The sequence below is a fragment of the Lepisosteus platostomus genome, chromosome 8 (genome assembly GCF_059453375.1).
Source record: "Lepisosteus platostomus isolate fLepPlt1 chromosome 8, fLepPlt1.hap1, whole genome shotgun sequence".
NCBI classification, from domain to species: domain Eukaryota; kingdom Metazoa; phylum Chordata; class Actinopteri; order Semionotiformes; family Lepisosteidae; genus Lepisosteus; species Lepisosteus platostomus.
This window is the reverse complement of record NC_142618.1, coordinates 19,955,208-20,243,565: the sequence shown is the minus strand read 5'-3', so window position 1 is coordinate 20,243,565 and position 288,358 is coordinate 19,955,208. Positions and strand designations below refer to the sequence as shown.

At 40.7% G+C, this 288,358-nt stretch overlaps 3 protein-coding genes and 1 long non-coding RNA gene across 12 annotated transcripts; 1 reads left to right on the top strand and 3 right to left on the bottom strand.

Annotated features, from left to right (window-relative positions):
• Positions 1–11,428: 11,428 nt before the first annotated feature.
• LOC148657064 (uncharacterized) lies at positions 11,429–13,992 on the bottom strand. Its single transcript, XR_015941085.1, has 2 exons — positions 13,799–13,992; positions 11,429–11,640 (listed from the first exon to the last, which is right to left on the bottom strand). It is a non-coding gene; the product is annotated as an uncharacterized LOC148657064 (long non-coding RNA).
• A 17,719-nt stretch (positions 13,993–31,711) lies between these two features.
• Positions 31,712–37,480, bottom strand: bambia (BMP and activin membrane bound inhibitor a). Its single transcript, XM_088642829.1, has 3 exons — positions 36,925–37,480; positions 33,835–34,116; positions 31,712–32,592 (listed from the first exon to the last, which is right to left on the bottom strand). The coding sequence occupies exons 1-3, from the start codon at positions 36,998–37,000 to the stop codon at positions 32,174–32,176; spliced, it is 777 nt and encodes a 258-aa protein (XP_088498955.1). The 5' UTR covers positions 37,001–37,480; the 3' UTR covers positions 31,712–32,173.
• Positions 37,481–50,721: 13,241 nt separating this feature from the next.
• waca (WW domain containing adaptor with coiled-coil a) lies at positions 50,722–107,605 on the bottom strand. 5 transcript variants are annotated; one of them, XM_088642825.1, is made up of 14 exons: positions 107,318–107,605; positions 107,088–107,121; positions 106,058–106,250; positions 89,480–89,586; positions 69,645–69,760; positions 69,437–69,552; positions 68,711–69,022; positions 61,925–62,182; positions 55,936–56,058; positions 55,036–55,184; positions 54,713–54,831; positions 53,761–53,947; positions 53,527–53,654; positions 50,722–52,322 (listed from the first exon to the last, which is right to left on the bottom strand). In XM_088642825.1, exons 1-14 carry the CDS (start codon positions 107,356–107,358, stop codon positions 52,253–52,255), a joined length of 1,953 nt encoding a protein of 650 aa, XP_088498951.1. In that variant the 5' UTR covers positions 107,359–107,605; the 3' UTR covers positions 50,722–52,252. The 5 variants fall into 5 exon arrangements, with proteins under 5 accessions (XP_088498951.1, XP_088498950.1, XP_088498952.1 ...); XM_088642824.1 differs by having other exon boundaries at positions 53,761–53,950; positions 107,318–107,603; XM_088642826.1 differs by lacking the exon at positions 55,936–56,058 and having other exon boundaries at positions 53,761–53,950.
• A 16,454-nt stretch (positions 107,606–124,059) lies between these two features.
• Positions 124,060–270,231, top strand: mpp7a (MAGUK p55 scaffold protein 7a). Of its 5 annotated transcripts, XM_088642823.1 has the most exons (20): positions 124,060–124,296; positions 163,193–163,258; positions 174,352–174,521; positions 188,177–188,295; positions 200,823–200,900; positions 204,465–204,545; positions 215,044–215,175; positions 226,606–226,687; positions 227,235–227,320; positions 227,796–227,870; positions 229,084–229,280; positions 229,835–229,899; positions 236,868–236,888; positions 237,975–238,016; positions 252,228–252,398; positions 256,623–256,703; positions 259,115–259,208; positions 263,883–263,991; positions 265,034–265,177; positions 268,279–270,231. In XM_088642823.1, exons 3-20 carry the CDS (start codon positions 174,485–174,487, stop codon positions 268,456–268,458), a joined length of 1,794 nt encoding a protein of 597 aa, XP_088498949.1. In that variant the 5' UTR covers positions 124,060–124,296; positions 163,193–163,258; positions 174,352–174,484; the 3' UTR covers positions 268,459–270,231. The 5 variants fall into 5 exon arrangements, with proteins under 5 accessions (XP_088498949.1, XP_088498945.1, XP_088498946.1 ...); XM_088642819.1 differs by lacking the exons at positions 236,868–236,888; positions 237,975–238,016 and having other exon boundaries at positions 124,061–124,296; XM_088642821.1 differs by lacking the exons at positions 124,060–124,296; positions 236,868–236,888; positions 237,975–238,016 and adding an exon at positions 140,939–141,200.
• The last annotated feature ends 18,127 nt before the right edge of the window (positions 270,232–288,358 follow it).

Sequence of the window (288,358 nt, the reverse complement as noted above, 5' to 3'; positions counted from 1 at the left end):
TTTTGGCTCTGGAGATATCGGCACATTGTTCAGCCCAACTGAGATGCCTAGCCCCAAAATTAATAAAGACATTGGTAAATATTGGTATTTTGTTTGCCTTGTTGCATTTTTACACTGTAGAAAATGTCACATGTACATTCACTGAATGGAGAGTTAGGGAGGCTGGGGATTTTAGAAAGATTTCTGGGGTCTGCTGGTAATGGAAACTTGGCCATAATTACTAGACAGCCTATCATTCAGCAACAGGTTAACGAGCAACTTGCAGTGAAAACATGAGAGACAACCACTGGTTCTGAAACCGACTCTTTCCCCCTTTTAGATTAAGTTGATGAATTAATTGTTTCTTTTTAAAATCAATTATAAGCAGTTGTATTGTTTTGGTAACAATCGTTTCGATGGAGGAGATGAGTAAAACTTCCAGGGATGCACCAACATAATGTGAGTTTATTTTTTACTTCAAAGCCTTCAATATTAACAGTAAAAATGTGTCCAGTTTTTAATAATCTACCACATAAATCTCGTCAGTGCCATGATGTACTAATAAACAAGATAGCAGTGATTAGTTTTCTTAAAGACACACAGGTTTACATAACATTTGATTTCTGTTTGCATTAACAAACAGAACAAAAAGCTGTTGAAAACAATGATTTTTGTTCACATAAGACTATAATGGTTTCTTTGATTTGTCAAGTGTTCTCCTGGTTTTAATTGTAGAACTACTTGTTGTGCAGGCAATATTTTACTGTTAGCTAAACATAGGTCTCAAAAATGTTGAAAAGAACACTTCAACACTTCAGATGGTTTTGTTTGTTTTTATCATTTTTTTCTGTTTAATTGCTGTTTATTTTATGTTGGAAAATGCTATTTTGGGGGAGGGATTTTCTTTTCTTTGCTAGGTATCTGGAGGGAAGCACATTTCTTTTTTTTCTGACTAAAGTAAAGTGAATTCAGCAAAATACGTCACCGGGTTATATGAAAAGATCTGCCAGCCCCTTCACAAGAAATGAAAACTTTTGGTATGCATCATCGCAGTGAAAATTGTAAGTTGCACATTCTTTCCTGTTTGATCCATGGCACCCTGTGAAATAGTAGAAATATCACAACTGACCTCTCCACTCCGGTGATCAAAAGAGATAAAACTCTATCAGCCTTCACAAAGCTACAGGCAGTCAAACACAACTGTGTCAAAAGATAAGGGGAGCGTTGTCTAAGCACAATTGTCAAAGAGTCAAAGATGCTTTTATAATCAGCAGCGTCCCCAACTCCAGACACCATCTTTCCTGACAAATCAATCATTTTCATATCTAGACACTCTTGCCAGTATCATGAGGGATCTGGGTTATATCACGATTGGCTTTCTTGAGAGCAGGAAGCTGGACAAATCAACATTAACTACTGTATAGGTGACATCCAGACAGTGTGGAAGGCACAGTGCAAAGAGAGTTCTACATGCTGCCAAAGGAGCATGAATGAGACCTCATCCAGGAATGAAATCCTTTTCTCAGTCACGATGTACTGTATCTGGGCATACAGCTAACATCTGTTCACTAACCTTGAGTCTGCCATCCTGTTAAAGCTTCAGTGTCACTCACTAATGACACAAAACTGTTATTGTTTGATAAAGGAAAGTATTTATTGAAAAATAATTTACACTATCACATACAGACACTACGAAGGGGACCCTTTTCTTTCATGGAGGAGGATGAAGCACCCTTTGCAGCAGAAGTTTCACATTTTTTAAACAGAGTTCCTGAATAAGCACCTTGAAATGCCTGAGCAACTGACTGGACTTCACTGAGTATTTCTTGGCCACAGACATAGAGTATACTATAGTGCGAGCTTCAGTATATTGTGAGCTGATAAACCAGAGGAACTTTCAGAGGAGTGACTGAAGAGTACTTATCACCAGATGTGCGTATCCTCTTTTTGAGGGTCTTAATTTACATTCTTCTGTTTGCATTCGGAAGAGAATAAGACTGTTTGACTATTCATTTGAGAAAATATAACAGCACAGAGAACTTTCATGTCCTGATGTATCAGTCTTGTTTAGATTGTCGCAGAGTCGCCATCCATCACTAGCGATGGAAAGTACTTCTCATCTTCAGTTTGTGGTCCTGTGAATATCTTCTGAGGTTTGTGAAGTTCATTATTCGATTTCTACAAAACAAGAGTTACCAAAGAGTTATTGAATCCTTTCAGCAGGTAGGATTTTAAATAAAATTATGGCTACAAAACACTACATACCAGTTCAATATTAAATATACAGTACACAGCTACAAGTGAAGTTTTACAACAAAAGAAGTTTGCCTTCCAGATTCCATTTTATCATGCACAGTATAGGACTACATAAAGAAAATATTGCTATTATCCAAGTTGTTTCTGAAAATCTGCTTGAAAGGCACATTTCTCCTCTGTAACATGCCAGTGATCAAGCCCTCTGGCAGACAGGTAACTAGATAATGTTCACTTTTCATGGCAAATACACATTAAAGTCTGCCAGCATTGTCAGCATTTAAACTCAACATTTATCATTGTAAAGACTGTTTCTTTTTCCTATAGCTGTCTTGCATTGAGAATGGATAACTAAATGGTATGTCATTTACCAAACAACTTCACAATTTTTCTCTTGCAAATCACATTAAAAATGTCCAAGAACCTTTTCATTTTTTCAGCATGCTAAGACACATATGGCTATCATAAATGCACAATCATTTTGAAACTTAACTGGCCTGTGTACTAGACACCAGTCATGATTTCGAAAAAAGACTTCCATACATAAACTGGAATGTCATATTTGTCTGTGATCTATTGTACCCATCAAAACTGCCAGATGTTGGTGTTTCAAGGTCAGTAGCCACATTGTTGGGTAATGAATCTGACTTTGTACTTCAAAGATTTTTCATACGCTAAAAAAAATATTATTATAAATATTTTCACAGCAATAAGGACCAATAAAGTGAATATCAATTGGGTTAGTTATTTTATGTTGTATATTAAATTGTATTTCTAATACACTCTAACATATGTTATTATATAGATTCCCATTTTGTTAATGAATAGCTGTTAGGCAGATAGTTTTCGAATATATTTTTCACTCACTGGACCATGATACACTTCAGCAAATGGTAGTACACATTTATTGCCATTATTGTCCACACTTATTTGGTGAAAAGATGAAGATTTCAATAGCTGATATATTTAATCGTTGTAGTTGTAAGAGTGTGATTTGTATAGGAAATAAAACAGTCAAAAGAATATAAGAACGACTCTTTATTAAGATACACAACAATCGTTTTAAACTGAATGTGAGAATTTTGTCTTTATATTTGCATTGTCCATTTCTCTCCCCAGTTCCTGAAAGCCACTATACCCAGTATGATCTGAGGTAACCTGGAATGGCAATCCATAGCAGAATAAACACACGCAGAGACAATGCGTCTGCAGGGTGCTCAAGGGAACCGGAGTGCTGGGAGATCACCCCCAGGAACACAGGGAGAGTAGGGCAATCTACACCCAGAAAACACCCCAGTCCAGAGCACAACCCAGCACCCAGGAGCGGTGAAGCAACGGAGCTAAGTGCCACTCAGTAAATATCATGATTCAAAGCTTTTGTACACATCTGTGTACTTTAGAGTTTATAATTGTAATAGAACGTGTGCTTTATTATCAGATAACGATATGTCTGTAATGGATCTCAACTACAGGTTATGAAATATATTTATTGGACATCACAAAATACCTCTGCTCCTTCGAGCGTGTCCCCGAAATGTAAAATTATTTTGCAAAGGTGTAGGTCTTGGTGCCCGATATCTTTTTTGTGTGAGTGAGGTTTGATGTTCATTTTTGGAGTACCGTTTCTTATACCAAGCCGTTCTCGTCTTCTATCAGCTGGCTTGGCTGTGCAACGTGACATGCAAAATGTAGAACATGCTCATAAAGAAAGCATAGGAAGCAAATCAGAGTTCATCCAACTTGCTTCAGAAGTAGTTATAAAAAACCTGCAGGAAGACAAGCTGCACTTTTAGTCTTCAAAGGAGTCATTTTATTGCCTGTTAAACCCAAACAGATTTAGTGCATACAAAAGAAAGAGGGTATAAAAATAGTTGGAAGAGTTCTACACTGCATGCCACCACCAGTGATCTCCTCAGATAACACCAGCTGCAAGTCCCATCTTTTAACCAGATCACGTATTGCATTTCTTGCATTTCTTGCAGCATCGGAAATGACAAATTTAGTTTTTACATACGTTTAAATTGGTGGACACAGTCTTAAATATGAATCATTTAATGTTACAGGACAAGATATGGTCTCAAATAATCTATTTCTTGTGCTCTTCCATGATCTCTTGAGATTGAGAAGGATTTCCCCCACCGATCACTTACAGGACCTGATGCTGTTCTGAAGTCAAACCACAGAGCCGAAGATCTGCCCGTATACTGCAAGTTGCAGGTGGGTTGTCCTCTGACCAGGGACCGGTTCTTTCTCCTCTTCTCAGCTTTGAAGGCAAGGCAGTTAGGCAAGGCTCAAAGAGGGCATCCACATGACAGAGGCTGTATTATTTCTGAGGTCAGTCAACGGTCTGTTCCTCCCTACCTGAGACATCCAGAACTGTTTTCTTTCCTGTCCACCATCAACGTATCTCTCAGTCATTTCTTTTGATCACCTCACTCTATTAGCAGCAAACAATATCATTGAAGAGGACTCGTTTCAGGAGTCAAAAAGGTAGGCACCGGTACACAGTGTCCACTCCAAGGGATTTGGTGGTGCAGGATCACTGCCTCAATGCTAATTTTTTTTCCAACAAAAACGCTGGTATTAGCACAGTCATTCAATGCAGAGAACCTTATAGAGGTGTCATTGGCCATGTTTCTGAAGTAATGCTGGTAGTTCACCCACATTTGGGTCCCCTTACATAATGGTTTGTGTGTCTGAGCAGCTTCACAAATGATACAGCTGCACTCTGGATCCTGTCATGTCATTCTCTATCTTCACTTTCAAGAGAGGGGTGGCTACAAAGTCAAGACATCTGTAGACTTTTAGACTATTATCTAATGAATTTCTTGGTGTGTTTGAGGTCAACACGGTCACCAGCATCCTGAAGGTCAAAGAAGAATGCTTTGAGTACCATAGTGTTGAGAGAGAGATGGCCAAATTGAAGAGCCCTGCATCTATTCTGTTGGCACTCCATGTCTGTTCCACTGGGAAGGGGGTCTTTGATGAGAACTAGATAAGAAAATAGAAGTGGACAACATGATGTCCACATGGGACATGTTCCATCTGGACAACAAAACAGGTTCAGAATATGGCGACATTCACCTGATCATGAAGGAGCCTCATGATTCCAGTGATTTTTCAGGGAACCTAAATTTGCCTGACAGTATCCACAGGTCTTCAGCATTGACAGTCAAAGATCTTTATCAGGTCAATTAACACCACAAATGGGTGCGGTTTTATTCATAACACTTGACATTCTTGAGTCCGACTAGCTGTAGAAATTGTCAATTGTCCTAGAGATGGTATGAAACCATGTTGAGACTCTTCTGCAAGAGGAAGGGATCAGGTTTAGAAATGAATGGAATAAGAGCAAACCAATGCCTCATTTTCCACACACCAACACACGCCTTTCTTTCTTTTTCTTCTCCTTCCAGATTTGAAGAATGCATTCCTTAGGTCACCTGAAATTTCCTCTTTACTCCAAAACTGGAGAATGGGCTAGTGGAAATTCAGAATGTCTTCTTCACCTTTGACCTTGAAGGCTTGGGCCAACATGTCATCCAGTCCTACAGTTTTGCCATTCTTGAGCTCTTTGATGGAAGGGAGGGCTCAGCAAGTGACCTTTTTCAAAAGGTGGAATGAATTTGACTATGTCTTCCACCACAGTTGACTCGCATTTCAGGATCATCTTGAAGTGCTTCTTCCATCTAGCTTGACAGACTTTTGGGAAAGACAAACTTGTCGTGTGATCAGAGTGGAGTGTAACAGTAGGTGCCTGGCTTTGATGACCTACTAATTGATCCCTGCTAATGATAAGTAATATGTTTATTAGCAAATCCCAGATTGTTCTCATATATAAAAGTTTTACTAATTGACAGTTTAGTGTTAATTATTCGTCTGCTATAGAGCGACCAACTAACCTTGTCTCTTCTGGAACTATTCTTATATTCTTATGCATTTCTAGACTGTGACTCCTAAACTGTTCCTGAGCTTTGCATGAGCTTGGTGCCTTTTGAATCCCCCACCCCAACTGGGAAACATCCATCTGGCTCCTCTATCTACCCCATCTCTCTTTGAGGCAATGGAAACGCAGAGTGTCCTGGACGAAGACCCTGCATTCCCATATGGAGGACAGACATGGCTCAGATGAGCCTGCTCCATCCTGCGGGCTTTCTGCCACAATGTCAGTATATCCTAACGGGTCAGGAATCCTGGTTTTAGTCAGAGCATGATTCTGAGCAAATGATCACCAGGACTTCTCCTACACTCCGGGGGGAACAGATGCAAGAGCCCAACGAGACTTTTCATTCTTCCCACAGTCCCATCTTTTTTTGTGGCACCACTCGCACTCCCTTATTGTGGTTGCTTTGGAGATTTTGTACTAAAGTGATGTATAACACATTTTTCTCACTGCTTTCAGGCGACATTTACTGGAAATAAGGGAAAGTGTGAAGGCAGTTTGTACTTACTAATAAAAGATTTTAGTGGCAAACAGCTACTTAGTTGTCAATACTGTCCTAACAGTTAGATTTTTGCTTTCAGTGATTTTGTGCTAGTTTATTCATTTTCTCCCAATGCTGGCCCACAGCTTTTTACAATTGGCTTATTAGTAGCCATTTCATTCATGTGGAAAATTCACAACAATATAATTGGTTCTTTATATTCATTTTAAAGGTGACCAAAAATGAAATGCAATTGAGGAACATACTGTAGGCAGGGTGTTAATTTGGCTCTTCTGTGGTTACATGTCTATCAATCTCATTGAATTGTTACTTAAGGATGAAAGGGATTGTATTAATGTTTCATATGAAAAAAAAACATAACATTCAACATGGAAACAAAGAGATGATTGTTGTGATATGTTTGATATCAGCATCTAGCTTTTATACTTTTAAAACTTTTTAGACAAGGAAAGGCACTATGTTAAATGTTAGTGTTGTGAAGACAGGTGCCACTTCCCTCTTTGAAGGTATCATAACAGATCTACATTTCTGTTCTGTTGTCTGTTGAAAAAATAAGAGTTTTTGGTATCCATGTACATAATGAATCCCAGTGACTTCCTGGAGAATTAGTTTGCCACACTTATATTTCTGTGGTCTTCCAAATGGAATGAGTGATGTCGTTTACTGAATTTTCTGCATGTGAGGCGAGATTCCCAGTATTTTTCCTCATATCCAGCGCACTGCACTTTTCCCAGACACCTGTAAAAAATGTTGCATTTCCAGCTGCTCTCCCAGATCTGTATAACATCAGAGACTGTTCGTCTCTCTGCCTGCCTCCACTGCATGTGGTCACAGTTGCCCCATACTGTATGACTGCAATCACCCCGCTGTGATTTCTGTCTACGGCATGAAAGCCTATCTTTTCCTAGACATTTTCAGCTACATTCTCTTATTTGTTACACATCTGCCCACATTTGAATTGCCAATTGATTTAAGTCTCGGTTCTCCTGCAACGAGTCCTGTACTTGCACAGGAGAAAATAAGAGACGTAGACGTGTTTCTTTGAGCAACTGTGGCATCTGACAGTCACGCCAAATTAGAGCCCAGTCCATGAACAGTGAATCTCTTGTCATCCTGCTGCCACCTAAGAAGTGTCTCACTGAAAGCTGTCAGGATATTGGCCAGCTCATACCAGCCCTGCCTTGCCAGAACTCAAATAATTCTCCAAAAAGCTCTTGAGGAACTCCTTTCACAGCCACCCACTTGAGGCAACTCTAGGGGGTTCGACGGCCTGATGTCTGGGCCACAGAGCACAATCTCCGCCCCCCAGTCCTGGAAAGCATGGGCATCAGCCCTCTTACCTGAAAATACTTTAGACGTCTCCCATTCAAAATACTGTACCTCCCAAGTGACTCAACTAGTAAAGACTCTTGCTTGCCTGCAGCAGCAAAGGGCTGGCCTGGGACATGGGACATAAGCTGACTTGTCCAGTGCGCAATTCAGAGGTCTGCCAGAGTGGGCATTGGTCAGCGGGGGCCTCCTTGGCATTTAGCAAAAGAGAGGCTCTTCTTGAAGCACGGAATGACTTCATCCCCATGATAAACACTGGCCCGAAGGTTTTGGGTAAACAAAAGGAGAAAGGGCAACAAAAGGAGAATGAAAGCACTTCATAAAAAAATGATTCAATGAAGAACAACATTAAAGAAATGGAGATTCAATAATTACAGACACGGGTAAATAAATATTACAGAAGTAATGAGAGAACTACATCCATATTTGTTCATTCTTAGCAATGTAGGCTCAATTAATTTAAAAAAATCAGTTTTACAAAAGATAAAGAACAGGACAGGATTAAGAAATCATGGAAAACCTTTAGGGAGTGAAAGAGAAATAGCTGATATAAGAAATTAATATCTCACGCAGGCACTGACAGTATGACCCAGGTGGAGTAAGCAAAGGTCTATATTAAATAATGCTGGTATAGAAGAGGCAGTGCTGAGAGATTCTACAATTAGTAGATGCACTCTTTAGGATTTACTGGTGTTCTACCAATAGTACCTAAGGAAACAAAAGTTTTTATTCAGGCTGTTACCAAAACTCTTCCAGTAGTCACTCAACAGACAGGGGTAATACCTACTGACTGCTTAATTGCTGATGTACGGTAGCTCTGATCCATAACAGGGTGACAAAACTGTAATTACTGACCAGTGGTGCACAGCTTCACTCCTAATCCATGGATTTAGAAAGGGTAGGCTTAAACAAATTGCTAGAATTCTTTGAAGATCAGTAATGGAAAACAAATAGAACATAAGATATGACATATTGGGATTTTCAGAAAATGTTTGATAAAGTTCCTCAAAAAAGATTACCTTATAAATTTCTTATACAGTGGTAGACATACAGGTTTTGGATGTCTTTGGATTAACAACTGGTTAATGGATAGAAAACAGAGACTACAAATAAGAATTGAATGCTCAAAATTGGATCATGTAAATAGTGGAGTGGATGGATCTATACTAAAACCACTTCACTTCCAATATATCAATAGCCCTTATTTCTGGAATTGTCACCAAAATCGAAGAAAAATAATACACAATGTTAAAGCCAAAGATGATTAGAAAAACAACTAAAGACTATCACAATTTAATAAAGTCTGCGTTAAACTGTTAACATCAGACAAAAAGCCTCCATCAAACTTTTCTCAACAGAGGCCAGAGGTCGTACATCATTGTACAATGAATATTCAGAAATGTGCTATTTGAGAAACAGACATTCCAATCAAGTGCTGAATACTATACTTTCAGTTGTGAGATTGGACAGAAAGAACAAAGTATAAAAAAGCTGAATTCAGTGTTCATTCCAATGTTTTACATGGTATGTTTCTAATTTTTTTAGAAACTCAGTTTAAAAAATGATACCCAGTTAGGGCAGCAGTGTGGAGCAGTATTTACAGTGCTGGTCTTGTAGCTGGAGGATTGTGGGTTAATATCCCAGGTGAGTCACTGCTGTTGGTGCCCTTGAGCAAGATACCTCACCTGAATCATTCCAGCAAAATACCCAGATGTGCAATTTGGTGCAAAGGTAAGTTGATTTGGATAAAAGTGCTTTATTCTTTAATGTAAAACAACAGTGCCTGAAAAGGTGACACAGTGTGACCAGAGCTTGCTTTATGAGAGCAAATGCAGCTACACAAACATCCGAAACAATGGGAACCTTACTCCATCAGGACTAGTTAGGAATAGGAAGAAGAGCTATAGTCTTATGAAAAATGGAAACCCATAAGATCGCAGAGGTTGTGTGCTATGTTTAACAGCATCCTGCATTACAATATTTAACCCATATCCCTGAATTGTTTCTAATGCAAGTAAGGTCCATTTGAACAGAGGATGATAAAGAGCACAGTTTGATATGGTACTACCCAAGATCACCTGTTACACTACATATGGAGCCGTGGAATATGTATCACCTCTGCTCTTTTGTCATAAAGGGAAAAAATGCCCCCCCCCCCCCCCCACCCCTCCACCAAACTCTGGTTTATTTTACTGCACAAAAATACAAGCCCAGAAACCTTGTTCTGACACACTGCAACTTGAATGGAGCCCAGAGGCTGAGCAAGAAGGTAGAAAAAAAGGCAAACTCCAGAAAATGACAGGGTGACTGACCGACAGGCTCCATTCCCGATGCCATTAACTTTGTTGAGTAGTTCCACTCAGCTACTCATTTGTGGTGAGTGTGCGACCATTTTAAGCATGGACGTCATTGTTTACATCTTGCCAAGAGATATTTTAAACTGCTGTTTTTGGCAATCAAAGAAAATACCAGTTTGGCTGTCTTTTTTTTTCCTTTAAACTTCAAGCCACAATACAAAAGACTAAGGAGATGATGATGATGAGGGATTTCAATTGTTAAAAAAGCTGTTTATAAAATCATAAAAATGCTAAAAACAAAGCCAAGGCAGGAAAATAAAACGAATCAATTTAATCCATTTAGATTTTGAGGTATGTAATTCTAAAATTCATATTTTGTTCATCATCCGAACTTTCCTCAGAAAGAACTCCGTTCATACAGCACTTCATTTCAAAGTTCTCCTGCTCAATTGTGGATCTTGTGACATCAAGCTCTATGACAATATACAGATAATACTTTGTGAAACCCTGACTCCTCTCTTTTTGACTTGCGGAACTTTTGGATAGTTTGGCTCACAAAATATAAGACAGGAGGAGTAGAAGATTGTTCTGTAAGACAGAAGAAGTAATGACTATTCTCTTAAAAATGCCCAGCAATCTCATTGCTTTCCAACAGAAGATCTCCTCCCCTGGATAAAATAGTACTAAGCTCACAGATACTGTATTTAATTAAATGTCTCTCTGCAAATGAATTTACACTTGCAATTGTCAGATATATTGCTCCTCCCTCACATTCTATCTATCTATTCTACCCTTTGCCCATTTTTGAGGTGAAGCGTACAGTATAACCTTTTTACAGAGCTCTGTGGCCATACTGGCTTTGTCTGTAGATCAAACAATATTAATTATGGTTTTTGCAATTTTCAACCCCCAGTCCTCACATGTAAGGTGTATGAATTATGAATGCGACAAAACACATGGTTGTTTGAAGGATTTTTACCTTTTAAACAGATGTTGAAATGACACTTTTTGTAAGCATGAGGTATGTTTTGTTTTGGTTTTTTGTCACAGAGCAACTTTAGTGTTGTGTTCAATACCCATTTTGGATTATTCTCTGTGTGAAATAAACATTGCCTCACAACACCATAGTTAAAAACTGTTGTTTATTTAACAAAATTAAAAAGCTCTGCAGAGAAATTCTCTCCAGAAGCTGAAAAGGCTATCGAATGGGTTGATTCCCTGCATTGGTAGGCTGCTGGCTGTTGGGTTGGCCTAGAGAGCTAGGATGGTTTTTGTGAACTTTAGTTGCTCTCTTTGTAGAAAGTATCGATTCCTCTGTCTCACACCCCATCTTTCCCCTGAAAAAACACAAGAGTGCAGACTCCAATGGCTTTCACATTCCCAGTTTTTGTTCTTTCATTTATTTATTTTGTTTTTAACTGAGTATAAAAGAGCATTTCATTTGGATGGATGCCCAAGACAAGAAAGAGAGGTCCAACTGCCTGCATGCTGAACTCACTTGCATGTTTTGCGACACATCTCAGCCACCTATGGACACAAGGACTTGAGACTGCAGTACACAACAAGATTGATATAATGAAAGTTACCAAACTTTTTCAAATTTTATCAAAAAATATAAAATATTATAGACTGGGACAGAAATTGACAGGAAGGAAAATGAACAGGCGCCTCTCTCTTTTTCTGTCTCTCTCTCTCCACCCAGTCCAGCACTGCACATTCAGTTAAAAACATCATTAAATAAACATAAGCAGAAAAGCGTCCAATGAAATAAAAAAACACACAAAATCTATAATTGCATAAGTCTAGTCTGATCATCCATATGTGATCAATTTTTTTTTAAGGAAAAAAGTGGAAGGATCTCCAGTGTATTCTTTTAAAAACAAGGAAAGGGAGCAATTATGGTGATGCTGTTCAGTCAAGTATCAATGAAAATGTGTGTCCTGATGAAGACTGGTTTGCCAAAACACTGGCAACTGTGTTGTGCTCGGGTGACCAGTGTCCACTTGCTGCTTCTTCTCCCCTGATGTAACTAGAAAAGGGCTGTATTGTACCATTAAACATATGGCTAAGATTAATTATCAAACTTTTTTGTGCTGTGTTCCATCAAACAAAGTGTAAAAATAGTTCTCCTCGGTCTAGTGGAGTAAAGGTAGGATCACCGGATAACGGGTACAACGGTAACGGGTGAACATTCTAGAAGAAAACAGCTTGGTGTATGAATTTCAAATGCAGGAGTGAGACCTTCTAAAAAGATGATGCATTCTTCTCCACCGTGCCTTTAACGTGTTCTCAATATGGATTAAACATATTTTATGTTGTAAGGGAAAGTGTTTGAATGAACTGAATCACATTCAGTTGTAATTACAAAGCTGAAAATTGTATCATGGTAGTGGTATCCACCCTCAGATTAGAAAAAAAAAAGTGATGCAAGGCTCTAATTGAGAGGGTGGCAGATTGCTTTATAATTAAGGCTTCGCTACAGATCTCCAATTTGACAAATTCCACAGGGTTCTTTACAGGAGTCAGCTGTGGCCTGTGCCTCCTAAGGAGATGACATTTTTTAAATGAAAATAATGATTTGATTCAATTACACCCTGCTCTATTACATATAATTTAGTTGGAATTAAAGAAACAGGCAATTTTTGTTTTGTTCTGCTGAACATAATCTCACAGTCTGGTAGTCTGCACTTCTCCAGACCTAGCTAACACTGCCTTAAATAGCCTTACCAAACACAGAATTGGCATATCCAAAAAGTTCATTTAATTTTCTTGGAAAATTAACATTTGTTTTCAGTGTGTTCCACGCATTTTAAATTCCTGACACAATGTTTCTAAGGTATGTAATATATTCAATATATAATTATTTTAGCAATGGTAACAAGAAACTCCTGTGGGTTACTGCAAGGACATAAATCCGGTATTTAAATATTTGTGCTTGAGGATTATGTTGAAACCCAGAATGCCAAATGGATCATGCCAGCTATAATGGAATTAGTTTTTGTTCCTGGATTCTTCAGCAACTAATCCATAAAAGCTGATCAGCAGCACTTCAATTCAACTCTGACAAAGCCAGCATAAGCCAAAAACTACAGCTGGGCAATTTATAAGTTACCCTATTTTCACATTCTTTTAAAACTTTTGCCTTTTTCAGAATAACTTTTCTATCCATATAAGCATTTTATCTGACAGTTTTTTTCATTTTATGTGGTTTCATAAAATGGAGTTCTTAACAGAAGTTTGTGAGGGTTGATGACAACCAAGACACTGTTCGGCCCAGCTGTTCCAAATTATAATCATTCCCAACGTCATTTCCTAAAAGCTATAGATATCATGAGTTAAGTACCATAATACCATAAGTATTTTCAAATTCCTCATATACATGACTCCTCCACCCCATATCCACTTTACAGCCACTCCTTGGTTAACTCTTCACTCGGCCAAGCAGGTTAAGACAAACCTTGCAACAGCTAAATACTCAGCAAACCTCAAACACACCTAGATCCTGGGTGTCACTTTTCATTGAGAATTTTTCCTTGCCACTTTTTCTCCCTGAAGAAACTTCGTTGAAACACAAGGATTTTCATCTTCTGAATGGTAGCTCCAAGTACTTCCTGTCTCTTCCCAGTGGTTGTCCTGCTGAGCCAGTGGGTGTTAATGACAGGACGAGCAGAAGATTGCTCTCATTATCTGAAGTCTCCAGGCTCACATGGCAAAAACCTGCTTAACAGATAAAAGTCAACCTTAATACTTCTTCCTTTTTCCTGAGTGCCTTCATCTTCCTCACATTTCTTTGAACCCCTTTATTATTTGTTAATTTTCTTCCTCTCCTATTTTATCTTCTCATTATAAGCTGTCTCACTAGGTAGTCTGCATTCTAACAGGAATTAGTGTGAAAAAAAGAACAACAAGTATTTCTTTGGAAACCAGTCCTGTACTGTACAGCTCAAGACCTTTTAGAATAGTTCACATGCCATGTGTTATATATATGAATCACAGGATTGAACAGAAGTTGGTTTAGGCACATGTGTTTCCGCACAAGAAGGACTTAAATAAAATCTCAGAATGATAAGAAGGAAACATGTAAATACAGAAATAGATAAACACAGACGAGAATATTATATTTATTTTCCTCATGTTCCCGAGTATCTGTAACATTTATCAAAACACTTGACATCAAAAGGAAAAAGAAAGCTTACATTAAAATGCAAATCACAAAGATTCCATTTCTCTCCTTTCAGATTCCGGTGCAGAGCTGTGTTGGCACTGGTTGTGGGGTTCTTGCCTATATAGACTTGACTGTGAAACTGAGTGAGTGAATGGAGCCCCCGTTTGTCTTTTGCAATGTGGAAAGGCTTTGAAACAATGCATCTTTCTTTGGATCTTTTACTGAATGCGTCAAACAAGCATGGTGCATAAACTTTAAAATAACAGAAAAAACCACTTTACAACGCACAGATACGTTTTTGAGAAAGAGGCAATTGTCTGCTTGCTCAAGGGTTGAAAAAGCATCGTCACCCCAGCCGGAGCTCCTGGGTCAGAAGTTTAGCCTGAAGAGTAATACAGTGTGTATCCCTTTCACTGTTCACTGTTAAACTATTGCCTTGAATAATGATTCATTCAGCAGGATCTTTGGCTGTCACTTTTGCCTACAGCTAGAAAGAGAAGTGGTGAAGGAACACGGTTTTATTTTTCTTTGTTCACCTTTAAATGCATTGAGTGAGGGGCAAAGACAGTTATTGTATCACATTTCTTCACCGTTGAATAGCTTGTGAAGACTGAAAAGTGACGAAATGGATTAGTTTCTAAGATAGAACATCAGTTTTTTCTGAAAAGGCTGGAGTTATACTTTAATTTTTTATTTAGTAAGGCCTCATGTACAGTAGGATATAGTGTAAGTTTTCACCTCATTAGAGAAAAAAAATATTGCTGTTCTGGAATTCACCCAGAACAGAGCAACCAGATACATTAGGGGTTTCAAGGAATGTTCTACAGTGACAGGCTGAAGGAACTGAACTGGCTTAGTCTTGAGCAGGAAAGAATGGGAACTGATACAAGTTTTCAAAGGCAAGATTTCTGATTTCTTCAGAACGATACAGTGGAAGACAAGCCAGAGGGCACAAGAGGAAACTACATGGAATTGTGACTGAAACTAAGAAGATCAGCCTCGTCTTTACCCAAAGAGCTGTGGGAGTATGGAACAAGCTACCCAGCCGTGTTTCTGAAGCCAATACCATGGTTTCTTTCGAGAAAAGGCTGGCGGAGATCCTTGAATCAATTCACAGCTAACCACCAAAACTGCGAAATGGGCTGAATGGCCTCCTCTCATTTGTAAGACGCTGCAACAGTGTGCGAGAGCTGCAAAAGGAACAGGAAGAGTTCATTTTCTCTGCTCTACCCTAATTTCCGTAATCTGGGGTGTGATTTCCAGTGAAGACAAAGAAATTCTGCCAGCAAGAATTCATTATTTTATCAGAGGACAAATGTTTGGAAGACACTGTCAGTGTTGCAGCTCTAAAATGGGACAACAATAGCCTTTTCGGGATTTATGACTCATTTCAGCACGGAGGGTGACTGCCTGTCATCACCTCTGCACCACTAATCAAATTGCATCTGTTTCCTGTTTGCAGTTTACAAGGCTCCCTCACTTCACTCCCTCTGCCTACAAATAGCTCCACATCCAGTTGCCTGCTTTCGCTGAACATCAGCTTTGCATTCTTTAACTAAATAAGTTATCAAATGTAATCCCATTAATGAGAAAAGCATGGAAACCATCGGGCATTTTATTGGCATGTAAGAGTGGAAAACAGATCCAGCTGAATGCAGCTTCACACATGACCATTTTGGAGACACAGACAGGTCTGATGGCATGGCATTTTTGCTGTCACTCAGGGATCAGGATCGAAGACAATTGCTTTATTGAAAAGCGAGATTAAGTTAGTTGTCTGTTTTGAAATGGTATTGCAGAACATAGGGGAAGAAAGACTGATATAAACGTCTGGATTCCCTCATGAAAAGCAAGGTAGTATACCTTCAGCCTGCCAAGGAATTATGCAGTACTCATGTTTTGTTTTGGGGGAACCTTAGGGTTCCTGTAAGAGCTGAAAATGCCAAAGCTCTTTGTCAATGAGGTTGCTTTGGATTGACTTCAGACATCACACGAAACATGAGTTGGTGTTTGTTTAAAATAATTCATTGAGAAGTTCTGAAACAGCAGAAAGGCATTAGTAAGCAAGACATGAAAAGAAGTAATAAGTTCAAGACCAGGGCAATTTAGCATTGATTAAGGCCAAAATAAATATCATTTTCACTTTCCGAACCCTAAAATTAAACTAGTGAACTTTTTATATATTAAAATAAAATGCTGGAGAGACCTACAGTTTTTAACAGGCTAGAGCACTGATAGTGGAATAATGACTACAGGTACAACAGCAGTATCCAGTCCTTTTCGGTAATCACACTGTCTTTAAGAGGGTCACATTGATGCAGGGCTGAGCTTGGCAGGCTCAGGGAGCAAGGCAGGACTACACTCTGGAGGGGATGTCAGTTACTCACATACTGGGGGGGGGGGGGCATTTTAGAAATGCCAGTTAACCTGGAAGGTTTGTCTTTAGGCTGTGGGAGAAAACCAGTGAAACCAAACAAAACCCACACAAACACAGAGAGAGGGCAAGCAAACACCACATGGACAGAAACAGATTCTAACCCAGGACCCTGGAGCTGTAAAGCGCACAGTGTTAGTCACCGCGTCACTGTGCAGCCCACAATCACAGTCGTAATAAAATAAGATTCAAAGCTTTTCTGCAAAAGGAAAACCAATGAACCATAGTGCTAGCCTACCAAGATCCCCTTATGAAAAGTCCCGACAAAAGCCTACCCTTGCTTCATCAGAACAAATGTTGGGGATTTTTATGTCACTTCGATTCACAGTTCCACCTGAGGCCCTTAAAAGTCAGGCGCTAGCGAGCGGCTCCGGGATTGGAGCTCCAAGTGCAGGCTCCCGACGCCATGAGTGGGAGCCTGGGTCCCGACTGGGTCCTTAGTTCCTGACGGCACAGCACACAAAGAGCTCAGCTCCACTGGGGATTGGGATGGGATTGGGATTCTTCAACTCGGGTTCTCTTGGCTCCAGCATACCCTCGAACATCCCAAATGCATTCATGCTTGAGGTGACATCAGTGAGGACTCGCCTTTTCCTCCCGTCTCCTCCAGAGTGCACAGAGTGTCCAGAGATCAGCGGCTTGATGAGTAAGAGGGTGTCCTCTGCATTTCCAGCAGTCACTGCTGTGAGCCATAATGTGAGAAGACATGCAGTGATGCCTGGAGGGGGGGAGGCAGAACCTGAACAAGCACACAGGGACTAACAGGGACACATCTTGAGACTCCAGTACACCTAGGCAGCATGTCTTTGGAAGGTGAGAGAGCACTGGAGCACCTGGAGATATCAAAACTGAGCTCAGGGAGAGAAAGACATGCAAACGCTACACAGAAACACAGAAGGAGCCCTAGTCCAGATTCTAACCTGGGACTCATGTTCGGCAGTAGCACTAAATGCCACGTCATCACGCTGCCCCAAATGAGCACGCAACAAAATAACTGGTGATCCAAAATGTATTTTCCAAAAGTCAAACTCTTCCTCTGTCCAAAACACAAAAACTAAGCTACTACTTTACAAGGGGAACGTCTGCTCCAATTAACTTTTGGTTCCAAAAAAAAGTATTAAAACCAGAGGCTCTTAAATGTACAAGAACCCATGTTTCAACTTGCAAAATGAACTTCAACATTGTACTAATCTGTAAGTGATCACACTTGAAGTGTTTATGGTACAATTAATAAAGAAATAATATATGTCAGTGACTTGGCAAAAGCTCTTTTCAGCAGACTCTGAAAACCACAGGAATTGAAGGTTATTTGTGTCTATCGTTATTTAGAATTATGAGAAATGTAAACACTGAAAATATTTTCGGTATTGGCACTGTCTAGGAATAAAGTCACATTTGCCGTCCAGAAATCACACACACATTTAACACTGAATTTATGAGAATGTCGTTTTTATGATGAGAGTAAGTGTGTGGGTGAGGGTTGAGGGGGTTGTAAATTTGTAATAACTGTATTGAAGCTACAGCAGTTTTAAAGAGGTACAGCACCACCCAATAACTCCATGTAACCTCTCTGAAGAAAATTTAAAGAAAAGATTCTTATAATTCAAGATATGAGAAATAGATTTATAGGGCATTTTGTGTATTATTTCTCATAAAAAAGATAAATGCTTAATGAGCAGATTGTGAGTTAAATATTTATATAATTTAATAGTATCAAAGCATTAAAGAAGAAATGTGAGACTTTCCTTCTGCTTTTCTAGGTTAATGAAACAGTAAATAAAATATGTGGCTTGAATGTTTGAATTTAAAATTTAAAATACTGAAGGACATCATCTTAAATTATATCTTAAATAAAGACTGACAAGAATAAAAAAAAGACTTTTTGTTAAGCTATTGAATTCCTATGCTGTCCGTTTGCCTTTTCACTGAAAAGGAAAGCTTATTACACATGAATACAGCCGATATAAAAAAACATTCACTAATGCCGGCGTCACACTACACGACTTTTCCTGGGATTTTCAGTCGTAGCCTTCATTTCCATAATCGTAAGAAAATCACAGCGAGTTGTAGAGTCGCAGCGCACGCCCGTTACCGTCAGCTGAGTAGTGTGAAACCCCCAGTGATTCGTAGGGCTCTTAATAGCCCCTACGACTGACTGCGACTCGCTACGATAAAATCGAACTGGTTTGATTTTGTCGTAGCGAGTTGCAAGTCGTAGGCGTGGGCAGTGAGCCAGGTGTGTACGTTTGAGATAATGTACCCGTTATGTTACACATTATAGCGAAATACTAATTTGTTTACAATATTTGTTTTAAAGCTGTTTTATATTTTTAACTTTTAGTTTTGTATATATTTATATATATATACTTTGTATATATCTATATTTATAAAGAAGAATTATATTTTTGAAGATGTTTATTTGTGGAAAACAATGCCTGTGTTACATTTTTCAAGATGTTGACGTGCTTGTTCTCCATTTTGTTTGTTTACTTTCATGGGGTGCTCCTCTTGTGCTCCATGTTGATTGGATGCCTAAATGATCCAGCACAATACAAGATTTGGAACCGTGATGAAAAGTCGTGAGGGAATCGTGTAATTAGTCACCCCGTGCGATTTCTACTCGTACAATTTGACACCCTCTAAGAAAAGGCAGCAAGATTCAGCAACAGCAGTCAAGCATTTAGAATTCAGTTTATTTCCAAAGTGTACATTGCTTTTTTTAGTAGTTCTTCACAGTAAAACACTTAATAAAATAATAAAATATATAAATATATAAAATAATTAATCATTTATTATTGTACCTATTAATTTAATTGAGTATGAATATTTTTGGTCACCAATAGGGCAAAGTGACTAGCTTTGGATTCAAGGTTCAAGTGGGTTTCCTTCTACAGTCCAAAAACATAATATTATGTTAATTGGTTTCAGGGAAAATTGGGCCTGGTGTCTGTTTGTGTTTGTATCTGTGTGCCCTGTGAGGGACTGGTGTCCCATCCAGAGTGTACCCTGCCTTGTGCCCATTGCCTTCCCAGCGACCCTGAATTATAAGTAGTGGATAGAAAACGGATGCATATTTTTTTAGTAGGTATTGAGATCATATGGCTAGCCAGCAGCCATATCACCCTGCAACTCACAACTGGCAACCCACTGAAGCTAAGCAGGTGTGAGCCTGGTCAGTACCTGGATGGGAGACCACCTGGGAAAAACTAAGGTTGCTGCTGGAAGAGGTGTTAGTGAGGCCAGCAGGGGGCGCTCACCCTGCGGTCCATGTGGGTCCTAATGCCCCAGTATAGTGACGGGGACACTATACTGTAAACAGGCGCCGTCCTTCGGATGAGACGTAAAACCGAGGTCCTGACTCTCTGTGGTCATTAAAAATCCCAGGGTGTTTCTTGAAAAGAGTAGGAGTATAACCCTGGTGTCCTGGCCAAATTTCCCATTGGCCCTTATCAATCATGGCCTCCTAATAATCCCCATCTATGAATTGGATCTTTACCTTGCTCTCCTCCCCACTGATAGTTGGTGTGTGGTGAGCGTTCTGGTGCACTATGGCTGCCATCGCATCATCCAGGTGGGGCTGCACATTGGTGGTGGTGGAAGGGAGTCCCCCACCTGTTAAACGCTTTGAGTGGAGTGTCCATATATAAGTGTAAGCTATTATTATTATTATCTCCATTTTCACTCTAATGCTCAGAGCTTAACATTGTGGGCAACGTTAGGCAACTGGTATCGTAATATCCTGGAAACAGGAGTGATCTTGCAACATTTTCCCTTGATTAAACCTTATTACACGACCCGTTGGACAAAAAAGCCCCAAATTATAAAGCACAGTCCACAAGTGTTAACAGACTTTTGATATGTTAGGTTGCTTATATTATTTCTTCCACTACATAAAGAAAAAGAAATTATATCATTTTACATTGATACCTCTTCTTCTTCTTTTTTCCTCTCCTTTTTTCAATTCCATATTCTGGATTGAACTTCTGTAACAAACCCTAAAGATTTCTACAGAGGTCCCTAATGGCAACAGATAAAAGAATCCAATCCATTGAATAGACATATGATATGATGCCAACAAGTATGAAATGAGAAGAATTACTGTAAATTACTAGAGTGGTGCAGAAGGGAGGCAAGGAGAAACAATATTGGGTACAGATATACTTACAGTAAATGAAAGAGATCAAGTAATGTTTAGTCAGTACATCAATGTTTTGTGTTTGATTCCAGTGTGAGAAGCTGATAAAGGCTTAAAACAAAATTTATCGAATTGAGAGGCCAATGCAGAGTTGTGTGGTGTCTTTTTTCCTGTATTTGTGAGTTTTCCAGGCCTGCAGTGACCTTGCTGTCTGTCTGTGTTCGTCAGGTTTCTCTGCCTGTCCTAGCATTGATCAATATTTTCTGCTTTAAATTCTTTTCTTTTTTTTATGGACGAATAAAATCAACATAAAATTGATTTTTTTTTTTACTGCACATAGAATAGATTCCAGGAAGAGACACATTGGAAATTCTAGAAAATACCTTTTGGAGATCTTACCCTGTTATCATAAGCAAGTGACAATAACCCCGACAAAACTACCTTTATAAAACTGTTTGTCAGATACTCAAAGAGTTTATCACCAGGAACACACAGCAAAACCGACCTGAGTTCGTCACAGACTTTGAAAAACAACAGCACTGAAGTTCAAGACATTGTTATGGTTTCATCAACAACCAGCAATAGCCTTATGTAAATCTAAAAACAAATACACGCTTTGTTTCATCATCTGTAAAAGGAAAATATTATTTATTTTCTCATCCAGCCATGATGAAAGAAAGTGAAATTAGTGCCATCCATCCCACAGCTATACTAAACCGTGCCTGTGTGATACAACAATCAATTTGATGAGTAACAAGAGTTTGTGTTTCTAGCCTTGTAGATTTCATTCTAACCCCCCCCCCCCCCAAAAATTCAGGCTTTATGAGACATTCAATTTATTTTGTAGAAATATAGGCAACTACATTCAAAACTGAAAACAGGGGACACTACTTTTCGCAAAGGGTTATGGGAGTATGTAACAATCTGCCTAGCATAGCCATGTTATTAAAGCCCATATCCTGGACTCCTTAAGAAATGGATGAGATCCTTGGATCAATAAAGTGCTAAAAACACTATAAATGGGCCATTTGTAACAAACAATATGTTCTTGTGTAAAAGTAAAAGAAATGCATTTCAGAACAACAAAAGGAAGTGGGTTTATGTTCTCTTCCTAGAGTACCTTTGAGGAAGTAGAATGTCTTTGAACCCCCACCATGGTAGACAGCAATAGGGTCTTGTGTTGCTGGAGATAAATAAAAATAGTCGCTAAAAAATGGAAGCTACCACAGCTCTGGAGAGAAGCACACAAGCTTCTTGTCCCCACTCTAAATAGGGCTGTAGTTAATACAGCACTTCCTGTCTGCCAGCAGGAGTCTCAGGTTGCACTATGTTGCTGCCTCTGGTCTGAATTATGGAAGTCTCTGCCATCCCAGTTCACTCCCAGTGGTCCCAATGACTGTTACTTTCTGATGTTGTTTTGAAAACTTTCCGTTATTGAAGAGACAAGCCCGATTCTAAGTAGGATGAGGGCTTGTTTCAGTCCTCTCCTCAGACTCTCAGTTAAAGCCCTCCATCGTGGCGCACTGTGGAGAACACATTCCTGTGCCTTCAGGACTACCAATAATCCTGCAGTATCATGAATGCAGGAGTCCAAAATGCAAAGAAAAATGAAGCAGAGAGGGTAAAAGATATTGATACATGGGAACAAGTAAAGGTGTATTCCAAGCTGAAAGCAGAAGGAAAGAACCACACTGTTCTAGCTGCGGAGCCTTCTTCATGTTGATACAAGAAAATTTAGGACAAATTACAGAAACAGGGAGGGCAATGCATGCATATTTTTTTAAAAACCATATGCATTTGAGCAGACTCTCAAACTTTATAATAATAATAATAATAATAATACCAATAACAGTGATTTGGAGTTCAGAAAGTCTGACTAGTGGAAGGAATCTTAGGAGCTTTTGTCAGCAAGCTGTAAACAAACTAAATTCCTTAGTTATGTCTGTTGTCAAAGATGACCACATTCCAGAACTCCTACTTTTCTTTCCCATGACTCAGTGATTAAGCTGCGGATTTAGAAATATTTACTTCCAACCATTCAGAGAATTACACTGGCATTTGGCGACCCTCAATTACAATCCAGTGTATGTTACCTTACAGTAGTCATGTAACAGTAGCAATTCATCAAAGGTTTGCTGTTCAAACTTCCACATTAATTTCTGTTTGTTGTGGAGCAACTCTAAATCCCTCTATGTCTTGCCTCTAGGTGTCTGGCAAACATTGTAACTGAGTAGCTGATCTGCATCGCAGCTTTCACGGGGTGAAAAATACTGTTCTACTCATTCAGTCAAATGCAGTTATCAGCCATGGGAAAGGAAGGGCAATGAACAATGTCTTTAATTGGAACAGTGGGTAAAAATTAACAAAGTGGCTTTCCTAAGAAAATCAATAAACACGTTACTGGAAACCCTTGACCTCTCACAAGTAACAGTGTTTGTCCATCATGATATATTGCAGCCTTGGACTAAAGGGCACAGAAAATGTCCCGTTTATAGAAGTTTTATTATTTTCTGACATCCAAACCTCCACTGGTACGGTGGTAAACTAAGACCAATGTGAATCCTCTTTCACCCTTTAGTTTTAATTGGAGCAATATAGAGTTACCAGAAAGACCACCTCATGTCTTCCCAAAGCCAATTGTCAAACTTGTATCTGAGTTGCAGGAAAAGGTACCATTTTTTTCTACTAAGCCTGTTGATGAATTGCAGGAAAAAGCTGTTTTGTGATGTAGGATCTTTTTTAGAAAGTATAAATTCACTGGATTGACCTTTCAAACACTACATGAGGGGGATAGTAAGAACAAGAAAGCTCAATTCAAAGACAGATGTTTTCCTTATCGCAAATTGTCAACGAAGAATTATCATCAGTCTAAGGCCAGTTAATCACTTAGCTCAACAGAAGTCGCCAGAACATGTATTCGAGAGAACCAATGTTTGTTTCCAAAAACATCTTATAATGTTTATTTTAGAATGATAACAGACGTTTCCAAGCATGTATTTGTTTTGTTGAGTGATGAATGTGAGCCCGAATGCAGCTGTATTTATAGAAATTGTTGAACTCAATTCTATCAGCTAAATAAGGAAACTTAATGTTGCTTTGACCTTAGCTGTTTACTTACGAGAGTGTTAATACAGTTGATATTGTTAATATCCTTGAGGTTGTTGAGAATGTGAATCACGTTCTGGGTGGTACGGTGCTGGAGTTCAATTCCAAACCTGGGGTGCCGTCTATGTGGAGATTGTGGGTTCTCTCTGTGTTTGCCTGGGTTTCCTCCGGGTGCTCCAGTTTCCTCCAGCAGTCCAAAGTCTTCTAGGTGAACTGGCCCCTGGGAATAGGCTCTGGAGTGAGTATACAGTATGTATGTTGGGTCTGTGTGTGGCATCCGGCCCAGGGTGTAACCCCCCCTTGCCCCTGTTGCTTCCCATGATATGCTCCAGCTCCGAATTGGATGAAGAGGTTAGAAAACGGAAGGACGGACGGAATAAGGTTCTCTTGTGGTCTTCTCTGTCCAAGACCAAATACACGCAGAGGCAAGGCTGAGTCAGAACTGAAGACATCTGTAAGAACACAAGAATAATTTACAAACAACAGGAGGCAGTTTGTCGTATCCGGTCATTTTAGCAGTAAATACCAAATTAATCTGAGAATCTGTTTTGGGAGTTTCTTGTAAGACACCAGGGTAACCATTTCAGCAAAATGGCTGGGCAGCTCGTTCTAAACTCCCACCAGCCTTGTGGTAAAGCCATGTCTGACATAAGACAAAAGTCGTTAACATTTCTGCTAATTTCTTCCCAAAGAGACATGAAGAGGTCCCTGTAAAAGAAATTCAAGGCTCACCTGTTGTGCTCTGGCAATGTCTTCTTTCACCTTTGTTGGTTGCATAAACTCACATTAATATCAGTTCACTCCAGTAATCCCAGATGTATCCCGGAGAGGTGGTTCTGTGGCTAAGGATCTGCGCCAGTGGCTGAAGGGTAGCTGGTTCACATCCCTCAGCTGGCAGAGGAATCCTACTCCCTTGGGCCCCTGAGCAAGGCCCTTAACCTAACTGCTCCAGGGGTGCTGTACAATAGCTGTTCCTGTGCTCTGACCCCAAGCTTCTCTCCCTGTCTGTGTGTCTCATGGAGAGCAAGCTGGGGTATGCGAAAAGACAAATTCCTAATGTAAGAAATTGTATAGGGCTAATAAAGTGATGTTATGTCATGTTAACTAGCTGACTAAACTACTTTTCTGATCTGTGTATGGCCTTAATAATAATAATAATAATTGCTTACACTTATATAGCGCTTTTTCTGGACACTCCACTCAAAGCGCTTTACAGGTAATGGGGACTCCCCTCCACCACCACCAATGTGCAGCATCCACCTGGATGATGCGACGGCAGCCATAGTGCGCCAGAACGCTCACCCCACATCAGCTATCAGTGGGGAGGAGAGCAGAGTAATGAAGCCAATTCACAGAGGGGGATTGTTAGGAGGCCATGATTGATAACAGCCGATGGGGAAATTTGGCCAGGATGCCGGGGTTACACCCCTACTCTTTTCGAGAAACACCCTGGGATTTTTAATGACCACAGAGAGTCAGGACCTCGGTTTTTTTACGTCTCATCCGAAGGACGGCACCTGTTTACAGTATAGTGTCCCCGTCACTACACTGGGGCATTAGGACCCACATGAGCCGCAGGGTGAGCGCCCCCTGCTGGCCCCCCTAACGCCTCTTCCAGCAGCAACCTTAGTTTTTCCCAGGAGGTCTCTCATCCAGGTACTGACCAGGCTCACACCTGCTTAGCTTCAGTGGGTTGCCAGTTGTGAGTTGCAGGGTGATATGGCTGCTGATGTATTTGGAAGAGCATAGTATACATAATTATGTTAAGATTTTAATAACAAAAACGTAAATCTGATGCAGTCATTGACAAAGTTGACAAAAAAAACCTTGTTGCTTACTTTATCCAAACCTGGAAAATGATTCATTAATAAGCCTTTATGGAAAGTTACATGGTACCCATCTGAGAAGCATATGTCTTCACCTTGATTAAAATTGCAGAGAAAACATAACAAATGAACACAAATACATTGTGTTTATTGTCACAGACTTTTGTTAAAGTCACTTTTTCTATGTACTGAAGACACAACAAATCTGTCTCAGGATGCTGAATTTCATTGCTTCAAAGCATAATGTAATCTAATCTTTTTAAAATTTCCACTCTTTCTTTCCCAGATTGGCAGCCAATGACTGGGGCAGGTATATTAATTAGCAACAGAAAGAGTCAAAGTCTCTGACATTAACCATGCTATATCAGTGCCTGACCCCTTTAAAATCCGGGCAGAAATAAAAGCTAGATCAACAGGAGGAAGGTTATCACCTTACAGTCAGCTAATCCAGGGTTCCTCTTACAATGTAGATACATTATTTCTTCTGAAGAATCCTGAGGCTAGACTCAGTTGAAGGTGTACAGTGTTGTTAAAAGCTGGCTAGGTTCCAGCTTGCTTCATAAAATCCATTATTAGTCTTTAGCATGCACGCAACCCTTACCTTTTTATTTTAAAGTATTACACTTATTAGCTCATGTACATTAAAGGTGGTCATGTACGTTAAAGGTGTTCATTTAATATATATTTTCACTAACGTCACTGTGCACCTCAAATAACCTTTCTGAAAATCAGTATTAAGACTTGTTTATTCTGCACACAAAGTGCTGGGTCTCATTATGAAGGCCAGAAGACAGCAATATCTTGACAAAAGTCATCCCGATGCTGTCATCCAGAATCATCCAGCTTTTAAAAACTGATGGGATGGGTGATCTGTTCTCATCCAAACAAATCTCACGTTCCTATAAAATATTAAGCATGGAAATAAACAAGAAACCTCAGTACAGAGGTTTCTCATTTAACCTACCCTTGGTTACAACATACTGTAACCAAGGGTAGGTTAAATCACATTGTAACATCCTTCGGGGGTTATACGGATGTAATGTAATATTGCCGATCTCCGCGCCGTAGATGAATCTAGTCCATTGTCTCTTCACATAAACTCTAAAGATGTCACTTTGCTTAGGCCTGTATTACAGAGACGGATAAGCCAGTGGAACCTGTGACTGACACCTCAGTTGTTCTTTAATCGCAGATCCGTCTTAAAGGTGAGCTTATATCTCTTCTTTTGGTGTTTAATTCCTACGGTACAGCCTTTCATTTTAAATACTTTGATTTGTTCCTACATGTTGGAATGTGCAACAGTTCCCACTTTTAAAACCAAAAACCTATTTACAGATGACGACATTTAACTCAGAGCACTTAACTGGGTTTATAAACATTGTGAACATCATTATTTTTGTCTTAAAGAGATCGATATCTAATGTTAGCAATACACAAAGATAAATGTTTAAAACGGAGAATGATCAAGGACTGTTTAGCTTACATTTGATGGAAAAAATAACATTCTAAAAATGTCTAAATATTTACATCAGTTCAGGGCTATCCTGAAAAATAGTGACATCTGCAAACATTTGATTATACTGTGTCTCTTACAATTGAGGCCCTGCTTGTGGAATTCTAGTACTCTTAAATTGTTCTGTTAATTTGTTGTTGTGATGCACTTTTTAAAAAATACTTATGTCAGCTAAGGAAAGTAAACATCCCTAGTAGGCAATTTGTGTTTTTTTTTTTTTTGCACAGAACACCATTAACAGAAATAAACACAAATGAAGACTTTCTGTTATTGGGTCCACTTTAAAATAGATTTTCTGGGTATATGCTGTGGAAGTGTTTTTGCAGGAATTTTTGGAGTGTTTTTTTCCCTTTTTCCAAGAACAGCAAAACCAGAAACAAATAAAGTTTAAACATTCATGTTTCAGTGTCTTATTTTCCAAATTACAACATCTCCTTTCAATCCCAAATTAGGCTCCGCTCAGCTCATCGACTGGAGCCAAACGTCTCAGTGGTATGTATGATCGTGTCCAATTTTGTCTGGTCATTAATTGATTTCTTTAGGATATACTTGTGAGAAATTGACTCACTGACTAAATAAACTGAAAAATATTTTTTTCATTAGTTAAAAAATATACTGATAAAAAATTAGCTGGACCAAAAGAAATGTTAAATTTACTTTTATCAAATGGTTACCTAAGACATACTGTATTTCTTAATATGTTTTAACAACACCCAAGTGTCCTGAAAGGATTATGGAGTGTTTTATTCACAATTTGGCTGAATCTGCTTGGCTGAGGGCCGACCTCCTGGCAAGAGGACGAGGAGGCCTGGACCCCCCTGCAGACAGGGGAGTGCCCAGGAGTGACCAAGGGGCAGCTGCAGGGGTGGAGATGGAGTGGGGGTGGGATGCAGAAAGACATACAGTAGGGAGGGAGAGAAGGGGATCATGTACAGTATTTATAGTGTTTAGGAGAGGGAGTGACATCAGGAGTGATTGATAACTACTGACAGCTAGAACGTGGTTGTTGTTGTGCCTCCTGAACCTTTGCTATAAACTCCCATATGAGTTTTTAAGTAAAATTCTGAACATACACAGTAGAAAAATACTACCTTTTAAAAATTTCACATAGTCTAAAATAATAATGTATAAATATAATAAACAAGTATTTATTTTTCTTCCACATTAATCTTTGAAATAATATTTTAGTACTGTTTAATATGCAGAAACTAAAATCTCAGGCTCTATTAATGGTGAAGTAAAGCAGAAGGTTTTCAATAATAAGCTCATTACTCTATTGAAAAACTCATAAAATTCATTGTTACTCAAAACCAATCAAATCAAAACTCAAAACTGGGAAACGTCTCTGTGTGACCAAGAGTAATACAGATATGTTAGGTCGTACTCAGAGAGCTCAGTGTTTTTTTCATTAAAACTAATGGCAGTTACTCCATATTCCAGGTAGTCTGGTAAACTGAAGGTCACAGCTGATAACCATGAAAAGCAGGTTTATAAATCTGCTGCAATGATGAAACAAATGGGGTCTGCAGTCACCGTTAAACAAATTGGGCTGTTCAAGGAAACCTGTAAGACACCAAATCATATTTGCATGTCAATACAAACAGCCCCACCACCCATTGCCAAACAAGATAGCAGATGTAAATCAGCTGTGGTTGGCCTTTAAGAGAACGGTCCTAAACGGAGCCTCTCAAATGTGGCAAAAGACAGGCGTCTGTCTAGTCCCGAGTACAAGGAAGACGTCAGCCAGGCCTTGAAAATCATGGTCTAGTGTTGGTGGGCGTTACCCAACATTGAGAACACCATGTTAACAAAACATTGACCACATTAGTTGTTTAATTTGAGGGGCGTTGATATTGTTACAGGACTAGTAGTCCCAAAGGGATATGAAGTGCCCAGGTTCAGGACTGTTAATGCAAGCATTACAGGCCTAGATAAATTGTTTTTTAAACATCCTTCTTGGCAAGGAATGTTTTATGAGCCCTCACAGTGCAGTCAGACAACAGGACAAATTCAGGCAGTACAGTGAGGCTTCACTTCAAGGCAAGTGAAAGCAACTTTCTAAATAATTTATTTTGTTGTTTTTTTTTAAAGTAGAATATATTTATTTTAAACAAATCTTTCACGTTGACCTGCAGAGAAGCAACAGGGTTAAATTCAGATATCCACTCCTAAAGATTTCCTTCAATACTCAACATGCGCTTCTAACTCTAGTTTAGACTATAGTTTCCAAGATATTTCACCAATCTGTTTGGATATATTTGAAATATATTAATAATCTGTTTTGAAATATATTATCATTATTGTTGTTATTATGTGTGAATATTACTGCCATCTGAACTGGTAACAGAGAAATGACACCTGATGTTGGCCTGAATATAAGTGCATTTCAGTTTCATTTTTTATTGCCTTAAATCGGTGGTTCTTAACCTAAAGTGTGAAGGTTGTTTTAGAAGGTAAATCAATTCAAACACAAATTAAGCACAGGCACATAGGCACAACTACATTGTACCATCGAACCTGGGTATTTTAAGGTAAACGTTAAAAAAAATGTGCAATATTGCACGAGTTTCTGATTTTTCTGAGTAATTGAACTAAGTATATAAATGATATCTCTTTCATTCCACAGTTATGAAACATCTTGGGTTTAAGAACCTGATGGACTTCAATGATTTTTGGTGGGAGGTGCAAGAACGTATTTGGAGAACCAAAGGGCTGCAGACCACAGTACAGGCACAGAACCACCGCACAGCCCTTGACACAAAACAGGAGGACTTTGAAGTCTAAGTGTTCTCAGGGTTATAACAATGAAGAAAAAAAGAGGCGCCCTGATTAAAGAGCTACAGGAACACAGACGCGTGTTCTTGCCTTCTTGTTCTTGTTCGGTTCTTCTCCTCTCAGAATTTGACAAAGGGGCGTATCCCCGTTTAGTGCCTTTTATTTGGAATGGGCTGGCCAGTGGAGAACCACCTAAAAAATATCAGGATACACTGAGGAACCCCGAGGAAGGACGGGGTGCTCTTTCTTCCACGGTCAATACCCGCAAGAGGACAAAAAACAAGAAAAATCAACTCCGCTGGATGCAGGAGATGTGTGCGGATAACCACCACAACAGAAAAGGGCAGCAGCTCGTGCCAATCCCTTTGCGGCCGACAAAAACAAGTCAGGTCATAAGGCGGGGCTTAAACACCAAAAACAGAGCATGACCTAAACAAGCTTCAACACTGCCCCAAAGGCAGCAAGCTAATGGCTTCAGGCGGTGGCGCAGCAAAACGAGTTTTTCGTTTTACTGGTATCAAGGCTGGTACCACTGTCCAAGCATAACAGGTAAAGTGTATTAATACACAGACGCGAGACATTTACCTGATTCGTTACCCATGTGTTCAGATACCCCAGCATTGTATAGTGCAGGGGCAAGGCAAGGCCTTGATTTTGGAGACCAAAAAAATCGATTGGAATGGAAAGCACTATGACGGATAGAAAATAAATACTACTTCTTCCAGGATAAATCCAGCTGTTGCCTCACAAAAGCTGTTTGAAGTACAAGAATCTGACCTTTGGAGGTAGTTCAAGAATGAGTCAGTGAGATTTGTAGAGCTACTGTAATACAAGGCCCCACTGTAACAACTTCAAATCTTTGTAATGCCTCCAGAGCCGCTAATGACTTTGTAGCCTGGCTTCTTCACAAATTGTCAAAGTTGTGTGAAAGCAGTGCAGGCCTGGGACACAACTGGCACTGAAAGCACAGAATTACAGATACTTTATAACATTTCCCGGCAGGAAACTTTTGCCAAATGTATACCAGAGAAATGTAGATATTGCTTATCCGGATATGTTGATTACGCACAAATAAATCTGCCAATTAGTCTTTCTGAAGGGTTAACATGTTTAGAACTAGAATCCTTTAAAAAAATCCTACATTTAATTTGAATGAGGCCCACACAACATGAAGTTACTTAAAACCTAAATTCCCGACATTTTAATCAACTTCTATCATATCACACGTTGATTGTCAACCTGTCCTGTGTGCAGTGTGCACAAAAACAATTACATCCACTAAGTCAACACCGACACAAGCCTATGTGCGTGACCTACAAAGACAGACATGGACAAGAGAGGTTCGCACCCCTTCTCATTTCAGAGCACGGGGCTTGTTATGTTTCCCTTCGCAGCGCGAACCCGAAAAACAAAGTAAATCTTACAGACAAACAAGAATCACGCCAAATCAGCAGGTTATCAGACAAAAATATATATTTTAAATCTTTACAATAAACGGAATCGAGAAACGTACACGGAGGAGTGTGCATAACTAGACAGTCCATTATTACTCCTCGGTTTCCTTTTGTACCCTGGTATCAGTGTGGAATCGGTCTATTCAGCTTCCTTTAAAGCAAAACAACCTAAACTTTATACAAATGTGCAAATCAGAAAACTGGGGAATCCTTCAGCGATCGGCGACCAGTCCAGGATTCCGGGGGTCTGCACAGGGTCCGCCCCTCCCACCAGTCCTGCAGTTTTCCGCGACAGCTCCCCTGTGCGATGCGTCTTTATTTCAAGTAAAGTGCTCCTCAGGCAAAACCAACAAGGCTCGCGCTCCTTCCGGTTTCTTTTCTGTCTGTTCAAAAAACAAAAACACGCCCCCCAGAGGAATAACCATAACAGCAACCGAGCGTCCCAGCCCGGCCGGCCGGGCGATCATACGAACTCCAGCTTCCCGTGGCCGCTGTACATCCCCCAGTGGACGAGCGAGAGGAGTTTGTCGTTGCCGAGCTCTGGCTGCCGCATCTTGTCGCAGGTCAGGCAACAGTTCTCGTGGCCCGTCACCGGCACCATGCACTCCAGGTCCAGCTTGGCCACGTGGCCCTTCCTGGCGTGGTGCCCGTGGAAGCTGTAGTGCAGGCGGGACAGCATCTGCTGCCTCTGGTCCCGCAGCCTCCGGTTCTCGCTGCGGAGCATCCGCAGGGCCAGCATGATGAGGAGCACCAGGATCAGCCCCCCGGCGATGGGCACGGCGATCACCGCCGCGCGGAACCACACCTCCTTGGCCGAGGCCAGCTCCTGGACCCGGGTGATGAGGTTCTTGCTGCTCTCCGATGGGTACCTCTGCCCGTGGTCTGGAGTGGGGAAAAGACAAGAGGCGTGGAAGCAGGCTTGCACACGTGGACACCGTGAACTCTTCGGGTGCGGACCTCAGTCACGTCACGCACTCAGAGTAAACGGGGGTCTAAAGGCACAGAGGTTGGGCAAACTCGTATTTTTTCCGCATCCACATTGTGCAGCGTCGATTAGAACCACATTATTCCACATCTCGACTTAAAGCTACAAAGGGTTTTTTTTTGGTCCAAAGAAAATGCGCTTGTTTACAACACACTGGCTTGAAGGATGCTACCACCATCAAAAGTTGAGTCTTCACTCTCCCCATATTTGGGATTACTTAAAATGTATCTCAGTTACAGAAAAAGACTTTGAGGGTCATACCGAGAGTTAAAAATAATAATTGCTTGCACTTATGTAGCGCTTTTCTGGACACTCCACTCAAAGCGCTTTACAGGTTGGGGTCTCCCTCCACCACCACCAGTGTGCAGCCCCCACCTGGATGATGAGACGGCAGCCATACTGCGCCAGAACACTCACCACACACCAGCTCTCAGTGGGGAGGAGAGCACAGTGATGAAGCCAGTTCAGAGGAGGGGATTATTAGGAGGCCATGATTGGTAAGGGCCAATGGGAAATTTGGCCATGACCAAATTTCCTTACACCCCTACTCCCTACTTCCTTACAACCTTACAGGTTACACCCCTATTCTTTTCGAGAAACGCCCTGGGACTTTTAATGACCACAGTGAGTCGGGACCTTGTTTTTACGTCTCATCAGAAGAATGTCCCAGCACTGCACTTCCACGCTTTTGATGAACAAAAAAGTACCTTCAATGTGGCAAACTTCACACTATGTGCAAAAGTACGCCAACGGTCCATTACAATAAACCACTCATGCCTCACGTTACTGTGCCCCATTAAGTATCAATGAGAGTGCCAGTCAGGAATTAAGTGACGACTGCACTCCTAACTGCTTCAATGATACGCTGGAGACTATGTGCTAATAGCAGATGGATTATCACAATGCAAACAATGTGGATAAACCACATAAACCAACCTAGTGTTAAGATAAAAACAACATAAATTGAATTCTAAAGCTGCGCCTTGATCTCTGCTTTCTCCAGCTGTTGTACACCCCTTCTGAAAGAGGTTAAAAAAACAATTGCTAAATTAACATATTTTTACATTTTTTTTTAAATATGGAAAAGGCAGGTAAGCACCTGACTTTAGAATCAGAATAACTATGTTTTTTTTTTTTACCTGATGTGACTCCTCTGGTATGCGAGAGATCATGCAGTCGCCTGTAATTGCACATGTCTTCGTGACAGCACTCCAGGTTGTATGAGCCGCCCGTGTGATCCTCTGCGGTCTGGGACCGGCACACATCGGCCGAGTTGGCGAAGGAGTCCAAGCAGCCGTGCGTCAGAGGCGAGTTCGTGTTGTGAGGGTCAAGCACCCTGGTAAAGCAGGCGTTTAATTCCGATTTGCACATGTAACCAGTAGCCACGCACTGAGGAGCATCGCAGTAACACCGTATTTCTCCTGAAACGAAAACGTATAAAAGACAGGTCAGTCAAGGTACTACCATTTTAATATAAAGTGCAGGCATGCAAAAAGGCTTTTTATTAAATCGCAGGTTACCCTTCTGCAATTTTAAATTGCTGCTGCAATTTATAAAATCACCTTTAGCCCGGTAATAGTAAAAGTTGTGGTTTTATAATGAAGATCCCAAACACCTTTAGAAAAGCCCTTTGCACTATATATGATTTTTTTAAACTTATTATGCATGATTAAACGGCGGTGTCTGCAAACCACAATGATTTTCGCAAGACATTTTAAGATCTGGAGGAGAGATGTGGAAATACGCCAGGAAGAAAATATTCAATGAGTTACTGGTTAATGTCTATTTCATGACGCCTCGGACTTAATACAGAGAACAGTCCGCAGTTCTAACCAAACTCGTATGCTGATCCGCAAAATACCGGTAGATTATTAAAATAGCAAGAGCTAATAAACTGGTTTCCTCTCTTGTTTATGTATAATATGTAGCCACACACAGTGATGATGTCTGCCAGAATGAAGTTATTGGGATTTTTTTAAAGCTCTTAAAACTTCAGCCCGTGGTGTATTCGTCTATCGGAAATCGACTTAGTATTGTAATGTCTTACCTACATTTGTCCATTTGTAAAAAAAACGGGAATATTGATTACGTCCAATTTCACAACGGGAAATACGGGGATGAAATAATCGGCTTTTCACAACTTTAAAATAAAAAATCTGCTCATTTTAAGAGGTTTCCGTGAAAAGGCCCCGTTAAGTCAATATTCTAAAACAGGAACCGTGTAGCTTCATAATTAGTGGTTTGTTTGCCAAAGTCAATTTCTTTCAGCCCAAATGGAAACTCGTAAAAAATGGGGTGAAAGAAGTGCGCGTGAGTCTCCGTTTTCAGTTTGCACGCAATTTAACTTGCGGTCGTAACGGGGGAAAAGTTCAGATTTCAAATTCTTATTTAATACACACACACACAAAAAAAAAACTAACCGCAATTACTGTGGAAGGAATGTCAAATGCGGAGGACCCCGTTTTCGGAACTGAGGCGCTCGATTAGTACTGTACTTTCTCAGTGTGGTGTGTTACATTATTGACGACATAAATGCACACGCTCCCGACTTCATTAATAAATACGACTGCCGATTTCATTCAACAATAAAACAAAATGAGAATCACTGCGTACTCCACGGTAAACGTACGACCTGCCTTTCTTTTATATTTCCTTTTAACCACACTGTCGCCATGTGAAGAGCGTCTATTGTCCGTTTAAGGCTAATGACCATTGTGCCTGGACATAAGAATTTAAAACGTACACATACACAAACACAGGCTTTTATGTGTAAAAGGGGGTTGCTGGGGGCAGGGTATGTTTGTATTAAGAGGCTCGGGTTTCAGGTCATGTTAGTTTTCCTTCTACAAGACAAACGCCAGACAAAAGACTACTCGTATTATAGATACGGAACAAGATTAAAGAAAGCAGTATGCATCATACCCTGGGTGTAATGATTTCTAATTAAGCAAAAGGCGGGTTTGATACAAGGTAGCTTAATCCTAAAAGGCCGCGCTAAAGAACAAATAAAAAAAATAAAATGGCTATAGTGGAGTAATAACCGTGGTTAACGAAACTAAGACGAGAAGGCTACTAAATGCGTACATATATATACTGACATTTTTTTTTAAATGGAAATTAAAATCTCAGACTTAGGAGTTTTTTTTTTAACAAACTGGAAAAGCCTCCATAGGTTTAAAAAAACTACCCGATTTTAAGTTCGGTTGGCAGTTTTGGATCCCTTAATTACATCTTTATCAGGCACATAATTTCAGTATCCCCGACTTTACATCACCCACTATCTCTCCGTCTCGAACTGTGCGTCTTTGATGAGACCCACCTCTCCAGCGCCTGCAAATCTATTATTTAGGGCTAATTATATACTCCATTCCCAAAAAATAAACACTGCAACACATAATTGTGATACAGATGATCTCTTAACCTCATATCTTGAGAGCTTAATTAAAGGATACTTCTCGCACTGACATGACTTATACAGGAAGCTTATTATTGCAGCTCGCAGACTCATGCTAACTTTCCGGCACTTCTCCCTTACCACGATCATCAAAAACCTGTGAAAACGTACCCGATACATTAAGAGATTTTAAAAACTGCCCGGTTTTTAAACGCCTGCTCATCACCAGGAAGCGACCTACGTCTTAAAATTCTCGATCTGAAAATGTGCATCTCCCGTCTCCAAAACACTGATGCTGCCGGCGTCAGGACGGCCCCGAGCCCGAGAAGTCAAGTTCATCATAAGACCGAAACAAAAACATTTTGACAACCACTTGCCCCAGAGAGGTCCAGAGCTTAAAATGAAAGCGGGGGAAGGGGGTTACGGAATGCATTGAGCGAGAACTAACCACTTTCTTATTTTTCTTCGATATTTAACAAAGAGAAAGGAGTAAATATCATTTATAGAGATTCATTATGTATATTATTAATCGGAGCAGAGCGTGATTAACGGTTTCACTAAAAAGGAAAGGATTTAAGGCTTAGGCAAGACCACAACAGGCCCGAATATGCTTAAATCGTTATTGTCATTAGACTTAAGTTTTTTTAAGAGTATGTGTTTACACACTTTTGACCCCAGGCACTGGAAATCATGTTATATCAAACATTCCGCAACCTTTGAAAAAGGGAGCAGTCACACCACATATGACGAGACAAGAGGTGAGTGTACGAAAAGAAGCACTGGAGGTTTTCCCCCCCCCTTTTCCTCGAAGGATAATAAACGAGATCACTTTTACCTTTCGTAAGAAGCACTGCCATGGCACACAGCTCCAGTTGCAGCCAAATGGAAATGAAACTGGAATGGCGATCCATTTAAGAAACAAAAAATGCTTTACATTCAAGTCCCACTTTTTACGCTCGCCCGATCCTCAGCGGAACTCTTGATTCTCAGCGGCGCATGAGTCGAAAAGAAAAGGCATCGGCTTTCGGGAAAACTACTGGCGCTATCCTTCAAGAAGGATGCGAAAAGTAAAATTACACAACGGAGAAACTGCCCCCGTCTTTAAAACGACATCGAGATGGAGATTACCTCCCCCACCAAAAAAAAACTAACTTCTCCGCCGTTCAGTCACCTAAAAAGTAGCACCAACTACAAAAATGCATTCATTCTGAAACAGACAAGTAATGTTGAAGTTTTCTCGCATTTAAACATTTCCCAACAGAACCATCAATTCCTTTCAAGCGATTCTGTGTGGAGAAAAACGATTATAATCCAAAAACACAAACCCAGAAGCACAGCAGACACAATCCGGTATTGCTACTGCAACACTGTTGCATTGACTCTTTGGATGAGCGCCGCAAATATCTGCCTTCACGGCGCAACCTAACTATAGCCCCGCCCATCACGCCACCCATTGGTTCGAATATATTAGGGTTTTGCATGTGTAAGGATTTCGGCGATGCGATTGGTTCTCTGTGAGGCCATATAGGCCCGTCTCCAGATTGTCCCTCCTACCTAAAACCCAGCTTCTGAAATTCTGAAGCCTGTGACGTCGCGTAGGCATAATTGTAGTTCACTGTCCTGGTTACTGTATAAATGAATAATTCCTAAACCTGCACTCAAATCTACCATCTTTAGCCTGAATTTAAATATACTTTCTTAAACCCGTGCTCACGATAAAACGCATTGATCTCACGCATAACCCAGTTCTTTTTAGAAAATATTACGTTTTCTATTCAAAAGCAAATTTTTATTTACTTATATTTGTACCTGTTTATGCATAAATATAAGTAAACAATTACATTCTCTCTAAACTATAGTTTTTTCGGTATACGTAAAAGCAACAAAAGATTCATGATATAAGTCTTCTAAAATTAAACATGATGAAGTTTTCTGAGCATTTATTGTAAATATTTGTTTTGTTTGTATAACGTTCTAATATCTGAACTGTAGGCATGGTGTTGAATTAGTTACTTCCATGAAATTATTAGTGAATGTTGAACTGTATATACCGAGAGAGGTTCTGGAGGAGATTGTTCTTAAATCTTCACATTGTAAGAACTTGTAACACATGTGGGTTTTGATCAATTTATCCAACTAAATATGGTCAAGATTGGCCACATGTCACACTGTGGTCAAAACAAGATTTTGATCGTTTCAAATGATTCACAAGTGCTTAGGTAAATTAAACAAATCACCTGACCGACGGATTGAAATGAGACACGAATTAACACATTAATTGTTTCTATACTGATTTATAATACACTTTCACAATCATATCGTCTCACTCCACTTGGGATGAACCCTGTGCACGTCAAGTAAAATTGAAAGCCGACGTGGAGCTTGTGAAACTAAACGTCTGATAAAGAGATCCCTTTTATCTGCTGTGATCAGCAGTACCCCCTCCCCAACACACACACAGCTACAGGATGCGCACAGTTTAATTTTAATGGACCTCAAAGTACGGAATTGTACGAATCACCGTCCTAAGTGGTTAAAATGAATTTGTCCTGAGTGTTCAGCAGTCGGTGGTGTATAAGGGTGAGCAATAAAGCTTGTGGCTGCCAATGAGCTGGCCACCCCTGGTATATATTCTATCATAAAATTAAAACCATCGTTTCTACACAGGCGTTTTAAAACCAATTCGCAGTTGTCACCCGACTGAGAAAAGGCGTAGTGCACTTCAAGTAAAATGGGAAACAAAATCTGAAAAGGAGACCCCCTTTTGTCAGTAGGAAAGAATGCAATAAAGTGTTTAAGTATTTTTGTCACATACGTACTAGAACAATTTGTCATAGAAAGAGAAATTGGTGGAGGGTGACGGCCACATTTAGGTAGAGGTTAGCAGGTTGGCTCCACTCTCGGCTATAGGCGAGTTCCCTAGAAGGAAGAAGCCCGGTGCTTTGAGGATCCTGTTGACTCTGGAGTTGCTAGACTGGATGTTGAAGGCGGAGCAGCCGGGCGGTTAGCGAAATTAGCAATCCAAAAAAGCAGTTGGCGCCACCGAGACGACACAGACAGAGACTGACACTCAATTATCCCCAAAACAATCCCATGCAAAACACACAGAAGTCTGATCGATATCACAACCAAGCCCGATCTCCTTTCTGATGTTAGTGTACCGTCTGCAGTCTTGAGAAGAAGCTTCCCTACATTTGCTCATCTGAAACAGAGACCACAGAAAATAAAAATAACCGAAGAGATTTCACAGATACGCAGAATTCCACTGGTTAACCCAGAACTTTATTGGGTTTTTTTTTTGAGGGCGTGAGGAGCCGTCAATTTAAAGTTAGTCACTTAAAAAAGAATAATGTTTTGTAATTAAAAATATAAATTGTATTTTATTCTATAAATCACTACCCGGATCTGACTCTCTTCTCAGGCCAAAAGTAAAATTCCACATTCTCTAGCAATTTAAATAAATAATAATGAAACTGCAGACTGTCAGGATTTTAAAGGCGCTATATAAAAATATTTTATTAATCATATATTATATCTATTAGAGGACCTTAATATATTACAAGGATTTATAGATTTAGTTATTTTAATTTCCACGGTTGCATTGTTGCTTTCCAGCAAATATTAATTAAAAAATATTTTTGACCGAATTGGAAAATTAAATTTTTTTTTTTGGATACAGCCAGACATTAACTGGTGTTGTTGTTTTTTATTTTTAATATGACTACTTCTGCTGAGCAGAAGTCTTTTTTACCCCCAAGTTTTTCGTCGTTTAAGGTAGCCCAGTAGCACTTTAATAGGCTTAAAGTATGCGACGTAGATGGTCATCAGTAGTGTCAGAAGGTGAAGAAAGCAATTTCCCTCAAAGGGACATACATGCATGTATATAAAAATAACTAGATAGGCGGTAATTATTGTAATTGTAGGTAATGATGCCGAGGCGCCAGCCCAAAGATCTGCTTTGCATCATCCACCCTAAGGTTTCCTAACTATACCACAGTCCTCATGTCGCTCTTGCAAACGCCGGGCTGCTTAATCCTTAATTACATGTAGTCTGCTTCTAGCTTCTGCCTTGCTCCGTGTCAGAGCACATAATACACGTTTATCAGCAGAAATCTCGGTGCTCGCACACAGACTGAGAGGGTAGAGGGTTGTCAATTGCTGATAGTACAAAGATTCCTGTCTGGTGAAATTACATGTCCTCCCTCCCACAATTATCTCTCCTGTCTTTATCAGCTGAGCTTGCGTTTTTATTGCCATTATGAACCTGGCTAAAGACAAGACTTGCGATCCTGTCCTTTAAAGGGGCCCTTTCAAACTGCTAGTTTTCGTTCACATATATAATGCAAGTTATGATTATCAGACTGAGCGACGGAATTCCTCCTTTTTTTTTAAATGACAGTCGATTCTTAAAAGTGCTTTTTTCCCCTAATACAAACATTATGTCGAATTTTGGTTTTAAAAAGTCTCTCTTTTAAAAAAAGCAAACATCTAAAAAACATTAAAAACGGTACGCCGTAATCGCAATTTGCTTAAAAAGAAATTGCTTTATAATTAATATTAATTATTAATAGCAATTATTATTATTATTATTAAAAGCAATTATAATTGCTTTTATGCTTGTTAGTGTATAAAAACTAAATGTTGAAATGGTGTTACGAAGTTATAAAACGGAGGCTACCCTTTTCTGTTTGTGCATATATTACGAAAATGATTTATATTTTTAAAACAAATTAAAGTCTTTATACATAAGGTTCGTTTGTATTGTTCAAGGAGTATTTTAACAGTGAAGAGAAGTTAAGGACAAGAATCAGAAATGAAATATACCACAATGAAATGTGTTGCTGCCCTCTTCTGGCCTCATAAGGTATACGCCTGCCATCACGCACTTAGCACCAATACGAAAGTTATCATCTGCATGTCTCAATTGCAGTAAGTTATTCTCAGGAAAAAGGCCAGATCCAGAATCCTGGATACCGTGAAAGTCTCAGGCTTGCTGTACAGATGGGACACATGTTCTTCACCAGTTTGCAGATGCAGTCTTGTGAGCTTCTGCTCCATTTCTCTCACAGAGCCTGGACAATGCTGCGTCTGTGCACCAGTCTCTGAGCCCTAGATCCTACCCGTCATCCCAGCCGATTCAGAGACTTTTAGGGCCTAGGAAGGAGGGAAACACTAGTGACTAACGGAAAACGAGCTGAAACAATATGCTTGTGATCGACTCTAGGTGCTCAGTAATCAATAATGATACGCTCTCCGAGCGTATGTGGCTGTTCGAGAAGCCAGCAGTATCGAAGTGATAGTCGCTCGTCTCGCTCCATCAATCACCTGGTTTAGCATAGTAAAGTGCAGCATGTCAATCGACGTCATTCAATGGGCGTTGACCCCTCTTTTTGCACATTTCGGAGTGAAAGTGCCCAGGGCCTACGAACAGCAAAACCCGGCCCTTAGGACAGGCACTGTCCTGCTGGCATGTTGTTCACGTCGAGATGGGCCCCCAGAAAGGGCAGCAGGTGAGGTCCCAGGTCCTGCCCAGTGCAGGCCCACGCACTCAGGCAGCCATCAATCACTACAAGTGGAGTTCTGGAGTTCTAATGTCTTGCCAGGCTATCGACACCCCCGTGAGCAAGCCTGCCGACTTTGACCAGTCAATACAATGACGCAAAGATATTGATTCCTTTCGGTTGTTCAGGATTCTTACCAGGCTTGATATTCAATAGATTATATGACCTCATCATCTACGTCCAGTCAACCCTCTCACTAACGAGGTGACGTATTGGTGATACGACACTCAAAATCACAATCATGAATGATTCATCAAAATGATGCCCAAAACATTTCATCACTATCCCAAATCTGTCTGCTTTGTCTACGCCGATATTTGCATAGGGATCAGTTTTAACTCGATCGCTACATTTTAATTATTAATCCTTGAGTGGAAACACACACTTGCCTCTCAGGTTTTTGACGTTTAAGAAGATCGTTTGTGTGAAAGCCTGGAACAGATCAGCTGAGTGCCCAGTCCTTTTCAAATGGAAAGCCTAACTAGCACAGAGAGAGTCATCATGGCTCCAAGGTGGAAGAAAAATCAAGTTTCTAAAAAGAAAACTGAAAGAAAGAGTAATTTTCAATAAGGCGTGCAGACCACAATCAACATATCAAAAAAAAAAACTTCCTCACCAGGCTATAACGGATACAAAAATTAAAAGAGTCGATTGTACAAAAAGTCTAAAGGGCAGCTGTTCTCTAACAAGCACTCAGCTCGCTGCTCGTATCAATGCCTCATTAAATACCTCTCTAGCAAACGAAGTGTACAGAGCAATTTTCAAGAACCTTGAGTACTGGGAGAGGTTCAGATCACATGTCTAATTAGCTAATTGGATAAAATGCCTGCAAGGAGCACGGAAGCATAACGATTTATAAAGGAGAAAGGAGAAAATGAAGTCAACCTGCCAACCTGCAAGAGTGGTGTTCTGAAAACATTGAGGCGGGCGCCTAAGACTTCAGGGCCGTTCTGCTCATGCACAGACATCGCAGACGTACCACTGTGAGTCGGCTGTTTTTGTGGGTGAGTCATTTGTTTCCCAACCAGATAATGGTCTAGATAGAACATTGAACACACTAGCAGACTACAGTAAAAGTAAATGATTGTAAAAGAAAATCAAGAACAGGCGTCAAAACTGATGCAACACAACTGCACTGCAATCACCTCGACTTCACGGAAAAGCAGACTGCAACCAGCATCAATACAGACTAGACAGACACAAACACACATCCGAACACAGCAAACATACATCTGTGCAGACGTGATGCAGTAGCACACAAGAGGGTATTTTGAAGAGGAACATTTGCAGGAAAACACCAGCATACTCCACAGTACTGCCCACTAGCTTAGCAAAGTTCTTAAATTTCCCTTGGAATGAAGTTTCTATGAAATCATTGTCTGTAAATGTTTTCAGACCCCTCCCTTCATTTCAGCTACCAAAGGAAGCAGCCATATCACCCTGCAGCTCACAGCTTACAGCTGGCAGCCCACTAAAGCTCAGCAGGTGGGAGCCTGGTCAGTACCTGGATGGGAGACCTCCTGGGAAAAACAAGAGGTGTTAGTTGGGCCAGCAGGGGACACTCACACTGTGGTCTGTGTGGGTCCTAATGCCCCAATATAGTGATGGGGGCACTATATTGTAAAAAGGTGCTGTCCTTTGTATGACTGAGGTCCTGACTCTCTATGGTCATTAATAAAACCAGGGTGTTTCTTGAAAAGAGTAGGGGTGTTACCCCAGTGCCCTGGCCAAATTTTCCATTGGCCCTTACTGATCATGCCCTCCTAATAATCCCATCTATAACCTGGCTTCATCACTCTGTTCTCCTCCACACTGGCAGCTGGTGTGTGGTGAGCAGACTGGCGCATCATCCAGGTGGGGGCTACACATTGGTGGTGTTGGAGGGGAGTCCCCATTACCTTTAAAGTGCTTTGAGTGGAGTGTCCAGAAAAGTGCGATATTAGTGCAAGCAATTATTATTACCAGTGGGCTCGTGATGTGCAGGAGCACAAAGGCTGTGGACATGAAGGAGCTCATCGCCCTACCAGGCAGGTTAGTCTTTTTGAGGATGCAGTAGTGCTAACTCTGATCCGGGCTAGGACAGTCCTCCCCTGCCACGTTTATATCTGTCATTAAATCCTCTTCGTTTCCAGATTGACTCCCATGTAAGTGATATGTAAGTGCATGCGTGTAATCTTTTACATTTCATGTTCTTCTGACACGGGGTAAAATACTGTCCAGAGTATGAAATCATACAAAACCGGAAACTAAAAAAGCATAATCATACTATTCAGTAATAAAAGATATTCCCTCTGCCTTGATGTTCATTTTCTCATCGGTAAGTGGTTTCAGGCTTTAGAAGTCCTTTATGCTTTTGTTCTGAAAAACATCAAATGAGACAAAGACAGATAGCAAACAGAAGAAGAATGATTATTTTGTATTAGATCATCTATGCCGTCAGACAATGAAATGTCTCTATATGACGATTTTGAAAGGAGCTTAGCAAGGTGTGAGCACTCCTGTAGTCTAGTTGGAGCCCTGGCTGTTAAACGCCCCCTGATTGTTTTGTGCTGCAGAGACACTTTCATCCACTGACTGGTGGGATTATAGAATGCCCTGTGAGAAATAGCCCATTGTTTAGGATATAAAAGATACTTTCTCAAAGGCTTGTCAAATAACTGCTAATGGAGACACTACACCTGAGACAGAATCTCCAGAACAGACAGACATTGATCACTCACCTTTGGTGACTAGTTGAAAGTATTAACACCTACAGAAGAGTTGATAGACCCCAGTATATAATAGCTTCTTCCTGCCTGGCTGTCTCCTTCCTGGAACTCACCAAGCACATACTCATTGAGCTTGAAGCACAGGCAGAAATCTGTTGGTGCCAGGTTTTGAGAATAGAAAGGATGTAGAAGTTGTTGAAAAGCTGCATTCTTTACTGGACGGTTTTTCCAACCCCTGCCGTCTTTGTTGGGCTTTTTCAAATTGAGGGAAGGGTTCATACACATTCATCTCTACTGGTTACCTTTGATTTGTGCCGTCGAAAGAGCAAGCTGATATTTACTTCTGAATTTAGTACAACCCCATACTTTTAGAATAAGCACGATATTTCTTGATTGGTGGTTACCAGGCCCTAATCTGGACTCATAATGACAGGTCCTAGGTCTCGTCACCAGTATGAAAGTCGTCAGTTATTCCAATATCTCAAAAAAGAACTGCAAGTTGCGGCAATTTTCTTATGACGGTCAAAATCTTGTGAACCGTTATGGTGAAGACAATGGTAAGGACATAGGAATACAGAAAACCGTCCATTTTATTTACTCTATAGAGGCACTTTAAGGGGCTTTTACCCCATAGCGTCATTTCTGGTGAGTAATTATGACTCAGCTAATTTCCTCCAAACCTGAAAGTGTTACACCACTATGAAGACAGTGAAGAGTTTGAAGACAATAGCTACAGAATGCAAGTTTGTCATGGCTTCTCTCGTTTACTTGCTGGGTCACAAAAATATCAGCTTGCTTCAGTGCCTTTGGCAAAACACCCAGTATACGGCTGCCTTGTTTTTCTCACTTCTCCTAGGTTCATTCACAATAGACAGCTATTTTTTGCAACAGACAAGATCTCCGAACCTCTGTTGCATATTTAAAGCTTAATGTAGGTGTTTACGTCAATGCCTATGCCAGCTTTAACTCACCACTTCAGAAGTAGCACCATTAGTTTAGATTGCCTCAGGCACAAAAGGGGATTTGAATTTGCACCTAACGAGTATTTAAAATGCAGATTCTTGTAAATGACCCCTTCAGCCAATCTCCATCAACAGAAGCGTCTGCAGCAGTCAGCCCAACACACACCGGATGCGAGTAGCTTGTGGTCAAATCAGATCAAAGCTGCTGAAAAGAGAAGAAAGAAACACAACGTTTTGGCTGTGGAGCCTTCTTCGGCTGTCATTTACATTTGACAAATTAGTTTATTTATTGCTACCTATATTTGAAGCAAGGGGTTTGTGGTACAATAGTGCCCCTTGCTGGGTGATGCAAAAACACAACCAGGAACCCTCCTAACCCTCCAAAAGAGCATGAAATGATGGAACAAACTAATAAAAAAAAATTATGACAACTAGAGTTTCTCAGGTCGAGTTCTGTTCTGTCACACCAAATCTATTAAAAAAAAAAACTATACAAGTGACTTAATTTAAACAGCTTTACCACTGGTGCTACATTTAGAAAGAATGAAAGATGTTTTATTCAATATAATGCAGTACTGATAGCAATACATAAGACTGGACTGAAGGCGGATAATAAATAAAGCCTGTTAGCACAATTCATGGTTAAAGGAATGAAATGGTTTAGAAACATCCATTTTGATCTGTGATGATACTCAAAGAAATGCTAAATATGAATCTTTCACATATTAAAACATTTTGCCCTACTGATCATGAAATAAAAGTGCAACAATACATGCATGCTAAAGACAATGTGTGCGTAAAATGGAAAGAATGCATTCTGGGGATACAGCTGGGAAGAATAACACTCTTGTCACACGTTTTCAGTGTCTGTCATCCACTATTACTAGAATTCAGTTGACAGGAAGCAACCATGATCAGGCAGACTGGACCATTAAAGAGCTGTTGCTTTCTTATAGCAACAGCTGTGGCTGCCAACGTTGAGCTGTGGACAGACACCGATATACTTCTCAGGCATCTCTGGGAGACAGATTATTGCTTAATCCTTCCACAAAACACTCCTCCCCACAGAGCCAGGGCCTGCTCCAGACTTTCTTACAGGCTGTGTCCCTGGGTCTCATCGAACTGGACTTCATGTGACTTTCTTGCCAGTACTATATCCAGGAAGAATTTTCTCCATTTCATGTCAAAAAGAACCGAAGAAAATACCAAATGTCAAAGGGCCTGGGAATTAAGCATTTAAATACTAAGAAAATTAGGAACAAAGCTAAAGAAATAGAAGCCGTTAAATTAGCATGCAATTATGTCAGACACAGCCAACCTTGTAAGCAGTACTCCATGCCATGGAATAGATTATGGGACTCTGAATCTTTCAATACATTGATGACCAAATTGCTCCTTAATTGCTTAATTAACCCAGAGCTGAAGATCGCTTTTAAACTGAAAATACCAACAAATTCAAGTATCAACGGAATCGCCTTATGTAATTCCATCAGGAACGCGTGAAGGAAAAAGTGGTTGTTCTGGGAGATTTTATTTGTCCTCACACAGATTGAGGGAAAAATCCATCAGTGCTTTTTCCACCTCTCCCATCTTTTCCGTCGCCCTAGAATGTTAAAGGGATGCATGCTCAACTGGGAGCAATATAATTAGTGGAGATAACAGGGATCTGTATTAGGATAACTGCTTTTCATAATCTACATCAATTATCTATATTCTAGTATGATGTACTTAGGAAACAGCAAAAGTCTCACAATATAACAAAATAGGAGGATTAGCAACCTGTATAACCTGCAAAAGAAACTAAAAGGGATTTAATGCAAGACTATACAAATACCTGACAGCAGATTTTTAACACAGAGAAGTGCAGAGTGCTGTATACAGGAAAGACCAAGACTGAAGACGGTGACATAACATTGTAATGGGCACATGATGTGGCAAGGAAGATATTGCTTCTCTGGCAATCGGTCCAGAAAAGATCCGAGATCAAACTAGTACACTGCTCAGGTAAAAACAACGTTCAACACCAACAAGCTAAAATAAGTTGTTTTCTTTTGTGCAGAGAAGATTGTGAAGGACTTCTTTATGAGTAATGACAACGTCACACCAGAGAACACCTGTGGAAGCTACAGAGAAGTGCATTTAAAACCGAGAACAGGAGGCACTTCTTCACTGAAGGGGTAGGGGAGGGGGGGGGGGTCTGGAACAAGCTACCCAGACATGCTGTTAAAGCAGAGATCACTGCTTGTTTTAAGAGACAGCAGGGTGATGAAAGGCTAAGATTAGTTAGCTACTTGCAATCAAACTACGTGGGCTGCACAGCCTCCTCCCTTCTGTAGCCTTTTTCATGTTTCTCGTGTAATTCAGTCGTCACTGAAGTCAATATCAATCGCCTACAAATGTCACGGGTTCAGTAACCACTTTATGGATTTAAGGAAGAAAAATTCAGGTGCATTATCTGCTGGCCATCAGTATGCAAGCAAAAGATGGACAAACCACAAAGACATATACAGGATTAGCAACCCATTACTTCCACACCATACCACACATGACTAACTTCCCAGACAAACCTGTTCACCAATAACAAATTGTCTGTCAGAGCAACTTTATTCTGACCATCTAATATTAACCTTTTCACAAAAAGCTTTGAAAAGCTTTTCTAAAACGTTAAATGTCAAATGTGTAGGTTGTGAATAACCCAGATGTATAAATCTACACGACTTATTCGAACTAATCTGACTAACACATTCAACTGCTGGGATGAGAGGGAAAGCTCACCACTCAAAAGAAAACAGCTGCAGAACTGTGGGGCAAAGAAATGTGATTCTGGTCTTTGCATTGCCATTTACTACTAAATTCAGTTTGCACAAGCTGAAGTTAAACTGCACTAAGAGACAGAGATGATTCAAATATATCCCAATATTGCAAGTTGACATAATTAGGAGCGTAAATGGTGACATCATGGGTTTATACAAAAAATCTATTTAGTTAACCACACATGGCTAACTCCCAACTGCACAGCTCACAGCAAGGATGAGACCAGATGAATGTTACATTTAAAAACCAGGGATAACTAACTATTGAGCAGCAGCTTAAAGATGATATCAGTTGAAAGTGTATAGTGAGTGATACACCCCATTATAGCATTAGAGTTTACATACTAAGGGGGGTTTAGAGAACACTTTTTTATACAATGAACAAAAGCAAACTGAATACCTGCACACTACTATATGAAAAATGTGATTTTGTGTTAAAGTTTACCATACTGCAACAGAAAACCCCTACTATGCAAAGCCTTAAAGAACAAACATGCAGAATTTAAAGAACAGCAAAATAAGAACGCTTTGAGAAAAAAAACTTTAATGTTTTTATAAAGTTCACTGAAATTTTACTCACATGTACAGTCTTGAAAAGATAACCAAGAAATATAGTATATACAAACACTGCAAGTTATTACACAGGAAAGCAAATGTTGCACATTGAGGGATCAACTCCATGTACTGATTGGGAGATCAGAACAGAATCTTCTTGGTTATGAATATCCAACCAGAAAGAGGGCATTTCAGCAGAAGAATCTCTGGGAAGGCCAATAACTTCTTATCAGGTGGCATCAAGTTGCAGCAAACTCACCGTTTTCACGTTCAAAAGACTATTGCTTCAGTGAACTCAACTCTTTTTGAAATACAGTGAAAATTAAAAACTGCCCAGCCGATATAAAACCCCCTAAATTTCCTGCTTAAAAAGAGTATTTCACAGCAAACACTTTTGTAAAGTGGAGCCGACACATTTTCACCCAAGACGTTCAGTGCACTTTGAAAACAAAGCGGGGGGAAAAAAGTACTTACACTTGTCCAGTTTTGTCAGCCCTGACTACCTCTCAGTAAGCCAGTATTGGATATGCCTAATATTTAAGAAGTGTAGAATATTCAGTGTTGATTACTGGCTGATACAGGAACCATTCAGGTAAGTCCAGATTTCATTTCAGGTTTTATGATTTGTGCCCAGGCCCTAGAGCTACAGAGATCTGGCTTTTCCACAGAAACCATGTCCTTCCCACAGGCACAGGTCCACATCCATCCAAACCCCTTCAAATTGAGTCAGAGCTTGGTTTTAATTCTGAAATTGACAGATGACTGTTAAATGCAAATTCCCCACATCTGTAAGGTGTCATAAATGTAATGGAAAATTCAAACTTTTGCTGCAGGAGAAAGAAAAATGCCTAAATTAATTGACAGATTGTATCCAGTCTGCAAACGTCTTAAGAGTCATTTAATTATTCGGAGTATGTTAAGAAAATGCAAGGATCAAAGGTAATCTATAAGTGATTTTTTTTAGTCTCCAGATGTCCTGCATGTAGCTCTGCAATTGTTTCACTTGTACCTCTTGCTCCTGTATGCCTATCAGAGGACTTAATGAATTTAGTCCACAGGACCACAAATCAATGCAAGATCTGAAAGTGGATTCTCAGGTCAATTCCTGTTACCGACAGCTCGAGATTTTCCAATGATTACGAAAAAACTGTTGAAATGTGTGCCGCACATTTTGGCTACCAGCTAATGCAATAGCCCCAAAACAACTGGGTAACACTTTGAATTGTGCCCATGTATCAGCCACAGAATACACACTCATTCACTCTAGACTTTAAATCACAGTGTAACAAGATCACGGCACGTACATCACCTAACCATGTGTTTGGTAGTGCTGTCTCAACCCACATTTTATGTTTGGCATTTTAAATGGCCTACAGTAAGCGGCTCTTAATTCAGGTCTCTAGAACGTTCTGCTTAATGCTCCTCTTAATGGACGCTTACAAAATGCTCTATTACCCCAGATTTTTAGAGTCAAAGCCTTTGGAAGGTCTCATTTTCTTTTCCTGTAAATAACGATGGCCTAACCCGAGACGGCCCTATACTGGTCCCACCAAGCCATGAACACATACTTTCCAGCACCCCCGATATGCATATCTGGCTCCAGTCCCTTCTGAGCTTAAGTGCTGATTGCTGCTCCACTCCCAGCTGCTCCTTTCTCCTCTGACAGGCTGACCTGAGTGTGAGCAGGACTTCCTTGCGTGCTATTTTGACATGGAAATCCCAGAGGGCCAAATCCATAGCCTAGCTCTAGGGAAGGAGACAGCACCCTCAATTAGCCTAAAGCAGGGCTACAATGCCTCTTTATTACAACACTTGGCATCAGAAGTTTCCAACAAAACTTGAAATGCAGGCATTTCCTTGTAGCAGCACATTGCTTCCATCCTAGCAAGTGAGAACTGAATCTGAACGCATTCAAATCCATTTTTTACATGGATTTCTAGAGCTTTTTAAAAACCAGAAGGTCCATTTGCCAGCAAGGTTCTTACAATTTCGACACCACATCTCTCCACTACCAAATAAAAAAGGCAAATGAATCCTGTGGTAGCATAATTTTATTTTTATATACTTTAGGAAACAATATACAAAGCTGAGCTCGCCCACCATTTCTGACCAGTGGTGTGCTCTAGTTACACATTGTGATGGTGGAGAACAGCAGGCAGCACCGGACTTGCACAGTTCGCTACAACACATACAAACGACCATTAGAAAGGAAAAAATAAGCCAAGACAACAGGGCAATCACAGGAGAGAGGTCCGACTCATCCTTGTTGAATTTCCTTTTCCTCCGATTATAAAAATTAGTACTGTCTCTTAAAAAAAAATAAGCGAGGTTTAAAGATTTTCAACAAGGATAGTTCAAAATGAAGTATTCCCTGGGCATTCCAGCTTCTTAAAAAGCAGTAAAGAAAATGAAAAATAACCAGTGCTTTTTTTTTTTAGCATATTTATTACAATACATACATTTTCACATTTGACCTTTTGTCTTCTCAACACCCCTACCTTGCTGAGTGGACCTTTATCACCTAGGCTCCTTATCAGTGCCCAAAACAAACCCCAAAAGCACTTCCATTCCAACCTTACAGGATGCAAATGAAAATATGTAGTAATAATTTATGTATACAACGTATTGGATATACTAGTAATCACTGCAACTTTAAAACTTTATTTTAGGAACTGTACACAGGAATGAAATCTTGGGTTGACCCAAGGTGCCTTGAAAACAACCTCAAAAGTGTTAAAATGTACAGTTAAAAAAAAAAAAAGACTGAAGAAAAAACAAAATGGGGGGGTTAAAAAAGATTTGCCCTGCAACAAAGATCCGGTATGTAGCGCTGTTCTTACAAGGTGGCTGGAATCGGAATATCCCTTACTCGTGTGTTCTTGGACCACACTGTTCAAGGTGCTGCAGCTTTAAATGCACACCATCAGGCACTGGTATTAATTCTAGGAAATACAGGATCACTGGATGGTAAAAATAGATCCTTGAACCATTGCAACCCCACATGCTAGATCTTCCAGAGGTTTCCTTGAGGCCTCCATCCTCCCGCTACCCTCCTTTACTCAAGACCACCTCACAGCTTACTCAAAATTTACAAAAGGATCCTGCTTTACAATGCAATCAACAGCTAGCATGTCACCCCTCACCCCCCACATTTTAGTTCCGCCCCCATCCCATCGCAAGTTCTACTCAAGCTAGAGGCAATGGCTCATGGATCTATTCAGAAGAAAGCTAAAGTTTGCAGACAGGTTAATATGTAAAAGGCTAGGTACGTAGCCACCTCAGAATTGATTAGTTTGGATGTCAAAGCTCTGATCGCCACGGATTCCCCATGGCTTCACTCTACAAAACATATTTACAAACATGAAGGATACATCTACAAGAAATCTACATGTCGGGCTTTACAAATCTTGTATTACCCTTTAAATCATCTCCCCCTCCCCTGCCTCACTTCCTCACCCAGCCCAACGGTCCAAAGCCAACTGAACTGCAGCTCAAAAGTGTTAAGACTGGGCACAGAATAACAGTTCTTGGGTTCCAACCATGTGCAACGTGTTTCTCAAGTTCTCAAACCATAAAGGAATTCTGATTCTTCAACTTTTCAAGTTCCTTAATTTGTTGTCTCAAAAATAGTATCCTGGAAGAAGAAAGAGAACAGATTCGCATGAGCTAAAATATATACCTTTAACAGAAGCAAAACAATCTTAACTGGAGAAGCATTTTATGTTAAGAAGGCGTTTTGATAGGTGTGTATTTTAGATTCGTTTCAAATTAAAAAAAGCAGGCAACAGGAACGTATGCACAAGACCAAGGACAACTGAACAAGAGATCCTACTTCACAATAGAGGACAAACCCTGCCCAAATTGAAAACAAGCAGTTTTTGTAATAGAGGAAGCCAACAGAAAATGTACTTTCTGAACAGAAATTAACTCATACCACAAATTCATCTAACTTGTCTGAAAATAAGACAATGAGAGATTTGCCAAGTGTGTGGAAAATGTTGAAACACTCAGCCCCCTTACTGCAATCTTTAATATAGAGCACAAATACGACTGCCCAGCTTTAATCACATAACAACAATAGCTCGGCTTAAGACAGGGGAAGGGAAGCACTCTGGGAATGCTCCAGATGTACTATTAGCTGACAGAAAGTACCTATGATAAGTTTAACCCAGTCAAATGCACATATCAACCCCACTTTTTAATTTTAGATATAAAGCAATTAGCTAGCTGACAGTTAATAGCAACAGTCACTACAATAGTGGCTATAATGCGACTATCTAGTCACACTATAAGAATCCTTCCATTTCAGATAAGTATGCAAAACCCTATTAGGGTATTTGTCAACTACATTATTCCACATTACAGCCAAAATGTACAAAACATATCTAAATTAGTGATTGTAGCTTTTAAGTGTTTTTGCATACATACTCTGGAGCGATTCAAGAGAGTGAGTACTAAATGGCACCAGTTCGGTTTTTAAAGTCATAATCCACACAGTTTCATAAGTATTTCACTTCCATGTTGGAATGTAAAATAAAAAAAAACAGCTGTGGACGTTTAGCAATCACAATTATACCACTATCCAAACTTACCTAAGACAACATAAAAATTTAGCAAATGAGAAGGACCATTAGGACTGTCTAGCTAGTTGGATTTCTAGCACATTCACAGCTTTTGTTTCAACATATTGGCCTGTTAATGTAGATATAGTATAATATTGATGATAAAGGTTTCTGGTCTTTTCACAACTTAGTTTTATCTCTTTTTATCTCCGTCTCCATAATACGTACTCGTAAAATGATCTCTCGCGATGCATACACTATTAAGACAATTCTTACCTTTGCTCACGCAATGTAGCTTGAATTTCACATACTCGAACAAGTGATCTAAGATTTTTTAGCTCGGTACAAATTTCTGACATATAAATGCTTCCCATGTTGTGGGCCTCTTCACGTAATCTTGATGCCTGAAATAAAGTCATTCATCACGTTTTAGTTCGACTGGCTGGGGAACCACAAAGCAGAGCGTCTACTCGCACGTACTGAAAGTTGGAAAGTCGGCATCTACTGTACCTGTTTCTCTGCGTGGTCTGCTGGCCACCCTTGAACATGTTTGATGAGATTTTCATTGAAGTGTGCTGCTAGCGTGGGTGTAAATGTACATGTGGGCCTCGCAGGTGCACTAGGTGGAACCGAGGCTGTACTCGATGACACGTTGCTGCTAGAGATGTGATTTGGACCTGGTGAAGGACTCCTCTGACTACTAGGAGAAAAAATAAGGATCAACATAAATGAAGAAATTAGGCTCCATGTAAGAATGTCTACATTTTGAGAAGGTAAGAGAGTGAACGTGTAAAAATGGTACATCTATGAACATATGACAATACAAAACCCAGAATAAGAAATTTTTTTTGCGATCTGCAGATTTAAAACAGTATACTTGCTCTGTGGACAGGTGTTCTTGATCATACATTTTAAAATGTTTGGATAAGTTACTGCATTAGAGAGATAGATGCTTATTAAAGTACAATTATGCTATTTGAGTATGAACACTTGCAAGATGGGGTTTCTTCAGATTTGTCATAATTTGTCCTTCATCTAAGGTATGAAGGACTGAAGCTAAGTGAAGAACGTCTACTGGGCACATTTAACTGCATGCAGCTAAAAAGTGTACCAGAGGGTGGTGCTATAACACAAGACTTGAGATAATATTGAGATGATTAAAGGCATTTTATAAAATCATTAATACAAACCAGAAATAAAAAATACAGAAAAACAATTAAGTATATCTATCAAACCAACACTGAGAAAATAAGACTATTCTGGAAAAATGATTTTTTTTAGGCAAAATCTAAAGTTTATTTCTTCTGAGACATCCTCTTGACATTGGTTTGAATAATTTTAGTTTTTTGTTGAAAAGTACATTGACATTTAAAACACTCATATTGGTTCATGGTTAGTATCACCAGATGAATTTCTGGAGTGTTACGCACTAACCTAAAATGGTAACAGTAACCCATTTTACCTTGATCTCTGAAGACTCCGAGGAGAGACAGGTTCGTGCCCATGTTGCTTGTCAGCAGGAATAGGCTGCTGAGGTACTGGCTGTGGAACTGGTCCTGGTTTCACTACTGGTGTACTAACCTGTACCAAGACAAGAAAACCGTATTTCGCAGGCGAAATTTTTATCTATCGAAAGACTCCTAGATCAAAAGTGATTAAACGCACAATATTAAATATGTGGAACACGGTCCCTAAACACTGTCGAGACCATCGCATAAAGCAAAACGTCTAGGATCATAGGAAAACATAACAGTTAGCAATTTCCGAATGTAGAGAATGCCTCACCTTTGGCTGTGATGATACAGGCGGTGTGTTTATCAGAGGTTTTAAGGGAACTGTATTAGTCTGTGGCGTGCTTATTCTTGGAGACACGTATGACCTTGGTGATGAGGCATCTGACGTTAACGACATTGGGGACTGATTAGACTGCTGGGCTGTTTTTTGGATTGAGAGAGAAAAAAACACAATTCAGCACACCTAAACAACTTTTTGTGTCCACTCTTTAACACAGACCACCTGTGACCCCTAATTTTAAAGAATTGTTGTTGGGGTTTTTTTTTTTTTTTTACCAGAGATGGGAGAAAAACTACACTTCAAACAGTGCTTACGAATGTTTCGAGAATGCTGTTTTTCTTCTCAGCTAAGTTCTGGATCGCTCCTTTTTACACCACACTGCAGAGAATAGGAATTAAATGGCCAACATGCCCTTCTGTGTTAAGTGTGATTTGCTTGATTAATAGAAAGGGTTAGTTTTGTTAAGTAGCCATTAGCTGCAGCACTAACTTGAACAGGGCTTTTCTGTTTAGTTTGGCATGGAGTTCTCAGACACGAAACTGAAAGTCCTACAACTTGTTTGATTATTCAGTCCTCTGTTAAAGTCAAACCAATGCAGCTTTAACACGTTGCACCCATGAAACCATTCAAAGTCCCCCAAAAAGTGACTACTGAAGAAGTCGGGGGAATAGGGGCAATCATTTTTTTGTAGTTTAAAATCCTACACAATGTGAAACATGCCATCCAACAAGAGCCTCAATTACGCACTTTGATCTTTTTTGGGGGGGAGAAAAAAAGATGTACAAGGATAACAACATGTACAAAGTCTCATTCCAGTGCTGGATTGTTTCTGCAACGTAAGGACAGTGAATACTACAATTTAAATGCGAACAATTTCAATGGCAGCCATACCTTGTGTAGACAGCTGAGCAGCTTGGGAAAGCAAAGTAGTGATGTTGAAAGCAGATGGTCCAGCTGTGAGAATCTTATGAAGCATAGACTGTAATGAAGCTTGTGTGACAGCAGCTGTAAGAACTAAAAGGGGGAAAAACAAAACACAGAAAAAAAAGAGATACATAAAGTAGATTGTGCTTCACAGGTCAAGCAGCCTTCTACATTACAGAGTTATTAGCTGAGAACAGAGTTTGGTTCACTAGATTTAGACGGCATAGATTTTCAACCTTTATCAAAACGTGAAAATCGACCCTTACTGCATTTCAATAAACACGATCAAATAGGCAAAAATGTCATTAATGGAAAAAAAATGTCCTTGAGTGTTTTTAAGGACTAAAATTGTTTATCGCAGCATTTAACCTACAGAAAGCAATGACCACTGTTCTGGTATATATATATAAAAAAATATATCTTTCAGCTAGAAAGTGCTGACTGGGTTTTGCTGCATGATCTGTGTGCGCTTTTTCCCCAAGGCTGTCCAGGACTCAAAACTGTGAGCTGACAAGGAAAAGGCTACTGCTGCTGTGATGCTGTTATCCAGACACAGCCAGGAGCTTTTCTCACGAGCAGTGAAAGTAGTACATGTTACACAGTCTTTGAAGAGAGCAGCGATCCAGCGAAACAGCACGATTGTTTGGACTTAACCCCAAGGCACTTAATATTAAGTGCATTTTTGCCTCTTCGCCAAAATGTCACATTGTAATAAGACCAAAACCAGCCTCAACTCATTCGTGAAAAGTGACTGGCTAGAATTCACTTCCAGGGACAAGACAAAACAGGAATTATTTTTAAAAAATTACTTTAAAAAGCTAGTGATCGGATGCTCTTTAATATTCAGTTTTGCAGTTTAAAGCTGTGCTGTATATCTGCTTTACTTAAACACTCCATGGCAATCTCTTAATGTTCCTGGTGTTTAGTTTCAAGTGAACGGTCAAGTCAATTAAAGAACTGAGAAGCATTTCCCAGGAGTTCCTGGCAGGCCTTTAAAAACAGCTGGAATCTAAAGTGCTTATTTTCCAACATTCATATATTAACGCAAGTATACGAACATTTGAGAGACTAACTGCTTCAAACCAACAGGTTCACTGTACTGTGACAAACAGAACCTTCTATGCCATGATGCCTTAGCAATGTCTTGCCTTCAAGCAATCCTTTATCTCAGAAGGTTTTAGCACTAACTGTAAGCCTTCTGAGGTTTGTCCTCTATAGATCATTAACTACAGATGTGTTAATTTCTGTAACCCCTGCAGGTCCATTAATACGTTCAAGACGAAGCTTTATGATTCGACCTTCCACGTGATGTTCAGATTTCAACCTCTCCAGATGTGTGCCAGTTACTGCTACACACTGAAAACCACATAGCAGCAAAGTAAATCTTTAAAGGTCACAGTCTACCGTCCATCAGTAAACTTTGCTGTCCTGTTTCGTAAATTCATTCATTTTGACTAAGTGAGTCATCCCTCTGGGGTGTCATTCACGTTTCTATACCTCTACACATGGCCCAATCTTTCCACCACCACTTCTTGTGAATTCCACCATTTCTTTCCATGGTGCTTGCAAAATGTGAAACGGAGAACACATTAGTACTTTCTAGGGTTCCATCATTAGCACAACAGTACCAAAGTTGTTCAAAATTTGCCTTTAATGCATTAACTGTATTCCTGACAATTTACATTAACATTAAAGTACCACTGGGTTTCATCCAATAATAGTTATTCCACAAACTGTAACCTTCAATCACCTGAGAGACTAAAGACCACAGTTTTCAAAGGGGTTTTGTAATGGGTAGATTTGATGACTACTCATGATAAATTGATGAAAATGGAATTTCAATGCACTGATGAACATAATTCCACTTCCATTTGTGTGCTAATCTCTTCACCTGATTACAAGATGAGCAATACATGATCAAAGAGCCAAGATAAGCTTAAGACTTCCAGGTACAGAGGTTCCATTTCTAAGTTCCATTTATATTGCTTTGATGCAAATTTTCTTCATATTCAGCTTTATATTCATCAAAACAATATATGTATGCTTACTTTCATGCTCACAGACTGTAAATATACCCCAGCAACTAAAAATTTTTCAAAGGACTAATGATTCTGGCGACAAATCAAACGACACTCCTGCTCTCAATGTCCAAAAACTCCTATGCCAACAGTTTTCTCTAGACAAGGACCCGCAAGGAAGAGTGGACTAAAACACAAGGAAAGGGTTAAGGGTGGCATGCTTTTAATTGGGGAAAAAAAACACACGCACTGAGCACATTGCAGTAGCGGCAGGAGAGAAGAAAAGCAAGCTGCACGGAGAGGCAGACAGAGCGCAAAGATGCAGAGCTGCTGCTGCTGTGCGGACGACAGTACCTGGAGAACCGTTTGCAGTTTCCCTACTGTTGACTCTGAGTGTAGGCACCTCCTCCTCTGCAGTCAACATACATATTCTAACCAGGTGCCCAACTTACTCAGAAAGCAACTTTTATCTGCAGCCTATGTTACTTGCATCTCTCACTCCATGGGCCCCAAAGAACACTTTTTCTCCTTCTACTGGAGGCGAGACGAATTTAAGAACCGTCTTTTTCATGTTGAGTTTGATTCAGACGTTGCATGTTCACATTGACACAGATGTTTTCATGAACTCAAGCCATTCCACATTTTCAAGTAGGCAGCCGTGTCAGCATGCGCAGGCTGCAAAGGAACAAGTAAAGGTTTATTCCACTCTGACAAGAGAACAAACTTTTCTTCTCTTTTTAGTATGGAATAAGCCTTTGCATTTCTTTGCATCTGCACTTGTTCCTTTGCATTCCACATTTTCTCCACTTTACTAGTGAAACAAACGTTACAAAACTATCACATAACTCTTTGCTTTGAAGCGTCCCTAATTTTATCACTCTCCTGTACTGTTAAAAACTACATATATAACTAAACCGTCTGTAGTCAATAGCCTTGCCATACTGTCAGCTTACTTACAAAGAAAAGTCGCATGTGAAGATCTGGTAAAAACACACCGATGAAAAACACTGAAATAATTCCGAAACAATCCTTTCACCTTAAGATTTTCTTTGGGATTAAGTTAGGATTGTAGCATCAAGTATAGCTGAGGCATAGGGGTGACATCACGCAGACACTCCTTCCTGTGCGAGTGCTCATGCCCAAATCCAAGATCAGCTGACATGGCACAGACATTACACATGGCCCAGAGATCTTCCTCCATGAAGTGTGGACAACTGCCAGATCAGTGGTGTCATATGGTGGTGCTGACCAAGGGGTTAAACAGGTCCTGCCATCTCCAAAAGCAGAACCAGATTCCTCAGATAACAGCTCACAGATAGAATGCACTTCCGCAGCCCAGTGATGCTCAGACACATCCTCACAGCTGTATGGATGCCAAATGACAGTCTTTAGGCTTAATAAGTGCTCTCTGATGCCCAGTGGTGTAAGCAGCATGACTTGGTGCTGTGGAAAAGTGAGCCCTCCGATTCTCATTTTGTCTTGGGTCATTCAATGTAGCTTTCTGTCAGCAGATACCAACTCTGATGCATCTCAAAGGCTACATAAGGACTGTTCACATTGCAACATTCTCACATGCAATGTCCATATTCCCCTTCAGGTCAGCTAGGGCTCGTTACAGTGTGATGCTAACCAAGCAGATGCATCTCTAATGCACACGGGCACAAACTGTATTCAAACTCCCAACCACATCTCTTGCCACACAGAACAAAATGACAAAAGTGACTGCAAGTTCTAAAAGGAAAAGAGTTGTACATGTTTCTACAGGCTTATCACGACTGTCTAACCTTAAGAAAGTAGCACTGCAATCCTTAGAATTTGGGATGAAAATGCTGCAGTTCTAATGTCTTTCAGGATATAAATGCATATATGACATCTCAAAACTTACAAAAAAAACAGGAGTCCTGTTTTCTTTAAAACAAAACTATAGGATTTTTCAGTTAATTCGTTTTACACGATACATTTAAAGGCTCACTGTGCAGTAAAAAAAAACAGGAATAAAGCACATTTGCAATCTAGTGGTCTGCAGTGTCAATCCACTACAAGCAAACTGTATGATGTAATCACAGGAAATATTTACTGAAGAAAGTCATTAACAAGTATAAAGAGCCTCAACACAGTGCATCAACTATGAGGAAAGGCTATTAGTGCTGTAGAAAGTACACAGCCGTGTTTAAACAGCAAAACAGTCCCCTTTTAAAATGTACTAAAACGTAACTTGCATCTCAAAATGACCATTCCTGGAATTAAACCGTCCATGAATGATGTCACTTACTGTCATCTTGCTTGTTTTGTGATCTCTAAGCCTAACCTTTCACCTGGTCTTAGAGGCCTGTGGTGGTTTGTGTTGGGCAGAAGCCTGGGCGGGGAGACGGACTCCAGTGCAATGATGCCGTGAGGAATGCAACACCTTCTCTACATTTAGATGTACGCATGCACAAAGAGTTGCGCACGATCCAGGGTTAATTCAAGGAATTAACGTTTCCTTTAATGGTTTAATTACAAGCTGCCCTTTGCCTCAAATAATTTTGTACTAACAAATATTTAACATTCTTGGCAAATTATAACTCATTTTAAAAAGCAGCAACTATGTTGGAGTTCTGTAAGACTCCATTCTATTTTACCAAATAACCCTGAAAATAACCCTTAAATCGGCTATTTAAAAAAAAAAAGATTGTGACATCAGGAATAATCAAAGTAGAAGCTAGTACGCTGCAAACAGATAGGCTGGTGGGTCATTGAAAATGAAAATAATTTTAGAAGATTTTGACCTGGAACTTAGAAGAGATAAACCAATAGCAGTTGCTTACTGGTGGGGGGTTCAGGTAATGATCATTGCTATGCTAACAGAAGTACCAGAAAGAAGCTTGTTATTCATCAAAATAACCTTATCCGGTCCTTATCCGGTTTTATCCTCTTAAGTAATCATGAAATCAGATATTATAGCTATTATTGACCAGCTATACTGTACAACAGCAAAGAAGCTCAATGAAAAGGAGAGAGGGTGTGTGCATGAGTTGGGGATGTTTGTGTAGTGTACAGGTTCTGTCTCATATCCCCACATCATGTCTGACAGCCTTCTGCAGATGAACTCCCAATATGCACTTAAATGAATACTATAGTATTCCTTTAAGCTGGTATGTGTAAGTCTATATGCATGCAGTGTCCACAGCAAAATCAATAAAAAACAGAACATCAAACAAATCTACTGCTGCTCTGAATCTGGACTAGAAGACAATTTGTTCAACAGTGAGAATCACTTGCATCCTTACCACATGCACTCAGGAGTAATACACATACTTTAGTACTTGACAACTCGTGCTCAAACCTTAAATGGCTCATCTTCAGTCATTCGGATGTTTTTTTAAGGCTGTCCCTGCTTTGAATTGCTTCATTCCTTGCAAGGCTACACATCGTCTTACTGGATTTTTAAACATTACCTGTGGCATAAGACTACAGGTAGCAAGCTCATTAAGGAACAGGGACATAAGACCATGAATGTGTGCTACAAGACTACTGGGCATAAAGAACTCGAGGACAGACAGGTGGCTGAAGCAGTAATGTCGAGCTGGGTGAGCAAGTCTAATAATTTGTGGCATGTACTGCTGATTCATCAGCCGATGAAACCAAATCCAATAATTCAAGACGGCTAACACTACATCCGTCACTAAATGAATACCTAAAGCCCTTGACTACCCTGTGGCAAACAAAACCAAACCTTTAAGCACAGTCCTTTTCTTTCGGTTGGTTAATACGAATACATTTAACTGATCAGGCACAGATGTCTTGCAATACATCACTTTAAAATGTATCTGGGATCAGTTGATCCCCTGTTTGCTACGCACAATTATTCTAACCACGAAAGAGCCGCATATAACACCACGAACATCTTCAAGAGCGAGCGAGCAAGCTACCGTTTGGAAACGCACCCTGGGTCTTACCTTCGTTTATTTTGGACATGTCTACATTGGCATTATTCAGCTGCAGCGTGGCCTGAAGTGCTGGGAGCAGCTGTCTCAGGAGGTTGGGGTCCTGCAGCAGAGGGGGAGCTGGGGACTGGGGTACGGGGGAGACAGGAACTGTGGAGGCCGAGGAGGCCTGTGTCCCTGAGGGGTTCAGCCCCGAACTGGAGGAGGAAGAGGAGGAGGAGGACTGCGAGGTACAGGAGTGGGGAGCAGGCTTCTCTGCAGAGGCAGACTCTGTGGACAGAGCAGAACAGTCGGTGTTAAAAGTGTCAGCAGTGCCCATGAACCACTATGTAGGAACAGCACCACCTTGAAACAGCTGACCATTATGTCTACATTTCAGAGGAGAATACATAAAGCTGCTGTAAAATCACTAAAGTCCTGCAGTGCAAAACACAGCTCGCTTATATGGAAACAAAACATTTTCACAATACATGAACTCACAACGCCCAATAATGAAACTATACTGAGCATCAAAAGACTTAACTGCAAACAAATCAACTAGGTTACAAAGAAACGGGGACACTGACTTTATTGAACAGACGTACTCTGGTTTCTCTTCACCTCATGCAAATTGATTAAGCTGAATGAAAAACCAGCGGGTTTGATCAAGAGGGCATCTACAGTGAAGAGAGGTTAATAGAATGGGGCCACCGACGGAAGCAATACAAGCTCTACATCTATGATGCACGTCTTGCACCTGGTTCTGGATGCTCTTTGCTGGGAGTCTGTCTCATTAGTCTTGTAGAGTCTGGACAAACATGAACCTGCTCACTGACCTCTTTGCCTTAGATGCCGCACATTGTGCTGGCTCAGTTAGCAAATGTTGAAGGAAGCTCAAGGGCATCTGTGACAAAAGTCTTAACGGCGACAGTCTTGTCTCTCAAGAGAGCCACAGTGAAATGAGCAGCACAAGGATGTGTGCTGTCCTACTTGAACAGTATCTTGTTGAGATGAGCTCGCAGGAAAGTCAGGATTTTCCCAGAACTTGTTCAGTGTAACAGTGCAGAGCCAGGATGCTATCAGTCACAACTGAAGCTTCCTAACTAGATAACCTCACTTGTTTGGCTAAAACATCAGCCCAGCCCAGAAATCACTGACTGTGAACACCCCAGATGGCAAGACACAGCATGCTCATCTAGGCCAGGCTCCAACATACTGACGGCACGTAGGGTTCTTTCTGGTTCTCGAATGTCTGACCTGCTGAAAATCAAAAGATTAAAAATCACTCCTTCCCAATCAACACTGACCGATGAGATAATTTAGTGCTCATACACTAAACATTGCAATCAGGTGTAAATGATTAACAAAAATGATTAAATATTTAATCAATTACAAAAATATATGCTTAATACGTCTATAAACCTATAGTTATAAATAGCCTCATGTTAGTAAGAACAATGATAATTGTCTCTCTACTGAAAACATCCATTTCCAACAAGACTAAATCATGGCCTGCAGAAACAGCTACAAGGACAAAACAATCACTATGCTTGTATATGGGTTCATGGTGCTGAGCTTCAAAGGGAGACAACTCTGAGGTTGTGAACGACAATTTAAATTAAAATCACAATTGGCCAGGCATCACCTAAACCAAGCACTCAACCAGTCATACCATAATGTTAATATTTTTAGAAGGGAACTTTGGACCTCAACATAAAAATGCCACTCCTTCACTTTTCATCTTTTTTTGCACAACCTGGTTACTTTATTTTTTCACCATATGCTTAAATTGCCCCCCTCTGGGGATGAATAAAGGGGCTGAATCGAACCACAGGCTCGCATGCAGAAAGTGGAAACAGCATAGGACTTGCCAGACAAAAGATTTCCAACAACGTAAATATTTGGTTTGCATTATCTTCTGATGCTTAAATTGTTTCCGTCACAATAAGAAAAGTTAATTAAAAACTGGCAGTCATTTACCAGGATAGGAAACATAGCAGTACTGTACTACTACAGGTAGTGTACTTGTTGACACATTTACAAAATCTCAGCTTCCAGAGGTATTTATGAGAATTAATCTAAAAGTACTATAAAAACCTCTACTTAGGTGATTGACTGTACTTAGTTTATCACTGACCTTCTCTTGTTAAAATTGTTAAAACTGATTCATTTTCATTTGGACCTATATCAAATCTCTAGATTGATTTTTTCACATTGGAAATTGTCATTCATAAAAATATAACTGACAACAGAAATGTCAGTTGTTTCTTAAAATGTAGATATCCAATTGAACTTTAAATGGTGCTTATGTTAGTGTCTTCCTTGAAATGTCTCTCAAATGATGCTTTGCCATGCATAATCTAATTCCAATACATACAGAACTCCTGTAAGTCAAACATACAGTGCCCTTGACCAATTAGTAGTATTCAGACCCTTGACCAATTCTCTCATTTTACTGAATTACAAACCCTACATTAAAAGTTAGTTCTCTAGGATATTTTAACTTCAATGAACTGAAACTCAAAACTAGGGTAGCTGTTCGAAAACTTTTGTCTGGCAAGTCTTAAGCTGTTTGCACTTTCTGCACTTGAGCCTTTTTGAAACATAAAACAATGTCACATTAAAATAATTAATTGAGTTTCAGCGCTTAAAAATAAAAATATCCGAGATCTAAATTTCAGTGTAGGATTTGTAATTCAGTAAATTGAGAGAAATGGTCAAGGGTCTGAATACTTTTGCAAGGTACTGTAACTAAGCCTCCCAATGAATTCCTGAAAACTCCACAGAGTAACGGTATTAGTTCTGACAACCATATGCTTAAACATGATCATTTTAACCAACCAATAATTAATGATTATAGAAAGGATGACCACTGATTTAAATAAAGGGAGTTCATTAAGACTATCATTATTTTGAATTAAAATCTGCAAAAAATGTCTACATTTATTCCATTTAAAGGGGGAACTGCAGGCCCGAGTTTTCAGACTGTTATTGAATGTCGGTAACAAATTAATTGATGGTATAGAAAAAAATGACCAATTTCAAATAAAGCACAAAATTGTGAACTTTGTGAAAGTACTTCAAGTTGCCACATTGTCGCAAACTTGCGTCGACTTCCCATAAATTACGATTCACAAATGAGTGGCCCTTCCTGCTCATTAGGCACTGTAAGAAATGTAACACGAGGTACGAGCAAATTAATACAGGTGGTGCAGCTGACATTTCACCGCAGGAAAGTTCCAACATGATCTGCACGCAGAGCTACTACTTATTTGTCGGCGAAAGCATCTCAATCAAAAGCAATATTTCTATTGAATTAAAAGACATGTAAAAGCCTTCTTGTTTGCAATATCATAGGGCTGCACACGTCATATGAAGTTCTGTTGCCTCATTCTATATCGCAGAACATGGAGCTGCGCACCCCTGGAAATGTAGTCTGTGTTGGGATGTAAATTGGATGTACATTTTACAAGCTAGTGTGTGCATTTCACTGTTATTGCGGTTTGAAATGCTCTCATTAATACTCATTCCTTCCAACCCCTAAATATGAAAAAAGCATTGCCGTTGCCCTTTAAAAGCTATAAAAACGTGACAAAGAAAGCCTGACAGCCAGCAGGGCTGCCTTCAAGAGCAGATGGTAAATATTTTGGTGCACCTCAAGTCTATTTTTATACTTTTACAACTTCCGGTGGGACAGTTGTGCATCAGATTTGTTCAAACTCCAGCTGGATACACCAGCGCTCATTTTCATCTTGTGCCAAGGTAAGCCTCAGAATCGTCAACGAGTTACTTCTCAATTAATTTTCCTCTTAGTGCTGTGTTCTGAACTCGGGGAATGTTAAGACCATTGGAGAGGAGCAGTAAGGCACTAATTGATTCTCAAAGCTTGCGTCCAAATAGTACATCAATTAAAGCAATGTTCGGACACAATGTCCCAGAATTCAAGTTAAAACTACCCTAGACAGTTCCATTGACGCCAACTTATGCCTCTTAGAAAACTGCCGTCGTCTGAGGTGCTGTTACTACAATGGTCTGAGCACTTCACTGCAACGACAGCCCATCCGTTCAGCATCAGAGCTGCTCACTCCTGGTAAGGGACATGGCAACCTGGAGAGGCTGGAAATACAGATCACACGGCAGGGATACAGCTTTGGAAAGTGAGGGGAGACCAGAGCACACAAAATATACCCATCACATCCAGGACCCAGGAGCAGCAGTGCTAACTGCTATGTCACTGTGCCACCCAGTGTAGCAACAAGACCTATATTACAATTTCTGGAATGAAGTTAAGCAGTCACTAAACTACAGTCCAGAAGGTGGCAGCAGAAAGACTTATTTGGCCTACAGAAGCAGTACTAAAGGAAATAATTAGATTGTCTGCCAATCCCACTGTCTACCCAAGTGAAACAGCATTGTTTTACTAAGCATTGTGCATCTTTCAAACATATTCCAGATCATGTAAAATGCCAAAAATTCATGTAAATTGTGAAGAGAGAGAAAGGCTAAAAATACATCAAGGATGGCAAGTTTTTCAAGATTACATGGCATACTACAGTAATGCACCAACCCTGCGGAAATCTCTGCTGGAGACCTGAAGCTTCTCATCCGTACTTAAAAGCAATTAAAAAATTTCTTTAGGCTATTACTTCCCAACTTTTAATATGGACATGTTTTTTGTGTCAGGTTTTCTACCAACAGTATGTTGATTTGTTGCCTAAACTATAATGTGCTCAGGTCTTGACACAAATGGTACTATATAAAACCAAGGCACTGTATTAAAACATTGCTGGACAGAAAAACATATACATATTTTATACACACTTTCAGGCATCTTAAATGACAAAAGCCTAAGCCATTTACCATCCTGACACACATTTCAATTGCACTCAGGGTTACGATTTTTAGCAGGCACCCTTCATCTGGGTGACACATTTAGTAAATGCAAATTTTCTATAAGTCTCACCCACAGCCTTAACATTGTCCATTTATATAAAGTTTAGGTGTATATTCAGAAATTGAAGTTTCCTCACCTAACAAATTTCCAGGACCCAAGAGCAGGCAAGTAGCACCAAACACTATTGATGTACATTAAAATAATTATATCAAATTTCACTAAGAAATATATTAATTTTGCCAAAATTTAATAATGAACAGAACTAATAAAAAGTATTCTTGTTTGAATGAAATGCATGGCCATCTTCAGTCTCAGTTTTTTGGTAAACAGTTTTTGATATTCATCAGCTATAGATCAGCTTTGTGCATTTTTTCCATCCTTGACTAAGGAGGCCAGCAAACTAGGACACAAATGGGTACAATTAATAAAACAAATAATTTTAATACAGGGCAGTTCACGGATGTTTTCACAAAACCGCTGGACGTTTCTGGAAATACTGCATACACCTTACAATACTGATTTCTGGGTGTTTAAAGTCCCACCGATTAAATATGGGTAACAGCTTTATTTGTACACTGCAATATTATTCACAATTTGATATCAATAAAAAAAGATCAAGAAACAAATCAACATTTTGTTTCATTAAGAATCTTATCATGGCAGCCTTTTAAAAGAAAATGTTATACACTGAGCTCTGCAGCACTCTGGATAAGCCCCCCCCGTTAAAGAGTACAACAGTGAAGGAGAGTACTGTTCTTCTCGTTTCATTACAAACAGTGCCTACAAGCATATGTTGGATTTTTACATTAAGGTTAATGCAAGCTGGAAGCAGCAAGTCTTGATAACAGGAAAAAAAAACCGGTGTTCATGTGACAGAGTGGGATGTTTTCCAGGTTGCTTCCCACGTTCCTTCACAAATTCAAGTACTCCAGTGCGTGCACAAAGTTTCACTTCCCTTTACTGCAGTTTGCCTTTCCATGATTCTGTAACTCTTGGGTATGATAATGCTCTTTCAAACATTATATTGTTTTCAGCTTGCCATTCATGAGTCTGGGCATGCGCGCAAGCAATGGATTTGACACGATAACAGATTTTAAGTATCCAGAATTTCCTGAGAAAGATGCCGTTATCTACAGTATCTCACAATGTACAATGAGAAGGCATTTTAGAATACTAGCTCAAAATATAACATTGTTTCCAGCAAACAATTTGCATCAACCTCATCTCTCTGTGAAGAACCCAGTGCCTTTCCACCTACATTTGAGTTTCTAGCATTCTATTTTCAATACAAAATGGAAAAACCTTAATCCGTGGTTAAACAAGCATGATTAAAGACTGATGGGACAGCTACACAACTCTAACATCACAATTTTCAAGAGCAAATTAAAAATAATTCCACTTAACACAAGGCTTTAGAACAACTTTCTAATTCATGAAGGGTGACTGAACCAACCAACTAGCTTGCTACAACTGGACAAACTTGCAGGGAATCAAACAGTTTATGCTACAGGTCTAAAAAAAAAGCAATCTTCTTAAATAAGCACCTTTTCTATGAACTGTTGAAACAGCACTGTTGCGTGCATTCATCATATTCTTTCCTTCTTTTACGCAGTAACTAGTTTATTCAGGGCAAAAGAACTTGCTGACATTTCAACGGACTTTGGGGGAAATTTACAAACAAGTGAGCAACCAAACCCTTATATGCATTCGGAAACAAGCTGCTGAACACCCTGTAGTGGCTTAAAACCTTGAAATACCGACATTTTAAATATCAGTTTGACTGCCTCTCGGAAGGTAAAATTCTCAGTATGGGTTTGAACACACAAAAAAAAATCATGCTAAGCTAGTCTATCCAAGTGAAAAATCATCCACTGCATTGTTATGCCTTAATATAAAGCATTTTCAGAAGTCATCTTTATACATACCTCTGTTTTCAGTTTTCAGTACTGGAGTAGGTAAGGAGAATGTTGGTAGTTTCAATAAAACAGCAGCTCCATTTGCAGCAAAGGATTTGTTTGGCTGGCGGCCAGGTTGTTGAGTAAAAGCATTAGAAGGAATAGCGCTTGGGGCAGCAGCTGCTGGGTGAACCACTGTTTTGCTGGTATTCTGTACTGGAGCAGCACTACTGTGAGTCTCTACTCTGGTCACTCGGTAGTCTCTGTCACTGTGTCTGCTTGTCAGGGGCAAAATACTCTGAGGGTGCGCATTACTGGCCTCACTGGAATGCTTCTCTTCCACTTTAGTTCACATTCACAGTGACGTTGCATTGAAAATAAAGGGGAAACATTACCATTAGGACGGTATTTAACCGGCGAAGGCCTAGCAAAAGTAACATGCCATCTACTGCTGACTTATTTTTCCCTATTAAAATGCACGTCTTACATGGTGCTACTGTTGTACTGGATGCTTCAGATGTCTACTATTTTAGACATAATGGACAGAAATCTCAACACACTGACAAGAGATGTGCAAAGCCTACCTGTAATCAATAACAGTAGCATCCACTAATTAGCAAGGCTACTTTTACAGATGCCAATTCCAATAATTCAGCTACTCGGAAAACAAATCACATCTACAAACAATGTTTTCCCACTTGTACAGTAACTGCTCAGCGTCACACACCAGTTCACCAGTTAACACTCGATACTTACTTGCAGTGGAAAACCCACTCGTAGCTGTAGCCTGCATTGCCTCCCGTCTGTAATCCCTGTCTTTTGGGAAACTGTTAACGACTGCCATCTTACTGGCTTCCTTTTGTCTCTGCTCTCTGAAACATCAAGACAGAAGCAGATACGGCATCAATTTAATACTCCAAAATCAAATGTATGGCATAAAAATACATATAGAAAAGTGACATACCTCTCCAACCACTCTTTGGGTTTCTCCCACTGTGAAACCTCTGTTCTGCAGTTGTAATAGTATTTCTTCCCAGAAGAGCTAATGTGTTCAGACCAATCGTCTGCAGGTTCATAAGGCTGTAAAAATAAAGCACTTGGTTACAGACGACTAAACAAAAAGAGGAACAATTGGGGATAAAAGAAGCTTGAAGCTGGTACACTCAGTATGCTTTGAACCGGGGTAACACTTTTATGAAGTTTGGGGGAAAAAAAAGAGATTTGAATCATTTACATGTACTTATACAAACAACCACAGAGAAAAGTCATGCTCTAAAATCAAAAGGGAATTAGGTGACAGCTGAAGATACACCTTGACAAAAAGGAGCATTATATCAATGTTAAAGACAGTACAGACAAAAGCTTCCTAAACATAAAAAGGAACCTTTAATTTTAAAATGGAAAAGGTACAGAACAACAGCTATCCTACTGCTGCTAAGGGCTCATTTACATATACTAAGATGAATAAACTGAAGAATAACCTTATTACCAATTCACCACCCGTAAATCAGCATTAAAAGATATTATATTGTAAACTATTTTACAGTTTGCTCCCTGAAGACAAGTTCTCTCAAAAGTACACAAATTTGAAGGATTTTGCAATACTTTTATGTTAATCTCCAATTAAAATACTGTTCTCAAAGGGTAAAACAATGTTTCAAATCTTTCAGCAACTGTTAAGTTTGAGTTGACAATATAATTTGTGAAAGACATTTATAGAATATTTAAAAATGTTATGTCAATTATAAACACTGTACAGACATTCTCACCGTTTTATCAGCTCCAACACAGTTCACAGAACAAACATGTGCAGATCTCCAGCTATGCTACAGGGAGCTCTGTAACCATAAACGATGCACACCGGTCACAAATGGCAAATACAGGCCAAATCGTCTCCATACATGTGTGCTCATATACCATAACAGTGGACTACCTACCAAAAAATCTTTGGATTTAACCTGTAATTTTAGAATACCGCTCCATATACCTTCCTAAAAAATAGCAGACAGGTTCTGTTTATTAAGGGTCACTTGAACTGACAACTGAAAATAACCGGTTTCCTATGTTAAGACAAACGGAGAACATCAATTCTGTAACAATTCTGGATGTTTTTCACAAAAAACCCCGAATGATTAATTTAACAGCTTAACTATTTCCCCCCAAAAAATACAAATGCTTAAAAGGCTGTTCTTGATACTTATTGAAGAACACAATGAAAAGCCGTCATTTTCAAAAACCTCAAACTGAACCACCTTTACAACATTCTAGAAATCACCAATTTTTTGGAAGGCTTGAGATGCTCGAGTACTTTTCACTGCACAATTCACACTGTATAATTTCTGTACACTGCACAGAATTCACCGCATAAGACCTTTGTCAGTTTATTCAAATGTATTAGCCAGTCTACCAACCTGCTCTAAAACTTAAACTTAAAGAATTGCATAGCTGTGTTCTAATAAGGCAATAATGGAATTTTGGCCATCTGTTTCAATTACCACGACTTTATTCAGTTGACATTTTTACCCAAAGCAACTTATACTTCCTCCCATCTTGTACTGGAGCCATCTGAGTGAAGCACCTTGGTCAAGGGTATGACAGGAATCCCCCACCCACCCCCCAGCCTTGAATCTGAGCCCACTGTTTTCCACACTGTGGCCCCACACCACGGACAACCTCTTACAGGCTACAGGCTTTATTGAATTTAGAACCTCAGCACGCAAGTGAAATTCAATCACTTCAAGATGTCGGTAGAGCACTTCATAAAGGCTAAAGGCTGAAGGGGCTGCTGTTTCATGTGGCATTTTCACATCATCACCATGCCTTCAATCAAAAAACATTCAACAGAAATCCGCTGTCTCTCTGCTCAGTTAGAATCTTGCAGAAACAAGCTCACATTCATATACAAGTACAACGAGAGAAATGAAGACCAAGACAGGTTACCCGTTGACTCGTATTAATCTTTAAAGGCCTGGAGCACGTCTGCAGGAATCTTCAAACCTGTTCATAATTTGCTTAATTCACAGATTGAACGTTTTACTCAGATTCCTGTTAAACTCTATTAGGAGTAGATCCTATAAACAAGGAGAAAATCAAACACTTGTTTTCTCAAAAAGTATGTAAATCAATTACATTATTAATGAAATATTTTAATTTTGGTGATATTTATAAGGCTTGGGATAAAACAATGCTGCCAATCTACAATCTGCTTCTTACACAAAAGAAAGCAAAAGGTATGAAACAGCCACTTTCATAAAACTTCGCATTTCTGTTAGAATGCAGAAGAGGAGTGGTTCCTCAGAGCAGTGTTACTCAATCACCAGCCCAGGGACGGCAGGTGTGTGCAAGATTGAATTCAAGAAATTCAGGAGAAAGTGGCTCACGTTTATTAAATTGAAAAAAGTTGTCAGTTTCACAAAATGTAATTCACTGCTCAAGTAAATGGACATGCTACCCAGTTAGCTTCCTTCTAGAGTGTTAAGTGCAGAAAAATAATCTATCCCCAATCCTCTGCACACATTTTGTACAACTTGCCATAATTATTTGCCTCTCATACAAGAAGTGGCACGCTAACTGATCAATGACCTGCTTATCCATCCATCTGACCAGTTAAGGTCAAGTTTGATTAAAGATGTTTCCCCGCTGTTAGTTCCATCTTGGTAGATAACATAGCTTCACTATTACAGAAAGCACCACAGACATTTAAATACTAAGTACCAAACATTATTAATTTGCTGAAGTTAAAATTAGGACATTGCTAAATGTATTTATCCAGTTATTTCATAGCTACAGATTGTGTAACATGCCACACATTTAATAATAAGTGTGTTTCAGGTATGTGCGACTCAGCCTCATGTAGAATGCAGTGCGTGGTGGAATATACAGAATGTTAAAGAATGACGATACACATTTCTGCATGTAGTTTAGTCAGGTACATGTCAGAGAATTTCTACTTCGGTACAACGTGCACAGTCTATTTAAGGTGGTCGACTAATTTTAAACATTTCACTAGGAGTCAACAGATGAGAAAACTGTGCAAAAGCACTGACCACCTTACCTGTACTGAACACGGTGAGATTCAGATAGCTCCATTTGTGAAACCACAGCTTGCACACTTTCATTTAATGTATATTTACATGCAGGCCAGCCCAATTAAAAGGTTATGTAAACAAATGTAAAAAAAAAGGCAAATCATGACAATTCTGAAACACAGCCAACTGGTATCTGGCATCAGAAATGTTGAGAAGCTCTGCTTTAAACTGCCCAGTTAATTGTTTCATGTAGTTGGCGAACAGCTAATTGAATTCCATACTTTTCAACATCCAGGCTGCCTCAAGGCCTGATTTCCTCTAGTCTTGCAAGCTAAGCAGCAACAGGCTGGCTCCGCTGTTCAAGTGAAAGGGGACACTTGTTCCTATGGACTAGGAATTCCAAACCCAGCTAGTGTCTAGGCGACAGGGGTGTGGGAGGTTCCATGTTCTAGATGGATTGATCTCCTAATGTCTGGTAATCAAAGATGGCAAAAAAAAATGCCTTAATGAGCCGATAAGTCCACAGACTCCATTCAAAATCCTCAATGGCACTGAATAAAATCAGCTGTGAACCACAAACCAAAAGATGAGAGGAAACTTGGAAAAAACAAGAACAGGAGGCACTTTTTAACAGAAAATGTTTTATCATCTGAAATCTTATTTTGATTGCATGTACTACAAATGCCCAGTATCTATACCACCATATACCTTGCTACTTGTACAGTTATAAATTGTATTCTTTGACTGCACAGTTAACATTCTAAACAATGTGTTCAGTAACAAATGGATAAGTTGGTGTAATGTATTGTTAATGTGTACTGTAAAGATCATGCAAATTTCTCCACATAACTGCTTTATAATACATTTAAAAATAGCTCGCATAAAGAAGTGTTGGTAATTCTTACTTGTTATAGCAATTTATCACGCCAAACTAGTCTAACGTCACCAAAACGCAACAGGTCTACGTCCAGTTACAAGCACTTGCAATGAATGAGACTTACATTTTTAAAGGGAGTTTTTACCAATTTGCACCCATGAGTGTAAATTTCAGAACCAACTATGTGCATCTATTGAGGCATTTACTTCTAAAAGGAGGCGCACACCCAAGATCAATGAGTTGCTATCTAACAGAAGTTGATTAGAATGTTAAAGTAGGATGTATATTCTAAATTCCATTACATCATGCATCAAACTGTCAAGATATCAGCCCAAAACGTTATGCAAAACAGTTAATTTATCAATACATTTAACACGGGGTTCTATAGCATTTTTAAACTAGAAGTGTAGCCATTTCTCCATTCACCAGCAATATCACCAGTAATTTCATGTCGATTAGCATATGAAAAGTACAACTTTTGCAAACTCTAAACGCCACAGTCATGGCTAGCATCGACTAAGTGTAAAAATATAACCCGAGTATCAGTCTTCTATAGCAATAATAAATCTAGTGTACTGCAAGTACAAATTTGAGCTTTCAAATGAGAAAAGTACAGGCACGCATTGTAATGAGCAGTGATGCCCTGGGCTGCTAACTGGTATTTCACCTCTGCATAACTTAAGTGTAAGAACATGCTTTCCCCCCTGTAAGATTGCTCGGTTAGCCAATTGAAAACCAAAAGGCTCATTCAGCTCTTATTTTAAATAAAGCCAGGGTATTGGGTTCAACAAGGCAGGGCAGCCGCCCACAGTCTTATGCTATTTAAGCTATATTCTGTATTGGACTATGGATAATGAAAGTGTAGTGATTATATTTTATTATTCTAATAATTCAATAAGTCTTGTGCATGCTGAAAGCAATAGGTATTCTTGCACAGAATAAGAAAACAACACTTATAAAATGTACATATCAGCATCTAAAAAAGGACTGATACCCTTCTTATCTAATACCATTACCATTTAGCGAATACCATTGGCTGTCAGGTTTTGAGAATCAGTTCATGGCTGGGAAAACAATTACAGCCGGCCTATAGCACTAAAACACCGTTTATCATTACCCACTGGCACAAGAAAAATGTTGTGGCAAAACCAGGGTGCCACAATACAATAACAGCTAAGCAGGACGACTCAGGTATTCCTATTAGCAGGGAGATACATCAGCAATACACAGATGTGTACACATCGCAGTTTTACACGTTACATTTTCTTTACTATGTGAAACAGTGCCCTGGTTTACTGTGTGCAGGACAGCAAACAGCCCTCATCTCTCACTTCCGACAAGTACCAAAACATTTCCTACTACTACTCAAGAGACAACACGTCCGATTAAAATGACATCTTTCATTGTTAATATTGGAAACAGACCAAACAGATGGAACTAAGAAAGTTTAGGTTGCAACAAAGGTCTATAAATGACTGAATTGCCAAATTTTACATCAAAACAGGAAATCACATTTCAAATAAGAACGGATTAAGCCTCAAAGAGGCAGCACAACTTGGTTATATTACTAGATAATCCAATTTATGCACCAGTACAAAATATACCCCCTACCAGTAACAAGCAGTGTCAACACAGTACATAGAGAAGACTCAAAATAATTTTAAATAAATCCACTTTTCATCACAAATATGAAGGAAATAAAGTTACAATAGACACTTAATTGCACAGCCAGAGAACTGTGTGGTCATTTGGAAAACAGAATGCACATACAAAAGAATGCCAACTGACCATTCATCAAGAGAAGGCTGGTAATTTGTCTTTCCCAGTGTTTGGAAATACTTTTATGTATTCAGGTTTTGTCAACAAAACGTTAAAGCAAGTGCTACAAAGAATTTCCTGAATGTTTTCCATCTGTGATAAACACTGATGTCCAGTATGTAATGCTGAATATTACAAAATGTCATGCCATGTCAATATTTTATTAAACAAAAGCAAAACTATATAGCTCACAATCTCGACAAACACCACAAAAAACGTGAAAATTTAGGCACCTGTAGAAAACATTAAATATTTCCTGTTTGTGCATCAGACCTGCAATCCTGCAACATTAAAATTTACATGCCTTTTACGTAAAAGGGTTACCCTCACTTAACGTAGTGCGATTCTGATCATCACAAGTCTCAAATTGTGGTGAAATGATTTATCAGCAGTTTAAGAGCATCCTTAAAGTGTCGAGCAGCTACTTCCATGGTTTCCACATCTATTCATTGGCAATTAAAACAACCCTTCAACTACTCATCCACTAAACACCCCGTTTCCCAACCATTAACACGGGAGACTCCCGTTTAAACACAAACTCCCACTTGTTCAGGTTTGGCAAATTACACCTTCACTCCTTTCTATTTAATAGTAACAAGAATTCCTTACGCTTATAAAGCGCTTTAAAGGTAATGGGGACTCCCCTCCACCACCACCAATGTGCAGCCCCATCTGGATGATGCTCCGTCTGCTCACACACACCAGCTCTCAGTGGGGAAGAGAACAGAATGATGAAGCCAATTCAGAGATGGAGATTATTAGGAAGCCATAACTGGTAAAAGCCAATGGGAAATTTGGCCAGGACGCCGGAGTTACACCCCTACTCTTTTCGAGAAATGCCCTGGGATTTTTAATGACCACAGAGAGTCAGGACATCTGTTTTACATCTCATTCGAAAGATGGCGTCTTTTTACAGAATAGTGCCCCCGTCACTACATTGGGACATTAGGACCCACACAGACCACAGGGTGAGCGCCCCCCCCTGCTGGATCCACTAACACCTCAACCTTAGTTTTTGCCAGGAGGTATCCCATTCAGGTACTAACCAGGCTCACACCTACTTAGAGCTTCAGTAGATTGCCAGTTGTGAGTCGCAGGGTAATATGGCTGCTGGCAACATAAGTTCCAATGTCAACACAAGAGACTCACACATTCCTGATCTAATTATCACAGGGCACCCAAAACAAATACAATACACTGGATGGGGATTTGCATTCATCTAAAATGTGTGCATGACAACTGTGATCATGTCTGTTGCTAACTGAGTCCCTGCTCTTTTATCAATGTACCTTACATTTATCAGTCATGAATCCTGCGACATTGGGGGATATGAGACTACTTCTTGTTTGGAAGATCTCTGTTGTCACACTGGAATAAATTCCACTCAAGCACACTCTGTTTCTATACTCAAAATATATTTTCTACATCACACGTCTGCTGTATTAAATAATTACATATTTTTGTAGCTACAGGACTGCCGGCATCGTCAGAAGCTTCATATTTTGATAGGTTTGTTTAAGCCATAACACAAGCAGAAGACTCTGCTCTCGTTTCTCTCTTGATAGTGAGAGGAAGTCCTTTAAAATGTCATTTCTTGTGCGGGCCGACCTAAGCTGAGTTTCCGTTTCCACTGCAGCTGAGAGGGCTCTGAGCCAGCTTGGGGCTGCTTCTGGAGCTGGTCAAATGTTTGGATGCCTCAGGGATGTCTGCTTGCCTTTACACTGCTCTGGCAACCTCAAAGCACCCCGTCTGAATGCGGCTCATGTTTCACTGTCATTCCGAAGGAATCTGCCAGGCTGACTTTCTCAATGCTTTGGAGGATTTTGAATACTATTATCAGTACCCCTCTTATAATCTTCACTGACAGGCAGAAGCTGCTGAACCGTTTTAGTCTTGAATAGTGTGGGGCATTCCCTAAAGCACCTGAATATATCTGGAAGCCCTTCTCTGGAACAATTCAAGAGCATCAGCAACTTTTCTATAACATGGTGACCATGATGCATATTAATAACAATAACACAGATCAGCCTAGTGATCCATAGATGTATCTTGATCATATGATCACAAATACAAATTGCTTGGTTGGAAATGTACAGCACTACCTCAAGTTTATTAAAATCACCCCTAACTGCTTTAAAGGGGAACTGCAGTCCCAATTTCACTGACCAGTTATTAAATCCCGGTAACAAAATAAATGTATTGACGTTTAATAAAAATTTTACAAATTCTGAATTAAGCACAAATTTATGAACTTCGTGAAAGTACTGAAGTACATGTTGACGCAGCTTTTGTTCCCTTCCTGCTCACTAGTCACTGTAATGACTCATGGCATGTGATGCACAAGCAAAAAGAGGTTGTGCAGCTGACATTTCACCACAGAAATGTTCCAGTGCCATGTGCATGCAGTCACTACAGCTCAGAATCGAAAGCAATATCGGATTAAAAGAGGTATTCATAAGCCTGCTCATTTACAATGTCATGAGGGTTGCAACACGTCACCGGAAGTTTTGTCGCCTTGTTCTGAACCGCAGAACATGGCGCTGCACATACCTGGAAATGTAGTCTATTTTGGGATGTAAATAAGAGGTTCTACAAGTTACTGTGTGCATTTTACTGTTAGTGCAGTTTGAAATGCACTCACCGCCGATTCCTTCTAACCCCTCAATATGAAAACAGCATTGCAGTGGCCCTTTAAAAGGTGAAGAGCCTCTAGAAATGATCTAAATGAGATGTCGCTGTATGCTGGCTTCGTGGTTGACCACAACAGAGAATATTTAGAATATATTTTTTTACACCACACTTGCCAAGCCAACAGAATACAGTGGTCTTATAAAGTAGATGGTATTTCCTGTCCTATTAATTCCGGTCCACTGGAAAATAAACCCTTTCACACTTGCCTGACGTTCCGAGCTAGAGAAATGACAGCAGCCCTAGTGTAGACCATCATGTGACAGGAGTCAATGGTTTCATTTAGAGGTCTCGCCGCGGTCAGCTACGGGGTCCTGGGGTTGCACTCATCGCCATGGGAACACGGGAAACACGCTTCGGGGCAGTTCTGCATACAGGCTCATGTTATGCACTGAAGTTCTGCACAAATCCATCCTCCATTTCCAATTTAAGTACTAATGAGTTGATCAAACAAGGCACTGCATATAGAAAAAAAATAACGCATGCTGCCAACATTTACACAAACATTTCCTGCACATTTTTAAATGTTATAGAAAACCTACATTCAAAATTACTTCATATATGTATTGAAAGTATTGACTTTAAAAGCTTCAAATCAAAATGGTTAAAGCAGTAAAGACAACTGCAAATAGGCAATCAGGCTAGAATGCCATCAAGAGCAAACAAAATGCAGCTTTGAGATTACAGAAGTCAAGACAGAACTCAGATTCAGAACCAGCCAAGGAAACCCACAGATAAAAACACATATGAAGACAAAAGTGTACATTTCTCCAGTGAAGGCAAACTGGTAACTATGGGATGCCCGATTTAAATGTTCAGTCGCAAGCTTCTCAGATTTACTGTAATAATCTGAGCAAGCTGCAGCAGAGCAAGAAGGGGAGAATGTGCTCAGCAGTTCATACAACATTGTGCCACAGTACCACAGAAAATCAACCGGTAACCATTGGACAAATAACTGATGTGCAATAAGAACCATAGCTAGCATACATTTGCCTCCAAACAAAAAACTTACAATTCGAATGATCTCTTTGTGAAAAGGCACATCATAAAATATCACTGGTTGGTTCTTAAAAACTGAAAAGAGAATCCAGAGTTTTCACCATGAACCTGTCAAGCATAATAGCAAAATATATGCTTATATTTTGCATTAGCAGCCATATCACTCTGCAACTCACATCTGGCAACAAACTGAAGCTCAGCAAGTGTGAGCCTGGTCAGTACCTGGACGGGAGACCTCCTGGGAAAAACTAAGGTTGTTGCTGGAAGAGGTGTTAGTGGGATCAGCAGGGGGAGCTCACCCTGCAGTCTGTGTGGGTCCTAGTGCCCCAGTATAGTGACAGGGACACTATACTGTAAACAGGCGCCGTCCTTCGGATGAGACGTAAAACCGAGGTCCTGACCCTCTGTGGTCATTAAAAATCCCAGGGCGTTTCTCGAAAAGAGTAGGGGGTGTAACCCCGGCGTCCTGGCCAAATTTTCCATTGGCCTTTACCAATCATGGCCTCCTTATAATCCCATCTATGAATTGGCTTCATCACTCTGCTCTCCTCCCCACTGAGAGCTGGTGTGTGGGGAGCGTTCTGGCGCACTATGGCTGCCGTCGCATCATCCAGGTGGATGCTGCACATTGGTGGTGGTGGAGGGGAGTCCCCATTACCTGTAAAGCGCTTTGAGTGGAGTGTGCAGAACAGCGCTATATAAGCGTAAGCAATTATAATGATTATTATACTGAAATCTATTGCATATTTGTGTAGAAGAGCATTTAGTATTAATGTAGTCATTGAGACTTCCTCCTGAAATGTTTTATACACTCATCTTCCAATGATGACCTTATGAACCCACTGTATTGGAGGAAATGCTGTTACTGGCACATGCCACTTGTTGGAACAATTGTTAATGGTGCTCCATTATTGCCGTTTAACAAATGAACTGCTGAATGGTTCTGTGGAAATAGCTAGAATATCATAAAGCTGGATGAACAAAATAAGCAGCATTTAAGAAATTATGAATAGGAAAGGAACAACATATCAATCCAACTATTAATTGAAGTGAGTAAGGATAATCATTATCAAATCAATCCATAATGGAGAGAGAGCACAAGAAGGAAAAATCACAACTGAGATCGCAGGTAAGCATGGCTCAGCTCATTCCCAGAATAACAGGGCTACCTTAAATGCAAAATTAAAAGACATCCTCAAGCACTACTCACACACATTTCTAAGTTATTGCGGTAGTCAACAGGAGCAAAGCTTTCTATTCAAACCAACCTTTAAGACAAATGAAAATTGCCTACGCATTTCTGCAAATGACATTTGCCTGTTGTGGCACTGTACCATCTCAAAAAATTTTACGGAACTACAAGGCATAACCTGTTCACTCCAAGAGTGAGGACTAGAAGACGATCAACCTAGAGTGCGCCAGAGGGAGGAAAAGCACCCATCTGACAAGATATGAGCCGAGTGAGGCCCAGAGTACACTTGATTACTGGCCTTCCCCACAGTATTGGCCCAAGAGGCCAAGGCCTGCATGTCCGATACAGGCTTCATCCCGGAGTAAGGGAAAGCACCAAGACGCAGGAAGCAGCACATGCAACCCCCCACAACCATCTCCCCTGGGAAGACCTGATCAGTTGAGAAATGCCCATCTGTTTCTTGGAAATGTTCCCCACATTTCCAGTAAACCCAGGTAACATACAAACCACCTCGGGATACTGAATAAAACACTTTAAGACACTCATGGATAGTAAAGGCATTAACGTTAACAAGCAGGTGCACCATCTGATCCAAATGCCATGGCTCTTCATTTGCACACAGCTACGATGAACACTGAAAAAAGAGAAGAGACGCTCTACAGCATGCAAGTTTGGCTCTCAACACCATTTACATTCTACAGCTTGCTGAAAAGGGGATTAACAAGCGAATGACGCACATGTCTCGATCAAGAAAAATTTACCGAGCATCAAAACCTTTTCACTATGCACACGTTTCTTCCTAAAAACTGGCATAATTAGGCATTTTCATAGTTTTGGTATCATCAATGGAGTATGATACTTTTGATTTATGTACATCAGACCAGCTGAGGGGAGGGTCAAAGTATAACTGTCTGGACTGGTGTATCTAGCTACAACAAAATCCCGCTTGTAACGGTGATGAACCTTACCGTACGGTGCTACATCGAAGTCCTGGGAATGATTTTTCCTGACAATTCTGTGAATTTGTTGCATTAATAAAGGATAACTTTCGTACTGTGTACACTTCAGTTTCTGGAACTGTCAAGGGCACATTTTTTTATGCTCACGCTTTCAAGTTATACTCCACGGGAGGAAAAATGTAATTGCCTGCATTAAAAATGCAGATCAATAAACATCTTAATAGGGACCATAACCTTCTCTCCCACTATAGCTAAGTAAAAGCACTGTCACCTGAATAACAAATACATCTGTAGAGAACAGAACCAAGGTTGCTGTATAAAATCACTTCTCAGAAGTCTTAAACTTTCAAATACTACTAATAACCCCTTTCACACTCACCCACTTCATCTTGACTGGGCTGTCCAGGTAAAGCTCAGATCAACTGAGCTGCTTTTACTCTGAAAGTGGGAGCTTAGCAACTGAGGACACATGTAATAATGAACATGTGGGCAACTGTACCCAAATGCTACCTAAAGCCAAGTAAAAATACTGCAGTGTCCATATATCTGCTATAGATATTTTTCATGGCTTTGAATCTTTCTCTTGTAGCCAGAATCTTTCAGACTCGCATATTGTTTTCATTGTTACAGCATTGCCAACAATGACCTTATAGCACGTCATTCATTATTGCAGCGCTGCCTTTCAAACGTGTTAACCGTCCTCAAAAATGATTTCCAAACGGCTAAAGCAGATGAGTCTGACGGCTTACTCTTGCAGCTTCTGGTTATTAAAGCACTGCTCTGAGGCTGCCAAGTGTTCATTTGCTGAAACTGAGGCTGTACTGTCAACACGACGTGAGAGCATCAGTAGAAACAACGGAGCTACTTACATTTAAGTTTACAGATGTCTCAGTTTATTGGAAACCTTTTGGAACGTAAAAGGTGACCCAGAACTAAAAAGGAATTTTTTTAGGCAGCCCCACATGACAAAAACATGTGGAATGGGTTATGGTAATAATGCAAGCTCATTTTAAATTACATTTATGCACACACGAGCAAATACATGTCCATCACCCAGATTACTGAACTGCACGTACAACGCAAGACTTAGTGACATCTGACAACCTATGCAGTGGCCCTGGCCCTTTCTTGTTAATTAACATTTGGAAGTAACCTCTTGAACGAAGGCCCACCGACACACGTTCCCCTTGTTTACTTGCTGGTCTGCTTTCCACACAGGTCACCGCTATCTCCCGATTCTTGGCAACCTCATTCTGCAACATCTCAGCAATTCTGTACAGAACTGTACTTCAAGAGCACAACCAACCGGGTCTCACCCACAAGCAAACACCCTGTACAAAACAGTTTATAGAGTTTGGGATTAATAAGAACACAGCATTCCTACGTGACACTATGTTTCTCATTTTTTCCTCAGCGAAAGCTGTTTACCAGTACAGGCAACCTACCTCCTAATTAAGAAAATCACCATTGCTGTATTTTACCCAAAAGTATATTATCAATAATATTAACCTAGCCATGACCTGGTTATAAAAATTGAACAAGCCAAAACGCCATTCAAATATAAACATCTTGCACTGTTCTTTGATAGCTACTTGTTCGTAACATCCACTAAACAAAGAGCAAACAGTTTTTAGCTTAATTTTTGTTTTATTTACTCCACAAAGAAACATTTCAAGCTGCACAAGTAGTCGAAGCCTTAATCCTAAAGCAGTTGATGTGGGCTACACTGCATCAAATTCATCCGCAGACATCTGATAATCTGTATACTGATATGTTGCTCTGTTCATACTTCAAAGTGCTATAATCCTCTAAAACTAAAATCTGAATGTGCTGAGCCATATAAACCCAGTCCTGAAGCAGACCTGCGTTTAAAGCCTGACTTGATATTCTGTCTCTATACTGGTTCAACTCGCATAGAAATTTAAGGACAAGCATTCAGTTAACAGTAAAAGAACTGCTTCTCTGCATGCCACTTGAAGAACCATAAAGGCCCCTGGCAAATGTCAACCAATTTATTCTCAGATTACAGTCCCATAATTAACACGGATTTAGAAGTATTTATGTTCTGAACATATGCAAACCATTAATAATGAAAATCTCATTAACATTCATGCTCACAATACCTATACAAGCAAGAATAACTGCTTCCCAAGCAAAAATAAAAACTTTAATACTACACAACTGCAGTGCAGCCAAACAAAAAACAGCCTGCATACTGAAATTAGCTCAAAAGGTGAATGTTAAGCCACGTCCCACACAGAACCCAAAAGAGAGAGACATTCTCATTAGCATTTTTCAATGAATTTACATGCTTTAGAAGTGGTTTGCGTTGACTTAATAAATCCAAGCTGTTAACCATGCAGAACTTCACAGGTATGACGTGCAACGATGTTTCCTATTTAGTGGTAACTTGCAGCAATTGCGTCTCAGTTAATAATCAGAAAGTAACGTGTAAGAAAGTGTAAGTACTTCACACATTGGGCAGTTGGCTACTACAATGTCATCAGTAACTGCACACTAATAAATCGCATACACAACGGTGCAGATATACATTTTACCTCATCAGAAGCCAATGCTTGCACAAACTCTGATGCCTGTATGCAGTTAGAAGAAAAACTTAACTGCAACCTAAAGACTATAGGACTACCATTCAATCAGCAGTACACAGGAGATGTGTGATCTAGAAGTAATTTAATTTAAATTGTTAACAGCAATTCAGAAACTCACAACAGGCACGCTCATCGTGCATTTTACATTAACAAAATCTGTATCCACATTTAAGTGAGAAATTTTAAAAAATCAAACCAAGATGAACTTCTAAAGGGAAAATTGTGAAAGCCACAGTTAAGCAGTAGACGTGTCGCCGACTGTAAATTAAAGTCGGGTTTTAAGAAGTAGTGATATAAAGTGAAGCACCATCTATAGTTTCAAAGTAAATATTGAGAAGATAACTTCGGCCTACATTCATGTACAGGTGCCAAGTCGTTTAACCTACCAATATTTTTATGTTTATGTCAATATTATTTTGTCTAAGCTTCTAATATTAGCTGAAATTCAGACCAGCTTTTCTGTCCAGTATGAACACACCAAGCCACCCTCAATCACAAAAGAGTAAACATCTGACCTAAGAAACAACCTAAATTTGAAGCAGCCAAAGTTATGTTTCAGAAAGGGGTCTTGGACAAGATGAAGAACTGGAGCAGGGTAAAGCTTCAAAGGCAAAATAACCGAAGCCAAAACTGAGAGCCACTGAACCTCTTTGTCAAGACCATGAAGAGATAAGGGAGGAATGGGCCCAACCCTAACTGTAAAAGCAGCTCAGAAAAGGGTCCTTTTTTCTTCCATGGACCATTACCACATGGCAAACCTACCCCCTGGAAAGAATAAAAATGCAGGTTATATTTCCAAGTTCCTGCAACAGAACACCAGCATCGGTAAAATCCTATTAAAAGACAAAATCAGTAAGTGTGTGTGAGCAGGAGAAGTCCTAAAGCAAGAGTAACCCTGAGGCTGAACCCAGTATTGAGGAAGGAAGAGCACATCAAAGCAGATTTACAAGCTAGAACACTAATAAAAATAAATCAGCCTAAAAATCTACAGCACTAATTATCCTTGGATAACATCACCTTTTTTAAACCAACCAAAATGCTTAACATCCCCCCCAAGACTAAACCCCCACTTTGTGGAACAACTTCGACTGTTAAATACCAGCTTCTTCAAAAGAGAGCAGATCGCAGAAGACCATTCCAACAGCAATCAGAAGCAAGACATCATGATTCAAATACTTTGCTTTTCTAATTAGCTAGTAAAGGTAGTTATCAATAGGTGTGAACTCCCACACAAAAACAATCGCACAATGATTCTTGTTTAAATAATTGTAATAAACATCAGCTAAACTAAATTAAAGCTTTTTAAAGTTGTCCAACTTAATGTAAACTAAGACCACACAATTACCTTCTGCCTTTTAACTCAAAGAAAAATTTTGATTACAACATATCCTTATCTAAGTTTTTTTTGCCAATTACAGATATTTATTAGTATTATTTTCAATGGTAAGCTTGATTTATTTTTCTATTTGCACTGAATTTATTTTAAAATAATTTGTAAATGTTTTCCCCACAGTAGGCTGTTCTAGGTTTTCTATTTTCGATTTTAAACAGTGTACAGACTAAGACAGCGACATTCTCTAGATTCAGCAATGGGGAAATGAGGAGATGAGGTCTGGCTGGAAGAACAGTGAAACAGGGACCAGACAGCTGGTTGGGTCTCACCCAGGCCATGCTGTGAACTTGCCAGTTGCTGATGGGCCCCAAGCATGCTGTCTCTTTATGGCTTGAAACGGTTTTGTGTAAAACCCTTTAATAGAAAATCTCCAAAGCGTTTCTTTTGTTTTGGTACACTTGCAGACAGCAGGGCTTAGAGGTCCTGACAGGACAGTGTCTCTCTGCACCTACGCTGAATACACCCAGACTGAACATTCTGATGTTAGGTTGCCGAACAATTGTTGTACAGGAGGAGTGAAGGTTTTATTAGGTACATAAAAATACCCGATTTACACATTTTCCAAGGATGAGGTGCAAGATTCACAGAAGAATAATCGTCACCATGACTCGAGAGCTCAAAGAAAAAAATATGGTAAAACCTATAAGGGCAGTTTTCATTTGCCTGAGGAGAACATTGCAGTCGGTGCACCTATGTGGCTGAGATGCATTTTTTTTAGCAGCTGCACGAGTCACATCTGGCTCTTTAGGAGCCTGGAGAAGCTCAGGCCAGTGTCCACTCAATCCTGCAGTCTGTCATTGCTCACTGAAAATCTTCCCTCCCTCCCCCTTGCAGGTGGCAAGAAGCCCAGATTCAGAGTTCAGTTTTTCTTACTGTGAAGTTCTGACAGGCCATAAAGGGTTAAAGTGAGAACCGAGAGCTTCAGAAATTAGGTGGCATGTACTCTTGAGATGCATTAAACCAAAAATGTTCAGATTCACGTTGCGGGAATTGGGGCCTAACGAGGATTTAGTTTTACTGTCACAACTATCATTTTTGGATGCACCAGAATACAGTGCTGTTCATGGTGCACTCAAAACAGGTCTTCATGTGCATGTCCTCGTCAAGATTCAAGATTTTTTATTTGCCATATACAACAAGTGTTGTTACTGTACCCAGTAACATTAGAGAAAAATAATAGGCACAAATGACAAAAAGGCATGGACAATAAATTTAGACAGTAGACGTTATAAGACAGCCAAGACAGGACATAGTACAAACAGTGCAGGTGCTAATTTGAGCTGTTTATGATGCGGACTGCTTGGGGGAAGAATGTTTCTGAATGGTCAGTGTTCTGATACTGCGATACCTCCTACCAGAACCCAGGGGTGAAAACAGATCGTGGCAAGGGTGAATTGGATCCCGAAGTACAGCTCGAGCCCAGTTGTGACAGCGGTCGAAATATCAACAATCAACAGCAGAGATTTAAATTACTGTTTTTCCACATTAGCAAGCTATAGCACCTACAATCGTAGATACTAAAATCATCTCCAGTGAAGCTCCCAAATAAAAGTAACCAGCTCATGGGGACACAGACAGCTACACATCTCTGAGACCTGAAAGCTGTGCCGGTGGACCTTCAGAGTGTTCACTGCCATTCAGTTACAGACATGGTTAAAGTTACAAATCTGACTGACAACTTTTCATGCAGTTTTAAGATGAACTGCCTTTATTTTGTGTGAAGGAACATAGCAGCTCAAACTCACTGAAGCTTAAGAAACTAAAATGTTTAATTCCACAAACCAATGACTGAGAACTCAGTCACTCTGATTTGGACACATGCAAGTTGTGAAGTCATAACCTTGAAATTTGCTTAGCTCTTAAAAATGACTTTTGAGACAACGTAACAATAGACTTTTACAGTCCTCCTTACAGTTCTGAATGACAGACTCCTGATGTGTCACAGCAACGGAGCAGATTCACTAATGAGTACAGTAAAGAGCTGCAGAACATTTAGATTTGGGGAATGTTTTGCATTCCTTTGTGGTTCTACAAATATTCCTGCTGCACAACCACAATAAAGAAAATCTTTAAAGTTAAGCCATACAAAGGTCGAAGCCTGCCTACAGTGGTTTTGAACAAAAGAATCTTGTAAAAGTAATTTAGCCTAAAAAATTAACAAGACTGAAACACTGCTGTTAAATTAACATCCACTTCCTTGTAACAAAAATGTAAACGAGATTAAAAAGACTTTATATGCATAGCACTGGTTATTGCCCATTTGACTGTGATTTGCCTTACACTTTGCAAATTGTGATCTACAGGAATAAAGGTTATGAGTAATGAGTCATGCATTTTGATTGCATTTCAGAAAAGTTCATAATTAAACAAAAATGAGCAGAGACATTAATAGTCCAGTTAAGACATAAATCGGTAATTTGATGTTGAAATTGAATGAAGACCTAACATCATCCCTTCACTTCCAAAATGAAAACTATTTCTCCAACTGCATACATTTTTATAAAACTTCACTGAGTAAAAATCTGAAACCAAGAGGAACACTGGACATTCCAGCATGCCTCAGAATAGTAGTGCTAGACGAGCCTTTTGGTTTTACCCTTTATTTATATTGTCAACTGGGTCGTAAGATTCTAATGTCACACTCGGGATTACAGACTGCACTCTAAGACAGCATACTAGCGATTACACACCACCTATCGAATGGGCAAGAAAGACATTCAGAACTACGTGTTGAGAAAAAAACCCTTGTTAAAGCAGTTGTGTTTATGCAGGGGGGTTGTATAAAGCTCTTTATAATTCAGCTCTTAAGTCACCACCACCACTCAGGATTGCAAATAGTTCATTTAAAAGTCCTAAATCTTACTACTTCACTTCTCTAAACAAACCAAATGAAATGAATGCTCAAGCTTGTCATATGCGCATGCACACATTAATCTAACTTTCAGTCTCCTAAAGGTTATGAACACAACATAGCAACGAATCAGGCCTTTTTATTAGGTATGATGTTCACATCATTCTGTAATCAAATTATAGAACCACCACCCTTGAAAACAGGTTTTTACATTTCAATCATTTAAATATTTTTTAACACACAAATAACTCAAATGTAATTAAAAGGCTACTGTAGTAACTTCAAAATCAGTGTTTCCGTCTAAATGCCTATACTTTGCATCCAGTACTGCTGTCTACACATTACATTCTGGTACAGAATTGGTCAATACAACTTGTATTGCAAGTACCCGCAAGTTAACAGGACACTTAAAAATATACAGAAGCTACTGCATTTGTATTTCATATCCTCAGAGTGCATACAATCATATTAAAGACTTTACAAGCAGTCACACCCACACATGAAAGTCCAAGAAATCCACAATTAATGATTTTCAGGAAATTGAAGATCGACACCAAGCTGGAACCAAATCTCCAGTGCTTTTCAGGACAGCTAACTTTATGGCCTCCCCAACCAAGGCTAGTGCAATATTAAGGAGATCACGTGCTTAAATGCATTGTCATTAGGTATCATCTATTTATGTCATATTGCAAGAGCTTGTGTCCTGGCTTTAAATCCCTAAACGCTGAACCAAGCTTTACTACCAACTGTCCCCATACATGTGATTGTCACTAGATGTCAACCAGTATAAGCACCTTTGTAAAAGCATTAGTCAATTAAAATACAATACACCAATCACCTGAAATCAGTCTGAAGACTTTTTTTCAAATCTCTTAACTGAAGTATGGACTATGAAAGCCTCCACTTTTGCAAAGCAAAGAAAGCCTCAAAAACAGATACAGTAGACATTGTGTAAACAGAACTTTAACCTAAGAATAATGGAAAACTTGAATAATGATTAACAAGGTATATTTTATGGAAGGTAAGAAACCTGGATTCATTCTTGTAGTGTAGTTACATTTGGCATTTTCTTCTGAGCAATAAAGTTATAAAACAGAAATGAATATTACATCGATCTTTTACCTCTCTATGTGGTAAAAGAACGTCGGTTAACAGGAAGAGTGAAACACAAAGCTATTTCATGAATCAATCACATTCAAGATTGTCCAAGATCAATTATACACAAGTACGTGGTCAACTGTCACCCTTCAGCCAAGCTTTAATGGTATGAATTAAGGGCAGCCATGTGTCACAAAAGCAACCCCACAGATGCAGAAAAGACAACCCCCCTGGTGTAAAACAAGCAAGTTCAAAGTCACAGGTTAAAAAGGGCAGATAATACTTACTGCTTCAGAAGGTTTGCTTGGGTTACTGCTTGGATTAGAAGAATGTGAATTTGAACTATGAAGAGCACTGTGATTGTGTGAATTTTCTTGTGGAGAATAACTGGTCCCTGAAAAAGAAAGAAAGAACAATTAATAGGAAAAAGTTGAGTCCCAGATTTTGTGATTTTGAAATTTTGCGGAGTGTACATTCTCCAATGTGAACAGTAAAACCTAGCAACCAAAGGAAATGGCTTAAATAGGGATCTGGAAATAATGCTAATAAAAAGCAATGTGAAAGATGCAATAAAGGTTTCTGCATCACCTTTCATAATACGACCTTCCCTCTGGTCTTTACAAATGATGCTTCACTATTTCCAAACCAGAAATCTCAACACAAAGGTAAGAGAAGTCCAACCTCACAGAGTGGAAACATGAATGAGGAAGTAGAAAGGTGATGCTAATGACTATGACAATGACAGACATCCATTTGTGAAAATTTCACACTCAACCACAGAAGACAAGAGCGTCTGCTGGGTCATGCGAATATCAATAATAATGCCTGGTATCTATACGGCACACGTCATTCTAAAGGTTCTCCAAGAGCTTCACCTACAGGAGGACAATCAATTCACCCACCATACGTTTCGCACCACCTGTGATGAGAGGCAGCTATTATATATGCCAGCAGCCACACAACATTTACAGAGGAGAAGTGAAAAGATTATATACCATTTAAAGTTAATGGGGAAACTTTAGGCAGGAGAAAGTGCAGAAGCATAAATTTGACATTAGCCAGAAGTCAAATATGAGGTGTATGTTATTTTTAGCTTTTTGTCTGACCAGGCCAAAGATGCCAAGACCGGAGACCCTCCAGGAGCGCAGGCTGACCATTGATCTGGGTGCCGTGAATTACGCCAAGTTTTCTCAAGCGATAATTAAAACCAATTTGAAATATGGGGCCATCCAAACCTTGCAAATCTCACTTGGCACTACCCTGAGCCAGACATCAGATACACAGAGAGAACCACATATTTTAGGAAGAAGAGGTTTTACCAACTTGAAGGCAGAGTACGAAGTCTCTTGAACATACATAATAGAAATCTGTTAGTTTACTTTAAAAAAGGGGGAAATCTAGAATCCACTAAAAGGAACAGTGAATTTGGTAGGGGCATAACTATGAATAGTCTTGCTTCCTTGCACACATTTACATTTCTAAAGAGAAGAAAATACTGGAGCAAAACACCAGGGGTCATACCTCTACACCTGCATGGTATCTTTAATGATCAAGCAGCAGGTGCAGGAGCTCACTGTGAATGGGAGAGAGCAGTTGTACTTTGGACAATGGAGGTAGTGGAACTATAATATGAGCACAATGCATAACCTCAATGCAACACACTTTCATGGCACTATCATTAACATGTTAACAAGGCAACAAAGAAACTATTTTTTTAATTTCACATACCCTATTCTTTTGCCATTAGAACGCCTCTTTTTGAAACATTTCCACTCTGCTGAACCTGTCACGGGATCCCCAAGGTTTCAGAAACTATCGTCTTCCACTAGCCAAGAGTAACCATATTACCAAAAACAGTTTAAAGATATAATTCTCAACCTCTGATTTTCCTAAAACAGTGAATAAAACATGTTTTAAAAACATGGGAGCAGGTGTACAACACTATTAAGGCACTTTTTTGTTTAAATAGCCTCATCTATCATCACATGGATTTTAGGAGGGCTTTAAATGGGGAAGTGTTGTTGATATTTGAGTGTGAAACGCTGGAAAGAAAATCTGTACCCTATGAATCCGATTTAGTTCTAAACAATCTACACTGGCAGCAAGTACGGCATGTCGACAGTGCAATAATGGATGAGGCACTGTGTCCTGTTCTGTATTTTTACACTTCTAAGTCTATTTTTAAGGCATTCAGCATCATGTGAAAAAGATTTTTGACTACCAAAGTGTAGGAGTCAAGGAGACAAAACAGTGCATCCCTGAAACGTTTAAACTGCAAACATGTTAAACTTGTCAGGTTACAAGGAGAGGAGGTGCTGGAACGTGTTTAAAGAACCCAGAGTGCCTACGGAGCCTCAGGCTGAGAAGTACTGCAGCTGGGCTCCAGCACAGACTGAGCCCAGCCAGGCATTTCAAGACCTCAGCTTAACAAACCAACAGAACCACCTGCAACAGCACAGCTTCCCTCAACACCCTTCTCCAGCGCTGGTTTGGAAATACTCGCCCAAAGGGAAGAGCGCCACCTCCTGATCCACAGCACCACATGCAGTCTCTGAGGTCAACTGTCTCCGTCTCGACCAGGTTCAGCCTAGCTTAGCTCAGACTTCTAACAAGACATCATACATGGTGGCAGCTGCTGTCTTTACCAAGTCCAAAACATTACAACTATCATCCTTTGATTTTGCATTAAAGTTTCTAAAATCATAACACCGCTATATAAGCTTCTGTGACCTAAAAATTAACAAAGACTAAGGAGTGCATACACTGTCATGCATTTAGAACCCTATATTTCACCAATGCTATAAAAAATATACATCAACCAATGTAAATGTTGTGTGCTACTTACACCTGTAAGTAGAGCTGGGCGATAATTCGAAAATGATAATTATCGTGATATAATTTTCCTCGATATCATTTTAACAAAAGTTCGATAAATGTTCGATATATACGTTTATGCTTTGTGCATGATATGCGCATGCGCACAAAATACTGCACAAGTGCGTGTGTATGTTGCAGACCGGGCAGCTAACAGATTTGTTTAATGTTTCTGCTGTTTGGCAAGTGTTTGTTGTGTTCTTAAAATAAAAAGCTGTTTAATCTACCAATTAACTGTCTGGTTTCTTCAACTTCCACTCAGGAGAAAAAATCTGCCTTTAAACTTGAAAGAAATTATGATTTGACATTTATCGTGATAATTATCGATATCGACTGAAATTTTTATCGTGATAATGTTTTTGGCCATATCGCCCAGCCCTACCTGTACGTAGGAAAAACGGCATGTAATTGCATGATTTTTGTTAGATATTTAAACAAGCTTTTGTGACACTGACACTTCAGCTATCTTTAGTGTACTGTTTTTCCACTACTACTCAACTGAGGCAATCCGAGCCATCCCCCTCGGACCACACCTACACCATCACCATCTACCTCTTTATGATTTCTTATCTATTGCACATCTCCAGTCATTGTTTATACATCTGTATTGTTTACATTCAAACTGTCTACATGTTTACTTGCACATTGTCTATTGTTTGTTTGTATATTGTCTTGATGCACTGTTTGCACTTTTTGTTTTTTTACACTTGTTTTACAATCGAGAGACTTTCTGTAAGTAAGAATTCCATTGTACCAGTACCAGTTACATATGGCAATAAAGTTCAAGTTCAAGTTGTACAAGGCAACTTCAATGACAAACAACTAAATATTGTCCAAACCTTGGTTGAAACTTCAATTACTCGATTATTTATTGGTATGGGAATCCAGCTTTTTAATTTGTACCTCAAAGAGAGGCTTGCACTTGCATTGGACCCATCTTTGACTTTAGTTTGCTTTAATATATAGGAGGAGTGGCCAAACCAGAAGACTGCTGTTTGAATAAATCATGAATTTTTCCATGTTTTGCCCTCTCACAGTGAAATACAAACTGAAAACAAGTCCTAGGTGGAACACTAGAACCACACAGCAGTGCACAAGGAAGAAGAGCTGTGATGTAGGTCTTCCTTTTGAAGTCATCATGTCAAAGCGTTGTCTAGAAGCTAAAATAAATTTTAAAAAGCTTACAATTTGTAATATCCAACTTACATCAATACAATATGCATAGCTCTCAACACATTTGAGATTTTATTTTTTGTTGTGGTAGTTTCGAAACCATTTCACACCCTGGATAAATATCCTACCACACCTGTTGAACACCTTCCAATTCTAAATTTCTGAGGTATAAACATGGCAGCCCATAGATTCATAAAATCAGCTACTTTTCAGATTTAATCAGATACTGGTTAAGTGATGAACTGTTTTTGGAATTTTTTTGAAAGAACAAATGCTTTATGACTAAAAGCATTATTCCAAACCAACATTAATAACAAACATGTAATATTTTGGCTAAGACTCAAAGTCTAAAACTTGTGTTCACAGTAAAAAATGTTGTCCACAGTTCCTGCTCCAAAAAACTTTACAGCTCAATCCCAGCTGTTTCACATGATATGCAAAAAATCTGAACATGGGGTTTGTTAATTGCATTGTAAATTTGTTAACAATTTCATGCAAGAATCTGTAAGAATTTCCCAAATGTTTTATATTAAACGGTTTACTGGTGCCAAAGTTTTGTAGTCATACTAAACTGATTTTTAAATCAGCAGTAACATTTTAAAGGGATGAACTATTTATCGTATTTAGTCCCTGTAAAGCAGATTTCTAGACAATATACTGGACTGGTACTTTACATAGGTCAACATGAAGATGAAAATTTGATGCTAATGTATTTGTGAAAAAGCAGCAATGGCATCACAGCCATTTCTGCAGGCTGTAACTTTGTGGTCAATACTTCTGGCTACTACACAATGTTAAAACTTCAGATCAAAAATTAATTGAGCATTTTTAGTCAAGCAGAAGACAATTTATACAACTCCTTTCTTGAATGCAGAATTACACTTGCTCTACACGCCTCTTATGATGGAGATCACAAGAGATAGCAGAGGTTTAAGGCAAGGCAATTCACCTGACCCACAACTGGCTGCATTCAGTTGGTTTATACATTTCATGAATTCAACGGGTAAACAGATTAAGCCACTGAAACCTGATTAAAAATGCTTACCAAACTTGCTTTTTCTTGCATCAAATGTACAAGTCAAAATACTATAAGAACCTTAGACTCAAATGCTTAATTGTAGACTGGGCATCGACAGAAACTTCTTTGTATGCATGGTTTTGATAAAGGATTTTGAGCACCGATTAAATGTTTTTGGTGTCATTTTGATTGAAAAGTTTGTGACTGACTCACTTGTGTACAAAACCACCCCATTTGCGGGAGCAGATGTATACGCATCCTAGACGTTTATGTTCTGCTGATCAAGAGAACAACGCTTCTTTACCTTCGCCATGTGGGAGGTTGGACTAAATCTGCAAACTGTTAATCACCATTAAAGTTAAGAAGTTAAGAGTCAGAAACTTCTTACCTGGGAAGACAACCAAAAAGTCAAGATTCAAGTGGATTTCCAAGAGTGAAGGTGAGGGCAGGAGTGCCCTATTGCTACAGACTGTACAGTACTACATTCATCAAGTCTTTGAACAGCTTTTGTGCAAGATAGAAATGTTAAATTGTGCTGCAAATGCCTCTCAGCAAACTTGAGCCCCATATGTGGGATGAGCTAGGACGACCAGTGGCTTGAAGAGCTCATGGCTGTCTATGAGGGACAATCCCACAAGACAACCTGCACAAGCTGATGAAAACCCAGATTTACAGAGGTAAAGTTTGTCCTGTTTCCAACTGTGGCCTCACAGGTTGGCCTTTAGAGCCACTGTTAAACAGCCCTGCTGCTGGGAAACAAAAAACATTATTTCTGTCATTGCACCCGTTAGGAAAATGTTTACAAGTAATACATTTCATAGAGCTCGGATAAACCATGTACTCAATCATGAAAGCTTTGCATATACTGTGCATCTTTCTGGCATTTTAGTACTTGCAATAATACATGTATTCATCACTGAATTGTAAAAAGTATCCACAAACAAAAGTGTTTGTGCTTCACAACCACAATAAAGTGAGAAAATTGGCTATTGAAAAAAAACTAATGCAACAGGATTTTCTTCTGTAGTAGCTGATTATTAATAATCTACAAGTTACCACTTGTCTGTCAATTCGCATTTTACAATGGAACAAGAGCATCCGCCAACTACCATTCTATAGTATGAGCCAAGGCCACAGGCAAATGCTAATTATAAACCTAAACTAGATTAGTCTTTACCAGTGAAAAGCTATAAACTAGCCTTTTATCCATTTCGAGGATGGGATATATTCCTTGACGAAACGTATTCTGAAACATTTATTGTAACAAACTCATACATAGCTAATCATAGGGCTGCCTTTCAGCTTTTTTCCCCAAGTGTTAGATGGTAGCTTTTTTGAAATTTTGTCAACAAAAATATCCTTTCCAAATTTTAGATGCACAAGTCATTAATGCCAGAACAGCCTTTTAATGCATTTTAGCAGCTTAATTCTGGCGGACAAAGCTTTCCTATAGTTCCCATTTTACAAAATTACAATGATGCACGTGCATTTTTAAACATTTTATTCAAAACCAGAATGCTCAAAACTGAAGACTTCTAAAATATTAAATACAATTCTAAAGAAATTAAAGACTATGTCTGCAAAAACTTCAGAGAACTTCAATATTTGGTGTAAACACCTTAGGCAGATCACTTATGGACAGCAGTTTGCAGGTCTTTCCACAGATCCTCAATAGGATTCAAGCCAGGACTTTGTCCAGACCACAAACGGACACTCTCTTCCCTAAACTTCAGTAGCTTCAGCTACTTTTCCTGCTAGAAAGTGCATTCCCCCCCCAGTTTTAAACCTTTAGCTGACAAACAGGATTTCCTCTAGTATTGGCCTGTATGTTGCGCTGTCCATTTCCCCCTCAGTCCTAACAATCTCTCAGGTCCCTGCTGAGGAGAAGAATCCCCACAGCAAGATGCTGCCCCCACATTATTGTAAGGTGTGCTGGGATGAGACAGCACCGAATCAAACACTTAGCGTTACAGACCAAGTGTTCCAGTTTTGTGCTGTTTGACCACAACACCTTTTGCCATGTTTGCAGAATCACTCGGGCACTTTGATAAAAACTCCATGAGAAATCCAAAACGTTTTTTCATTTTACAAAGGGGGCTTGTGGAGTGATCAGTATATTATTCACCCATGGAGATTTTCGCCTATCAGAGCCACTGAACTCTGTAACTCGGTTACATCCCTTACCAGTACCACCGAGTTCAGAGGAGAGTCTGATCTAGGCAGTGTCTGGGTGCCTTTCACTCAATGATCAACTTCAAATCTTCTCCTGACCTGTCCTTTTCTACAGCCTTATCCCTGAGCTGTTTTGATTGAAATTCGCTACCAGACTAAGTACCTCTGTAATGTTATATATCCATTCTGAAATCACGAAAATCACTATTACTGAATAGAGGCTACTCAAGTAACTGCATCTTGTTAATGTAATCTTACACACCTAAATTAACATATATGAAAACCATAGGCTTGAATACTTGTGCAATTATAACTTTTCAATTTCTTTCATCTCTTGTGTTTTACCTTGTGTTATATACCAAAACACGTCTACACATTCAAACATCAAAGTGTCATGACTAGAAGATTGAAAGTGACAAAATGTAAAAACTGTACAAGAGCAAATCATTCTGAGTGAATATGAGGAGAAAGATTGTATTTTCACTTTTAAAGTTTAAAATTACCGAAGAAGTATTCGTAGAAATGGAACTACACTGTAAAAGTATGAAAATACAAAACAAGTGGTAAGGCACCAGCAATAAACCACAGCTTCAAAGGAAATTAAAAGACTACTATTTCCACGAATAAAAGATCCAAAGAGATAAGGAACTGAATTACACTGAGACTTAACCAACTCGCCTGTGTAACAAAAGATCTCTGACAAATAGCAAGTACACTAATTAAAAAATGTGCTCAGGTGTACTCATACCCAGGCATGCATTACCTACTGAGCACTCCACAAAAGAGGTGGAGTGTTTTTGCGAGGTTAAAAATTTGCTTATGCACAATTATTTTGACATATTGCAATGCAAAAATTCTCAGAAATGAGGATTTTTAATAAATCATAATTGTAAATGGTCACGTGTGTTTGTGCAAGTTCCCACTTGCTACTGAAACGTCAGTCATGCAGGATGAAATAGGCACATAAATTATAGAGTAGCTGAGACAATCAGCATGATTTCATCTAACATGTAAAGAACAGGAACGTGAAGAACGTAATTTAAATCACAGCAAGGAGCTCAACCATTTCCAGAAGGTGGATATATAATTCCAAGGATGCTTCAGAGTAAGCTTTCTCTAAGGTAACACAGTGACTACCAGTTAAACAGTCATTTGGAAGAATGAGACTTTTCACCCAAGGAGAAAACATTGTGGGGAAAAATGCAGTGAAGGAATAACCACTCAAAAAGTTCCTCAGCTCATCCATTAAAGATGTACTATATTTATTGATTAGTCTTACAAAGAAAGCAGAGTTATTCTTCATTTCAAATCACTGCATGGAGTTTTATAATGTGAGATTTCCAAATTTTACATCTAAACGTTAAATTAAGATCCTCACGAATTACTTTACAAGATCTCCAAGATCTCTCGATTTCCTCCCTGTAATGGGCTTTCCAGCCTCAGCTATAACCGGCGAACATGGATTCTGTGCCGAGTATTACAATGAAGAGTGACCTCAGTGAACAGCTACAATTTAAGTAACGTGGCCATTTCAGGGGCAGGATGCTAGGATCTCCCTGAGAAACAAAAGGGCAAACTGGGAGAAAAGTGCAAGGGATGCTCACAAGTTCAATTCATCGGAGCCTGGCACTTTGGGTAATGCCAAATAAGAATGTACAGTTGACAGGGTAGGTCTGGACAACCGTAGCAAAGGAATAATGTGTGGCTTTCTGGAATGACAGTTTGAACGGAATGCAGCCCAGATTTTCAACACTATTAAGTTCATTCTTAAGTCGATATACTGCTGAAAGCCCCACTTTAATATCAATGTTTCAGAAACTGCTGACTCTGCAGTATTTGGCTTCTACTACAGTTCCCTTGACATATAGTGAGACCAGAGTGCAAAGAGAAAAAAAACTAAAGTGGAATGTCTGTGTGTAACAATGTCAGGGCTTAAGATTAAATCCACAGCACACTCTCAGGTGCTGGGATCTTCTGTGCAGTCAGGCTCTTTCCTTAATTCCCAAAAGAACTGGAACAGAACTCTACCCAACCTATCCCCTAATCACACATCGCTCCAACCTTACACCCAGGAGCTTTGTGCACATGTGGTAAGAAGTCAAATCTTTTGAAAATTGCCAGAAAAGCCCTTGAGCTCAGTAAATGAAATGACACCTCACATCCACTTTCCTGGTACATCATGTTTGACCACGAACAAGTGCTGATGCACATGTAAGTAGAGCTAAGTCAAATCAACAAAGGCGAAACAAAAATATATATCTGACCCAATAAAATACCAATTAGCTGTTTGTTTTTAATGAACAGTACACAAATACCAACTGCAAAACTACAAAAACTGTTTTAAGGGTGTACATAACCTTAAAAATCCCCCAGGAGGTGTTCTACTTGTGCCAACAGTCTGCCCCAAGATTTCCACCTATGAATGCATATCTACAGCAGAAAACATCTGGTTATACCAAAAAAAATAATACTAGCATTTCATATTTCAGCTCACTTATATAACTCTAAATGTGATTGAGATTCTTCACCTGTTGCTGAGGAGCACATTTTTTCCACCTACCACATTTCAGGTAGGGCCCTACTACTAGTACTTGTCAAAATCCAAAAAGATATTTTAAGCTCAAAACTGTCCCCAAATCTCCCTTTTTACGAGCAGAGGAATCCCAACAGGACAGCACTGTAATGGCCTTGTCCCACTTGCACTTGCTTCCTTTCTGCTAGTTCCTTTCCACCTCCCGCCCATCTTGTCTCGTCCCTCTGCCTGCAGGAAAGCAGCTCCATGGCAGCTGGGATACCGAGGCTACTACTCTGGCTTTCTTCCCTTCAAAACATGCACAGCTCCCCCTCCCCCACTACAAGTTAACCGAACAAAAACAGAAACTGCACAATTTATTTTTTTAAAAAGGTTATTTCGTCTTAAGAGCAGGTGCGCCAAGTCAGACTTGGAAACCCGTTCACAGAGGCCCGACTCCCATGAGCCCGTGGGGCAGAAGTCGGCTCCCATCTTGCAGCGTGAGACGCATAGCAGGTGGAGCTAAATATTCAGCGCTGCCACCAGAGTCCAATTACTATGGAAACTAAAAGGGTACACTAAGCCTTAAGGACACCAACTGTGTCCCTACAGATTAACCTCATCAACAACCATTAACTGTGAGACCTCAGGTCTGACTCACTCCCCATACCACAAAGAAACAGAAGACGAAAAAAACACCAGTGCCACCACATGTAGGTTAAACTGGCAATTTATAGAAGAATTCAAATAAAGACCTTCATCTCCTAATCATATTAAACCACGACAAACCTACAGTCAATACAACGTACATTTAAAAGCTAACCAGGGTTGGCATGTATCTCATGACAGGCCCCTGAAAAGTCAGCCCGTCCCCACTGCAGTTTCAAGTGCGCCGAAAGGTGTTTCAAGTGAGTACCAGCTCAATCCTACAAGGTGATGTTTTGCACCAAGTTCAATTTCTCACAAGCCAACAATAAGTTACAAGGCTTAATCCTCACAGCTGTTAAGTAGATTTTAGATTACCTTTCAAATTAAGAAGACTGCACGAGGCTGTCCGTATTACCATACCAGCCTCGAATTAATAAAGCACTAAAAGTTAACCTTTTTAAAAGTTAGAACTATCAGTTCGCTGTTTAATAACTACAGACAAGGTTCCGATATAAAAAACAGACCTGTCCAGATCTATATACAGGCAAATATCCTGTATATTTATACAGGGCACAAAAAACTATTTTGACATTTGAGGATGAAACGGTAGAAGTCTGCGACCTGGAGTGATGAGGTCTACTTTTTGGCTGAATTTTAAATGACCTAATTGGAATAACTTAGTGTGTTTTCTGAGGTCTCGTTTCACAGACCATACAGAGCGGGGCTCGGCAAACTTTTTAGAGCAAGGGCCACTAAAAATTCTTTACTAACCTTGCTGGGCCATCTGAGTGAAACCCTCTATCTAGCCGATAAACTCGCCGACTAAGAGGCCGCGTTTCTCCAGGCACATCTCCTCCACGACCTCTTGCACACACTGCTTAATAAACTCACCGTCCGTGAAGGGTTTGCCTGCTGCTGCTAGAAGCTGTGATACTTGATAACTAGCTCGGGAAGCCACAACATTTCCTTCGACTTGAATAGTTTTTGCTGCCCTTGAAGCCACTTTTTCCAACTGTTTTTCAACAATTTTCCCCCCTCCGTCCATGTCCTGCGTATTCCGAAAACGTAGCCTGATGTTTTGTCTCGCGATGCCTTTTTCATGTCTTATTCTTTAATCACGGCGAGTGTTTCCTGACGGACAAGACGCATGACCTTTTCTTTCCAGGGGACACAAAAGTACTCTTCTGACCATTTGTCGTTGAATTTTAGACCCTCTGCATCGGTCATTCTTTTTTCGACATGGAAGGAATAACTTACAGTCAGCCTCTTGTCAGTTATAACTTTTAGAACCGGTGGAAATCACTACCTGCTTTCACACAAGATAGCACGCACTAGACGTCATTTGCATGACTGAGCCAATCACAGTAGGCAACAAAACTCCAAATGAATTTACGGTAAGAATTAGTTGCAGCACAGGCGTATGTAACCTAGGCTAAAGCGGACGTCTGATAGGCTAAAAGTTAAATGCATCGCGCAATAGGTGTTGTTCTGCAATTGACCGTCAGTGCTGAGAGAGAGCAGCAGAGCCAACGAGTAGAGGCCACTGACAGTATCGGATGCAAAAAGTAACCCTCGCGATTCAAACAGTAGCGAGCTGTGGGCCACTCAGAAAAGTTCAGTGGGCCGGATTTGGTTTGCCGACCACTGATACAGAGCCATAAACCAAGCCAGACCAAAGCTGAAGATCCCTACCCTAAGACCAAATGAACAGAAGAGTTTTCAGAGAAGCAATGCTTGATGGCCTGTGAAACTAACAAGGTTGGGCACTCATACCACATGGGATAGCTCAGATTTTAAGTCTGTCACTTGGGCAACAGATCTGCCACTATTTCGTATAAGATAGCAGTACAATTAGGCTACAAGTCAACATCTTCAGCTTGCACACTGCTAGTCAGCACAAAAAAAAAAACATACCCTGTATTATACCTGGCAGACCACACCAGGTCTTTCTCGTGTCACGACTGCATGGCCGAACCACTACCTACTTAGTCCTCATGGCATCACAGAAACTGCTCGGGCCTTGAACTCAAAAACCAATCTGCAGTTTGCAAGTCAATAACAATCTGTAGGACCAGAATGCCTGAAGTGTTCAAAAGTGACCTTTTCCAGTATTACTTCTGTTAGTTTTAGAAACTACACTACTGCTACTTTGGTGGAATTTGTTTTCCCTCAGATTGGCATTTTATGATACCAACCCAGCAGGCTTAAGTCTACCCTTTCCTCTTGCAGGTTATGGCAGATGCTTACATTACAAAAGATATGGTACTTTTGCAATACCTTTTATCCAAAATGTGAGAGCCTGTTTTACCGAGTCAGTTCTAAACTGAATTTTCAGTACAGCTAGATAAAACAAAGTCCTGAAGCACTTGCAAAGACCAGTGTCATCTTTCCTGATCGAGGAGGTTGGAAAATTTCTGTAGGGCCTGATTTCTTCAGGTTTTTTGTTCCAACCGAGCTCACTGTTACAAACGTGACCTAAGTAACTGAATAACACTTCTATCCTGCTTCCTAGCCGTTTATGTAGCTGTACCTTTAAAAGTTTTGGGCAATCAAATAGAAAAGTACTTAAACGCTACATTGATCTATGAAAATAATTAGGTTAAGTGACTGCTGGGGTTGAAATAAAAATCGGAAAAGACACCAGACGCTCCTGGATGTGAGTTTGATGCTCCTGAACAAGCTGATGCTGGTAAAGCTAAGAGCAAGCGTGGCCACAATCAAGCAAGTTATATGGGTCACTCTGGATAAACACCTGGAACAACTTTGACCCCCTGAAGCAGATGAATTATTTAATTAGGTGGGTTAGACAATTTTAAACCCAAACCCAACACCGTACTGCTGTCAAGGACCAAAACTGACCATTCTTCTTTTTTCTTCATTCATTCTTGCCAGCAGCTACATCACCCACTGCAGGTCACAGCCGGCAACTCACTGGCCAGTACCTGGATGGGAGACCTCCTGGGAGAGCTAAGGCTGCTGCTGGAAGAGGTGTTAGAGGGACCGGTTGAGGGACCCCTGTGGTCTGTGTGAGTCCTTGCCTCAGTAAAGTGATGGGGAACAATACTGTAAAAAAGGATGAGACGTAAAACCAAGGTACCAACTCTGTGCTCCTTAAAAATCCCAGGGTGTTTCTCAAAAAAGAATAGGGGTGTTACCCCAGTGTCCTGCCCAACTTTCCCCTGGCCTTTACTAGTCATGGCCTCCTAATTATCCCCATCTATGAACTGGCTTCATCCCTCTGCCCTCTGTGCTGATGTGTGGTGCCACTTTGCCTGCCATCACATCACCCAGGTGAGAGCTACACATTGGAGGGGATGGGAATCCCAATTACCTATTATGAGCTTTAGGTGAAGTGGCCAGAAAAGCTCTATGTAAGTTTAAGGATTGTTATTCTTCACTCAAAATTAACCAATTAACTTTAGCAAACTGACCAAAACCCAGGTGTCAAATTGATGACCTGGCTCAGTACTACTCAAGTTCCAGAGCCCATGTTATCCTCATCTTAATTCAATGAAAATAATTAATAGTATAAAGCAAGCTTCTAAGTTATGCCGTCCCTTCAAGAAAGATTGCAAAGAAAACATTTTGTACAAGATCTGAAAAGTACAGACCTACATGTTTTTGAAGTTATTTTACCACTACACCTAGGCAACGTCAAAGGAAAAAAAGCACAGTACTAACTGAAAATATGTCGTTCTTGCTTTTGTTTGCTTGTCATAATACCACATTCCCATACATTAGCCAGCTAATTATTGGACAAATTCTAAAAGCAGTAGCAGGAAAGTGATAAAACTTATTTCGCCATCTGGCATAATGTGCTAAGCTTCAGTATCCACACAACAGGCATTGGAAAATCCTTTAAAAAAAAACTCAGACAAGAACTTAAGATAAGTCTGCATTATTTCAAATAATTCAGAAACTTAGAACCCATCTGAAGAGTACAATAAATTAGATATGAAAAATTCCCTTTACCTGTATATTTAGTTGACTGACTTAGCCAAAGCATCTCACATTTTTAACCCTATTTACACTGATGCAGCTTAACACTGCTCTGTCAAAGTGAATCTAACTGTTCAAAGGTACAATACCAGTGCCCCAACTGGGATTTCACTCTACAACCTTCTAGACAGAAATTCAGAACACTAACAAACTCCACACCGCTGCAGAGGTGGGCAATCTGCTGTAAACTTTGGTGCATGAAACCGAGTACTGTAAAACCCGATTTTGATGCAAATGTTCACAACTAACACAACAGCAGAACAAGGTCTTATTAACCTAGTCTGGGCTTTCATTACAGCACATTTCATGTTGAAGACACATCCTTATCTACTACAGATCATTACAAATACACAATACTAAACAAGGGGTCTTGAAAGGTAACTAAATCCATCTGTCACTATGACAGTAACCTAGCATGGAGTTTCTATCACATGAAACAACACAAAAATGGTCTGTGATGACTCACAGACTTGAAAGAGATTCAATTAGATGCTGCCCAAGACAGCAACACCAAGTGCTCCAATATAATAACTCGCGATAGCAAGGTGTAAACAACCTTGTTCAGCTTGACGCAATTCACAAAATTATGGAATCGAAATCATGGGAAAAAAATGATGGAACAAAGAAATGGTTTCTCACTATTTTAATGTTACCTTCAGCATGTTAAACATGAAAATTGTTAAAAAGCAGTGAACCTTCCATTATATATAATGCCAGCATATAATTCAAACTCACAAAGAAACACTGTTAGAACCACAATGTTAAAAGTGAGAGGTCTGCAATTTTACGGATGTGATGCTGACTACTTTATACAGTAGAATATAATATTCATTCAAAAACACTATTCAAGTTTGTTTCTAATAGACAATTTGTTCTGGAAAACCACCCGTCTTGAATTGATTTCATTTTGTTTCAGTCAGTTCCCTTGTTTAGTGCGTGTCATCCAACAAAAAAGGAACTTTGTGAGCATTCTTGTGTGATCTTCAATCTCCAGAGTTTTAAGTGTCAATTTAAAGTGTTGTGAAAAGAGCATGTTTTAGGAGATTCAAAGTCAAAAACATTAAGAAAGGAAAAATATATAGGTATGAAAGTCTGGTTTGTTTAGTCTCTTTAGATTGCCAATATTGAACGCATAACAAATTAAAATACTAACCAAAAAAGTTAAAAGATTAACCACTGAGAAAACTTCAGAACATCCAGAGATGTTTGCAAGTTAATGTCAGGTATATCTAATGTATGGCAAAAAAAATCCTGAACACACTATAGAATGCCTACTGATCTTAACTACTCAAAATAAAAGTAGCTTTGAACTGAAAGACAACATTAAACAAAAACATAAGAATAACACCCAAACCATAATCATGCACACCAACATGCAACAGGTACATATAGGTCTTGTTTGAGAAGTTAGAAATCGACCTTATTCAGGATGTTCTGCTACTAAAATCCAGTGTGATTTAATTCAGGGCCACCCCCCTCTAATGCCTACACTACATTTTGTTGTTCCCCCTAAAATTTTTATCAAAATCAAACATCTGAAAATAGCTACACATTCTGTAACAAAATACAAGTTTCCTTACCCCACTATCCCAGGAAACAGTACTAAAACAAGAACCCCACTAGTCCTGAACCTGCTGAACTGTTTTGTTTTGACCAGGTCCAGCAACTGATCTGCCTACACTCACCAAAAATGTTACACTATGCCCTGAACAAAATGATCAAGAAAGTTATTTTTATGTTCATGTATGAGTCAAATGCTCTCCTATCATTTGTAATTGCTCTTGGGGTTCTTTTTATTCATACAGCTCACTCGTATACAAGGTGGTTTTACAATATCTATGGTAAGATAGCCTGACAGTAACAATTTTGAAAGGGAAAATAGCAGAACTTAGTTGTACACACATCTTCTTTACAGCCAGAACAGGCTAAGGCTGAAATAGGTCAAAACCTGAAAGTCTTGGTGACGCCACTAATGAAGTGATATGTGTGATACAGCAACTTTTCTCAAGCAGTTCAAAAACTGACAGCTGCTTACTTCAATTTCAGATCACATTCATATTTCTGTCCTCCTGATGATCACACACCAAATGCTGCCGTGCAGATGCAAAACAGTGAGCAGCCGCCTCCTTGGAACGTGGTCAGACCGCACTGTCAGCGGTCTGCCCAATGACAACACTGTGAGCCATCATAAACTCATTGACGAGCTCTCTGTCACTTAAGCATTTTGGTGAAAAGTCGCACCTTCTCTAACCCCACTGGGGATGAAACACTGGGCAGATCACCCAGCCTCAGAGATACTTGTGTGATGAAAGACCACCACGTTTCTGCACTGCGTGGTGGAAGGTGTTCTAAACGTGAAAACTGATAACTCTTCAACAGGACTGCATGTTCTTTGCGCATTGTTTTTTTTTTTACTCTAGGAAAAGGCCTAACCCATGAGGCAACCTGCGACTTGGACTGGAGCCTTACCTCCGTCTCTCTCTCTGACCCGGTGTGCGTGCACTGCTTTCGCCTTGTTGTGGCCCATGTTGTCGCCGTGCTTGTTTTCGGGGCTGTCGGACCGGCGGAGCATCTTGCAGGGCGGTGTGGGGTCGGCTGAATCTCGCATCTTCTCATGACGGTGGTCACCGCCGGGGTGACTCTTTGATGGGTATTTAAGAGTCTGGAAAATGTAAAATTCAACAGTTCTTAAAGCACTACGACAGCAAAAAAAAAAGTTTGCAACCCCTGCTTTCCGTCCACACCAGGCTATGGCACTAACTTGGCTGGCGGAAATGAATGACATTGTCGTCGTCTATGACAGCTGTGAAAACACCAGAGGAAAAACCCCGATAGATAAACAATATTCCATTGACTACGTACTTATTACGGTTTTTGTTTTCGTTGGGAGGCAAACAGTAAGCCTAGTGGACACTTAAAATATGCGTGTCCTAGACGTTAAAGTTATATATGCAAGTTTTTTTCGAAGACATTGTACAACATTCGACGAAACCACCATCTCCAGCCTATAAAAGTTTCAAGTGTCCTGAATGCGTCAAGTACGTTGAAATTAATTCTATATTGTTTTGAGAAGTATGACAGCACACACGGAATAAAACCTCGTCCGTGAGCAGACAGACTACCGTTTACTCACGAATAAAATGTGCTACAAACTGCCTTAGGAGTTCAACGAGGAACTTCTGATCATTTCAGCATTTCGGGTTCAAGAGGAAATCTTTCATTTTGGACGGATCATCTGCCTTCATCTTTGCCACACGGGCCTTGCACAAAACGAAAATTTCGAAGAATTCAATTTCACTGAAATTCGACGTTTAAAATCGTCGACGTCCCCTATCGATCATAAAGTACACTTATATTGCCAGCAAGACCGTTTTTTACGCATCTTCGTGTCGAATTTCCTACTTTTCGTTTGTATTTTCCGCACCGAGGCCTGGAGGTGCTCCGAAAGCCTGCGCTAGAGTATCCCCCCCCATCTTAATCTTGTTTCTGTTTCTTATACCTGATAGGGTTGGGAATCCCTTCGGTCGTTACACCTAGAAAAAAAAGAGAAAGAAAATCATTAAATAGCTACCAACTGGAGCACAGATGTCCGTATGCACAAAATATGAAAAGCCGAAACAGCTTCCGTAAGTTTCTACTTATTTTGGTTTACAACAAAAATGGCGGATTTGTCAAAGCGGAGAAGGAAAGGGAGGAAAAAAACTGAATAAAAAATATTCAGCTGTTTACCCATCACTGAGTCTCGGTTGTTTCCTTGCATACATTACCATCAATGCCGTGTGTGTGTGAGTGGAGTGGATGTGAAAGATAAACTAGTTATTCGCTTTGATTTGCTTTTTTTGTTGTTTGTTTTACTCGTCCCGATCCCTGCTATTATTTCAATAGTTCTGGGTATGTGAGTTGCTTTAAGGCTGCGCTAATCGGAAGAGCGCCCTCGGTCCATCTCCCACTCGCACACAGCGGACTGAACCTCTATCTGCGAGACAGCCGAGCTCAGCCCACAGCCCCGCCTCCCCTCCCGCAACTACATCCGGGACACTCGGCGCGGCGACTCGGCTGCGCTCGGGCAGGCACTTCCGGGAGCCGAGGGCTGTGCTGACAGGAGCGCGGTGGGTGTTACCGGCCTCGGCAGGCTCTTCGCGTCTTCGGACTTGAGCTGTGCTGCTGTTATCGCGCACATCTCTTCGCCTCGGAGTTTCGTGCCGACAGTCCTGCCTACGGCCTGTGTTTTCATAAACACCAATGTTGTGATTTCTTGCCCTTTTCTTTTACTTCCGGTGCAATATAACCGGCAGATGTTTTCTGCAGTGTAGCTATAAAGTAAGCATGGGCGATGTCTCTAAGTTTCAGTTCTTTGCGTTGTAAAATATTATTACCAGGTTCTGGGGGGAACTGTTTCCTTGTATTGTACGATTTCCGGCTCTAAACTACTGTATGTAGAGGAAATCCTCTTCATTTAATAAACGTATTTCATGTGTCTAAGAATAAGAGAGTCAGGATAATTAGCTCGTTAAAAACTCAGTACCTCGATAAAAATGGTACCCTGCAGAAGTGACGATTTAACAAAGAATTGTAAGAAATTAAACGGTTACAATTCGCAGGTTTGCCTGCGAATATGTCCACGGGGTTGTGATTGTACAATAATAATGCTGTTAACGTTCATGGAGCACATTCTTTAGTTCAAGAAATGGTTTAATAGTGAACTTCACCTACCGCGCCATCTGGTGGATCGACACAGCATGAAGCGTGACTAGTGTGTCAGGAGAGCAAGCCTCGCTTTAACCTGCTAGGTTCCATTTTGAAACGCATGTTGTGCAGTAGGGTTTAAAAATGTGCAAATTTTAAGGACTGGCTAATGGGCTAATGGTGTTATATTATCATGAGAAAAATGTATTTGAGAACATGCATGTCTTGACTCATCACAATCTCAAGGTCTCAGCTCCTGGGAGATGCTAAGTGCTGCCACATGCTTAAATGGGTCTGAGTAGAATCTGCCACAAAAATCTTGAAACTCCTCCAACAAGAGGAGGCCAGTCAGCCCATCAAGGTCATTTCAATGCAGGTGGGTGATTTTCCCAAGAATCCCATCTCGCCACTTCCTGATGGAAACCACGCCATCGGCTTCAAACCCGAGCCGGGGACTCGCATGGCCTTTGGAGTAGAGAAGTTTGTTCTGTTCCCAGTTGTCAAAGAACTTCCCCTCTGGGGCGTTTCTTTCTGGATTCTTAAGAAATCGTAGCCCTTTATCCTCATCCCAGTGCCTTTGAGGCTTTTGAATACTCGAGTCGCGTCTCCCTGCAGCATCCTTTGCTCAAGACTAAAAGGATTCCCTTTCTTTAACCTGTCAATGCAAGACATTCCTCTTGCCTATCCTCAGGCTGCTTCCAAACTGGAGGCTAAAGCTGTACACAATTTTCAAAATGACGGTCTTAACCAGTGCGTTCTTGCCCCTCTTGCTTTTGCTGTTTGCTGAGTGAATCAAGGTTATCCTTCTAAGTCAGGAGTGGGATGTTCTATACAGGCTATACAGGTCAAGACTGAGCTCAAAGCGTGTCAAATGTTGCACGACTGTGCAGCCTGTTAGAGGATTTCTCATCTCATCGTGAGTTTCCAAATGTGGAAAGTAAATACATAAAAATAATCTTACATTTCACATTTGTCTGGCTATCTAAATCATATACATCATCTCCCAAAACTTTGTATTCTAGAGGGTAGTTTGACATGATTTAGGAATGCGAACACCTGCTTCTCCTTTCCGCAGATCTGTACTCTTGCTCCTCCTGAAATGACCTAACCGTGTCACAGAGCGTGACGTGGTGACCTCTGGCGCAGACACGAGAGACGTGAAAAAATATGCACTCCCAATAAAGACAACAAGGAAAGCCAGATCTGTTCAAACCATTAGGTGTTCTGACATAGAGTTTTGTGGGTTTCATTCTCTGATGTCCGCTTGACCGCTGAACTAACTCTCACGTCATGGTCATGACGCGGCGTAGTGTTTTCAGGAGCAAATGCCTTTCAGACTTATTTATCGTAAGAAAATCATTTCAGCTGTCTAAGAGCTTTTCAGAATAGGAGGTCAGCTGTATGTCCTCAGTTAACCCATAGGTACTTGACAATACTGTTTGTTATTTACAAAATGGGACACCATAGGCAGGGACTGATTTCTTTTATAAGGCACTGTAACTTTGGTAGGAGCTCTGAGTAAGAAATAAATTCTAACGAAATAAAAAAGGAAATCAATGTGTGTCTTCCAGTCCCTCTGCAGTGACAGCCAGCAGCCATATCACCCTGCAACTCACAACTGGCAACCCACTGAAGCTAAGCAGGTGTGAGCCTGGTCAGTACCTGGATGGGAGACCTCCTGGGAAAAACTAATGTTGCTGCTGGAAGAGGTGTTAGTGGGGCCAGCAGGGGGTGCTCACCCTGTGGTCCATGTGGGTCCTAATGCCCCAGTATAGTGATGTGGACACTATACTGTAAACAGGCACTGTCCTTTGGATGAGACATAAAACCAAGGTCCTGACTTTCTGTGGTCATTAAAGATCCCAGGGTGTTTCTCAAAAAGAGTAGGGGTGTAACCCTGGCGTCCTGGCCAAATTTCCCATTGGCCCTTACCAATCATGGTACCAATAATCCTCCTCTATAAATTGGCTTCATTACTCTACTCTGCTCTCCTCCCCACTGATGTGTGGTGAGCGTTCTGAAGCACTATGGCTGCAGTCACATCATCCAGGTGGATGCTATACACTGGTGGTGGAGGGGAGTCCCCATTACCTGTAAAGCGCTTTGAGTGGAGTGTCCAGAAAAGCGCTATATAAGTGTAAGCAATTATGAATTATTATCTTATTGTCCACGCAGGTTCCCCCGCTCAGTGGACAATAGAGCAGGGGATTGTCTGTTTTCCTTCTTTGCATATTAAGATCTCCCACAATTTTCAGCAGCTGTAAAAAGAGAATATGTTTGAGACCTGAATACAAATCACATATCACTAGATGGTCATCTGCATAGACTGCAAAACATGTTCAAATTTGATCTGTAAAAATTATAACATCCCCTCACATCAATTCCTTAATTTAATTTCATTATTGAATCAATTCTATTATTAGAGTTATTTAGAGGGGTTAGTCTTTAAGGCTCCAGCTGACAGCTTTAGTGTTCCAGTCTTTTGGTGGCCTGCTTGCTAATATACTGAGAATTGAAACAATATTATCACTTTGTGCATGTATGGTTCTGAAAAACAATTTCTACAGATATTGGATATTGCTGAACAGTTTTTGGCACAGCTGTGATGAACTGATCATTCATGCTTGACTGTGACACACTCGAATTGTCACCTCGTTGTGGACAGGTGATGAGGTATGTTTTGCTTTGATTTGCCGAACAAATCAAGACCTGCACAAGAAAGGGAGCAGTGACTTAGAGCCATCAGTATGTAGGAAGCTGGAGTAGAGAGCACATGGTTACTTGCTCTCTGCAGAGCTCACAGAAAGCAGCTTCTAACCAAGGAATATGGTCTGTCAGTGATAGGCTGTGATCTGAAAGACCACAAGTCTCCCGTGGAAATGAGAGGTGTTATTCCTAGGTTATCAGCAGCAGTCTCTTGATACCTTGATACTAAGTGGACATTTGCTAATGTTACACTCATCCTGAAAAACAGTCAATATAATAGACTTATAGGTCTTACTTCTGTTACATGCAAGATTATGTAAACAATAAACTAAGAAACAAACTAAAGGATCATATAGATAGTGATGTGAAACAGAAAGCGCACCCTCTTACAATTCAATGGTTTTACATAAGACATTTTTGACCTTCGTGTAGTCCTCACCAAGTCCTACCAGTAGAGAAATCGATCCTCAAGTGAAAGATAACACATACAAATTTTACTTTGTCGTTATTTATTAACAAAAAAACAGGCAACATTCAGTAGCCTTGTGTGAAAAAGTAAGTGCACCTGTGGTTCAGTAACATGTGGAACCACCTTTAGCAGCAGTAACTTGAAGTAAATGTTCCCTGTAAAAGTTTATCAGTCTTTCACTTTGTCTGGGGAAAACCTGTGGCCCACTCCTTCATACACAACTGCTTCAGCTTGCTGATGTCTGAGGACATTCATTTATGCACAGCTCTTTTCAGGTCCCTTAATGGGGCTGTGGTCTGGTCTTGTACTTGGCCGTTCCAAAATCCTATTCAGTCATAGATTTACTGGTGTATTTTAGTTCATTGTCCTGTTGCATGAACCACTTCCGGTTATGCTTTAGCTGTTGAAGAGATGGTCTCACATTTTCACTTAGAATGCAATGGGATAGAGAGGAATTCATAGTGGACTCAATGATTGTGAGGCGTCCAGTTCCTACGGCTACAAAGCAGGCCCAAATCAACACCCTTCCACCACCATGCTTGACAGTAGGTATGAGATCCTTGTGGTGATACTCAGTGCTTGGTTTTCACCAAACATGTCATTTTGCATTACAGCAAAATGTGGTCTTTCAGATCACAGCACTATCCACTTCGGTGTCAGCTGTCCAGAGGACATTGTTCCAGATGTCTTGTGGTTCATTCAGGTGCTGTTATGGAGACCTACACCTTGCAGCAATGTTCTTTTGGGAGACAAGGGGCTTTCTCCTGGCTGCTCTTCCATGAAAGCCATTCTTGTTCAGTCTTTTCCTAATGGTAGAATCATGAACTCTAACAGTTATGTTCAGTTCAGTTTCTTGTCATATGCACAAGTGCAGTGAATTGTCATGTCATGTCATTTGCCAAACCGCTTTATACCATACGGTGTCGGGGGAAGCCGGAGCCTACCCGACAAGCAGTGAGCGCAAGGCAGGGTGCACCCTGGACAGGGCGCTAGTCCATCGCAGGGCAAGCGCAAGCCAATCATACATGAGGACAATTTGGAGGCCACTGCTTTTTTGCATGTATGCTCCAATACAAAGACATTAAAGGAATCACCAAAAACATAAACACAGAACAGCAGCAGCAACAATAACTAGTAAATACCATACAATTTTAAAAAAAACATCAGTTTGAGCCAGTGGAAGGTGTAAAGTTTGGTAATCTGACAGCTTGTGGGAAAACATTTTTCTCTGAACCTGGAAGTACAGTATTGACAGAGGCCTGTACACCCCTTGTTGTAGCTTTGGTGTTCTTTGCAATCTCTAGGAGTGTCATATGGCCTGATCCTGGGGCGAATTTGCTGGAACACCCACTCCTGTGTAGATCGGCAACAGTCTTGAACTTCCTCCATTTGTAAATGATCTTTCTCACCGTGGAATGATAGACTTCATATTGTTTGGAAATGGCTTTATAACCCTTTCCAGACTGATGAACAGCAATGATTCTTTCTCTGACACCATCACAGACATCCTTTGACGAGGGCATGATGTGTCACCACAAACCTGCATGCTCCAGACCAAAGTGACTGTTTCTGATTTTCTGTACAGGTGGAAGGACTTCCTGATGATCAACTAATCATGTGCCCTTGTTTAGCAGCACCTGATTCTAATTCACTTCTTAAATAAAGATAAGTCTTTCTCAACTCTCTCAGAGTTTTTTGAACAAATAAAAGCAGTAATGACTATTAACAAAGAATGTGATATGATATATTTAATCAAAAGCTTTCTTAAACGTGAAAAGGCTACTCATTAAAGATGAATTCTTGAATGGAGGGGTAGTGGAATTCCTCATACAATATTTCTGTGCGTTTGTTGTTGTTTTTTGTCACATTTATAAGCGTTTGTTTTAATGCTTGGGTTTTCCCTTTGTGGTTATCAGCTTCATGGTACCTGTGGCGGGTTGCTTGCAGAGAGAACTGCAGTAACAATGGTGGCTCCACCAGAGGGCGCCAAATCTGCCTCCAGCTTTTTCTGGTTTGTAACTATTTCACCTGTGGTCAATGGTGAATAATTAACCACTCTGAATGTAGGGAAGATTCCTATGGTGAGGATATGAAACAGAGTCAGTTTGGGAGCATAGCAGGTTTGAATGAAAAGTATTTGCCCTGGGTATCTTTTGGAAAAGCCTGGCTTTTTACTTTAATATTCTATTCTAAATAAAACCATGGAACCAAATGTAACGTAAAAAGCCATAATCTATGAGCCAATCTGTTACCAGGCAACGATCTTCCATGGTGCCTTATTGAGGAAGCTTTAACTGATCCAACTAGATTCCAGAATCTTATGTGTTCTTTTTCTCCCTTGTGCCCTCCTTGAAATTGGGCTGTACCCTAGCAAACTCACTGGACACTCAGTCACCTGGCTGCCTCCTGAGATAGCATTAGCTTCCACCTCTTTGAAATAGCTTTACCTTGCTTCAGGGCATCAGCCCTTAAATGGCCAGTAAATCCTTTGTATGAGACATTAAACTGAGGTCCTGGCTCCAGGGTCATGAAAGATCCCGTGGCACACTTCAAAAGAGCAGGGAGGTCCCGTTATGGGGCTCTTTGCACTCTCTGTCTCTTCCCTACAGGATCTTTTGTATAGTGGGGGTGCTGATACGTAAAGGTGGGTGCCACACTTCAATGAACTGGGTCCCTTTCGAGGTATGAAGTGCTTTGGGATCCTTAAGGTTGAAAAGAGCTGAATAAACAAAGTAAAGGTTTATTCCCTGCTGAAAAGGGAAGAAAAGAAACACAGTGTTTCGGCTGTGGAGCCTTCTTCAGGTGTGAGAGAGAGAGGAAAGTTGGCAGCTGATAAAGCAGGGAGAAGGAAAGCCGGGAGTGGAGAGGAGGCGGGAGCAGGAGAGATGCAGAGTGGGCACTCCGGGTGGAGTGAAGTCGAGAGAGGTGGAGAGAGGCATGAAGTCGAAACCTGCAGATGAACAGAGAGGATTAGAAGGAAACGAGTCTGTCGCTGAGAGAAGGGGGAAGGTGTGATCCTAGTTTCAGGGTCATTTTGGTTGGGATGTCTTTCTGCAAAACCCCTCTGTTTGAGAAACCCCTCTGTAAGAATGCAGACGGAGAGATCAGCGTGAGGTCTGAGGTGAAATGAGAAACTATGGGATTGGAGAGATTCAATCCTCACAGCCCTGACATGTTCTCTGAAGCGGTCTCCCAGTCTCCTTCCTGTTTCCCCAATCTACAGTAGATGGCTGGGCGTTTACTGCCAGGGATACAGTAAATAAGGTTATTGGAGGTACAAGATTTTGCAGCCTACGCATGCTGATGCAGCTACCTACTTGAACTAAATGTGAGTAGTTATCAACGTCATGATCACGTTACTGCCACGGAACAAGTAAAGGTTTATTCCCTGCTGAAAAGAGAAGAAAAGAAACACAACATTTCGGATTTGGAGCCTTCCTTGGGTGTGAGGGTGATGTTACTGCTACACTCTTTCTACAAGAAGCCATCATCCTCATAGATGTGCTGTCCATGGTCCCAGTCTGTTCCAGCTTCTGAAGGAGATGAAATGGCTCCCTGGCTGTCCCAACGCACTCATCCCGGACTCCTCTCCGCCCTCCCAGTCGGTGCTCTGTCATGGCCCTCTCATGCAGTGGCTGATTTAAGACATGCAACAGTCACAACAATCTGGTCGCTTCTGTGAGGGACTTTCATCTCTCATCTAAATTCTTTATCTTAGTCTTAATTCAGTTACCTTTATATGGGAGAGGGAACTCAACACGATGCCAGTCTTATCTGCATTGCAGTCTGGGACAGTGATTTGTTGTCTTCTCCAGCTGTAAATCCATTTTAAACATGGAGGTAAACTGTGGACAACGTCTTGAGAGACATTCCAGCTGCAGATTGCACCTCATACAAAGGCACTTGGGGTGAAGTCAGTATTTACCTGCTGCTGCCTTCAGTAGTTAGTTATTTCTTACTTCTAAATACCCATCTGCTACTGCCTGCCACTGCTGGGATAATTTAATCAAATGAAAACATAGGAAATTAGATAATGTCCATACCATAGCGACTCATCAGGCCAGAGCTCTTATCAGTCTTTGTAAAGTATAGCGGGCTAGAAACCTCGTGATTCCTCCCCCTGGTGGGATACAGGTCCATCATATGGTTTTATCCCCCCCAGCAATGCTGATCCACACTTCCACAGCTGGGTGGACTGGAATAACATCAGCACACGATACAGTAGCGGCGTCTACAGCCGGAGCTTAATCCCCAAGTCTTCCAGACACGAGTGAGTGCACTATGCGGTAACAGAACAGAAGCAAAAGACCGTGGCTCGAAGGAAAGAGATCGATCCATCCGACGAATCACCTGTACGTTGTGTGATTACGATACGGTACTGAAAACGGGAACAGAGATGAGACTCCAGGGAGGACAATGCAGAGGCGGCGCCTGGGTGAGAGTCTACACAGTACCCGGGGAGGAAGGGAGGAGCCCAGAGCATCCCGATAAAACTCATGCCAACATATGGAAGAAATGCCAATTCCACAGAGCGGGGCCGGACTCCACATCCCAAACCCAGAACCCTACAGCGGCGTGGCCGCCTCATGGAGGAGGGAAAAATACGACAGTCGCGTCTCCGTTACGGCTTTTCACAAGACAGGATGCTCTGTAAGGGAATCTGACAGAAGCTGGAATGCTTTGTATTGGTATACTGTTTCAAAACTCAGATAGAAAGCATGAGACACGCCGGAATCACGCTGTCGTCACCTCTGATGAGAAATTGTCCTTGTGGCGCTGCACACCTGGCTGAGCCGCAGCCGACTGCCCGTCGGCTGAAGAAACATAGCACCGCCCAAGGTAGAACCTAACATTCCTGCCCTGAGGCACAAGTGAATATTTTGGATTTCTTAATGAGAAAAATGACGAGATCTCGTGTCTTTGTTTATTGAAGGGTTTCTCCGATGAACAGACACAGGGTGGCGCCATACAGTCACGGTTAACGTCAGAGTCTGGAGTCCGTAGGGAACATCTGCGCTTTTTAAAATCTGAAGAAATATAATAATTAATAATTGCTTACACTTATATAGCGCTTTTCTGGACACTCCACTCAAAGCGCTTTACAGGTAATGGGGACTCCCCTCCACCACCACCAATGTGCAGCATCCACCTGGATGATGCGACGGAAGCCATAGTACGCCAGAACGCTCACCTCACATCAGCTATTAGTGGGGAGGAGAGCAGAGTAATGCAGCCAATTCATAGATGGGGATTATTAGGAGGCCATGATTGATAAGGGCCAATGGGAAATTTGGCCAGGACGCCGGGGTTACACCCCTACTCTTTTCGAGAAACGCCATGGGATTTTTAATGACCACAGAGAGTCAGGACCTCGGTTTTACGTCTCATCCGAAGGACGGCGCCTGTTTACAGTATAGTGTCCCCGTCACTATACTGGGGCATTAGGACCAATTTTTTGTTGGTTTTTGTTTGCAGGTTGTTGTTGAGCAGATAGCCTTGCTTAAGCAGCTGGCACTGATCTGAGATTGATACAGTACATTTATTTAAACTTTATTTAAACCTTGAAAACTGAGCTGATTTTCATTGGTCAGTTTAAGAATGAGAAATGAGCTTCTATTTGGTTATTCCTCTGTGTTGATCTTGATTAAATGTGTATTATTAGTGTTCCACCAAAAAGGTCCATTATTATAATAAGAAAATCAAGAGCAGTATATTTACATAACATAGTGACATAACATTGTGACGATTGTTACAACAGTAACAGCATATTTTATAAACGTATTTTTCTTTTCCTTTTTTTCTATATTAGTCATGTTTGGTAATGTTTTTCGAGTTGATGAATTTTCAATTGCTATACTTAATTTGATTAATTGATTAATTTTCTGTATTTCAATCATAATAATTCCTTATACTTATATGGCACTTTTCTGGACACTCCACTCAAAGTGCTTTACAAGTAATGGGGACTCCCCTCCAACACCACTAGTGTGCAGCCCCACCTGGATGATGCGACGGCAGCCATGGTGTTCCAGTACTCTCACCACACATCAGCTATCATTGGGAAGAACAGAGTGATGAAGCCAGTTCACAGATGGGGATTATTAGGAGGCCATGATTGGGAAGGCCAGGGGGAAATCTGGCCAGGATGCCAGGTTAACACCCCTACTCTTTTAGAGAAACGCCCTGGGATTTTTAATGACCACAGAGAGTCAGGACCTCGGTTTTACATCTCATCTGAAGGACACCACTTTTTTACAGTATTGTGTCCCTGTCACTATACTGGGGCATTAGGACCCACACAGACCACAGAGTGAGTGCCCCCTGCTGGCCCCATAAACACCTCTTCCAGCAGCAGCCTTAGCTTTCCCAGGAGTCTCCCCTCCAGGTACTGACCAGGCTCATGTCTGCTGAGCTTCAGTGGGCTGCCGGCTGCCGGCTGCCGGCTGTGAGCTGTGAGCTGTGAGCTGCAGGGTGATATAGATGCTAGTTTAAAAAAATATTTTGTAAATTATCAAGGACCTCAAAGAGCAGAATACTGAATAGAAATCTGCTTTTACAGTTTCACCCAGGGAATTTACTCTCAAAATGTGTATTTTTATGCATATGTGGAGATAATAAGTCCAAAATAAATTAGGCACTTTTGAACAAACATGCAGATCTGGAGATAAGAGCTTTAACCACAGGCTGGTATGAAGTCTGAAAAGCTTCTTTGAGGACAGTGGATAAAGGCAAGGTAAGGTTGTGATAAACTGGCAGCGAGAGAACTTGCACTGCACTCTTAATTGTGAGCTCCAGATACCCGGTCAGAATCTAATGTCAAATCATCCATCAGAAGAATTGTAGTTTGTTATGGTTACTTTAGGATATGCATCTTGCTGATACAGTTTGTATTATTTTCTTTTAAAATCAGCCAACACTTGAAAGAGAGCCAGAGCAGGGTTATTATCTGAGCTTGCATGTCTAATGGTATAAAATTTATTAAGTACTTCATTTACCCCCTTAAGTATTAAATAGGAATGTAAACAATCTTTAGGTTTCAACACACTGTAAAGAGTTTGTGATAATATTTGAATGTTTCAATATTTTTAAACTAATCACTTCATCACTTTCTGTTGATGTTAACCATGTTAACTAAATATTTTGCACTGTTTGTTTTTCTCTTAAATGTGTTTAATGTCCCCTTTTCCAAATGTGTCAACATGAATACTTGTTATTTTCCCAAGTGACTTCTTGGGTGAAAGATCCTAATTATTTTAGGATTTCTCCCTCAGATTAATCACAGTGGACAGATGTGCATTTTAGACACACATATACAGTACCGCTGAAACAACAAAAATAATAAATTGCCTTTATTTGCATCTCTACGCCTGATTTATCTATATATCATAACACACGTCAAAGATTAGTTTGCAGCCTTCTGCAAGTACAAATTAATTTAATTACATTTATTTTGTGTGTTTGTATGGAATTAATTAAACTTATTGTGAGTCTGTAAACAGCATCAAATTACTGATTTCCGATTCAGACAAAAAGTGTTTTTTGGTTGTTCACACTTTGCTTCTTGCGAACTCGGTGCAGAATGTATGAGTTCATGTTTGACCTATTGTAGTATCCAGAGCTCCCTTTCAGAATTTTTTGTAAATGTCTGCCTCTATTTCTATGAAAGTCCATTCAATCATATCCATACTGCACATCTGTTATCATTTTTCCACTTACTAATCCAAATACTCGCAATAAAATTAGGTTAAATATAGTGCAGACCATTTGTAACTACAAAAATAGCAGCCTTTGTGATCTGGTGTAAATTTATTACAGTTCAAGCTCCACTTCACAGGCTGGTAACTGGATATGTCCCCAAGTTCATGAGAGAATGTGCTTCCAAATACTTCAGGGCCAAGTTTCAGTGGGAACATAGTGGGGTTTTTATTTAAAACCAACAACAGCGCCCGAGTTTGTCAATACTCAACAGATGTTGCCCTACTGTGTCATCTGTGAAACCTCCTAGGTTGGTCTGTATTCTTGAACGCTTTAGGCATAACATGGTTTCAGATCTCAACGAAAGTCTTAATAAAAGATGAAGATAACCCGATTAAGCTTAGAACACAAAGACATAAGCAACATAAGACATAGTTGGATGATTTAATTAACAAAATAATCCTACAGTTAATATCCTGTTATGAGTCAGCACGTGAGCCTTTAGATTCAGTAACTGGTGGCGCCATCTTCAGCAGCCATGACTTCCACTAAAAGTTTCTATATTAGTCTATCACATCGGCTTTTATTAATTGTGGCCTATTCTTCCTTTCAGAACTGCTCACTTCAGGTCCTGCCATTAAACTGCGATCTGGTTGAAGACCAGACTTTGACATGGGCAGTCCACAACTTGCAACACTTCTTCATCAGCCATTCTGTTGTAGAGCTACTTGTAATTTAGGGGTTATTAAATGCTGCATGACTCTCATTCAGCTCCAGTTCAGCTGACGAAGGGATGGCCTCACATAACAGAAGGTGCTGGCATGATGCTGGGTTTATGGTTCAGTTATTTCAGCGATGGGAACAGTCTGAGTCCTGAGGCAGCAAAGCAGCCCTAGATACTGCTACTCCCACCTGTTACGATGCGTAGGTCAGGACCCTGTGCAGACGGTAAAATCCGGAAGAGACTGGAGAAGGGTAACAGGAAAACACAACAGGATCAGGATGGGATGACTGACAGGGGGGCGTGACAGCAGTGTTCCGGTGCTCGGGGGGGTGAACAAGTCCAAAACTATCCAGAAGGGGAAACCAGGAAGCAGTCCAAAAGTCCATAGCCGGGAGATCCTTTCGAAACAAACTAGACAAGAATAAAAAACGGAACAGGATCCGGTACAGGGACGGGGAATAAAAACAAGATCACGAGGCCAGGCGCTCAGCAAGATCAGGACGCCGACAGGAGGCCTATGCCCTCAGGCCACGGGTGTAGGGCGAGTTGGTGGTAGGCGGGCCTCCGGGCGTCCGTCTTCCATTGCAGAGCCGGGAGTAGCGAGAGCGCCTGGCTTAAATAAGGAGGGGCAGGATTGGAGGCAGGTGCACATGATCAACTAAAATATGAAAGAGCCGGAGCGCCCTTAAAAGTAGGGATTGCGATCGTGACACCACCACCATGCCTGACATTTGAAGGCAGTGTTTGGCTTTTGCCACAAAAAAGAAAAAACCTTTCAAATTGGCGCCAAAAATTTTGGACTTTGACTCATCTGTCCTGAGCCTATTTTTCCAGTAGTACTGTGGATTGTCTAGGTGCTCTTTGGCAAACGGGAGTTTTTTTCCCTTGGCACAGTGTAATATCTACTACACACTTGGCAAAGACTTGAAGGGGGTTCGCAAAACTTTTTCCCAGCACTCGTCTATTTTTGTCTAAGTTTCAAACTCACATGAACATGATATGAATTGTAAAAACTAGATGCACTGGATTTGCAGGAAGGACTCGTGTCAAAGAACATAATTTCAAGTAATATAACGCTGCAAAACAGAAATCCTTTTAAAAAAATCTAATGGTGAATTAAGCCTTTTTTTGACAATCAATACACATGGTCATGATTTTGTTTTTTTTTAATATCACACAGAAAAAAAGTAAAACAATTTATGATTTTACCTGGTCTAGAAGGTATGTAGAACATTAGCTGAAGGCTTGCAAACAACTTATTTTCACAGTCACAGCATATTTAGGGTTTATCCAAAGATTCTTTTTTCAGATGCAGCACAACTAATATCTTAAGAAGCATAAATGTTTTTTTTTCACCTTATTTATATGTCTATCTGCAAACTGGTGCAAAGCATTGAAGGATTCTGTCCCATTCCTCTCGTAGTGCCTGGACAAGCATGTGTCCGTTCATGGGCCTCTGAAGCCTCTCACAGTCCGAGCTCAGTCCAGAGATGTTTGATGATCAGTGGGGCTCAGGTTGGGAGGGTAGGGCATTGACATTCTGACACCCTCCTCTTGCCAAATGAGCAGCACAGGGACAAGTGATGTCATGCTGGAAGGCTGTCCCATCAGGATAAGCCCAGAGGAAAAACAGGAAGTAATGGCCTCAATTGCTCACGGCTTCCTGGTAATTGTAGTTCAGACTCGCAGGTTTTATCAGGGGACTACAGATATTTTAGTTATAAGGCTATAAGGAGTAGGGACGTTTTCATAACCTGGCCTCACAATATACCCCTTATACAGTATTTACGACATAGGTAAGGTCTCCAAAGCAGGCTGGCGAACGAACAACAGGGGCACTTAGAGGCATTGCTGATAGATCATGGAGATATTTTTCTCCACTCGCGAAGAAGAGGACACGACGATAATCTTGGTGCACACTGACACAAGCTCCGTCCACCTTCACATCTTTCCCTGCTGAGAGGTGTGGGCAGAAGAAGAGAAATTCAAAAACAGAGGGCGGCCACCTCCTCAACGGCGCTGACAAAATTAGTGCACAAGTGGAAACTCATGGACGTGCACTTAAAGCTGAGAGAACAAGAGACATCTTTTCACCTGAAGGAATGTGTGAGTCTGGAACAAGCTACCCAGCCATGTGGTTGAAGCTGATTTTTGGCTTCCTTCAGGAAACAGCTGGATGAGATCATGGGATCTATTGGCTTCTAGCTACCAAAAGAGCCAGATGGCCTCCTTTCGTTCGTCACTCTTTTTGTAATGCTCTTATGTGCTAATGTCCAGGGGTACATGGGCCATCCCACTGCCAGCTCCCACTGTCCTCATGGAGAAGATGATCCTAGTGGCTCTGTGTGCAACAAAAGAAACCAAACAACAACTGGTAGGTGGGTTGTTCTCAATCGGCCAGGGGCTGGGATGCCTTTCGCGGGCTCTGCAATGCCCTTGCCACAACTGAGAAACTAATTTAGGACCGACGGCCCTGCTGTGAGTGTTTGTGTCTCGGGGTGCCTTGTGTTGGACTGGCATCCTGTCCAGGGTCTATCTTGCCTTGTGCCCCTAGCTTTCCGGAATAAGCTCCAGTTCCCCTGCGTTCCTGAACAGGATAAAGTAGTTAGAAAATGGATGGAAAAAGTATATCTTAATTAATGCTAAATTAATCATTCTCTTCCCAGTACCAGTTATATAATCTGCTGATCTTTGAAAAAAAGGTTTCGTTAGACCTTAATGTTGGAATTGGAAATATATTTACCCAGGCTCCATAGCTCTCTCTCACAGCCCTAGAAAAAAAAAACTAACCTATTCCTAATTTAAAACAATTAAATATATTCCTAACAAGGATAGTCATGCTTTCATCTTTACCTTCCAGTCTGCCTCCTTGTATTTATGTACCAAACCAAACTCCCCTCAAACTATGCAATACTGCTTTATTTGTTTTCAACATATTGCAGTCTCAGGGGATGGGAGCTTCATTTTAACTCGTTAACTCTCCTCCAGGTTTGTTTTCTTTTCAAACTCCAAATGGAAAAAGTGACACGGGGATTAATGATCACTGCAATGTGTGGAGGAATGCCCCAGCATTCTTATGAGGTATATGCTGACCTCGCTGGCTTAGAAGCTATTTAAATTACACCTTGATTAAAAGCTGAATTGCTGTGAATAGTGTAAAAGATTCTCCCTTAAGAATAATATTAAACTTTATTTTATATAACACCCTCAAAAGTGGCTTCTCAAAGCGATTTACAAAACACAAGAAATACACCGTGAGAGGAAATAGTAAATTTAATTTAGCATTCATTTAATAATAGATTCATCTCTCTATTAATTTGCAGGTTTTGACTTTACACCTGTCCTCCAGTTTTCCCTGAGTGTCGATGCTCCTTCTCCCCTGCTCCCCTAACCTGAGGAAGGCTCCACAGCCGAATAGTTGTGTCTCTTCTCTTTTCTTTTCAACATGGTATAAACCTTTACCTGTTCCTTCGGAAATAGTAGATGGGGTGGAATACAGTAAGAAAGTGAAGGGGCAGACAAAGGACAAGTTAAATAAAAGCCCTTCTAAAAAAGGAAAGTTTTAATTCTTTATTTGAAAGAGCTCGGGGAAGGTGACTTTCAGACCCTCTGATGTATAGGGAGAGAAGTAGGAGAAGGAGCTGTCACCCATAGCATGTAGACGGGCTCGGGAGGCAGTCAAGAGAGCAGAATTAGATGAGCGAAGGCTGCAAGGTGGGGAGTAGGACAATAACCCAGACAGGTAATGAGGTGCCAAGCTATGCAGAGCCTTGAGGATGAGCAGGAGGATTTTGAAGTCGACACAAAACCTGATAGTAATCCAGTGCAAGGATTCCAGGATAAGAGTAATGTGAGGCGATCTTATTCTAAAACAATCACAGGATGTACAACCTAGAAGTCCATTAATCATTATTATACAAAAATAGAACTGCTTAAGTATGCTTGTACGTAATTTTCATGTGTATTTAAGGCGAATACGTAATTCGTCTGCTGAACACTTTGTCTTATTTACCCAAGGAGCAACAGAAAAAACACCTGGCAACACAATTCACCTTTTCAGGAACTTTTTTGAGGGAGGGGATGTAATGATTGACAAATACTGAAACCAATGGTAAAGAGAGATTCCAGTCTCGTACCGCCCCTTATTCTGAATGTTAGCCAATCACGTAGCGGACTTAGGCATCAACTTCCGCCAGGCTGTTCCATTGATTGAGGGACGGATGGGCGTTCTAGCTGGAAAGGATCACATTCGGGGGAAAAAAGGATGCGGTTGAGTTTGGAAAGTGAATTCGGGAAGAGGACGATCTGATTTTGTTTTTTAAACGGAAGTCTCGGAAGCCAGCCAAAGAACATTGGATTTTGGACTTACGAGTCACCAGGCGCTAGAAGAAAAGAAGGGAAAGGGAGTGACTTTAAGACCGGACTCAGGTACTTTTCTGCGGCGCAAGAATAAATGTTAGCAGTGAAGTTAGCTGGTCGAGATCGGCTTTTCTCCCGGGTACAGTAGAGAAAAAGAGCAGGCTCTGTGGTGTGGTATCTGAGACAAAGTTTTAACATTGCACAGCTTTGCTGTTGTAAATTTTGTCAGTGCATGGCCATTGTTGTACAATAGGTCTCCTTAATCCCTTCGTAGTATCGCGGGTCATTTATCGCTGTGAATCATCAAAGGACGCTGACATGGAGTTTAACGCCCAGCAATCCACATATGCAAAACTTTCCTACCTCATGTTTCATTCTGCGATTTGGAAGCCCTTTGCTTTAACCTGTTTAGCAGCGTGCTTTGTATAACGTAAAAATGGCTAGTTTATTAAACAACCTAAATTCCATGCAAGACAGAAGGTGGTAAGAAATAATGTGGCGAGGTTCCCGGTGGGGGTTTTTAGAGATTAGCTGACGACGGGTATTGTTACAATATTCTGTCAGTAGTATTTTTAGAGATATCGGAGAGGCACAGCTCCTGTCAGGGATCCGGGTCACCTTTTGTCTCAGCGTGGGCGAGTTACTGTAGCGCTTATTTTGGCGTTGACAGGTGCCAAGCATCTACACCAGCTGACTTTAAAGACGTGCTTTTTGGGCCCTGTCATCCTGAAAAATAACGATATATCAAACTTGCACATATTGGCAAAACGCCTTCAATTCTTGCGCGGTGTTTTACATTCAGGATGAATTACAAAATCAGAAGAGGCACCCTGAGCACACGGGCGGCCAGCTATAAAGTTACTTCAATTTACTCCAAATCTGAACAATTAACAAAAAATATGCATTCAATTTAAAGTAGGAGTGTACGTTTATAACTTAGCTGAACTTAATTGTTGTTGTTTTTTATTCCGTGTTGTCGGGTCAGCCATCACATGATTTCGGGATATTATAAATTTTCAATTAAACGGGTGTCCCTTGAAGGTATTGTATGACCTGTCAATTATTGTACAGCAGAGGAGATGCTTTTGTAAAACTAGTAACCTAAGAATTATATAATGATAGTATTATATTCCCATCCAAGCAACTTGCCTGCTGGTTTTCAAGACTGACAAAACTGATAATTGGTCTTGAATGGGATGCAGTTTACCCAAACTGGTTTTGTTTCAAACATGGTACTGAGTCAAACGTGTAAAGAAAGTAGACATGACTCTTTTCACTCGCCAGTTTTGTAAGTTTGTTTTCTGCAGCGCTCAACAGCTGCCCGACAGAAAGTGCTTTTGTGCGCCGTCAGGAGCGGCTCGCTTGTCTGTCCCAGCCCAGTGTGTGGGCGCGCTGCGCGGTGAGACAAATTGCTTTGTCCGCGCTGTTGGCGTGCCGTCGTGTGAGAGCCGAGCACACGGGGGACTGTGCGACGGCCCTGCTTGGTGTCTTCTGTGACTCGCCAGACGAGGAGAAAGAGGGTGACGAGCCGGCAGCACCCCTGAAGGGAAGCGTGTAGCGCACTGTTAATGGCTGCAGGGTGCGGATGAAACTCGTCTTACACGAGTCGTCCACGGATCATTTAGCGCGCACCATGTGGTCAGCCCGGATTAGAGGCAGTAGGCTTTGGCTCACCCTTCCCAGTTGGTGCAGATGGTTTTCTATCCGCTCTTCTGCAGTAGCTGTTTCAGGAAGACCGCTGCTGTGCTGTGTCATTATCCTCTTTTCTATATCCTTCCCGTAGCACCCTACCATGTGCCCTCTGCGCTCATTGCTGCTCGCTGGCTATGTCTTCATTGTGAAGTTATCAGACCCCTTGTGCGAACTTCAGAACAGTACATTTATTCTACAACTCCTATCTTACAAGCAGCCTCCAACACGAATCCACAAAGTACTTTTGGCTTAGTAATGCTTCTTAAAGTGTTTTATACAACACCAGTTCGTAACTGATGATTTGCTTTCGGGCTGCTTGAATGGTGATTAAACATAAAATGATTTTCACCAGAGAACGCATGCTCTCCTGGGATTTCAGTTTAGTTTACCACTGAGGTACGATTTGTTTAGCCTTTGCAGTTCAGTTTATGAAGGGTTTTCGGAAAATGCATTCGACACTTAACGGAGAAGGAAACTAGTTAACTTTATAAAGCTCGTGTTCTTTGCCTGCCAACATTATCAAACTAACCTGAAAATACTTGAAATACATGCTGTCTACCCCCCCCAAGAAATATACAGCCTTGCTCAGTTTTAGTTTGTGTAGGAAAGAATCTGTAGCTGCACAAAAGAAAGGTAACATCAGGTCTGTTGGATTTAATGAAACAGTCCACATGTGTGTGACTGAAAATGTTAATCAATGAATAAGACTCCATCATTTTCTTTGCTGGCGCAGCACATGTTGTGTAGCCCACAGCTGTTTTGTTTCTCATTTGCTGGTAGAACATTATCTAAACCCAGAGAGACTTATAACAAGCAGATGTCCATGTCTGAGTGGAGTGAGAATATTATGTTTCTATTTAATTGTTTTAAAAATGTGATGATGCCTTCTTTTCTCCCGATTGCTTGCAGTGATCTATAAGGTTGATACTACTGCGCAATTCCAACCAACTGAAATCTAGTTAAATTGTCTGCTTATAGTAATCCAAGTTTTATAGATCTTTTTAGAGTTGGGTAAGCCTATTTACTAAGAGGTTCTATTACAATTGTACGTTCTAAGCACAGCATAACCTTCAGACCTCTCCAAGATGGGAATTTGATATTCTAAATAGCACCTCGTTCGTCTTTTTATAAGCTCTGAATGGTTATTGGTCCTTGAGGCTGACAAGTTTGAGGTGTGTGGTCAAAAGATTGTCCTTAATACAGCTCATGGAAATGTACAAAACTAAGATCACTGACTTGTGCACTCTTATGCTCAAAGAAAACAAATGGTGCACTTTGGTGTTTTTATATCAGATAGCCCCCAGGAAACGGGATTTAAAATTGAGAAATCGTTCACTGAAAATTTAACATGAGCAACAGCATTCTGACCCAGTTACATTCTCCATTCATCATTTTTTATTACATGCGCAACAAAAGAGAACATTTTAATGAATCCTGCCTCTCTAGATCTAGAGCCTTTTGCACAGCCCAGGGAAATAGCATAGTACTTGTTGACATATTCAGGTTAACAAATTGTTCTGTAGATCTAGAAAAAAAAAGCCTTTATTATAAGGCCTGAACAGGAAAAATAAAAAATAAAACGGTTCTCCCCATCGGCTCGGCATGGGTATATATTTCATGATGTGATAAGCATTTGATATCAAAACATCATTTGGGGATAGTTTATTGATATGCTCCGATCTGTCAGGTTCGGTTAAAAAATGGTATAAATATCCGTTTTATCACTATGACACTTCTTTGAGGGTAATTGCTGGCTGCCAGGCCTGCTATTTTCTTGTTCAATTTATTTAAGCGGGATAAACTAAACTGCTTATCCTCTTTCGTGGTCATGAAACTGACTCTGAGAGCTCTTGTGTCTCCATCAGTATGGAATTACAGCATGACCTCTTGGTGAAGTATTGGAATGAATTAATGAAGCAGTTGTGGACTATTAGACTCCATGGATCACATTTGATTGCTGGTCATAATCTGTCAAATTGACTTTTCCCTGGTAAATCGGTTAAGAGGAAAGCAGAAAAAACAAAACAAGGAAAATGCTTCATGATGTCAGTATTAAATGATTACCAAGTTCAGCAGACATGATGACATCATGTGTGGAGAACCATGAGCTGCCTGTTTTTTCAGTCCGAGCATATTCCTTTTCAGTAAAGTGTAACCTGTTTAAGTGGTGAAAAGTCCCAGCGGATGAACGACAAACACGCTGAGCTTCTTGAATGATGTTTACTGAGCAACGGCAGAAACGTTCGTACGGTTTGTCAATTTTATCTAGTCCGGGGTTGTGAGGGAGCCGGAGCCTATCCCAGCAAGCAGTGGGCATGAGGCAGGATCCACCCTTCATCACACACAGACAAAAACTCAGGCACGCACATGTTCACACCAGAGTCAGACATCCCAGAATCCAGTTAAGCTAGCAGGATGTCTTTGGACTGTAGGAGAAAACCCATGTGAACACAAGGAGAACATGCAAACTCCATACAGACAGCACCCCAGGTCTGGAATTGAGCCCAGGGCCCCAGTACTGCAAGGCAGCAATGCTGACCACTGTGCCACTCAGGGATGTTTTTATTTAATATACAGTTTTGTAATAGTCACTAAATAATGACGCCATGATCATTTTGATCAATGTATTATTCACAACTAATCACAATGCACACGAGTGACTAGAGGTGTTACATGAACAGAAACTCATCACATCTGGTCACAGCTGATGAGGGGATTTTAAGATGTTGCATATCAAATCTGATGTAAATTAAGAATGAAAACCACAGAAAGGAACCAGGATCTCCTGCTCATCAGGAGAAAAAACACCTTTGTGCTACTGGTATTTGACTGTCGGTCTCCATTTGGGATGTTCCAGCCAAGATCGGTCTGTCACCATCTGAGAGAGCCCTTGTCAAAACCGATGAGGAGCTCCGGTTGCGATGCCTTGGGAACAGGAGTAGCTAGTTGCTACAAGACTGCACTTGCAGTGATTGATAGCATCTGTCTGCATGGCACAGCATTAATCAATCGCTGGGACCTCGCTTGTTGTCTTTTGGACGTGACCACATTCCAGCAGGACAACGCATTACCTAATGAGAAGATGAGAATGCGACAGTCAGCTTCCATGACTTCAGCCTGGCTAAAGACCCCATTGATCAACTGGGGACCTGGGATGACCTGTAGCAGCTAGCTCAGATACCAGTGAACAAGCACTTGCCTGGGCAGACTCAGAGTCTTGCAAAGCCCAAAGTCATGCAAATGTGCACCTTGTATTGCTGGCAATGGTGGTCACAAAAGCTACTGATTTTATATTTTTACTTTCACAGTAGGTCCTGTGACGTCTGAATAAATGCATTTGTATCTGGGAGTTCCTTCTCGTACTGAATTTCAAGTCGCAACTCGCATGGTGATATGACGAATTGAACACGAAGATCAATGATCTTTTGAAGCAGATGGGTGAATAAACTGGTAGACAGATAAACGGCCATGCAGGAATGCCACTGTGAAGACAACGGTGTCTTTTAAAGTTTTAATAATCTTTGCTGCAAATGACTCCTTTTCAGTTGTATATGAGCTGTACTGTAGACGTGTACGTAAGTGTTTTGGTCACGAGAAAAAAAAAATACAATTTTTGGCCTAAACCCAAAGTGTAGTGTGGTGCAAGCCCAGCACAAGACATGACTCCGTCCGCAACATCTGCTTGCTTCTTTATGGTCCCAGATGGGAAATTTGATTTGCAGGCAGGTGAAAGACATAACACGATACATTTAACAATGAACACGTTAACATAAGATGAGCAAAAACAAGTTGTCAGATCTAAATCTTCACAATTTTGAAAGACAAAGAAATTGGATCATGCGTGTATAGGACAGATACATGCATGGTGAAAAAATAAAGTAAAACATACCAATCAGTTGTCCAGATTAATCAGGTTAATGGCTGTGGGGGGGGGGGAGGATAACTTGGGTTTTAATGCACTTCAATCTACTGTAGGTAGTCTAAATATATGCCCTGATGTAAGCAAATCAGATTCGCTGTCGGTCTCCAGACAGGGAGGTCATGACAGTGAGTGATAAACATTATAAGCTTTCTGCCATACTTGTTTGGTATAGATGTCTGCCAACTGTAGCTTATGTGGGGAATTCGTCCTCAGAGGCACAGGACACAGTCTTGTGCAGCTTCAGTTTTATTGAGCTGGATAAGAATAGCAATGAACGCTGGGTTTCCAACCTTTATGGACAGTGCGGGTCAGGAAGGGGTTTGGTTTCACAGTTTTATGGTTTGTTACGGCTATTTGTCCCATCCTTTGATATGTGGCATAAGTTGAACTGCTTTGTCCCGCTCCAAGTCCTGTCCTTTTGATATGCAGCACACATTGATCTGCTTTATCCTATTTATGGTCCTGTCTTTTATGTAGTGTAAGTTGCTGGAGTTGCATCTTAGCATAACATTTGTTGTAGGCTAAATGAGCAGATGCCAGCAATACCTTCCACAATGTGGTTGGGTCGTAACATGGCAGTGCTGGATATGTGCAATAGTTACATGTCGCACTTGTGAATGGCTCCCTTCACTATCCTGCTCAGTTTTTATTGAGTGTATTCTGGTTACCACACCAGGCTGCCACGGAGAAGTTGAGTACAGAAGGAACTGGAAAGCTTGGCAGGAGGGGGATGACGTATTGGGATGAGGAGAATCCTAGAGGAAACCCTGCTTGTGACACCCAAGAATCTCAAACTGGACGTGCTTCCAAAGGTGCTTGTGCCAAAAACGTAAACGGAGGGCACATTACTGATTGTGCATCTTACTGGGAGGTTCTGAGGACATTTCAAGCTGTTTCCCATAATAGGCATCATTACACCATTACAGCTTCAGTTTGATCATTACAGGTTTGATTTAAAATAATAATGTGAGAAATGTCTCCCTTCTATGTGATTCATCAGATTGTAATACTAATCAGTTCTTCTGATGCTCAGTATATTCTTGACATTTCGAGGTTGGATGATGTGTTAGATGTTTGACGGAATTAATAGCTGCGGAACTATATGTTTTGATTTATGCATCTTTCAGTTGTGTAAATAGTCATTTAGCCAGCAGCCATATCATTCTGCAACTCACAACTGGCAGCCCACTGAAGCTCAGCAGGTGTGAGCCTGGTCAGTACCTGGATGGGAGACCTCCTGGGAAAAACTAAGGTTGCTGCTGGAAAAGGTGTTAGTGGGGCCAGCAGGGGGCGCTCACCCTGTGGTCCTTGTGGGTCCTAATGCCCCAGTATAGTGACGGGGACACTGTACTGTAAACGGGCACCGTCATTTGGATGAGACGTAAAACTGAGGTCCTGACTCTCTGTGGTCATTAAAAAAAAAAATCCCATGGCATTTCTCGAAAAGAATAGGGGTGTTACCCCGGCGTCCTGGCCAAATTTCCAATTGGCCCTTATCAATCATGACCTCCTAATAATCTGGCTTCATTACTCTGCTCTCCTCCCCACTGATAGCTGATGTGTGGTGAGCGTTGTGGCGCACTATGGCTGCCGTCTCATCATCCAGGTGGATGCTGCACATTGGTAGTGGTGGAGGGGAGTCCCCATTACCTGTAAAGCGCTTTGAGTGGAGTGTCCAGAAAAGCGCTGTGTAAGTGTAAGTAATTATTATTATTTTTATTTTCATACCCTCACAAACACATTCACACACACGTGTGGATGCCGTAAGTGTCGGGTGACAGCAGTGTGGTGAAGTTTGTGGTTTAAGTGTGTTGTCACTCTGGAAAGAAGAGGAACCCATGTGGGCTTTACTGGTGTCAGGTCTGAGATACAGAAGACGCATATTGTGCTACACACAGTACACACATCTTTTTAGGTTTTTTTAATCAAAGGAGAATCAACGAGGGGAGAGTTGAAGGGAATGTTCTACACCCTCTTTACAGCTGCCTCATTCATCCTTCAAAAATAATCCTTTGGGAACAAATTCTCATTTCCTCTGATAACCTGGCTGTGAGGAAAATATCTAGTACAGATTACGCCTCCAAAGTTCCTCAGCATCAAAAATGTTTTCTGTAAACAGTTCTGTAGTATTAAAGAAAATTTTTATGGACATGTATTGCCTCTGTACATCTGAATACATCACAAACCTTTACACATCACCATCTATTGCATATGCATAACCCATTACAAAAAAAGGCATGACCTATTACACATAGATAAATAGTACAAAAATGACTGTCAGGGCTTCAAATTAATTATTGAGCTGTAAGATCATGTATTTGTCAGAGATCAAATCATCATAAGTTATAAATAACACATTTTAAAAAGACTTCACGTTGACATAATGTCTGGTTTATTTTTAGCCCCACTTTAAGCAAGTTGGAACAAGCGAATGCTTTGTTAATGAACAATAGGAGATCTGCTCTTTTTAAATGATGAACACATTATTCATCATTAATTGTATTGCATGATTTTTTTTAGAATTACTAGAACTACAAATCTGCAGATATTGGAGCAAGAAAATGAGGTCAGGAATTTCATAAAATACAAATACATGTTTAACAAGAATATTTTGCAAAACCTGTCAATAATAAAGTCGATATGCAATCACAAGTTAAACATGCAGGTTTCACACTGGTGCGGTTGCGTAACATTTACAAATATTTATTGTTGATGTTTTTGAATAGTATCACTGCCGCATGCTCTCTGAAACAACAGGGTAAAAACAGGTCAGGCAGGTTCAAGATGGCGCAATTGTCCAAAAGTGTGAGGGGATTTTTTTATCCACTGTTTATCTCTGCCTTGATTACAGACAGTTCTGAAATAGCACCCCCTTAAAGATTTGTAACACCCAAGAGCCCTTGTTTACTGATGAGAGTGGCAGTTCATGTTTGCCGTTGCATTTATCTGATCAAATGCCCTGGTGATGAACCCTAGACCGTACTGCATTCTTTCCTTTCAGTCCTCAATCTACATTCTTCTGCCGATCTTGAAGTCAAGAGTCCAATTAAGCCGCGGTACTCATCTTCCCTGTTATGAATAATACAGCTGACAGGCTTGTCTATTCAGAATGCTTTATACATAGTGTAAATACTGGAATGCTATATTCTGACCTAGAGTTTGGGTTATTGTACTGTGAGGATTCTGCCGAGTAGAAAAACCGCACAACTTTATTCCATTAGTTAGAATAAAAATTAAAATTCTAAGATTGAGCAGAAATAGTTGGACACATTTTCATTTCTGGCTATTTTAAATGGGAGATAAATTCATTCTAAATTTAGCAGAGTATAATACCCAAGTAAAGCTACTTTGCCCTCCTTTGTACATAATTTGTTTTTGATTTTGCATGAGAAATCATGTTCCTATGAGCATTCTGGGAGTTATGCACAATCAGGTAAAATAAAATAGTGATGTTGTCAGTAAACATATGACATTCTTTTGCTGCTGTTTTTTTGTTAGACGACCTTAGCCCAGTGACAGTCTTAATTTCTCTTTTTTTAGATTAAGAATCCCTAAATCTTCATCCAGAGATGAAGTCCCATCCCCGGAAGGGTTATTGAATATATTGCACTATATTATTATTATTATTATTATTATTATTATTATTATTATTATTATTATTATTATTATTATTATTATTATTATTATATATTGTCTTTTGTGAAGGAAAGGGGTCAGCAAACTTTCAGAAGAGGCATGCCAAGAGTTACCTCATGCACATGTTTTTATGGATTTGAGTGCCATTGATACATTTTTAATGTCTGCATTAGCCCTGTTTATATTTCGAGTAATAAAAATGTCATGTGGTATCTAAAATTGATTTGTGGCTTAATGTGTTTAGTTACACAGAAGTTAGTAAAGACGCTGCTTTTGGTTCCTGTACCATTTTGTGGCCTGTTTGATGCTCAGAATTGTCTGACTCTATTTGAAGTGTTTGTCTGAAAAAGCCATTGGATGCTAGTTTTGCGACAAACAACGCTCTCATAGCAGAGAGCACAGACAATCCCTGCAACAGGGCTGAAATGAGCAAACGTCTTGCAACAGCATTGCATCTAACATAGCAACTGTCATTTTCTCCAAAATGTTTGACTTAAGTGTGAAAAAATATTAGGATCACAAGCTTTCTTGTTAATAGGGACAGCAGTAGGCTGGTCCCACTAAAAATACTGTGGTAAATAAACCGATTGAATTGTTTTTTCTGTGCCAAAGAGCTCTTATCGAATAGGATGTTGTAGAGCATTACAGAACAGTCAAGCGTAGTTTTTATAGTTTCTTATTTACTTCTTGGTTTATTATTAGACTTTTTTTGCACATGCACATTTCCACAGGGAGATACTGGTGATGCAGTTAATAATAAATGGAGGTAATATTGTAGAAATTCTGTTAATGCAGTGTTATGATACAAATTGGGTTGCAAATTTTTTTTTAAATGGATATACAATATTTTGTTATTATACTGGAGCACCCGCAGGAAAGTGAAGCAAATATGGAGACAAAAAACGAACTTCCACACCGATAGAACCCCAGGTCCCCATGCTGTAGGGCAACAATGCTAACCACTGTCCCACTGTGCCTCCTCAGATTTCACAATCTGTATAAAAATTAGGTGAAAAGGCTTGGGGGGGGGATAGAGGTCACTGGGGTCCCGGGACAGAACCCTGGGGAACACCAGTGGAACGAGAGTGAGAATGGGAGAGCAAGCTTCACCAGCAGGCCTGGTATGTGTGCGACCGGGAAGGAGCGACCGGGAAGGAGTGTGTTACAGGGGAACAGAGTGGCCTAGTGTCAGAGGCAGATGAGAGGGTACCCAGAGATGAGGCAGCACCAGCTGAGTGAACAGCATCGGTAACTGGGAGGATAGCCCTTTCTGTTGAGTCGACGAGCAAGAGCCGGACTGGAGAGGCTCAGCAGGAACTGCTGCAGGAGGAAATTGTATGTGAACTGCCAGCTCTCCAGGAACACGGGACGCATCTGAGATATTTTGGGATCCCGACAGCAAAGGTGTATAAGAGGTTATTGGGAGACATATATACTATATTAAGATATTGTTTCGCAATGGAAACTTTGACTTTTAAAGCACTACATTTATCGCCTTGAATATAGTGGTGTAGCATTTGCACAAAAAAAGTGAAATAAGGCTGTTACCATAACCGATGATGTGCAACACAAAGAAAGCAATACACTTTTTTTTTATATTTCATCTGATTGTTTTGGATATAAGGCACTTAGGTTGAAGGTACCAGTACTTAAAGTGGCTGGTAATTGTGTAAAATCTGAATATATTCGTAGAAGTGAGATCACCGGATCACCTGGAGGTTCAGATGAATAGAAAACCGTGAAAACAAGGCAAAAAAAACGCAAACATGCTGCTGCAGAGAGGGTGTTGTATCTTTTCAGCTCCACTAACCTACTGTCACTTTCTTATTTGTGCTGATTCTGGGTTTTCCTCTCTTCCCTAACTGCTGGGCGTCTTCAAGGCTGTTCTCGCCAGCGGGCTCTCACGATACTCGCTCTGCCTTTTCTGACCGGACCGCGCGTCGTGAAGCGCTTTCAGCTGCGCTCCGACCGCGTCACTTCGTCGCCAGGTCCCTGCGTTTTAACATGCCTTAACATCAAGTCCCTTTTCCTCTCCTGGCGATATCCCTGCTCAAGAGTGTTTGCCAGAGATTGTGTGCAGTAAAGTGCGGAGCTGCACACAATGCTTTTAATGTGGGTTTTCTCCCCCTCAGAGAGAACAATGAGGGCAATGTACGCTCCAGTGGTGACTTAATACATCTCACTCGCCGTACTTGACTTCATTCATTGTGTAATTTTCTAAGTGGTACAAAACGCCGCACTGTTCCTTTTGAAGATATACAATACGGATATTGAAATAAGACGTTTTTTTCTTTCTAATGTTAGTTTGTCGAGTTTAACGTTAATAAAGTTAAAACATGCAAAACTCTTGGTATTACCAGCTTGTTAATTACTGTGAGCCACAACCAAGAACACAGTCTTTGCTTATTTCTTGATAAACTTAAGTGTACACTTATTCTAACTGTTTTTTCCTATTCAAAGTCGTACATACAGTAGTTTTAAAATGTTGTTTATAATCAATGAAGATTGACATACTCACAAGATTGCTCTCTGATAGGTGTGTGGTGATGTACTGTACAGTTCCTGGTTCCGATGAAGTAATTGTTTCAAAAAAAGGATGCAGTACTTTCACAAGAGTGTTACATTACAGCATAATATGAAGACAAATCCTGTACCACAGAGTTGTTTCAAGAGTCATGTTGCATGATGGAAAAACAGAGATTCAGACATTTTTTGGTGCATGGTGTCTTCCTTGCAAACATGTCATTATTCCGTGTAAGAACATACATGCAGTAGTTTTGGAAAATGAGTAGTTTACTCACCACTAATTACTGCATGCTGTAACTCAGTTACTTGCAAAATGCAGTTGGCCAGAATGCAGTGAGGGAGAGAGCTGGAAATGTGTCCTAGGAGTTGCAGTGGTCTGTGCTCTGGGCGGGTGAGGCTTGTTGTGTTGTGTAGGCTGCCGTCTCTCCATCTTCCATCTCCTGTCTTTGCGCACGTGTCCCGTTTTGGTATTTTCATGTATTGAAGTGAATTTGATTGGAAAATCATGGCGGGGGGTATTTGGTTGTCTTTTCCGGGTGAGAGGGTTGCTGTTCCACTCTCCTGAAGGGGCAGTGTTTCTGGCAGCTCCTCTGCCCTCCTCTCACAAGACATCCCACGGTTTGAAAACTCCGTATCATTTAAAATGCGTTTTTTTGTGTTGGGTTTGTGCCGCTTCTTTTCTAGACCCAAGTCTGCGCAAGGCACAAGCGTTGATAAGTGTATTCTTCCAATTCTTTGTTTTGTATCTACAGTGCTTTTTCAAAAAGTTGTTTTTTGAAGTTTTGAATGACATTGAACTTCTTTCGACTGAAAGTGTGCAGAATGGCCATTCAAGTTTTGTTTTTTAAACATATTTTTAGCCATGTTTTCATCTTCTATAAGTGAACAAACTGGCATGTCATTGGAAGGGGGCGCAGACTTTTGCCCAGTACAGAAGATGCAAAACAGACACAATGTTTCCTCTTTGAACAATGCCAGTGAGGTCATATAGGGAGGGAGACGTCCAAGCAGACAATCAAATATAATGTCTGTTCTTTGTAACAGAATGAATGTTGCATTTCCTTCCTTTGAAGTCTTTTTTTCTGAAGTCTCTTTATGTGCTTTTACTGAAGGACACATTCATATTTTTCTGTAAGGTCAAGGGTCTGGAAGAGTTGCATTTTTTTTTGGTGTGGAGAAATGGATTTCACTCAGTTTATCCGCTGGTAGTGTGATTAACCATCAGGAGCTGGCTGTCTTGCTATTAAGCGACAGTAGTTAAGCCTGTAATTGAACATGGGCTACTACACAGTGCGTTATTGTCAGGCATTGCCACGGCAACACTGGCCTTTCTGTAGGACCACGTCCAGCCTAGGCCATCATTCTCGTTGGAAATCTGCCAGCTCTGAAGCTGATGTCAAATTCAGCACCATACAGTACTTTCATTCTAACATACTGGGGTTGTGGGAAAAAGAAAGAGAGATCAAGACCCTTTCATCTGTCTTTTCCTGGAATACAAATCCGTCCTAAATCGAGGAATGTAGCTATAGCGGACGTGTCCAGTTTGTAGACTGAATTATGAATCATTCTTTTGTAGTTAAGAGCCCCAGTTCAGACCGGGAGGTCATTTGCCACATCAGTTCATGGCAGAGGCTGCTGCTGGCAAAATACTGACTTTCAGATGGTAAAAACATTCTGGACTGGTGCCTAACTGACAGGTTTAGGTTTATATAGAGGTGTATTTCTTTGTACTCTCTGAGTTTTGGTTCGCTTCCTGCAGTGTTTAAGAGGATATGATGGAGACCTCTTTTAGAACGATTGGTAAGCCTGTTTTATTCGCCTTAATTAGGAAGAGTAAGACTGTTGCTCAACCTCCTAATTAAAAGACTGTTTTCTATCAGAAAATAAATAGTTTGGATACCGCACTTAGGTGGTACAGCTCTCATAAAAAGAGGCCTATGTAAGAGCTAAAAATGCTATATTCAGTATTTAGGGAGAGCGGAGGTTTTTCTAAGGTGTACAATAGTTCATTTGCCAAATGATTCCAAAAATCTGATCTCTTTGGGTAGTTGCTCAGTTCAGTGCTTTGTCAATTTTTTAAAACATCTATTATTGTTAATTCGCTCTAAAATAACACAGAGCCTCTACACACACTCTTACGAGGCTGAAACCTTCAGAGCCTTGAAGCTCAAACTTCATTCAGAACTGAAAAGATTCAAATTGTTTATGAGCATGAGAAACTCAAACGAGGACCCTAATGAAGGAGGTATTTTTTGTCATGACTACGCCCAAAGCTGGCTAACAAGACACAAAAAAGATTGACATTAACAGCCTATTCCCACAGGAAAAGAGCTAAAGGAATAATTAACTGAAACCGAGCTGAAGTAAAGAAAAAAGATAACCAGTCTGAAGTCTATTCTTGGTGAACTTTACGCAGTCAACAGCTTATTAAACCAACAAATCAAAGAAACCAGGGTTCCTTGCAGTGTCACAACGTGTAAGTCTGAAGAACATGGTGGCCCAAGAAGGAGTGTAGAAAAATCCCAGCGATTCAAGCTGGGTTTTATGTCATGTGTTGAGAATAAATAAGTTGGAGTGCTTTTTAGGCTAGAACAAGACAGGGTTTCAGTGTTTTCAGAGGTCTTTAATATACGAATTCTTTTAAGACTTCAAAATAGACATGCTTAGAAATGACCTGCAAGGAGATTCTCTGCACTTGGAGTGGCAGGTGTATGGAACAGATCAAGACAGGCTGTACTTCCAGTGTCACAGCGACCAGCCCATTGTCCTTGGACCAGTAAGATCAGAACAGCAAGAGCAGCCTGAGGGATCTAAAGGCTCTTTCCTGTAATCTTTTCTTATCTTGTGCTTATTTCTGATGTTCCGTAGCTTTAAAACATTTCTTTTGTCAACTTCTCTCCATAGATCTCTTTTTGAGTATGGTAGTTTAAATGTGTACTGTGAACATCAATATTACTGTGAATTTAAAATAAATCCTTATCTTTATCAAGAACTGTCCTTCAAATGGTTTATTTTGAATGAGTGAGTTAGTATGGAACAGGTTTTTATTATTGTTTTTGCATTAAAAAACTGAAAAACAGAGAAGGAAAACAGAGATGCACATCAAGGTAAAATTCCAGTTTGTTGTTTTCTGTGTTTAGATACAATATTGATATAATGCAAGTAGTCATAACTCGAGGTCTTTGAAGAGGGTTCTGCAAAACCATAACGGCTCGCCCACTTTGTTTTTTTACCACAGCAGAGATTTGGGGTTCACCATTTCAAATAAGCTCTTTGTGTGTCTGTAATTAAAACTGTTGAAAGCGCGCTGCCTGCAAGCTTTTTAAATCAGATCTTTCTCACGAGGCAGAACAGCTTAGCAGACCTTGTGTGTTATCAACAGAGACCTCACTGTTTTTCAAACAAGTGCAGTGACCTGCGCACCCTCTGACTTTCCCAAAACAAGGCAAATTTGCCATTAGCAGCCACAGAATGGAAAGAAAAATACAGCTACTGTGCCAGTTCTTTTTTTTTTGATGTCTCATTCCATGTTTTTGTTTCTAAGTGACATTTTTTCCCCAATAACAACAATATGAATATTCTTACTCCGACAAAGAGAGGATGGCTTCTTGCTACAGGTTGTGGGGGGGGGGGGGGGGCGATTCATGTTTGCTGAATGGCCGTCTCTGTCTGTGGCTGAAAGGCTTTGTCTCTGCCCTGTCCCCCAACAAGAAGGAAAGAAAACCAGGTAATTCCTCACTAGCATAACACCTGCAGCACCTGATTTCCCTTCCATGTCTCCAGTCCAAGAACTAGCTAGAATAGACCTCTACATCTTGTCATAAAGGACCTGACAGGGTGTAGGTTGAAGCCATTGCTGTAGATGCAGCATTAGTCAGAGGTGTCCCAGGTAAAGGCAGACCTCCTTGGCCTTTCTATCCCATCACTTACGTTACAGCACGGTTATACATGTTACAGGGTCCTTATGTGGGAGACCTCAATATTTGTCAGATATTAACCAGAAACCATATCACCCTACATCTCGCAACTGACAACCCACAACTGAAGCTCAGCAGGACTGAGCCTGGTCAGTACCTGGATGGGAGACCTCCTGGGGATAAAATGAGGAAACACTGAGACGGAAGAGGCTACTTCTGAAATGGAGGTATTTATGCAGTCATTCACATCCACTGGACAATGTAAGAAAGCAATTATAAAGACAAGCAAAATGTAAAAAGCAAACAATTTAACCAGGGCCCTGAATCTCTGTGGTCAGTAAAAATCCCAGGGTGTTTCTTGAAAAGAGTAGGGGTGTTACCCCAGCGTCCTGGCCAGATTTCCCCCTGGCCTCTTAATAATCTCCATCTCTGAACTGGCTTCATCACTCTGTTCTCCTCCCCACTGAGAGCTGGTGTGTGTGAGCAGACTGGAGCATCATCCAGGTGGGGCTGCACACTGGTTATATCGTTATGATTATTCCTCTTGAGTTTTCACCCTTCCTCTCGCTGTCCACCACACCTAGTTTAGTTTTTCCAGAGGGAGTTTTTGGTCTTGGCTGTCTGCCGAGCTTCTTACCGTTTGTCTGCAGGGCTGAACTCAAAGTGTTATATGGGAAGTGAGAGCCCAGGCCTTGCTGTTTATAAAAGAGATCCACACTTCTAACAGGTCTGGCAGTGGCGGGGAGGGGTTACACTGTATGTCACGGAGGAAAGTCTTCTGCGTTCTTATGGCCTCATTTTTCAACCTTTGCTTTCGAGTAAATGTTTTTGCCTTAAGGCTTTGCTGATTCATTTCTTATGCCCGCATTAGAGGCGATGATGATTAAAGTGGTCTTTTGCCGTTCAAGAGGGGACACGAGTACTCTTCATTTTTCACTTGTGTGAAGTGCCCGTTGTACTTTTTTTTTTCTTCCCCCTCCTTAATGAGGCTGTTGTCATGGTAATTAGCGGAGCAGTCCCATCTGCCCGGTTTCAGATCAAGATGTGCTTTTCCACAGCAGCCTGCAGTCCAGAGGGCTGATAGCACAAGAGCTGGGTGACAGTGTGTCGAGACCCTCCAGGCACTTTGTCCCCGTTGACAAGGGGAGAAAATCAGATGGATCCAGAGTGGGAAAAGTCTCATGCGGGCAGTTCCACACGGAGCAGCTGAAATCCAGGATTGTTAAACCACAGTGGTAGCTTTGGAGACTTGCGAATTCTAATTTGCCTCTGCTGTAAAGGTGAGTTTGAAGACCGGAGAAAAGCTGAATTTCGATTTGATTGTTGCAAGAACATCACTTAGAGGTCCGTGCTGTTATGTAGTACTTTTGATTGTGCTATGTATTTTAATCCGATTTATTTTGTAGCACTTGACGGGTCGTAGGTATTGTCACAAACATTCTGAAAGTGTTTCATGGGAGCCCGCTACCAGACTCTTTTTTTAAACAAAGGGTTTGCTTTTTTTAGGTGAGTGTCAGTTTTCAGCTTGTGGACTGTGATCTTAGGCTCACTGGCCTTTCTAGGCGTTTGTAACAAGACACATCGTGCGGTGAAGTCTATTTCTGTGATAACATTGCGTTAAGAGATGTACTGTAGAAAATGTAGGGCTGTGCTGCATAGGAGCCAGTGTTTTTCTGGTTGTTTAGGATCATCATTATGTTGGACTTGTGCTTTCTGTGATTGATGAAAAGCACGTAGTAGCACTGTCCTCATTCTGCTTCCTCTGTGTCTGGTGTGTGTGTGTGTGTGGCCTGCTGTTCACATGTTGTCCATGCCACCCTCTGCTTATGCCAGCTCTCTTTAGACTCGCTAACAGCTGTGCTTCCAAGCAGCCAGACCCCGTTTCAAAGCCCTTACTGCTTCAGTAACTAAGGCTGATTCCAGCCGTTGTGGCAGAATCATCAATGTTTCATTATAGAGGGCTTCTATAATAAACCTCCTCACTCATTCATCTACCGTACAGCGAGAGGCACACAAGCCAGCACCTGGCCGATATTTTACTGTCATCAAAGACTGAATGACAGAGGACAGTCTCTGATGAGGGAGTAATCCTGTGTTGTAAACCAAAAAATAGTAAAAAAAAAAAAGCAATCAAATTATTTCTTATATCCATTCTGGATTGAGAAATGCTTCCAGCAGTCTAAAAGCTTTGGCTGAACTGGCACCACACTAAACCCAGTAAGATCTTTTAGACTGGCAGCTCTTGGCCAGTGGGGGATCAGCGGCCAGTGTACTGTCAGCAGGTGTGGTGTATTTACACAGGGCACCCCAGCAACATGCTGCCCCATCTCGTGTGTGAATGGGCACAGGCGAGATGTGTTTTTAGATATTGTAATTATATAGCCCTTTAAGTGACATGTTTGATTGTGGTGTGTGGCATGGGGCTGGGCATGCCTTACTAGGGAATTAATCCCAGAAACATGATACGGAGATAGTGTGGGGAGTCACTCCAACTTTCCAAACTGGAAATTACTTTTTTTTGTTAAACAAGATGGCATCTCTTAAATGTAAGAGTGCCCCAGACTGTTTGTTTTTTGTCTGTTGTGATTTGAGAGGAGCTTGAAGTAGCAGATAAAAATAGACTGAGAGCTATAAAAAGTCCTCACACGTACAGCAATGCCCGTTTTGTTTCTGCAGGAAGTTGCCTAAAAATGTGTTTTTTATGTTTTCTTATGTTCAGACAGATTCGTTTTTAGGGGGAAAATACATGTGAATGCTTGTTTTCGTTGTTTATTCACTGGGATTTTTCAGTGATCCCTCATTAGCATCAGAGATACGACAGTTTGCCACGCTTCGTTAAGTATGTTTTCAAACCTGAATATTGAATTAATGAGTCGTCTTTCAAGAGCCGTGTCAATACGGCCAAACGTGTTTCTCTTGCACTGTTCTATAAGGAATAATGCCCAGATACGGCATAATCCACATTGTCCGCCTACACGCACACAGATGTGCTCTCTGGTGGAGGGTCAGAAAATAATATTTGAGTGCAGGAATGAGAGGACACCTGGACTCTGTTCAGTCTAGAAGATAACTGGATTACAAAGAGGTAAATGTTACTAATAGCAGTGCGCTTTTCAGTTATGCTTGTGAGGAAAGAAAATTATGCTGCACACTGAGTGATAGTAAATGTATGCACTTCCTAAAGCTATTACCAAGCAGCAGTGCAGTTTACTTTGCATGCTTTTCCTGCTTCCTTAAACTTAAACATTATATTTCTACTTTACACTTTAGTAATAATAATTCCTTATCCTCCCTTAGGGCTTTTCTGGACACTCCACTCAAAGCGCTTTACAGGTAATGGGGACTCTCCTCCAACACCACGAGTGTGTAGCCCCACCTGGATGATGCGACAACAGCCATAGTGCACCAGTGCCTCACCACACACCAGCTATCAGTGGGGTGGAGAGCATAGTGATGAAGCCTGTTCAGAGATGGGGATTATTAGGAGGTCATGATTGGGAAGGCCAGGGGGAAATTTGGCCAGGACACCGGGGTTACACCCCTACTCTTTTAGAGAAACGCCCTGGGATTTTTAATGACTACAGAGAGTCAGGACCTCGGTTTTACATCTCATTTAGTGTCTTTTTTGCAGTTTAGTGTCCCCTTCACTGTACTGGGGCATAAGGCCCCACACAGACTGCAGGATGAGTGCTCCCTACTGGCCTCACTAACACCTCTTCCAGCAGCAACCTTAGCTTTTCCCAGGAGTCTCCCATCCAGGTACTGACCAGGCTCATGTCTGCTGAGCCATGGCAATGCCATATCTTGACGTTTAGGATATCAAAAACCTTCCACGCTTACAGGGGCAAACGAATCTTTGTGCGCTTAGATTTGACTTTCTAACTGAATGGAAAGCGGTAGGGTATCAGTAAGTTGTTTTCGGTCTACAAGAGGGGTAGACAATCTTGGTGCCTAGATTCCATGCCAATGCAAAACTTTGTACCTTTCAGCCAGCTAAGAACCATATTGATGTTAATTACATAATGAACCCATTGTTGTTAGGCATTCGTTAATGACCAAATGGTTGTTAAAAGGTGATCTACAGCATTATGTGTATGGTGTAGGTCACTGCTAACTAATGATTAAAGTCTCAAGATGGTATGAAAATGCAGCTGCCTATGTTGAATACTCCTGGTCTGTAGGATCCTAAAGAAAGGCAAAATAAATGTAAATTTAATCAGAAAAACCTTTCTTCAGCTTTTAAAATGGGTAAGGTTGTGAGTTTGTTTAGGCTTGTTTATTTATATATAATACATGTACCATCTGCTGTATCTCAAGAACATGCACTAATCCTGTTTTAAAGTTCTATATTGCTTTCTATAATGTGACTTTGGATAATTTCCTTTTCAGGTGACCAGGAGTATATGGGTTATTCCTGGACATCTTGTCCTTCAGGGAACCCTATAGGAAAAAAGGTTACAGGCCTTCTGGTCTGGAGGGTACTGTAATCAAGACCAGCTTCGACCGAATTTTCCCATCAGACCTCCCTTATTAGCTGACACAGCACAGGATGAAGTGAGGGTCATTTCTAGTTAGGGGTAATCTAATATTTTGTGTCCTTTTTGAGATCTTGAACTAAACATTTTTCTTTGTAGAGCGAATGTGCATGTATTGGATCAGTGGACAAAATCTACTCGCAGTCTAATACAGACGCATTTCATTTGCGTGTGTCTGTTGCTGCTGCTATGCCCTTTTGTGTACCTGTAGATGATTCAGTGGCTGAATTGAGAAAATCAACAGGAAAACTAAACATTCAGAGTGTTTCCAGATCCTGTTCTAACTGAATGCAGTGGGGTGGGAAAGGACTGAATGTTCAGACCTCAGTACTCTGTAATTCCCTGCGAATTCCTTCAAAGTGGATATTGGTCAGCAGCATCTGTGGCTGCAGAAACGCCAGCTTTCCTCTGAATGCTTGAGCTGCAAGCCGATCTTTTAATTTGCTTTAGACATGATGCATTTGGGTGGACATTTGAATGGTTGTTAGCCTTCTAAATTTAGATTTGTTGACATTTGGAGAGTACAGTCAGTGCCTTCACAGTAACATTTCTTTGGCTTTGACTTAGAAGCCACTGACCCTTCTCCATCAAGCACCAGGCCTCAGGCAGTAATTGAAATGGATGGTAATCGATGGTGGTTCTAATCAATGAGTTCATAAGGAAGAGCAGCACTGGTGAGTGAAAAGAAACAGATACAGTACTCGGAAGGGTTGTGCTTGGATTATTACCTTGTGTGTTCAGTTCCTTATCCTTTGGAAGGCTGGATTTGGATGCACTGTTGACTGAAATTGGAGTGAAGTGCTCATTTTTTTTTAACTTCTCCTAGCTAGTGACAGATTGGGGGGGAAAAATTGATTTAATGATCTGCACTGAGTGTGGATCTTTTTCCATTAGATTAGAATTAAAAAAAAACAGCGACACTCAAACATGTATAAAAAGAGTTTTCTAGTTTTCTAAGTCTGTAACATGGAGAATAATAACATATGTTTCATACTTCTGTGATCCTCGTGTAAATATTGGTGAATTTTTCCAAAACCTACTTGCAGTACAGCTCAGGTGTCCTGTATCAGTTAATCTATGGAATTTGCATGCTAGCGCTACTCCTGTTGGCACCTGCAAGCAATTGAAAAGTTCCTTGTATGGAAGTTTGTGGTTCAACCAGTTAAGTTGCTCCTTCCGAAGGAAGGTGTAAGTCAAAAGTCTGGATCAGGTCATTAGCCTGAGTCTGAGATGACGTTATCCATCAGTGTCATGCTCTTTTACCACACTATAGCTATATTCACATGTTGAAAAACCCGCCTCTCAATCATTTTGGAGCCAGTTTCCATGAGATCCCTCAAGATGAACTATGCTGAGTCTTTTTGATACTGTACTTGTACTATACTGTACTGCAGGAAGACAGTCGTGTGGCCGGTTTGTAGCCTGCTCTGGTCAAATTGCGGACGCCGAGCAAGTCTGGGCCTGGCCAGTACTAGGTTGTGAAAGGTCCTTGGAAAATCTTGGAAAGATTGCAGCTGTAAGTGATACAGGTGGGCCAGTAGGTGGCGCTGTCCTGTCTGTGGAAGAATTTGCTCCCCAGCCCTTCAGTATACCCCATGCTTAAAGAGGTGCCTGGTTTCCTGGCCAGTTTCCACTCTAAGCTTGCTTAGTCTGACCTGGAGTTCCCTCTTCATTCAGTCGGTGAAGCAGTCTCTGTACCTGTTCTGCTCTATAGTGGGGCTTCTGGTGCATAATGGCTGGCACACATCACTGAAGTGGAGCTCCTCTTCAGTGATGGATAAAGTGGATTTCATCCTGTATGTAAAGTGCTTTGGGATCCTTGAAGATGGAAAACACTGTAAATGTCATTATTATAGACATATGTCTGGACCTGAACCTCCAGTCTAATGTCCCAGTCATGTGCGAAAACACCTTGCTGGAAGAGCTGTCTTTTCGAGGACACATGCTGAGAGCTTGGCTATTTGGGGCAAGTGAAGACTCTTGGGTGCTGTTTGAAAAATAATAACAATCCTTCCTCTTATATTGTGCTTTTCTGGACACTCCACTCAAAGCGCTTTATGGGACTCCCCTCGTCAACCACCAAAGTGTAGTTCCACCTGGATGATGTGACTTTAGTTGAAGTTTACACTTTATCTGTCCTGTCTGCTATGTAGTGGAAAGGGAACCACACTTCACTGGTAGATGTATTCAATCAGATCATCTCCTTTCTCTGATGGTCTTTGGGGATAAAAAGCACTTTAGAAATGCGGATTTGTACAGCTGCACCTGCATAAAAGACATTTCACCTGCTCAGATTCCCCAAAAAGAGAGATTTTGCATTTCTGAATACGTTTGCCAGCATTCTGTAGCTGAAGAAAAAATGTCAGGATTCATCCTTTTGTTAACTTTGAATTTATGCTCCATCCGATTTCCGAATGCTTGCCAGCATCTCTCTCATCCATTTTAGTGTTTCGTCATTTGAAAGGAAGGTTTTGTTCGCCATCTCTTGGAAAACTACAGTTTCTTTTTTCTTAGCTTTCACTGTACACTTATCTGGAATTGTTTGGCACCAAGGCAACATGCTAGGAGCTGATGAAAAACTCTTAAGAAAGAGGTGGTGATGGCATCCAGACCAGAAGGCTGGGTCAATGCGTGTGGCGCACACATACAAAACGTATGCTGTGGGGAGCATGTTCCCAGAGGCTAAGAAGTATGTGTCTGATGGGCAGGAGTGATGTTAGCGTCTTCTGCTCTGTGCTGTCGTGCAGAGTAACGTATTTCCCATCCTCCCTATTGTGACTGTACTGCACCACATGTCCCTGCCCCACAATGCACAGCTTTCTCACTACTGTCTGAAGAGACCAACTACCTTCATAAACAAAAGTATCTGTATCACGGGGGGGGGAAACAAATCATTTTGGTTTCGTTCATGAGAAGAGTTCTGTGGCATTAAGGAGTCATCGCCCCAGGGGCGGAGCGGTGGCTCTCTGGCTAAGGATCTGTGCCTGTGACTGGAAGGTTGCCGGTTCAAATCCCGCAGCCGGCAGAGGCCTATTCCGTTGGGAATAGCAAGGCCTTAACTCCAGCTGCTCCAGGGGTGCTGTACAATAGCTGACCCTGCACTCTGACCCCAAACTTCTCTCCCTGTCTGTGTGTCTCATGGAGAGCAAGTTGGGGTATGCGAAAAGGCGAATTCCTAATGCAAGAAGTTGTATAGGGCTAATAAAGTGATGTTATGTTATAAGTGCCTTCTTTTTCAACCTCAAGTGTTGTGGGATGTCTTGGTTAAACAAAAAGTTCCCCCTCAAATGGAAACGCCGTTCCTCCAGGACGCCTTCTCCCACCAGGTTTTGACACGGCACAGAGCCATCTTGACATTGTTGATAAAAAAATAAACAGAGATCAGTCAGTTTTAATTCTTGAGTTCATTCTGTATTTGATTTCCCTCAAACAAGTCAAGCACACGGGCAAGAGGTCTTCCGCGGCTGCCTGCCGGACCACACATTTGCAGCAACGTCTCTCCTCGGATGCATAAGCAGTAGTAGGGGGAAAGAGGTGTTGCCTCTGATCAGCAAGCCTAGCTGGCTCTAGTGCTGTGCCTCCAGAGTTCACAGGAAGTGACATGCAGTAACTCTTTATTGAGCCACTGAGGCATCTCTCCGTTTTGACACGGACAGGAAAAGGCAGCAGTGTTATAGCCATGAAATATTACTCCCACAGTGACACTGCAGAGGGGTGTGGTGTCCGCTGAACCGAAGCAGCTGCTGGGGTGTTGTTTGGTGAGGGAAGTACATTAAACTCCCTCCCTTGTTTATTCAAAACATTAAAATCTTTTACTCCTAGTTATCAGAGTTCTAGGAGGACAGGGAGTTATAAAGGGAGTTGGACAATTGAGGACTATTTTCCAAAGGATGTCATGTTCCAGTGGGGTACAGCAAAAGCACACTTGAGAATTACTCTCAGGGGAAAAAGCAAAGAAATAAGACTGAGTTTAGAGAATGTTTTGTTTTCAAGTATTTTACATACTCCTCAGATATTTTATGTATTTCCATAAACAAAATAGAAAAGAGAGCAGAGAAATGAATTACATTCAAAGACTCCTACTAGGAAAAGCTGTTAGAAGCTAAAATTATCCTAAAACTAGATTCACACCTTCCCCTTGCTTTCAGTAATGGACTTATTCCATTTTAAAATCTCTCCAGTCTTACCGATTTTCCTCCCAGATTCCCATCTCCTCAACCTCCTTTTCACTTCCCATCACCCTTTTTCACATTCTCCTTCTCCAGCTCTCTGCCTGTAGTCCTGCCCCCACAACGTCTTCTCCCACACTCCTGATTCCCCTTGTTCCAGAAAAACGAATGGTATATTTTTCACGACTTGTGGTTTTTCACCTGACTTTGAAATCTCAATTCCTGGTCACGGGTTTCTGAAAGCGCAATTAAGATGGGTATGTTTCTAATAAATCAGCCCTATCAAGGGAGGAAACTTCTTACTGGTGAGGCAGACTCTGCTACTAGAATGTACACCTTGATGTCTCATAAGCTTTTTTTCAATGTGCTTCTACAGTATATACCAGTTATGTGACCCCATTTTATATATATATTTTATTGCTAATTAGGGCTGTTCTGTTTGATTCCAAACATTAATCCATCACAGAAGCCTAGCAAACAACAGTCACTCTCATTTTTAAATTATTTTTTGCTGCCTCAAGTTCTTTATGGGTTTTAGCTGATTAGAGCTCTCATCGGAACAAAAATGTAAACGTGCCTTCCACAGCTATGCAAATAAGTAACTAAGTCAATTTCACTAGACTGTGCTTTCCTGTTTCTCCAGGCTCATAAACAGTGGAAATAGAAGCTATAAGCACATTGCACATTGTGTGGGAGTCTGGTTCTCTCTACTGCAGAAGGGAGGTGGACACCAGGACCACATTGACTTAATTATCTAATCTGCTTACACTTAGAAGCCGAGAAAGTGGTAGTAAATTTCATCGACAGGTCAAGGTTGGTAAGGATAAATTGCGTGGAAAGAAGCAAAGCGAGGACAAAATCATAGCAATGGAGGTTTAGAAATTGGGACCTAGATGCTTCTGAAGCAAAGTATGTTTTTAGTTGAATTGAAGTTCACTTAACTAGGGTTCCCAATATTTGTAGTGTCAGTGTTACAAAAGATACTACAATTGGATGTAACATTCCAGGCAGTAATTGTTTTATATTCCTTGTGGGAATAAACAACACAATGTTGAATATTTTGTTTTTTTTATTATTCTGGAAAGGCACATGTGGAAAACTTCCCCACTAAGCCTTACTCATCAGAACATTGAACATAATTTGAGCAGATGCCGTCTTGGTACAGAACCTTCAAAATGTTTCATGTGTTTAAAACGCCCATGATAATACATTTACTGCCGGTTTTGTTAGCTGTTCTGGTTTTGTGAAGAGCAAAATGTTTCACAGAAGAATGCAGTCAGCCTTAAGGATTGCACGCTGCCAGGCGTCAGTAAATGTGGACTTTAACACATATAGCGATTGAGATGCCCAAGACTGTGTGGTACAGGTGCAGATAGATGAATCGGCATTGTGTCAGACTGTTGGTTCATGATCTGTGTGCACTCTAGAGCCTCTTGACTGTGGGTACCGGTCTTGCTGATTTGTAGTTGGCAGGGCCGCTGTCTTAATTATCTTCCTTACTCTTACTGATTGGGTTGGGCAAGAGGGATCATAATGCATGCTGGAGAAAGTCATTTCAACATAATCCATTCCAGTTACAAATTATACGTGAAAGGGATAACCTTTTAAAATTGAAAGGGGTGGGGGGGGGGGATTTTAAAATGTCATTTGTTTTATTAATCTTTGTAGTCTAAATGTAGTAACTCTGTGAAGTTACCATTAAAAGTATCGCTTCTTAAAAGCTGTTCCTCCAACTTATTTAAAGAAGTCATCTGTAACTGTAATGGATTACTTTCAAACGGAACGTTACCTTACTCTTATCATTTTATCTAAAATTTTGAGGCTCGGCTCTTGGGCAACAACTCCTGTTTATTCCCCAGGGAGGGAATGCCATCTGGGGGGTGGTGTTTGGATTCGTTATTGAATCTTCTGCCAGGTCCACAGAGCTCGACAGGAAAGCTCTCGCCAACTGGATTTAGAAGCGCGTCTCTCAGCGATGGCAGCAGGGGTCACTGTTGTCCCGACTGACTAGTCAAATCTCAAAACCTAACCTGTCAGCGTTCAGCCAGTTGGATGCCGTCTTTTGGAGACCCGTCGCATGACCCAGGATTTAACTTGCCTGTCCTAACAGAGTTCAGCTTCCTCTTGGTGCCACACCAGCGCCCCAACTGGCAAAGCCACTCAGAAGCCACTGTGGCTTTTTAATTGATTTAATTGATTTTTTTTTTGTCCTTACCCTTGAGGGGTTTTATCTATTAAATATTTCACTCCCTGAGTCACAATTTTCAAGGTTTCAGGCTTTCCACTTCTGAAACATGCATTCCTAAATATAAAATCTCCGCTTCTTCCCCACCAGACATGCATATTTGTGTCTTGGCTGTTTTTTCAGTCTTTTCACTTAAGAGGAACAAACCTCTTTTGTCCAACGGCAGATTATATGCTCGACATTAATGAAAAATGCAATAATGTAATATATAAACAACAGATAAATGACTAAAACAAATGCCTCTTGTGGCTCTCCCACAAATTACATAAATGCTTTATAAATTGAAATGGTCAGACAAAACTGCTTGTTTGGATTAAGTATTGGAAGACCATAAAATGGGTAGTATTGTGTCTGTGACACTTGGGGACTTTATATAAAGCCAATTTTCCTGTCCAGTCTTGCAAAATAGTTGGTATTTAGCAGTCAAAAGTTTTTTTTTTTTAAGTTGGAGGGGTAACAAGAGAAAGCTGCCATACCACTTTTAATAATCCAGTACTTGCTCTAACAAGCTAATTTAGACTTCCTGTTCTTACATTGTACATCTGGGGCAACTGGAATAGAGTTCAAGCAATTCCTGACTGCACTGAAAGGAAATAGCTTATTACAAAAATCATATTTCGGTCTTCACAACCACTGAGTCTTTCCCAAGCTGAAAAATGTTTGAAAACGAGTCTGCGTAGCTTTACTGTAAAACCACAACTACTTTTAGTAGAAGCTGTACAAGCGGCGAATGTGGACACTGTTTTTCCAGGATGTTGTACAATAATATACAGCACAGTTTTAAGTCTGAAAACTTTCCTGTGACGCAGTAAATGTCAAAAAAAGTTTATTTAGGAAATCCGTGTTTTGTAGAGTGAGGTCGATTTGTTTAAATTAAACGGAGGGAATTTATTATAGACGTTTCCTCACCAGTGAAGGTGTTAATCTGCACTACTAACAAGTACCTGTCATCTAAATATCTCTCCCTCAGCTCTTGGGTTGATCATTAGGTGGCCATGACAAGGATCCCCCAAGCTGTGGCACACAGTGATCTTAAGTTTGTGACACATCATCGATATCTCTTGCATCTTGATGGGCTCTTCTGAGCTCGAGCATCGCCAGTGAGAACTTCAGGCGTTCCTGCACATTCCTCCAGCTCTCCAGCTCCTGCACATAGAGCTGTAGGCACTGCGGGACAACGCAAGGGGTCTGGCCCACAGGTCTGAGTTTGAGGAGCAAGCATGATCAGTCCTCGTCCTTTACCGATCAACCCAACTTGGTTGATGAGTGAATGATTCCAAATTTTTAAAAATGAGGAATTATGAATTTATTAGACGTCTTCCCCTCTGAGCCTGGCCGAATGAGCTTTCTTCGGAACTGACCACTTCCTTTGAGCTTGTAAGCCAGGTGTGCACTGCCATATTTGCTGGTCCTCAGTGGAAGAGCAGAGATGATGCCAGTAAGAGTCCTGTACTGCTTTTAATTTTGCAAGAGATTGTCCCCGGGTAGTTGGATAGGCTCCGATTCCCCCATAACCGTCAATTTAGCGATTAGAAAATAGATGGATGAATGATCCTGGGAAAATATGTAAATGTGTATTTTTGGGGGGTGCTCTCAGATTACAGTGCTCATGTTGGATCACAGGCAGGCACTGGCTTAGGTTTGAGCTGAGTGAAAGAGCTACTCTGGCCCTTTATTTCTGACTCCAACATCTTTTCTTTTATTTTTTTTATTCTCCCCCCCCCGATAAAAGTGAAAGCTGAAAGAGTGCTTGGAAAGGGTCATGCAAGTCTGCTGGGCAACCCTGGTAGCAGGACCGTTCATTTCCTGCTTTGAAACGCACAGATGCAGCCAATGCTGCCCAGCACTTCCACCGTTTCAAGTGCTTGAAGCTGAGCTGGCTGAGCTGGGAGAGGCAGAATTAAACACGCCTGCCTGCGTTCTGACTGCATTTCCTCAAGCGTGCCGAAATCGGGCTTTTGTTCGGCGCTGCCAAGGAGCCAACTGAAAAACATTGGAATAATACTAGAAAATCGCACTGTAGTCTTCATTTACCTGCTAAACGTTTTCTGATTAAAGTACCCATTTTTTAAATAAAGCTTATTATTCAAGTGGGTATTCATCTCCCACCTCAAATCTTTTTCTTTACAGTAATATATAATGTTTTGGATTGTTGTGCTGTTGCACTTCATTTATCAAAAATCACACTTTTTTTTCCCGACGGTCTTTGGTCTTACCCTCACTTTTAAACAGTCAGGTTTATTGAGGTAGTTTGGTATTTCACAACACAACTGTTCTGAGTTTAAAGAGCTAGACGGGAGCGAAGAGGAAGATTCTCTGCCTCTCCACGTCCAGGCAGAGTTGTTTGAAATTGATGGGTATCAGATGAGTTACAGGGAGCGACTGTTTGAAACCTCTCGAGTCTATTGAGAGGGAGGGGCCTAGTTTCAATTGAATTGGGAAAAAGAGAAACTAAGGGCTGCTGTTTCACAGGATTGTTTAAAAAAGGTAAGTGACTTAATGATTGATTTTTATTTCTTCTTCTCTGGAATGGTGCAGTATTTATTGCCTTGAATTTAGCCCGATTTGTCGGAGAGATGTTATCATCAGCGTCTGCAGGGACTTCTTTTGTTTGCTTGTCTGTGGCAGCCCAATTCCTGTGTTCTCTGGAAAGCCATGAAACATTGGTCTGGATTTTCACTCTCCTCTGGTACCGTTACAGTGAAAACAGAGAGGAATGCAGTAAGGTAGCCCACACAAAGCATTAATGTTTTTAGTTTTCTTAACGGCCCTTTGTCTGCAGTGGCTTTCCTACTAACCTGATGTCATTATGTCATGTTCTTTTGAGCTTATCAAGGCCAGGCAGGGGGAAGACTGGCCTTCATTTGCACGTGAAATGCAACAGGAGAATGCCAGAAATGTTGCAACATTTTTCATATTGCAGCATAACACAGAAGTCCACATAGCAGTCATCACGTGTCTGGCAATAGACATTCAGGAGAGCGTAGTCACTTTTCTTTCCAAGTTGGCATTTATCGCAAGTAAAAAGGTCAAACAAGCTGCTGCATTGTTGAGAGCCTGTAACTAACAGTGCCTGTACTGTATGTGTATCCGGAACTAGAATGGATGTTCTAAGTAAATATTATATTCAGGATGTTAAAGTTTGCAGTACTTTCTAATATTGGAAATATTATTAAAAAATATCAGGAATATTTCTTTCAAAGATGTGCAGATTGTGTGCAATAGAAGCCCAGAAAATGTTATCAACAAGAGTAGGAATTCTTGGCATTCTGTCACAGTGGGATTTTGCTGTGTCTGCTTTGTCTGCCCTTTGTGAAAACGGGTTCTTCGTGGTACCTTGGGCATGGATTAGTACCACTGCAGGCACAAGACTAGTTCTGACAGCATGCCTGGATTGGTCTACAGCCGGCCTTGAACAGCTCAAAGCTGTTAGCTGTTGTACTCTTCTTGCAACACAAATAATGACTCGGACTGAAGTCCGTTAACCTAGGGCTGGAGGTGACTGCGGGCCCTGTACAGGGACTAAGGAGGAAAACCCTGTTCCCTTGAGCTCCTGTGGAGGACTGGATGACCACGGTTTCAGAGCCAGGACGGGAGAAAGACATTAACAGCAGCAAGTGGTTGCACAAATGGATTTGCACACCGAGCCCTGCTCTGTTCTGCCGACTCTCGGCAAATCCAGCCTCAGAATCCACTTGCTTCAATAGAAAATAGACAATCACCTGACTGAGAATGTGTGTTTTTTTTAAGTAGTTTTATGGTTTGTCAGAGTGTGTACTCATTGTAAGATGCCTATTGTGGAATAAAGTTTATTTTGATAGAAAAGAAAACCGGTACGTCTTTGGACTGTGGGAGAAAACCCACACGATCATGGAGAAACATACAAACTTCACGCAGGCTGCACCCAGTACCCAAGTGGTGCGAGGCAGCAATGCTAACCACAGCGCCACTGGGCCGCATTTGCATTTAAAAGTTGTCATTTTTGTATGGGGGCGGGGAGCTGCTACAGCAGGCACTGGCTGCAGTGTCCTGAAGAAATGGGAGCGGTGGCTCTGTGGCTGGACGGTTGCTGGTTCAAATCCCACAGCCGGCAGAGGAATCCTACTCTGTTGGGCACCTGAGCAAGGCCCTTAACCCCAGCTGCTCCAGGGGCGCTGTACAATGGCAGACCCTGCGCTCTGACCCCAAGCTTCTCTCTCCCTGTCTGTGTGTCTCGTGGAGAGCAAGCTGGGGTATGCGAAAAGACGAATTCCTAATGCAAGAAATTATATAGGGCTAATGAAGTGATGTTATGTTTAGAAATCTCAACAACCGGAGCAACGTTGCCCCTTTCTGCCTTTCGGCGTGGAATTCACCATGACCTCTTCCTCCGTTTTATGTTGAGCAAATAAATGGAACTGAACTTCAGTTTGATAACATTGAACCTCAGGTCACATTTGTTGTAGTAACGATGCGGTTTTGAAGGGATTAGCCACCTGTCCTTGGATCCGAACAGTCGGATAAGAATTATACACCGGACACGAATGTCCTTCTCTTACTCAGCTCGGCGCGCGTTAAGCATGGCGATCGATGACAGGGATGTGGAGCTCAGTGGCCTCCCGGTTTTCTCTGACGGGGGCAGGAAGGGGGGTGTTTCTCATTGGTATTCCACTGCTTGTGTGACCAGCGCACTCTGACCATCGCGCGCACCGCAGCAGAGCAGCTGAAAAGGACACCGGCAGTAGCCAGGGGAAGACACTCGTGCAGAATTAAGCTCGCGGAGCTCCCCCATGGGTTTTCTTGATTGATGTTTTCTTTCCAGAGTAGGCAGTTAGCTGATGAAAGGTCATAGATGCCCATCAAAAGAAACCGATGCCATATGTCTTTCTGATCTGAGTCTAGCGGTTTTTATTTTTTTATGGTTTGTTTGTTTGTTTTGCTGAGTAACAGTGACACCAAATGTGAATGGGGCTCTTGTGGTGGTGGTGGTGGTGGGGATGTTTCTCTGTTCTTGTATAACTTCTTTTCTCCCCAACTTCGACAGAATTCTGTAAAACGTCTCATGTGACTCTCCAAGCCTCAAAGTCAACCAGCCACAAATGGACCATGCTGTAGAACAGCCTTTCAGTTGGAATTGGGCCAGTGGCTCTTTTGTTATAAGTTCATTAGACTGACTTTTAATCGCCCCCCCCTCCTTTGTAGATGTATGTAGGTTCTGTGTAGATGATACTTGGTCTTGGTGGAAATCGAAGTGCCTTGCTTCATTAAAGCAGCTGTATAAAATAATTTCTAATACTAGCCAGCTCTGCATACCGTGGTTAAAAATCAATACTTCAACCTCAGCAGGTTGTGCTGGTACTTAAGATATTGGTTTATGTTTTACTGTGCAGGTTAAGGGTGTAGTTAAATAAAGAATAATAATAATAATTGCTTACACTTATATAGCGCTTTTCTGGACACTCCACTCAAAGCGCTTTACAGATAATGGGGTCTCCCCTCCACCACCACCAATGTACAGCCCCACCTGGATGATGCGACAGCAGCCATAGTGCGCCAGAACGCTCACCACACATCAGCTATTAGTGGGGAGGAGAGCAGAGTAATGAAGCCAATTCATATATGGGGATTATTAGGAGGCCATGATTGGTAAGGGCCAATGGGAAATTTGGCCAGGATGCCGGGGTTACACCCCTACTCTTTTCGAGAAACGCCCTGGGATTTTTAATGACCACAGAGAGTCAGGACCTCGGTTTTACGTCCCATCCGAAGGACGGCACCTGTTTACAGTATAGTGTCCCCATCACTATACTGGGGCATTAGGACCCACGTGGACCACAGGGTGAGCGCCCCCTGCTGGCCTCACTAACACCTCTTCCAGCAGCAATCTTAGTTTTTCCCAGGAGGTTTCCCATCCAGGTACTGACCAGTCTCACACCTGCTGAGCTTCAGTGGGTTGCCAGTTGTGAGTTGCAGGGTGATATGGCTGCTGGGTAGAACATGATTTGATTAATTTAAATATATTTTTAAGGTGTTTTGGGCCGAGTGGGTAGCATTCTTTAAGTCTGATTTGTCTAATTTAGCCAACTTTTAACCTTGGAGGTTGCTGGAACAGTGTAGTTTCATGAACAAAAGGGCAGTCAGACAGCTACTGTATGTACTGTGCACATTTCCACTTCACTGCGTTGCTTTTTTAATAAATCTCTTTGAATCGATTCATATTTCAGTAATGCCGTTGGATGAAAGTATATATTTTCTTCTGTTCATCTGTTGTCATTAGATATTCATGACAATCTTCTACAGACAATAGGGTTGGGGCTCATACAAAGCATAGTATTGCTGTCACCCTGGAATATGAAACCTGTGTCAGGGGGATGCCATTTCAGTCATGAGGAGTTTTGTGTCTGATGTGTTTTAAATTATTGAAAAATGTAGTGGTAACTGATGGGCGATGCGATTATTACAATATGCTCAATGTAGTATTGTCCACAGATGCCTGAATGATATTGAGATCACATTACATGCTCAAGTGTTTGAAAAAATGCCTTTAGAGCTCGCACAATCTTTATTTGCATATAAAAACTCATCAAACAATTTTTACCTTTGAATCTGTAGCCCGCACTGCACAAACCGATATCTTTTATGATATTTTTAATATTGTAAGATGATAAAGAGTAGGTAAAAGTCATGTTGTGGATATGGTTGCCAATACTACATCTCCCGAACTCATCGCTGTTCCTGGCCTGTGCACTAACACGTCACGAAGTGAGGGGAACCAATGATTATAGTACAATAAAATAACACAATGGCAAAGGGTTGTTTGTTTTATTTATCTTGTGCACCTGGAAAACACCCTGTTGGCGATGCTATGTGCTAACGTACGACATTCTTGCTGATTGGTGTAGGGACTAAGACACTTCCTTGGCATAAACAGACCTTGGGTTTGAATCATGGTGTAAGCAATCCTGCACGCTTACATTACGAATACGCGCTATCGACAAGAGGTCTTTTATTTTTATAGCCGTAGTGTTAAATACTCTGTGTTCATCCTTGCTTGTTTCATCCCACAGCTAGGAGCCACTATACTGTCTGGTTTTGCTACATTGGGCTTTGATCATTCAAGTTCTTTACAGCAGGTCTAAGTGTCACACAGGAAGCCATACCACCGCTGTATTAGAAGGTGCTTATTTTTATAACGGTGATCTATCAGGGCTGAGGAGACTGCCGAGAGCTTAAGACTTAAGACCTGCAGCTGCCGCGCAGTTTAAAATAGCACAGACCAGCGCAACAAAGCCGAATATCAGAGAGGTTCCTAGCTCTCTCAGTCGATCCCTCTTGATTTCCTCCTCCTTCTCTTCTCAAACGTCATTTTGGGGATATCCAGCATCTACAGTATTGGACAATCTGTGTCCAAACCATCTTTGGAGAGGCGGATGCATTACATAGTTCATGAACCTTTAAGAGGAAAGGATGTACTATGGATATTCTAGGAGGCCATTTTCCAAAAATGTGTATTTACTTTCATCGGATCATTATGAGCACTAAAACCTGACTTCAGGAGCATTGTTTTTTTTTTCATTTTTAAATTTTTAAAGTCCTGATGTAACTGCAATGAAATTTTCAGAGGGACACCTTTCAGCTTGAAACTTTTGGTATTGCAGCTTTACAGACACGTTCCTTGATCACCCGCTGAATTTATTTTTTCAAGTTGTATCCTTATGTAATAGTAATATGAACTGAGAAAATAAAACCCACACTGTGCTAATGAATTACATTTCATTTAGTTTTTTAGAAACTGCTACGTTTTTATTTTGACATTTGACACCCCAAGGTTGAATATTCCAGAAAAACAATCTGCCAGCACTGTTTTCCCTGTCTGCAGTGTTTTGGAATTTTCTCCTTTGATCAACCTATGAAAACAAACCTTGAAAACGCAGAATTTCAGAGTGCTTGAATGCCCTGTACCTACAGCGGGCGCTTGTTTTTCTAACTGCGGACACTGTTGTTCTTGGCTCATATACTCGTTTTTTTTTAAAAACCATTTTGCCAGCCCCTTGCTTGCTTGGAGTGCCTCTCGCGTTTCAGCGGCATGTGGGGAGTGAAACGGCTCGCCGAAGCGCCGCGGTGGGGCTGGGTGTTGGGCGCAGGACCGCCCGCCCGCCTGCCCACCTGGGCCGGCCTGAAGCACCGCGCACAGGGGGGACTCGTTAGGTGGAGACAGCGGCAGGTGGAGAGCGGGCTGTGCCGCCGAAGACGCCCTGCAGCGAAGCGGAAAAACCAAAGCCCTGGGCTCGGCAAAATGAAAGGGGGCAAGACGGTAGCGGTCCTGAATGGACTGCCTCGACTTTGCTCGTGTCTGCCGACAGCGTGGATGTGCGCCACAGATTAGAATGATCTGAAAAGCGCTGTAGCTCATTTAAATGTTGTCCATATGCCACCCTAGTCGTAATTGCAATGCGAACACAAATCCTGGGGGTAATGCTTCAGACCCTGCAGCGTCGGATGAATAAAGCTGTCCTGTTGCGGTCTAGCTCAGTCTCCCGCTGTGAAGTAAACCAACACTACAGACAAAACAGCCCAGAGGCGTGGTTTGTTGAGCTTAGCTGCAGACTTGCGCTGAGCCCCTGTTCTTACTTGCTGTGCTGTTCCAGAGCCAGTCGTGACGAAGAAGAGGGTCTATTCATATAACCCCCCGAACAATTGAAATGGTAATGATTAAAGGACAGGAGCAGCGTCTGGGCCGAGAATTTAGGTTTTATGTCCGTTTTAACTGAATTATTAATGAGGAGAGATTCTTAACAGGATTAAGACCAAACCTTTTTTTTTCTCCCCTGATTAGCTCGACCTTAAAAGCAAATCACTCCGTGCATACCTAATCCTCTTCCCAGAACAATCCCAAATTCTGAACGAATTCCTGCCGCTGCGCTGGAGACGAGCTAAACGGAGCCGCCGCTCCTGTGCGCTTCTTTGTAACCTGATCCCGAAAACTGCATCGTATCAGCCACCTTGCGCTCCAGAAGCCCTGCGTACTTGGCTGGGGTCACTCTGTGCTCTTACTAAACGAGGTCAACCGCTGTCACCTCCACGCTCTTAAGCAGCCGTTCCTCCTCTTGCTGTATGCCTTTCCCGTCAGTCACGGCGGCCTCTGCAATTCAGGCCCATACATTCACTTCTGTAGTGAATAGTACTTGGTGAAACGATGCACTTTTTCTCTCGTCTGGATGTTAAAACAGTGGTGTTTATTACATTGCAGCACTTTATAAGTATTTTTGGACACTGTGCATACTTCTATTCCTTATTTTACAAACTTCACTTTATGTACACTCAGATCAGACCAAATGAAGTATCTGCTCTATCACTTGTTCCTGAGAGCAATGTAGGCCCAGAAAGAGGGTCTTTTTTTTTCTGATGGTTTTGCAGCGATTGTGTGTCCAGTGTGTACTGATAGCACTCGTATCTTGAGAAAATGGACTGGGCAGCGCAGTTTAGCCTGGCTGTCTCCTTTCAGCTGTTATTGTACGAATTCTTTGTTGGTTTTGCTTGCTTCTTCATCATTCTCATTTTTGAGTTCTTTCTCATGATTTAAGCAGGTGGGTGATTCCTTATCCAGACATAACAAATAGAAAATTCTTCTTTGCTGTCCAAGTCATGGTTGGTTCCATTAATGCCTAGCCTGTTCACAAAGCACTGCACCAGAAGACGTCACCCAGGCATGTATCTAATCTGCTTTGAGCAGGTAGCTGGGCCAGCATGTGCAGGCTGCAAGGGAACAGGTAAAGGTTTATTACCTGCTGGAAGGAAAAGAAAAGAAACACAATGTTTCAGCTGTGGAGCCTTCTTCGGGTGTGAATGACGGTGATAATGAACCAAGCAAAACACGAAGAAGACGACTGCACAGCTGTCATTATGTCTGTTTTCATTTCAGCATGGAATAAACTGTTAACTGTTCCTTCATGGATCTGATGTGACACTGTTGCTGTGTCCTGTTAGATTTTTTTTTTCTTACACCACTGCAGTTTTCCTGGAAGGAGAGTGGGACCTGTTAACCTTGGCATTTTGATCCCTTAAAGAAACCATGTTATGCTTGAAGCGGAGGCAGTTACACACAGTACTAAGAGAGTATGTCATTCTGAAAAGTTCTTGACTCACGAGCACACTCTGCAAATGTGCCACTTGTGTGAGCAGCCACCTGACACAACCTGCACTGCGCTGTGTGTTGCTTCTGTTGTGGAATTATGCAGTTCCGGCACTTGACTTTTGTTGGTATAGGCAGTGCTTTTTACCTTCAGCGAGAAATGAATTTAACTGCTTTGTTAAAATCAGACTACATTCAAGGACTGATTAAGGGAAGCTCTTAACAAAATGGTTACCCAGCAACATGGTATTTCGAATGATAGTAGGCCAAGGACAAGCATTACTGTCAGTACCTGCTTCTCCACAAGAAGGGTATACTGTGACACTAGACAGACCCTCAGACAGATAGAGGTCTGTTAAACCTTTCAGTTATCATTTGATGCGAGCCGAGTAGCTGGGCTAAAAGTAATCTCTTCACATGTAATACAATATATATAAGATTAATTTTTATATTCCATTAAATGTGTTGCACTAAAGACATTTGTTTAATGCTTTCTATTTAATGAGGCTTTGTAATAACAATAAGGGATGCTTTTTCATACTGTCCAATCCAGCGTAGAAATTGAATTGGGGGAAAAAAACGCCTCAGTAGACAAAGGTGACGCATTGGTATCGTAACGTTTCGAAGCCCAATAAAGGCTCGTTTTCAAGCAGTGAAACTTTCCCTTTGTACAAAGCTCTGCAGTGTTTCTTCGCTTGGGAAATGGATGGTTTTCTGGACCTGCAGGATGTAGTTCAGGCTGTTTTATTCCCTTGTACTCGTTGCTTTGAATAACAAAGTACTTGGCAAGGAGCTGAAGCAAGGGGTTGGCGTCTTCAGGGGGCTGGACGTCTGTTCAGCTGAAGTCATAGTGTCAACTGGCAAAACCACCAGAGAGGTCCTGTAGGTGTGTTCACACCCCTCTGCTTGCCCAGCTCTGTGGAATTAAAAAGATGAAAAATGTGGTATTTTATTTATTCAGCACATGTGAGTTATTCATTTGTATCTGTCTCCTGTATTTTGTATCTATGTTTGTTTATATTGTGTTTGTATACTGAAGTCTGCTGCATCTAGGGTTATCTATACTGTATATTCACAAAGTTGCAGACCATATATTGTTGTGTGTGCTATCTAAACACCTTATTTCTTTTTTTGGGATTTATTTCAACACATCTTGGGATTTGTTTTCCTTTAGCCCCCACGGTTTTGTTTTTAGACACATTAAAAGATTAAAGCATGTTTATTCTGACTCTCACTGAAGACGGGTAATTCCAGCAACAAATTGTAAGTCCTTAGAAATTTCTGTTTTGCTAATGGGCTGTTTTATGTAAACTAGTTCTGTTGGCATTTGCCTTATTTGTTAGTGAGTTTTATTGCGGAGTTTTGATTTTTTGGGGAGCTTTAAATCTGGTTTTTAAGCGTATCCCTCTCACTTTTATTGTTAATTTTTTTCATACAGAAAGTTGTCATTTATGTTTTTAGTTTTAATGAATAAGTACATCTTATTTTGTTCTCATGTGTCAGTGTACATATAAGATCACTTTAAGATAAGATCACTTTATTGCTCGTATCAAATTTCTTGTATTAGGAATTTGTCTTTTCGCACACCCCATCTTGCTCTCCATGAGAGACACAGACAGGGAGAGACGCTTGGGGTCAGACCACAGGGTCGGCCATTTGTAGGGCACCCCTGGAGGAGTTGGGGTTAAGGGCCTTGCTCAGAGGCTCAAGGGAGTAGGATTCCTCTGCCGGCTGCGGGATACGAACCGGCAACCTTCCAGCCACAGGCACAGATCCTGAGCCACAGAGCCACTGCACCGTTCCATTGTGTAATATTAAAAAAATAAAAGGTCAAAGAACTTATTTAGTATGAATGTATTTAGTGTTTCCAGTATATTAATGTATTAGACTATTTGTACTCTTCTAAAAGAGGAGTACAAATAGTCTAATACGTTTTCTAAAAGAGAAGATCAATCCCAGGCAGAACTTTGTAGTCATTTGGAATTTGAGCATCATTATTCTGTATTGTTTCTCTTCAGAGGGTTATTTATACTGTACATACAGTAAGAGTACCTACTGCAAGCATCGTCGTAAATTCCCTCATGGTGTCGTGCTTTAGGGGGAAGTTACTCAAGCCCAGGAGTTTGTTAGGAGTGGAAGGATTGTAATCGGTCCTAACTGCAGATACTGAAGCAGACCTGAAAGCCATTTTCCCTCTTCTTGTCTTCCTCAGGAGGCTCTGCTGGATGCTGAGCATGATGTCTGGAAGATTTGTTGAGAGAATTATAGCTTTGAAATGGTGAGTGAACCCCAACGACAGTCGATGGACTCGCTCTTCATTCAGGGACAGTCAGGACGCCTTGTGCAGGTTGAGGTGTATGGCCCAGGTGTCACAAGTTCAAGCCTGGGTCATGTCACGTCATTGTTCTCTCTTATGGGAAATAACGGAGAAAAATTCATCCATCTGTTTTCTAACCGATTCATCCACTTCAGGGTTGTGTAGGTGCAGAACCTGTTCTGACAAGCAATGGCCACAAGGCGGGGTACACCCTGGACAGGACGCCAGTCTATCGCAGGACACGCACAAACTCACACCAGGGGCAATTTTCCCAGAATCCAATTCACATGCTAGTATCCCTTTGGACTGTGGGACGAAACCAGAGCACCTGGAGGAAACCCACGCGAATGTGGGGAAACATACGAGCCTCCTGCAGATACCACCCCAGGTCCGGAATTGAACCCAGAGCCCTGTGGCTACAAGACAGCAATGCTAACCACTGTACCATGTGCAGAAAAAAAAGTATTTCAAATTGTAGCTTTGTAGCCAAATTGTAGCCACGTGTTTTCATGTCCCGGTCCATTACATACAGGCAAGGAACTGGTCATCCTGAGCTCGGGCAGAGTTAGGATTCGTTAACGAGGGCCGTCTTGTCACAGTAGTAAGAGCTGGGATGTCAAAGTGAGATAAAGCACTCCTGCAGTCAGGGCTGACTATGGGACTTCAGGCAGGGCAAATGTTTAATTTAATTTAATTTAAATGCTCGTCAGAAGAGCAAGTTATCTCATGTCTAGTGGTCACAGGAGTTGTTAGTTGTTTCAAAATGACTGGCAAATGCAAAAGAAGTGGTTAAAAATAATTATGAAGGAATACTTCCACACTTTGAAAACAAATATTTAAATAATTAATAACTATTTATTATCAGCTGTTTTTCTCTTTTATTGTAGTCTAACAATGCTTAATATAATCTGGAGAGGTGGATGCGTAAAACATTTTTTCCTAGCCCTGTTCTTGTTTTTTTTCCATGTCATTCGCCATTACTTATTTAACAACGACAAAAATGTGCACTCAAGGCAGAAATGATCGTGATTGGAAGATACTTTTGTAAACAGCTCTATCTTAGTTTTAATTTTCCAAAATCAACGAAACCCCTTTTCCTCCTCTCCGCTGCAGTGCTGTCATCACACAGTAAGATATTTTTTCTGGTTCACAATTTTCCAATAACGCATTTATTTTGAAAGCGTGTGGATTCACCTCCCTAAAATGATTTTAGTTTGTAAAGCAGATTTCTGTGTTTTAGACATTCTCTCATGCTTTGTGCTTTGTAGAGCAGATTAATATAAATTGGGTACTCCTTTTTAGTATTATTGTTGTGTCTTATTTAATAATAATAAATATTTCAAGACCACTTGTTAGTACAAGAGACCATGCCCTTCGGTTTCAGTTCTAGAAACACTATGGTGTGAAAGACTTGCTCCCAAATTTTCTGCATTTCCAGAAGCTTCTGAAATATGTTTTGGCTGCTATGTCGGGTTCCCCTCACATTTTTTTGCCTCTCAATTTAATATTAAGATTTTATGTTCCTGCAATAATCATCCTGCAGGTTTTCTCTGAGATTTAGACGCATCTTGTTATTTTTCCTCTCCTTATTCTGCACGTGTGCTCAATGGCATGTCTCTTTGTGTAAGATACAGAGAAGCTGCCTATGAAAGCAGACAGAAGGGACACTGAACAAAAAGCACATTACTGTAGAGCTTTAAGGTGGATAAAGAAATATGCACCCGGATTAAAATGTAGGTGGCTAAAAGCCAGGAAGAGTTGACAAACACGAGGATTCCATCTGGTTTGTCTAGCCCGTTTGGTAGTTAATAGATAACTGATCTGAGCCCATCTTTTACAAATGAACAGCTGTTTCTTAACTGATCTGAGGCTATCTCGTATAGCTGATCAACCATTTTTTAATAATAATAATAATAATAATAATTGCTTACACTTATACAGTATAGCGCTTTTCTGGACACTCCACTCAAAGCGCTTTACAGGTAATGGGGACTCCCCTCCACCACCACCAATGTGCAGCCCCACCTGGATGATGCAACAGCAGCCATAGTGCGCCAGAACGCTCACCACACACCAGCTATCAGTGGGGAGGAGAGCAGAGTAATGAAGCCAATTCATAGATGGGGATTATTAGGAGGCCGTGATTAGTAAGGGCCAATGGGATGTTTGGCAAGAACGCAAGGGTTACACCCCTACTCTTTTCAAGGAAAGCCCTGGGATTTTTAATGACCACAGAGAGTCAGGACCTCAGTTTTACGTCTCATCCGAAGGACAGCGCCTGTTTACAGTTTAGTGTCCCCGTCACTATACAGGGGCATTAGGACCCACATGGACCGTAGGGTGAGCACCCCCTGCTGGCCCCACTAACACCTTTTCCGGCAGCAACCTTAGTTTTTCCCAGGATGTCTTCCATCCAGGTACTGACCAGGCTCACACCTGCTTAGCTTCAGTGAGTTGCAGAGTGATATGGCTGCTGGCTAATAACTGATCAACTCTTGCTTAATAACTGACCTAAGGCTATCACGTGTAACTGATCAGTCATTTCTTAATAACTAATCAGAGCTTACCTTGAATAACTGACCTTGAGATCATCATGTTATTACTGATCAGCTGTTGCTTGAACAAAGCTAAGTCATCTGCTTCAGTGTGGCTGGATAGTGTTGTTCAGATTCTCAAAACAGTGTAAGTTATGGCTGGCATTATGAGTATAGTCCCTGAGGTTTTATTGAAAAGGCAATTGGCAACACTATCTTCTAGTGTTTCGAGATGTGTGTGTACAGTGACATCATCATTCCCTCTGCAAAGGAGGTGTGCTACAATGTGTTTTTGTGAAACCAGAGTACCTGAAAATCAGTATTGGTCTCTTGTGAAATGACCTTGCTTTTGAGAGTTTACATGATTGGTTATAAGTGTGTCATTTACACTTGGTCTCTTTTTTCTGTTTTATTATGCATCTGAATTAGCCATATCTGGAAATCTATATGATCTAAAATACTGATTGTTCTGAAAACCAGTTTTGTCCTCTCGAGGTCAAATGTCTTATTTTGAAGTTGAATGTATCCACGTTTTTAGACCACTCTGATTTAGAAAAGTTCAGTTTTTAAAAAAACAATGTTCTTCATATAGAATAATGAAGGGGTAGAATTACAGCAGTTTCCATTCCTTGATATTATTCATTAGTGTTTGAAGCATCTATGCACGTATCTATGAAACCTCAAAAAAGTCTTTCGTTAGCGTTATCTTTAAAGTTAAAAATACTTCAAAAAGTGACTTGAACTGTAGTTCAAATGAAAAAAGTAGTCTGTGACCACAGAATACCGTTTCACACAAAAAACAGTTTACATTTGTCTTTAATGAAATATCAACGATAGATGGAACCCAAAAGTTTTTGCCATTCAGTCCATTTTAAAAAGTTTTTTTTTAAATGATGGCGCTACAATGTAGTGCCTTCAGCAATTTTAGCTGTCATTGCCGCCGTAAAAGTGTTGTAGTAGTGCCACCTTGTGGGTGAACGATTAAAGTGTCTAATTTAATGCAGCAATGTGGAGCCGCATTGTAGTACAGTATTGTGTTTTAAGAAAAGTTTGTTTTAAAAGATTGCCATCCGTCTATTCCTTCGCCAAGACACATCAGTTTTTATTAAAAGTGTTTTTCTCACATTTGTTTACATTTGTTATACTTAAGTCCCAACTTTTAAAACGATTTGTTCGCAGTTTATGTTCTGTTTTTTCAGATCTTCATGTCCCGAGCGTCTTTAAAGATTTTAGCGGTGTTGCATCATTTATTTCTTACTCGGGTCCAGCAACATCAAATCCTACGTATCTGGACAGGATTCGTACGTACTCGGAGAACTGTACTGGACCGCGTATAAAAACAGGACAATTATCTTACAATGTTGCACTTTTTTACAGCTCGTGTTTATTGAAAAGCGTTTCGTGTCTCTTTGGAGCCTTTGTGTAATTGCAGGGTGGTGCTAGTAGCCGAAATAAGTTAATTCAGCACATTATTAGCAGTAACTCGAGGATACTCTGCTGTGCGGACAAGCTCGAAGAATATGATAGACATCAACTGGAGTCGTAGTATCTCAAGATTATTTTTCGCTTTCAAAGGCCCTGCCAGTTGCTACAATACGTAAAACGTGTGAGGGAGTGTCGCACTTTCTCCCTTTAGTTCCTGCCGCCATGTTGCGCAGCGGGAAGCCAGCATAGGCGGTTGCGGGGATTGGCGCTGCTCTGCACCCTTGGCAAAGCGTTAATTTTTAGAATTCATCAGTCTCTGGGACACCAAAGTGCTACCAGATAGTTCTGGAAGTCAAAGGTAAATAGTAACAGTTGATGTCTTTGTGGGACTGATAATTCTGGCAGCAAACTTTATCAGAGTCTACTATGTCTTTAAAAAAATCTAGGTTCAACTCCCCCCCCCGTACGTGGTCTCTCTTACAGTATAAAGGTCACCGGGTACCGGTTAGAGCCAATCTGTCTCGGCGGTAAATGTTACAAAATAATTTGTTAGACTCGCGTGTCTTGTTTCTTAGACTGGACAGCAGTATGTTTATTTTGTGGTCAGAAAACGGACCTTATTTTCCGCAGCTACTCCACTAGCCGGGATTTCGGCTGGGACGTTTTCATTCCAACTAATATTTTTCCTTGCACAGCGTCCCACAGATGGTGTTGCATAACACACAGGTTAAATGGATCGTTATGGTTTGAGCACAGACGGGTGGAAGAAAACCTCATTGCAGTTGCTCTTGACAACAGTAGATGGCGAAAGTACCCTGGGAGGCTGATAGGTGACTAAGGGCCTGGTGGAAATTCTAACATACCTTTCATTTCTGTTGAGTTTTCCACATGGCAAATTCCTCTAAAATATGATACTGTGTGATATACAGAAGCAAGGCACAAAACGGAATAATACTACTTCCAAAGGTTTCCCCCCTTTTAAACATTTTTAAGACCAGTTGTTTCAAGCCTTTCGGGTACTGTAAACATCTGAGGTGCACTTGATACTGACAGTTAAGTTCCTGGCTTTAGATTGGATTTTTATGGAAAGATTTTTTTGGATTGCAGTTCAGCTTTGGAATATTTTGTAATTCCTTTCAAGATGTGATGTAGCAGCTGGTATTTTTGAATTTAAAACAAATTGATCCCATGCTGCATTATTTCATACCTGTCATTCATTTGTCCCCTTTTTAACTTATAGTTGAAATTTAATAGCTGGCTGGTCTTCAGGAGCCAGAGTCCAACAGGTTGTATAGTTTATTCTTAAATCATCAATTTATCTTTTGACCATTAAAACAGGATAGGGTTGTTTGATTATCCTTTCAGTCAGTTCTTAGATTAAGGGTTGGGCCTGGTCACTTACTTGAATGGGAGATGGCCGAGGAAAATCTGTTTGCCTGCTGTTAGTGGTGTTAGTGGACCAGTAGGGGGCGCTCATCCTTATTAACCCAGTTTTCTAAACCATTGCCCCTGTAGGGCGACTGGGAACTGTGTGCTTTCGAAGGCTGCTGTCTTGAGACAAGAGCTCACCTGAAGTCAGTGCTGTCCTCTTTAATGAGCTTATTAAATACATCATTACACTGTAAGCAGAATTCCACTCTCTACTACAATCTGTCCGACCTAAATTTTCCTTTGATTATGGCAATTGAAGCAGTTTCGCATGATTTGGCCTGTTCTGCTGTGCGGTGGGGGTGCTGGTATATAGTGCCTGTTGTGTGTCACTCAGATGGGTGCTGCACTTCAGTGGTGGACAAAGTGGACCCCTTATTCGTAAAGCAGTTTGGAATTAATTGTGCTGTGTAAATGCAAATAGGTTTTTGTATTATTACTGTATTCGTCCTCATTAAATAGGGTAAAGGTAATTTGAAATGGAAACAAGAAGTGGATTTCAAGAACCACAGTTAGCCATTCCTGTCTTAAAATAGGTTAATGAGCTCCTATTGTTAGTCTGCCTTTCACAATAAATACTGTAGGAAGCTAATCCCTAATAAGATCTCGGTTAATTTATAGTGACCTATGAACAGATGGAACCATTAGTTACACACCTAGTGTCATAGCCCTTGAAATAATTTACATGGTGCGTCTTCTCATGGGTAATAAAGGAGCTAGTTTGGAAAAAGCAGTAAGTCTTAGACCTTGCCGAATTAGATAATCATACAGCAGTTCCCTCCCGTATTTAATAAGTGTCATGACGTATCTGGTATGCTGTGGGCTCCGCGTCTTTGTACACAGAGTGGGAATTATTCCATGACAAGACAAGTCGTGGTATCGCTGCTACCTCTAAGGTGCTCTTCGTCTATTGTCAAAGGAGTAGCATTCTTCAGAACAGACGGTTTTCTTTTTTTTCTTACTTAAAGGTAAGAAAATACATGTCTCCAAAATGACACAGTGTTACATAAAGTGTTTTTCAAATCCTACCAGGATGGTTACAACTGAGAAATTTGGTAAGGCTGTCTTTAAACGGGGCACCTGTTAAAGTGCCTTAGTGTACTTTAAGCGAACAAGAAAATGTGTTTGAATGCCTGTACAGCCCTGAAAGTGAGGTTTCACACGAGTGGTTCCTGCTAGGCATGACTAGCCTCTGCGGCTCATCACTCTTCATTGGCATCAAATTCAAAGGCAGTTCATAAAAAAGGTGGGGGGGAGGGAGGAACATACCCATACCATACCCAGCCCTTAAAGAAATCTGGCTGATTTTCAGTGAGTTACGCTGTTAAAAATAAAACTCTGGACTACGGCTTGGCTGGTGCATGTCGGCCTTTTGCTCCTCTCGCTGCCCTGGCTCTTGGGAGACGCCTCTGCCGGGCAGGAGCTGTTTCGCCTGATGGCTGTTCTTGGATCCGGGAGCCGGGCTGCGTTCCGACAGGCCCTCCTGGCGGGCCGCGCGCTGGACGTTACAGCGGAGAAGCCTTCTTGGAAGCGGCGTCGCGGCTGACGGACGGGAGAGTCTTGGCGGGGGCCCCACGCACCCTGACGAGGATGCGCTGGGGTGAATAATAATAATTAGAATAATTGCTTACACTTATATAGCGCTTTTTCTGGACACTCCACTCAAAGCGCTTTACAGGTAATGGGGACTCCCCTCCACCACCACCAGTGTGCAGCATCCACCTGGATGATGCGACGGCAGCCATAGTGCGCCAGAACACTCACCACACACCAGCCATCGGTGGGGAGGAGAGCAGAGTAATGAAGTAATGAATTCACAGAGGGGGATTGTTAGGAGGCCATGATTGATAAAGGCCAATGGGGAAATTTGGCCAGGATGCCGGGGTTACACCCCTACTCTTTTCGAGAAACACCCTGGGATTTTTAATGACCACAGAGAGTCAGGACCTCGGTTTTACGTCTCATCCGAAGGACGGCGCCTGTTTACAGTATAGTGTCCCCGTCACTACACTGGGGCATTAGGACCCACATGAGCCACAGGGTGAGCGCCCCCTGCTGGCCCCACTAACACCTCTTCCAGCAGCAACCTCAGTTTTTCCCAGGAGGTCTCCCATCCAGGTACTGACCAGGCTCACACCTGCTGAGCTTCAGTGGGTTTCCAGTTGTGAGTTGCAGGGTGATATGGCTGCTGGCTATGGAAGGGAAGGAAGGAAGGAAGTGAAGGAAGGGGTAGCAGAGAGGGGAGGGGGGCACGGACAGCGTCTGGGTAGTGGGGGCGGGAGAAGCAGGGGGTAATGGCGGCGAGGGAGCTGGTCAAGCTCGTCTGAGGCTTCTTGATTCCCAGTAGGGAGCTGCATTCGGCATACATAGGCCGTGAAGGAACAGGTAACGGTTTATTTCATGCTGACAGGAAAAGAAAAGAGACGCAATGTTTCGACATCTGAAATTGCATCTCTTCTTTTCCTTTCAGCATGGAATAAACCGTTACCTGTTTCTAATCTTGATTCCCTGTCCGTCACACGCTATCCGGAAGCGAAACAGGCTCACCGCATCAAAATTCGCTGGCGATCGGACGAGTGGAAACCTCGGAATGTGAAATGCGCTGTTCAGAGGTCTCCACTCTTGACGAATTTTGCTGCTTTTGTCGTCCTTTTGACATTGTTCTGGCTTTCCCGCGGTACGCATGTTCCCCTTTCCACACAAAACTGAAATGTCTTGCCAGTGTTGTCAAGTGGTTTAAAGCTAGTCAGTGAAATGTGGGGATGTTTGAAGAAATGGGGAGCTTGCTTTTTTTTCCCTATTCCCCCAGTAACGAAACTGGCTGTGAACGGTCAGTTCCGAGTTGTTGTTTGGGAGTTCAGCTGTTTGGACGCTTTGTAAGGGCCTGGCTAAAAACGGACCAGAAAATGAGTGGTGAAGTGGTGTTGTCTATGAACACAGGCATTAGAGGAGAAGGATAATATCCAAAAATATTCTTTGAATTTAGCTTATTCGTTGTGAAATACTGTGTTAAGTTGTTTAAAGTTGCGTTCTCCTGTGTGGACGAAGGCCTCACTGTGACACAGAGGCGGCGCTGGGCCTCTCTAGACTGTGGTAGGACTGCAGTCATCATCCAGCCACACAATACAGTAGCACCACCTGTGGGGTTTGGCTGAAATACAGAGGTGAAAAGTCAGTGAAAAGCCCATGCATTCCCAGTCTTTTCCAGCACCCAGCATAATTGCTTTTCAAGGGATAGATGCTTCTTATTTAACGCTGCTTGGATGAAGACATCATCCAAATAACTAAATCTTTTCAGGTTTTTTTTGCTTTCTCTTCTTGTGAAATTTGTGGAATTGCTGGAAAATTATTTGTATCCAAATGCAGCAGGCCAGGGGTTCTCATCTCCAGGTCTGCTGGAGGTCTGCAAGTCTGCCGGTTTTCCGTGCCTCTTTAAACCGCAAACTGCTCTGGGGCTCCTGAGTGGCTCAACATGGGGGGGGGGGAAGGGGGTCATTTTAGTCGTGCAGAGTGGGCCTGATAAAAAAAAAAAATCTTACACTTATATATCACTTTCTGGACACCCCACTCAGCGCTTTACAGATACAGTGGATCCCCACCACCACCACCACCAGTGTGCAGCCCCCACCTGGATGATGCTCCAGTCTGCTAACACACAGCAGCTCTCAGTGGGGTGGAGAACTGAGTGATGAAGCCAGTTCAGGGATGGGGATTATTAGTAGGCCATGATTGGTAAAGGCCAGGGGGAAATATGGCCAGGACACTGGGGTTAACACCCTTACTTAACCAGGCTCTGGAGTTTTGAGATTGAGCTAAATCATGAGCTGAATAGGAGATTTGAACACAAGAGTATTATTAGAAAATACCCCCAAACCCATTCTTTCTACATGTAGATTTATAGCGTTGAACACATCTATTTGCCATATGGGGACGGTAATACTCATCTCGTGTAACTTTGTGAACACTGAGCTCCGTGGAGACTTGCATGATGATTTAGAAGATAATATAGGATTCCTGTTTCATGCATTGTAGGAATGGCTGTGATGCAGGAATGTTTAGACACTTATTTCTCATTCATAAAGATATTTTTAGTATTGGCTTTATGATGATTAATTTATTACTTTTTTTGTTAAAAATATTTTCTTATATCCACTTTATAACTCCACACACTCCATTCACCATAGGAGCTGGTAAAAACATGCATTCAGTTGATCCCATTCCTTCTCTTTTGCTCTCTTCTGCTCTTTTAGTCTCCCTGTGTCTACTATCATTAACACCAGTGTCCTTCATGTTTTGTTTGAAAAATTGAAATTCTTTTATAATTGTTGAGGCCCTTCAGTTGTCCATTTTTTTTTTACTAATGAGCTTGTTGAATCTTTTGAATTAGGCTTTAGATCCTTGCACAATGCAGAAACAGCCCTTGCTGTTAGCCCTCAGAGCTAGAACAAGATAAAACATAACATCCTTTTAAGTTCCCTGGAGTAATACTTAGCTATTTCTTGCATTGTTCTCTGCTTGAATGGTTTTATCATGGATATCTTGATATAATAGTCTACTACACATCCAATTAGTGTTCAGTTACCTTCTTACCAGTTTTCTGGTGTCCCCCAGGATTCTGTTTTGGGGCCTCTCTCATTTTTTCCCCCCCATATGCCGTTAAAGAGTCTCTGTTTTAAGGTGATGCTCATATTGTGTATTTTTGCTATATCACTGGGGTGTATTTTGCCCATTTACACTATATATCCGACTTAGTTCCTCTTTCTCTGAGACAGACACTGAGAATTTAGTTCATGCTCTTCTGTCATCAAGAATAGATTATTTCAAGCTATAGTTGCCAGTACGCTTGTAAATGTACTTAACAGGCTGCAGCATATACAGAACTTGGCTGCTTGGGTTTTAACTTAAATCATACTGCATGTACACATAATACCTGCCCTGGCACCACTCTCCTGTTACCAGTTAATTTGAGGACTGATTTTGAAATTCTTTCTCCTAAAAGATTTGGCTACCTATACTGTTTGAAAACTTGCTCTGTTGTTTTTGACAGGCATACAAATTGGGATTTACGAGCTGTGGACCTCTTGTGGGTTCTGTAATCTGGGATCTGTTTGATGGGGCACAGAGTGTTCTGTGGCGTCACTCCAGGACTGCTGTACAACCTTCCTGCAGCCATTGCTCTGTTCAGACATATTCTAAAACCTAGTAATGATGAGACGGAATTTTATCCGATTTTGGATACCGTGTGTAGTTTAATATGTGCCTTTCTGTATTGAATGTTTCGTGTGCGTCATTTTTATAGGTGTGTGGTGCTGCAGAATATTTTCTTAAAGGTTTTTATGTGATCAACATTATTACTGTCTTTTGAGGTAAGAGCAGTGGAGAATAAAGATGAGACAGCAGCCAATCTTTTGCCAGTGCAGTAAATACTGCCTTATTTGTCATGTCATGTTTCTTCCTATTCCTGCTTGTTTTCGTTTTTGACAGATTTGAAACCGTCTTTATTTTGTCGGCTGTTGTTTGCTGGACACAGGAAAAGCTGTGCCCAGACCAGGCAGCGTCCATCTGCAACGGCTGAGGACTTCATAACAGCAGAGCTACTGTTGCTCGCTGTCTACAGTAGGAGCTCTGTTGTCTCATATTGTTAAAATATGTTTTTGTTCTTTCTAGGGAGCTTTCACCAATGGCATAAATCTTTCCGAAGACAGCTTGGCCGAGTGTGCTTGAACTGAAATTGATTGCTGCGTTCTGGCTATACAGTGTTACTCTGACATTCCTGTGTGATATTCCACAGGCAGGAGCAATGCCAGCGCTATCGACGGGACCTGGAAATGACACAGGTACAGTGAACTCTGTAGCCTCATGTCTCCACGCAGGTGTCCGGGAACATTGGTGTTTTCATCCCGAATCCGAGACCCCATCCAGGCTTCACGGTCCTTTTCGGGAAGGAAACCTGGGTGAGGGCTCAGGTTTCGCAAAACTACCGGGAAAAGTCTTGGCACTGCTTGGTGCCGAGGTGCGGCAAATCGGTTTGATTTGCACAAGCTGTCAATGAAGCGGAGGGATCGCTGACAGATGATTCGGTGTTCTACCCTTCTACTCACATTGGGGAGTTCTCTGTTAAAGGGAAGATCTCTTGCCTACAGCAGCACAATGACAGCAAAGGGTGCAACAGAATCAGCAAGTAGCTGGGCCGGTTTACTTTCTCTCTGAATTTGTTTTTGTTCCCAAGTAGAAAAGGACATTTTTCAAGTTTTTTTTTCTATTATGGAGTTCCAGATTAATGATCATTAGTCTTTGAAATAATTTGTATGTGTTCGATACCTTAGTTAATCATGCACAAAAGGTCTCTAGCACCTTTTTGACACTTGAAGGTTATTTTTTTTATTAAATTGATTATCGTCTTATTGCTATTTCACAAGTTCTTAGACCAGCAGTCAAAGAACAGCAGATTGAATTTGCGGCTCTGAAGAATGGTGAAGCTACTGAACAGTACACACATTGTCCAGAGAGCTGAAGCTAAATTCTCTTGGAATCGTTTTGCATTTTGATCTGCTGAAGTGTTTCGCTTATTTTTTTTTTTCTTTTCGAATATTTCCATTTCTGTAAAGAGATGGTTAAGAATGTGAGGGGGGAATTAAAACAAACTTTTCCAGAGACACGAGTTCGAGAATGAAAACAGCTGCAGAGAAAGGCACAGAATGGCCGAGTTTAAGGATATGTTCAGCGAAGGTGTTTGTGCTAGCACACTGCAGTCTGGTGACTGCTCGTCAAATCCTGTTACCACCTCCTCCATCTACTCTTTCTTCCAATTCCCTGTCTCTGGCTGAGCGTGCTTTGAAAAACCAAACATGACTTGTGTCTTCAGAGATAGCCGGTTGAAGACATCGCAGCCTTAAATTATTTCGTTGTTTTTTCCTCTCATACATGCAGTGGGCACATCAGTCATTCCCGGTCTTCATTTATTTAACTTTTTTTTAAAAAAAGAAAAACTGCTGGATTGAAAGAAATGTATTAGCTTTTGGATCTGTTTTTTGGCAGCGATTACGTAACTGCTGTGGAAATTCATGCAGTCAAAGTATTAACCCAGACCATCAATTACTATTACACTCATTTGAGGCAATTACTGGCATGGAGAGTATTCCAAATAAAACATGTGAGCAGTCGCAGATCTCTTGTTTTTGATTATCAAATAAAAGCTGCTTTAAAAACTAGAATGGTATCCGGCAGCTGGGCATATTCAATTGAGTAATTTACACCATTGAAATGTAGCTGAAATTATGGAGGGTTAACCAATACAGAGACATTTTTTTTCTGGGCTTTGGACTAGTACAAAAAAGTATTTAAAACAGGAATTTTGACCTGGATTATATTGAGCTTGTGTAGTGACTGGTAGGAAGAAACAAACTGTTGAACATAATGCTCATGTATCAAACACAAGGCTGATTTGTGTCAAGCTGATGAATCAAATGTAACTGTATTTAAAGCCTGCAATTTTTTTTTCCCCTCTAGTGGCACTTTTTTTTAGCAGGCTTATTCTACAGGATGTATCTTTTTTTTTCAATCCTGCCTGCTGGTGGAATCAAGGTTTAATGCTATCCAAGGCCAGTCTCACCATCCAACTTGTTATTAAATAATAGCTGGATGGGAGACTGTCGTAGTTTCTGTATATATGGTGGAAATGTAAACAGTGATAAGTTGTGAAAATATGCAGGGCAACACTCAGCTGGAAATAAGAGTGGTGTTTTGCCACAGTGCAGGCTGCCTTTGTTTCTTCTTATTACTCAATCCTAAATGATTCATAAATGTCCCTTTATTCCTGTGACATTTTAAAAGCAGCAATATACATTTATACTGTATATAGTATCATTCGAATGCTCATTTTAAGCATATTTTCTTTCTAAATATCCCGTGCTTATGCTTGCAAATACTGTACAGTTTATGCTTTACTGGTACACAGCAAATTTCCTGTCAGCAGGAGGAACATTATTTTACTGGTGTTCTGCTCTCGCATAAACTGTTTTATTTTTTTCCCCCAAGTTCAAATCTAATAAAAGAAACCCCCCCCCAAAAAACTGTAAAAAAAATAAAATACAAAGTTTGAACACTGTCTTCAAAAATATAAGTATTGTGACTGTGGAAACCCTGTCTTAGTGGTTAAGTTGAGTTTTTTTTTCTTCTTTTTAGTTTTATTAATAAATATTTTGGAACTAGATTAAGAAGTCATTAAGTTACTGGACCTAATCCACAGCATGTGTTTAAACCCTTTTGAATTGAAAAGAGAGAGATCAGAGAAACTGTCCTCTGACAGAATACAGTTAGCATTTGTTTCTGCGAGAATCCAGTGTTGTTCCTACATCTGCTAGCTCATATGACCACAGTGAGGCAGTGGGGACCTGCCGAAAGTCAGTTTGTAGTTTTACCAGCCTTACAACACATTGCAATTAAAAGGTTTATTTTAAATCATGTGAACCGAATATAGTTGATTAGATATTAGAATTAGAAGAAAGAAAACGCAACATTTTGGCTGTGGAGCCTTCTGCGTGTGTAAGAAAGGGCTGACTCCCTTATCTTTCTTGCACCCGAAGAAGGCTTCACAGCCGAAACGTTGCGTTTCCTTTCTTCATTTTCAGCATGGCATTAATAATAATAATTCTAATAATTGCTTACACTTATATAGCGCTTTTCTGGTCACTCCACTCAAAGCGCTTTACAGGTAATGGGGACTCCCCTCCACCACCACCAATGTGCAGCATCCACCTGGATGATGCGACGGCAGCCATAGTGCGCCAGAACGCTCACCACACATCAGCTATTAGTGGGGAGGAGAGCAGAGTAATGAAGCCAATTCAGAGATGGGGAATATTAGGAGGCCATGATTGGTAAGGGCCAATGGGAAATTTGACCAGGACGCCAGGGTTACACCCCTACTCTTTTACGAGAATGACCACAGAAAGCCAGGACCTCAGTTTTACGTCTCATCCAAAGGACGGCGCCTGTTTACAGTATAGTGTCCCCGTCACTATACTGGGGCATTAGGACCCACAAAGACTGCAGGGTGAGCACCCCCTGCTGGCCCCACTAACACCTCTTCCAACAGCAACCTTAGTTTTTCCCAGGAGGTCTCCCATCCAGGTCCTGACCAGGCTCACACCTGCTGAGCTTCAGTGGGCTGCCAGTTGTGAGTTCCAGCATGATATGGCTGCTGGCATGCTGGCATTAACCTATTACTTGTTCCTTTGCAGCCTGCGCATGCTGACGCAGCTACCCACCGGAAATAAATATATAAATTGTTTCAATATGTAATAGTGGGACTAGTAAAAAGAGAAGTGTCAAAAATAATGTAGCTACTGTACGTTGCAGACAGATTTTATTTAAGCAAGCGTTGTACACTGCAATTTCTTTACTTTTCTCATCAGAGGAATGCTTGTTTATTAATACTTTTCCATCTTTTTCTTTAACGCACATCCCTTGGAATATGTCACCTCCCAATTTATCAAACTCTCCCACTTTGGTGTAATCTGGGCCAGATGTAGGAACAGGCACACTCTGCAGAGCGCCTTGTTGACCTTCTTGACTGAGCAGTGTGTTTTAATTCTCAGATGATGTCGCACAAAACTGCATTCTCTGTTTGACACCAGGTTGCTATAGATCATGGTGGGATCATATTGTTAGACCAAGTTGCTAAATTTTTTGTTTTTATTCAAAGTTTCCTGCATGTGTTCAGAATTTTCTACATATGGGAGTATTAATACATAACATATATATTCCCATTTTTGTGTTTACAGTGTTGGTGAAACTGTTTGCAAAATGTATGTTATCACAGATTTCACATATTTGAAACCCAGAATGTCCTAATGATAAAGTTATCCTGATGAAACAAATGACACAAAACATTGATATTCTTCAACATTTATTTATCCTTCAAGTGATGGAGGATTCAATATCCATGTGTGACAAAGCATATGAACCTTTAGAATCAGTAACTGGTGGCACCCTCCTGAGCAGTAAGGACTGTAACTGATCAACGGTTACAGGAAATGTTTAGTTTCTCACATCGGTGTTGAGGAACTGTGGCCCTTGCCTCCTTACAGACCTCCTTCAGCTCTGTGACATTTGACAGCTGTCTTGCGTGGACAGCTCACTGCAGGTCCTGCCACAACATTTCATTGGGATTTAGATCCAGACTTTGACTAGGCTGTTATAAAACGTGGAATTTCTTCTTCTGCAGCTGTTCTTTTGTAGATCTGCCTGCATGTTTAGGATCATTGTCTTACTGAAAGGCTCACTTTCAGTTCAGCTTCAGGTCGCAGACGGATGGCCTGAGTTCTCCTCTAGAATCTTCTGATACATTGCAGAGTTCATGGTTGTGTCAATGATGGCAAGCTGTCCAGGTCTTGAAGCAACAAGGCAGCCCCGAACTATCACACTGCCACCACCAAGCTTGATCATTGGGATGAAGTTCTTCATTGGAAAGCAGTGCCTGGTTTTCGCCTCACATAACCTTTCTCATTGAGGCTGGAGAGTTGTACCTTTGACTCCTCTGTCCAGAGACCATTGTTGCAGAAGCCCTGTGGATCATGTACTTGCTCTTTGCTGACTTTGAGATAAGCAGCAGTGTTCTTTTTGGAGCACAGTGGTTTTCTCTTTGCTTTTCTTCCATGAAAACCATTCTTGTCCTGTCCTTTTCTAATAGTTCAGTCATGGACTATCACATCAGCCAAGGTGAGAGTGACCTGCCATGCCTTAGATGTTATTCTGGGAACTTCCTTGATAGACTTCTGGATTGTTCATGGAGAGATTTCGGTAGGACGACCACTCCTGGGAAGAGTAACTGGGGGTTTAAACTTGACAGGTGATTGGTGGGGCCCCAAATCCATAAAAATGGTTCTGTAACTCTTTCCAGACTGATGAACATTAATAACACATTTTCTGCGGCCCTCAGAGATTTCTTTAGATCTTGATTTCTTTAGATGGTGTGAAATCTTTCCACACACCTGTTTGATGAAGACTAAACTCACATTTGTTCTGATCTTTATATTGGGGGGGCCTTCTAAACTCTGCCCCCACCTAATTATTTAAACTCCCTCGAGTGAGCTAATGAAACTAGAGGTTAACATTACTTTTTCACCTGTACCTTATTTACTCATTGCTTGTTTAATTCATTCATCATTTTATTTCATGAGATATGGGATGGTTTTGATTTAAAAGACTGGTTTTGATTTAAAAAGTGCATCATGATAAGTCAATGAACTTTCCATATTTATCTTTAGGTTTCACAAACCTTTTCTTGGTGTTGTAAGTTGGTCTTATAGAACTTAAGTATCACATGAGCGCCTGTGTCCTAGTGGGCTGATAAAATGTCAGCCTTGTGATAATCCTTATCAGCCGTTGCATGAAGCACAAAGCCACATTATTGCATATTGATGCACCGATACCTTTTTCTGCTTGGTATTGGGCCATGTAATGTACTGTATCTGTTTCAACAGCTGCTGCTGTGGTCTGTCTTGATCACAGACACCAGTAACCTGTGCGTTTGTGCCGTAATTACTGTTTCATTATGACATTCCTGGCCTTAAATGTAACTGTTAAATGTAAATGCTTGCCATCCCTTTTCCAGAATTTATTGTAGTGTGCTAAAATATGATACCTCAGTTTTTATATCAAAGGATCTCCTAATCGTTTCACATTTTTACATGAAGTTTATATTGTTCATTTGAGCTGCACTGAGAAAGGGCTTTGTTTAGAAACACAAGTTCACCGTACATTCTGTGCGGGCCCTGTTTAGAAATCTGGGGATTCATTTTCCCTGGACCAGAGCTTTAATTGGACTAGAAGCCAAAATAATAGATGGTCATTTCGAATGACCCTCTATAAAAAAAAAAAGAACCGTCTCCTCGATGAGCTTCTGCTTTCAGTGTAGAGGCCAGTTCCGAGTTCTGTTACTGCCCTACATTCACCAACTTTCACTCTTACTTAACATTTTTCTCAGACACGGGCTTCCTTCCGGCTGTCTTAGCTGTATTTTTTGTTTAACTGTTATGGCATTTCCTTTTAGCCACTCTCATGCAGGTACTGTAGCTCCCCGTTTCCCCTGATCATGTTGTCTGTAAGTAGTATTAATTCCCCATATGTGGGAAAGCAGGTGGATTTAACATCCACCCCAGCCTCCGTCAGGCAGCCCAGACACGACTTAGCGGCTCCATCTTTGTAAAGTTGACAGCAGCATCCAAAACCCAAATCGAACCGAGGCCTTCGATAGCCCTCACTAGGGAGACCCTAAGGGCTTGGTGCTGCCCCCTGCTTTCACTGAGGCTGTGAAAGTTCACAGTGTTGTTCTGGGTCTTACGTGCAAGTTCCTTTGGTGTTTACGGCCCCATTGAAATATTAAAATGAGAAGGCCCGGATCTGCAACCTGAATCACAAACAGGAGAAGTACAGAAGAAAAAGTCTTTACCAGATGCCCTAACGAATGAAAATGTATAAATTTTCTGATCCCTCACATCCTTTGCCACTCGTTTCAAACAAGGTAATTGTTTTGTAATCAGCAGGAATAACGAAACGCAGACCCCATGTTTTTTTATCATTTAACTCGGGCTTATTGCTTCCACAGACCTGTCCTAATAATGTAGCTATGAGGGATATGACAAGAATGGTGATATTAAATTTCTCTAGACTAACAGTAAATTTTTCCATACTGATGTCAAGAATGTTGAGCATCTGGAATCTGCAGGGTATGTAGCCCTCGCTACGGGAGCACTTTATCGATTTCGAGCCATTTATTCTCCTCCCAGGAACTAGCGTTTTGCCATAGGAATACAGTACTGTAACACAAGAATTTGTTGCAACTGGAAAAGGTCCCTGTTTCCAATTACATCAGAATGAAAATTTCCACTTCGTTTGAGAAAAAAAAAAGAAAAAAGGAATTTAAATTCATTTTTTAAAGGGATAATGATATCTTATCCGGTCCCGATCCAAAGTACACAGAGAACTGAATAGGTAATTATTGCATACTGTTCAATCTGAAATACGTTCTGAAATGACTGAAGCATAGGGGCCATTATTTTAGATTTAAAAAAAAGGTTTTGACTAAGACAGTTTCCCCATTTTTTTCCCCCTTCAAAATTGTTCATTAGAAATACTGGCTAATTATGGAAACCTTAAAGTATGCTATTGTTTTGCTTTGAGTGGATAGTTTTAGGTAGGCAGCTTGTAAAAGTTTTGTGTACTCATACTTTGTCTTATAGTAAATTCCCTCAACGGTACTACATTGCTACAGAGGAAGTATGTGAAGTTATATTCTGCACACTAGGGCAGCCTGAATCCTGTTTGTGAAAACTGTTCTTAAAAAGAGGCATTTTAAGTACCGATTCTGCCTTGTCAGTGTGGGTCCTGTTTAAGATAATTTATGTGTTTGCATGTGTTGCTGTAAGTGAGCAAATGGACGTGCTGGTGAACAGAATTTGGCAATTGGATTTATGAGTCTCCACTTTTAATGCTACTTTCTTGCATTTTTTTGACAAATTCCAAGAGGGACGGGCTCAGATTATAGAGTATTTAAAACCTGCAGTTTTATAGACTAGCGGACTTAAACTGAAGTTTCCAGATTCTATAGGAAACGCATAACTTGACTAAAATGAGAATTTTAGGAAGTGCTTAATTGCATAATATGCATGAATTTAATATAGAAAAAATCTGTAATCGAACTAAATTGTTGGGGCTATTTTATTGTTTTATTGCAATAATTTTAAAGTGTTGGACATGTATAAAGAAAAGTAAAAAGACAGTGTTGTGGAGTAAATTTGACAGGGTACTTAAGTATAGCATTGCTTGATGCATTGGTTAATATTTGGTTTCTGTAGGTAATATTTGGTTTCAAGGTGTTAACTTTGTAGTTTTAATGAAATGATTGTAATTAGTATGAGTTCATTCTTTAATGTAAAACAGTAAGTGAAGAGTTGAGGGCCTGATTGCATTACTGTCTTGATAAATCAAAAAGTGTCATTCAAACCTAGTGAAGTATGTTACAAATAACTGTCTCTAATGCCATCTGCACAGTGGTTGTAAAAGGATGTTGTTGTATCATGTCGTGTTTCTGAAGGAGTTATGACTGTTTTTTAGCCTTGTTCAAGATGTACGTTACTGTTATTTTTAACACAGATATGGATGTGTTGTGTCTTCATAATTTAGTATGCCTGCTGTGAAAATAAATTCCATCACCATGCAGCCTCAGGCAATTTGTTAGTAGAGTTATTCAGGAAAACGACTAGTTTCTTAATTGAAAAAGTATGTACGGTTGTCTTGTACAACATCAATAAAGGGTTTGAATTTGATTTGACAACTGCGCTTGCATGAACCCATGATCCATTTTAAAAAGGGACTTGAGCAAATGGCTTTGGATTATTGAGGGCCTGAAGATAACCATCCGTTTTTTGGCAGAGATACGCTTTTCAAGAATTGAATACGTTTTAATAAGTTAAAATCTCTCGGACGTTCTAGTGTTGCAGATGGTAGAGTTCTGCTGGAGCTAGCTAAACATCTACATGTTTTTATTGCCTCCTTTATTCATCCAATTCAAATTGGTAAGTCATTTATCCACTAATGGATCCCAAATTGTAAAATTGAGGTAAAAATGTATTGTCTTACATGGAACGCCTCCCAGCAGCAGTTACATTTTTTTCCTTAATTTTCTTTACAAGTCAGGCTGCCTGAAACATTTACATGCCATAGCTCTCTGCTGAAATATTGACTTTGAAGACGTCCAAGTGTTTTTTGGAAATGGTGGCAGGAATGCATTTTTCTTTAATAAAGCCTTGACAGATATATGGTTCAATTTAATCACTTGTTCAGCACCTGCAGATGCATAGTTGAATTAGGTCAGATGTTTATTTCCTTTTGTCATTCTGCAGAAACAAGCTAATTTAAAGTCCAAATTATGCAATTAAATTGGGGATTTCAGAGTTTACAACTAGGAAAATTTTCCTCTCCGCAACGTTTCAAATGAAATCACGTTTTGGAACTTGAGCCCCTGTTTCTCAGAAACGATAAAAAATAAGTAACAATGAATCAATTCTACAGTCTTACCACCATATTTTTTAGATGTTTTGCAATAAATATTCATCATAAAACTTCAGCAGAAATTCTTCAAATCTTGCTTTCAATTTAGTCGTTGAAAACTTTTTTGAAGAAACATTTTCTATTATAGTACACTCTAAAAATTCAAGATTTGAAGGGTGTAGGCTTACCTTTTCCCTGTCATTGTGTGTTTATAGATGTAACGGTTCTAAGGATATTTTCAATTTTTATCCATCAGCTCTAGTACTTTATGAATAACTGCTTTCCAGTGCTTTTAGTGTCACCACATCTATTGTAGAATAAGACAAACTCGGTCTTCCTCTTTTGAGCTGGAGAAATCACTGTAGACCAGAGCACACTGATGGAAAGTAAAGTTCACCTGAGAGAAGGGATGAAAAATATTTTTGTTTTTGAATAGGAGGCAGTGGTCTTCATTTTATTTTAATTGTTGCACTTGGAGAGACCACAGTTGTTCCCTTTGTCAGCTAAGAGTTGCCGGTTATCCGATGGAAACCCTTGTTTTGCAGTAGCTTTGTAAGCCTGCAAGATCGAGAAGGTGTGGTCTTTCTCCTTTCGTGTGTCTCACAGAAGCACAGGTGCAGGAACAGGCAGAGGATCATTCTCTGTGCACAGTGGACAGACAAAAGACAAAACACAATGCACATGGGAAAATCGAGGAGGGAGCCGCAGTCCGAGGCCAAGGGGTGGGAAAGGAAGATGAAAGAAACTAATATGATAAAGGGTGGCTAAAGAAACGGACTTCTGGGAGTTTTTCAAAACACGGACTTGACACATCCGAAAGATGTTTGAGTAGGTAGCTGGGCCAGCATGGGTAAGCTGCAAAGGAACAGGGTAAAGGTTTATTCCATGCTGAAAGGTAAAGAAAAAAAAGTCTCTTGACACCCGAAGAAGGCTCCATAGCTGAAACGTGGTGACTATTTTCTTTTTCTTTCAGCACATTACAAAGATGCCTTTGAGTCTAGTGCTTCCTGTTTTTACACACTCATGTTTTACCATAAGTATAATCCCTTCACTGATTTACTTCAATTTCTGGTTTCACATGCGGTTTTTTGAGTCACTATCACATGCCCATCATGTAAAGTTTTCCTTTGTCTGTATCTTGGTTATTGGACTATAAAAAAAAAAAAATCCTTAGACTTTGATATAGCGCTTTTCTGGACACAACACTCAAGGTACAGACAGTGGGGGCTCCCCTCCACCTCCACCAGTGTGCAGCCCCACCTGGATGATGCAACGGCAGCCAAAGTGCTCCAGTCCGCTCGCCACCAATCACAATGGTTTAAAGGTGTGGGAATAACGTCTTGTGTCTTCTGCCCCATGTTCCTGCATGCTCACCTAAAACTGTAACTTCATTTACAAGACACAGCCCAGCTTCTGCCTCCCATACATCACGGGAGCAGAAGTATGACCTCTTAGGTACAAGCTGACGAACACTGACCAGAACTTCCGTTCGGCAATAAAGTGAGCTCCGCCAACATTAAAAATAACAACAAAAGCAGCTTTGCAGTCTAACCAGCAAGGTCACAATGCCTTTAGATGTTTTAAGCATAAACTAGATATTGATATGTTTGCCATACTCATAAAAGCACATTCATTTTTCCTTGTGCGTGGAATGATCAAATTGGAGGACTCGACGGGCGCAGTGTAGAGAAAATGCATCACATATGAGATTGAGCAGCCCAGCCCAGCCATAATGTGTTATGAGGGTCAGTCATGATGGCTTTTCCATATACCCCCACTCCCCATCATCCTGTGTCCTTTAAATCATTTATAATATGACATGTTATTCAGCTTTAAAGCTGTGAATTAATGAGAGGAGCAGATGCCCCCACAGCTACATTCTGCCTTGTATTGGTTAAGAGTTTGATGAGCAGCGCAGAGTTTACTGGGGCTGAGCAAACGTGGACTGAGAGGACACGGCAGTCGGCTTCCTTTCTGAACGAGAATGCTTGAGTCGAACTGGGTTCTACCTACCCTGTGCTGGCAGTGGGCAGAGAGGTCTTGGCCACTTTGTTTTAACTCTGGCTGATAACCTCTAAGGCAGTCTTTGACGAAAGTTTTTAGGTCTGTTGCAGAATCCTCTGCATCTGAAACATCAGGACCTTTCAGAACCTGGCGTGTTGTGGGACTTTATTGTCCTGTGACAAAACATTTTGCTGTTCCGATTTTATTTTTTGGTGCGACGGTCTGTTCTGTGCGGAGAGAAAATTAATCTTGGAACAGTACTGCCTTTTATTTTACGCGGTAACTTCTGTTTTGCTCATACTGTAGATGGTACAATTAACAATTAGAGTTACAATACAGCAGCAGGAAGCTGGACTAAAATGAAGCATGCTGAACACATTACGCTCAATCAAGTCCACTTACAAAGGACACTCTTTAAGGTCCAGAGATATATTTTTAAATTTCTGACTAGGCCTACACATTTATCTGATTTAGTTTTTCCATATATAACCAGAATCAGCTGATCCTGGCTTACCTGTGAGTGGTTTACTAATCACTCTGGTAACTAATAGTTACACTTAGGGCAGCTCTGCTTATTTTGTACCTATTCTGAGAGAAAATGTATACTGGGATGTTTGGAACCCATCAACTGCTCTTTCTCCTTTAAAGCCCAGATTTGAAAAGCAGACTCCTTATAGAAGCTGTTTAAAAGATTCATCATTCATACTAATGTAACAACAGAAAAGTGCTTTGTTCATTCTGCAATTACGAAAATGGTATTATCAGACGTTAGAATATGTTTCAGTTTGGAAATTGCTTGAGATCACATAAAAGTGGTCTAGAAGAAACATAAAAAATACATATTTTCCAGAAAATGACACAAACATTGATTGGTTTCAGATTTGCTTTCGAAATGATTGTTTTGGCTTTTCACATGGAGAAACACAGGCATGAAAACATAAATCGGAGACTTTGTAGCACCACCAAGCTATACTGTTTAAAACTGCACCAATGAAAAATGAAGATAAAACTAGATGAAGCAAGTGATAAAAGTTCTACGAATCTAGACATTATGAGATCATGTTAGGCTGCTTATTATTATGTTCTGAGCAGTGCTTTTGTTATGGTGGTTGGAGGTTTGGTCCAGGAATATTATTCTATTGTGTACTACAACAGTATTCATCCTCATATCACATTAGGAATAATGCCATCCATTGAAATGTTCTGTTTTCCTTAGAAATTACTAAAAGATGCTTACAGATGAGAGGAATATTATATTCTGTTGTATGCTAGTAAACCAGATTTTCCAAAGAGAAAAAACTTTTGAAATAACATTGAAATTCATTTTTAAAACAGTTTGCAAACGTTACATGCTTCCTGTTCAAGCTTATTACACTAAAACTATTAAAAAAAAATGTTTTTGTCATTTTGTTAAAATTTCTTTTTACTTGCAGCAAACCCATGAAGACGTGAGTTCATTATTTCTTCTGTTAAAAAAGCTTGATAATGACCTGTAGAAGTTTCTGTAGCCTCCTGCAAATATATACCCACTGGTTTTGCACATTATCATCAAAGGAAGAACTGTCAAGAAATATTTGTATAAATATGGTGCATAGTTCGATAGTAATTGTGCTTGTGGAAAAGGAGATGATATAACTGTTAGCTTAATTAGCATGAATGGTTTAACAATAGTGTTTTGATGAATGAATATACAAAATAGTTTCAAGCAACACAGCAAAGACTGCATGAAGGAGTGCGTTAGATGAAGGCATTGAATTCAGGATCTCTGGCTTGAGGTTGTCAGTTAAAGGCTGCAAACAATGGATAAGAGGAGGTTTGTACATTTTATGAACATTAAAATCATAAGTAGTTCAAGTAGGGAGCTGCGTCAGCATGCGTAGGCTGCAAAGGAACAAGTAAAGGTTTATTCCAGGCTGAAAAGAGAAGAAAGGAAATACAGCGTTTCGGCTGTGGAGCCTTCTTCGGGCCACCCTTTTCAGCCTGGAATAAACCTTTACTTGTTCCATTAAAATCATACGTTTGACTTCTGAACATTAAAATCATGAGCAGAAATCTTTTGTTTAACCATGAAAACCCAGGAAGAATGAAAAGACAGGAAGACCTGGAACAATCGCAGGACGTGAGGTTTTTTGATAGGATGTTCCCTGGAGCCGCGGCTCGAGAGGATTAATGAAGAGGAACTTAGTAGCCTGGTCCCTCAGTTCTCTGAGGAAGATCAGAACTAAATAAGGCTCTTTCAGCACTGTCTGTTATTTAATCCGCACTTGTAGAAGAGCTCAGAGGAGACGGAACTAGGAGTGGGCGGGGATGTGGGTGCACTGGGACGTCCCCAGATCTCCACGGTCCATTTTTTTAAAAAATGACTGGCGGCTGGCTTCCACGCAAACGCTCATGAACTCGGTGCTCTGCCTGACTGTTGCCTTTTCATTCGCAGGTCTGTACGAGCTGCTGGCTGCCTTACCGTCTCAGCTCCAGCCTTATGTGGACAGCCAGGAAGACCAGACTTTTCTCCGGGATATGTTTGGTGAAAAAAGCCTGCATTCACTGGTGAAGGTAAACTTCACTTTTGTTGCCCTTTGAGAGAGCAGAGGGGGAAAAAAAAAAACTAAACATGGAAAATGTTATTGGAGCGCCATCTCGCAGGCCTGCTCTGCCCAACTTCTGTTACACACACGTTTTTGTTGCCCTCAGACTCGATCACCCAACAACTCTTCCTTCAACAGCACTATTGATCGCATTCCTCCAGCTGAAGCTGTTAAAGCAGGTAGTCACAGAAACCCGAAGATGAGCAGACTTGATAGCCTTATAGTCTGGCAGGCTGTACTAATGAGGTAAACACATGCTGTCTGCACTTGTCTGGTGGAGAAGCCAGAAACAGGGTTGGGGAGGGACTTTTGGAGCCCTTCTCCGGCCCACATGCCAGCGCGAAAGGCAGTGCGTTGGTCATAGCTGTTACTGCTGACATTGCTGCTCGTAGCTGAAAGCTTGTTATCATAAGCTGTACCTGAAGGAGGGTAAACCTGAGCATTTAATACTACAATAACCCCCCCCCACCTCCTGCCTTAGCAAAAGAAAACCTTTTTCTCCATTAACTGGCTTGGATGGGCTCCAGTTCCTAATGTGCCAGCGAGAGCGTGTAACGACTTCTGAATCCTGGAATACTTCAGATGCCTGAACGAGGGGTTGAGGTTAGGGACAGGAGGAAACCGAGTAATTCTTTTTTGCTTTATTTTTCGAAATGGAGTTTTGCTAGTTAAGCCCCCCCATTATGTAACGCTTTTCGAGAGTGTTAGTCAGCAGTCAAATTCAATTGTTTTTTAGAACGAAGCACATTAACTTGAGATTCCACCAAGCCGTATTCCAGAGTTATCCCTCTGAAAAAGTAAACAAATTCCATAAGAGCATCACATTTCTTTTTTTCTTGTTCCCCTTGCCTCTCTATCCTCCTGCCATGCTGTCCTCCGGCTGTTCATGTAATTGTAGGCGTTGTTAGGATGAGGGATACAGTGTAAACACAAGAACTGGCTACTGAGATGACTTTGATGGGCCAGATTCCACAGGCTTTTCATCAGAGGTAACATTCGCTGAGGGTTTTTTTCCTTAAGTGATTTTTAACTGATTCATGTGAAGATGCTTAGGTGCAAAAAAAACAGTGCTTTGATTAATGCAAGTTACTAGCGTGCTTTTTGACTGTATCTGTCAAAACGCTCAACTTACCTCCAAAAAAGCTTTGCATTATTTTCTGTTGATTCAACAACGATGCCTTCAGAAGTATGCTTTAGTTGGTGGAGAATCTAAATCTTATGTTACTCTCCAAATCTTCCATGTAGTGTACTTTTTCCCTCCCTGCATTCGTGTGTTAATAGTTGTGGTTAACCAGCGAAGCCAACTGTGTGAAACAGCTTTGTGGTTTTATCAAGCAATTCACAGTTGTTTCTTGATCGCCTGATGTGATGTGTGGTTTATAATAAGGAGATTGCCTCTCAGAGTGAATGTTTCTACAACATAGGTGAGAGAAACATACATTAGAATCAATGTTAAAGTTGTATGACGGAAGTTGTGTAGCTGACTAATGGGTGCTAGTGTTTATCTCTAGGTATTTTTTAAAAAAACAAGAAAACTGAATTGTGTGGTAATTGGGGTAAAATCTTTTCGGTGCAACAACACATGCGTGCACACATGCACTGTTCCTTGTTTTTCTGTTTTCAATTAGGAGAGCACATGACGTGGTATTCATTATTTCTTGAGACAAAATCTAATAAAAACGGTTACAATAGACCAGCTTGTGTTTTGTTTGCTGTGCCAGAGGCCGTGTTGGCGTGTTATATGACCTGTTGGACAACCACAATAGGCTGAGCCAGACAATGGAAAGCTACAGCAGCAGCACAATCTAGCACATGTTGGTAGGCTGGGGGGGGGGGGAAGAGGAGTGTAGTGTCATTGTCGGAAACCCTGGTCGACCAGCAGCAAAAGGACTGAAGGAACAATCCAGAAGGTTCCGGAAAAATAACCCTGAATAGCAAAGAACGCTTTGGCATGTGGATCATCCAGGTAGACCTTAGAAAAATGTCAAATCTTATAGGCTGTCATGAACAGTTTTGTATTTCAGTGGGCATGTTGGTGGCTCATTTCTTTCTGAAGAGGAGAAATAACACAAACACTTTGACTCCCAGTTTCATTCTTCATGTGTGTATCCTACAGGAAACAATGGTGGCCACTTGTTTATACAACAAGATTCTATCCCCCAGTCTGTTGGTATCTTCACAGCACACCTCTGAACTAGTGCCCTGAACTGTATTCACCAGTAGAACACTAATGAAGTTGGCATATGCATGTGTAGACTAATTTGTCTGTATTGGTATGATGCAGATGAGCGGACGTTAAGTTCTACATAAGCGGAAACCATTTTCAGACTTGTTAAGCACACTTCTTTAATTTTCTAAAGTACAGGTCCATGAGATCCATTGTACGGTCCAGCATCCTATGAGTTTTGGAATTCGTTCACCTTTGGCAAGTGTGACGCGTGCAGGTGGATGTGGTTACTGTCAGCATCACGCTATCAATAATAAACCTGCCCCCAAGTTCCAGAAGCTTTTACAGGGCTGCGAAAGAGGTATTTTATGCTAATAAAGAAAATATTATAGTAATCTGACAAGTTAAACACTGAGCTGGTCATATGGAAGACATCTACTTTCACCTTCCTAATTGTTGAGAATCAGATGTCGGTCCTTTTGGCTGCTGGTGTAAGAAACCGTCAGAGCTGTGCAGTTGAGCAGACTTTTTCATCGCTTCACCTAGTGTTCATCTTAATCTCTTCTCTTCAAATGCACAAAGAAAACAACGTGACCCCTGTTGACTGTTGATGAACAACTACTTATTGACTCTGAAAATTTGTCTTTCAGTCACTTCTAGCAGAAAAAAGAGCAGTGGGTTGATATTTCTTGTTTCCAGTTAGAATGGAACATTTTCTGGTATGCCCTTTTAAAAATCCTCGCTTTGAATGAGGCTGGCCAACGTTTGGCTCCCCATAGTTGGAAAAGAAAAGCCACAGGAAATATGATACTACGTTTAATTTCTACCTGCTACAGGTAGTAAGACTAAGGCCACGATTCTGTCAACACTCATTTTTCTACCAGCGTAGAAATTCATTTTGGTTTTGATGTCCTTGGAGCCGATAATCTGTTTATCGTGGCTCTGCTTTTTTTCCCCTCTAAATTTACAGTTTAATTTTCCTCCAATGGATTATAGCAGTTTCCATTATTAAGATCAACTTCAGCCACGTTATGCTTTTAACCTGGCTGTATACATTTACCAATAGATCATAGCACAGACTGAAGTTTGGATAATGTGTAAAAGTACAGTGTCTTTAAATAGAAAACTTTAAGCAAACGATTTTAAACTGCAAATCCTGTTTGCTTTATGTAATCTGGAAAATATGGTTTATAATTCGTGATCAATGTATACAGTAATTCAACTGTTTCTTTAAAGTGTGTGCTGTAAAATAATTATTTCATTTGCCCTTAAATGATGTTTAATGCTAAGTTTTGGATTTTCTTTAAATAAAGTTTTAATTTTTTAGTGAAAGGAGTACATAACTCATGATGACGTCTTTGCTGTCTTGTTTCAGACAGATGTTTTAGTAAAATCAGTTAGTTTGTATGGCACAAAAGAATCATGCTGGTTACTTTTTTTATTACGCTGGTAATCAAAGAAAGTTATTTTCGCTGTTCAAGACTGTGAAGGTTTGGTTCCTTCAGTCTTGTAGTGTTGGACTTTCACTTAAGTCCTGGGATGTATCTGGTTCTGTCCTCTGTACTGATTTCACAGCACCAATATCTGTCTACATTAAACACCATCTGCTGGGCTTTGGCTCAGTCTTGATGTTTGTCTAAATTTCTGTGAATTTAATTTGGAGTTTCCATAATGTTTGCCTATCCTGTTGTGATGTTCTCAGATTATATGAAAAAATTACAAACGTAAGACAGAATTTAATAGGAGTAGTGGTCCTCATAAAGATCCCTGTGGCACCCAACTAAAACAAAATTTTGTGGGGGCATTAATATTTTTGGGGTAGAGAAAAAATGTTTGTCCCTGCTATGGAAAGGTGTTCTTTTGTGGAGTTCATAATTCCAATTGTCCCATGTGCTTCGATTGGGGAATAATTTGGGTCATGGTGTGGTTGCCTCTTTTTGTTACTTACACGTACAGTACATCCTATCTGCGTACATACCAACCTAACAGCGTACTTGTAAATAGTAAATAACCAGTTATCCAGTTAATTCTTTGCCTTTTTTGGAAAAAAAAACGTATTATAATTGAACTGTAAATAATGAATTACATGGCATAATTAGAAGTACAGTCGTGTGGGTGTGCCGAGGTTCAATTACAGTTCTAAGTAGAATTGAACTGTATTAACACATGACACAGTTGCAGTTGTAGTAGACGGGCCTGACAACAGTTGAATGTAGGAAAATCTCTTACAGGAATTCCTAGTGTAGCAGCTTGCCCTGAGTCTCACTGCTAAGGAAATAGAAGCTGAGGAGAAGTTCTTCTTGTGCTTTGTGTTATGGGCGTAGTTATTTATTTCTGAGTTTCAGAATGCTAATTTCCTTCAGAAACTTTGTGAATTTGCTTTTTAGAAGTGTTTTTATTATAAAATTATGATATTTTATCACTTAAACTAAAAAGACACATAAGAATCACCAGTAGTAAATCTTATTTGTTCAAAAGTAATGATAACTAAACATTGCCTAAAGGTCTTTTTTTAAGCAGGGGTATCAGCATCTTAGAAACGTTTGTTTAATAAACCTATAACAGGACATCAAAATAATCCTACAGAGAAACAAGTTATCTTTTTTTAAGCAGGGATATCGGCATCTTAGAGATGTTTGTTTAATAAACCTATAACAGGACATCAGAATAATCCTACAGAGAAACAAGTAGTCCAAAAATAAAATACAAGTCTCATTTTATAATAATGGGTAACATCTTGAAGAGTTTTTATAGATATTTGTTCCCCACAAATATGAAAACATAGCTTAAAATCCAGTAGCTTCTACAGTATAAATCATTTAAATACATATACTGTATCGATTCTGTACATGCTGCTTTGAATTTCTTGGATGGTAAGGAAATGGGATATTAACTGAAATGATACTGAAAGTGTTCTCACAAAGCATTGGTTTAACACCCTGCAGAAGAGATAAGTCTATATTTTCTCGTGGTATTCTGGTGCTTATTTACTTCTGTGCATCGAAGAAAAAGCAGTGAGTTAACTGATACATCAAGTACAGTGTGAGCTCAACTTGGAGAAAATTGCCGTTTCTTGTATATTCCTCCATCAGTAAATTTCTACCCCAGCTTAATGATATGCCCGTCCCTAGAGATTGGAGTTGTATTACCGCTAATGTTTCTTCGGCCTGTTTGGGGAATAAACTGTAATGCTTTCCAGCCATATTTAAAAAAACAAATGTCTGGAGAATATATAATCCGACAGAGATGCTAGACCTCCCTCAGCAGGTTCTTGAAAAGGTGCATTTTCCGAGAATTGGTAAGCTTTGAAGGAATGAAGGGTTATTCTTCATTAAGCTTGGAAAGGGTGGATGTGTGTTCGTAGTGTTGGGGGGGGGGGGATATTAACGATGCAGGAAATCGGCAAGTGCAACCAAAACTTTCATTAGGCATTGCCCTGCCTTGGTGGCATTGATGAACTGTCTGCCACTCCGCGTTGGCAGTGGTGCTACACAGCATTCTGCAGACAGCTAGCTTGGCAGTCAGTAAGCCCACAAATGCGGTCATTCATGCTTATGTTACTAAAAAAGCTTGCCGATAACGTTTGTCATTTTTTTTTCTGTGGTAATATTATGCTTCGTTCCTTGCTTTGCAGGAGTGAGAGAGGACGTGCTTGTCATTTTGAGGCACTTGCCGTTCCTGCAATATGCAGTTCGGTTGCTTGTGCTCTGGATGTTTTATGGCACTCGTAAAAACACATTTCTCCATCGCTTTGAAGGAAGAACAGCAGGCTCCCTTGATATATCGGGAGGGCTTGAATAAATATTTTTAAATGACATGGATTTTACTGTGGAGCTCCTACATCTGACTGCCTGTGCCTTTTGTGACAGCTAGGTGCTGTCTGTTTTGTAATGAGGTAATGAGGTGTTTTGGATTAGCAATTGTAATCCAGGCAGTGGATATAGGATATAGTTTAACAGATCCAGATGGAAACAATTCCTAAAGGTCAAAATAATCCATCTTCTAGGACGTTAAACAGGACCTCTTTGCTTCCAAACAGGCTCTCAGCACAGTAATACAATATTGCCATGTAGTCATTTCTAGACACTTCACCAGATGCGTGTTCATTTATTTAGAGAGCTTGAAGGACAATTTCTGCCATTTTCCGTGCTCTCCACAGATCCTGCTCATGGGCAAACCCTTATTTTATAAAAATACACTCCTGGGCACTAGGCACAAAGTTTGATCTGCTCATCGGGCACCAGCTGGGATAGAAAATGTCTGTATGGCATTCGAAGCTAAGAAGATGTATTCATTGCAAAAATGAGGGGATTTCTGATGCACCTTTTTTGCAAACTCTTATATCCTACCACATTACAATTACAGCTGAGAAGTGAAGGTTAATCTCTTAATTTTTCAACGGTATCTGATTTAAAAGTATGACTGCATTTTTTGGGGGCTGACTCGATCAGAACTAATACCTGGACTCCTGAAAATCCTAAGGTCCATTTTCTTCAGTTTGAAGGATAGATACGCTCCAGTGCTGAAAGGTATAATTATTTAGTTTGTCTGCTTCTTCCATTCCCACAGGCCGCTGGGGCTTCCAGCTCTAAGTCTGCAGAGCCTGTAGGTTGTGCAAAAGGGAAACGGGTATAAAAATCTTGCATCATCTCCTAAGACTCAGTCACTCAGGAATTTTCAGGTCCTGGTAGTCTGTAGCCTAAGTAAACAGTTTGCCATAAAATCTTCGACATAATTTAATACCTTGCAGTATAACTCTCTGCATTGGAATCTGTTGTCTCAGTTCCCCTTTGTTTGAAAATCGCCCTCATGGACATTACTGTCCTTTTTTTAATCCCCCCCAAAATAAAAGATGATCACTGTAGAAATGTTTTTTTTTTCTTGTTATAGGATGTATCAATAGGTTTTGGTCTTTTTTCCCCCAACATGTCTCAGGGCAGTTCTGTCCTGTAACATTTAGATAGCAGACACACAGATCAAATACATAATTTAAAGTCAAAGGGAAGTAAGATCACAAGGCTTTTTAATAGAGTTGCAGGGGCAGGTGTCTGCTATTCACCATTACCTCCTTCCTTGTGAACTATGACTTAGGCTGCAGCGATCCTGTTCATGCTGCAGCGATCCTGTTCATGAGTAACAAGGGCCTCACTCTTTTTTTCCCCTCTAAGTAGAAGTTTGTTAGGCAGGGAAGATTTCAAAGCAATGGGAAATTTCGAATTTGTCCAAGCACTGAATATGAAGTTTTTTTTATGAAGTACCGTAGCTGCTTTAATTTTTCTTCGGACGTGGTGACTGAATGCCTGATATAGTGGCAGTTTGGCTCCAGTGTAAGTTGTCTACAACTTTCAATAGATGAAACGGAGTTTGTGGATCTGACCCTTTCTAGAAAGGAGAGATATCTTGACCAGCATTATGTACGTTCTAGAGACAGGTAAAAGTCAACATCTGTCCTTCCAAGATTTCAAGCTGCGTTTTGTGTCGAGTTTTTTTTTTTAAGTAACCAGCAATAAGTATTTTAATAATAATAATAATAATTGCTTACACTTATATAGGGCTTTTCTGGACACTCCACTCAAAGCGCTATACAGGTAATGGGGACTCCCCTCCACCACCACCAGTGTGCAACATCCACCTGGATGATGCGACAGCAGCCATAGTGCGCCAGAACGGTCACCACACATCAGCTATCAGTGGGGAGGAGAGCAGAGAGTAATGAAGCCAATTCATAGATGGGGATTATTAGGAGGCCATGATTGGTGAGGGCCAATGGGAAATTTGGCCAGGACACTGGGGTTACACCCCTACTCTTTTCAAGAAACGCCCTGGGATTTTTAATGACCACAGAGAGTCAGGACCTTGGTTTTACGTCTCATCCGAAGGACGGCACCTGTTTACAGTATAGTGTCCCCGTCACTATACTGGGGCATTAGGACCCACACAGACTGCAGGGTGAACGCCCCCTGCTGGCTCCTCTAACACCTCTTCCAGCAGCAACCTTAGTTTTTCCCAGGAGGTCTCCCATCCAGGTACTGACCAGGCTCACACCTGCTGAGCTTCAGTGGGTTGCCAGTTGTGAGTTGCAGGGTGATATGGCTGCTGACTGGCAAATTTTGTTTCTTAATAATCCTCCTTTGGGGTGGCATAGCGGTTAGCATTACGGCCTCTCTGCGCCAGGGCCCTGGGTTTGATTCCAGACCTGAGGTGCTATCTGTGTGGAGTTTGTATGTTCACCTGGGTTTTCTCTGGGTTCTCTGGTTTTTCTGGGGAAATTGGCCCTGGTGTGAGTGTGTGCGAGTGTGTTTGTCTCTCTGCCCTGCGATATACTGGCGTCCCGTCCAGGTTGCAACCTCCAACAACCCCCGTGACCCTGTGCTGGGTTGTGGTTATAAAATGGATGGATAATCCTCCTTTAATTTCATGTGGATTCTTGATCCTCAACTTTTTATGCCTCCACGGTTACAAACGCAGTGCCTTTATTCCAGTGACGAGTAGTTTTTCCACTAAAGGGGTGTCCCTGCCAAAAGCTGTATCACTCGAGGCCTGAAGAATTTGTGCTATGATATGTAAAGTGCAGTAATAGCTTTTAAATGCGAGACATCGTCAGATAGGCACATTTTTCTGTAGATGGACAGTCTATTGGATCCCGGCCTGAGCTGTAAATAAAGCATTTCATCTTGCCTTCACCAAGAAGATTCCACAGCAACTAACCAGACACTTTGTAACGTTCAAAGCAGATGTCATTTTCTGGATTGGAGCACATCGAAAGGGACACAGATTCAGCTTTTAAATTTCAGTGGAGATGAAAGCAGTATTTTTCTCTTTGTCCTTCAGAGGACTTTGGGACTGAGGGGAGGGAAAATGACTGAAAAGTCATTTTCCCTGACTTTATAACAACCTTATTGCAAGAACTCCTCTCAGCAGGCACTTTTTGCCACAAGGAAGGGTGTATCACAAGTTTCTTCTTCTCCATTTCTCATTGATGTCTGCTCTTTTTACTGCTATCAGTGCAAGCATTGTATACGAGCTGCCTGAACTGGCAGAGCACCTCTGGGTGTAATTGAATGACAGATGTAATGCAGAGTTTTATGTGTAGAATAATGTCAACTTTGCATGGGGAATTGAACCCAGTGGTTGAGCTCTTTCAAAGCCAGAATGTGAATTACCTAAAAGGGTTGTTCTTGGCAGACATGACATACTAAACATAAAACATCATTAAAGATTTCTAGGCTAAGTATGAAGTTAATTATATAGGGTATATGAATAATACTACGTGTCACAGAGATGGATGGTGTGATTTCTTGCACAAATGTACATCTTAATTCCTTGAGACAGAAAACAGCAGTGCTACGTATGTTTAAATAATGAATAATTTCTTACAGCCGTTAGCATGCATTTGATATCAGGGAATTATTAGGTGTGGTATTCTGGTCATTTTGATATCTCCAGTATATTTGCTACTTGAGCTAAATGAATAGTTTGTTGATGTATAGACTCTGTTGTTCAAATCCACTTCTGAGTTTCCAGATTCAAATTAATTCAGTCTCCTTTTGAGCCTGAATTCCATCTAAAGGTCATGATGTGATTGAGCTATGAGTTTTTGGGAATTGGTTTCCAAACATCCCTTAAAGGTTTTTCATTCATTCGGAATTCTGCTGCTCACATTTCTTCTTTTTTCTCACCGTTGTCCTGTTATTAACACTGTAATTCCTCTCCCTCGAAGGGCTCCTTACTGTCGCACACATCTCGTCTCCACAAGCTATCTCAACTGCTCCTCTCTGCTCCTGCCTCTCCCCAGTCCCCTGTCTCCCCCTCTCCTCCACATCCACTCCTCTGCAAAGATCTACTCTCAGAAGCCAGAGCTCCCACATCTCTGACTGCCTTTCAGCACTTTCTCAAGGCTCAAGGGATGTTACGTTAAAGTTGTTCAGCGCACTAGTAAGACCTCATTTTACAATGTTGTGTACTGTTTTGGTTTCCCTAATACAAAAATATATATTTCACCCTGGAGTCAGTCCAGAGAAGTGCAACTATATAGGTTCCTTGGCCCAAAGAAATGTCCTACACTGACATGCTAAAAGTGCACAGTCATTATAGTCTAGAACAGAGAAGATTACAAGGGGATTTGATACATATACTCAAAATGCTCAAAGGCACAGATGAGCCCCACACTCTACACAGTGTTGTGTGTGCATGGAACAAGCTGCCCAGGCATTTAGGCTATGACCTTAAAAACCTGGCTTCTTTCAAGAGATGGCCCGAATGAGATGCTTGGGTGCGGAAATCCTTTATCAGTTGAGCCACTCAGAAAGCCTAATGTCTGTTAACTTTCTTTGACTATCATTTTTCATTCCTGCCTTTGTTTTCAACATTTATTGACAATGACCAAATGGGTTTGTTTTATTTAAGAGTTAAAACATTACACTCCACTGACTCTACTGCCTATATGTTTAGAAGTTCAGGTAATTAAGGAAATAAAGGAAACACAGTACATGAGTGATACAAAGTATGTTGAAAGCAGGTGTTTCCACACAGATAAGGTTCTTGAGTTCATTGAACAATTAACATCCCAGCATGCTCATGGTCGTGTATAAAAATGTTGAGCAGGCCCAGCTGCGCATTATTTTGCCTACCATGGCTAGAAGAGGAGATCTCGGTGACTTTGAGAGAGGGTGATTGTTGGGGTGCTTTTGGCAGGAGCTTCACTAATGAAGACTGCCTGACTTGCTGATGTTTCATGAGGAACAGTGATGGAGGTGATGTTGGCATGAAAGTCTGGGGGAAATACATAATCAGCTAGGAGCAACTGAGGGCGGAAGCACATACTCCTCGACCGTGATATCCATGTTTCGAGATGCAAGGCAAAACAGATGAGTAACTCTGAATCAGCCGACTGCAAATGGGCAATCTAAGGCATGAGCAGGCAGTGTCATCAAGAACAGTCCTTCGAGAGCTTCACGGAGAAAGATACTGGGTTTAGGCTGCATAAACCCCTCATTACTTCTTATTACACAAAAATGCACTTTTGTGAGTACAGTGGTGCAAAGAACACAGGTAGCGGTCTACTGAGCAGTGGAAAAAAGTCATCGATCAGAAGAGTCATCCTTCACCCTCTTCTCAACAAGTGAACAAGTACATCTCTGGCCAAAAGAGGCCTACTGGCCCTAGCGCTTGTTTCCCACGGTCAAGGGTTCTAGCAGCTCTGTTGTGGTGTGGTGTGCATTTTCCTGGAACGGTTTACAGTAGGTCCACTGAACCCACTAGATGTTAAGGGAAATGCCAGTAAATACAGAACTGTTCTGAGTGATCACGTTCGTGCTCTGGTGAGGCATTTCTATTCTGGCGGGAGTGGAGTTTTCCGGGAAGACAATGCCCCCATCCAAAGGCCAATAGGCTTCACTGAATGCTTTGATGAGCACGAAGATGATGTAAACTACCTGCCTTGGCCGCCCCAGTCACCAGATCTCCACCCACTTGAACCCTTATGGGAGATTCCGAAGTGCTGCCTGAGACAGCGTTTTCCACCACCATCAACAAAACAACCAAATGGTGGGATTTCTTGTGGAAGAATGGTGTCGCATCTCTGTTCCAGACACTTGTAGAATCTATGCCAAGGCACTGAAGCTGGTCATGCAGCTCATGGTGGCCCAGTGCCCTATTAAGACACTCTGTGTTGAAGGTTCCTTTGTTATAGCAGTTACCTGTAGGTTGCAAGTGCTGTAAAAGTTTCTGGTTCACAGAGTAACATCTCACTCACGGAATCCAGATATAAGCTATACCTCCTGAAATCAGGAAGCAAAAATGGAACCCCCAAAGAAATATATTCTAATATAGAAAGCGAGAACTGTTGTGTAATATCTTAATATCCATTTGTCAGGCTGTGCTGTAGCATGACAGTATGTACAGTAGTGTGATTCTTTTTTTGGTATGAAGGAAAAAATGATGCAAGACAGAAGTGAAGAAAGAGGATACTTGCGGAGTGAATTCCCCACGGAGCAAGGCTGCCTCTTTACCCCCTACTAAATTTCTCTGTCTCAATCCATGTTTTTCAAACACCACTATTTTGGGGGGGGGTTGCGTGATGTTTAATGATAAATTACTTTAATGTCTCAGACGGTCCTCGACACCTTTCCACTCGGATGTTTCTCTTGTTAGCAGATACTCTGGGAGCCGAGACGTTCTGTTTGCACTGCCTTTCTTAGCCTCCTTATGCTTCCGTGCTCCCTGGTGATGTTGAACCCGCTAGATTCCCTTCCCCCCCCCCCCCACTGCCCTTAGCCCACCCAGCTTTCAACCTAGTCAGTCCTGATCGCTCTCCTCTTCCCTTGCAGATTCACGAGAAGCTGCAGCGCTATGAGAAACAGTGCCCGCCGCCAGTGCTGCACAGCGCAGGAGCCCTGGCGGATACCGTGAGTGTCTCCTGCCTCAGAGACAAGTTGTTTTCTCCCTTAAAAAAAAAAAACTTCCAACCTCCTGTAGGTTTTTGGCTGGATTGTTGATTTTTCGCACTTCAAAATCTCGCCCTTTTTGCACGAGCTAGCTGTGCTGACCTCTCTGCTTCACACACACGGGGCATCTAGGGAGCGCCCTTGTTTCAGTTTGAGCTGCCATGTGATAGAAAATCCAGGTCTCGGCCCTCTCCCCCCCCGCCCCCACCCCCATCCCAGGGGAGGGAGGGATTGTCAAGCAAATGGTATTTTGGGCAACGGAAAGAGTGGAGGAATGTGCAAGAAAAATAAAGATGGATGGGAGCGTCAGGGAGCTGACAGGCAAAGAAAAATGACAGGTACAACAAAAGAAATGAGGCATATGAAATAAATAAATTTGGAAGGACCTGTCACCATTTACCTGTATTCTTGACGAGTGATTTATTGATACAACCACTTTCCGAATAGCCCCCGTACCCTCTGGAATATACTATCAAAATCGTTAGCTCTGATGGAATGGTTAATTTCCTGAAGTCATAATTTTAACCCTCTTTGTCATAAATTTGTGCTTTTTAAATGACCTGCTGCCTCTGCCTCTCTTGCTGATCGTAAAATGTAACATTCAGTTATATTACATACACACCTGTGTAAACCGAAGGGCAGTCTGGTTAGGAAAGGAGAAAGTCAACGACTTAATGATCTGTGGTTTGTCAGCATCCCAGGGTCTGTTCATTGTAATTAAAAGTGCTTAAAAAGGATTTCTCTTCTTTTTAAGAAAGTGCAGCTATACATCATTGTAATTAGTCCTGAGTCAGGAGCACGAAAAAAGTGATATTCGCCTAAGCCCTGTGTGTTGTATGGAGGGGCTGGCAGCAGGCTCTTCAGAGCAGTGTTTCTTTAGGAACCCCCCCCCGATGTTCATGTCAACCAGAATAAGAAGACGAGGGCAAAGCCCAGAGTTCAAGGTCCAGAAAGAAAGCTTCTTTATGAAGCAGGCCTTCGCGGTGAGGTCATTAGGTGCGCCGAACTCAACTCCGTAGACACACCGCAGCGCTGCGGGAGAAGAGAGACAAGTTATGAAAAACAAACCTTCCGCTGTCGAATCCCCTGCTCAGGCGTAGCAAAGTAAATTCCACAGAGTCTATAACCGTCGCAGAAAGAAGGAGGAAAGAGGATCTGCTGTGATTTTTATTCCATTAATGGCCAGTAGAAAAGATTAAATTTGATATTTCTTACAGACCTTTTCAGGTTCCCCATTTTTCATGATTTCACATTATATTTCAGAAGCCCTTATACACATTTGCTGGTCTCAGGAAATGATTTGCAGAATGTAAAGAATTGGAACTAGGCTATACCATTTCTTCTCGTTCACATCTGCACATTAGAATATTAGAATTGTAGATTCTTTTTTTTAGGATTTTGGAATCGCCAGTAATGTTTTAATACCCTCCCTGTTCCAAAGTTGGAATTGCCAATTGTTAATTGGCTTGACTCGGCTTCTGCATCTCTCCAGCCGGCAGAGCGAGGATAGGCACATGCACGTTGCTCTGATGTGTGTGAGCTGTCAGAGACGTCTGCTGCTTTTCTAACACTGTGAGCTGGACAAGTTGGACGAGTGACACCACTTGAGCTAATGGCACTGTTGTGTTGTGAGATGGGATACCAAGACTGAGTCCTGCCCGAGCTTCAGATTGTGCATCATCTGGTGCACGTTCACATCAGTTTCTGAATCTTGATTTCCTAAAGAGATTCAAGGAAGGACAAATAAGTTGGGAAAGTTCTTTTTCTGAGGTAGGATTATATAGGTATAGGTATATAGGTGACAACTGATGTTTTTTTGTTGTTGTTGTTGTTGATTTGTGTGTGACAATTCAAAAAGGATGCACATGACAGTATTTTTATACTAAAAATAAAACAAAAAACATTCAATAGCAGCCAAATTAGACTGGCTTATTTATAAAGGTTTTTATTACCTTTTTATAATAGGACTATATGAAAACGTGCAGAGTCTGACTTCGTTCTGTGAACTGGGCAGAGGCAGTGCACGCTGAAGATGTCCATTTTCTAAGAACGGAAAGACAAAAATGAGGGTCACCTCTCCCTGCGACTTTCTTCATTACATTAGGGCTGCCGGACGAGACCTGGCACAGTGTACAGTGTGGAACGTGTTCTAAATGTAAGCACTGCTGTACATCCAAATGCAAACGATGAAATTCCACCTTGAGCTTTTCCAGCTTGTCTCTGGGCATCCCAGCACAAAAGTCTAATCTTAGCCCTAGTAGTATCCTGTAGGGATCCTGTATCTGCTAATTGTGCGCCCTGCCTGCTGTAAAAATGTGCTTTATCTTTTCTTGACCAGCATGTTCTTGCATGTATGTTTTGCTTTTAAAGAATCATATAAGCCTCTGTAATAAAACCAGGTTGTAATAAACTCTCATCTCTTATCAGATGCTAATACACAGTGCAGGTCGCAAACAGTACAAAGTATTTTTTTCCCCCTGTTAAGTTTTCAGCTCTTTGCCTGTGTTCATGTCTCTGCTCGAGAGCTCTCCCGAGCTGCCAGCCAGCTGCGATGGCCTCCCCGCTGCAAGTGGGCGCCGCTTGGTGAACTGGAGAGCAGGTTTCCTAGAGAGGACAGGGGAATCAGCTGTGCTGCCGCAGTCATCAATCAGTGCGCTGTCAGCTTCAGGAATGCTGGCAGTGGAAAAGTCCACAGAGCTCGGCGACAGGGGGAGGAAAGGGGGTTTAAAGGCACTGAGCCACAGCTGTACCTTTCATTAAGCGCAGGACCTCTTACATCACCTGAAGAGTAATTAGTCATCCCTAAATATAGCCTGCGAACTGGGTGCTCGTAATTGTAAACTCCCGGGCCGTCGTATACTGAGGAACTTAATTTTAAAGCCTCTTTTTCATTCATATTTAGATACAGACTGCTCATGCGGTGGTTTGTCTGATCACTGTGCGGTCTGAAGATCCATACTTATTCAGTGTTTTCCGAACGTGTTACACGACCGTGGCTCCTCAGGCCCCAGGCTCTGTAGCTGTTGACCAAGGCCAGCATCTGTCAGCCTCCATCCCTTCCCCCTGTCGCCTCCTGTGAATGTGGGACGTTTCAGAAATGATGATGTGAATTTTCACCACCTCTTGCTGAAAAGGCATTCTACGGAGACGGTGTCAGAAGTTCGGATCCTGTTTTCGTACAAACAGCCCTTTGTCTGCACTCCGGCAGTGGTTTATGTAACCGAAGCGCCGCAGCTCTGCCTGCCTGCCTGCCTGCCTGCTCGCAATAAATCAGAATGTGAACCGGATGCTGAGGAACAGTTCCACGGGTTAGACTGAGCCCTACGGCCTGGCTTGAATCGGGTCTGTCACTGGCTAGCAGGGAAGACCAGTGATTGATGGTCTGTTTTTCTTCATGCTGGCTTCTGTTTGAACACACTGGAAAGTAATAACCTTGAACAAGATAGATTCTTGGTTGTCACTGACGCAGTGGGTAAAACAATGCTCTGGCTAATGGTCTTTGTGTCAATTCAATCTCCCTTACAGCTGGCTGAGGAGCTGCAGAACAAGTCCATGAACAGCGAGATCCGAGAGCTGCTGAAGCTGCTGTCTAAACCTCATGTCAAGGTGAGGAGTTCTTTATCCACACTCGCAATGCAGTTGGAAGAAGTTAGAAATACGATATACAGTAAGACGATGTCACACGATACCTTCTTTTTACTGTAAAGGGACACTGAGTAACTAAAATCAGGATCACGTGGGGACAGAGACGTTAGATTTGTATTTAAATACTTTTTGAACTACAAAAGTGTTTCCACTCCTATGCTGTTGTAGTGAGTTGAATTATGATTTTCTTGCGGGCCCTCTCTTCTTATCACTTATCTGCTTCTTAACAGGAATATTCCCGCAGGCGGTGTATGAAGTTGAAAGGTTCTGAATAATCGTTGCTTTGCAAATTTTATTAAAAAATATCTTTCATGCCTCATCAAAAATGGTGTAAAAATTCTGCGATCACAAGATGAATAGTATGTCAGGGAAGAAAGTTAGTGTAAGAAACCAGATACTGCACTTTCCTAATTTGGTGACGGAACTTTCTTTTTGATAAAGCTTAGTTGGCCAAAAATGCTCCTTTTTTTTAAAGCAATTTAGAACTGTCTTGTTTGGATTATTGTTGTTGCTGGCCCAATTTCTCTTCTAATCTCCTGATTAATAGTCTCTGATTAATCCTGTTAGACTGCTGCTTACCTTATATATTTGCATCAGTAAGTCAAAGAATGGCATTTATTTTAATTGAGATTTCTTTTGTTACCCGCAAATACATCATAACAAAACTCTGTGCAGCCGATCAAGTAGGGACATGTTCCCCCAAAATAATAAATATAGATTTCTGCTGTTAACAATGTCTCTCCACTATTGCTCATCAGAATATGCTAGCACAAAAATAATTTTTACTTCGTTGCTAAGCCTTTGGCAATCTGCTTGGAAGCGTTTGCTTAGAATTCAGGCTTTGTCTTGATCAGGGGCGCTAACATTTAGTTTGTGTTGAAAGAGCCTTAGATCTGTCAGATGATACGAAATTTGAGGACAAAGCGAAAATAAAAAAGAATCCCCTGGGATGGTAGCTTCAAAGTTCAGTCAGTTTTGTTCTTCAGTTTTGCACAGACAGACTGTTTTTTCTCGATCCTAAAAGATACTTCTGAGTCACAGGTCCATCTCAAAACCCCCCCCCACAGTCCATGGTGCATTGTCTCACCTCGATGTGCCAGAAACCAACTAGACTGTACTTTTGTTGCCTCACAGACATTGCATTGTCATTGTGTGATGGAGTACTAAGAGTAAAATGCTAAAGCAATGATATTGGTTTAAGGCTCATACCAAGTCCAGTGAAGCTCGGTTTTGTGCAGTGTAGATCTGCAAAGATGAGCACCTCCCTTGTACTGCAATGATACCCAACTCTAGCAGAGGGGTGTACGACTTAGGGCCCTTGAGGCCTCATCTGGCCCATCAAACCCATGTGTGTGCGACCCAAGTGGCAGTGTGGTCAGAGATATCAGTTGGGGTTCAGTTCATGTCTTTTCAGAGCCAGAACAGCCAAGAGAGAAAGCCACATCTATAGTGACATCACTGGTCTTATAAACACGTGCTTGTGGTTCTCTACCTCTGTCCAGTCACAGTGCTGTTTTTTGATGGTATCACAGATCTACGGGGGCTTGTCTTTGAACGAAACGCACAGGACCTGTCCACACACTTCCTCCAAACTAGTAGTACTAAGGGCTTTGTTATTGGAGGTGTCCTTTCAATATAGCACACTGTACATGTTACAACTTAAAGGGATTTTCTTGAAACTACAGTGGCTTGTGAAAGTACTCAGAACTTTTCACACTTTAAAGCTTGCAATCATGACATTTTGAAGCAGCAATTAATATTTATTAATTCATCCACCCATTTTCTAACCACTTCATCCAATTCAGGGTGTTGGGGGACCCGGGGCCTATCCTGGCAAGCATCAAGGTGGGATACACCCTGGAAGGGACACCAGTCCATCACGGTGCAGACACACACACACACACACCAGGGCCAGTTTTCTCAGAAGCCATTTAACCTCCCAGTAGGTCTTTGGACTGTGGGAGGAAACCAGAGCACCCATAGCAAACCTTCTTAATAATTATAATTATAATTGCTTACACTTATATAGCGCTGTTCTGCACACTCCACTCAAAGCGCTTTACAGGTAATGGGGACTCCCCTCCACCACCACCAATGTGCAGCATCCACCTGGATGATACGACGGCAGCCATCGTGCACCAGAATGCTCACCACACATCAGCTATCCGAGGGGAGGAGAGCAGAGTAATGTAGCCAATTCATAGAGGAGGATTATTAGGAGGCGCCTGTTTACAGTATAGTGCCCCCATCACTATACTGGGGCACTAGGACCCACATGGACCACAGGGTGAGCGCCCCCTGCTGGCCCCACTAACACCTCTTCCAGCAGCAACCTTAGTTTTTCCCAGGAGGTCTCCCATCCAGGTACTGACCAGGCTCAGGCCTGCTTAGCTTCAGTGGGCTGCCAGTTGTGAGTTGCAGGGTGATATGGCTGCTGGCTCCCCATACTTGAGCATGGGGAGAGCAGACTCAGCACCCCAGGCCTGGAGCTGAGCTCAGGGCCCCAGTGTTGTGAGGCAGCAATGCTGACCACCTTTCCACTGTGTCACCCTGCTCATTCTATAGTAGTTCTTTGTTTTTGCTCCTTACATGTAAAGCTCTGCAAACCTGCATTCAATAGCACATAATAGTTACAGTATTTGTCAAGTTCAAAACCTGGCCTAAGTGTTTTTGAATGTATATTCTGAACTATTTGCTGTTCCAGATTTTGTGGTCATCTGCAGTTATGTAGTATGGTACAGTGGTGTGAAAAAGTGTTTGCCCCCTTCCTGATTTCTTATTTTTTTGCATGTTTGTCACACTGAAATGTTTCAGATCATCAAACAAATTGAAATATTAGACAAAGATAACACAAGTTAACACAAAATGCAGTTTTTAAATGAAGGTTTTTATTATTAAGGGAAAAAAAATCCAAACCTACATGGCCCTGTGTGAAAAAGTAGTTGCCCCCTAAACCTAATAACTGGTTGGGCCACCCTTAGTAGCAACAACTGCAATCAAGCGTTTGTGATAACTGGCAATGAGTCTTTTACAGCGCTGTGGAGGAATTTTGGCCCACTCATCTTTGCAGAATTGTTGTAATTCAGCCACATTGGAGGGTTTTCGAGCCTTAACCGCTTTTTTAAGGTCATGCCACAACATCTCAATCGGATTCAGGTCAGGACTTTGACTAGGCCACTCCAAAGTCTTCATTTTGTTTTTTTTAAGCCATTCAGAGGTTGACTTGCTGGTGTGTTTTGGATCATTGTCCTGCTGCAGAACTCAAGTGCGCTTCAGCTTGAGGTCACGAACAGATGGCCGGACATTCTCCTTCAGGATATTTTGGTAGACAGCAGAATTCATGGTTCCATTTACCACAGCAAGTCTTCCAGGTCCTGAAGCAGCAAAACAGCCCCAGACCATCACACTACCACCACCATATTTTACTGTTGGTATGATGTTCCTTTTCTGAAATGCTGTGTTACTTTTACGCCAGCTGTAATGGGACACACACCTTCCAAAAAGTTCAACTTTTGTCTCGTCAGTCCACAGAGTATTTTCCCAGAAGTCTTGGGGATCATCAAGATGTTTTCTGGCAAAACTGATCCGAGCCTTTATGTTCTTTTTGCTCAGCAGTGGTTTTCGTCTTGGAACTCTGCCATGCAGGCCATTTTTGCCCAGTCTCTTTCTTATGGTGGAGTCATGAACACTGACCTTAACTGAGGCAAGTGAAGCCTGCAGTTCTTTGGATGTTGTTGTGGGGTTTTTTGTGACCTCTTGGATGAGTCCTCGCTGGGCTCTTGGGGTAATTTTGGTCGGCCGGCCACTCCTGGGAAGGTTCACCACTGTTCCATGTTTTCGCCATTTGTGGATAATGGCTCTCACTGTGGTTCCCTGGAGTCCCAAAGCTTTAGAAATGGCTTTATAACCCTTACCAGACTGATAAATCTCAATTACTCTGTTTCTCATTTGTTCCTGAATTTGTTTGGATCGCAGCATGATGTCTAGCTTTTGAGGATCTTTTGGTCTACTTCACTTTGTCAGGCAGGTCCTATTTAAGTGATTTCTTGATTGAGAACAGGTATGGCAATAATCAGGCCTGGGTGTGGCTAGAGAAATTGAACTCAGCTTTCCAAAGATGTGATAAACCATAGTGGATTTGGTTTGGATTTTTTTTCCCCTTAATAATAAAAACCTTCATTTAAAAAACTACATTTTGTGTTTACTTGTGTTATCTTATTATAATATTTCAATTTGTTTGATGATCTGAAACATTTCAGTGTGACAAACATGCAAAAAAATAAGAAATCAGGAAGGGGGCAAACACTTTTTCACACCACTGTATGTTGATGATATAAATTAGGAAAAGCAATTATTCTAATACAGATCCATTTGGTACTACATTTATTATATCAAAAATTTGATTTAATTGAATTATTTATCCCCTATTCCTACTGTTTGTTTCCTATCCATTAAACAGGTTCACAGTCCATGCACACTTGTTACTGTACCTTGAATGCTGACTGACTCTAATTTGAGACTTGCTTTTACATGGATCTCTACCAAAAGCCTTTTTAACATCTAAGTAACCCTATTCTATGTTCATTCTGCCCATTACTGTTGACTGTTCGTTACCATAGATTTTAAAAATAAGGAAGTCTTAACTTTTCTAAAACCATCTTGACTGTCCCCTAGGATCCTTTTTCCATATAGATGGTCCTCTAGTTTAGTTCAAATGATCAGTTCCATAGCTTACACAGAATAGCATAAAGATTTATTGGTCTTATTACTTGGTTCAGTTTTGTCATGCTTTTCATGGACGAGCTCTGCATTAGATACTTTCCATTGGATTGGTACTACCCTGTCTTGAGTGACTGTTGGAAGAGTTTTGCTAACAGCCTGTGAATCAAATCTCTTGTTTCCTGAAGTACAATTGGTAGAATCCCATCAGGCCCTTCCACAGCTTAAGGCATATTGATTTCTTCGTTGTTGAACACCTGGGTAAACTATTCATTTCGTACATCAGCCATTTTCCTTCATCATGTAAATGTTTCCCATCATTATCCATTTCATTTTTCTTCATCTTTCACTGTTCTTTCGCTGTGTAATAATGATAAATACTTTCACTATCTATATTATTCTCCATTTATTTTTTTTCTCTCTGTCTTGGCTTTGCATACATTCTTTTTAACCTTTTTGTATCAAAGAACTGCAGAGGCAGTTTCCACCTGGAGTGATGTCCCCACAAACATTTTGTCATATCTTTGAAAGTTTATAAATCAAAAGCCTGGTTTATGATTTGATACCTTGTGCTTAGGATCCAGAAAAGGAATATAAAAAAATCAGTTTTTAATCATCTTGTGGAGTGCATTCTTTCTCCTTATATTTTCCTAATTGATTTGTTAAATCTTTTAGGTTACTATAAACATTCAAGCCTTTTAATTACTTAATCTGGAGGTGAATCTGTTCTGTTCATCTAAAACTCTGATGTTTCTCTCACATTTTTTGCCTCACTGTATCTTTATAATATATAATAGTTCCCCTTTTCATAACCTCTGACAAAAAATAGACATATGCCAACTATTTTAGTTTCTACTATTGAATTTTCTTCTTTACAGTCTATGTAAGGAAAGTTGAAGTACCCCACGAAACTACGTCTTAACACTTCATTTTATCATACATTTTTTAAATTACAGTTAGTAATTGAATCTGCAGCATACATCTTACACTGTGCCATTGAATATTTTTTCATAACTCTGATCCAGAGATTCTGAGACTCCTTATTTTGTGAGGTTCAGTTTCTGTGCCGAATACACTTTTTGTTGTACAGGCCTACCCTCCACTTTTCCATCTTTCCCATCTCTCCCAAACTCCATGCATCCATGTGTGTTGTTTTTTGTCACTAGTTCTCTCCATTAGCCATGTTTCTATGATTCCAGTTACATCATGATCACTTGGTAATGTGGTAACTTGCATCTAATTCAGTTTTTAAAATCCTTAGCATTTTGATTTTAAGGACTTAATTACCTGGTCCTTCGATGTTTTGTTTTTTCTTTTTATTTACTTGTTGACTTAACTTCAGAGCAAGTATTTTTCTTGTATTTTTTTCTGGTTTCTCCCCTCCTTTCTAGTTGAATTGATTTTGAATTTCTGTGGATCCTTTTGCCAAAATGACTTTATTTTGCCTGTCTAGATTGTCCTTGCCATGAAAAGCCTTCTCTGGGACAGCACTAGGCCTTGATCGCTTATGTTAATTATCGTTTGCAGTTTCCTGGTGTGGGTAGGATTCCTGAAAGGACCAAACGGCTGGTCTTGTTCTTCAGTTGGTTTCCAAGGCGGTTGTTGCACATGGCGCGTGTCCGATTTAAGCCAATGTTATCAGTCCCAACATGGACAAAGACAAATGGGTTATCACCTTCCTTTGCTAAGCCTGTCATACCTTGCTTAATGCTGGATTTGCCGGTTCTTCAGTCTCGTTTTACAAGGTCCTTTAGCTCCTTTTCCAATATTAACTCGGGAACTGGGTTTGGTGGCGGTAAGTAAAGATGGAGTCTGGCTGTCGGTCCGTTATGTCAGAAATGACCTGCAGTTCTTCTGTTGAAAGACCGCTTTTAAAATTGTGTAAATTTATTTTTGTTTAGGTATCAAATGTTGGTTCCTACATTTTATAATAATTGCTTACACTTATATAGCACTTTTCTGGACCATCCACTTAAAGCACTTTACAGGTAATGGGGACTCCCCTCCACCACCACCAATGTGCAGCATCCACCTGGATGATATGACGGCAGCCAGAATATGCGCCAGAATGCTCACCACACACCAGCTATTAGTGGGGAGGAGAACAGAGTGATGAAGCCAATTTATAGATGTGATTGTTAGGAGGCCATGATTGGCAAGGGCCAATGGGAAATTTGGCCAGGATTCCGGGGTAACACATCTTTTCAAGAAATGCCCTGGGATTTTTAATGACCACAGAGAGTCAGGACTCTCATCCCAAGGATGGCGCCTTTTTACAGTATAGTGTCCCCGTTTCTATACTGGGGTATTAGGACCCACACAGACTGCAGGGTGAGCGCCCCCTGCTGGCCCAACTAACACCTCTTGCAGCAGCAACCTTAGCTTTTCCAGGAGGTCTCCCATCCAGGTACTGACCAGGCTCACACCTGCTTAGCTTCAGTGGGTTGCCAGTTGTGAGTGGCAGGTTGTTATGCCTGCTGAAGTTTGTGGGAATGCAGAACTTTTTTGGTTGGTCATGGTACCCAAATGCGATTGTCCAAGCCCTGCCTACAAATGACACGTTTATCATGATCAACTTTTGGTTCTACACTAGTCTCTTAACAGCCCTCAAACTTTCTTGCTTGCACACAAAGAGCCAACACATGACATTCCTAACATACAAATTCAATTTTGTGCTTTTGGGGGGGGGAAAAGCAGTAAATTATTGACTGCAATAACTGCTATTTGACAAATTTCTTATCCAAATAAAATAAAAGTCTTCACCTGGTTTGTAGCTTCTCCCTTTTCTACACGGATGATGGTGCTGACAGTTTGTACAGTTAGCAGCTGCTAGATGACTTCCTGCCCAGGCTGGAAGGAAAACCTTTGCAACTCTGAAACAGCTCTCTGTAAGTTTAATATCGTGAGGAACCAAAACCATTTCGTTGGAGGAGAAAAGTTTATTTCGAAAAAAGTTCACAAGTGAGCTACATCTGTGGTGTAATAAAATGGTCTCCTAATATGAAAATTTGGAAAATGAATCCTGAAAACCAGGGGTGTATGTGGGGATGTTGGGGTTCTGTGATATGTATGAAAATACCCTCAACGGCTTAATATCTCTCTGGACAGGCTCTTGATACAGGAGCCTTCTACATTGCTATCACACAAAATGCAAGCAGATGGGTGTTCTTGAATGGTCGCTCTGTGTGATTGTAATAGAATCGCTCATTATAGTTCAAATGAGCCATTTATGGGACTGGAAATAAGTCAGTGTTTAAAGATTTTTTTTTTATAACTCACACGTGAAAAAACAAATTTCAGCTTTAGTCACCTATTTACTATAATAATAATAATAATAATAATGAAAGTGTCCATTATGAGACAGTCTGTTACTAAGAGATTTACTCCTTACATTTTTTTCAAGTAATTGTCACATGATTAGCAATGATTCCACCGTTGTGTACTGAAAGGTATGTTACACATTTTGTAGGTAAATTCAATATCTGTCTCCAACATTCTTTATTCTGAATGTCTGAATTACTTTTACAAATTTCAGTCACTAAATTTGGAGTCTAGGGAGTAAACTTAGGTTCCTACTGGTAAAATGCAGGCCATCTGTTTTGCATTGTCATCAGTGTCAAGATACGGCCAGATGATCATTATCTGATGATGGTGGATAAATGCAAAAACTCAGTTGGTAAAACATATGTATAAATTGACCTCAGCGTTTCTGAGACCGAGACTGTTGTAGTCTGCTTTCCCAACTGTTGTTTGTTTCAGTGCACTAATCACACTTTCCCTTTCTCATGAGTAACTTAGTTTAGTTTTGTGAAGCTACCAAGCATTTGAAAACCGCACTCCAAATCAACGATTCAAACTATAAGAATGTTTTTTATAAATCTGCAAACAGAGAAAACAATATCCCTGGCTGGCGTCTTAATCAGTTTTTTTTTTCTGAATGCATCATTTTGCATAGGAAATGCACGCAAAAAACAGCCGTCAATGGCTCACAAGTATTCTGACACGCTTGTCTCTTTCCATGTTGGTAAGACATAACTAGGCTCCAGCCATGGGCAAGTGTGCTCCATGTGCAGTCTATTAAATGGTTCAGCGAGTTTTTTGGGGGTGGGAGGCTGGTTTTCGGCTTTTACGAGCTATTAATGCATGTGCTGTAATCTGTCATCGGGGGACGTGGGGATGAGGGAGGGGTTAGAAAAAAAAAGACAGATGATAAGAAATGGACATTTCCTTCAGGATATGAGACGTGATTCTTCCAGACTTCAGGAAAAGAACGCGCAGAAGGTTAATCGGAAAGGCCCTTGAGCAGTGCCATGTGGATGTGAGGTCTTGCTGTTGCAGTGGAGGCTGTATTGTGTGTTCGCCACTGTTCTGCCTGAGCCCTGGGACTGAGCTGTTGAAAGGCAAAATGCGTGATTGGCGTTTCTCGGAAGGCTAATTGCAGTTAAATATTGAACCAAGCGTGTTGAATAACACTGGAGCATCACCAGGGGTCCATTTAGAAGAATTTTGTTTGTTCAGCAGCAGTACAGACTTCTCTGGTAGGGGGAAAAAAAAAACCCGATAGAGGATTACTTTCATATGCACTGTTTTTAGAAACTTGAGCTTTTTAATACATCTCCACATTTAACCATTTCCTTAAAAAAAGTCTTTGAGCTGTACTTCTGAAAATATTTATAGTCAGACTTTCTCCATCCAGAAAGAATCACGCTCCGATGGAGGTTTCTCTTAAATTCAGCCTTTGAAATTAATCTGTTCTAAGAAGAAAATAAATATCACAAAGCTAATACTGCCTCAGTGTTATTTGCAGATGCTCAAAAAGAATGGCTTAGAAATCCGATTGATGGGACTAACTTTTATAATGGTTGAATTTTCGCACTCTGGATCCCTACTGGGTGTTTGGAATCGCGTGCCAGTCATTTTTCAGCCCATCATCTGTTCCCTTTTAGAAACATCTTGAATGATATAGTGCACCCCTCACATAATAAATCTGTTGTTTCTTTTTAGTTTTTGTGCAGCAAAGTGCTGTGGGACAATGCAAATTGTTAATTTTGCTGATTTTTTTTAAATGTTCCACGATAGTTGAGATAGCTATTCAGGGCTAAATCTGCGTATATAAATTTAACCTTATGGGATATGGCTAAAAATTTCAACTCTATAAATCATTTGAGAATGCTGACCTGAGCTGATTGTTATACCAAGAGATTTTTTTTTGTGGGTGATGTCTGTATTTTTGTGAGAATATTGAGTCTCCATTGTTTGGGACATCAAATGCAGCGGAGGTCCGTTCTAGAACCAGCTAGAGAACTAGAGTCACAGCCAAATTTGTCAAAGGTCATTGTGAGCCAGTATAAATACATTTCTGTCAGACAACTTTATTCATGAGTGATAGACTCCTTGCTTTCTCCTCTTTCAGCTACACGCTGTGCCCCTGTAACACTCCAGCTTTTCATTTCAGTGTGTCTCTGTGAAATTGGTTGTCAGTGGTTGTAGAGATCATTGATATCAGTAGTTTAATTTCAAAATGCTTAGGTGCTACGATAGAACAAAGCCTTTGTAAAAGGTTTATCAACTTTAAACGTTTCGTTATTGAGCCTCATACGATAAAACTTTGTCCTTTTTAAAAAAAACATAAGCACATTTGTGTAATTATGCAGAATTCACTTTGGTTTATTCTCTCTCCAACTTAATCTGCTGTGTCTTCGGAGCAATAGTATTAACTTCAGCCTTTTTCTCCCTTCAGAGTTTGCTCTCCGTTCATGATACAGTGGCCCAGAAAAGTTATGACCCTGAGCTGCCGCCTTTGCCAGACGATATTGATGATGATGAAGATTCAGTGAAGATTATCCGACTGGTCAAGAACAAAGAGCCTCTGGTAATCATATATCATTCTGTCACCCACAGTGTTAAATTAGAAGCAAAGGGTATGTTTTTGTTGTCCAATAATGTAGCTTATTGCTGCCAGAAACATTTTAAAACTGTGTTTTTGTATGTATTTATGATGTCAAGAAGCTAGATCTGATGCATTGGTTGTAGTAGCAATACAGCAACCATTGTGGCACACTAAGAGTTCTCTTTTTAAACATTTAGTCTTGAACATTTTTAAATGTGAATCTTAACATAAACCAAACAAAACAATCCCTCTCTGTCGTGACTGAGCTTTCTGTGTTTGCAAAAAATAAGTCATTTTTTATCCTTGTCCCAGCCCTTTTGTGCAGTTGTCTCCTGATGTCCTTTGTGAAAGACCCATTGCCTGACCTTGTCTCTAGTAGTAGAGTAGTGGACCCAAAGGGGTTGTACAACCCGTGGAACTGTGTATTTCAGTGCTGAATTGTTTCATTCATTACAAAACTTACATCTGGCAATCCAAATGAGAATGGACTGCGTTCCTAATCGTGCTCCTCACTCACGTTCTTGCTGACCTTGCCAAGATAACTACATTTCGGCCTTTTTTTTCCCCCTGCCCCACCACAATTGTTCACCACTGACATACCACACATTCTTCCAGAGGTGCTGGCGAACAGAAGCACTTACCCCTTTCCCTTCGCTTGACCACGGCCTCTCTGAGATCCTGGCTGAACCTTTGCAGTCTGGCAGTCTTTGTCGCTGTCAGACAGACCGGGCCCCGCCTCCCCCGTTTTCTGGCCCTGCGAATAGCCCCGTTCAAGCCCGTTTCTGCGTTTCCAACTAAAACTGTTCTCGTTCAAAGAACAAGCCAGCATTTTCTCTCACGAGGCCGTGAGACACAATCTGGACCCGGAGGGCCTCAGGGTCTTATGGTTTTCTTTTTCAGTTCTTCGTGATCGGTCTGAGCTGATTCCCTGACCAGTTGGACCAGATTCCCGCCCTTTTTTTCCAGGACTTAAAATACGAGTTCTGTGCTGTTGTTGCCAACAGAATGCAAGGTGGGCTCTTCTGTGACCGTGAAGGTCTCCAAGGTGGTTTATTCTTCAGGGAGTTCCTCAGGGGTCCTGGTTGTGGAAGGACACTGTGTCTGCAGATTTATTGTATTGCACCAGCACACGTTGAAATGGTCCACGTAAACTGATAATGAATTGAATCAGGCTGTTTAAAGCCCAAAGTGTACAGCATGCACACTGCCCTGCCAGGGGCAGGACTGGGCAGCCCAGGACAAGTGCTTTACTGCTTTCACAGATGAATCTAATAGTATAACAATGTCCTTTCTGGGAGACGCTCATCTGCATCTAATCAGATTTCAGAATATGTGGACTGCAGCACCTAGGTGGTCCGTCTCAATCTTTGCTAAAAATATGTGACTGCTGGTGAATCTCGGAGGAAGGTTTTGTGGTTACGTATTAATGGAGAAATGTTTTTTACAAATTCAGAATCAGAAAACTGGCATCTACATTGCAGCATAAAAATAGAATAGCAGTGAACCTCTGTGGTTCGTTTCGTGTTTAGTGTTCGTTCTTCGTTTTTACATTATACCGGTGTGACTACTGGGTCTCACACCACTGTCAGCTGAGTGTTTGCTGTGCTGTTGCACCAACTTAAGGGCAGGAGCGAATTGCAATGTTTCAAGCTGTGAAGCTTAGGATGCACTGCCATATTTTTTACTAGCTCAGTAGTGTATTCTTGAACCTAATTGAGTTATATGTTGTGGGTTTTGAAAATAAAAATGGAAAATAGTTTGAAACCTCTTAACAGGTTTTCTTTCCTAAGTTAATGTTCAGTTGCAATTTTTCTTCTAATGTAGGAAAAACTATCAGCTGCTGAAATTTTGATCTTTGTTGTCTATCAGGCGATTTTTATAGGATGATGATTTATGGTGAGCACCATCTGAAAGCATTTAGGTGAATCCATTAATCTTCCATGGACTTGCTACCCTCAATTACTCGATCGCAACCTTCAATTGTCAATTAAACTGCTGTAATGAGTAGTTTTTGTTTTTTCAGCAGTTTTTTATGGTGGCATCTGGGTTATGGCCAGTTATGGTTAATTTTCTTGTCCACAATTAGGTCTTACCTTACTATTAAGAACATTTGAAATTCCAGACTTCAGAATGATTACCCGGATAAAGATTTTCAAATCAAAAAGAGTACTGCTGGGGTTCATAAAATGGAGACGCATCATTGCCAAGGCAATAGTAATGATCGCACTGAAGTAATTTTCAAGGTAGGATACATGAATTATAATACCAGAATATCCCTTCTGTTCAATAAAGCAAATTTGTGAAGGATGTTATTTTTTTAAACAAAACTGTTTTTGATTTGCACTTTAAGTACCAATTATGTTTAATCAATCTGAAATGTAAAACTTGTCATTCTTCTGAGACTGTGATGCAGTAACAGAGTGATCGTTTTCTACCAGAAGCATGTAGGCCTGGATGTTTTGGCTGTATCCTTAAGGACCATAGTTAGTATTCCCCATTTCACAGTGACTCATCCATTAACTTAATCGTGATTAGTTGAATGGATTGTATTCAGTAGCCATGATTAATCGCAATCATTTTTTAGACTGTGACTTCATGCTGTATTTTAGTAAAAGGCAGAAGTTAATCTTCGTGATCTTTTCCCAAACTCCCGGTCTCGTCTTGAAACCAGATCTACAGAATGTATTAGCTCAAATGTTGAGACCATGACATAATTAGGCTTCTAAAAAACACAAACACGAGGGTTTTGAAAAGAGAAAAAGATTGCAATGGCATAGTTTATTGAAAGAATGTGTTATTGTGGATAAAATTACAAAAACCTAAATTAAACTAGAACATAAGGTTGCACACAGACCAGCTTCTGTCCAAAGCAATATGCTGAAATAACTTCACATGATGAATAGCTTGAATACGCAGTGACTAATAGAAGAATTTTAGAAGAAGAAAAAAATTAAAATGCCAAAATCCAGTAAAGTAGAACAGGGAGTTGGTATGGTTACACGACTTGATTTAAACCAGAATAAGTGGAAGCCAAATCTGACAATATCTTCAGCTGACATTTTGGAACAGAAGTGAAAAAAAGATCAATTTAGGCCACGACCACCCGTGATATAAAAAAAAAACATCACTTGCAAAGCAGCCCAAACAACAGATATGAGATGCGAGATGTCAGTCACTATATCACTGTAGGCACCACAGTTTCATAGACAGCAGCCCATCATGGCTTTTTGAGTTTTTTTATAATCTGGTGCAGGTCAGCACAATTCCGTACAACTTGCCAGGTGGTGTAGTGAATCCTCAAAGTACCGCAGATGTCTGTGGTGTTCAGTACTGTAACCAACTGTCTGACAATCCCATGCAACTGCAGTACTTTAAGGCTTCACTTTGTGGCAAATTGGAATATTAACTGTTTCAGTTGTTTTGATTAGTTTGCGGTCTCTTTATAAAATGAGAATTTCTACGACACCAGGGACATTAAAAAACTGAGGTCCGATCCAGGCTTCATTCATGACATGTAGAGTAGTCTTCTTTTCAGAAAAAAGTACTATATAGACACATTGAATGAAACCACTATTTCAGTAACATCTAAGGCAATAGAAGTGCCACCTGTCGAACTTTTTTGAGCTGTGACGATTCTCACTGACGCAAATTTTTACGGCTAAAGAACAAGTACATGAACATAACTTGTTGAGGAGCATAGGGGAGGCATTGGGTTCAGTTCGGTGTTCTTGGGTTCAGTGTGGAGTTCATAATTCTTCCTTTGTTCATGTCTTTACTCTTGGTGCTCTGATTTCCTAACAAACTCCTCAGACATACTGGTGGAGTGAATTTCCTCTGTCAAAATGTTCCCAGTGTGCATGTCCTGTGATGAACTGCCATCCTATCTAGGTTGTAGTCTTGCATTCTGGGAAGAACTCCACAGAGAATTGTCTAAAATGATCCTAATCCTCATCTGTAAAACCGATTGTAGAATTAGTAATTTGAAAAGTAATTTTGACTTACATTTGAGTTTCAAGGACCGTGAAAGTGCTTTTCGGCTGTAAAAGTTGTGAGCAATTCCTAATGAAATCATTTGTGTTTCCCTTTTAAAAAACTATTAAGTATATGCCTTAACTGTAGATTACCATCTGTACAAATATATCAGCTTCTTCAATTTATGTCATGTTAAGTGGCTTTGATTTCGACTAATTGTATAGCCAGTTTTTGATTGAAATTTAAGCTCTTTGTTGATAAAAAGCCAACGCCTTAAATGTAATATGTAACATATGAAATTTACATAACATACAGAGTCCAAAGAGCTTTAAGCTCAAGGCAGCCATGTTAAAATGCTTCTAAAATGTACAAAGGTTTTTCCAACTAAAACCAGCACCTTTCTACATTTTTTTTCTTCCTCCTTTAGCGATTTTCCGCCTTACTTCCTTTGTGCCAAGTATGAATGTATACTTTGTTGCTTTGTGTTGAAATCTTAATTGCTCTGGGCTGCCTGTTTCCCAGAACACTTTTGGAAATGAGATGTGACATCTGAAAGTGGTATTTTCTTGGTGGGATAATTTTAATGAAAACAGTCAATATTCAAACACCAAGATATGACTATATTATTGTATTCATTCAAAATGGTGCAGAGGACAGAAGAGACCTGGTGAAGCTCACTGTGGTTTGAATGAAGCTGAAATCAGTGGTGTGTTGTCACAAGGCTCTGGGCTTTTTTAATTAAATATTTCATAACTGAACTTCTAACAAACATCTTTGACTTGATGCAGTTTGTTTGACCCTGCTTTATATTACCAGTTTTTGGCAGTTATTGCAGGAATTTCCTTGTAATTATCATGATAATGACCTGCAATTTTCTTTTTTCTCATAATACTTGTTAATTATGGTTGAGGTTAGGACAAGGGTTAAGGAAATAAAAAGGAAATTTTAGAACGCTTTCTGGGTAAGATTTTATTAGTAGTAATCACAAGCTATTTCATGAAACAGGTGGAAAGTCATGCTCGGGGTCACTCAGAGGGGATAACAGCATCACACTGGAATGAAATAGAAAAATCACTCAGCAGAAATTAGTTTTTCTTCCCTGATGGCTTTCCATTTCTGTGCAAGAGGAAGAGAACTCCCTTGTTTTTTTGAAAAAAAAAACATAGGTAAACTTAGAAATGGATTGTTTTTTAGCAAAGAAAGTGAGACCGTTCAACCACGATGTAACACGAAGTAGCACTTAGATATTGGACATGGTTTTATATTCAATTATATTGTAACAGTAGGGTTTTTTGATAACATCTGGCTTCATGAATCTTGGAAAACATTTTCTACAGAATTTATATTTTAAATAGGATGGTCCTCGTCATTATTAAGTGACATCATGTCAAAACAAGGGTTTTTCTACTTGAATTTTTTGCTTGTCTTTCATTCTGTAGTGTGTAAAATAATACTTGTTAAATTGTATTTCTTGTACTTTTTATTTTGTACTAGGATTTGAGTGGTTCTTACAAATTACGGGTAAGCTATGTGAAATAGATATATCTGAATTGTTTTTTCTGGCAACTCTCTTGGGAATAACACTCCTCTAATAATGTGTCCAAAGACTTCTTAGTTTCAACCACAAGCTTAGTATAGTCAGTATTTTTGGATCTTGTATGTGTTTTGAAATTTTGTCTTCTTCCTTTGGAATTGTACAAATCTAGTTCACTTACACATTTGGTTTTACTGAAAAGACCTGGAAGATGTAGCTGGATGTTTTAGGTTTTAAGATGAACGCTTTCTATAAGATGTTGACCAGCTTTGTTATTCCTTCTGGCGAGAGAATGTGTGAAGTGTGAGAGATTTTTCATCGCATACTTAATTATGGACTCCTGTTCTTCATAAACATGTTTTTCAGTGGACTGATCGGATATGTATTTAAATTGTTCCAGTTCTCATCTCACTGTGAGGATTAGGTTATTGGGTTTTGGCACCATCTACAATAACAATCAGGAGCATTTAAGTGTTAAAAATATAGTAATAGTCCTCAGAGCAGCAGGCACATATGGATCTGATCATGTCAAAGAGTAGCAGCACGATATCACATTACTGATGAGTAATTGACCTTCTCAGTTGAAAGCACTCCTGGTTCTATGCAGAAGTATGATACGGTTTGCAATGTAACATATAATTTTATGAAGTCTGCTCTTTCAAGTAATACATCTATTTTTCTGGCTAAAATAGCAACTGCTATATATATAAGTATAAAACAACAATCTCCTTTACCTCTGTCTTACTGTATTCCTTACTTCCTTCACGTCTGAAACACCTAATACAACAACTGCAGGTAGTGAAGTATTATTCAGTCATGATTGAAAGTTTGTGAACCCTTTTCACAATTTGAGATTTTATGTTTTTTTTTAACCACAAAATGCATATTTAATTAGAATTTGTCACATCCTAATTGAAATAAAGTATAATTATTCACCAATTTGAGTGTTTTGAAAGAAAATGTCCATGCAGCAAAATAATACACACAGGATACATAATGGTGCACAAGTAAGTGAACTCTTATTTCTATGACTTACATCAAGGTAAAGCAGGATCAGGTGGGTCAATAACACTAGTGTTAACCAATTAACTGAGATGACCAATGAAGTTAAAGATATGAAATGATGTGTTAGGGAGGAGCAAACATAAATAATTGCAATAAAGCAAGTCAGTTACTCCTCCTACGAGTCTAGCATCATGCCTGGAACTAAGGAAACATCAGCAGAATTGAGGAAAAAGTAGTGGATGCGAATCAATCTGGACAAGGTTATGTGTGGAAGTCTTTATTTAGGATGTTCATTCTATATATTCATTAAGAGTTCAGGTTCATATAATATCTGTGTAATATCTAAAATAATGACCACTCTGAAGGGTTCACAAACTTTCAAGCATGACTGTACATAATAGAACGCATCTTTTGAGATGGCATCCAGGAGTACCACTGTACTGCTGTTTTGTTTTGTTACAGCCGAGCTCTTATGTAAAAGAATTAGGACAGATTTCTAGGTTTTAACTGTTATTTGCACTTAGTATCAGAGATATTTTATTTGTGTCGTTTCAGATTGGATTTAAAATAGTGTCCTGCGCAGCTTTTGAATGGTGATAAGTTACCGATGTACAGAAACAGGCGAGAATTCCACGGTCAGATCCTCCCATAATTATCATACATAGCGATTTGTTTAAACTCATAAAGGCTCATGAATTAAACCCCCCTGTTTGTTTGAATCATTAATCCTAATTAAGAGGGACAGTGGAACCTAGGACCTGTCTTGGGGTTTATGCTCATTTCTGTTACTATTTAAGAGCTGTAACTATTTAATAACATAAACAATTATTTTAAGAGTTCGATAGCAATAATTAAGTGGGAAATCCAGAAGTGACTGGGGTACAAATTACAAATCCTGAAATATGTTCAATGCTAGACACTTTTATACCCATTTCACACATCAGACTTACCTATAGTGCCAGGATCTGCCCAAGAGCAGCCCGGTAACATCTAAGGAACTGTGGGCCTCTGTCACTGAGGATAATGTCAGTGTTCATGTGTCAGCCATCAGGAAAAGACTAAATGGGAATGGTTTTCTTTGGCAGAGGGCCAGAAATAAACCATTGCTCTATGAAAGGTCCTTGCCGCCCATCTCACCAACAATCCACAGGGCTGGAAGAATGTTCTCTGTATAGACGAGTCAAAAGTTGAACTTTTTGGCAGCAATTAGAATTTTGTTTTTGTGTGGCGAAAACCAAATACTTTGAACAGAAGAACCTCATCCTGACCATAACGTCTGGTAGTGGGAGTATCATGGTTTTGGGCTTCTTTGCTGCTTCAGGACCCAGAAGGCTTGTCATCGTAGACAGAATCAGGAATCTTGTGTTGCATCAACAAATTCTGGAGCAGAATGTCGGGTTGTCCATTCGTCAGCTGAAGATGAGCCAAAAAGGTGGGTTTTGCAACGAGACAATGATCCTGAGCTTACATGCTAATCTATAACAGAATGACTGGAGAAGAAATGTAGTATTTTGGATTGGCCAAGTCATATTCTGGAGGAAATGTTATGGTAGGACCTGAAATGAGCTGTTCATGCTAGGAAGCTCTCAAGTATCGCCAACTTGAAGCAGTTGTGTAAAGAAAAAAATCCTAAAAGTCAAAGAGACTGATCAGCGGTTAGACAGAAATGTCTAGTTTAAGTCATTTGTGCTGAAGAAATGCCACCCCTTTCTGAGTCTAAGGTTTCCTATAAAAGGACATTTACAATTGGAGCTTTTTGTTAAATATCCCAAATATGTCTTTAATTTTTTATTAAGCCTTCAGTGTGTTTTTGTTTTATTGCTTTCATTATCATGAAAACACATTTAATTATATGTTTCATGATCTTAATGACTTTTTACGTTAAAAACCTGCAAGAGTACAGAACATTATAGAATTATAAGTCTATTTAGATGTTTCTGCTTCTCAGCAATGTAATACGGTGAAAGCCAATTAATATTCATCCCCATAATTCATAATGATTGCTTGCTCGCAGTAATTACCTTTCTGGCAAGTTAAAGATTTTGTGACGTTTAATTTTGGATAAATGAAGGTTTGTAAAACAATTGGAATGGGTGTCGAAGCTAGGTCCTCACAAGTGTAGAAATGCCAACTGTGTGTGTATTGACAGGAAGCGTATTGGAAGCAAATGAGCATTTCTCCCTCTCTGTATTGATAGTGGTGCAGTGCTGATTCATTTCCTTAGGTTTTACTTATACGTCGGTGGGAAGAGAGTTTTTCCACCTGTAACATAGTATTTAAAAGAACTATATAAATAAAATCAATGTCTAAGAAATACACAGACTTGCATATCCAAGTCTGCAACAAGTAAGGTTTTAAGTATCATATATTCCTTTATACCCGAACCTTTCCACCAAAGTACCTCCACTACCCGCCACTGTCCTCTAGGGGCTAAATGTTACCCTGGTTGTTACCCTGGTTGGGGTGTTGCATATCGCCATGATCTCCTTTGCTGAAGTGGCCCTTCAGTCCCCGTGTTTGGACACTCATCAGGACTGAGATCCCAAGCCCTGAACCACTTTTTAATCTCCTGTAGAGAGGTGTCGCATTGGCTTTGTACAGAAAGGGCAAATACCAGTGTTCAAAGGCTCTAACTATTTAAAATCCACACTGCATTTGTTTACTGCGCTGTGTGTCTGGTCCGTGCAGGCTGCTGGTTAAATTAAGGAGAGCGGTTTGTACAGGCGGGACTGGAGCTGCTTGCATACTGCCTGGAGTGAGTCTCTGCAGAAGAAGCTTCTGACTGTTGATCTAAGGGGCCTCATGATTACTTTAATGGGCCTAATTGTATGGTTAACGGGATATATTTCAGTCTTCTTTCCAGAGATCTAAATGTGCTGTAGGTCCTAGGCGTTGAATGAAGTGCATCCTAAAACAGTTGTCGGCTATTATATAATCGTCGCCTGTGAAGGATCTTGAAAATGATTAAATGCGACCTGGTGAGCAAATAATAAGAGCGTTGGAGCTGTTAAAAGCATGAGGGAGAAAAACAAGCAGAAAGCCCCATGGGGCCTGAAGGCTGGAGTCTGACAACTCTGACTTGAAAGTGCCAGATAATAGACAGTACAAAGTCACGTGAGACAGGACTGGGGAGCAGGGACAAGGGAGTCAGGAGGAGTTTACAGTGGAGAAGAGTTTATAGTTCCTCCCTCTTGGTGTTCATCACAAAGGGGTTCAGTAAATGTGCCAGCAACTTGTTTAAATATCTGTTTTATTTTAGTTCATTTTTTTTTTCTATTTTCATTTGCATTTCAGTTTTTCTTTTGTTTTTTGCACGGCCCTTGCAGCACTCCCAGCGTTTTAGTGTTATTGTTCGTTTTATTTTCTTTGTACTTTAACAATGAAAGGTGCTCTGAACTAGGTTGTCTGATGATGATGATGATGATGACGATTTAAAACAGGGTGAACAGGGTGTTAAAGCACCATTGTTTATGGAGAAATTAAGTAGTGGGATACTAGATGGTATTAAATAATGGGCTGTCAGGTTGTAATATTTACCAGCTGAGTCTATGAAAATGCTCATTAACAATATTAATTTAAGCAATTCTGTACGATTTCATTACTATTTTAAGCCTGCCCTTTAAAAACATTAAAGTGCCTGTTTTTCCCCTTTAGAAAAATTGTCCATGAAATTAATTTTCTCTATTGTGGGAAGTCTGCCCACAGTGGAAAAATAGGACATTTATGCGTTTGCATTGCTGTCTGAAAGGTGTTTTTTATTGAGTCTAAGAAGGCAACTTTTGTGTAGGTTTCTTGCCATTATTGTGTTTTTACAACACTGGCTTTAAACATGAACATGAAATACAATGTCAGAAATGACTTTGGTCTGGTTTATATTACAGTCCTTCCAAAATTATTCTTGAAACAAATTTATGTTAAAAAGCAATGCTTCGTTTATTTCTTAGATTTGTTTGACAAGAGTTGTTTGAAACACATTTTTGTAATATATGAAAAAGGTTCTCTCAAAAAAAAATTAAAATGATTTAGTCCCTATCGAAACATTATGAGAATACAAAAGCAAACCATTTTTCATTGACATGCTCCCTGCGGTGACCATCTTCCTCATCTGTCAAGACCCTGTCCATCATTTTAAGTTCATGTTCAAGTAACAGCAACCACTTTAAAACAATTGATAGATTCTTCTCCACAGCTGACAAACACTTACATCCCTTTGGTCAGCATACTACTCCTCAGTCAGATGTTTTTTTTTGTTGTTGTTTGTTTTCTTGTCATTTTGTTGTTTGTTTGTTTTTTGTAGTGTGCGTTACATTTTAAATAACACTTTCCCATCTCAACTCTAAAACCAATTTCTATTTTTTTTCCAGTCATTTAGCAAAAGCTCAAAGTGGTTTGTGAAATAGTAACCACCTCTCCATCCACCACACCTCTCCATCCAGCCTCTGGGGGAGGGCACTGGAACCTATCCTCACCCGGGCACACACACCAGCACAAACACACACACTCACACCAGGGCCAGTTTTCCCAGAAGCTAGTTAACCCACTGGTATGTCTTTGAACTATGGGAGGTAACCTGAGCACCTGGAGGAAACCCACACAAACCCAAGGAGAACATGCAAACTCCACACAGACAGCACCCCAGACAGCACCTGGGGCCCCAGCTTTGCGAGGCAGCAGTGCTCACCACTGTGCCTCCGTGCTGCCCCCACACAAGCCCTAGCTCGGTGTAGATATTTGATAATGCAGCTTTGTCTTCTCTGCCGAACTTAACAAGCACAGGATGACAAGATACATCTTGATGCTCCTCCACTGCCTTAGTTTTTGTAGGTGGTAGGCATTTACAGTTTCTCACATTTACTGTAAGTAATTCTGTGTTCACGGTACCTGCCTTGTCTGTCTCTTAGGGGGCAACGATCAAAAGGGATGAGCACACCGGAGCCATTGTTGTTGCTAGGATAATGAGAGGAGGTGCCGCGGACAGAAGTGGTAAGTTTTGAATTATTCGAGCTCAAAGGCTCAGAAGAATCTTCGTATGCATCGGCGATTTCTTTCAGAGTGTTTAACATCGGGAAACGGGAGTACAGTGGAAAATTTTAAAACACTTCCTATTCCATATTTGCAATCCCAAAGGAGACACTCACACATCCAAAGTCTTACGTAATAAAAGTTTCTGAAACAACTTATTTAAAGAACATATTTCAACACCTGAAATTAGTGTAGTACTTTCTCCCTTAAACGTGGTTACGTCAACGGATGTTGTGAAGCTCTAAAGTAAGAGCTGATGTCTTTCGTAGCTTCAGAACTCAGGCCTACTTTCTATCAGTTGTATTCATAGTCTGCAGATCTCCCTTCGCATTTTGTTGTGAAACAAAATACTTAATTTCAAAGTATGAGGCCGTAAACGATCATACATTTAATCCGTTAAGGGTTGTCTGACAGAACATGCAAATCCGTTAGAATCGGATCCTGTGCGGCTTTTGAAAAAGGCTTAAAGGCAGCCGTGTTTTCCGCGGCGTTCGGTTTTGTTTTGCAGGTCTGATCCATGTGGGGGATGAGCTAAGGGAAGTGAATGGAATTCCTGTGGAGGACAAAAAGCCTGAGGAAATCATTCACATTTTGGTATGCGCAAGTTATTATTCACCTGCTGTTTATAGATCTGTTTTTATTATTTAGCTCAAGATTTATTGGTATGTTTTTAGTGGCAGGGACTTTTAATGCAGTAGTCTGGAGCAGCTATGCTATGTGTTGCTGATGGTTAACATGGGCACATTATTTTACAAGGTCATTCGATGAAATGTCTTTCTAAGATGATGCACTGCTGGGCTGTTTACCTCCTTCAAATATACTGGAGTCCTACAGCTTTTCAAGTCTGGCCTTTTGATGTCCGAGGCAGCTAGGACAGCCTGTAGAGCAAAAACACGAACGTGCTCTTGAAAACACCGAAAAACAAAAGTATTGTGGATAAATGAGCCTCTTTCCAGTTGCCTTCTTACCATAACTCCTGTCCGTTGTCATAAAATCAGGTTTCTTCGATTGCTGTGATGTTTAATTTGAATTCAGGAAAATAAATCTTCCTTCTCTCTACCCATTTCAGGCCCAGTCCCAAGGGGCAATAACTTTTAAAATAATACCAGGCATCAAAGAGGAAACGCCAAGCAAGGAGCCTAAGGTATGTCCTGCCAGAGAGATTATATTGATTGTATTACACACATGTGGCGTTTTAAACAGTGAAATTAAACGTATTCTCCTGCTCACTGCCTCCAGTCACGGGGACTGAATGGTCTGCCTTATTTCCAGGGGAAATGAGTCTGTTCTGATGTCAGGGCTGTAGCTAGAGGTGGGGAAGCAAAAGTGTCTGTCTGAATATCTTTGCATCTTTTGCCCCGAGTACTTTCTTTCTATATAACAATGATTTGGGGAAACGTCTGTCATTTTTGCCTGGATACTTCCTATGAGTTGAGTTCAGCTAGACATTTATCTGTACAGCCCGTCTGAAATAACCTTTGTTGAAACAGACTTTGTTTTTACCCTTAGTGTGCCCTTAATAGTGATACTAATAATACTAATACCTTAGTTTGCATTTCCATTGTTATACCTTTAAATTCTGCTAATAGGGTGCACATGCCTCAAGTGTGCTCTCTGTAAAGATGTGTTAAGAAGCAAACAAAAGTCCTTTCCTGAAACAGTTTCACTGCCTGGCAAGGAGCTTTCAATAAATCAGTAGAATAAATGATCTCGATACTTCAGAAACTCTTTCTCAGTATGCATGTTGGCCGCACTTTGTGCATAATTTATTGTGACACACACGAGCTACCAGAAGAGCAGACTGTTTGTAGCCTTTTGTTGAATCTGTGTGAGGGGTCCTCTTACTTCTGTTATTACTATTTATTGTTCTCCTGTGTTGCAGTAGTTGACTATCATAGCCAAGGGAAACCAGCCCCTCTTAAATGACTGCAGCTATTTTAAAAATGGGTTATTAATGTAATATGAGTGCCTTGGAATCCTTTGAGTGTATAATTTAGACATTGTTCCATAAAAAGAAGAAAGGAACTCGTTAAAGAAAACGGTTCTACTTAGAGCGAGTTTGAAAATCTGAGCTAGCTCAAGGCTGAAAATGTCTGACAAGATGTTTTTTTTAAGGAGAGCATGTCGATTCCATTTATGTAACAACATGAACACAACAGTGGTATTTTTTTGCGGTCTTTTGTGTATGCCCCCGGTCTAGAAGCCTGCAGCTCCTTCAGCAGCTCAGAAAGTTTATCGGGTGCACTGCGGGGCGTTCATAGAAAACGCCGAACTTCACCTTAATGTCACCATTGCCGAGGAGCAGTGCTTTGGAAGATGTAGTAGGTAATTTTAAAGTAAACGCCTTTTCCTTCCAGATGTTTGTCAAATCCCTTTTTGACTATGATCCTAATGAGGACAAAGCGATCCCATGTAAAGAAGCTGGGCTGGCTTTCAAGAGGGGAGATATCCTTCAGATCATGAGCCAAGATGATGCAACTTGGTGGCAAGCCAAACATGAAGGCAATGCCAATCCCCGAGCAGGCTTGATCCCGTCTAAACAGTTCCAGGAGAGGTGAGCTACTGCGGTGCCGCGTTTTTTACTCCGCCGGGGGCTAAAACCACACCGTCACGCACTGCGCAGCGTGGACTGAAACCCTCAGCCCTGCGCAGACAGAGCTCATCCGCCACCCCATTACAACTTCAACCAAAGTTTGAATGTTTGACTTCTGACAGAAAGAAGAATGAGCTCTGCACCGCTCTGCCAAAATACTTTGGATTTCCGTGCGTGTCTGGCTTGAAATGAGTAATGACAGAAAATGATAGCACTGGTACTGATCCACTTTGGAAGGGGAACATATGGAAAATAGCACATCAGTGGCGCTTGAAACTACATTGATGTGCAATGCAGAGCTCAGGGCTGTAACAGTTTCTTGGCATGGCTGGGGGACTGAAAATTCAAAGCCTTCAGATTTATTTCAACCGTGTTTGAATAGAATGCATTGTTTTCTGCCCTTTTTTAAAAGGATATTTTAGAACATTCTCAGTATCACAGCAGAAAGTGTTTATTAATCCCAGGCCAGTAGTGAAAACTGATGGTTTTATTGTGTTCTCTTATTTTTCCTGCAGGAGATTTGCACTCAGAAGGCCTGTTGTCCCTGTTCAGCCACAGAGAAATTCAAACAGAAGATCATGTAAGCTCGTAAATCATGTGACAGAGAGCGCAAATGAATCTGTTAGTCTTTCGGTGTGGAACAGGTGTCTGTTTAGTGGGATATCATTAACAATTCTCGATGTGTCTTTGAGAGTCAAGATAGTTATGGAGGTGTTGAATGCTTTTGAAAGCCAGTGATTAATTGGGCTCTTTCTCCAGATCATCCACTTTCAAACAGAAACAATGTAAACCCACCTGCTGTTCAGGGAAATGTGCTGTGGGGCTGAAGTTCTCTAGCCCTTTCGTTTAAGCTTTTCTGAGGAAACAGAGTACAGTGTGCAAATGCACTTACAAATACAGGGTGTTTTCAGAAGTCTAGACCCATAGGGACAGTTAAACAATACAGTATGCACTTTATTTTTCAATCCGCTTACCATCAGCATCCATGTGCGTATTAATTATCGAATGCATGTTTCCTAACATGGAAACCTAATACGAGAGCAAGCGTTCCAAATGTTTGCCTTCAGTGCCGCAATACTGTTTGATGTTGAGCTATAAACCAAAGTATCGGATTGCCATAGGAAAACCCCAAATGGTACCTCGGAGGTAATGTTTCATCCAGCCAGTTTGACACAGTAGAGTATACTTCCCATGGGTCCAGTCCTCTTTGGGATAGTTTTCTGCAAGGCATGTTGAAAACAAGAATTAATCCTAGGAGGTGTGGAAAGGGTAGGCCATGGATGCTTGGATATCCAATTAGTGTGTAGTATTCCTAACATTCAGCACTGGGAAATGAGTGAGAGGTTGTAATAATAGTAATGTGAAGTGAGAAGTGTGTAAAATGCTTTTCTCAGTTAGGGCCCTTCTGATATGTTGCTTTTTAATGAGCAGAAATGACATATACAGTACCTACTCTCATTTTCAGCAACCACACATGCTGCTTGGTTCATTTTTCATCAGAAATTAGCACCCTCAAAATCACCAAGCACCCATCCGATTGTGATTTGTGATTTCTTATTCAGCTGTTGTTGAATGCCAATATTGAATTCGACAATAATTGAAATGTTGCGAAGATGAAAAATGAGATACAGTGGTAGCTGTGTTATTTCCCCTCCCCCCACCTTTGGACAGGTGTCAGAGTACAAAACGCCTTCTCATGGTTACTAACGCAAGGTTAATATACCCAGTGATAGACATTTTAGTGTACTCCAAAAGAGTCTTGCTTATAATGACAGGATTGGAATTCTTGAAGAAACCCTTAGTACCATTGCTTGCTGTTGGACCATACTGAGCAGGCCACAGTGAAGAGCTCACCAGCACACCTTACAGCACAGTGAATGTGGCTCTGGAGTGTCAGGAGCACGTCAGCACTGTCGTCTAAGCTCATGTCAACATTTCACATTGACAGTTTCATGTGATGGATACAGCTGGATGTGCTTGATAGATCTAAAACGGAGAAGATGTGATACAAATACAAATCCCCCTCCTTTCTGTTTTTTTTTTTTTTTTACAAAGGCAAACCTATAGCAAACGCCTTAGCAGAAAACGTTGGGTTTGCCCAGATGTTTTCCTAGCCTGGACCAGCCTCAGAGCTGCAGTTCGTCTTCAGTGCATTGAGTTCAGTAAGCTGTTGGTCCATTTCAGAATAAACAGAGGACACAACTGGTAACTATGTGGAAGTGCATTTCTCACCCCCTGAGAACAGACGGCACTTTTGATTCTTACAGGGTTGTTGGGAGTGTGCAACAAGCTGCCCAAGCATGTTGTTGAAGCTGTTACACTGGATTCTTTCCAGAAACAGCTGGATGAGAGCCTTGGATCAATGGGCTACAATGGGCCAGATGGTCTGCCCTCTTTGTAACCTTTCTTATATTCTTATGTTACATTTGGCAGGGGATGTCCAAATATTTGAGTGTCCTCGCTTATAACATAGGCTGCTGCTATTCGCTATCCTTTGATACATCTAGGAAAACAAGGGATGGGTTACAAAGTAACAAGGAGTAGTTGATTCCATGGGGAGAGTAGAAAGATGAAAAAGCACAAAGTCTACTTTAGCCATGAGAAAAGAGATGAGTATATATTTATCAGAGCAAGCTAAAATGTTTCCAAAGGCCCATAATAAATGTACTCTAGTTTTTGTTAAAGTACAGTATGCCAATTGATTATACAGAGTAGGTACTGGAGATTTTGAAACTCTTTTTAGCCAATGATGGAGACAGTGTTGTGTAAAATGTACGGTGTGCAGTACTTGTAGCAACTTCACAGTACAGCTTATGTTGACTCTATGGAAGCCTACCCAGGTGAATCTGTTGGGGTGTAATGTACTGTATTCACCGAAAACATTCTGGTACCCCCAATTCTGTTCCATCCTCTACAGGCCAGTTCACATGTAAACAGTTATTCAGTTAATACGTACATGCTTACACCATGGTCCGTGTTGGGTTAGAACAGATGTTCATTTCTTTTTACGTCTGAAGTAGCTCAGGAAATATTTTTGAGATTAATTTTATAGCAGGCCTTTCTTTATGTCACTTTTGTTTTTTCCAGAAATGCGAAACTGGATAAATGTGTTAATGGTTTCCTTACTATAATTATCACCTCAAGCATTAAGGATTTAGGTGTATTGATTTGCTGGCTCCTTTTTCTGTCAGGTCATGCTTTAAAAAGCTTTCACTCTTTCTAAGGGATAAGAAGAATCAGTGATGTCACGTTTAGGAAATCCTCCTAAAGTAAACAGGTCCACAGCAGTTTCATGGTTATTTTCTTTTTGGATTCAGTTAGTCTCTATGTAATTTGCCCTTTTCTTTGCATATCTTGCTATTTATTAGACTTTATACAACACTTTTACCATTGCTAGTGAGGGGTGCTTTTGTACCATTTTCTGTTTTGTTTTGTTGTGGCAGACACTTGTTGCCAAATGCCTTGAAACAGTCAGAGAACATCTTGTAGAAATACTTCCTGTTCAGTGCTAGCTGTCTTTCTTGTCCAGTACTCATCTTGAAGTGATTGATAGTGTTTCCATCTTTTTCTAAATATGTGAAAGCATATATTAACTGATCTGTTCATTGAAATATATTCAACTTTCATCAGGGTATGAATTAACCTGAAAATACGCTGTGTATGAACATATAAGCCCATGTCAATATATGCAGATTCACAGACGAAAAGCAACAACAGGGTCAAATAAAATACTGTATTAACTCCAAACCTAGATATCAGACAAGTGACTGGAATGTAAACAAAAGTGCTGATAAAAAAGAAGCCTTTCTCTTGTTTAAGGAGATTCCTCCTGACTTCATAACACTTTCACCACCCTACTAGTTGGCTCAAACAACCGACCAGTCGGCATCACACACAGTCCCGACATCTCCGCACACGACATTGGAATGCCTGCAGTCAGGTTTGTCTGACGGGATTCATCAGTGGATGAAACGCCACCCATCTCTTAGTTTGGGCTCTTTGCCGTCTCCGTGTTGGCCCCTGATAGTGCAGATCGTTTTCTTGCCAAGTGTGAGCTGCCTGTATAGTCATACAGGTGCGGTCTGCTGTTGCTGCTGCAGTCTACAGCCCATGCTGCAGATCCGACAGATAGCGCCGTTATGGCGCTGGGCCAGGTCTGTGACCCTCCGCCTTCCCAAATTGGGCTTCCAGGTTCCTCTGGACTAGTCTGCCGAGTGTAGAAGCAGAACATCTCCTTCCCATAGTGACTTCTCTTCTCATGTGGATAACGTACCAGACAGTCGTCATTAGTCATGTGGGACGTGGTCCTATGTTTCACTGGTATTATATCAGTTGACCATGTTTTTATTTCTTATAACTCTTCTTAACAGCTGTAGTTCAAATGAGATACCAAACTTTAAGAATGTGGCCTTTTTAAATAAATTGCACTGAATATTCTGATACTCCAATGAACAATTCTATTAAATCTACAAAATGGTATGGTCACTGTTTAAAATGTTAGTAATATTACACATGTATATTATGTATCGGAGAGATAATGGTTAACTTCTCTGACCAGTTTAACAATTAATAAATCATTTAAAATAACTTTATAAAATACATGACTATATTTCTTTCATTCCTGTTTCAGTAATAGTTCTCATAAACTTGTATTGTGTATATGTATTTACATAATACTTTGTTTTAGTAGATGATGTATTAAAACAGTATCTGTCTCTTTAGATATGTAACCACCTTCCTTCTGAAGGTAGCTGCATGAAATGGATTTAAAATAACTAATATTATCTCTATCAAAGAATAGTGTCAGACCCTTAAAAAATAAAAGGTGAAATAAAGGGATTGTTTATACGATATGAGGAGTTTGGGGAGGTCATATAAGTCATTTATATTCAGATATGGGACAAATCAGTGGAAATTAATTCATCACTGCCCATACAGGTCAGTCCAGACTGTAAAGAAGAGCCTATATTAAATATTTCAAATTTAGATGCGTCTCTCCTGGCAAACACAGTATGTCTTTTCCTGGAAACAAGTCAATAATATGTGAGTTTCTTCATTTCAATAAATTCCTTCTCTGCATTTTGGCTAATAGGATACTGATGTTTGCCCATCGCTCAACTTTACCGTTGCAAAAGCAGTTTGATTTTGGTGCCAAAGCTTCCCACATTCTTGTTATAGAGCATTTCTTGCCTTTTTGCCAGTGTTAACTCCCCTAATCTCAGTTCTAGATTTATGTTTTTTACCACGCAAAAGACACATTCTGTGGTTCTGTGGAGAAGATTTTGTGCCTTTTTAAATACAGTTTGGAAGTTATCACCACCCTTTCACCCACACCACAAGAAAATTTTATCTGTAAGTCCACTGGAATTAGACATTTGGGCTACAAAGTTCAGTAGAAAAAAAAAGAGCCGCATTAAGATGTCTTGAGGGTGGAGGATGTCTGTGTACCTCCCTGATACAGGGAATGCAAAAGATGTCATTGTTGTTCTTTACTCTGTATGTCATTAATCTGCCATTGGAAGCTGCTTTTCCGACTGAGGCTTCTTCTCATGCAAAAAGCTTTTGTAGGGGCCTGTTCTAAACCCTGTGCAGTTCAGCTGTGGTTTAGATGGTGCCACAGAATTCCTGTCAAGAGTTCAGTGAGGGTGTTTCACTCAAGAAGAGTCACACTCAAATATGGAAAAAACACTGTTTGGCCTTTATGAACCCAAGAAATACCATCAGGAAAAAAACAACCTGGTTCTGCTTCACAGATTTGCGTTTGCTTGTCGTTTGTGATTCAAATGCTTCTGCAGGCTTGATTGTACGATCATTTACAGAAATCAAGCTCTTGCCATGTTTCTAAAATTTTGAATGGAATAAAAGTTTAGTTTGAGAACAAAAGTTGCACGCTGAAATCTTACCACTACTGATGTATGTGGTACTATTTTTGAAATGATAGAGTCCTTGTTATATGAAAGTATTGTTTGTTTAGGAGCTTGACAATAGGACAAATATATAGTAATATAAGCTATAAAGATGTACAAATATTTTTGAATGAATTCTTAAATTTTCAGTATTTTCAGTTTTTCTTTTTCATTTCAGCATTTCCTAATAAATCAGTTATTTAGGTGGAAATTCCTTTAAATGAATTCAACTCCACCTGTTAAATACACATTATGTCAACTACTACAACATTGTTTCTGTCAAAGGATCTTCAGAATCAATGTAATAATTGTAATGATTAAAATAAGCATCAGGTTCTAAAAAGACTTTAGAAAAGGCACTTTCTCTCTCTGCCTCCATAATGAAAGGGACAATAAGACTGTCGATGAGTCTGTAAAGTCAACACAGAACCAGGGGGGTTCATTACAATATAAAAACAAAACCACTTTGAGATGGGTGATTGAGCAGGGGGACAGGGACTAATTTGAAAGTTGCGCTTCACAACCTTGGGCTTGGCTTCTTCCTAAATTGCTCTTCTTCTATCTAAGACCCTGTTGGCCAGACCAAACCGCGAATCGGCAAATTCACAAATTGCAGATGTTTAGACCCTGCTGTATTAACGTCTTTCCCATTGACTCTTCCGCAGTTTCAGCTTTCAGAAATCAGGAGAGGTTAGTGGCAGATGTGCCGGCAGACTCCTATGAGTCCTATTGAGATTGGTCCTGCTTATGCACTCACTTTCTAGCATATGGGCAAGCATAGCTCACAAACATGTCAGCAGTGGAGCAATGCAATTTGTTATTTGTCTAAGTGCAATTAGAAATATAATGACAATAGCAGCCCTAGCTCAGGTAGGTTTGTTCTATCTGGACACTGTTGCAACAAAATTATTGCAGTGGTGAAATTATGTCTTCTCATACCCTCTATTAAATATGTTTTAATAGGATGTAAAACATGCAACATAAGCCCTTACTTCACTATTCATTTGAACAGGTCAGCTGTTTCATTGTACATTAAAGAAATCCATAACAGTATAATTAATGATGGCCTGGCACCACTTTCACTTTGGCCTGGCACATAACTGTAAAAGAACAAACCGCAGAGAAAGCTGGAGACCCCATAGATACCGTTTGAATGCTTTGATTTAACCCCGTTTTTTTGGCTTTGAGGCCATATGAATAAAAGGAAGTATTTAACTATATCCAAATGTTACCATTTAAACAAGATGTAGCTCACTTTATCCACTGAGTAGCGTCGTGCAGTTGGCATGCCACGCTCGCCTGTAATCAACATAAACTATGTAAAGGAATGCATTGTCTATGGTATCAGTTATAGGGCTAAAAGCTGAGCTTTAATAGATAGTAGGAATATTTCTTCCTTCTGTTTGCGGTAAGCCTTATCCATGCTTCATTTTCTGTGAATCACTAATTTATGCCCTTTACAAGAAGGCCTCAAGGCGTGGGTTATTTTCTGACTTAAAACTTAAAAAATATATGTTCTCCTTATGCACCAAGAAGAAACTCTGATTTGTTAACCATTACTAATCTGGTTTGTGTAGATTTTTTTTTGTTCTGGTTCTGTTCACATTTTAATTTTTTTTGTTTGTTTTTGTGCTTTTCTAAGATGAGGGGACTGTTGAAAGGGGTAGGTGTCTTTTCTACTTTTGTGTAACCTGCGCATATATTACACATTACATATCCTTCTGATCATTCTTCACCTAACGTGACAATTTCCATCTTTGTTTTCCGTACGCTTCTCAGAAGAAATCGAAGGTACTGCTTGTTCGTCTAACCTTGCCCTCCTGTCATAGATGTGCGATGTCCATCTCATTGATTGGGTTATAAAGTGACCCAACAATGAAGAGGTGCTGATTAGAAGCCATTTCCCCTTTGTTGTCTTAGTATAGCGTGTCTGTCAGAAAAGGAAGAATAGACTTCCTTGCTCTCTGCTGCTCCTTTTTAATGTTTGTCAAGGTGTCTGTTGACATAATTAAATGAATACATAAAATGTTAATACATTTACAAGTAATAGGTTGATTCCATGCTGAAATGAGAAGAAAGAAAACACGACATTTCGGCCGTGGAGCCTTCTTCGAGTGTGAGCAAAGACAAACAAGCTCACCCCTGAAGAAGGCTCCACGGCCGAAACGTTGTTTTCTTTCTTCTCTTTTCGGCATGGAATAAACCTATCACTTGTTCCTTTGCAGCCTATGCATGCTGATGCAGCTAGCCACCTGAAATGTTAATAAATGTCTGTTTATTGAAATCAAGGCATGAGTGTTTGGAGCCATAATTTACCTTGTTTTAATTAGGCATTTTGTTAACTTTATTTATTTGAATTTGTCTCGACGTTGTAATTTATAATGAAGGCCCTTAACGTGGCCCAAAGGCATAAATGGTAGTCACCCTGCAAAATGTGTTGTGGTTAACATGTAATTGCCCCACTCATCAGACGAGAAACGTTTGAGAGGTGAACACCAGCTGAATACGCTGTCGCCTCACCTGGAGTCCTTACAGACTTTGTGTTTTCAGTCTTGGATTATCACTCAGTTCCTGACTGGCTAGTTTTTGTTTTTCTTTGCAATAGAGTGCACTGTATACTATCTCTAAGGACTTTTTCGTGGGCTGAAGGGGGTTGCTCACTTTCTCTCAGTTTGTGTCCTGGTTTCTAACTTCTTTGCTTCTTTTCTTGGCATCTGTTCTTCTGTATGTGCTTTTACACTGTATCCAGAGGATGCTGAATATGGTGCCTATATAAGTGGATTCTACATAGGTGAGAAATCCTTTACATTATCTGTGTTCTTTTTTCCCTTTTCATCCCTAACAGTATTTTGTGTAAGGTCTTTGTAACAGCAATCATGTAATAGTTTTTTGTGTGTGTGTTTTATGAACAGAAGTTCTTGTATTTGTGCAAAGTTGTTGTTTTTTTTGACCGAAGCAGATCCGTCTTTAGATTCCTGCTTTTGGTCTTTCTGTTTTTTGTTTTTCAGTTGCACAAAAGTATTGGATCAGCTGTTAAATATCCCATCTGGGGCTGTGTCATCAGTCAGCTTTATGACACTGGGGTTCCCCAAGCGTCAGTGCCCAAGTGAGCAAGCTCCTCTGGGGCTGCCAGGGTCCGAGTCCAGAATTGTGTCTCCCACGGGGGTGTCCGTGGTGCCTGGGAGACGGCAACATTGACATTTAGGGCCGTGTCACTCCTATTATTATCCTATTCCTTTCAAACCTCCTATAACGCACTAGGAGGCTGGACGTTTGTGTAAATATCTTGTTAATTGCATATGCTTTGGCAACACTGTAATTCATTGGTCATGCCAATAAAGCTTTTTGAATTGAATTTGTAAAATGGCAAGCGACTCTGACATTGAGTAGTGACAGTTAGGACTCTGCCCTTATTCCCTCTGTATTAGTGTGAAACTCACAGTGACCCGAGATACCATCTGACAGTTTGAGAGATTGAGAGGGTTACAAAGAAAAAACCTTTTCCGTTTATTTTGGTAAAAAAACCAAAACTGTTTGCTGAACTCTTTTGTGAGAGTTTGTGTCTGAAATTTGGAGATTCAGTGCTTGTTTGGACGAACAATAGATACACAGCTCTGACAATAGGGCTGTCAGAGCTGAGAATAAAACAAAAGCATTTCTACCTTGTGGAAGGCTTGTAAGTAAAAAAAAAAACAACAGGACACACCAAAAAAGTTGTTCGCCTGATGGAGGACCAGAGGTGCCACAGCAGCAGAGCTCTGAAGAATATCCAGGCTAAATGTGAGAGCCACACATCTTAGAAAGAAGTTGCTCCAGGAGAGTATTCATGAGCAGGATAAAAATGTACCCTAAAAACAAGAAGAAACTGCTGAATTACATCATAAGACCAGCGTTTGGGGAAAGTCAAAAGAAGACGGTGATTGCGTTAGCAGTTCTGTCACACCAGGGGGATACCTGAATAGCAACAGGCGAGCACAGTGTGGGAGATCAGCCTGTGTCTTGCTCAGTGGTCTCGGGCCAGGTCAAGCAGGGAATCACGGATAATGTTTGGGCTTGAGCTGGGAATTCCCAGTGTTATCACATCGGGGCAGAGTATTGAGTTGAACGGGATTGCAGGCTGGGGGTTAACAGTGTGTGTCTCGTGTTGTCAGATGGAGTGAGAAGTGGTCATAATTGAGGCTCCCTTGCTACATTTTCTTACGAGCTCCTTAATGAAGTCAGGGTTGTCAGTCCATCTGCCTCCCAGATGGAAATGTTGTTCCTAATCCAAGACCCACAAGTGTTGTACTACTTTATTGCTGTAAAAGCCTTCATATTTTAACAAGTGATCAAATACTTTTGTGTGCATGATAAGTTTGTCTTGTTTTCTAATATATAACTACATCTATATGTGCATTTCAGTGCATTTTGTTTTTTTCATTCATTTTGTTTATTTCATACTAGTTCTATTTTTGACTGCATTGTAGAATAGTATATTTAAATAATTGGGTTAAATAGATTAGAATGTAATATTTTCCTGAAGCAAATGCATTAACATATTTGCAGAGTCCTACTCTGTTCGTTTTACTTTCCTGCTCCCATTACTTTTTCAGGGGTCTTAAGTTAGTCTAGAGGCAATCATAAATTTTGGAGATTAATTTTTTTAATAAGAAAAGGTAACTGGAGAGTCCTGTAGTAGGTGCTTATGTACAACATGAGCTTTCAAATGCTTCCTACTTTCTACCATTGTTTAAAATGTATTATCCTCCTCACAATATTTATCAAATTCATTGCATTCATACTCCCTGTGAAGATATAATGGCAATTATACTTGAGATTGTTGAGATTATATCATTAATTATACAGATACATACATATATATATATGTATGTATGTGTGTGTATTGGTGTAGACAAATGTTTTTAACTTCCAACTTCATTTGGGAAAATATATATTTTTTTATTTTATTGCGGCAGCTGCTGTGACTTGCTTGGCCAAAACTGGGCTCTTTAAAGCTGTAAAGCTAAATAAGGTTTTTGACAGCTTTCATGAAACTTTATCTTTGTTGATAAACTTGTTTATCCCTTTGCTGAAATGGAAAATGTACATTGTTACTATTAGTTTAGAAATGTTATTATATAGCGCCTTTTGTGATCATTATCTTAAAGTGCTTCGCAATGAAACAGTAAAAAAAAAAGTTAAATGTATACAGCAATTAAACAGTAGTTAAAGTAAATGTAAAGTAAATTTACATCTGTACAGCAGGGGGTTTTAAAGGTGCACTCTAAATGACGTACCTGGCTGAAGGTTACAACACTATTGCCCCATAAAGGGTTTGAACCCATTACCTTCTAGTTATGAGCCTTATGAGTCCTGACCCCTAACCACTCTTCTACACAACTGCAGCATTATGCAGTAAGAGTCCGCAAAATCAGTTACATTGTAGTGAGGATGAACTTCAAAGGGTCTGGTTTTGGAAGAGCAAGTCACATGCTGAAATCCTTAAATCAGTGGTTTCTCTTCCCCTTTTCTGTGTAGCCTAAATGAATATTGTTGTTGAGGTGGTTACGGCCTGTTCTTGAGCATTTCACTGTTCTGTTTTCAATTCTGCCCACTTGAGTTAAGTGTCACCCGTCATGTTGTCGTCACCAGTGTCATATTTTCAACAAACTGTAAGTTAGGACTGGTTTACACAACGTACTCTGTATAGTGGCAGCCCTTTTTGTTACACGTGCAGGCACATCATCAGCTTGACCTGTGACATAAGGTCAAAACGATTAAGAAATCATGAAGCTTTTCGGTTTCTGTTAAAAACTAAGGGTCCTACGTGAAAAAAAAAATACTTAGGTGCTTCATTTCCCTTTTAGGATGCAAAGGAAATTCAAGCACTTAAGTGTTTTGAATATAGGTTCCCAAGCTCTGAAGTCTGTTTTTAAGGAGATGCACATTTCCATTAATTCTGAAAGGTGTAATTCAAGAGGAATAATCTCCAAAATGTTCTTTGTCTCCCGATTGTCAGGGTTCTGCCTCACACTTGACATGCTACGTCCAACTTCAGAGTTTCATACTTCTGTAAAGACACAACCAAAACTGCAGACTTGTTCCCAGAACATTTAATTTTTTTCATGTGTCCTAAATTATTTTATGAGCTATCCCGTAAAACCTCTGAAACTAAAACTGAATTTGCAAAGCTCTGTTTTTGTAGGACACTCACGAACCATTTTACCTGCAGTCTTCTGGTTTCCCTGTCTCTTACTTTCGAAAACCAGTTTTATGTTCTTTCAATGTCTGTTACCCTGACCAATACGCATGTCTTATTCTCACATGTATTTTTGTGCCTTATTGTCTCCTATTTTCTCATGTTTAAATATGAACATCCTTTTCCTTGCTCATTCCCTTCCCTGACACCCATGGTAGCTCTGGGCTGCCTGGTCTTCTTTCTACTCCCTTGTACACTGAGGACAATGTCCTCAAGTGTTCTTTTGGCAGCTCTCTGAGCACATTGCCATTATGAAAGCCAGTCGGAGAGACTTTATTTCTTCATTTTCATCCTGGCTTGGGGCCAGAGCCCAGACAACAAAATGAGCAAGACAATAAGGAAGCTTAGGCCCCAAGTGCAGATGCTTGCTATTTCAAAGTAAACCCTCAGATTGTTTAGCAGTTTATAGACCATACAAAATATGTTCCATTAGAAGAGTACAAGTTAGCCATGGAAATGAGGTTATGGAAAACATTTTGTATTTGTTTTTCAGGAGTAATGCTGTTAGTAGAACACTGAAGCTGTCCCCCTGTCACTAGTAGCTTGGATATCTGAATGAACCAAAAGAAGACCTCTTTTTATAATTGCTGAGATATTTATAATAGTTGAAGCATCAGTACATAGCTCTGTGCAACAGGTACATTTTCAATGTGCAGGGTTTAGGGATTCAAGGTCCCATTGAAATTCGGTGTAGTTTTCTTCCGTGTTTAATCCTGACTTGATTACATTTATCTGGTGCAATGAAGTCTACGTTACTGACATAGTTCCAGTTCACTTCAGAGTGTTTTTCACTTTATTCCTTTATTTGTTTAGTCTTTTCAGAACGTGTCTTTGTGCCTTAAACAAGGAGAAATGTATTTTTTTAACGGTAATTCACTTTATAACCAAAAAAAACCAACAACAAATGAAGTACATATGTGCGTTCTTTAAAAACATATGCTGTAAACAGTTTTCAGGCGGGACACAGAAAAGGATATGAAAACAGGTTATTCCGAATAAGCCAAATGCTGTCCTCAATTCAAATATTTACACTGTCATTAAAGAGAAATAAGGCAAGTTCATGTTTAAACATTTTGTTTTTGATACCATCTGGGGCAGATTAGCTGAAAGCTAGGAGGAAGTTACCATGAAAGTCCGTCAGGGGTCAGCATAAGACCTATCTGGCGGTAGCCAAACTCTTAAGACGTTACTAATCATTATATTCAGGGTAATTGATGGCATGTATTGCCCTGGCAAGTGTAGTTGATTCCTGGAGAAAACGGGAGGACTGCACATGTAAACTGGGATGAATTAGTCCAGGTCGTTCGAAAGCAGATTGTATCTGGAGGGAGTCGATCATTTCTAAGACTCGATCCTTGTGCAGGCACCTACTGTAGGTTAGGCTTAGCTCCTTACACCAAAAATAAGGATAAAACACCCGTCCCTTAAAAGTGAGGTGAAAGACGCACTGCGATTTTCAGTGACTAGGAGCACAGTGGGCTCTTGGCCAGTAACTGACCAAGCAAATGATGCCACCCTTGAGCACACTCCTCTGGGAAGGGAGGCGGCAGCTGTTGGAGGCCCAGCAGGGAAAACTTGAGGGTTCAGAAACCCTAGAAGGGTTATTCTAGAAGGGAAACTTGATGTGCTTGTTCAAGCAACCTTGGGACTACTCCCGCAATATCTAGGCTTACTATAGGTTAGCAGGGATGGAAATGCTAACAGGCAGAATGAGTAGGATTACATGTCCACTGTGTGAACATCTGCTTTGATGGTCATGAGTGGGGTATAGGGCAGCAGGACCACAGCATGTTTCATGTGCGAAGGTTCCCGAAGCCTTCTCACTTTTTTGTGTGTCTTCAACATACTGTATGATCACATCAGTGTCTTAGGCTAAAATGTCTTTCAACTGGAGTGAAATTGTCTTCATAGTTGCCTTGTCCCATGGCTTTGTTCTAGTTGGTTTTCCATGTACTCCGTTCCACTGCAAGCTACACCTGTACAACAAGAAACCGATAACACCCAGCAAGAGCAAATATATTGGCAAGAGGAGTTGGTCAGATCTGAAGTGGAAAACGGGATGGTTCAAGGCCCAGTTCGAACAGCATCAAGAGACTACCACTAGCAAATTTAGTTTTGCTACTGTGTTCAATGGACGTACAATACGGTCTCTGTAGGAGCAACAGGAATAAAAACTAAGGTTGCTTAGCCAACAGATGTCCTACAGGAGGTAACAATCTGAAATTATGATAAGCCATTTAAGAATGTTGCAGAGAGGTAACATTGGCATAAAGACCAATGGCTGCACATTGTGGCTCCTTTTCTATCTGTAGAGGTGTAGAAACCCATGATGTAGAGGCAGACGACGCCTATGATGGCTTGAAAAAGATCTTGGTCCATGCAGCAGTTACGGCTGATCTTGGTTCTGGTCTGACAATCACTAATAAAAATAGTAATGCTAACAAAGGTATCAGATGGAGATCCCCAGTGCATCTGGCTACAAAATGGATTCAACCTGAAATCAGTTCAGCAGCAAAAGAGGTTGAAATGTATGAAGTCTTCCTTCTGAGCTGAAACATCATGTCACGCAGGGTGGCCGTCCAGCAGCTGATAACTTCATGTCCCTTGTTGAAAGGCCCCATGCAGAAAAAGAGCTTATAGTTTACGGGGTAGTCTGTTTTACCTTGCCCAAAGCTAAAGAAGGGAAAGGGACTCCAAATGGAGGAAGAAATTAAGTCTATAAAATACTCTTCCCTGTGTGATTTGTGAGAGGACATGGTGAAGAAGATGGAAACCACTGGCAAGTGGGGACATACCTCTGAAGAATGTTCATATAGCATAGCACCACCAGAGTCTGTAGACTGCAGAAGGACTCAAACAGGCTTTTGCTAGAAACAGTGCTGGTTGGTTTCTAATTTCGCTGGATAGTTTTGGCCTCGTCCATATGCTTCTGAGACTCAGTGGCGATGATGTCCCAGGAAAAGGTAAAGGAAGGCCACACCAAACTGTGAACGTACCTCAGGTCGCTTTCTGGGGAGCGCACTGTAGCTCTGCTGTGGAGGGGGGTTTGAAATGGCCTCTGGAAACCAGACGATATTACCTGTTGGACTGGGAGTTCAAGCTGAGGACGGACCACAGACCCTCCACCTGGATGAGAACAAATTGGGAGCAGAACACACGAGCACTGCGGTGATTCCTCAGTCTGCCGTCTTTTCACAGTGGAGCACATGGCGGATTTTGGCATGGTAACGCTGATGCATCCTCTCGGGTACGTTGCCTAACTAGAGTTTGGCCTGAGATCTCACCAGTGGGGGGATTGTGGAAGATGAGCCAAAAACCTGGTAGAAAATAATGGCTTTAAGCCATTAAGATTTACTGAAGGTTTGTGCTTTAAACGTTGTTGTTTTTGATGCCACCTGGGGCACATTAGCCTAAGCCCGAGGTTGAGTTACTGTGAAAGTCCATCAGGGGTAAGCATGAGACTGTTACGCAGTAGCCGAGTTCTCAAGAAACTACTAATCATTACATTGAGGGTTACTGAAAGAGTGCAGTCCCACTGGGGTTTTGATTGGTTCTTGGAAGCAAAGAGGAGATTGCACAGCTGGTGCTGATTTGTGAAGATCCTTTAAAAGCCGATGGTACCTGAAGGGAGTCGGTCTTTTCTAAGGCTCGATCTATAGATGTCTCTGTGAGGCTGAGTTTTCAGCAGAAATGCGATGCAAAGATTTGGCACTTAAAAGCTGGTTAAAGCCGCTCTGTGAGTAGAAGCGTGATTGGCCCTTATTTATAACGGGACTATGGAATGATACCACTCTAAAGCTCACTCTTCTGGGGATCAGTTTGCGAGATGGCCGTCGGAGACGAGGCTAGGAAAACCTAAAGGCACCCGAACCAAAATGGGTTCTTTTCAGGATGGACTTGGCGAGTTTACTTGAGCGGGCACTCTTGTATTTACCAGTGTAGCATAAGTAAGCGTCAGCAGTCCTACGGAAGGAAATTCCAAGAGGCTGACTGGGCAGGACGTGAAAAAGGATAGAAAACAGAACACTAGAATTGAGCCGCGCAGTCTGTGGTGTACCTGCACGTATGCCCAGAGACACGCTCCTGTATTGATGGATGTCCCACACATCTTGGTGTTCTACTTGCACAAACGGATGCCATCAAAAATGTTCCAAGCTGGTATGGCATTTATGCTATTCGTGTTCTGGGCTCAGAACAGTGGTTTAGTGATCTCCAGACTAGGGGGATGTGAATTAAGACCTTGTGTGGGACACTTCTGTTGTACCCTTGAGAGTCACTTTACTACAGTTACTCCAGTAAATGGGTAGTGTCATCATCCATGAGAACTTGTCCTCAATTCATTCTTTTCAAACAACTTTTATAGTTTCAGCCATGTTGTCAAATCAACATCCCAATGTCCATTGAAAAATCAATAGATTGTCCTTGGATCAACAATCTACTAGAAACCCATTAACTAGATGGGCTGAATGGCTGACTTTCACTCATAACCTTTTTTATAGTTCTGTATTTCTTATGTCAGTAGTCCAGTGTGGTTTCTATGCTTGTCTTCTATATTAATCCTTTGCCAAGAGAGATCAGGAAGATCTGGAGCTCAGTCTGGTCATTCATCAGCAGAAGTTGAATAATTAATTTTACTTTGGGTTTGTTTGCAAGCTACGCGGTTGAATTGCATGTCACTAGAATATCACTTGACTTTTGGGCAGCACGGATTTGCAGCAGTTAGAACTACTGTCTCATTTCTCCAGGGTCCTGGGTTTGATTAACTGGGCCTGATTGTGGAGAATTGTCTGCTTTATCTGTTGCCTTACAATGGACTGGTGTTGCATTTGTGGAGAGAACAATACTGTATTCTCAGTCTCACCTTCTGTTTCCAGGATCAACTGTAGCCAATTGTACCAATCCCCACCAGGATAAGTGATTTGCTGGTGATGGGTGGATGAGCCTGTTGATTTTGGGACATCTTTTAAGGTTTTTGTGTAATTGAGTTGAATTACATATTACATATAAAGTATCAAATCATGGACTTATTTGGGATAGTTTAGCTGCTGAAACCTGAGTGATTTTATCTGCCTACGCTAAAAACAGTTCCTATTACCTTTTGTCTAGTTTAGGAGTAGTTTTGGCCCATGAAGCGAACGGTCAATCATATAATTATGGTCCTAATTTTCTTTGGGGGCCTACATTTTAAATAAATGTATAAGAAGTATGGAAATATGTCTGTTTAGTGGTGATGCTGAGAGAAACCTGACAGTGCTGGTCTGATTGAGGAGCTGTCTAGGAAGCCAGATAATCCAAAATTATTTTTCCCTGGGGTCAGTTCTTTGTGAATTTGCTTTTGTTATGTGAAAGAAACTGCAGTTAGTGAATTCTTCTTTGGAATTAAGCAGCATTCAGACTAGACATTCCTAATCTCAGGCATTAGAGAAATCAAATAAATTAAATAGAAAATGTGTAGCTTCCACCAGAAAACTGAGAAGTATTCGGTAGAAGCCTGATACATTTTATCATACCAGTTTTTCATTGTATAATTTAGCCAGATGAATATTGTCTGAATTGCTCTCCTGTTTATTTGCTTTGTAAAAAGAAACAAACTCAATATATTAAAATGCTCCTATTTAGGATTGTTATAAAGGATTTATCATTGTGTAAAAAATAAAAGGTATCTCAGGACAGTGGGGTTTGTAAAGTCCATTGTCAAATAACTGTCATGAGGAGGGAATAGGGTCACAGGACATTAGATGTGTCCCACAGGATTAAAAATGTTTTCAATTCAGTAAGCCCTGGTAATACCTTGGGGATTTCAGGTCAATACTCTTTACAGAAAGACGTTCAGGTGTCTGAGGGAAAGGAGACACTGTGTAATGCTGTACGTGATACAGTTGCAAGAAATGGTTTGTGAACCCTTTGGAATAACCTGGATTTTTGCATCAATTACTCATACAAATGTGGTCTGATCTTCAACAAAGTCACAATAATAGACAAACACGATCTGCTTAAACTAATAACACACAAACAAATGTACTTCTTCTCGTCATTCTTGCAACTGTACAGTATGTAAGTCTTGGAGGAGCATTTGTGCCACCTAGAAATCCTTTTGCTCAAGCTCTCTCTGGACCAGTGAGGAGCAAACAAAAGCAGTGCGCTGGGCCATCTGAATATCTGAATTCTGTACACAAAGCAGCATGACAACAAAAGTCTAATTTTGTAATAATCTCGTAGGTGGATGGCGTGGGATGTGGTTTTCAGAAGTTATAAACCCCATGTGAGTCTTGAATCTAGATTTCAGCAGCAGATTAGCATTAGCTGGTCTGAGTGCACTGCCATACTGGGTGTAATCCAGAAAAGGACATTGTTACAGTTTACAGTTACAGTTCCTGACATTCTTGACGTCACTTAGTTCTCCGTCTGAGAAGTTAGGACGAAGACTTGGATAAAATGTCTCTCTCAGCCTTTGCCAGAAAAGGCTGTAGATTAACAAAATGTTTTTGCCAAAGAAGAATAAAGTAAAATTAAGAGTATTGTTTTCTCATGTTAGTGCTAACAAACGGAGACCGTTTTTATGGAGATGTTTAAAAATTGTCTGCCTTCTTTTAGTTTTTGACGTTTGACGTATTACATTATTAAGCCGCAGCCATATCACCCTGCAACTCACAACTGGCAACCCACTGAAGCTAAGCAGGTGTGAGCCTGGTCAGTACCTGGATGGGAGACCTCCTGGGAAAAACTAAGGTTGCTGCTGGAAGAGGTGTTAGTGGGGCCAGCAGGGGGTGCTCACCCTGTGGTCCACGTGGGTCCTAATGCCCCAGTATAGTGATGGGGACACTATACTGTAAACAGGTGCCGTCCTTCGGATGAGACGTAAAACCGAGGTCCTGACTCTCTGTGGTCATTAAAAATCCCAGGGCGTTTCTCGAAAAGAGTAGGGGTGTAACTGGCCAAATTTCCCATTGGCCCTAACCAATCATGGCCTCCTAATAATCCCCATCTATGAATTGGCTTCATCACTCTGCTCTCCTCCCCACTAATAGCTGATGTGTGGTGAGCGTTCTGGCGCACTATGGCTGCCGTCGCATCATCCAGGTGGGGCTGCACATTGGTGGTGGTGGAGGGGAGTCCCCATTACCTGTAAAGCGCTTTGAGTGGAGTGTCCAGAAAAGCGCTATATAAGCGTAAGCAATTATTATTATTAAGTTTGAAAGATTTCTTTTTCTGTTTTTGCCTATCTTATTTGCCGTTTGGACATTAAAAACTCAGCCCTCTGATTCCGTGTTGAAGTATTGTGTATAATGTCTTTAATATCCTTATAAAATATGTAGATTACTTGTTAAACTAAGCCTAATGCAGGACATGTTTGGTCACCATTACGATGGAATCCAAAATATTGAAGTTAGTGTTATGAAATCCAATATTTACTTAATTTTGGTTTTCTAGTAGTGTGAAAGAATTTTGACTTTACTCGTCATATCAATTTTTCTTTAGGGTGTTCTAAATATCCCAGAATTTCAATGGCTATCGCAGCTTAGAAAGTGCAGTGTCTCGAATAGCTCTCATTTTTCCCTTAAATGCATTATCCTGTTACAGAGGCAGTAGAGCCTGGTTTAGCGATTATGCAGTTTGCACCACCTACAACCAAGTTTGCATTTCAAATGGTGTTCAGTCATCTGTAAAGTCGGAAATATTTCCTTGCGTGTATCCTGTGTAGATTATACTAGCTGTAGAAACTTAAATTTGTGGTGTAAAATGTGTCTCTTATGTAACCTTTTTTAGACTGCTTGTTTCGCACATGCTCTGTCAGTGTTTCACAGGCCTTAACAAACAGGAAAGTAGGCAGTACGTATTTGATGTTGGTAAGTGCCTCAGGGTTACTTACATTGCACACGGGTTATATTTCCTACACTGCTGTAAGATATTATCTACTGTAAGTGGGAAACTGGCATGTTAACACATTTCCAGCTGAACACAGACTTGAACAGGACACACACGGTTTATGTTCTGTTTGTCGGTGGAAATGTGTGTTTGTGTTGTGTGGATCCGCAGAAACAAGGCGCCTTTTCTAGGATTATGTGACACAACAGACTACACCTCAATACTTCACGTCTGCTGTATTATATGATATTTGCATTGGTGCGTGTTTGATGTGCAGTTGAATGGCTCTCTCTTCAGGAAAAAAAATATAATTTTGAGAGCTAGCCTCCTTCTGAGAGGACGCTAAAATCGATCAGAAACAGTTTTTGTAGAAAGTGAATTTCACCTAGAAGTAAGAAACGGTCGTCTGTCTTTGTGACCTAATATGACTTTCATCCATTTGGACCAGAGCAGTGTTTTTGAAGGCTTTTTTTCTGACTAGCGGGACTTCTGTTTAACACAGTATTCATAGGAATCCCCCCCCTTACGCTTGAAAAAAGCAGCATTGCATGTCCAGAAACAAATGTTAAAATAGGCAAATTCAGAATCCAAGATCCTTTTACTGTATGCTGTTTTGAATTATTTTGCCGTATTAACTGTAATTCTAGCTCAGGTCAAGAATCAAAATGATTTTTTTTTCTAGGGGGAAGTATCGATTTATTTACTCTAAAAGAGGACTGGTGTATGAAGCGGTTATTTTATTATTGGGATTGAGCTGTCTGGAAGGGTTTAAATTATTTTGATGGGAGGAGATTACAGAACCGCTTCAGCTCAGGAACAGCAATTTGTATTGACTGCCCACAGCTGAGCGAAGTAATGATATCCTCTGCACCTGCCTTCGTCACAAGAAAAGAGATTTGGCCTGACAGACTCAATGAAACCCCAGCATTTTTAAGCTCACAATAAGGCGACTTTTTGCAATGCCAAATCCGTTACAACCGTGATTGGAGCCCTATGTTAATCAAATGGCCGCACCTCAAATCTTCTGTGCAGGACGTCTGCAGGACCTACTGCTTACTTCCCCTACCAGTCTGTTCTCACTTAAAAAGTAAGCATTCAATTAAAATGATAATTTCATCCATACATAATTTAATTCATACAATGTGTTAACAGAACAGAGTCCCACAGTACTGTAAACTAGCAGTGTCTTCTTTGTAACAATGTGGGGAGTGTTGATATTTTTTCCTTGCTGTTATACCACAGGAGATTTTTTTGAATTTCTTTTAAATTCACACTTAAACTTGTGCACGTAGAGTATGTCGTTTTTAGTAATACGTTCTTGCTTGGATATTGGATGGATTCAGTAATAACTCTGCATGAATCTAGTTTATCCCTAACTAATTGACTCTCAGAAAAGGGAAATTGCTACATTGGAAGTTTTCTTCCCTACACGTTTGTTGAGTGGTGGCAGTTGGACTAGGTCGTAAAAACCCTGGTTCCTTAATCCTCCAGCATCAATCATATGCTGAAGTTAACCTTTCTAATAAGTGATACTGCTCTGTGCTGAAATAGGGTATTAGTTGTCACTGGTCTGGGATTTGGACTTATACCTTAACCTCCAAGTCATATGTCATAAAAGCTGGGTATTTGTTTCTCAAATTAAACATCATATTCTTTGTGTTGCTGACTTACATCATTAAAACTAGACTTTTGCACTCCACGAATGACTTAGCCTTGACTGGAAATACAAAATAAGCAAAATATTCAAAACCTAGCCAGTTACTCCCAGTCAGGAAGATACTACAGTACTGCTCTTTTATGGACACATGACATACACATCATTCAGTGTAGCGGTTTATGAATTGAGTTGGTGCAAAGCTGTTTATGTTCACTTTAAGGGTTGAATATCTCCCTGGCATGGGAAATTGATCTGTAGAAAAATTGGATTTTTAAAAATCACAAGTGAACTATCAGTGTAGTAACAAACACTGTTATGAATGTACTGGCATGTTACTGTATGTGTACACAGGCATTTAAATTTCAAGATATTGGCCAATGTTGGAAAGTAATCCTGAAGTGTACAATAAATGTGTATATCTGCCAGCCTAGGTGCTAAAGAGTTTACCCTTGGTTCAACTTAATGTTCTGGATGGAGTGATGTGTCCTTCTTTTATTGGAGGTCACTTATTATTACAGAGAAGAAATCTTGAGAGACACATATAGACATAACAAATGTTTTCTCTGTTGTTCGGTATCTTTGTGTTGGCCATCTAGGACTTTTATTTCTCATTGAAACTAGGAGAGTGCCTTTTAAACCGACAGCAGGAACCACATCTCTATCCAAAGGGTGGTGGGAATGTGGAACAGGCAGCCCAGCCATGTTGTTAAAGCCGATTCCCTGGCTTCTTACTGGATACAGCTGGATAAGATCCTCCAGTCGGGGCTGGAGATGCTTCTTTACCCAAAGGGTGGTGGGAGTGTGGAACAAGCAGCCCAGCCACGTTGTTAAAGCCGATCACCTGGCTTCTTACTGGATACAGCTGGATAAGATCCTCCAGTCAGGGCTGGAGATGCTTCTTTACCCAAAGGGTGGTGGGAGTGTGGAACAAGCAGCCCAGCCACGTTGTTAAAGCCGATTCCCTGGCTTCTTACTGGATACAGCTGGATAAGATCCTCCAGTCAGGGCTGGAGATGCTTCTTTACCCAAAGGGTGGTGGGAGTGTGGAACAAGCAGCCCAGCCACGTTGCTAAAGCCGATTCCCTGGCTTCTTTCCAGACCCAGCTGGAGGAGGCCTTTGTATCGCTTAATGGCTCTAGCTAGCAAATGGGCTAGAGGGGCCAGGTGGCCTCCTGTCTATTGTAACCTCTCTTACGCTCCTATTCTCACCCAGTAACAAAAGCGGGCGTGTTTGTTTGTAGCTGGCCTGCGGAGAAGCTTCCGTCTCAGTAGAAGGGACCGGAAGACGAACAAGTCCATGTACGAGTGCAAGAAGAGCGAGCTATACGACACGGCCGATGTCCCCACGTACGAAGAGGTGACCACCTACCGCAGGCAGGCGGGAGAAAAGTACAGGCTGGTGGTTCTGGTCGGTAAGTATGAGCCGCGCGGGGTCGTCGCGGTCGGCACGTGTGGTCCTGGGGCTCCAGCAGCCGCTACAGAGCTCCTGCGGAGCCTTAGGCTCCTGTTGAGCCGTTGCAGCCAACGAGGGGTATAGCAGCAGGCCAAGGTAACTGCTGAAATAATAAATTTCGCTCCTGTAAACCCACTCTAAAGGGTGGCATAACTCAAAAGTATTTCCCACAAATTGAAGGAGGACCCATAAATATAACCAGGACAATATGTACCATAACATTTCAAGTAATTCAGTCAGATTTAGGTTAATCAGCGTTATGTCGTGTTTGTGTGCATCGTGACTATTGAAACGTACGTTAACCCCAAATCAGCTCAATTGAATTGAAGATGACATTGGCACACCTTCTTTTCTGCTTTGTATTTTTGGCCAGTGACGCAATGTTTGAACAAAACCCTCTGTATTTTTATTATTGCTCTTGAGCTTGAGTAGCCCTCTCTGTTCTGAGCATGCTGTAGCGCATGGAGTTTGTCATATGGATGGCTCAGTCTGGAGATTGTAATTTCCTAGCTCTTTGCCAGCAAGTCAGCCTTAATAAAAACGATGCACCTCCCAGTGAGATTTTTTTTTGTCAAAATAATCTAAATATTTCTAATTAAGTTACAGAATTTGGAGAACATCTATGGATAATTTCACACCCAGCAATGTGAAAGAAAGAAAATATCTGCTTTATGTTTTTCTGGTATTTTTCGTCCCTGGAGTCCTGACTTAGTTGGGTAATTTCTTATGGCCCTGTTTTAGATTTCAGACTCTGTTTGAGCCAGGAAACTGAGAGTGCATGTCTGAATGATGGGGGAGAGGCCTGTCATTATTCTGTTCAAACTAAACAAACTCTTTACTTTCCATAATTTTCAAATAAAATCAAGCGGTTTGATGGCGGTGTTCGTATTTATTTTATTACTTTGAAAACTAATGATGAACACTGTAGACCGTTTTATACTCCTAGTTGCTGAAAGTAATGACTAGTCTTATAAATTAAGTGGCAGCAAGTATTTGAGTATCATTTTCCTGATGCTTCTTATTACTTGATAATTGATTGGAAATATTGTTGCTGATGCTCTAAATGAGATGTATTCTGGTAAGTAAAACAAGCACATTTTAAATACATCGTACTCCTGTTTATTAATTTCTCAGTCTTAACCAGTTAAAATGAATATACAGTATGAGACAAGGTTGTGGTGTTTGCACATTGCATCTCCCCTTCAACATGACCAAAAGCATAGCCGTAACTGTTAGGGGAGAACCATTGGTTGGAGTTTCTCATGTTGTATTGAAACTGCAACAATGTCTTGACTTAATGAAAGACAGAGGGTGGGGATGTTTCTGGAGGGATCTTGGAACAAAGTTGCTTGGGTATTCAGGGTTTGGCCGTATACCAACACTAAATGGCGAGAGGGCTGTCAGCTGAAGAGAACCAACTAGTCAATCCAGATCTGATGAGCTTGGTGTGATCCAGCCACAGGATTGTCAGGCTCTCGAAACTGGGCGAGAGATCGCTTGTACAGTCCGTAGCGCATCGCCTGCTGCTAACACAAACACACACACACACACACACACACACACACACACACACACACACACACACAAATAAATCCTAAACCTGATTGCAGTCGGCAGATACCTGGAAACAAAGGTGTATACTCACCCATTCTGGTTGTGTGTCATTTTTTTGTCGTGGTAACACACTTTTCTTTCAGGAGAAACCACAAAAGGTTGAGAGTAGCCTGCCTGCGTGAAGGGGGGGGTGCTTGAGTGGGCACGGCATGGTGTTGTGAGGGACCACGCTTACGAGCTTGAGGATCACTTGGTTGTTGATGGAAACCTTATAGCACAGCCTTAGCTCTGGCCACCTCATTTTGCAACCTCTGCTCCTCTCTGTTAAAACCACACCGATTTCTTTTAGTGGGTCAGAGCTAATGCTCATTGCCACACAGCTAGAATTTTTTCACAACTTTGTATAATATATACAGTATAATAACAATGTTTTCTCTGTTAATCTGGGATTATCTTAATGCTCTGGCCTTCAGACCTTAAACCTTGATTAGTTTCAGTTTAAATTTGACTAATTCCACCATTAATATTTGGTGGAGCAGACCTGTTTTATTAGACATTTACTGAAAGAGTAACTTAAGAGAAGAAATGCCTCTCAGTCTCTCGAAGGAAAGTGCATCTTAGCCCTTCAGCATTTAGCCTGGAAGTTATTAAGTCCAAATATTAAACCACGTTCCTCTAATGAGCACAGTAATGAAGTTTGACACTTTTATTGGCAGTTGTTTAACACAGTAACTCGTAGGCACAGTCTTAAATTCCTGATTGGTAGAAAAGTAGAACAGAGCGTTTTAAATAACGCAAAGAAACAATTGTAAAAATCCAATTTTATTGGTGCGTATAATTTTAAAGGCTTGCCGTCGTGTTGCATTGGTTAAGCACATTGTGGATAAAAAATAGCCTTTTCAGGATAATAATTCAACAGTTTTGTACTGAATTCCTTGAAGAAACTGTCATCTTACTGTATTGGCCAATTCAAAGTACTGTACATAGTTTTGGTGTAAGTAGCCCCACATTTAATTTAGTGAAAGTTAACCACCAAGAAAATTGTTTTAATTTTTAAATGATTTAATAAAATTACAGAAGTGTAAATAGTGTGGACAATTTTTCATTCTACAGTAAAGCGGTTTTAGTCAGTCTTGAAGTTGGTTACTCTGAGAGCCAATATCCACAAAAACTGCTGAGCTTCATTTCAAACAAACAAATTTGTCACTTCAGCACAACTGGAGCTCTGCCACCTAGCAGTGTCTCACTGCTGAGATATGGGTCATAAAAAGCTTGTATTAACATGCTTCAGTGACTTTAACACCTAGAACAACATTAAGAGCAGTTCTGTACAGTGATACATTGCAGTTTCGAACACAAGCCCCAAATTCCTTGTGGTTTTTCGAAACTAATTTCAAATTAACTCCATTTCCTTGTCTCAATAAATCACATGTAGACTTAGTTGAACCTTTTCTTAAAAAAAGTCCACAAGACTGATTGCTGTCTTTGAACGGCGTGGAGCTGTTTGGACAAACGTGAGCAGTGATTTGCAGGATGAGCTAACGTCGTTGATTCCTTTTTTAAAACATTCTTAAGGTTACAGCTGACTTATTACTGTGCATGGCATCTGGGGATCTACATCATTTAGATCAACTAGAATGTGCAGGAAGTGATCAGTGGAAAGAAATGCACACCTTTCAAGATAAAAACACTGAAACATTTTTGGCGTTCACAGTTTGTTTTGGTCTTCAATTGATTAGTTTATTATTTCCCCGATCATTTATTCTCAAATCATTCCCTTGTACTTTCAGTCATTACCTACGCTGGCAACAAATCTAAATTTATATTTTCATTTTATTCCCGCAAGAGACATTGCATTGGAAAGTGTCGTTCTGAAAAAGCGAGGGTTTTTAACAGCTGATGTTAAAGGAAACTATTTTAGGAATCCTGATTAGTAGCAGCATTCTGTTGATGCTGTAGTTATGGTATGCTGAGCTAGGGTGTGGAGTGTACCGTCATTTGCTCTTGTCTACACTGTTTAAAAACCAAGTGCTGGATCTTTTCAAAGTAATATCAGATGAAATCTTATTCTTGACGAAGGAGGATAGGTTTCAGGAGTGGAAAGGTTCAGGACTAAAGCAAGCAGTTGTGTTCCAAAGTTTGTGTTTTGGAAACAAATGCGGTCTTGCTGCCACAGACAGAAATCAATATTATATTACCCAGCTTCTAGTAGCAGTGATGGAAAATGCAGCTGCCTAATGGAATAAAAGGCATGCTGAGTTTTCAATATGTTCAGATGGAATCAAGAAAGCGCAGTGCATGTTTTTTCAGTGGTATTTGTACCATATTTAGGCAATTCTAGGAATCTTGTGATTAGACATTTCGTATTTAGTGTGCTTTCTATACTGACAGTCTAAGCTGACACTTTGTAAATCATCTAATATTGTATGAGGGTACAGATGCTAAAATGTAACAAAAGAACTATTTCTTAACTTCTGTTAAATGTCATTTCCAAAGAAGAGCTACATGTGACACTGTTAGTGAGGGGTTCTGCCCTGTAAACATAGGTCCTTTAATCCCAATTGTCTTGTGCAGTAATGTTGTTAATTGTTAATTAATTGGTCATGGTGATTTTTCTTTTAATATGTAGGTCCCACCGGAGTTGGCTTGAATGAACTGAAGAGGAAGCTGCTCATTTCCGACCCCCAGCATTTTGGTGTAACAGTGCCACGTAAGTGCAGTCAGCTTCGAACTGCGACACGGATGGTTTTTCTCATCTCTTCGGATACATTACTGCACTGAGTCTGCAAACCTGAGCCTTTTCCCTTCTATGTTGCGTTAGTGCATTTTGTTTTCTTGAAGATTGTTTCACATGATCATTTTTCAGTCATGGCTTACTTAAGCAGGTTATTTCCTCAGCTATTTATTATAATAAATAAATAATGCATATTTGTATTGTTTAAGCTAGTTTTGCTGTGAAAGGAAACACTGTGCTCTGATGTTTTGGGGTCAAGTTAAATAATAGTTTCCTTAGTCTAATTTTGTATCTTTGCCCATGATGCACAAATATAAATATTTTGTCGCATTTTAGTGTAGGGACTGCAAATCCAAACTATAAACCCCTTATAACAAGTTATATAGCACATGGAGAAATCTTTAATACAGTGTTAACTACCTGGTAGGAAGCCTTCCCAATAATTAATTGTATCATTATTAATCAAAGGCATATATTTGCCTTTAATTACTCTAGTGGCGACTGCTTCAGTGTTCATTTTGTAAATATTTAATAATATAAAAAGTGTGATCTGACCCCCTTACATAAAGTGTTATCAAGTATTCTTATCAAACATGTTTCCTAAGAAAAAGGTGTTAGGTTTTTCTTTCTTAGTTTTTAAATTATTGAGTGACCATAACGATCGCTCTGGTCCTGTGTAATACTGTTTTTCCTCAGTATCTAGCCTGTACAGTTTAAGTGGAACATAGGCTGCAATTTCACTGTTCAAGCTCTCCTTATGTTTGCAGAAAGGCTTCAGCATTGGTTCTGTTAAAGAACTGCTTCACACAGCAGCAAGTTAGAATCAGACTTCTGGGTTCACACTAAAGCTGTTCCAAAAGATGTTCAGTGCAGGCTTAGGGTTTGTCTAAAGGATTGTCTGACTTACAGTCTACCAGTAAGGTCACATCATGTATCCAAGTAAATATGTGGAAGTAGACCCTTTTATATCTGTTTTGTGCATGAATAAGAGAGGAGGCTGGAGAGCCTTTTGCATTTTGGACAGCCTGCTCTCAGCATAGGAGGGTTTCCTTCACAAGCACAACATTATTTCTTTTCTTGTATAATTGTCAGCTTTTCACGGCCAGTTTGACAGTCTTGAGTGATGGAGGAAATGTTTTTTTTTTTTTTTTACCTCCTGAGTAAATGCCATTCCACTGCCTCATGTTTTGGCACTAAACCTGGCCTTTTTTTCTGGAAGCACCAAATGACAGCTTGCTATGTTTCTGAATGGGCTCCAGCAGTGGTACTGAAATGAGCCCATGACTGTGGCCATTTCTTTTGGAAAGGAGAAGCGGTTGAGGGAGGGTTAGCTGGGCCTGCTCGAGACTTGACGTGTTAAGGCACATTAAAGGTGATTTATGTTTTGAAGCAGAGTCACAAAGTAATTGTATATTAATGAAAAAGTGTACAGAACTGTGTAAATAGCTTAAATAAGTGTTTGTTACATGCAAGTGGATAATGGATGTTAAACCCTGAGTCTTGAATGTCACTCGTATTAAAATCTCATTGCAGGTTTTTATTCTAGCTAATCATTCACAAATGTGACCATTTTCTTACTTAAAAGAGCAATTGCATACAGTATTACTCTTGTAGGAAAAAAATTTGATTATATTTTGTCCTACTAACGAATTCCATCACTGCTTCCTTATGTACACATTTAATACTTAATACTACACACTTGCGTCCAAAGAAATAAATGAAGATTCCAACTTTTGATTTTTGTCTTAACTTTCAGCATTTAGACAGTTTTAATTATGACATTTATTTTGATTGCATGCAGACAAATACTTTCGAGTGTGGAGCTGTTAATATAACCATGTGGATATAGTTCATTCTTGATGTATGCAAAGAGGGGAAAAGTCAGGTGTGATTTACATTCAGTCAGCACGTTTAGTTAAATTTCAGAACCAGCTGACCATCTTTGTTATAAATATTGCATATATCGTCAGAACCTGAAAAACTCCAGAGTCCAAATAGATTAAATGCCCCATATGAATAAGGGGGGCTTGATGGCAATTCTGAAGTTGAGGGATCAATTAAAGACAAGAAGCTAAAATTAAATGACGTTTTCTCAGAGGCTTGAAAGTGTTTGCTTGAGGGCCGATGTGTTGCCCATTTATACTTTAGCAAGTGCTGGTGAATTTGATAACCAGCCTCAAAGCTGTGAGGATCGCTTAAAATAAATAAAAATGGCAAAAAGGGCTTTGCACTTTCAGTCAAACTTGTTACTTTGCCTGCTTCATTCAAAGGGGTGGAAGAAGCAGTGTTCTGTGACAATCTGTGGGAAGTCCTGCCTTGTAAGCACCTGGGCTGTGTGTTGTACAGTGTGACTGAGCCTCCTGTCTCTGATCTCTGCAATCCCACAGACACCACCAGGGCCAAGAGGAGCCAGGAGAGTGACGGAGTGGAGTACCACTTCATCTCGAAGCACCTGTTTGAGACCGACATACAAAACAACAGGTAGGTCTCGTACAGCACCACAGGAAAATGTCAGAGATAAACGCCATTTATCGCCAGCCAGCAGCCATGCCACCCTGCAGCTCCCAGCTGGCAGCCCACTGGAGCTCAGCTGGTGTGAGCCTGGTCAGGACCTGGATGGGAGACCTCCTGGGGAAAAAGGTTGCTGCTGGAAGAGGTGTTAGTGAGGCCAGCAGGGGGCGCTCACCCTGCAGTCTGTGTGGGTCCTCATACCCCATATGGTGATGGGGACAATGTACTGTCAAAAGGCGTTGTCCTTCGGATGAGACGTAAAACTGAGGTCCTGACTCTCCGTAGTCATTAAAAATCCCAGAGTGTTTCTCGAAAAGAGTAGGGGTGTTACCCCGGCGTCCTGGACAAATTTCCCCCTGGCCTTTATCAATCATGACCTAATAATCCCCATCTCTGAACTGGCTTCATCACTCTGTTTTCCTCTACACTGAGAGCTGGTGTGTGGTGAGAGTACTGGTGCACTATGGCTGCTGTTACATCATCCAGGTGGGGCTGCACACTGGTGGTGTTGGAGGGGCATTCCTCTGACCTGTAAAGGGCTTTCAACTTTGGAGGGTCCAGAAAAAGCCCTATGTACTATATACGTGTGAGGATTATTATCACACCATTTTTTTTTAACTGCAGAATATCCTTTTGCAATTTTGCAAATCAAATACTTTCAACAGGTGCAGGCTTTATTATACAGACATGCCCTGTAGAGCACAGTCTCGTCAAGCTGGCTGCTTTCTGTCAGGTGAAAGCGTGTGGTGTTGACTGCTAAACGACCCTTCTCAATACAGCTGGGTAAAGCAGCAGAACAGATGATGAGTGATGAAAACCTTGCACTAGCTGAGGCTTTTAATTTGACATTTCCCACCGCTATACTGTAAAAGGCACAGAGACATTTTGCAACTGATAGAATTATCAATTATCATGTATTTTTGCAAGAATCAACTTTGCAAGGAGATATTACAGGAATTTCTTAAGTGCTTTCCACAAGAGTTTTTTCACACGCCAAATGTACTCCCAGCATTGTGCACCTTTCTGCGCGTTTCTAGTGTTTCTAGTGTTTTTGTAATTTGACTGATGTGCTGAGCTAGTGTGGTGTTGCACTGTGATGATAGATTAATGTACAGAGCTACAGTGAATGAGACCAAAAAGCACATTCATTACATTCAAACACAAAAATTATAATGGTCGTGCCTGGGTGTTTTTTTTTAAATTGGAAAACAAAGTGCCTTGAAATTACTGTACTCATTTTTCAAGAAAGAGATCTTTTTGGATTTTTTTTAATATCCCAAATTTTAAACATGCCTCCAGGGTGATGCTTTCTTTAAAAAGTGAAATGAATTGGCTTGAGGCTAAAAGGTGATTGCTTTACACTAGATGGCTTTAGATTTATGGTTGTAATGAACTTTACAAATCACGTCAAAGCACTCTCAGCAGTGGCTCTTTTGAGCAATGTTTGTACCCAGTTGAAGGTTGCAGGGGAGCTAGAGCCTATCCCAGCAAGCAACGGGCACAAGGTGGGGGTACAGCCTGGATGGGATGGCAAGTCATTGCAGGGTGAACTGACACACACACACACACACACACACACACACACACACACACACACACACACACACACACACCAGGGTCAGTTTTACCAGAAGCCAATTAACCTACCAGTATGTCTTTGGACTGCGGGAGGAGACCCAAACAAACATACAAACTCCACACAGACAGCACCCCAGGTCCAGAAATGAACCCAGGGCCCCAGAGCTGTGAGCACCATGCCGCCTCCTACTTTATACCACTATTTCTTAATCTTAAAAACCCATAGCAATGATAGTAAGCAATCAAACAGTACTGGGACAACAACATTAAAAACAATACAGCAAACTGTATTTGTCATCATGTTCTTAATATATGATAATTACAATAGCATGTGCATTTTATTTTTGGGTCATTACAGTACATGCATACGTTTAATCATACTTGAACAAGAACATTCTTTATGTTCAGCCCAGTGATTTCAAGTGACTGTGTATATATTGTAGCACATTCATGTTCAAGTAGATCATAAAAGTCTGTTTTTTCAGTATTTTTGTTGTGTATCTCTTTGAGACAATTTCGTGAGGTCTGCCACCCACTGAGCTCCCCCAGTTCAATTAAATAAGGAGCTCAAATCAAATAGTTTCTTTTAGGTGTGTGCTGAATCTTGAAATGTGTTGAACTAAACACCTGAAACAAGGTTAAATTAGTTAACTCTTAAATATTCATGAAGCTGGTGGAACCATTTCTTACAGATCGTGCACTTTTGATGGTTGTACAGTAAGACCATTACAGCAAACTGTATTTGTCATCATGTTCTTAATATATGATAATTACAATAGCATGTGCATTTTATTTTTGGGTCATTACAGTACATGCATACCTTTAATCATAAACGTGAGGAAGTTCTCTGGGTTGGAGACCCCAGAGTAAGGAACATCAATTGGTATGGTTTCCACAGACAGAACCCCAAAATCTTGCGTCACTGTCTGGCCTGTGAGACAGCACAGACTCCAATCTCCTGTACCCTAAGACCCTGCCTGTTACGCTGCTGTTCATCAGAGAGTCTTTCCATGATATCCAATCCTCACCATTCTCAAAACCGACAGCTTCTTGTGGCCCTGGTGGCCTGGCCATGAAGACACTGATTCAGAGCCTGTCGTGTGGCCCCAGAGAGCACTGTGATCAACACACACACGGCACAGGGAAAGAGCAGTTCCATTGCCTGGCCTTCTGATGCAGAGTTCGCCAATACTGTCCCAGGTGTTGGATAGCAATGCCTTGATTGTGAATGTTACTTTGTGTGAAGCTGTAGACGTATGCAGTTGACACGAGAAAATTATTTTTTACCTGAAATTAATGGGTCTTTTATTGAAATTAAATTGTTAAAATATGAATTGTTCCCCTTTGAGCCTTAAGGCTCAGTTTTTTTTTCTTTTCACTTGCTGGAACAAAGTGAAGTCAAGAATAAGAATTTGGCGAGGTGGTACAGTACATTTCACCTGATCCGTAAACTCTTTACAACTTTTCTTGCATCTTGCACTCTTAAGTGCAGCATTTTATTGCTGTTTTTTAATTACCTGGAGACTGAGGCCCCCTTTTTTTTTTAACAGTTCCACTATATTTCATTTTATATGTGGATTCACTGATAACAGATTCTGTACAAGGATTTTAAATTAGGCATTCTTTCCATGGGTTTTCTGATTTTTCCTAAAAGAGGATTTAAATATTTTATTGCTCTCATCAATGTGAATGAGCAAGATTATGTGATGGAAAAATATTTGTTTGCTTTAGCTAGGTCCGGAAATCTGGATTAGACTAGTCTTGGCATTTGCATTTTTTACCTTTAAAATAAACAGGTGTTACTGATTTAAAGTGTAACATAGAAGATTATATAAAATTTGACTGTGCCAGAAAGTCTGGAATTGTCTTCTGCTGAAAAAGGCTACAACTTATTCAGTGGTTGCGAGGGTAATCTCGACGTTCCTTGTGGCAGGAGTCAATGGTTTTAGTTCATTTTTTTAATGGTAAATCAGTAGATATCCAATTAAAGAAATGGGATGTGGTATTTTCCACGGTGGTCTGCGTCTAGTTCTTTCTCCTTCAACATTGCATTACAGCGTGAGCGTATCGGTCTAGATCAACAAGTTTACTTGCTGTTAACAGCAAATACAGAGTCGGAAGGGTGAAAGGGGTTGTTTTCATTCCCAGAGTTTTTTAGTTTTTCTTGTCATTTAACTTAAATATTAAATCTGCGTTCATTCATCCCTTTCCAGTGATTGTCTCCTCTATAGAAGAGCACCGGCAGACAGACGGCAGGGTGCACACACACTGTCACATTCACTTACACACATACTGTACTCTACACACTCTGGGACATTGGTTAACTCACAACAGTTCACCTGGGCAGCATGTCTTTGGACTGTTGGAAGAAACTGATGCACCCGGAAAATGCCCTCATAAGCAAGGGAAGAACAACAGACATGTCACCCTGCAGCTCCCAGCTTGCAGCGCACTGGAGCTCAGCAGGTGTGAGCCTGGCCAGTACGTGGATGGAGACTTGCTGGGAAAAACTAAGGCTGCTGCTGGAAGAGGTGTTAGTGGGGCCAGTAGGGGGCGCTCATCCTGCAGTCTGTGTCTGTGACGGGGACACTATCCTGTAAAAAGGTGCCGTCCATCGGATAAGACGTAATACCGAGGTCCTGACTCTCTGTAGTATTTAGAAATCCCAGAGAGTTTCTCGAAAAAAGTAGAAGTTTCCCCGCCTATAAAAGTACTATAAAAAGGGCAATTATGATTTATTATCATTGTGATTAACATGCAAGACACCAGCCCTGACCTCACACCACTGTGCCCCTTAGCCTCACAAAGACATTTAAATGATTGATTATTTTTTTTGGCTTATTAAGGGAATGCTTTCTTATTTATGATTAATAAAGAAAGGTTACTTTCTTCCTTGTTTTGAATAACTGTCGATTCTGTTTTATGAGCCCGCAATAATATTTTCTAGAATGTACCTTGTGTGGATGCAGATGATTTAAGATTACTCTGAAGCATGCAAGATATGTACTGTATCTTTTCTGAGACGAGTGCCGCTTAGCTTTGTCACCTTGACTTTCTCCTTTGCAGGTTTATTGAACACGGAGAGTATAAGGGGAATTATTACGGAACAAGCCTGGATGCTATTCGATCAGTCTTGTCGAAAAACAAGGTCTGCCTGTTGGACGTCCAGCCTCACGTGAGTGGCAGGTTCTTTTATTTCTGGCCAGATCATATAAGCCATTAAATCATTTTTAAGGAAGGATTAATTTAATTGACTGCTGGGAAGGCTATAATCTGTGTTGATCTGGCAGCTCCATTTATCCCATCTCAAAGTGGGATCTTAAACCTTTTTTTTTTGTCCCCTGTTCTCCCGCATGTGAACAACTAAGGTATACACACTATTTATTGTAAAATGTTTCCCTGGAAACCTTAACTATTTGCTTAATGACTATGTTACCAGACTTAGTTGTGAGCAAAAAGTTTTAGCAGCAATTACTGCTAATTTTCCTATTTTAAGAAAATTTCCTTTTTGGCATTTTTACATCTGGGTGGTTAGTTGAACGCCTTCTTAAAAGTGCCCCATATGTCATTTGTACTGATTTTGGACTCAGAAGCTAAAACAAGAATTACATCACTTTTCAGACCAGATTCTTTAGCATGCCTGGAGAGCACTGCTTGTTGTGTCTAGGCTGTAGATTTATAGATTTGTAACCAAATGCTGTCTGCTCCTTTACAGTTAGTACAATCCCTATAGAAATTAAAGCGATGATCACAAAGACACATTGTGACTTGAATATCACAAAAGCTTATTAGCTGAATGATCTGGTGCATTTTAACGCACAGCAAGGCGTTGTAAAAGAGTAGCATCATTTTTTTTTAGCAGTGGGTTCAATGGCCCTGTTTATACAACATGTTCGGATGTGGTCCGTTCTGAAAATAGTTTTATGTTGCAAAAATCCTCTGTGTGCTTCGTATTCTTCAGATAGCGTTTGGCTTGTATGCTGTGTGTTCTGTCAGTGCAGTGTGTGAGAAAAACAACACTGGGTAGAAAGGGTAGGGTTTCAGCACAGATTTTGAATGCTTTAAAGCAGCATTCAGAAGTGCTAAGGTGTGTTACCCCCTGGTGTTTTTGTCAAGATATCTGTTCGGTTTCATTTTTCTGTTTATTTTTTTTGGGGGGGTCTACAGAATTAATTCCCCCTTGCCTCCTAAGTAACTTTGTGTCTTGAACGTTGCAGACAATCAAACATCTACGGACGTCGGAATTTAAACCCTATGTGATTTTCATCAAGCCTCCACCCATCGAGCGTTTACGGGAGACCCGACAAAATGCAAAGGTCATCTCCAGCAAAGACGAAAAGGCTTCAGCCAAATCGTTCACGGTAACCCTGAGACATTTCGTATACATCTCCGGGGGCGCAGGCGGGGGTGCTATGAGCCAGTAGTGCGGCAGACATGCCCCGTTTCAGTTTTGTTGCTCTTTTTATCTGCCTCTTTTTAACCTTCCTGTCTAGCCGTCAACGTCCTAGCTAATGAAATGGAAATGCGACTCTTACTTGAGTTTGTCGTTAAAAGAAACATGAACGTTTTCTGGCCAATGCAGCCGGCTCAACACAATCTGAATCTGACCAAGCCGACCCCCAGCACTGTTCCGTCGCACCCTGCAACCACGCGACGGTGAAGTCACGTGCACAGCTTGCAGTCCAGCGGCTGATCGCGGCCACATAAAAACCACTTAGCGTTGGCTTCAGGCTTGTGCAGTGGGCTGATGGTTTTTGCAGCGGAGCGAGGCCGTCTGTGGGATCGCTCCTGTGTCTCTCTCGACTCCTCTGAAGCGAGCTCGGTGGGGTTTAATTGAGGGGGAATGGCAGGTCAGAGCAGGCTAGCCTGAAGATTCGCTCCTCAAGATTGCCTCTCCACTGGCCATGTGTTTAAGGGCCCCTTCTCTGTTAAATTATGTGTTGGGTGCCTTCAGAGTCATCATAGCTCCGCATCCGAAGCCCTGCTGTTGAACACCCACAAGTGATCTGCAGGTGTACATGGTGCTTATAAATTAATTCATGCTAGGAGCACTCTGATGCGGGGGTCACCAGAGCTCTTCTGTGTGCTATGATCTCTCTTGTATTTATACCTTAAATCCCGCCATCTGCTCTGTAGCCTTTGAACACCTCAGCTGCCCATTTAGCTGTTTAATGGAAGTATACGATGTACAGATTCACAGAGTAACAATAAAGTTGCCACATTAGTTACTTCAGTTATAGCTCTAAAGCATGTTAACTCAATCAAGTGTGCTGAACAAATCACCAGAGGTTACATGGCCCTGCCGGGCCATAATTTATGTATGTATTATGTATCATAATCATGTATTTTTTTTATGCTCATGACCATAAAATACATGATCAGGTACAACTTGATCTTACGGCAGTCTGAACAGCTCTCCTCATCTCTGCACGCACGGCATCTCACCTGACGGCTCTGTCAGCCTGTATTTCTGAGGGAGAAATTCTGCAGCAGTTTTGACATGGCAAAATGATCCTGTGTATACAGACACTGAAGCACACTAATGTTGAATACAACAGATTGGGTAGATTAGGTCTCCCTCCTAGACACTTTTTTTTTATTTTTTATTTTTTATAAGTCAATTCTCATGTTCTTCAAAATGAGAAACTGATTGTTCCCTTAGCACAACACGTACTGTAGTTCCTTGACAACTTTTTAAGTCATCCCATTCATTTGCAAAAGCAATATTTAATCTTCTGCTTATTACATACTGCAATCAAAAGCCTGGAATGTGTGAACAACCAATACAGTGCTCCCCTTATATCTTTTAAATGTCCTGTGCAATGTTGAGATCACTGTTTTGGAAAAATTTGACTAAAGAGACATTTGAATAATTGTTTCAGTCTTCAGTTTCTCACACAATGTTGTATTACATATATTTAAAATAATTCAAAGCCACTGGCAGAATCTGGGGCATAATAAAGACCAGTCTCTTAATTCACTCATCATGTTTTGAGTTACTGTTAGATAAAAGTAACTGTAAAAGTTCTGAGCTGCAAAGTATGTATTACTGTGTAGAGTGAGGTAATGATATATAAAAAAAGTTGACGAGACATTTATTAGGCCAAATGCAACTATTTTAACAGCCATCTTTGTCAAGATAATGTCCGTCAGGACTGGAATGCTTTCTTCCTTCTCTGTAAAATCTGTACTTTAATACTGCTTGTCAATGTCATAGCATTGATGCAGAACAGCTTTTACACTTTTACTCAACCCAGTCTTATTTGGAACCAGATGACTGTGAGTTTATTTTAATTATGTTTGTAACACAGAGACATGCAGATGATGCCCATGAGTTATTCAGCCATCCACTTTAGATCTGTACAGTATTGAGCTCAACCTATATTAATTGAGGGGTCTCCATAGACACACTCAAGCCACACTTCCATGATTTGTGAAATATGTATGTCTTAGCAGAGTGTTACCAAGAGAACTGTTACGAAAAGTTTTCAACTCACGAACTTGAAGTAGCAAGAAATGTTTTCAAGGGTTTGCGTTACAAAAATAAGCATGACTGACATTTCAGCAGGATGGGCTATTTTCCTTTTGTACAGTAATTGCTTTGATTTAAAAAAAAAATCTGTACCTCATCCTGTTGTCTTGGTTAAAGTTTAATTTTAGCTATAGGAATAAGTAAGAGTAGGATGGAAACCACAGGACTGTGTAACTTTCTGGCTAGGGCTTTTTAAAAAAAAGTCTGGAAATTTAAGTTGTAACATAGTCTGTGTGTGCATATTTACGCGCGTGTATGTGTAATATGTGAGATATCTGCATGACTGTATATATTCAGGGATCTGCTCTATGATGAAAGCAATGAAACCAAAGTTATTCGATTCTCTTGCAAATCGGTATGTTCCGGTGCTGTGTAGACAGCGGTCATTAAACAAAACATCTTATAAAAATAAAATCAGTAGCTGTAAGATCTAGGAGAAAGCATATAGGTTTACTTTCAGACTGGAAGAATAAGTAACTAAAATGATTTTTTTTTAAGGGCAAAGTTGAAAAAATATAAAACATGAGAAACAGTTTAACCCAAACCTTTGCGATATGGAAAAGGTGCTGCAAAAAAGCGTCTTCAGTAGAAGATATTCTAGTGTCAGAAGTGTAATTTTGTAGTTTAGCTCGACATTGTATTTCAATTGAATAATTTTAGGTCCTTTTGTTAAAAGCCCGTCCATAGTAATACGAACACAGGCTACTTTTTATTGGAACTTTTTATGTTCAAAAGAAAAATAGCCCATACAGGCTCCAGATTCTCAGAGGAAATCATGAAAATTCCTTGAGGTTTGGTTTGTGCATGGAAAAGGTTTTGGAAATGATCCATATGTGGGTGTGTGCACTCATGTGGGCTTTTCTTACAAGTGGTGTTTAATTTTGCTTAATTGTCCTGTCTTTTCTGTTATTTTTTGGTGGGATTTTGCAGGAGGAAGACTTTCAGGAAATGGTCAGCTCGGCCCAGGCAATGGAGAGCCAGTACAGCCATCTTTTTGAGAAGGTTATTGTGAACGATAATCTCGCAACCGCTTTCACTGAATTGAAGACCACGTTGAAAAAGCTGGAGACGGACACTCATTGGGTTCCTGTGAGCTGGACACACTCCTGAAAACAAGGGGGCAGAACTTTGAAAAGCAGGTCCTGAAAAAACAGGCAGCACTTCTCTTTCTGTAACATTTTTATACCGCTCACCAACATCCAAGTAAACGCTTTTCAAGCTTCCTTTTTACTAAGAAGGGTATGTCTGCCTCTTTACCCCAAATTCAGTTCATGACTCTTTTTAGAGACGTGCGTAACGTATCAATGTATTGTCGATTTAGCATTACTCACCAGTTTGACTGCCAGCCAGCAGTCTGCCAGTCTGGACTTGTCTTAGCATATTTGTAACCTTAGTTTCTAGTAACCAAAGGGATTTTTTGATTGATATTGGACGGACGGTTCGAGGTACAGTACATTATGCGTTTACCTCTCTCAAATTTTAATTGATAACGTCAGAATGTTGGCGCGTTTGTACAGCTGCGTACAAGAGAGCAGAAATTTAAGTTTATTTAAGACAAAAAAATTAATATATGCAATTTTCACCAGGTTTTCATATGCATCTCACCCCATCAATGTTCTAAATAATGCATATCTGTAGCTATTAAATCTAGAAATGAGAAAATCTTTTACTCCAGCTGACCATGGTCATCACTTTCTTGTTACCAAGTGCAGTACAGTACATGACCCCCATACTCATCTCTTACAACGCCATTTTGTTTCATGCTTTCCAAGTTGTAGTTCATTCAGAAGCTATGTTAAAACCTCCACCCTTCATATGAAGGTGCCCGATATAACAGCTTGCCTCTAAAAGCTGCCAGACTTTGGCTCTGTAATACAAGAAATGTTCTCAATCTTGTATAATTAGGGTGGAGTTTACTTGCTTTTATTCCCATAAAATGGGTCTAAAACAAGGAACTTAACAGAAGGTTCTAAACATTTCCAGATTTACTACTGAAGCAAATGTTAAATTGCTACTTCTGAGTTTACAGGGTTTGTGTAAAAAAAATGTACGTGTTGTTCATTACACAGGGGCTGTTCTTGAATTTGCTTTGCACTTGGGCTTGTGTCTTAATGTTTCTGTGGCACCTAGATGTGAAGAATTTTAGTGAGACATATTTATGAAAGGATACGGCAGGGAAAGTGTAAACTCTCAGCTGTGTGTTTTTTAGGGGTGTCTGTTTATCTAGATTTAAACTTTGGCTTTGTACAATCATGCTTAACATTCCATGTAAATATTGATCTTGCGTTGTGCAGGTAATGTCACCAGCAGTGCACTGTAACTGTATTTTAATAGTCCGTGTTATATAATGTTTTTAAGTGAGTGTTATATATTAGGTAAATATTTAGCGCAAGCATTATAACTTTTTCAGTGCATTTTATTTCGAAACAACAATTTACCAAAATCAAAAAAGAACTCAATTTTGTGTCTTAATTAAATACTAAAAGGGATTGTCTGGTATCGCCATATTTTTAAGGTTCCTGTGTAAGCCATTGCAACATCTGTCTACTTTTTACATGTTTTTTTTTCAAAAAACACTTGTAATAATTTAACCTTTGTACTAATATGCTTTTTCTTAAGTGTGCATAACACAAATGTTATCTTAATGTCCATCTTCTGTATGGAAGACAATTCTACAGTCTGTGAAAATGCGGAACCTCTTTTCATACTGTAGAGTAAATATTTCCCCGTATGTGTGTGGTTATCTTTATTTAGTATTTCACATTGGTTTATTAAAACCTATTTCAATTGCACCAAAAAGCTACTAATTCTATTCTTACCTAATATATGTATGCATTCCTAGAGAGATAACTCGGTAATAAAATGTTGATTAGACAGTACAAATGTCAATATGATTCTGTTAGCTCTGGTCATTTCAGTGTAAATATGAGATGATGTAAGTTATGATCACTTGAAATATGAGCTATTCTAAATAGAAAGTACGGTCAGATAATGATGATAATTCTTTTCACATATATAGCCACTCTTCTGCTATACTCCAAGAGCTTTACAGGTAATGGGGACTCCCCTCCACCACCTGTGCAGCCCCACCTGGATGATGCAATGGCAGCCATAGTGCACCAGTACGCTCACCACACACCAGCTAACAATGGGGAGAACAGAGTGATGAAGCCAGTTCATAAATGGGGATTATTAGGAGGCCATGATTGGTAAGTGCCAGAGGGAAATTTGGCCAGGACACCCAAAATGTTTTTGAGAAATTTTGAGGATTTTTAATGACCAGTACTTCGGTTTAACATCACATCAGGAGGATGACACCTTTTTCTATAGTATAGTGTCCCCAACATTAAGCATGAGAATCCATGCAGACCGCAAGGAGAGTGCTCCCCTACTGGCCCCACTAACATCTCTTCCAGCAGCAACCTTAGCTTTCCCAGGGGGTCTCCCATCCAGGTACTGGCCAGGCTCACACCTGCTGAGCTTCAGTGGGCTGCCAGTGAGTTGTGAGTTGCAGGGTGCTATAGCTGCTGCCTATAAAATTGAGCATTAACATATCTGACCGAACTCGGAGAGAGTCTTACATAATATAGTATATTCATATGCTTGTAGTGGCAACACAAGGTTGAACCTAAGTTACCCCGTGCTTGATTAGAAATTAACAATAACATTGAATCACCAGCTTCTTCATTAGAAGTAAGCAGAGTGTACTTGTTCTTGATGTCGGCTTACAAGCACACTATAAAGCACCAGTAAAAACATGAGCACAACAGTCTTAGGCCCTGTGACTTGTTTATTTAAAGATTTATTTTGCACTGGGGATACAGAATGAAATTGGAACTCAAGGGACCAAAATCACGACTGTAGAATTTCCTCAGTTAAGTACTGTGAGCTCACTGCATCAGAAAAACAGAAATGTTGTGGATTCTTTCAACCTGACTTTGTTCCCATGAACAGTAACCTGAAAGATTTACCTGAGCGTGTACGCGTCAGAAACTGAATCTCCCTGAACTTTCAGTTTGCCCTCATTAAACTGTTGTCAGAGCAGTAGTCAGATGGCTAATTCAGATGTCACTGGACCTTCGAAACAATGGCATTAGGGATCTGGAGAAGCCCTGTGGAGCACTCCTGGGATCTGAAAGCTGCTTGATAGTGTTCCAAAACAAATTCAGAGAGAAACAGGTCACATAACCCCCAGATTTCCTTTTTCCACAAACTTTACTTTGATCTCCAGGGAGCTGGACCTTACAGGCATAAGGAAAATGTGGCTCTTGAAGGTCAGCAAAAGGTAAGAGCACTAGCAGAGGCCAACGGGATGGTTTCAAGCTAATGTTTCCAGCCCTCGACCTTTAATTCGAATTAGGAGTGATGAGGGAGTAACATTGGTCAGTGGGTGCTGTTTTGTCACGTTTAATATCAATTTGCGAAGAACAATTTAGCTCTCGGTATTAACTTCCAAAAGCTATCAAGCTCAGTGATCTGTGTTTAACACAGAACAATATCCTTCTGCAGTATCTTTAACTGAGAGAAACCTGAGCCTTGGGAAATTCCAGTAGGTGTCAGATACAATACTTGGAATTAATGTGAATATTTATGTTCCTCAAAATCATTTCAGCTGTGTTTTGACTCCTCTGGGGGATGGTGTTAATCCTTTTATTGGCACTTTTCCATCTAGGATGAATGGATGCATAATGAGCCATGTCCTTTTAGGGACCGCTGAAGTGAAAGGCCCTGCTGCTTGTAAGTCAAATCACAATAGGTTTGTTTCCTGTATGATTTTCATCAATATAGATTTATCTTGCATTATGGGATTCTTTTTACTGGGAGGGTTTTTAGAACCAAGTGTGAGGTGGATAAAGAATTTGGGATTTCAGGTCGAACGTATCATCCCCGTGAGGAAAATCCAGAGAAAAGGGAACAGTAGCCCTGCTGGGCGCACAAAAACAGGGCACTTCCAGTCTTTCTTACAAAGCAGGAAAAGCCTGCCTCTCTCCTCTCTCCGAGAGGTCCACCTCGGGGCGGTTAACATCCAGTTTAATGATGTGGTGCGGAACGCGACTATCTCCGTCCTTGATCGTAAATGACAAAAACAGTCATTGAAAAAAAGGCGGTCAAGGGAGAAAAAAAAAAAAAAACCCTCACTCCACGTGCGGGTCGAAAAAGTTTTAATATCACTTCAAAAACTCAAAAGGCACTGTTGCATCAGCCTGCTTCAATGTTTCATACACAAGAAAACGAGGAAGACAGAAACATATGTTCCCAGATTAAATTTCTTTTCGAATGCCACAGACAATCATTTGCTGCTGGAAAGTAACGCCAGTGGCTTTGTTGAGGAAACTTTTTTTTCTCCCTCACGAGCCAGAGCTCAATCAAAGGCATTACAGGCAATTTTTCTGAAGGAGGTTGCATACGGCAGCATGCATGTCAGCCCCAGACCCTGGGTAATCTGTGCACATTGCAGCTTGTATGGGTCTTTTTGAAAGATGAAAAGGGTTGTTAAAATAAATCCAAACCTAGGTCAATAAACCTCTGGTGTGCCTAAATTCCCCGACTGATTTAAGAAAAGCAAATCATCCTTTCCTTGCCCGTTCCTTGAAACAACACTATGGTGAGCTGCACAGTGCAGTGGTTTTCCCAGTAATGAATTGAATAAGATCCCCAGATTGAGAAATCAAAGGACCGTCTTTGTGGACCGTTAAGGATAACCGAGTTGAGCAATGTTCTTAAGTGTTTGTATTGGTTTAAGATGTGCATTGTTCCTCTTGGACTTTTTTTCCTCACGTCACAGGACTGCTGTTTTTTTATGGATGCTTACACACTCGGCGTTTTTGTCCTTTTTCGAGTTAGTTCATTTATCCTATTAAATCACTTCACGCTTAATAATGTAACACCCGGAAGACATACTGTACCATGATGCAGGTAAAAGGCAAAGAACAGATGTTGCTCCTTGGGCAATGCTGGGTGGAAGGGCTGTCATACAGACATCGTTCGGAGATTGTATTGTGTGGCATACAGTAGTTCCGGATACACTAAGGAAAACATTTTATGCCAGTTGAAGGGGTTTGTTTTCACTGATCTGCCAGGGTCATGTTCAGATTTGGACACAAGAAGCCTCAGGCCTGTTAGTGAGAATGAAAGTAGCTGCTTTTTTGTGTTACTGTGTATACTGCATGTGTACATTGTACGGTATATATAATATGTACTGTCTGATAAAAAAGTTTCTAAACTTGCTTGTGGTATGGATCATAGGGTGTATTGATGTGAGTGCACACCTATACTGTATGGCTGAATAAACACCTGTTGTGTTTACCATTAGTCTGGAACATAAGTGTGCATTATTATGGAAAAGAGTTGCACAGGGACCACATAGGTGCTCATTCAGTCTGTGCTGTTACTGCCTTATTAACCATGTTATTTAGAAGTTGTTGGTGTTGACATGGTCACCTACCAAGCTCAACCCATCACTGCAGAGCTGGGTTCAGTTCTGGCCGACAGAAAGCCTGCGTCTGATGTGGATCCCAGGCAGATAAAGATAATCTTGAGGCAAACTTGTGAAATAAGGATGAACATTATACTGATGAGTTTTTGTTGATGTTCCTAGAAGGACTGACAAAGCCAACGTCTCAAAATGTGGTCAAAACAAACAGTCGATTCCTTAGTTAGGAGTTAGTCTCTTGCCATTACGATCTGCCACCAAAAAAAGTTGATTGCTTAAAAAGTTTTGATCAAACCTTTTATTGGTCTCAAAGCGTACACAAATACTTTTTTTTTCCAGCCTTTAAGGAACAATTCGATTTTATTTCAAATATGATTTCCTAGGGATCGTTTCAAATTTACAAGACTTCTTTAATCAAATCCCGCAACTGCAGTATTTCTTAACCCATAAATATTTAGGGGATTTATATCACACTCAGAATGTTAAGAAAATAACTTGGCTATGTTTTTCTTTGGAGTGGGTATCCTTGACCACAAAGAATGTGTATATGATGTATGTATTGGTAAGGCTTTTTCCCGTCTCGAGCTAATTAACTTCACATTACCTCATGTCTATATGAGCAAAATCTTCAAGGCTTTTTACCTTGAGCTGCATTATTCAATTACAGCATTTAGAAACTGAAAAGAATGTGAAGGATTAAAGAGTCGTCATAATGCCTCTCACTTTTCACAAGATTAAGACAAAGCACGCTCACATGTGTGTGGCAGAGTGCGTAAGAAATGTGTGTTATACTACAGTATATGTGCAGACACAACGGATATAACAGACATATCAGAGTTGTGTGAAGTTCAGGTAAAAGGTGCTCTGTAAAGAGAAATATTTTGACAACTCCAGAGTAAAACCAGTGTCCAGTGCTAGAGCTCTGAATACACTTACTTTGTAATGAGAATGAAAAGCTGTCCACCTGGATTTTCTTTAACCTTTATTCAGCACTCCCCAGAGGGTTGTTAGGCTCTGTGTTCTTTTTCTAATTCTACAGCGGGGAGCCTTAATGTTCAGTTGTTAAAATGCAGATTTGTCTGAGGGAAATAATCTTTTCAACTGTCTGATACAGCACAGTTGTTTTGTGGAGCGTCCCTCTCTTCTGTGTATACCTTTGCAGCTCTAGAGTTATCAGATCAGAGTTTCTGTGAGGGTATCTTATTTAGTTCAGGTTTTGGAAAAACTGCAAGATAATGAATCCATTCTGCTCTGAACTTTTCAGTTGAGCAAGGAATCCGTCAACCTTAGAGCAGGTGTGCACTGTGTTACACGCCTCAGGAATGTAATAAAAACCTCCTCTCTCTATTCTGATCTCAGGTCCAACACAGTCAAACATTTCCACATTCCTATGTGGATACACTGTTGTTCTGTAGAAGCAGCAACCGTGTTCATGTGCTCAGGTGTGAGTAAGTCACTGGGAAACTGGCCCAGGTAAGACTAGTGTTTTGGTTGAGAAAAAAAAACAGCACTGCAGGAGGTTCTGCATTTATCCAGCAGAAAACAGTGATGCATTTGCACTAGAGGTTCTTCTAAAATCCTGCACTGTATGTGGTAAAGAATCTGAGAGAAGATACAGTGGTTTACAAAACAGGTGCAGTTACACAGTGTATACAAAAATAAAGGTATCCTTCATTCTTTTATGCCTTCAACTGAGAACATCTATTTTTCTTGTTCTGACTGTCGTTGTTGGTACTGTAGATAAGCAAGGTCAACGTGCACATTTCTGATGGGTCACCATCAGCCTGAGGACTTTGTCAGCTTGCACACAGAACACTAATATTCTGTTGCGAAGAACCATGGATCTGGTAACAATGTTCACCAAATTTATTTATTCTGATCTAATTTTAATGTACATTCTGACCTTTGTGCAACACATTTCTGCATCACGATCAGTGAATAAGACACTATGTGGCTATTCATTGGCCTGTGTCAATGAACATTTTTTTTTCTAGGAGGCTCACTTCATATCAGCTTTATCTTGGCCTTTTGCCTGTGGAAACAGATGGGACCTCTTTCACAACACATTTTTAGCGGTATTTGAACAGGAGATGGAAACAAGACTTTAGCCTGATTGTGGCAGAATGGAAAGAAAACGATGTCCCATTCAACTTTGAGCAGCAACATTGAAATTAACCAAAAAAACACATTTTCTTTCACATTTCTATTCACAAAACTGTTATGACATTTTGTCGTTTCTCTCTAACAGAGAGGCAGCAGGACTCTGGAATGGCCATACACAATCCATTATTGTTTCCAGCTGATTGCAAGGTCTATCAAGACATGATGGGAACCAATATGAACAATGGACATTTCAAAAAGAGACATGTCTGGTTTTAGTGAAGAAAAATAACAAGAAATGGTATGATTTTGTAATGGGTCATGTCCTTTTACAGTGTGATGTAATCCTCAATAAAGAACTATTAGCAGTACTATACCGTTAAGTGCCTCTCAGACTAGATGGTTTAGTTCACTTCGCAGTGTACTGGTCTGCTATGGCTGCTCTCTATTAGAGGTAACAGCTTTGTGAAAGGGCTGTCTGGCCCAGAGTGAATATTAGCATCAACCTGTCAAATTTACAGACATCTGACCCAGACATGGTCAAACAAACATGACTGGTTTCAGTACACTGCACTCATATAGCCAACACAGGTATCACTTTTTCACCAAAGGATTTAATGACCCCTTATTTCATCTTAAATAACCTTGTTGCAATTCAAAACCAAGTAGTGTAGGTTAGGGAGAATCTACACATATACATTTATAGTGTATCTTTCCCACTCTATAGGCTGAATTACTGTGATAGTTATGAAAGAATGAAAGGACTGCTTACTGAGTTTCTCTGAGTAAATAATAAATAAAAAAAACACTGTTTAGAAAAGGGAAGTGATCTATAAGAAAACAGGCAAATAGGTAACTGAATATTTCTTAAATACTTCAGGTTTTACCAATACCTTCACACTGCGTACTTTCAATTACCATTTGTTTTTTTAGTTTTGCTTCATATTTGTACATGCTATTTGTTCAAAATTAAGTCTCCTGACATTTGTGAATACTATTAAGAAAAATAAGTATAAATGAAGTTGCTTTCAACTTACATGTTGCTAGAATTGTAATTTGTGTGATGTACATTATAATTAGAGAGCATGTGAAGTGAAGGCTGCCACTGTACAGATTTAGCGTTTCACAGTTTGCACAGCCTCACGGGTCAAATAAAGAGTTAGTGAGAGAACGTGACCACCTGAGAACCATTCACGTCGCCACTCTTGGACACTCGTCTCTGACACCATTAGAATTATTAAACAGCCTTCACCACATGAAAATCGCCACATTGTTCCCCAAACATAACCGTAATTCTGCGACTCCTCCGCACACTTCCGGTTACTGTCACGCAAGCGCAGCCTTCATTCAGCACTCTGGCCAGAGAAAAAGACTGTTCTGGCGGTCAACGACGTGTCAACATCGACTTAGCAGTTTAGGAACGCTTGCAGTGGAGGCCCGCCTCGCCAGAACATGAGATTTTGACCGCGTCATAGAACTTTCCGCAAATCGTAAAGCACGCAAAGCCCCGCTGTTGTCATTTGTACTAATGGTACTGTACTGCAGTGCTGTGCTTTTACTGTAATATTCTGGCTTTCTTCCTGTCGTAGGCCTATTTTATTTAGTTTGATGTCGTTAACTGTGACGTTTAAATCGTGTGCGGTCATGGTACTCTATTTACAATAACACGGTCATTTACTGCGTTTTGACATTTATTACTCCAGTACATTTGAAACCAATTCTTAAACAACACAGAGGGCCCGGAAAAAGGTTGTCTGCCCTGGGGATCGTGCTGGCTCTCAGCACCCCTGTGTGTGAATCTGGATATCCATCTGTAAACTGGAGGTGCTGCAGAAACAGTCCCAGATTTCAAGGTGAATTCCGCGTGATTGTTTTATTTCATAGACATTTGGTTCACTCTTGGTGGAATATACACCTGCCTACACTTGCCAAAAGACATGGGAGTCACCAGAAACCACCAACCTTGGCCAGAATTCATGTAGCTGGTCAGCTGCGTTGATACACAACCTGCAAGTAACTGGTTCACGGGGCTACTGTCATGGGTCCTGTCCTGTCTTTTCTGTTGGTTGGACAGGGGGTCCCGCTTTTGTGTTTATTGTTCTCATTCCAGGGCGGGGGCTGATTTGGCATTTCCTTCATCTTGTGTAATTTCTGCCTTTGATGACTAGGAGCAAAACATGCATCTCCTACTCTCTGAGGGAGGAAGGTGTAACAAACTATCAATCATGTAGTAAGCTAGCAAGCAGGTTGCATTGGAGGCTGGCCCTGGGTGTTGTTGTAACCCTTTTGCCCTGTTAGGGATCCTTCACTGCATTTATTTTGACATGCACGCTTTCTGTGAAGTGACATTTCTGCCTGGCTCTTCTGATGATGGATAGGTCCTGAGTGCTCTGTTGTGTCGTTCTTGTGTTCTCTCTCTCTGAGCTGGGGTCCATTTGTACACGATTATAAGGTGTGAACCCATGTGTCAAACAAACACCCCAGCAGGCAATTCACAAGCACTAATTTTTACACATTTAGTTGTCACACATGGTTTTGGTAATTTGATTGTTTTCTGTGCTTAGTCCACCTGCTTTACTTTGCACTGTGCCTGGCTCTGACACGATTCTTTGGCAAATACTGTGAAAAGACCTCATTGGCAGCAAAGCCCAGAAGGGACATTAGTCATGATGTCTTATTTTTGCCATCGTGAATTGACAGACATCCATGTGGGCAATGTGTTTTGCTTTTCATAGCAGCCTCACATAAACGTGTACAGTACAAGACAACATAACATCGTCTCTCTTTGGACTTTTGAATTGTTAAACTGTCTGTGGTAGCCCAGCTCTGAAAAACTGATTTATTTGTCATTCTCAAGACGTCTCATTCGAAATAGTGAGAGTCTGGCTGATTTATATGGACGTCTTTCTGCTATTTCTAGGCTTTTGAAACTGCCTACTGTGTGGACAAACGTGCTATCACCCACACAAGGGCTGTTGAATGTGTCAACCTAAGGACATCCACTATCCCAGAATTCATCATGCGTTGTTCCACGCTTCCCGAGAAGAATGTGGATGAATGAATAGCTCAGTTATTTCTTTCGGAATGGCTATGAATGAAACTCAAGTCCAAATATGAAGAGGCTGAGTGTTGACAGAGGCGAACACACTGCATCTGAGAATTGTTTGAAAATTATAATATATCTTTGTGTATTTTTATTTAAACATGTTGAGTGACTTGGAATAGTAGAACCAGCTGCTACCTCCAGGCAAGATGGAGAATTTGTGCCAAAAGGTCTCTGGTTTTTCAAACATTGCCTGAACTGTTCCACTGGCAGGGTGACATCTCTGACTTTCTGTCATCTGGGAACTGGAGGTCAGGTTTACCTAATGTGAACCTGTGCTGATACACAACCAGAGCTCTTTCAGCAGAAACTTCCAGGAACTCAAAGTAATCAGTTTGAAAGCATCACAAGGTTAACCTAAGAGTCTCCTTACTAAAGCACTTCTCCAACAACCGTATGGAGAAAATGTCAGAGATCCTTTTTTTCCACCAGGAGAAAGGAGGAGTCTAGAATATTTGAAGACATTAAAATACTGAATAACAATGTTTGAAACCTATTTCTTTAAGTAAAAAAATAAAAGCATTGCACACCTGAAGACAACATCAGTGCTTTCTAGTATGTTCATGCTGCAGAAATATTTTATACTTACAGAAAAAGTCTTTTTTCTTGTCCAGATTTGTCCCTGCCTTAGATTGTCTGTTTCAGAATGAACAAGACCATTCAAAATAGTTTTCTGCTGAATCATACACACATTCATAAGAGTGTGTGTTCTATACCAATTATTGCATTTTATAAAGGAGCAAAGTGACATGTTTTAAAGTAGATTTTGTTTTCATTTCTTTGAATTTTTAGGTTAGGCTTAAGATGTTTTAGGTGTATTCATAATAACAATACATTTTTTTATTTCCAAGTGCTTTTCAAAGGGCTAGTTTTCAAAGAACATACATCTGGACATGCTGACCTGTATCTTTTAATCTAATCTTGTTAAAATAGATATACTATAATTATGCATTCAAATATATTGGAAAATAATGCCCATGCAAGAGAGCTTGGACTGTTTTCTTGAATACTGTAATAAAGGTCTTTCATTGGTTTTTCCATAAATCCATACATCCATAAATCTCTCTTTTTATTTCTATATTTGACAAGTAATAATCTGCTCCAAAGAAAGCATTGGCACCAACAACTTGAAAATACACACAGCACCATAAGCCCATAATTGATGGTTTGCCTCTCTGTAAAGCACCAGCAATGATATTCATTGTTACAGAGAAAACATTTTCAACAGTATCTGATTTTGTTTTCTTTTTTTTTAGAGGTTAAGTATAGAAACCATTTATTTTATCCTTTGCTCGTTTATGGCCCTTGCCTCACCACCCCCTCCTGGTGAAGAAACCATTGCTACTGTACTCAAAGGCAGAAAACGCAATCTTTGCTCCCGGGTTTGAACTGCTGTCAAACAGAAACAGGCCGGGCCAGTCTGCAGTGTTTGCAGTGTTGGTTGGTTTATTGAGGTCACAAGCTACGTCCAGCTTCTCTCTGATTTATCAGACACCCATATGATGCCACTGTATTTTCACTGTTTTTTTGTATGTTTACTATTTTGTTTTAAATGGTCCAAAAACTGCTGTGGACATGTCTTGCCAGTGATACGTACCTGTACATACAGCGATACATACTGTATGTAGCACATCCAGTTTTGATGCTTATTTTTCTCCACCTCTAGCATGTCTTTTCAAAGGCTGTGGAACAACCTACACAGATTTATTATTGGAATACTGTAACCTTATATGTCTAATGACCTGTCACAGGAATCAGAGTTTCATCTACACTGCTATTGTTTTGAATGAGCAGTTGGTTAGTTTAGAAATAAGCCCCCGTGTTTATATGACTTTGCCTTTGAGTTGAGCTTTTGTCAAATGGAAAATATCTTCGTGTTCTACAGCTGTCTCCTGGAGTTTTCTTTTGAAAGCACCTTCCTCTCCTGCATTTGTGGAAAAAAACAAGTTTTCTGTCCTATTCCTTTACCAGAATGGAAAAAGCGTTAAGACAGGGCTCTAGACTGCCGAAGGGGAGTGAAGATTAAAGATCGTAATGTCCATATACAGGTTTTGGCACTGACGTCATGAAATACATCACCAAATAAATCAGGGTTGAAAAAAACAAAATTAAAAAGAGTGGCTCGAATCAGTTCAAGTGACATTCAGATGTCACAGTTCCCGAAAGAGGAAATCCATCTGTACATTATTCTTGAGCTTTTTTGTATTTTCTGCCCTGCCTGGCTTCCAAGAATCACAGTTTATTACTCTCCAAGATCCATTGTCTGTTAATGGCAGGTAAATTAGTGTACTCTAGGCATTTGGAGCAGAGTCCAAGATTTTCAGACATTGAGAACATTTCTTTAAAAAAAAAATCCATATCTAATTTAAACAATTAACAAACGCAGTTGCCCTGAATCATGTCATAAAAAAAAGACTTTATAGAAACCAGGAGATGCTCCAAAGCCTGTTTTTGTCTGCTGGGTTTTGAAAGTGTTTTTTTTTTTGGCATCAATCTCTTCACGTCCCATACCCTCGCTAAGCAAAGTGGAAAGCCAGATTTTCCATGAGTTAACAGTAAGGGTACATTAGCTGTTAAAATATTTGACAACATTTGGTATAAAGACTTCGAATTCATAAATAGTGTAACCATTTTTCACTGGTTGTAATGTCGTGCATCGTTGGCCAAAAACCTGATAAAGCCTCGAAAAATGGGCACCGACAGAAGTTGCGTAGCAAGGTGTTAAAAAAAAGACTGGCCTTCGTGTATGCCATTCGCTAAATGTCAGTGTGACCTTTTTCTTTTGGAATATTTCCAGAAATGCCTTGTTATTGTAAAATGCCACCCTTCTCTCCTTCACGACACTGGAACACAAGAGACATTAGTGCTGGGGATAAGGGGGAGGGGACTGTATTAACTCCACTCCAAACCCAGTGAAGACGCTGTAGTGCAGTCTGGCCTGCCCAGGGTGGTGGGTACTACAGTATACTGTATGTCACGGGCATTGTTAAAAACGTGCCTGGAGGTGTTGAAGGAGCAAACTAGAGGGTAGGTAGGACATCATCATTCGGGTGTTAGAATTTGTACTTTGAATTTGGAGGTTCACTTCTTGTCCTCACTGGGCCAAGGCTGGGGCCTCGCCTTCTTCCCTCCAGGCTGGAGGAGATGTTATCTGGGTGACAACTGCACCTCATTCCCATCTTCAGACCTGGTCTGGAGAGGGGCTGCTCTCCACCTTGTCACCATTACAAAGAGTCATCCGATTAGAAACATACTCTATGCCTTGCGACAACACATTAATTTTTTATTTAGTTTTATGTTACTATTACAGGAAAATAGTGGACCCCTTTTTGTCTGTCCAAAGATCCTTCTTTGTAACAAGGCTATAAAGGATGACAACTATTTGATTGACTAAAAACACCAAATTTAATTTGCAGTCCCCATTCCTAACCCAGGAGTTCTCAACCCCAATCCTCGACCTCCACTATCCAGCAGTGTTTCTGCGCCTGTTCGTCAGCATCTTAAAACTGTGGAGAATGTGTGCTGTACATCCCTCCAACTAAATCTGAACTGGATCAATCGCGCACTTCTCTCGGGGAGAGCTGATTATAACCTGAAGAGACACAGAAAAACCTGTCAGATTTCAGACCCCAGGGACCACTCCTGGCCTAAAAGGTTCTGTAATTCTGTAATTTTCCAGTTACATGATGTAACAAATTTTGCTGTTTAAGTGCTAGAGCTGTCTCAGGCTGCAGACCTCTGATGATCCACTTGGGAGACTAAAGATAAATACACTATAAGATTCTGAAATTAATTCAAGCAACAGACCAGTAAATTAAGCAAATGCTTATTCTTGGGTTTTTTTTTTCTTTTTGAGAGCAAAGAGCTAAATATAACAGGATGGTAAGCAGGTTTCTCAGGTGCAAATCAGATTTGTTATCGCTCTGAGAAAGCTGGACCAACTAGCCTGTTCTACTTGACAAAATGTTACACTGCATTTGTGCTTTCAAAATGAGAGTATGGACCAGAATGAACCAGCCATACTTTGTTAAAATACAAGGAGTGTGAGCAGCATGTCACGCAAAGTACTCGATGCCCTTGCAAACTACTGTGTGGAAAACGACATTCTCTGTGGTTTGTAATTAAGAGACTGCCTGCTTCCAAACTAAATACATTAAAAGGAATTTGGTTCCAAAGATGAGCTATTGCTTTCCATGTGGGAATTCAAAACTCCTGATGTACATGGCAGTATGTTGTTAAAGCAAAGCAATATCTATCACTTGTAGCCTGTGCCAGCAGTTATATCACCCTGCAACTCAACTGACAACTGGCAGCCCACTGAAGCTCAGCAGGTGTGAGCTTGGTCAGTACCTGGATGGGAGACCTCCTGGGAAAGCTAAGGCTGCTGCTGGAAGAGATGTTAGTGTCTGTGTGGGTCCTAATGCCCCATTATTGTGACGGGGACACTATACTGTGAAAAAAGGTGCCGTCCTTCAGATGAGATGTAAAACTGAGGTCCTGAAGTCATTAAAAATCCCAGGACATTTCTCAAAAAGAGCAGGGGTGTTAACCCCAGTCTCCTGGCCAAATTTCCCCTTACCCTTTACCAATCATGGCCTCCTAATAATCCCAATCTATGAACTGGATTCATCACCCTGTTGTCCTCCCCAAAGATAGCTGGTGTGTGGTGAGCGTTCTGGCGCACTATGGCTGCCGTCGCATCATCAAAGTGGGGCTGTGCATTGAAACCAAGCAAATCAGAGGTTTTATTGACCATGGAATACTTTCTGTTGTCATTTCATTTGGTCATTAGATACCAGGGGCAGCTGCCGAACAATGAGAAACAGTTTTAATTTGTGTGCACTGCACAATTCATTCGGCCAAGATAAAAGAGGGTACTGAAATCAAATGGAAACACGTCTGTGGTGTGGCAATAAATCACAGTCTGGTCGAACGCTCTCTAGAACTGAAACTAAAGCTACTAAATGAAGTTACCTTCGGATCTGGGTTTGCTTCATTTAACATCAGCGTGAGCTGCTGAGCCTGCTGCATGCCTCAGTGGAAACCATCACACGCACACACAGTGTACCTTTTCAAAGCAAAGTAGATCGATTTCCAAATTCGCAAATCAAAGCACCGAAGACGCCAATTAGTTTCTTTTCTATTGCCATTTATCTAAGAGAAAATGTGCAATTCAATCTACTGAGCTGATTATTGTTTATCTGCAAGAAACTTAAAAGCAGGGTCATACGTATTTTATTTGACAGGAAACGGATGTATATACTTGGTTTAAAACATCCCCGTTTTATGCTACTCACTTCATTACCTCAGAAGAATGCGGAGCACATGAGGAGACCTGAGACATTGCAGAAAAAAAACAAACACACTAATGCTTTGTTCTCGGATTCTTGTTCCTTTCGTGTTGAATCAGGGGCCTTGTTCTATTGGTGCTTTGAAGCTTGAACATTCAAATAAGGAGGGCAAATTTCAACAGATCTGGATTTATGGACTTTACCAACACCTTGTTACTCAGACTGATGTTTTTTTCTCCTAGGAAACAAGAGACATTGATTCATCCGCACGCAAAATGTTCGGCAAGAGGCTCGGACTGGGGTCTTCAGAGCGGAGACTATCAGTAATTCAGCCTGATGTAACTTGAACTGAATGAACTTTTTATAAGAGGCTGAGCGGGTAAGATCTACTCCAAATAGACTCCTTTCAGTCAACCCAATGTTTATCCGCATCCCTCTGCCAAACCATACACACGGGGAAGGAAGTTTATCAAGAGGTTCTCAGACGTCCCATTTTGTGGATGTTAGTAATACTTGAGAATATGAACTGTGGTGTTTACTTTGTATGAGGAAAAAAACAATTCTGAAGTTTGATATAAAATTGTACTTAACAACAATGTCAATTCTACTGTGACTACCTATCACAGCAAAACAAGGTGGGTTATATAGACTACATTGTGATGTTCACTGTGATCCTTCACAACGCTTGAGGTTATCTTGATAAAAGAGGAACAAGTAAAGTTAAAAGGCAGGACGCAATGTTTCTGTTGAGCCTTTTGTCAGGTGTGCCGAGGAGGCTCAAGAAAATGTGACGCACCTGATGAAGGCCAAACAGCCAAATTGTTGTGTTTCTCTTTTACGTTTTCAGGTCTGGAATACATTTTTTAACTTGTTCTTTTTGCAGCCCGCACACGCAGACACAGCGCCCCCCCCCCCTCTTGAACATCATATAAAATAGTCTGGGTGTTGTCACCATTCCTGAAACATACCCGCAGTTTTACGGCGATGTGAGCCTCAGATCTCCCCCACGTGTCCCAAACTCCCAGGGAGGTGTCAGTGTCACGTGTCCCGCACCCCCCAGGGAGGTGTCAGTGTCACATGTCCCGCACCCCCCAGGGAGGTGTCAGTGTCACGTGTCCCTCACGCCCAGGGAGGTGTCAGTGTCACGCGTCCCTCACGCCCAGGGAGGTGTCAGTGTCACGTGTCCCGCACCCCCCAGGGAGGTGTCAGTGTCACGTGTCCCTCACGCCCAGGGAGGTGTCAGTGTCACGCGTCCCTCACGCCCAGGGAGGTGTCAGTGTCACGTGTCCCGCACCCCCCAGGGAGGTGTCAGTGTCACGTGTCCCGCACCCCCCAGGGAGGTGTCAGTGTCACGTGTCCCGCACCCCCCAGGGAGGTTTCAGTGTCACGTGTCCCTCACGCCCATGGAGGTGTCAGTGTCACGTGTCCCGGACCCCCCCGGGGAGTTGTCAGTGTCACGTGTCCCTCACGCCCAGGGAGGTGTCAGTGTCACGTGTCCCTCACGCCCAGGGAGGTGTCAGTGTCACACGTCCCTCACGCCCAGGGAGGTGTCAGTGTCACGTGTCCCGCACCCCCCAGGGAGGTGTCAGTGTCACGTGTCCCTCACGCCCAAGGAGGTGTCAGTGTCACGCGTCCCTCACGCCCAGGGAGGTGTCAGTGTCACGTGTCCCTCACGCCCAGGGAGGTGTCAGTGTCACGTGTCCCGCACGCCCAGGGAGGTGTCAGTGTCACGTGTCCCTCACGCCCAGGGAGGTGTCAGTGTCAAGTGTCCCGCACCCCCCAGGGAGGTGTCAGTGTCACGTGTCCCGCACCCCCAGGGAGGTGTCAGTGTCACGTGTCCCGCACGCCCCGGGAGGTGTCAGTGTCACGTGACGACACAATTCCCTGACGTGCGTTACCCCTGGAAACACTGAAGGTCTGCTTCAGCAACTCGACTAATTGCAGGTTGAATCAATCTAGTCAGGAGGACCAGGATCCTTCCACAGATTAAACATGCTCTAGTATGGGAGACAAAAAATCCTTTAAGAATCTGGAAGATCCTTTAATATTCCTCTTCGAAATGGGTGCCTGGTGTTTTTTTTCAGGGAACCATTCTAAACAAGAGGGGACCCTTGTTGAGGAAGACAAGAAAATAACACCTTCCTGTCGAACTGGAGACCCCACACAAGGCAGCCAGCTGAGGTACCCACTATAAATGCTCATGGTGCAGAATGGAGTATACTGGGTGAATGGTCATCCTTGTCTTTAGTTCCCACAAGTAAATACAATTATTTTCCCTCGAGAGGTGATTTGTTTAAATTTATAAGAAAAACCAAACCATGGGCGAAATGCATTTCCAACAAGCCTATTCTTCCTTGTACTCCTATTCTGCTTTTGTTCCTTTGGGAATGATTTTTACTTTCCAAACATGTGCATTTGTTGATTTAAGAGACAAAAAAACTTCAAAAACAAAGCTCCCAATCCTTCTGTGGCTGAGATAAGGACTTCAAATGGTTTATCATCAAATAGATCAATAAGATATAAACCAACAGCCAAGGCGATGCACTTATTACACTGTATTCAGAATGACAGATGGATTACATTATCAGACAATTTGAAGAAATGAGTATGCACATTTACAGTATGGGCCAATTCCACAACAAGAGATCCAAAAAGTGTTTAAATTTGTTTGAAGGGGAAATCTTAGAAACACATACATTTCTTACTCTGAATATTCTATTTTTAAAAAGTGATCGTGTTACACAATTTCTATTACACACACTTCACTAAATATATATATATAAAATATAAAGTTTAGTTACTCCCTCTGGCTCTCTTTTTGTATCTGGTTATGGTTCACTTTTTGAGCCTTTATCTTGATATGTAAATTATTTTCTTAAAACCATATGTCAGCTTCAATCATATACTGTTCTCAGGATTCTTTAGATTTAATTCTTAAATTAAATGGTGCTGTGGTCCCTATATTAGATACATTAGATTCTGTATCTTTCTACATGAATATTCCACAGGCTGAAGCTATAGACGTAATTTACAAGACTCTGGAATCACTTTCAAGGCCACAACTACTTCCTTCTGAATTCATAGTACAATTGGCACGGGTTCGTTTCTTTCTGTTTTGAAATTCTTTTTATTTACAGATCAAAGAACAACTTTGGAATGCACTACAGCCCCTGATGTTGCAAATGCATATGTGTTTATAATTATAAGATGAATGACTTATTCTCAGAAATATTGGTGTTCTCTATATCTCATCTGGAATCCCCCCCCACCCAAAAAAGAAAATCGATGGAGGCTAATTTCAAAAGAACGATCTGCAGAAATGAAACAGACAGAAATATGTGCTTCCAACTTCCATCCAAAAACCTTGAAAGCAAATTTACCTGCAAGAAGATTCTCTAGCTTGTGCTGCCTTTTGTATCAGGTAAGATTAATTACACAGATGGATAAAGACTTCTGGAAAGAAACAATGGTAAAGGAAAAGTGGATAAAGTTTTCAAATTAGCAGCTGAATGAGCACAGACAACGTTTGATACAGGCAAAAATAGCTTTTTCTTTAAGAACTACTTTGTTGTACAACATTAGAGACATTATCCAGGGATATTGGCTTGTATTACCAGTGAACAATATTTTTCATGAACATCCAACTGACAGCTTACTGTAGATGAACTAAAAATATCAAAGATTTTTTTTTTAATTCACACACTACTTGGTGCTTTTCCACAGGGACACCATCCATGTGGTAGATGTTCCTATTGTCCAACTAGTCAAAAGAATACTTTGTTTCAAAATGCAAAAATGGAAAAACGTTTTTATGACTTCCACTGACGTTGCTGATTTTGATCATTTATTTAGCTAACGCCCTCATCCAAGGTTCTTTACAATAGAAAAATACGTGACGTCCAAGCCTGAGGACCATACGGCCACCGGCAAGTGTGTAAGAGCCGGCTTACCAGAGCGGTGATGTCACCGCCCTTTCCCTGTAATAGCAGGACCACACCCGCTGGGCTGAGGGGAGATCTCTCTTTAGCTTAACAGGCTGGGTCCCTGTTGAGTGACGCCGGAGGCCCGGGTTCGCGTCCCCGA

Excerpts from the sequence above, each read along its gene's own strand:
- bambia (XM_088642829.1), bottom strand. The coding sequence starts at position 37,000 with ATGGATCGCCATTCCAGTTTCATTTCCATTTGGCTGCAACTGGAGCTG. Across the intron at positions 34,117-36,924 it reads GGCAGTGCTTCTTACGAAAG|GAGAAATACGGTGTTACTGC; the intron begins GTAAAAGTGATC and ends TTTTCGTTTCAG. Across the intron at positions 32,593-33,834 it reads TACCAGAGGAGTCACATCAG|ACCACGGGCAGAGGTACCCA; the intron begins GTAAAAAAAAAA and ends TCCCCACTCCAG.
- waca (XM_088642824.1), bottom strand. The coding sequence starts at position 107,358 with ATGGTAATGTATGCAAGGAAACAACCGAGACTCAGTGATGG. Across the intron at positions 69,761-89,479 it reads CAAGCAAACCTTCTGAAGCA|CCTTATGAACCTGCAGACGA; the intron begins GTAAGTATTATC and ends TTATTTTTACAG. Across the intron at positions 54,832-55,035 it reads CTGTATCATCACAGCCAAAG|GTTAGTACACCAGTAGTGAA; the intron begins GTGAGGCATTCT and ends GTCTTGGTACAG.
- mpp7a (XM_088642823.1), top strand. The coding sequence starts at position 174,485 with ATGCCAGCGCTATCGACGGGACCTGGAAATGACACAG. Across the intron at positions 200,901-204,464 it reads CAGGAGCCCTGGCGGATACC|CTGGCTGAGGAGCTGCAGAA; the intron begins GTGAGTGTCTCC and ends TCTCCCTTACAG. Across the intron at positions 227,871-229,083 it reads CGCCAAGCAAGGAGCCTAAG|ATGTTTGTCAAATCCCTTTT; the intron begins GTATGTCCTGCC and ends TTTTCCTTCCAG.